At 38.4% G+C, this 288358-nt stretch overlaps 4 protein-coding genes across 17 annotated transcripts in view; 2 read left to right on the top strand and 2 right to left on the bottom strand.

The window, feature by feature from the left end:
• The first annotated feature begins 142256 nt into the window (after positions 1-142256).
• Positions 142257-199605, top strand: PKN2 (protein kinase N2). 2 transcript variants are annotated; one of them, XM_064515958.1, is made up of 22 exons: positions 142257-142639; positions 167183-167483; positions 175172-175323; positions 180002-180119; positions 181781-181926; positions 182018-182231; positions 184771-184956; positions 185234-185343; positions 187233-187376; positions 187520-187595; positions 187926-188100; positions 188364-188493; positions 188960-189114; positions 189201-189276; positions 189348-189439; positions 191114-191290; positions 191834-191896; positions 192036-192112; positions 193563-193705; positions 194921-195028; positions 197034-197114; positions 197191-199605. In XM_064515958.1, the coding sequence occupies exons 1-22, from the start codon at positions 142592-142594 to the stop codon at positions 197392-197394; spliced, it is 2976 nt and encodes a 991-aa protein (XP_064372028.1). In that variant the 5' UTR covers positions 142257-142591; the 3' UTR covers positions 197395-199605. The 2 variants fall into 2 exon arrangements, with proteins under 2 accessions (XP_064372028.1, XP_064372029.1); XM_064515959.1 differs by having other exon boundaries at positions 142258-142639; positions 188978-189114.
• Positions 199606-203764: 4159 nt separating this feature from the next.
• Positions 203765-228404, bottom strand: GTF2B (general transcription factor IIB). Its single transcript, XM_026116518.2, has 7 exons — positions 228268-228404; positions 225572-225678; positions 213071-213204; positions 207045-207191; positions 206779-206908; positions 205893-206174; positions 203765-204252 (listed from the first exon to the last, which is right to left on the bottom strand). The coding sequence occupies exons 1-7, from the start codon at positions 228282-228284 to the stop codon at positions 204119-204121; spliced, it is 951 nt and encodes a 316-aa protein (XP_025972303.1). The 5' UTR covers positions 228285-228404; the 3' UTR covers positions 203765-204118.
• A 1681-nt stretch (positions 228405-230085) lies between these two features.
• Positions 230086-259300, bottom strand: KYAT3 (kynurenine aminotransferase 3). 6 transcript variants are annotated; one of them, XR_010390208.1, is made up of 16 exons: positions 259155-259300; positions 255025-255125; positions 251900-251958; positions 250483-250627; positions 246977-247126; positions 245496-245582; positions 243784-243906; positions 243573-243693; positions 239419-239495; positions 238269-238358; positions 237438-237624; positions 236335-236408; positions 235800-235886; positions 233246-234326; positions 230984-231086; positions 230086-230898 (listed from the first exon to the last, which is right to left on the bottom strand). XR_010390208.1 is itself a non-coding variant. In XM_064515956.1 (15 exons), the coding sequence occupies exons 3-15, from the start codon at positions 255121-255123 to the stop codon at positions 234264-234266; spliced, it is 1362 nt and encodes a 453-aa protein (XP_064372026.1). In that variant the 5' UTR covers positions 255124-255125; positions 258432-258668; positions 259155-259245; the 3' UTR covers positions 230086-234263. The 6 variants fall into 6 exon arrangements, 3 of the variants coding, with proteins under 3 accessions (XP_064372026.1, XP_064372025.1, XP_025972284.1); XR_010390207.1 differs by having other exon boundaries at positions 230984-234326; XR_010390206.1 differs by having other exon boundaries at positions 230086-231086.
• An 11577-nt stretch (positions 259301-270877) lies between these two features.
• LRRC8B (leucine rich repeat containing 8 VRAC subunit B) overlaps positions 270878-288358 on the top strand; it is a 23824-nt gene continuing 6343 nt past the window's right edge. The window contains exons 1-4 of one of the 8 annotated variants that reach the window (XM_064515952.1): positions 270878-271059; positions 282159-282261; positions 284624-284751; positions 288185-288238. The gene's annotated coding sequence lies outside the window, so the exon portion shown is untranslated. Of the gene's footprint in view, positions 271060-271579; positions 271784-272188; positions 272273-274127; positions 274241-282158; positions 282262-284623; positions 284752-288184; positions 288239-288358 lie in introns of those variants that run through there. The other 7 variants (XM_064515953.1, XM_064515954.1, XM_064515951.1 and 4 more) reach the window with 7 other exon arrangements.

Raw genomic sequence — 288358 nt, 5'->3', positions numbered from 1 at the left:
GAAAGCTTCCGCTCACCTCCCATACACGCTCCTGTGCAACATTGCTGTAGTACTTCATTCGTAACGCAAACCAGAAGCACCAGATTTGAAATTAGGTTACCATAGTAGAGGGCAATATCGCTCTTGGAAAATCACATATGTTCTTAGCAAACTGCAGCGTGTGTACAATTACTGCACGGGAAAGTCACTGTGTTGGCTGTAAAACAGGTTCTCTATAATCAATAAGTCCAGTCATGTAAAAGGAAAGATCACACTTTAAGTGTTGCTATTATAGCACTGTCGTCTCCTACGGCAAACTCACTATTTATGCAGTACTGTTAAACAGTTTAGATATGTATTTACTGTAGAGGCTATAACCAACTCATACTAAAGGCATATGCAACCTTCCATTATTTAACTACAAGTTAAAACAACGAGACAAGACATGGCAGTGCCAAAAGTCCTTGCTGACTGCCGTCGCATGCAGCTGCTGTTCCCTTCCTGAAGGTTTTCTCTTCTTACTGCTCACATTTTCATCATTTCACTCATGGTAGCCTCATGATTTTCAGGAATCATGATTCCTGCTACTGAGCATATTATCATTTGCACACAGTAAATATCTGTTATTAGCATGACAGGTGCCTGGCACATTGACATAAAGCTTCTTTGGAAAATGCTCACTAATATTTGAGAGATTTTGAATAGTCAGAAGGTGCATCCTGGAATGAGAACCAGTGCAGTGTATGTGAACTAACCTGCACTCGGATGGCATTGTGAGAGAGAGGCACGCTGTGCCCAGGACGTCGTGACGGTAGAAGCAGGAAGAAGTTCAAGACTCTCAGGTTCAGATCCACGTTTCTAATGTCTCTTTTGCCTCCAAAACAGATTCTATTTGTTGTTGCTCTGATATGTTTTTTCTATTCCTGCACTCCCTCTCTTAACACCTATCCTCTTCTGTTCAAATCTCTGGTTTCCTCTACAATACCTTTTCTTTCTCTTCCTATTTCTCATGCTTCCACCTCTGAGTCCAGCAGATTTTTTCTACTTTTTTCCATGTTATGCTGGATTATCCAATGGTAAGTTTCTGTGCCTACTGTCACAGTTGTACCTGGTGGTGTAGGGACAGTTCTGTTTAGCATCGCTACAGGCGTGGGGTGCAGTATCTTCACTACAGAAGGAATCTTCAGGGAATGTAAATAGCAAAAAAAGGTCCTACTTAGCTTGTAGAAACAACAGTTTCTCTGATACACATAATAGGAACATATTTAGGATACATTTTCACACCAGGACACACCTGCCAAATTTCAGTCCCCATGGCAGAAAAAGAGCTTTTCAATGAATTGATTGCAAGAATATTCTTCAGGCAGAAAGAGAAATTGTCTCTTCATAATCTGTTACTTGGAAATGACTAAAATGTTCAAGCTTAATCACCAGACATGTTGCGCTTGGGACAGATGCCTGTAATGGAGAACGCCAGGTTAAATTTGTTAGAGTTATAAACTATTAATTTAGCAATAGCAAGAAAAAAAACACTATCAGTGGAATAATTTCTGAACTCTGATGGCTGTGACAAGAAACATGACAAAAGAGTCACACGTATACTTTGTGCTTTTAGTTGGCAACAAGGGACTTAGTGCTTATAACCAGAAAAGAATGAAGATCCTGTGTGGAAGGCCTTGCAATCTACCCTGAATACATAATACAGCGAGAAGAGTATGTCTTGTGCCCTGAATCTAAAAAAGCACAAACTGTGACAGTGTGAGCTAGGGCATCCTGCATGGCTGGAGCTATCATGACTAGCAAGTTTTGTGGAACGGGCAGAGAGGAACATGGAAAGCCCATGCCTGTCATCCATTAGAAACTGCTATTGCCATAGGAAACTGCCTTGTTAATATGATCCCTTGCAGTTTGAACTCCGAGCAGACTGCCTCTTATCTGATGACCGCCTTCTGGCTGATCAACATTTGAAAATGGGAAGATTTTTACTTTAGGGGTTGTTTTTTAATATCTATTTTTTACTGAAAAATAGTAATGAGAGAACTTCTTCAAAGGAGGGACTTGAACAAAGATGTTCTTTTGACATTCACAAAAAAAGGAAATAATATTTAAAACTAGACATTAAGACTGAAAGTGCTCTAAAATTTCCTGAAAAAAAAAAAGGATGAAAATGGAAAGTTAATACCCCTATCTAGAAATGTACACCCCCTCGTCTCTTAGGAGAATAAAAGCAGCACTTCCACTCTAGAGTAAAAGGGGTGTAAGCAGGCATAAAATCTATTCTTCTGAGTTTAGCTTTCTTGACAAGATATAGCATGCCATCAAGAGACTATCTTATTCTATTACAAGAATTTCTGAGGCCTATTAGCAGTCTGTGGAAATGATCCTTAATAAAAAGTCTTCATAAAACAAGGAATTGTCTTGATAAAATTGTTATTGCATGAGTGGACATACAGTATATGTTCATCTCATTGTACATGAGAAAATCATAGATAGGACAATATATGCCTTTTACAAATGGTGCCTTAAATTAGTAAAGAAGGAAAAGATGATCTTTTCTTCTGAAATTATTTTATTTTTCCACAAGGAAGCAGAAATATATCTATCTGAAGAAGGATTATAACAAAGCAGCTGGAACACTGGAACCTCCATAATATATTGCACATTTTAATCATGTTTGATACAACACTCTTTATATGGATATCAATTACGCTAATGACTCTTACATAATACCCTTCGGTGCCTAAGGGATGTGTATTGTCACCTCCTTTTTGTCATAAAAATAGTGAGCAGTTCTATATACACACTGAAGTAGTTTCTTTCATTTTTATATAATGAATGAGTAACACTGTAAAAAAAGACATTTTATCCCATATTAGTTTAGCAAACAGAAGAGATTTCACATATGACAGTGCTAAATATACTCTTAAGCTGCTAATAAAGACAAAGCCTGAGGGGGAAATTCTAATGATGAGCAATGCCAGAAGTTTTTATTTCTGGATCTAAAGTAAAAATGTTTCACTTAGGTATAGTTTTAGTGGCATCACAGAAGAAACCAGGATTTCCAATAATTTTTATCTCTAATAAAATCACTTGAATTAATTTAAATGTCATTATAGCACTGAAGAAATGCTTTTAAAGGAACTGTTATTTTCATAACTTGTCTATGTGCGTTTTATTGAGTAATGAAAACTGAAAGGTTTCATCTGTAAATGATCTACAGTTTCCCAAGTAATTGTCTAGAAAACACTACAGTCTCAGTGGTAGTCCATAGAGAGCTGGCAGGACACAAGACTGTTTTCACTTATCCCATGAAACGCATCAGAGAAGCAGACAAAAGGGGACAACAGCTTCATCCTGGACTTGTTGAATTTTAAAAAAGCATTTTGCTCTCTCTTAGCTGCTACTACTCTAAATGCCTGCAAAAATAAAGTATCCCTTTTCTAAAAGTTCTCCTTCTCCCTAACGCTCACATGCGGGAACGCCACCAGGCAATGACAAAGCTGCTGTGAAGGTGTGGCTGTTGTCTACTCTACTGAACACGATGGTCTCCTTGTTTGCTTGTACTTGTGTCAGCCTGCACCCCTCTGGGATGCCTTCGCTTATACATTGGATTGTAAATTCTTTTGGCCTGGGACTATCCTTTGCAGAATTTATAAAAAGATATCTACAACTAGGGCTTGTAAGCGCTAGTGTAACACAAGTAGGAACAATAAAGATCAAAAGCAGACAGTAAGATTAATATTCCCATTTCCTTTGCCCTCAGACACCTGTAATTCTCCAGGTCGAGCTATGCAGCAATGTAGACAAAGTGTGACCTCATTAACACAAAGTCTGCCCCAACTAACTTACCGTGATGTGTTTTTCCTTGTGAGAACTTTGGCTTCTTTGGTAACCTAAATAATAGCATGACAAATAAATTTATCCCAACTTTTTTTCCTTAAGTTTGGCCGTTTAGGAGATTTTCAATAGGAGAAACTATTTTTCTCTATTCCAAAGTTCAAAGCCTTCTAACAAATTTACTGGTGCTAATTAAATCCTTATGGTACTGTGAGTTGGCAGGAATTCCACTGCGTCTGTGCAAAGGAGAGCCGCCTGGTAGCAGGACAACGCACCAGAATCCTACATAGCGATGTGGTGCCCTGGAGTTTGCTATCCTCCTGCAGTCCTGCCATTTTGAAGATTTTTTTTTAAATCAACCATAAAAAGTAAAAGAACCCATAGCTGAAATACAGCAAAGCAATTTTTATTTGTGCATGTTTTCTTGGTCTTAGTTTTGACCTTCTAAGATAATGCATAAAAATGCGTGTTGGATAGCCTCAGATGATTTTTCATTTGCAATTATTTAACATTGATTTTGATTCAGCTATGAAAGCTGCTGTGCCTTTCCCATTTTCGCCAAAAAAAAGAGTAAAATTGCCAGAATATTTAAATATTAAAAAATGGCTATTGCATATGCATAGCAAGTAACTACCTCTCCAAGATACTTCAGAAAAATTGTATTTAGTAGAGTACTTGTGATAAATTATGTATTTATTGTAACAGGGTCAGAAGCTGTTACAATTTACTGTACTTGGTCAAAAATTCACTTTTATAAAAAGTACTTCGGTGTCTTAATGTACATCTAAATGAGAACTCAGGCGCACAAACCACAGATTTTCATGGGAGGTAAGTTAAAAATCTGAGGTCAAATTCTGCTGTGACTCACAGTGGTGTAAAAAACAAAGCATTGTAACTCTATCAATTTCATGTATTTAGCCTTTTCTTACAGAAAAAGATATTTAAAGATAATTTGGAAAATCTTCCAGAAACAGGCTATACACAGAGCATGTTGTACTGCTGTCATGCTAATGAGTAATGCAGGAGAATAGCTTCTTACACAGCAAATGGACGAAAGGCAGGTGGCAATAAGTGAAATATTGGGTTTGAATCTTAATAGAAGATACAAAGCTGAGTTTAAAAAAATCCCATTATTCATGTGCCTATGTATATATTATGTGAACATAAGATCAGTTCTCAAACTTTTAATTCTTTAACTATTACATAGTTGTTACTTTTTTAGTTTGTCCCATTATTACCAATAGTAGCTACCATAATTCTCTACATTAAGGTTTTCTGGTGGCGTCCATAATAAACTCTAATAATTCCACTGTTAGAGGAAGCTTCCGAGGTGGAAGAAAGAGGAAGTTCTTAAGCCACAGAAGTATCCTTTCTTTGTCCTACTATATTCTGCCTAGGTTTTGCACAGATACAAGCTGTTGGAAATAAAAAGGTTTTTCCTGTCTCTCTCAAGCAGTCGGCAAATTATTCCAGAATGTCAAAACAGTAACCGAACAGTGACATTCTAACCTAAGGCTGGGTCTATGCCCAGTCAGAGAAACTACAACAGCAGCCCGTAACGTGGAACTACCTGGAAACCCCACTGGCAGCCAGCCTTTGTGTGTGTGTGTGTGGGGGGGGGTGGTGGATGGATGGATGGAGGAGAGATAGAAAGATGCCTTGAACCATTTTCCTCTACCCATCTGATCCAGTTTGCAGTTTAAGCAAATCGTGCAGCAAAATAAGCTTTTCCCATCGCTGATGTATGTAGTTTGTCCTAAAGTCCATCATATGTTTCAAGAGCAAAAGTTCAGGTTTCAAATTCTCCTGAGGGTCCACGGTAATTGTGTTAGAGCTGCATGAAACTGTAGAATTGTGTTTCTCTTTTCCTCTTAAGAAAATACTAAAAAGCTGCTGCTATTTCTGAGTGCTACCTATGTTATGCATTGAATGAGACAGAGTCAGTAGAAAAACATAGCGGATGATCATGTAATTAAAGGTTCTGCAATAGTGCATATGCATAAGGAGGCAAAATTGAAGCATCACAAGCAACCCACATTCTGACATTTCCTAATCTACAAATACTTGCCTGCAGCCTCAGTACTGGGGCGTGACCACTCTACTTTCACATTACAGAGGTTACGTAGTCTGTAAGAACAGTGATTGCAGTGCTGTGTAGACACTCATGAGAGCTTAAATTAGCCAGCGCTAATCTTGGTAGCTGTCTTGCTATAGCACTTTGAAACTCAGTGCCTGCTGCAAAATCTTCATGACAGGTAGGGTTAATTGGCCCACATTAAACCTCTTGCTGCTCTGGCAAGACAGCATCAGTACCTGGTTTAAAGTTAGCTTACATCTATGATCTTATACTGTAGTCATTGCTCTGTTGACCACTCCCTGCTGTGCAACTGTAGTCCAGAAATACCCATTTTAATATAGTTCTTTTCCATACAAAATGAATTTACACAACATTTTAAAGTCATTCACATACATATCAAGTCTGCATTTCCTCTTTATCATCATCATATTCTCTCACAGATAACACAGAGCAGTTGTGCATCAAAACCCAGCTTCTATGCACCAATAAAGTAACATTTACAAGCAGAAAATCATTGTGGTTCCTTTCCTAAGAGAGTTTACCTCACACAATTTATCTAATTTCTACATCAGAAATCTTTGTCAGAGAAAGACTGTATCTACTTCCCAACAGTTGAACAGTAGAGAACAATAAATGGCCTCTGCTTAATTTGTATAACCGACTGTTCAATACACGAGCTCAAGGAAAAGCTGATTTTATTTTTCTCTGTTCGATATCATATTTTCCTCAGTTACATTACCCTGTATGTCAGCAGATGCTTTCTGCTGTTTCTTTGGCTAACAAAGAGGACCACCATCCTTGGTGGTAAGACATATGTGAAGTAAAACTGAATGTCTGTCACACAGAGCATATAAGCGATAGCACACGAGAATAGGCAGAAGATACTACAGTGCAGCCTTTTAAACACTATTAGATGTGCGTGTGTACACCTGTGTGCCTGACAAAGAATGACAGAGAGACTAGTTGGTACAAGTCAGCAATCCTAAAAAATACAGATGGAGATGGAAATGAAGAACATTCTTAGAGGGAAGAAAAATACAAAATTAAAAAGCACTGAATTTTTCACTAGTTACCTGGCTGCTAGAAATTTTCCTTTCCTTTTAATAATTTGGACGCCATGTCTTTGTCTAGAGATATAGCTCTACCTCTTCTTCCCTGAATCAGAACAAATGATGTTTAATTTCTGTTAGGACACGCAATCCAGGAAAGACCTAAAGCAAGAACCAAACTTTCATTAATTAGGATTTTTTTAATCAGAATTTATTGCGTACCTGATTTTGATACGTTCTGTCTCATCCCTAGTCTTCTGTTGGTATGGGAGAACAGAGGGAACTAGCTTATGTTTCTCTAAAGTGTATGTATTGAATGAATTCAAGCCTCATTTTCACATTTGTCCATGTTTCACATGTACTCACGTAGCACTGGTAATACCACAGAAACTACACTGACTTTATAGTACTACTCTCACTTCATACTGAAAATGTAGTAGAACTTGTGTGTTACATATGTACTTTGGATTCCTTAGTTGTTTGATCACATTGATGAAGGAATATGCAATCAATCTCCCACTAAGACAGTGAGTGGTATTGGCCATAACTCATTACTCCATCAAAGGATTTGGCATTTCAATCGATGGGAAATGATGTGTGATCATTCTAATTTATTATACATCATTTCCCATCAATCGGTATGCTGAAGCCTTGACATAATAAGTAGTTACAGACACTGTCAATCATTCTTGGTCAGATACCTCCGAATGCCGCCATTTGGTGCACCTTCAGCTATTCATCCAAACTGCAAATATTCACCCAAAACATTCAGCAAGCAGGATTTCACTAGAGGTGCATAAAGCGATGCACAAAAGTGCTTAAAAAGATCTCAAAAGCTTCAAGAACACATGGAACTGAAGAAAAGAGTGTTAGTGCACTTCTAAAAAATGCATAAAATAAGTAAAACCAAGTCTCTAGTAGAACAGTGAGTCCAGCTAGGGAAAGACTGAAAGCTTCAATGTTGCACTGGATTCTAGAGGGCTCATCTGCTAACTTGGTGAGCACATTATTGTAAAAAGGATATAATTTCTGCCTACCTGTGCCAGCACAATTCCTTTTTGACTTCAGTGGAGGTGCATGGTTAGCTAAAGCAAGCCCACAGTTTATCTCTGCCTTACTGCCAAGATTAAAAATCTTGAAATCAACCCTGAGCTTATGACTTTTTTTCATTCTTCATAATTCCTTTTAAGGTTTCCTCTTTACTCCCTAGTGAGCATTGCCGAAAGTACTCCCTCTATTAATCATGCTTTTGAAAATAAGTAGGTATTACTCAGTGCTCTTCTTAATACAATAGCATCTTCTATGATTTTGCAGTGGCTCTCTTAATATCAGTAATGTCCAAAAGGCTACAGACTCCTTCCAGCAGAGTGACAACCACCACAGTCACTATCAAGTTACCTAATAGGCAAAACAAAACATGCTTTTAGTGACAATTTTCTTCTGGACTTATTTCAGGAATTCACTTGACCACTACACCTACTTATTAAGGCCACTGCACCTACAACTTGACCTCTTTTCTGCAAGATCAGTGTGACATTTAATAATTCAGGGTCATTCTTTCACTGGGATGCATTAACCCACCTAGTAAGAGGCATTCTTCCTCCTTAGAAATCACTACTCATTTTTAAATCAATCTTAGAACCTTCTCTTTAGACCTTGATTGTAATTAACCCAGTCGCTGCGTATAGGATACACTGCCAATAAAGGATGGCAAAGTACTCGTGATAGCTAAGAACCAATAAAATGTTATCCAGAAACAGTATCAATAGAACCTTCAAAGTCACAAAATTAACCAGACTTGGATGCTTTAATTCCCATTGAAAGACAGTCAGCATCTTTGCTAAGATAGCAAGCATTCCTGTGATATACGTGTCAGATGTCGACTAGGTGACCCAGCAGGTCAGTTCTAGCTCCACTGCGTGTATTATCCACTTATCCTTAGTCATTCTTCCACACTTCTCTGCTTCTCTCCCCATAACAGAACTTGCACTGCTTCTCTTACACCCCTCGTCATTTTCTCCGTGTCCTTCTTAAAGACACCTTCTTGTCTTACTGTGTGACAAATGTAAAAGCTATTGTACTGAGTTCCATAAAGCAATATCTCATTATTGGTAAGCTGGTTAGAGATAGTCTGTATGAAAATGCTACATAAAAACAATACACTGAATCATCCTTCCTTCAGCTCACCCATCCTTCCAATACTCTTCATTAGATTTGTCAGCTTAAAACAATACACAATAGTGGACAGTTTAATGTGGCCCTGGAATTGACAGGTTTATTTATTCTGTCGCTAGTCTGCTTTCCCTTTCTAGTCCTATTCCCTCCGCCACTGTACGCTCTTCCAATCCGCTTACCAGCCTCCAGCCTGATCTTCCCTGACAATGGCAGCTCCCCGAGAAAGGCAGTCGGAACCCTCTGCTGAAAGTTAACATCCAGAAACATAAATAAAACATTAATAAAATAAGGTCAAGCTAAGTTAATACTTTTTTTTTTTAAATCTCCACATTTTTGCATATATAAATTTTTCGTGAATTTGTGGTGCTTTGTTGTAAGGAGAGAACTACTCCTGAGAGATAGGCAACAGACCTCCTAGACTGTGTGAAGTGAGTTTGCGCTCAAGGAGCAGCCACCAGCCAGACCACTCAGAGGATACGTTGTTGCTGGCAATTCTGAACTTGCAGACACCGGGATTTAGCTTGAAAGAGCATTTTAAGAGTTCTAGTATCTTCTCCTCCAAACAGGGAACATAAATATTACTACATCTAATCAACATATGCAGACTGATATCTGAAATTAGAAATTCAAATACATGCAACAATCTGCTTGCCAACAATCTCCAGACCAAAAATTATTCAGATAAAGTATTTGGTGAATAATTTTGAATAGCAAATTCATTTGAGAGAATCAAAAGCAGCTCGCAGACAATTCACAAATGAAAAAAGTTACACATGTTAAATCATTTATTATGAATTATTTTTTCATCTCTATTCTGCTATTTGTTTTCCATTCCAATCAAAGGGAGGTTCAGAAAGAGAAGGAAAAAGCGGGGGAAAAAAGTGCTTTTCCAATTCTGCATCTTCAGGTAATTCTTGAGTAATTACCTATTTATTGAGAAGGGAAGGAGTTAAACGTTGACCCTTTCAAGGAGAAAAAAGTTCATCCTAGTGAAAAGATTGCATACGAACTTCTAGCCCGGTAAGATTGGAAATGAGACCTACAGCCCTCCCAAACAGAGGTCTTATAATTAACAGACTTTTAACTATAGCTGCATTGCCAGGTGCAAATTTAATAAAAGATTATAAATGATAGATGAACTGTATTTCCAGCAGCTGTTTGTAATCCCAAGCAAAAATTAAGACAGCATTAACGCTGTAAATAGTTATCTATTAATTTAAAGCATTGTGAAACATTGAACATTATTCATTTAGAATACTGTGGTGGAAACCAGGCTAAGAAGCAGTGCTGTAAATAGTTTTAAAACATGCAGTTTTAAGTCAGGCCATGCAAAGTTACCATAGATAGTGCCAGCCTTTCTGCAGCCTGGAATGGGTTGTCCTGGGAGACGGCAGAGCTCCTCGCAGGCACAGCTGAGCGCTACCCAAAACCCAACTGCAGTTAGCAAGTAGTCTCATGAATGCTTAGCAATAATTACTTTTATGTGAAAAGGTTGCAGGATCAAGGGTAGAAATTTTTAGATAAAGCTACAGTAAATAAGGTATTTGTCTCCAAATAGGCCTTGCTCTTCAAACCTCTTTCCCTTCCTTCCCCTCGTTTCTTCCTTAACAAGGTACAGAACAGTTTTCAGGGACACTCAGTCACGACCGTTAGCATTTCTAAAGATGTAAGGTGCTCTAAACAACCGCCCTATGCCCTGTATTACTTTCCAACTAAAACAGAGCTCTCTACTTCTCCTGAAAGAAACCTCCCTTCTAACAAAGTTTCTTTCCCCGCCTTGCTGCTACTCAGTGGTTTAACCCTCCCTCCTTTCCTCCTTGAGCAACAGTTACTGAAATCCCATTTGACTGCTTGCGGTGAGGAATACATGGCTAAAAAGAGAAACAAAAAACAGTGTGTTGAGTAAAAGGTCAACGAGCCTCTATAATAATCATTTAAATAAGACAACTCCACTTTATCCTTGGATCTTAGTCTCTCTTTATACTGAATACACCACACAAGCAATAGATGCTGGTTAATCTTTATATACTGTATGAACACCTTAAAACGTAGCACTTCATATCTCCTTATCACATGTACAGAAAGAAAAATGTACTGTATGAAAAAATATTTTCCTGAGTGCTTTGTGGCCCAAATGAAATTATCATTTCATACTAACCAGAAAAATAATACGCTGCCATTTTGGGAGAAAATGCCACGAGAGACAATGTTATGTGCAAATTAATTTTCCCCTCTTGTACAATGACTACAAGGAACCAAATTTTGACTGGAATTACAGCAGTAAATATCCAGAACAACCCCAATGACTTCATCAGATTGCGGTCCCCTACATTTATATCTGTGTAAACAACAGACCAACTTAGCCCAATCAGGATAAAAAGATATTCAAAAAAAGAGACAGAGGAAGGGGAAAATCACTAATAAAATACAGGAAAGCATTGAGAGGCTGAGATTAATACTATACGATGCTGATAAAATCATTTTCATTAAAACAGAATGGTAAGCTGAGGAGACCTTTCAATGAGACATAGTTTATGAGCTACCTAACCAGTTTATTTACTACCTAAACCAGCTAGATGAGCAATCAGTATAGCTTCCGTGCATATTGCTAGCTACAATAAGAGCAGTCAATATAGAAACCATTTTCTCTAAAATATGGGCTAAGTTTCTGCAACCAGCCAAACAATAAAGATACGCTTGGTCAGTTTGAACCAAGATTCAACCATCATAGAAGAATTTGGCCCCAGCAGGGGAAGCGATTCAGCTCTGGCACTGGTCCTCTCTTGGATAATGTCTGCTCTGCAGCCAGCACTGAACGGAGTGCAAGAGCAGTTGTTTTCTAAACCTGAGAAGAGGCAGGAGCTCAGCTGCAGCAGGCTGGAGTTCAGCCTGGTGACTCAAACCTTGCTGGAGTTCCAGCCATCATTTCAAGCAAGTTTTGAGGAGCAGAGCTAGACTGCTACCAGTGCCTGAGCAAGCCAGTTCAACACAGATTTGAGATGTCCTGATGCTGTGCTCAGCAGTCATCCATGTGATCCCATCTGGCCTATTTATTCTTCTAGGAAGTTGTATGCACTGGAGTCTTTATTCAAACATATTGTCTGCTCCACATAGGACAGAGGCCAAATACCTACTTGGGTATGATGCACAACAGTACTTAGATGCACTGAAATCTTATGCCCTAGAATCTGACTCTCTACTCACTGAAATCAAAAGGAATTATATGTCTACCTATAGCTACTTTGGCAATGTATCAGCCTCAAAATAAGATTAATTACATTTAGATTATTTGAATGTTAAAAAGTGCCATAATATGACTGGAAATTAAAATATTTTGCATGCATTAACCCTTTTGGATATCATACCTTTCCCAGAAATATTCCAATCACAGTCAAACAAGCAGTAGGGCTATAGAGATAAGTACAGCACATACTAAAATGACAAAGGTGAAAAGTCAAAATCGAATCAAACCAGAAACACGGCTGCTATTTGGCAATTTTTACTTAACTTCAGATTTTATATGCTCGAAGTTAGGGATGCCTAGCTCTGGGCTTTTATTTGAAATGTTTTGTTTTAGATGGGTCCATCTTATAAGGCAAGCTATGAATCACACTACAATACTGACAAAGGAAGGGATCTTCTTTGTAGGGTCTCTCTCGTTCTACACTTAAATGCCTGTTATGCTCACTGGATTCCTCCTGTAAACTCAACATCATTTTAGGGAAAGGACAATGGCCTCACCAGCAGCACATGGTATATCTTTAGAGTAGATTATCATTTTCAATTTACCAAGCTTGACTAGGTGTTTGTGATAACACAAACATACAGAGAGATTTAAGGATAGAAAACTGTATCGAGGTTCAAAATTTCAAAAGATGAAGGCAAGGGACTTATCCAAAGTCACACCCATATGTGCCTAGCTTGATAGCTGGAAGTCCAGGCAGAGAGATCTGAAAATCTGTTCCTGAAGTTTATTCCCTACTGAATTCTGAAAAATAAATCATCCCTCTAGAAAAAAATATATAATTAAAATATTACTAATTTTTGACTGTTCCCCACCTTCAGGCACTTAAATTCTGCTTAATATACACAAGTCTGAAAAGTAAAAGACTAAGCATGAATCAGGACTGCATCAATGACATGTATGTATACGCAGCAATAAATGATGTACCAAATTGATGTGCTTTATCTAATAACTATGTCTCCATGTTCTGTAATTTTTGATTTAAATTAGGAGGACTTTAACCCTTACTATCAGTCTGTGGGGTTCTGGTACAATATCCAATAAATGAAAGTAGTGTGTTCCTCATGTTTCAAACATGGCTTGTCTTCTTGATATGAGAATTTTAAAAAAAGTATTAGTTATTCTTCTTTTTAAAATAACAAATCTGCAATCTGTAAGTTTATGAGCATTTTTACCACATGCAGAAGCTGGCATAAGTAAGCAGCAGTCATTTTGATATGACAAATTAGAACGGCACAGAAGGAGCAATTTTGGTGTTTCAAGTTAATAATAGGAAAGACTTGCCCTCTATGATACCTTATGTTAAAAATCCACTTCATAGTCACGTTCAAATAAAGTTCTTATTTAGATCAGAGAGAATAACAACTCAGAAAAAGTTATTCTAACTATGAGACACCCATTTGCACAATACAAGTATGTATTTGTAATACATTCATAAGATTGGTTAAGGCATTAGCGTGTATTACTTCACCTTTCATACAATTTTTTACTTGCAAATAAAATGCATGCATTTTAGGCCAAAGAGAATCAGTTAAGGAGACAACCAAGCCTAGAAAGAAAGCTCCTGGTGCAGAGTTCCACCGTATTAAAATATCCAGCCCATTCCACTTATAACTGGAGTCTTTCAAAAGCAAGGAAATTAATATGCTATCCTTAGCCCCATGTTCCAATGCTTCTCCCCTAGATATAGCAGATTAAAAAAGCATTTGTCTTTACACTGATTTTTCTTTTGTTTTTATACTGCCTTTCTCTTCACTTTTACACAGTCTTTATATTATTTCAATTTAGGGGAAGGGAAACTGGGTTTTGTAAATAACTTTGAAAAGTGCTGCCTGCTCTGGAGAAGACAGAATTTTTCATTATTCTTTTACCTATAAAAAGATTTATGAAATACAGCAGAAAGGAGGATTCAGCCACAAGACAGAGTTGGTTTCCAAACCCTAGAAAACTTTTGAGGTGTTCAAAGCAAGGGTTTTTGTTCAGTCTGTTACAGAATAACGGCCAGCCATGAAATTTAGATCTCCATTTAGATTTGGAAACACTCGCTTCCCACTAAAGTTCGGGGTGTTCTGATCTGTGTTTAGATCCACATCCACTACAAAGGCTACGTTAATTTAATGTGTTATAACAAGAAAAAATCATTCTTGCCACAGACATTAAAAAAAAAAATTCAAAGACCAACCATTCTTCAAAGGAAACAAGGGCCCCATCTGCTGATGTTTAAATGTACTACATTAATACACGCACTACAGTGTTACTGCTGAAAAGAAGGGTATAGAAATGAATCGCAAAAGCAAATCACTCCATTAGCTGTGCTGCATTCTTCTGGCATTTTTTTCATAGGCGGCAAAAGTTCTTGTAGCCCTTTGGATCTATTAATTTCCACTAATGATGGGAGCTTTGCCTGTGAAAAACTGGGAGACTAACCAAGATCCTAAATTTGTTCAGCAATAAAATAAGGGAACTATAGCCAGTCCTTTATATAGCAAAACAAAAGTCTGTCTACATGCGATGAACTATTATAGAAAATACTCAATTATTACTATTTAAATCTCACAAAAAATGCTAAGACTATGAACAACCAAAATGTGGAAAAACACAACTGAGACATTACAGTAGAACTTCAAGATCAATGATGACAGCAGGCATCTGGGAAATGTAAAAGTCAAACTTTTCTAAAGTTTAAAACATCTTGTTAAAGAGTCTAATGGCTGTTTATTGAGAGTGCTTAAAACTAAGCACTGTTTTGTTTACAGAAATCCCATACATAGCAGACTTTACATTGTCTTACAGCAAGAAGTGGCAGGGAGCTTAATGAAGACAAAACAAATATCTTTATGATGGAAAAGAATATTTCAAACACTATATTGATGAAGAGCAGGCAGCTGAATTTACAATCTCACATGACTCCTGCAGTAAAGAAAAAAGAACGTAATTTTGGAAGGACTAAAACATTTCTGTTTTACATGGCTACAACACGGAAGAGGTTCGGTCCGATAGACCTGGAGGAAGCAGGTCCCTCGGCCCCCTGCCCAAGCCTACCAGCACAGGGGACGAAGCTTTGACTAATGCTGAGGACAGCACTGAGAAACCTTACTTCTCTTCGTCTCTCCTGGAGTAACCAGAACTGCAGCCAAAGCCAGCTCAGTGTTTATTTACATGAGCTGTCCTACCCTCCAGAAATGTAACTCTGCTAGGGAGAATTCTGGAATTTGTTTTATCCTACCTAAATAAGCTTTTTTGCCATAAAACCTGTTTCCATGTCAGGTGTTTATCTGGTGCTGCGTCAGGCCAGACAGTCCGTGCTACAGGACAAAATCCCATGAATTATTGACTTCACGAGGAAATAAGAAAAGCATAATATATTTCCAATAAATATTCTAATGCAAAGATCAGAGCTATGCAAATATACTAGACATGCATACAATTTACAAAATTCTTAGGCTTCACTACCAAAAACTTATGAAACTTGAAATGATTTCCAGCTGGGCAGTGGTCAGATAGCAACATGCAAAACATCTTACTGCATGGATAAAAACAATAATTAGAAACTCAGTGTTAGTGAATTCTTCAGTAAGCATGGATGTAACTCACAGGATAAATAATACTGGCTTGACATTTGACTGAATAAATTAAAATTCAAAGTAGTTTGAATAAAGTTCCAACATGTGCTACCAAAGTTCAAAGCATAAAACAAAAATAAAAATAAAACTTTGTCTTCATAGCATAATTAGATTTGTTGTGGTTTGCTGGCATTTGCTTATCACTGTATCTTTAGAAGAGTCCTTTCCATCAGTCTTTGTATTATAAACCTATTTTGTGATGTCCAAGGTCTTGTTATTGAAACGTACTTTAGGCTGAAATATGTTAAATGAGTAATTTGTACAGTGAAATAGCTAGATAACCTGGCCTATCTCAGAACAACATGACGTAAGACAAAACTCCAGTGCCAAGGACATAGCATTTCCTCAAAAAGAGACTTACCATTTACCTTAAGCACTGGCATACCTTTTTTTTTACATATATATATATATAAACTGTGCCTTTTTGGCAGGTTGTTATTTGGCTGATCATTATTACTGATAAAAGAGGATAACAATTAAAAGCTGTCAGAAATCAGCTTGTTCAAAAAGTGCCTGGGATAAATATGAGTATTCTCATTCTTAATTGCAGATAACACAAAGTAACTTTACTCTCCCACATCATTAAAACAGACATCAATCTCCAGGGTGATAATATATGTCAGAAAAAGTAATTATATCTGCATCAGTTATCAGCATGCCAGAAACAAAGCCACTGCAGCTGAATGCTGTCAAAGGTGGACGAAGCTACATGGTCCATGGTGAGCTGGTTGAATTGGTTTCCGCTGCTGGAAGAGAAAGACCTCAACGCTGCTGCCTGCTCACAGCTGTGTGCTGCCTGCCCCGCACTCCTGCCTCCCGCCTCCGGCGCCCGCTTGGGCACTGCACTGAGCTGGGCCAGCTAGCCAAGATCCATGCACTCCTGTTTCTTGCCTCAGGGACTTACTGGACCTGAGCTGATTCAGCTGGCCAAAATAGTGGAAAACTAACCCAAGCAAACAGAGTGCAGAGGTCTCTGCCAGACTGGCCCATGGGATCAAGCTCAGCAAAGTGTTTGACAAGAGCCGGTGTCTGTGCAAGGAGCGGGCAGGACAGCATGGCAAGGAGGTAAAGGGAACAAGAAAGGAACCTCCCCATTTGGCAGTGTCGGCACAGTCGTGATTATAATTCGATCCTGACTTTCTCAGCTGTGCTTCTGCATTTCCCCAGCATTGAGGAACCCATCTGTTTTAAGTAGTGCCCTGATCCACTGATGCTCTGTTTGTCACTCCTTCTCAGGCAAATTCCCGTGTTTGGCTTTTGGGTCTGTACACCTGCCTGGGAATTTCGCAGTATCTCATTCCATGGTAAGACTAACTGGAAACTGGATAGCAATGACTTTAATAAGTACTTATTTCAACCACAATCTCACAATCTAAATAGCTTTTTTAAAAAACAAGAATTCAAGATCATGCCTCCATAAACGCTTCAGTCAAACACTACTACTAAGTCGGAAACCAGGTATATGCTCATGTTAACGTGCGTTGCAGCCTCATTGACTTCAGTGACATGAAATATAACAAAGACCCGTTTCAAATCAGCAGTGTTAAGACCTACTTACATCCCAAGTACCACAGAAGAACCAAGAACTCAAGTGGCCAGCTATTTCAAAGCTTTCCTTGAACAAACGGCAGTATATATTGCCTCCCATTACACACGCACAGCTGCCTTGTAAATCTGAGCTACTTGCGCCGGGATCATGCACTTCCAAAGGTGAATAGCTACTCACAATCTCGATCTAAAAAGATGTCTTTATATTGCATCAAAAGACATCTTTTTTAATTAGTGTGATGATTTCTTATAATTCCTCAGTGTTTTAAACTGACATCAGATTCACCAAGTATTTCCCTTTTTGCTCCTATACACACATATTGTTTTGTATGATGTCTCTCACAGCTGCCACCTTTCTATTTTATTTTGCCTTTAAAAACAGAAAAGTCAGCTAATGTTCTTTGGGGAAGATGTAAAATTGAATGGAAAGGAATACATACTTGGGACAAGCAGAAAATATGGAAGACATAACTCTGCAGAGCTTTTAAAAACAAATCATGATTTTGAAATCATGGTGAAATACTCTACAAACATTTGTAAACAATTTTGGATTCCTATTTATACCAGTTCAACTTTTTTTTAAATTTCTTTTCTATTCCTCTGCCTTTCTCAACCTGTCACGCCACATTTTAGCTTTATGAGGGAAAACACAACATTCCCGAAATCTGATTGGCAGACATAAAGGCTGGCAGGCACGCAGGGTGTCCTTTTGATTTAATAAAGATGACTTATATCTTTTTTTTGAAAGACCAATGAAATAGAATGGAACTCTCCTTTCAAACCTAGTATTTCTGCACCACTGCTTTTGTTTGGAAGAAGCAGCTCTATTTTGGCTGCTTTTGGTCTCTTTTGGAGGCATCTATTGATGCTTACTAACATGTTAATGAATAGCACTGCAGTGGTGAAAGTCCTGGATAGCAGGGTTTTGGGGAGCTTATTAATACTTCCCTTTTATCAGCCAGAGGAGATGCTGTAATGTGACACCTGAGAGTGTGCTGTCTCTGAAGTTCTCCCAGTCACTGCTGGACCACAGAGCAACACGAGGGGCTGAAATGAACATCATCACAAACAGGACTTACACAGACTTTGTAAACACACAAAAAGGAAAAAAGCTGAGACTGAAGTTACAGGATAAAAGGAGTGTTCCCATTACTTTTGTCTTTAGTTAGGATCTTATTCAGAGTCTTCCTGTTTCAAGGATAGTGCACTATTTGCCATAGGCCTAGACCTCATTAAAAAATAAAGATACCCTTTATTTATCAATAGCTCTACAACTACATGTCTTGGGACAAGGAAGGTGCACGGAACATACAGTGCATTTTGGAGCTGTTAAAGTCTAAACAAAAATAACAGCAATACCTAAATATTAAAAAAGAAAAGATATGGACATCAAACCCACAAATAAGGAATACTTACCTTCATTTGGATATGGGTATTGAGCTCCAGACGCTTAGGTGTGCATTCGTATGTGTGATTTCAAAGTCTCACTTATCTTATAAGAACTTCAGGTACAACAAGAAAAAGTATTTTGGTCCTGTATTAACAACTTGGTCCAAATCTTTCCTTTTCCAGAGAACTGTAACTATTGTTTAGATGATGGCTGGGTGGGGGCTCCCTACCACTCAAAAGATATCTCATACGTGCTGGGAAATGACCCTTAAAATTGTTACTGCATTAGATTATAATTATAGCGTATTTAGCTGTGGAATTGCAAGGATACTTTTGTGCCTGTGCTTTTCTTAGTATTCTGGCTTCTTGAAGAGTCAAACAGCATTTTGTTTTCAGTGTTCGGTGATGACTATCAGTGGAGACAGAGGCATGCATGCACAGGCACGCTCTCTCTCTGCTCTTTCACAGAGAATTTACATCTGTTCCTTCTCGCTTTTTGTTCTCTTTCAGACCAAGGCTCTCTGCTCTTCCCATACGGAGAAGCCTAGCAATACAAGTAAGTAGGTCCAGTAACCTAACTATAAGGGAAGTATGCTTGGAGGAAATTGATAGTCTTGCCAACTCTCATTATTTTCCTATGAATCTTGTGATATTTGCTATTTTTCTTAAAGCTCTGACTGCTGAAATCATGTGAACAGATGTGAATCTCAGCTTCCATTAAAAAAGTGTCTAGTTCTCTCAGATCTGAATTAAAACTTGAAAATATGAACCAAATATACACAAAAGGCCTAACAAAACAAAACGTAAAATAAAAAATGTGTGGGGAGGTTAAATTATGTCATAATTTTAATGTAATTTTTAATTTTTTACTCAGTCCTGAACACTTGGATCTGACAAGAACTGCAAGTCAGCTAAAAGCCTCAGATAAAAGCTGGGCACTTGGAAGTAATGAAGAAGGGGAAGAGGGAGGACTTCTCCCACTTAGGACAGGAATCAGCTCCCTTGCAGAGTACCAGGAGTAACAGCACTGAGCAGAGTCTCACTGCCAATTCCATTTTTGCTACCCAAGCCTCACTGTACCTCTCCCCTAAGGGTTGCTACACCCCAAGGTCTAGAGCCTTGAACTATCCAAAGCGCATTTATTCTTTTGTATGTCCAGATACTTGTTTTTGTCCATGGATCCTACAAGAACAGGATGTGGTTACTTCAGAAGGACCAAATATTTCTCTCTGTTCACATAAGTAAAGTTTGGTTGTTATTTTTAATGGCTATAACAAACCCATGCATCATTTGTGAGCTAGTTTGTAATGGAAGTGCCCACAGAAACGCAGAGAGCTGTTCACGTGGGCTATCAGGTACACACAGTCTGGCACTCACAGGGGATATCACTTTCTTGCCATGCAGAATTCTTTTTAAAAGTAATTAATAATATTCCTAACATAAATCAAATTAAAAAAATACAGTAATCCACAAAGCTTTTAGTTTAAGCCCCATAAAGGACATTGTTGAGAGCACACAAATGTTGGAATAATTGATATTTAAGAAAAGAAAGAAATATTTTCTCATAATTACTTTTTAAAATTGATTTTGGACACTGGAAGAACAGAACGATGCCCTTGGACTCTGTGTACAGTGACTCTCAGACCTACGGCCATGATCCTAGACTCTTTGCCAGTAACCTCGAGTCCTCCCCACTTCATTGGAGGTGCAGGAAGCCATCCTGGTCCTCAGCTCCACTTCTCAATGACATTCAGATGACAGAATTCACCCTATCTCACATACAACCTCAGATTTAGTCAGAGACAGGTCATGCTTTCTCCACTCTATTTCAGGGAATCTTCTTAGTCATACAATACATAATTTTTCATGTAAATTCAATAACTACATAGAGGGAGAAAAACTAACAGAAAATATCTTACCAGATGGAGAAAACTGAAACATTACCCTTGTTTCTTTGCCAGCACAGATCCATTCTGACAGGCTGGAAATGATTTATGGTTGGAGTGGGGGGCATGGAGGAAGAGAGTAGGGGGAGAAGGAAACATACTTACGTTAGCAGAGAGATTATTAATTGCTACACAATGTTCAAATCTTTGCATTGTTTTGTATGCAATAAGTTACAGGGCTTACATACACAGTGATGTTTGCGTGCTGATCACTGCATGAGACAAATAAACCTAGAGTACATGATGCGCGTTAGAAATTGCATTCAAACCACTGTAGAAGACATAGTGGTAAAGAAATGATACAACGTGGCAGCTCAAAAGCTGCATTCAAGGAAGACATTACCTTTGAATATATGAATAGGTAAACACTACAGCATGTCCAAGATTAATACTAATCATTACTATTTTAATATATAAAATGTTATGGATATTGCTACCCAGCAGCGATCAGGCAGATATCTAGTCTTCCTAAATTAAAAACAGATATTTTTCTGTACCTAATTGATTTTTACATTACATTAGGCAGCCAAGGCTGCAACCTCCCATGACATAGTATCTAAATAAACATTTATTAAAATATTTTAATTAGAATAAGATGGAAAATATTGTTTCCAATTATGTTTTCAGAAGGAAAAAAATCAGACTTGTTAAGAATTAATGTAAACATAAGTGTAATGTAACATTTAAATGCAATAATTACGCCACATGATTTATACACATTGTGAGCTATTTCTAATGGCAAAACTTTTAAAGAAGACTACTTATACTAATGCATTTATTGCCTCTTGCATCTTACAGCTTTTACCTTTAAAAATAATAAGATAAGCACTCTAAAATGTGAATACTAATTTTACACACTAAGGCATTGAGTAGAAACTCACAGAATTTTTCTTATAGATGCACAAGACTTCACGGTCACTCATAACATTCCCCTGCCAGAGCAGCAGGCTTCCTTGCTCTGAAATGCTGAGATGTTTCATCTGGTCTAGCTTGAAATGTCCCAAGTCCTTGGGCTTCTGATATTCCCTTTGGACTACTAACCAGGCAAAGCTGTCTTATTGCCAGGAATTGTCAGAGTCTCCAAACGACTTCACAAATTTTTTCTGTATACATACATGTACCTACATGCACAGATATTTTGGTTCCTTCTATTCTTTTTTATGGAACAGTGAGTTTCAGATCCTGACACGACTTCGCCCAGAAAGCTTGAGTTAGGCACAGTACACTGGTACAATCTATAGCTTATAGCACTGATAATATAGCTTAGAATACTTGTAAGTTGCCAACCCTTACTGAAATCATACTTCTCTTGATAACATAGTTCCATACACCAGATACATACATGTGAAGGGGAATAACTTTACACCCCGCAAACCTGACAAAACTTTAGTGCGGAGGTGAGCACCGAATCTCCTTCACTCCAGCTAGGAGCTGGCAGCCACACGGCTGCCACTGCAGGCAAGCGAACAGGAGTCTTCTCTGCCATTAGTTTAAGCCAAAACTGAGACAGTGAGCTCTGACCCTTGCAATACCGACCAAGCGAGAGGGACGCCAGATGAACCACGCTAGTCCCCAGGACTTGGTGGAGTTTTTCCTCTATTGTCGTCTAATTTGACTGTAGCTGTAGAATATGCTGTTCCCTCTTTGCATTTTGACGAAGACTTCCCTAATTTCACCAAAAAACCACTTAAACAAATGATTTGAAATCACAGCTAAAGCATGACGCATTCAGTTTTGGTATATTGTCTTACTTGCTGAATAACAAGCTGAAAGTCAAAAATACTGCTGAAAAAAAGTTCTGCACCATACAATATAGATGCTGTAATTTCTTAGCATTTTTCTGACATGAGCTGAGGTAATTCAAACACAGAATGTGTTTAAACTACTTCAGCTGTGATATCGGTGCCACCCCACTGCAAAAATGGTGCCGCCCAGAGGTGGCTAAGGTGAAGAATGACACCCGTTCACTTCGCAGGAGAAGGAACTCGCAGGGAATGACACGTTCTCCTAAAACCGGTGGGCTCATGACGGGGGTGACTGCTGGAGGGAGGCAGACTTTCCGCTCCCGTCCCAGTGCCCGTGCCCAATGAAGCCGTAACAAACATTTTGAGCAAGCTGGTAAATGTTATGGCAGACAGCAGCTGGTCACAGCTGACGAAGAGATTTCCAGGGAAGGGTCCAGAGCAAGGAGCCTGCCAAGGGGGGACGGACTGCAGGTGGCTGCTTGGCAGGACAGGTCTGAGCCTGCCCCATATAAGCAGAGGCTCAAGCAGAGATCGGCAGTGAAAGACCTGCTTTATACCACTTCCAGCAGAGCCGGGCAAACAGGAGGAAGCCTCACCTGCGATGCTGGCCGCGCTGCACCAGCGCTTGCACTGCTCCGCTGTGCTCTGCAGCTCCACAGAGCAGGGGCGCTTGGCTATTTAGGCAGATCCAGATGATCAGATTGAGCCTGAATATTATACTGGGATTGATAAGTGAGAGTGGGAGTGCGACATTTCAGACATCCCTAGGAGTCAAACACATAAACGCAGTACAAGACCTAACTCAGCATGTGAAATTCATTGACTCCAGGGCACACCCTTTAAAAACACAGGTAACTTCTTCCAAGTGACTGTATATAGGCACCTATATTAGACCCAGTGTATGCAGTTTTACTCAAGTGCTTATTACCTTACTCCAAGAGGCTAGCTGCTGCCATTTCCCATAATGTTAGAGTCATCACTGACTTTCAGTCCCTTCCTCTTCCTTCAAATATTTCTGCAAGTCTGCAACTCACCAAATATATAATATCAAATGTATAATATTTCCCATTCACATCTTCTCGCAGACCACTACACTGCCGTCCCGCTGGCACCCTTGCACTCCAGCTCTGCTTTCAACCGCTGCAGCATTATCACACAAAGCAGGGGGCACAACCGCACCGCCTCCATCCTCTCTGCTAGTTGTCTTCAGGACTTGCTCAACAATGGCCAGGCCTTTCTTCTAGGCTCACTTCTAATCTATACCTTACCACAGTCTACCAATACTGAAAGAAGGGCTGGTATCCCCTTTATTCTCTCTTTTCGAAAAAAGAACACCTTAATCCACTATGTTTTCCCCACAGCCAATATTTCAAAACACAAGATGTCTGGAGTTAGTAAATTCATATTTAGTTTCCTAAACAAGTAAGCACATAGATTTTAAGTTCTCAGTAGTCAGCTGTTAGAAAGAACGCTTAACAGCTTAATTTTTTCAACCTTAGTCAAAATGTTTCTCAACCTCATTTTTTCAAATTCATTTTTTTCAAACTTAGTTTTGGCTCTTTCACATATTTCACTTATAGAAATATCACACTTTATTCAGCACAGATTGTTGCTAATATCTTCAGATCATTCTCTGTAACAGATCCCCTATATTCCCTTTGCATCCAATATTACATACATAATCCTGTAAATGTCTTTATAGGAGGAGCGAGTGGGATTCCGGTATTACCATCCAGCATAAAAAAGAAAAAAACCCACACCCTTGACACTTCTGAAGGGCTTTTTAATTATAATTTATTTTAATTAACATTTGCTATTTTATGAATGTTTTACTGTAAGCACATATTCTAGATGTTCTATGCTTAATCTATGACTAAATTCTGTTTGACTCTGTTAATATTCTACATCAGAGGCATCAGAGTCAGAGTCCTTGCAGATTTTAAAGATTAAAACTTTGCTGGGGCTCTCAGATACTAACACTCATTTCCCTCAGTTAGTACTGATGGGCTCGAACATACCCTCTTGTGATGGAACTTGCAGTATGTGGCATTTTTTACATGTCTACTTTTAAGGCAGCTACAAAACAGGAGATACAATGTGGCAGTCACATTATCTTCCTTTTTTAACATAGCAGTAACAAATACTTGGCAATTTACAGCAAAAAAAAAAAATCCTCTATGTTTTCAGGATTGTTATTTTCATATTTACCACACTACTTCTAAGTATTGCTCTGCTAGATAAAGATTTGTGAGCCACTGTGTTTAGTAGTTCCTTTTCAAGTGCATTACACATCTCCTACCAACAACCATGCAGAAGCAAAAGAAGCTCAGAAATAATGAATACACTGTGCAGTGGCACTCTTGCCAGCCATGGGCTTCCCACAACTATACAATTTCCCCAGTGATTGCACTGTCATTATAATAGGTAATCATTAGATTTATCTTTTATATAATTTGTAACATCTTATAGTATTATATGTGCATTTATGTAGCCTCATTACTGCCAGGAGTCCTCTTTAACTGAGATGATAAGTAAATAAAGTAGAAATTATACACCAACAAGAACCTGGAATATGTTGTTTTACTGTATGTCTGAGAGCTCCCTTTAGCAAAGCTAATCTGCGCAGCAGTTACCATTATTTCTACCTCAGTGAGCACTTCCTAATTGCTGTGTTATTGCTTGTGAAGAAAATATATTATTAAAGTCCACAACTTATGACTTGTTGCACATCTATACATGGAAGGAAAAAACCTTTTAGCAGACCCTAATAGGTTTTGAATAGGATGATCAGCTGAGGTTGTTTCTCTCTTGAAGCTCTGTTCATTACCGTTTCATAATGTCAGTGTCTTCTTCTAACAGTCAAGATGCATTTATAATTTATTCAGAAACCCAAAGATATTACTAAACCAAATCTACTTAATTTTCTATGAATCAGCTCAAGCCTATTTTGGTAGCTATTTGTAATGAACAACAATTATAAGCCCAAAGGAATCAGTATTCCTTTTTAGTTGTTAATGTTTTATACCCAATTATTGGTCCATCGCCAGATAATGACCCATGGAGCATTAGAAATGTGTATTAGTATTATCTTTACAAATGCAATAATACTCAGTGGAGGATAAAGTTTTGATGGACTCCTTTCTGTATGCTAGTTAAAGCTCTACATTGTCAGGAAAAAAAAAATCAGTATTAGCACTTAGTTCTGACTGAAGTGCTAAGAACAGGGTTGACCTTCAAAATTCAGCAATATAATCAAAATAACAAAAAGCAACCACTGAAATTAACACAGAAAATAACTTCAGGCTGCTGCTACTTTCAGACTTACGTAGATGCAGAAGGTGTGCAGATATCAGGACTCACTAAAAGCTTTTAGGAAACAGCAGAACACTCTGCATTCTTCCAGTTAAAGTAATAATGATGGGATTTATCTCTTCCTGAGTAATCCAACACTCAAGAAGTCCTGCAAAGATGATCAGCTTCCATCTACTCACAGTCAGACTGCAATATTTTTATTTGTTTTGAACATTGACTACTATTGACTTTTATAGGATATCTGGGGTAAAACATACTAACTATACTACACATCCTGCCAGGGAATAATATAGTGCACTTATCTTAAGATGAAATATTTGTCATTTTTAATTGTCTGAATATAAAATCAAGAGGCTGCTGCATGCATAAAGAAAAAATGAGAAACAGGAGCCATCCATGATCTGGTAACCTAGAGTGGCTTCTACTCAAAATGGAGAGTTTTTGAAGAAAATAAAAACAGAGATGGAAAAAAATTCAAAAAGAACATTGACATGTTGACTGTGTTAATAATGAGCGAGTATCAGGGAACTGATGTTGCTTGCTAAAGATCTCACTTCCTGGATTTGATTCCTGACTAATACACGATTCCCAAGAGACCTGCACCACAACATTCATGAACCTGAGTGGATGCTTTTGTTTTTACTACTGAGACTTCTGAGCACTGTGAAAACTAAAAGCCATTCAAGAATTGACCTTTCATTTCGAGTCTTTTTTTTTTTCCCAAAAAATATATGGTTTGTTTCAATTATTACCCAGATTGAATTAACCACAGAGACAACAGGCCAATATGTTTGTCAGCATTGGACACTGGCAACAGGATGTCCACAGTCAAAAGCAGTTGGAACAAGGCTGTAGACTTTCCAAGTCACCAAAGACCTAGGGGTCCTTTAACAGGCTCTCGCTAAAGCACCTAGGCATCTGAATGCCGTTGCCTACAAAGACAGCTATGATCATGGGTATTTTTAAAAATTCCACTAGATGCATCTACATCTTCAGGAGCTTAAATACCTTTAAAAACTTGCCATAAGGCCCTCAGCAGGTAGCTTCAGCAGCCTCATGTGTTCTCTGGAACAGACACAGACACATACATAATGCTGCCTTTTGATCAGAGCAGTAGCCAATACTCAGAGCCTCATGTATTGTTTTCTCTTTTACAAGGAGAGGTTGATGACAGAGTCAGGTATTTCTTTGATGCAAAGCTGTTTATTTTCAAAGATATGTATGTCCTCTTCCCCTGAACACAGTGGGAAAACAGCACTTGCTCAGTGCAATATGCTTCTTTTTCTAGCCTGTGTTGATGTGCTCCCTTTTAGCTTTCTTTCAGGGCCACGTTACAAGTGTCTTCATTCTCCTGCCACTTCATCCCTCTGCCTCTGCCATACAGGCCATGTCTGGTCTTCCCTCCCTCCACAGCACTGAGATGTCCTCTCCCCCACAAGGATAAATTTCCTACTCTCTGCCTTTGTATCTGGCCCACAGTGAAACTCCTTCCTCCATGAAGCTCAGCTCCTGCCTGGTCTTGGCTTAGCTTAGACTTTCGAGGGTGGCTCATCTATCTTACCACATAGCACTTTAAAGGCATCGTATGTTTATCCTAAACAAATGGCACTTCTTATATGTAGCAGCTTTCATCAACTCCCAACATAACAATACACTGAACAATAGGTAACCTAGGCTTCACATAAAACTTTAGATTGTGTTTCTTTTTAAAGATACTATCATCATCTAAACAGCTTCAAACCTCAACACACTGAAGATTTCACTCTCTGATTCACATTTCAAGGTACATTTTAACTAAAAAGCATTTCAGTAAAAACTCATGCATTAGCATTTCAGAGAATTTAGGACCTGCTGGAACAAATTTTACTCTGAATTGCAAGTCTGTACATTTGAAAAAATTCTCTCTCATTTCTGTAGAAATATTTTTGCAGCCATATAGAAAACAATCAAGAGCAAGCAGAGACATTATCAACCTGGGAGTAGAGCTAAGTCTGCAGTGTCGGTTCTCTTCTCCATTCATCTTCCCTAGGCTGTAGCGAGAAGCTTTGAAGTGTTGGGATTCTCCCTCAGAAATTAATTCACTCATGTTACATAGAAGATACTTACAAAGGAACCATATCTACCCTCCTTCCTCCTAATCAACCCTCTTCTGTGGAAGCAACAGCCAAGTTCCTTGCTACTCAAGCTCCTACTGATGACTTTGTATCCTGCTTAAGGATATTCTGCAGCAGAAAAAGAGACTGCTAGAAAAAGGTTTGTGAACACTGAGACTCATCTTCCCTGCCTCTGGTTTCCCCAAGTGACAGCATGGTGGGAAGGTGCAGTTCATTGCTCAGCTCTGCCTATAAACAGCAGGAATATGTAAATGAAAAATACAAACCCAGCCTGAAGTGCAATTTCATCTATCTAAACATTGATAACATATATATGGGCATAGTTGAGTTTGTATTAAAGTATTGCATGCAATAGTACATGCAATGTAGTTAATAACAGAGACCATAGTGATTTCTCTCAGAAGTGAGTTCACACCTAGTCCAATCACAGCTTGCCACAGTAGGAACCACTGGAAACTCCTCCCTGCATTTTGAATACTGCAATCGGTAAAAGCATCAGGACTAAAGAAATACATAAAACTCTTTTTTTTACCTGAGGTAAAAGCCAAAGCTTGCTACTATAATACCAGATGGAAATAATTAGTCCTTGGGTTTTCAAGTGGTAAAAGCAAATAGGTTCTCGTAAGCACAATTAAAACTATACCACATACTGAATATTGATAGTTACTAGGATTTTAAGCTGTAAGCACAGGTTCCTAACAAAATATTGGTGATTATCACTTCACTCTAATATAGTATATATAACATCAGAAGAGATCATGAGATTCCTTCATCCTTACAAACAGAGATCACCTCTCCCAAGTAGAGACTGCACTTGTCATGCCCTTACGAGACAATATTATGAAGCACCTTAAAAACACCCAGCATCTTTTTTTTTTTACAACCTAAGCTTACTGCATTAAAAAAAGATTCACTTTCATTTCCAAGGCATGTGAATATGATTGTTTTAAAGAACAGAAACAACAATAACACCACCTATCATAACTCTTCCCACTTTAGAGTGTCCTTATCAAAAGTAATTCAGAAAACCCTCTGGCATTAATTGTTGTTATGGTTTTTTTTAAAGGACTGATCTGAACATCAAAGAGAAGCCTTTAAGTATGAAGAAGCATTTTGCTTGATGATGTTTGGGCTCAGCATGACATCTACTGTTTTGCTATGTCCTGCTTTTATTTTGAATGTGAGATAATAACCAAACTGTAGTTAGAATTGGATCGTAAGTGAAAAATGCAGGAAGTTTAAACATCTTACTTCTCATTAATGACATTCTGCCTGGCCAAATATAAGGATTCATAAGCTGTCGTTAAATATTACTTCAGTTTAACCCTCCACTAGTTATCAGGTAATTTCATTAGGATATTTTCAAGAGAGGAAGTAAATTTGACAGCTTTTTATGATGAAGACACATGCAGCAGTAGGAGACAACAAAGTTTATCCTTGCAGGTAGTTATTATTTTTCCCCTCCCCCTTTAGAACCTGTTAATAATTAAAATGTTCATCAGCAATCTGGTGACAGACACTTGAGCCTAATTTAATTATGGATTGCTTTGGTTTTGAACCAAGAACAACAGTGATTATATGAAGGTTCACATTGCTTTTTCTGTTATACTTCTTTTCCCATGCATGTGAGTGGGAGAAACAGAAAAAAAAAAAGCTGTGAGAAAAAGAACTGGCTAGCACAGGAAATAAATAGTAAGTAATAGAAATAAACAGTAGTAATGCCTGAAAAAATTAAAGAGAAAAAAATGACTTAAAAATAATAATTTCATGGGCAGAACTGAGGTATGCAAAGGTCCTGGAGACTAAACATTGAGGAAAACAGGCTATTAAAACAAAGGGTGATGGAGTGGTACATCAAATTGAGTCAGGTCTGCAGCACCTTAGAAACTGAGAGAGGAGACTGAACTCTCTCATGCTGGAAGTAACCAGGGAAGCAGGGCCAACCATGGTCAAAACCTTTTCTCCAGTGACCAGCTAAAACGAATTCAACAAGGTCCTGGGGAACTCCATCAATGAAAATCCTGTGTTTGCTCTGTTCACACACCATGCTGGGGACCAGAAGACTACCACCACAAAGGAAAAAAAACAAAGGTATTTTTGCAAACAGTCCAACGCAAATGTTTGCTCCGAATCAGCAAAATTTTAAAACAAAACAAAAGCAGACAAAAATACAATCCAGTATTAAGGCTGTATTAATTCCTACTTCTAATTTAGTAATCAGAGCTCAAAAAGTGTGGAGCAGAAGCAAAAACAAAGACTCGCAAAAAGACAATGAGGTTATCAGAGGCCTGGAAAGACTTCCACATAAAAAGGGATTAAAAAGATTAAAGTTTTCAGAAATGCCGAAGGACCAGGTCTGGGGCGAGATCAAATTCACATTTCCAAACTAACTTGGGCCCTGTGTACACTTCAGGTGCCAAGACACCTGATCTGTCTATATAGCGACTCAAATGAGTGTGGCATGGAGACTTCCATGTGAGGTAGCCCCAGAGCCAGAAGCAGTCACAGCATGGCAGCACTGCTCCTGAGTTACTGCGTCCTCCCAGGTCACTATACAAACCCAAGCTAGCACATCTGCACAGCAACTCAAAGCTTTGCATGAACATTGCAGCCCAGGAGTTTCAGCGTAATGTCACTGCAGAGTCTAGATGGTCTCACAGGCACATAAGAACTTACGTTACATTGCTTTGTGATTAAATTTTGGCTCCTATGTGTCCAATGACAAAGTTTTGAAAAGCATATATTAAGACACGGACAGACTCCTAGAGAGATCCTCCTAAAATGCTCAAACAAATTGGTCACTTAACTTTTTCTGATTTCTACTTACAAAAACCTCATATGCAAAACTACAGACAATGAAAAACAAGACCCTATACACAAACTGTTGGGCAATGTCAGCTCAGCTGACGATGCACTAACAGTATCTAGAAATGCAGTATTGAGAATAAAGGAAGGTGAAATGTGGGGAGAGAAACTGAAAAGGTTGATACAAATGCATACAAATATAGGAGTTATTGAGAAAACGCAAGGGAAGAATGGTTGTGTTTGCAACAGAACAGTAAGAACAGTCATGTGGGTCAAGGGACTAAACTTGGTATCTAACAGCATGCGCATGCAAATCAATTCCAAAGAGATTAGTTTAAATGAGAAGCACAATCTGGAGGAGAGGAACCCTCTCATTCTGCCATAAATGTCTCCCTATTTCACTGAAGCGTAAACACAGAATAAAGAAGGGGGTTTCAGTGAAAAGATCAGATTAGTCAGCCCTATGGATAGTTTAGTATGTATAACCCCTAAGATTCACACAAGCACCTGCCTCCAGATTGGATGCATAAAGGACAATTTATCATAACAGAACGTGTAGGAGTGGGGGAGAACTCAGTGGTCATTGCCTGCACAGGAATTTATGATGGAAAAGAAAGTTAATTAAGTTCTGTGGTCAGTGCTTAAGGGAAAAAACAGAAGAGCTCCCAAATGCAATTCCTTGCTGGAACAGATATTTTGGCAGTACTTGCTAATTACTATATTAAACTGTTAATTTGGCAAGAGAGAACTAATTTTCTTACAGTAGGTTTTCAGGGAAAAATGCAGGAGAACAAAAGTTTTGTCACCTGGCCTTTCATTTTCAAAAAGAAAAATATACCTGGCATATTCTGTATCATCATAGCACAGCATATAACTGAGCGGCAGAGGGTGTGTCAATAGCAGGCAGAGGAAAGTAAGAGGCTTCTGAAATCAGGGGGAAAATAACCAGTTGAAGGAAAACAGCCAACTAATGGTCATGTTTTGAAAACATCATTTTTTCCCATACTATTATGAAATTGCTGATGAACTATCTATAAACATGAAACAGTTCGTGTCAGCTCCTCAGATGCCAAGCCACCCAGTCTGGCTAAATCAAAGCCCTTCCTGGTTCTGGAAGTGCAGTGGAGCACAGCATAGAGACCACCAAGCTCCACACAAACTAGTACCAGAACCAGGGGTAGCTGTGGGATGACCATGCTGATGACAGACTTCTTCCATGAAAGATAATCTCTTACATGAAATCACTACTATAATATAAACAAAAATGTTACTAACAATTTTCTGGGGGAAAAGCTCTAGAAGCCTGGATACAGAACCAGGATCCTATTATACCACATGCTCTACAAAGTAAATAATTCTTTTCCCAAAGCTCTTACATGATACAACACACAATTGGTTCATATGTTTAGCCTTTTTTGCTAGTGAAAGATACAGTTCTTTGCACTGTAAAATCCAATATCAGAAAAACATAATGAGTTATTTCATGTTCTAGCAGCAGTTGTTACTGTGGGCAACACTCAACCTCTAGTAATGTGTAAGAGAATGTGTAAACTTAGCCATTACATGGGTGATCTCATGAAAACTGTTCAGCAATTTTGCCATTTTATAAACCTATTATATTTTCTAAATTCTCATAGGGCCGCTAATTTTACGAGTCTGCTCAAAACCACACATTTCAAAGAGCAGCATTTGAAAACAAATACTATATGGCATTCCTATAAACAGAAATAAAAGGGATAGCATTCTGTGAAAAATGCAAGGAAACTATATGAATAACCACATTTGCCTATATGAATAACCACGTTTGCCACATTTGCTTTTAGGCTCCATTCTTATTAATACATAGGAAGAAAAAAGGATACAACCCTCATTATGGGCAGAAATCCACATGGCAAGACAGATATCCAGTACAATAACACGGTCACTATCTGCTCCAGCCACATGACCTGGACTATCTATTAGATTCCTATCTCAACAGCCTTACCGGCCTCCAGTACTGAAGCCAACACTAAGGCACTTCATTAGACATGGGCCTAAAACAAAATGTAAAGATCTGACTTACACTGTCCAGGAAGCGCTGCAGACCAGAGCTTTTGCTTAGCCTACCACTTGTGATGGAATACAGGCCAACAGCAAGAAAGAGGAGCGTTTGTGGCTATTTATCACCCCATTTTTCACCTGCACTTCATTTGTGGAACTGTATTTTCTTTGAAAAATAAGCTGATCATAATCCCAAAACTCCTACCGCAATATCAAGGATAAGAATTGGTATTTAGTAGTGATTCAGTGCAAGATGGGAAACAAAACTGAGATGAAAATCGTCATAAGAAAAATTCATAAACCAGTTCTGACTACCTATTACATTCAAATAGAATAAACTAGTCATCAAAAAGGTGTGAGAACAGAAAAGTCCTAGACACGCTATCCTGTGAAATACGTGAAATTAAGAGGGAGTTTTGAAAGTCTATAGTAGATAGGCGAAAATGGGATCCAAAACAGACCAAAATGTTCCTTTGCTTCACAAATATGCTCTCAAAGGAAAAAGTCCACTCCCTGGACAGCCAGAGTATCTTAAAGGCTATAACATGACAGCTTAAGATAGCTCACTTAAGTAACACAAACTGTAATGCAGCTTCCTAAGATAGGAGTCAGAAAAAAGAGCCACTGTTTTATAAAAGGGGAGCAAATGTAGACTTTGCTTACATTTACTTAGTGTGTTCAGGCCTATACTTTTCATTGGACACACCTGTTCTTTCAAATTCATAAAAATCCCCAATTCCACCAAATCATTTTTGGCAAAGATTACAATAGACAAATATGAAGCATGTAAAAATACATCCCCTGAACCTGCAGCTGAAAGGAGGGGGCTGAGAAAGAGACTTTTTTTTAATTTCAACACCAAAATAAATTTTAAATTTGAAGGAACCCCCCCCCCCCACAAAGCACAAGATCGCAATTTGAATTAATACTAAAGCAAACAATCAGTTCTGGTGGCTTTGGTGAGGGAGGGATGGTTTGTTTTTTGTTTGCTTGTTTTTTGTTTGCTTGTTTTAAGCCTTTAATCCTTTTTAAATTAAGGGTTTTTCCATGAACAGAAAAATTCCATGGGCAAGAACGCTTGGTGTCCTCAAGTATGCATTTTTCCAGTGAAATGTTTCATTAAAAAAACCTGACTTCTACCTACTAGGATTTTAGGATGCATAATAGTGTTATTAGTATAAAACTTCATTAAATTACATTATTTAATGTGAACAGTGAAGTAGTAAATTACATGGAAAAGCTAAATGCACATTTAGTGATAGTATTTGGCCCTCCTGTTCATTTTTCTTATCTGAAGTAGAAAAACAGAATTTGTTTCTTAATTTTAATGCATGCCCATGCCTTAAACTATGTTTTCTACTTGACTTTCAACAACTACAGTATATGAAACCAAAATATATTCCTCTTTATACATATTTTATAGTTTGTTTCATGTCGCATCTTAAAAGGTATTTAACTTTTTCTCCTGGATCCCGATTTTAGTTAATGGCAGTAGAAAAGTCACTGTCCTTGATCTAGAACTGTTTAGTAAGAAAGAGTCAGGGCTAGAGGCACATGAAAACATGTCAATCAGATGTAATTGCTCTCCAAAAGAAACCCTATCAGGCTGAAGAACAAGAACTCACACTAAACACATGGATTCACCGCAGCACCTAATCTACTAATGAGCTCAGCTTGTTATTTTCAGACTCACTATTCACAAGGTTCAACAAAAGAAACATGACAGTCAAGGACAATATTGCTAAAATAGTTTTAAATAATATATATTATAGGTGGAGCCTGTAACATCACCTGTAGTTAAGATCGCCCAACTCTTCCCTTTATAAAATCCTTGCTACTTGGTCCAGCTTCAGCTGCTTGGGTTGAAATTATCTGTACAAAGTGCCTTCCTCAGACCTAACATTTTATTTGTTAATTTTGCCAGCTTAATGATTTTTCTTATTTTATCATTACAGGAGAATGAATGGCGTTAAGGGAAGAAGAAATTAGAGACACGTGTTTTACCATAATGTCATAGCAGGTGGAGAAGACAACTTTTACCCTGAACGTGACTGGTCATGTTCTTGGCTCTAGGCCTGCTCCCCCTCTCAGTACAGAGTCACCCTGTACCCTGTGCCTCTGCGCCTGCCTGGGGAGTAACCTGGCCAGTCCACTGTTTTGCCTGGGAGCCCATGCAGGCAAGCACAGTGTAGTCCTAGATGTACTCCTTTCCTTTCCAAGCCAGCCCCTTTTCTTTTCCATGCCACACCTCAGGATACCAACTTTTTTCCCCCCAAATTCACAAATCTCACATTTGTCTGCTGTCTACAAATATCCTTCTTCATTAAGAAAGCACATGCCTAATTCTATGTTAGCAGCCTACTGCTCTTCACAGTTACTGTCTCTGAGTGGCAAAAGTTTGTGCAGTTTATTTAAAGAAATCTTCCTGCTGCTAAAAAATACGAGTATCAATTAGTTTGCCAAAATTATCATGTAGTAAAATCAATAGGAAGGGATCTATAGAGTAAACCAGTGGGTGATAAGGTTCTGATGTCCACATCTGCTTCAGACTGCAGACTGAATGCCCATTACTACTGAGAGCATTAAGTGGCTCCTGAAGTACATCTTCTGGTTTATTTTCATTCAAAGAAATCTAGTTCATATGGTCCATGAGACAAATCAAAGCCTGGTAGGTAGGTGCAGCTCACAGAGTTGCTTCCAAAGCATACTTCAGACACAGACTGAAATGGTAATGCAGAAAAACCCCATAGGAATTCTACATAATGAAATTTCTGGTCCTTCCATCCACCTTTTTACAAAAGAGAATTACAGACATTGCCCCCATTAAGCATGCAAGGCAAACCTGGTCTGTGGACAAATTAGTGCTGTGTAGTAAAAGAGGTGGATCTCAATAGGACCCCAACTCATTGTTAAAGTGTGAGATGAGCAGTGATAAAATTCAGAGCCCAGAACGGATGGTCTCTTACTCAAGAGACAGATGAAGGACTGAGAAGAACTTAATTCTGACTCTGACTCCACCAAAGCAACTCAGAAGTAGCTTTGTGGGTCTTGGACTTGGATTCAATAAGTAAATACATGGATTTGGGGAGCAAATATTAGAAAGGGAGATGGATTATTTAAAGAGTAATATTGGTAAGACATCAAATACACATTTAGAATAGAAATTGGAAGAAGCCTGGGATTTGCAGGAGTAGGGCCTTGCTCACATCATAATGTTAAACCAATCATCAGATCTAACATTCAGAAATACATTTTTACTCAGGTCATCTTGGGAAGAACATCAGTTAAAAAGGAGTATTTCTCTTCCTCTGTGCCATGAGGCATGGCCTATTTTTTTTTAATAAATTGGCCATTTTAACCCATTTCAATGGCGAAGGGTAGTGAAGATGCCTTTCATATTTTCTGGTTTTTTGCCAGGTACACAATGTAGTTTTTTGTTTAAAAGGTCTTAAGTTCAATAGAAGATGATGGGGAATTTTTGTGACTTGCAGTAAGTAGGCATGAGAATGATCCAGTAACTTATTCCGGTTTTACTATTTATTACAATCTGTGACTGAATTAATGACCCAAGTGGCTAAAAATAGTGTGCCTTTTGTGTTCTAGATATCCAATTTGTAATTTGCAGAAGTGCAAACAACTTCCACAGCTGACCAAAATCAGGAGGAACTCTACCAGAGAACACACACATTATTATATTATCTGCTAAACACCCTGAAAAATCAGGTCCTGGGTATCTCAGATAAAATAATGGGATAAGTCTGACAATTTTTCTGTGCCTCAGTTGTCCCTTTGTAAAATGGACATACAGCTTCCCCCCCCACACACAAAGGTATCATGAAAATTAACGTATTAGTATTTGAGACGCATTTTGTAATGATAGTGATGACCCTCTAAGAAAGTAAAAATTTCTGCAATTAGAGCAGGATATGAATATTTCCCAGTCAATATGACATAGGGCCACATACGAAACAACGAAGATAAAATTCTGAACTCAGAGAACATATTCCATCTGTGCAGTGAATGAGGCAGGGGTCCTGTAGGAAAAAAACAGCATGTGATCCAGTAATTAAAGACTGTTCATGAAGCATAGTCACAAAGGAGGCAAATGCTTTTAGAAGAGCAACCTTAACACTGGCATTTCCTGACTTGAAAGTTTCATTTTGCAACCTTAACATTTTTAAGATTTTTTTTTTTACAACAGATAATATAGGCCCACTTAGAATGACTGCATGCACATATTATATAAATTCTTTGTAAAATTATTTAGCTTTTATTGGTAAAGACTGAGGTTTTAGCAATTACAAAAGGTACCTGTGCTGTACAGCTATAAGGACTGCTTTAAACAATTATGTTGCTCCAGGTTCTTGGTTTAAATTTTATGTTGCAAAGAACAGGCTGTTTTGTTTGCAAAAAAATAAGGAAAGCTGGAGTATTACCAGCAAAAATGAGAAGACTCTTGCCTTTTCTGGACAATATACTTTTGTTATGATCTGAAGACACTTCAATATTCCTCTCTAATTCCCTGTCATCCTCCTGCAAATGCTAACAAGTTCTGCAATTTGCATCAGCTTGTGTGCTAGACTTTTTTATGTGAATGCTATCTCACTGGGAACTGGAGAGTCTCAGTCTGTAATCCCAGGCAAATGCATAAAGGACAGTTCCACTGAATACTTTAAGGGCATAGGGCATAAACAAGGGTGTCTCCTTGACAAATCTAACTAGACTATGCAGTGGTTAAACAACTGAGTGTAAGTGTTCTTGGGTGGTGAATCTGCACAGATGCAGACTCTTTCTTCAGTTCCTTGTAGATTGGCTATCCCGTGGCACAAAGACACACACACTCTGCAGGAGAGTGTGTTTTTTCTCAAGTCCCGTTCACATGGGGCTCATTTTCCAGACGTGAAAGGCACATTTGTAAAAGCAGTCAATTTAAGGTTAAATATATGCAAAAAACAGTTTGCCTCTCCTCATTTCTCTCACCAGCCAGGTCTCTGAACTTTTCCATGTCTTCTGAGGTCTTGAGGCCTCTTAATGCTTTTTCTCTTCTCAGCCTGTTCAGAGAAAAATTCTACTGTTTCTCTATACCTGCTACACATCTGTCAGCAGTACGTTTTGAGAATCATCAGTCAGGTGCAAATCCCCATTAGCTGATGTAAAGCATGTCTGAGACCTAAACTAGCACTCACGAGAGTTGGCTGTCATGGGATTTGATTTCCATACGAACCTTTCCACAGCCCACAGACTACTAAGAAAACATCAATCAAAGTACCTGAGCATTTCATCTTTGTTTGCATTATTTTGCAGGGCATGCAACAAGCAGAGAGCCAGAAGTCATTTAGATTTCTGACTAGTTTAGTTTCATTCCTAACGCAAATCATCATTAGTAAGGGCACCTGATAATTGACAAAAGTTAGAAAGAAACTTCCTACAGGCAGGTTACATCACACACTGGACAACTGTGTGGTCCTCTTAGGAGTATGCCTCTGGCCAGAATCATAGACAGAATACTGGAAATGATACAGTGTAATATTTTCAACAGCCCCTAAATGCCTTTGGAAATGGGAATCTAAGGAATTGGTTCAGTAAATTAAACCTAGGCATCCATTTCAGTGATTCATCTAAGCAATTGTGCAGAACAGGGCCAACCTGAAGTCTTTAGAAAAAGTTAATAAAATACATCTTTTGAGTGCAGCATAGAATAAACTAATAATCAAGCAAGGAAGTACATGGTTTAACATCCAGGCAGAGTTTACATATTTCTTTGCTGTATTAGTGCTTTTCCATATCATTTGAGCCCAGGACCAATTTAAGACAGCCCAAAGATCAATACAAGAATTACAGTGGTAAATAAAATAAAGGAAGCAGCCATAATATCTGAAAAGTCTCTTATTCAGATGATCTTCAACTGTTGACTATCCTGTTTTGCTTGCAAGAACTAAAAATATAAGCAGAGTTAAAAGAATGTTCACTAAATTCACAGGATATGGAAGTTAACTGCATGAGCAGAGTGAGGCAGAGTTTTTTGGTTTAGTGCAGACAACACACTGAAAGAGAAACATAGCATGGTAACTTAAAAGCTGATGCAAGGTAGGTTTTATTCTTCGGGTACACAGAAAGTTGAGGGAATGAATAGGAGAAAGAGTAATAACTGGGAAATCAGCATTTATTTTACGTGTAACTTACCCCTAAAATTCAGACCTGTCAAGTCTCCTGAAATATAATATGGCAGCCTATCTCCCACTCCATGAGCCCACACACCATTTTACAGACTTCAGCAGCAGCCTAATATCTACCAGATTTCAATGAAAACATGACAGAGTCAATTTTAAAGGTAGAACTGAAACATTAAAACATTGACCATAACAAAACCTTTTTTACTGCGAGTTTTTAAGCACTGAACAACGATTGATATACAGTGAAGTCAAAGGAACATGAATTATATGTAAGACTATGAACTCAAAATACTGCCAGCTGATAGCATTTGGAAGAAGTATTACAAGAAACATGGTGTTCTCATGCTCTTACCAAGGTATCCACTTTTGGTTACTGACAGAGACAGGATACCAGACTAAATGAATCTTTGGTCTGATCCAGTATAGGTATGCTTACATTTTTCTGCTATGCTTTCTATAAAGCCCAAGTACAGTCATGGCAATTTGTTGGTTAATTATTAGTAACGATATAAAGAATAATATAAAGAAGTGTTTTGCAAATCATCTTACAAGTCTAACAAGAACTGCTCATGCAAAGCCTTTTCACAGGAAAGAGACTATATTTCCAGGGTGTTTTCCAATAGCTCTCCAACTGTTGAGAGTATCCACCAGCAGAACGGGCTGAAACACACATGGTAGAATATGCTCATTTTCAGACAGCAGCAGATCTTTAAGACTTCCGTGCAGAATTCAAAAACTCCATTTTTAACAATTTGCTGCTAAAGGAGTAAATCTATAGAGTTGCACTTTCTATAGGGTCACAAAAACATAGAATTTTATTTTACAGGTCTGATACATTTTAGGCAACAGCTTTACACAAGCAACAAATGCGATTTAATGTAAGTCAACTGCCTGCTTTTTTGCATGGAAATTGAGGGTTTGAAAATATCTTCATAGAAAAAGGAGGGAAAAAAAGCAACAAATCTTCTGTTGTCCTTTGTTGTAAAATATGATATCATTGAACTACATTTAACTAGGCATCTTCTGTTTGGGGAATTCACAATGATTGAGTTCCAGTTCATTACTTCGAGGGCTATGGTGCTATTGTCAAAGCCTCAAAATCAGTAAGATGGCCTAACCCCCAGGTTAGAAAGGCTACAACAGCAGAAAGGCAATTATACTGTAGGAAAAATGTTGTCCACTAATCAGCTAGCAATCAATTACTAAGAAGAGAAGATAACCCTATCCCCACTCAAGCTCTTCAGTATTAATAGTGCCATCATGTAATTACTTTCGGCATGGGCAGGTGCATGAAAGGACAGATTCTATAGTACACTGCATCTAAGATTAATGAGTTCTGTCAATTTGCCCAGCAGACATCTGATTCTTCTGCTTTATGCAGCCACTAGTTTTACACATGCCTCAGGGCTTTTTTGCTGAAAAAATTAACTAGTAATTTAAATACATCCAAAAAGCTTATATCTTTAAAAAACCAACCAAACAAACTTATTTTACAGATAAGACTGCACCAGGAAGATTTCTAATATGAGCATTAATACAGCCCTTCTTCCTAACAGCCATTCTTTCAGTTACTCTTTTAGTCAGAGTAATTAGTGATACACAAGGTCCTGTGACCATGTAATATCTCCTAGAAGAACTGACAACACACAATGCTACAGGCACAACATCCTGAATATGACTCAACACAGTCAGTTCCAATGGGGAAAAAATAAGAGAAGGAAAACATTTCAGTAAATAAGTCATTGCTCAGAAATCAAGGCAAAGCAAATAAGGAAGCACTGTTGCTAAGTTAGCAAATATGCTGAATGAGCACAGCTGTCAAAAGCAGAATCATTCTCTGTGACAAGCTACAGTCACAGCTACTCTGTGACAGTCCACAGAGTTAAGTCAGGGATACCTAGTCCTGTGGGTCAAGAAAGACATGGCTTAAAATCGAATTTCTATCTGGAAAGTGGTTGCTTTTTTCTTAGAGTTATATCTACTGCAGTCAGCAGTAAAAGTCTGTTTTTAAAAAGAAAGGGTTCCCAAAAGAAATATGACCAGTTCTTTGAAACATCTTCCCCGTTTGGGAGATGTATGAACAATTCTCATCACCAGAAAAATATGTCCTGTTCAGTACCTGAAGAGACCTTCACACTTACTAAGATCATGTTCCAAGAAAGCACTTAAACACTTGCTTAAATCTTTCAAAAATAATCCGAGATATTTAAAGTCATTTAGCTGCTTAAACATACAGACAATCTCTGAAAGATCCTATTAGACTTTTCTCCGAGTGTTTGGGCTCTTAAATACCTTTGAAAATCTGGCTCAGAGTGCTTGGCTATATATACACACAGCCCTCATGAAACAGAATACTGATCTCCACTTGTATGAGGCGCAATTCTTTGATAATTACATTTAATTATTGAATTAAATTTTGAAATTTACAGTTATTATTTAGAATTATTAATTTAGAATTATTTAAAATTTAATATTAATTTAATTATCAAAGAGGTGCAACTCTTCAATAATTAAAAAAACTAAGGGTTTGGATTTGCAGCCAAAAATTTAAGTACTACAGCTCTTGGACTCCAAGGGTACTGCTGCTGCTACTACTACTACAGTACTGTACTACTCAGTACTACAAGTTTGCCCCATATCAGCTGAACTTCTTTAACTGATCATAAGCAAGGACCACTTTCCTCAATTGCAAAAGCTTGAACTACTATAAGCCACAGGAAGCACGACAAAGGTAGTTAAGGTTAACTTCTTTTGCTTCCAGCAACTAGAGCAGAATTTGATCCTAAAACACCAATGCAACGTCTGCAGTATCAAAGCCTTTTGAACTGACAGGTCAGGAAACAATAAAGTTTACATTTCAAAATATTTCCTCCTAAGATTTTATGCCCCTAAATATGGGCCCAAGCCAAAAGTTTAAGTGAAAATTTTTGTGATTGGTACAAGAACTGACCTATTAATTTCTCTGCAAAAGTCAACATCATACTGTTTGCTCTTCTTCTGTCACTTCTGTCTGATTATAGAACACAGTTACGGGTATCTGTTCTTCTACCTTCTGTTTAACGTTACAGCTGACCACCCATGAAATCTTTCTCAAGATTACATTTATTGGATATTAGATTCTGCTAATTAATTCTCTGGATTAATTTCTTCTGAAGTAATGTTATCAATTGTTTCCAGTAAAGAAAAAACAGGCCAGCAGTAACTTGATTTATACATAAATGGATTAAACCTACACAAATGCAGTGGCTGCAGATACCATTGATCCATGTTCACTGGCTGTTGTTGTTGCCACTGTTATTTGATATGGTAAGGGGCAATAAAAGTGGGAAATGTTTTTGATCTGGAGCGACTGTTTCTAAGAAGATACCAGCAACTCTATTACAACTTACTTACAAAATATATTCTATGCATCGAAAAGCATTAATCCCTAAAATTATAACTATATCTGAAACTCCTAATTTAAGGCTTAATCCTGAAAGATGCTCAGGTTCATAGAATACACTTGAATTGAGGCCACTCAGTGCGCAATAAAAATGTGTGAGAATTACCAGAGGGAGGAACTATTCTGTAAATTGAAAAGAGGCAAAAAACGCAAAGTGTCCTTGAAACCATGAACTACATATCATCAATTAGTGATTTAACATACAAAGGCAAAGACCAGTGTATTAGTCAGCATTAAATATAATATCTTAAGGAGAGAGTTTGAAAGACTTAATGAAGAGTTAGGCATACCTCTCTTTCAGAAACTTAACAGGAAATTGTCACCAACCTTCTTCCTCTACCTCTGAAAATGTCATCTTTTAATTTTCTCATAATGCTGTCCTTAGAAACTCTGCTTTGTTATGTTGTATTCGTTATGCATTGAGTGCTGTATGGTGGCATAACACCCAGGAGTTCACTCTTGTGCGTTATTCTTTCTTGACTCTGTTCTGCTCTGATCCCAAAACAATGTACAGCAGTTTAAGGGTTGCTCTAATTCATGCCAGCTGACAAGAAATTCAAAGGATATCAGAAAGACAATTTCCTTTCAGCCCTTCCAACATGGGAAATGGACTGGATAGGGAGAAGAAATAACCTTTGAATTTAGATTCTGTTCTCTGGGGTCCCTCTGTACCAGGGTGACAGGGTAGGTAGGCACCATATGTTTTCACCACAGAAGCTTCTTCTGAAGCTGCATAGAATTGCAACTTTAAGTATTTTTTTAAAAAAACTTGTTATAAAAATGCAGGTAAAGCCCTACTGTTCTTACTAATAATAATGTACTGAATACTTAAAATAGTTTTACACCCATAATATTTACAGCCAGAGGGTTCTTCACATACTATATCTTGGTATTCTCAGTACTTCATTAAGAAAATATGATGCAAAGGGGAATCTGTCAGGACACTGTGGGCATTCACATTTCTTGTTTACCACAAGAATTTGAACTGTTAGTGTTCATGGAAGGGTCATCATTGTAAGAAACTAGGCATATATGTTAAAAGATGTCACTGTAATAAAAAAAAAAGTCTGAAGTAGTTTCTAACTGTTTCAGTTCCTGTTCAGCAAAATATCACCAACTGGTTAATATACTCAGCTCATTTGATTAATTAGCTTCATAAATTAGTGCAAATTATCCTTTTATCTCTGTGGTATTAGCAGCTTTCTGTTTTGAATATGTACTCTGCCTATAAAAATAGTGACTGCTTATCCAGTAAGTCTGTTCCTGATATAAAAATTCATATCTTCAGAATCATATCTATTAATTTTGGTGACCAAAAATAAATAAATAAATAAGCATTAAAGCGCTGTTTTTACTCCAGTTAGCGCTGCAGGGACAGGGTAGCTAAAGGAAAGCAAGATAGCTTCAGTTTATGCATTGTTAAGAATTACAGTCCTTTAATGCAAATGCAAAACCAAATTCTACCAATCCAATAACTCAACAGGAAAAATCCCTGCATTCTATGTATTAAAGATAACGGGATTGCATAGTTACAACTGAAAGCAGAGTTAGACCTACTGAAACTTTTATTAGCGATAATTATGCTCGAGCCAGAAAGAATCTGATTCTGACATTCTGAGACCAGTTGAGTTTGCTGAAGATGCAGTTCAGAAATTCATCTTTGATACATCAACTCTGCAAATGTAATAGGGAGTCACTCAGAGAAACAAACGTGGAATCTGATGCTATTTTAGCACTACATTTTTCACGGTACTATTGAAGTGTACAGCACAGGCAGAAACATTATGAGAAAAGCAACAATCTCGCCTTGCCATACCTATTTACTCAGTTATCAAGTCATCAGCCATCTTGCTCCCTGCAAGCAGAAGTGAGCTGAATCGTTGAACAAGCATGCTGATGATTTAGCTCATGCTTCTGCTCCTGTTTATATAGATTTGCACCATGACCAAAATATTCACAGAGCTACTATTTTATTATGCTTCCTATTTCTTTTTAAAATACACTTATACTCCCATCTACACAGAGCATGACCCTTAATGGCTACCAGGACAGCAATGGAAAATCATCTCTGTCCAGCTTGCTTCTACCTGTTCATGGCCACCAGAAAGCCTCAACCAACCTGTATTACTTCTCAGGTGACAGAATAACACGCACCGTTGTCACTTTCTTTTCAAGCTCCATTCTTACTCAATACAAGCATATGAAAACTATAAATGAAAACTGAAGTGTCACAGTTTGTGGTGGCGAAGGGGGGGTGGGGGACGAGGGGCGCAGGTCTATCCCTTTTATTTAACTAGTATCTTCACTTACACAACAGGACCAAAGTAGACAGAGCTCCTGAATCCTTTCACATCAGAAATAAAAGGATTTGAAAGATATCTCTTTAGACCATATGTTACAACTTGTGTTTAACATGACCTTTTTTGATGAAGTTAGCTATAGGGAACAGCAGACTTGTTTTCTGTCAACACAGAGCACTCAGTGTAGTGGACTTTGATCTACCTAATTTGGACCAAGGTTATCTATGAAACTGTCTTCTCCAGGCCTGCTTTGACAGTTAGGATCAACTGTTAACATTTTACTAATACCTTCTGGGTATCAAATGCAAGAGATTGGAACCAGGGTATTTTCAGTAACATCTTTTCTCCCTGTTGTACAGGTTTGTTGAATTCCAAATTCAGCGTGCAATTCTCTTGTCTTGCTGAACTTGAGGAAAGCAGAAATGAATGTGAAAAGTTTAATTCTACAGTGCTTGGGTTAATCATATGCTTATAAGCTTTAACGTTGTACTTGCCTTTATCAGACAGGCCTATTTTATAAACAAAGATGCATGCAAAATTTGAACTCTACCATAAATTTACTATTTCATTATCATTATTCTTTTTTTTTTCTATACCCTAGAAATTGAATGACCTCTATCTGGTAACCACACTGGTCCAGTGTTCCTGACTGTACTTTTTATTTCAACTAAAATTACTAATCACTCCTTCCAGAAGTGATCTTAAGAGGAACTATACACCACTGGAGGATCACACTGACAAAAGTCTAAACAATATTCTAAGAGATATGGGTAGGATGTGGACTCTGCAGAATTATTGGATTCATACAAAAGCGTTACAAATAAAGTGAAAAAATGCAATAAGGCTAGAGAAGGCAATACCTATAATTCAGCCTGCATGGAAGTCCTAGACAGAATATTGAAGCACCAGCACTTTAGTGTTTACTTCAAGTTCACTGGAGATAGAAAAGAGTTAAAAGGAGGATGTTAAACAGAAACCCAAAACTTTTACAAGTCAAGAGGTCTCTAGTCCAACCTCCTGCTCAAAGCAGGGCCGGCTCTAAACTCAGATCAGGTTATGCAGAGTTTGATCCAGTTTAGTGCTGAAAACCTCCAAGGATGGACACCACACAACCTCTCTGGTTATCCTGTTCCAATGCCTGACTGTCCTCATGGTGAAAGAGTTGTACTCTATATCCAGTCAGAATCTCTCTCTTTTCAATTTATTTTTGTCATCTCTCGGTCCATCTTCTTAATCACCTCCTCATAGGCTGCAGCCTGCCAGGCTGCTGTTAGGTGGCCCTGAAGCCATCGCTTCTTCAAGCAGAACAAGCCCCATTCCCTCAGCCTCTCCTCACACGGCATGCGCACCAGCCCCTTACCATTTCACTGGCCCTCTGCTGAACTTGCTCCTGTATATTAACATCCTTCTCGTATTGGGGGGCTCGAAACTGGACACAGTATTCTTGACATGGTCCTCACGCTGTGGTGCTAACGACAGATCAATACCGGTGATTCTCTGGAGAGCTCTGTGCTGAAAGGAGCTCATGTGGGTGACTCCTAACTTCCACATCCACTGCTACTTCCCATTTTACCTCCTAGTCTTTATTTAAAAGAGTTGAAAAGCCAATAGCTACAGCTCTCATTCATAACTCTGCAGTAGAGGAGGGGTTACAGGCAGGTGCTCTGCCTGTAAAAATAAGCCTTCCAAAAGATGGCAGAGGGCTTTCTCACCATAAATGCATTTTAAGGAGACTTTTTTTCTGTCTGAATTCCTTGTTAGGAAGAGGGAGCAGGTTCCACGAACACCAGCTGCTGCTGTGGAGGTAGAAGGGCTTGCTCCTCCACACTGCCCTTTCTGCCTCCCAGCCGGTAACGTGGGGCAGCCTTAGTGTGTAAGGTGTGAGGTAGCTGCTTTCAAAAGAAAAGGGCCTGTTCCAGATACCAGATTGTCTTTGTCTATAGCTAAGCTCAGCTTTATAGAATTTCTGCAACCGTTTAGTATATATTATATTATCACAAAACTGATTTTCCTTTGTTTTTTTTCCTCTTTCCTATCTTCCATCCCCCCCCTCCAGCTCCCTTCAGTTTCTATATATCAGAATTTTATATTCAAAGAAAAGCCTTAATTTTAATCACTCAGGGAGAGGATTTGCAAAGGTATCCAGAAGGTTTGGATTCCCAAATCCCATTGAATTTCACAGGGAATTTGGTACCAAACTCCTTCAGGTTCTTTGGAAAAAAAAGTCATTCTTAAATTAATATTGTGCATCTGGAAGTATTTGCTTTGAGTATTAAATATATATATCTATATATATATATATATCTATATCTATATATATATATATATCTATATCTATATATATATATATATCTATATCTATATATATATATATATCTATATCTATATATATATATATATCTATATATATATATATATATATATCTTTCCTCTTCTGCTAGTTTAATTTTCTAAATGTTTCTTCTCACAGATTGACTCAATAGCTGCATCAGAGTAAATCTAAGTGGAGTAAGAATAAGCTTCTCATTCAGTCACACAGTACACTCCTGCTTGATTGGAATGGATATTGTACATAATATGTCCCTGCAGATGTTTTCTCCAGTGGGGCACACTGAATTTCATTTAAATGCCAAGGCTCAAAATCTAAAACAATGTGACTTTAACAAAAAATCTGATGAGGAATTTGATGAGAAAATGGCAAGAATTCCTGTGGCATTTGGGTAACAATTTCAAGCCTTCATTTTAATAGAATAAACAGGATCATATTTCATTCAAATCTGGCAATGAGATGAGCTTTGGGTATTACATTGATATAAACCAATAAAGAATTTGCAAATTTGAAGCACTAATTAACAGACACAATATTAAATGAAAAAAGTTTGCTCGAGGGGCAAATATATTTTGAAGACTTTAAACTTTTATTAAAAGACATTTTTGAATGGCTTCTTCTGCATTTGACTATTTTGTTAGTTTTCAAAGAGAGGGATTCTTGTGTTTTTAAACTAGCATGTTTAACATTGTTAGGATATAGACGGATAAAATAACAATTTCACTTCCTCCACCTTGAAACAATAACTCAACGCCATGTCACTTCAAGAGAAAAGAAATATGCATCATAAGATGAACCTACACAGAAGAGAGCTGCATTACAGAATGTTAGCATTAACTGTATTCTATTGACTACATTGAACTCTGATACTATTTCTATTAAATGAATTTTTTAAAGTCTTACAGGAGTTTATTATTTCTGAAATGAAAAGCACGCATATTTAGAACCCAAATGTGCCCTTCAGTGGGTCCTGGTGAAAAACAATTTTGAAGTTTTGGTCTACTGGTCATATATGTACCATAGTAAGAGGATTTTCTCAACCTAATTGCAATGCTGCACATAGTAGCCTTCTTGATACTACAATATCTAAGACTTATGTATCTAAAGACTCATACTTCAGAAAATGGGAATGTCAGCTAGAATATTAAGGAATTAAATCTATGAGACCGACCTTCACATAAGATATTAGAGACTGTTTTTTGAAACAAGTGGTTATTTCATCCTAAGCATATTATCATCAAAAGTCTGCTGATGATAAAGTCACCTGCACTGACAATTCAGCAGCTGTGCTGCACTTAAAAGTTGTCACATATTTAATTCATTAGCAAGCTAGCTATCTGCTTGTTTCAAGAAATTAAGTTTTTTTTATTATTATTTTTAATGGTAGGTAGCATTTCCTCTGCTACATTCTATGCAATTATTGTGCACCCACAGCTAATCCTACAGTGTCAGGTCCAGGTTGCCTGGTACCTTAATTTTGGGTTATGTTTCCATTGTTTTCTAACCGCTTTCATTTTTCTTGTCTTCATATAGTTGATTGTAGTACCTTTTTTTCCTTTTTAATTTAAATGAAAATTATGAGGTAAGTGTTTAGAAAGGTAATTGATCTGTAGTTTTGAGATAAAAGACCTGATCTTTCCTTCTGATACTGAGTGTGCATCAAAGTCAAGTTAAAGCACTTCATGTGCACTGCTTAATTCTGCCAAATGAAAACTTGTAGAAAATGGAATATTAAAAAAGCCATTAGCCACAAAAATAAATGACAGAGAGTGGGGGAACCCATTCATTGAAGATTTATGTATCACTTCAATTCAAAATTCACAGAATTTATACACACGCATGCACACAGACACACATGCACACACATAAAATTACAGGAGTTTTATGAACACCCAACTCCCCAGATCCCAGATGTACAGTGTGTAATCTGTATGCCTGTAACTCTGCACCTAAAGGATGCCTAAAATAATAGAGGATTAGGATTCAAAGTGAGGAAGCTTATATTTTTAAAGGGCAAATATAGAAAACCCATACAAAAATAAATGTAGAGTTCGGCAGCAGAATGAAATCTATTCCTTCCTGTCTACACGAGCACCTATCTCAGGGTTACAGCACATAACCCCATGCTAGACTAGTGGTGAATGTGTGGGAATTTACAAGCATGGCATGCAGGCTTCCTCATGTTTCTATCCCAACTTTGTAGCCTGTTGAAAAACCAAGGGAGAACCATCTGTGGTATGTAAGAGGCACAGAGGCACTAACTGTGGATGGGCACATGCATCCTTCATGGCAGAAGTCATAGCAGAAGCCCAGTTCAACACAGCTATGATCTGGATGGGGGGAAGTAAAAGAAGGTCTCTATACCATGTGTCATGTTGGGCATGATCGCACATGTCCCACCACGTGTAGAGAGCAGAAGGATGCTCCCCTTAACCCTAGTCCTAAAACTATGTCCACATAAGCCCACCACAACAGTCAGTTTTATTTTGTTAAACACATATTATTTATCTTCCTAGAAAATGAATGTGATGCAAACAAGTGTTTCAGAAACAGATTCAAATATGAAGACTGCGGAGTTGTCTCCTGTGCAGCTTTTCCCTAATAACAATGAGCTATCGGAGAAATTGAGTAATCACAAACCGAGGGATAAAGGTTTTAGGTATAGAGAGCAATTACAGTATGGGCAAATAAAGAAATTGGATGCAGTAAGCTAGACTGTGATATTGCAGCACTACAGCTACTCTGTGCTAATTCCGCATGTACACGTTCTTTACTAAGCAGTAAGTTATCTTACATTTACTACGAGTTAAGAGGAATCAAGCCTGCGGTTTCCACTGCAGTGCTGCCAGTTCATGTTTTCTCTTACAGATGCAGTTACCTGTCTGCCTACCCATCTACATTATAGAATTAAATAAGAGATCATTTCTGTATCAAAAGAAAATTCTGTTTTAAAAAATATCTGCTTGATACCCTTCTACAATCCTCTCCACACTGCTCTCAACTGAATGCAAACAAGGGAGTATTCCAAGGAAATCTGTCATAGCCCAGATACTTAAGATTGTTACTGATCTAGAAGAGAAACTATATATGAATAAACTAATTTGCATCTGTAACTGTCTCTTTTGAAGAAAGTTCTCAGGAATTGGTGGAAGGATCTAAGGGTGATCCAATACAATACAAGGCTAAATCACCTAAATTACTGCAGGAGTGAGTGAAGTAGCATAAACAGGAGGGAACATCTTGGATCTGCACACTGAGGGGCTCTAAATGACACAAGAATAGAGACAGGCATACAGCTAACACCACTATGGGCTGCTCAGCAAAAATGCTCATCAGTGATCGCAAAAGCAAAAGAAGATATTCAGCTACGCTAAGACATGGAACAGGAACAATACTGAAAATACTAGCTCATTATCCAGATCATCCCTTTATTATCCAAGCAAACAGTGCAATAAGATAGCTCAGTTAAAGCAAAATCACAGATAATATGAAATATAAAATGAAGTTGTAATGTAGCGAAGAGAAGTTAGTGACACTGAAGTACAGAGATCCTAGACCAAGGCCAATCAAGCCAGCAAAACCACACCACACAGCACTGTGCAAACCCAGCTACAGTGTATCTAGGCCCAGGACAATTCAGGCAGAGCATGATACGCACTTGGATCTTTAATAATCAGTGCAGCTTTTTTCATCCCATTTCATTTGGGGGGGGGGGAAAAAAAAAAGGAGATTCTAGAACAGCAGAGGAAAAGCATATATTTGTAGGGCAATTTCCAACAAATATATCCATAAATATTAGGACTTTGCAGATTACAGCTAAAAAAAAAAAAAAGAAAAGAAAAAAGAAAAAGGAATGATACCTCTTCTACATTTTCCACTTTTTATAAGATGTACTCCCTTTTTCTGTAGCAAGAACCTCTACGTACCCTTCCACCTGGCACACAGCCTGAACTACACCAAGGAAAAATTGTGTCTGTGAGATTCAGGTCTTGGGCAAGATAAGACTTGCAAATACTATCAACTCATGCACTTTCTGGATTAAGGGAGAGTTGTTTCCTAAACCAGTTCTAGGAGTTCACACTTTTCACTTTGATTGTAACACTGTTACCTTGCTTCCGACAACAGCCAAACTAGAAGAACCATCAATGTGGCATGTAAGCCCCTGAAAAGTCCATCTCAGCAATTCACCAGAGATGGGCCTTCGCCGAACCACGCGCTGGCCTTCGCCGAACCAAAGGCAGCAGCGTTTCCCAGCCTGGCACAAACCTACCCAGGCTGAAATTCACCAACTAGTCAAAGGAGCAAGTGCATTTGTTAGCTGGAGCCACGGTTTTCTGTTTCCTATTCAAGTTAATAAAGTATCTAAATGCTTATATTAGAAGACTTCAAAGTCTCCAAACATGGTATCCATATCTAGGAAAAGCCGCATAAAAACCCCAGAGGAAAAGGACAAACGTCATCATGTGTTTTTACAAAATGAGGCTTTGGGCTGTTGTAGCATTTGTGATTCTTGAGCAGCTCTCTGAATCTGGCAAAACAAGTGCGCTTTGCATAATTCTCCATTAAATACACAACTTCAGCAGAAATGCAATTCTAATTTACTTTCCCAAAGTAGCTCACTTTGAATAGGAAGCATTTGCTATAAAAAAAAAAAATTTATTACATATTAACTCTTACTTTCTTAAAATTTTTCATTTCTGAGACGTTGGCAGAAGTGCAAAGATACGCACCTAAGAAAGCAATTCAGCAGCACGGCAACTGACCATCTCCACTAGTAGTGAGGCTCTTTCAGTAGTTACTCCAAGAGGAAAAGAACACTACTGGAATCATCATATCCTGAAGAGCACAAGCATAAACAGCTTCTCACCAGCAGTCAGCAGGATTTGCACAAGGAGACAAAAGCAAAGGCAAATTCAATTCAACAGATTTTGGAAATTAAGAAAGTTTTATTTAATTTTAAATTTTCAGGAGCAGCAGATGGGATATGATTTTCCAACAGGTCAGGCTATTCAATCGCAGTTGAGAAAATAAACTGCTTAACTTTCAAAAGTTTTCATTATTAATTTAACTCTGTTCTCATTGAAGTCAGTGGAAACCGCTAACAAGTTTCAGTAGGAGGAGAGTCAGACCAGCCTTGAGCAATTTTAGATATTAGATCTTCAACTTCTGCCACTCTGGTTGTTGTTCAATACAGATTATATTCATATATACATGTACACAGATGTTTCTTGCCTTCCCTTTCATTCCAACACACACATATGAATGCACTCACAAACACAACATTTCAAATTAAAAAGTACTCATGTGACTTCTACAAGGATTAATTTCTCCCATTCAGGAAAAAAAACAAACCAAAACCAAGAACTGTACACCACTCTACTTCAAGCGCTTTGTGGATAGTCCAGAAAATGCTGTAACTATGGATTTCAGAAAGCATATCTTCTATGCTATACACATATTTGTCCCATAACATTGTTCATACCTCCACAATTCGGAAAATAGTCTTTCAATATTCCAGAAGAATATATCTGTTCTTAAAACAGGTGCAATGCCAATTAAGCTGTCAGGAAAGGTAAGCAGCTACGTGTATAAGTTCCAACACAACTGCTGGGGCAAGGCAGACACTTTGGAGCAGCACCCATCCTGCCTGCCCACTGACTTGTTTTATGGAATAAAACGTCTGCTCTCAGCCATGCTGGGATCCATGTTCAGATCTCTGCATTTGAAGCAACGTAAATAAAACTCTATGTGAGTTTATTACAAGGGCTTCTGAGAAAAGGAAATGGCTGTGTGTAACAAGCAACTACTTCTGTGAAAAATCCAAAATAGCCATCTCTACGGGTTGCTCTCGCTAGAGAATGCAGCCTTTGCCCTATTGCAATCTCTCACAGGAAGAGTGAGGTTAAAAAAAAATTCTAAATCTCAGACAATCAGTGTCTACTGACTACTCAACAGAGTTTTTCAACCTCTTGGCTCTTTCAAAACCCGTAATAATTACATAGACATGTAGAGGTCCCCTTGGCAAACACTCCCTCGGCAATTTTGCTCAGGTCGACATACCAGAATACAAGTTTCTCAGAACAGGTCCCTTCTCTGTCCCTTTTTCTGCCCTGTGCTTCTCGGGCAGCCTCTGTATCTCTCTCCTGTTATTATCCTCTGAGAATAGTGTCACTCAGAATTGCTGCTCTGGTCATCAAGGTAAGTGCTAAACTGCCAGATTCCCTTATGGCATAAGCATGACTTTCCATACATTCACGTGTTCTCTAGCTTTGTGGTCACTCCTTCATGTGTAATGGCAAAAGCCAGCAAACAAGTGGGTTCTGACAAGATTTTCACATACAGTTATTTTTTAGACAGCACAAGACCCTCCACACACATACACACACGCATGAATGTGCATGCACACACACCCGAACACAAAGACATTGGAAATCTATACGCGTTTCCCTTTCCTGAACCTTGTTCTGTGCTCTCGTCTCATAGGTCAGGTCTCCGTCAGATATGTACTTTCTCACTGTCCAACACTTTTTCTCTACCAGTTCAGTTATTTTTTAGAATGTGTTTTTCCCTTTTTTCCTCCAAATCGGTTGCTTGTCCTTGAGGGGCTGCGCAATCAATTTCCTTCCTCATATCTCTCACTCCTTCTTTCGAGCTTTCTTTAAAATGGTTTCTATAATTTATAATCCCCAGCCATCTTTGCCAGCTGGTGTCCTTATTGGAATGAAGGACTCAAGACAGTGTCCAGCACAGAAACACAAAACCAACCAGGATTCATGCATTTTATATACACAGATCACCCAAGTCTTCGTTTTCCAATAAGTCTATGCAGCTCACAGTTTCTTACAATTACCTTTGCTTTGCAAAGAAAACGGTTCAATGGAAATTAGCCCTATGAGTAAGTGCTCACATTTGGGTGCTGCCTGACTCCACTGCTCGGGCTGTAACATTCTAAACCAAAACTGAAGTAAACCTAAGCGGTTTCCGAGTTTCTCCAAGACGGCCATTTGTGTCACAAAGCCTTTTCCATTGACTTCCAGCCATTTGTAGTGAGCAATTAAAGTTGATTTTGCTTACATCAGCTATATCCTGTTAAAGCCAGCAAAAGGAAGAGAATCAAAAGCCCATTTCTTAACAGACTAATCTTTGATTAATATTGGGCAGTTCTTCAGAGGTTAGAATTGCAGCCAAATACGTGACTTTGGAATAGGAACTGTGTAACACGATTAAAAAGGGGGTGGGCTATAATAATAAAAGAACAGAGAAGACGTTAGAAAAGATAGATGTTTTTTAAAGGTATAAAACACCAGTTTTAGTGTTAGCATTTCAGAGGTCACTATCTCATAGCACATTTTAAATACTCATAGCAGTTAATTGCTAAACATCAACTGGAGCTTAAAATGCTACACAGGTATTTTTGGACTCTGGACACCTATTTGGTAGGTAGATAAGTTACTCATTGTACTAGATGAACAAAACGAGGCACAGAAGTTGATGTTCTTGGCTAGAGTGAAACAGTATTAAGCGAAATCTACTTTAAAAAAAAACACATGAAGTACATCACTGAGAAATTATTGTTGATGAAAATCAAGTACCTAATTATAATCAAGTAGTAACAAGTTAAGCTGTCACGTAAGAGTAGAGGTGAGATATACACCGAAACTTGCAGGCTTGTTTTCTGGATCCAATATATAAGTGCTTGCAGTACTTTCCAAACTATGAGTGAGTAAAGCACTGAAAGTAAAGCACTATCTCAAGTCAGGAAATACATCTTATGGTAGATTATTTACCCGGTGCAGTCATCCAATGAAATCAGAATACACCCTTAAAACTGCCATGTGGCCATGTGTTACCATCAGCTGAAGACTTATTGAAATCCAGAGGATCTTTAAAACTATTATACAACATCTACATCAAACGTCAACTTTCATTACGGACCCAATCCTGTAAGGTGCTGAGTGCCCTCAGTTGCCATTTGACATTCACTGATTACAGTGTCACACTTGATTGATAAAAGCCTCAGGACAAGTCAAAAATTTATTTAGGATGAGTAACAGCAAAAGGAAAAGGGCAAAACATAATTGAAAATTGGTGTAGTTTCTGACACATTGGGCACTAGCACTTTCTTTCATTTCACTGCACTGATGGAAAGTGGTCTGACAAAGAGGAAGAGGCTATGACTCTTTCAGTTCCATACTGTGCAGTCATAGATTTCCTTCTCAGAGCACTACACTGAGAAGAAAAATCTCTTTAAGTTTATAAATATTAAGGAAAAGGAAGAATGCCTTTTTTTAACTTTGACATTTGTATAATTTCTAGACATAAAGGGAATAATGGACACTGATATTATTTCATGACAAACTGTACCAACAGTGAAGAAGTCACTATATCTTTAATGCAAAGTAAAAAGAAAGCTAGATTATATAGGAGGGGCACGAAGAGGAAATTGTCTTAACTGTAAGAGGTTGTTTGCACATATTATGAACACAATTCATCTCACTACATTACATCATAATATATAAGAAAATTTAGCAGGAGTATATCAGTAAAGACAACATCAGCCTTTTATACCTGCTTTTGCTTATTTTGGTCCTGAAAGTATCATCTTCTCTATCGTCCAGAATAATCAACTATTACTAACAAATTGTGTTTACATTCTAATACAATCAAATGGAAAAGAAGTCTCAGAAAGCTCATCCCCGTAAAAATAGAGCACAGTTTAACAGATTTTCAAGGCTAGAAGGCATCATTAGATCATTTAATCTGACCTCCTACATAACACAAGCCTTAAAATGTCATACAGCTCTCCTTGTGCTAAGTCAAACAACTTAGACAAAATACCACTAGCTGACTGCACATCTGTTCCACCCTCTCAGAACTGTACTTTCATAGATGTACAGAAAAACATGTGCGCTACCAAAGGTGGAAATAAAAGATCATTCTGTTTGTATAATAAATAATGTAATACATCATTAGTTGGGCTGCTTGAAGCTTAAATGAATGTGCTGAGGAAGAGGGGACCTACAGGTAAACTTCAACAGCTAACAGGAGCATGCAAATACATTTCCTTGGAAATCAAACAAAACAATCATGAGGCCATAAACACGTGAATATTTTTGGCTGGACAACTTTTATTGGTTACCAAAAAGAGTGTTTTTTTTCCTCTTTCTCCATCCCTAGTTTTGACACTAGTTTCAAGACTGGTAAATTTTTAAGTAGATTGGCATGCCTCCTACCAAACTGGCTTCAACAACAATTGCCTGCAAATACCCATGGTACTTAGTGGCTGGGAAATGGGAGGAATCAAATCTTAAAAGAGAAGTCATTACGTATGGTCTTCAGTAAGAAAATCTCTAGTCATATTCATCAGCAAATTTGAAGAGAAAGGTGTAAGACTTTTTTTTTTAGGAATAAACAGATTGTCAATGATGGAGTTAGCACATTGTATTTCTTCAGGCCCCTCTTTTGTACTCAATATTTGATGCTGATAATGGACCATTAAGTGCATCTTTATCATATGAATGGTAAATACGATTGATGAAACCAATTCAAAAATCTATAGTTAGGATCTGGGGGACTTACTTATTAAATTACTTTGTTTTAAACTGTTAAAGAACTTTATCAGTGTTTTGTCTATTAGTAAAGCAGCTCTTCAGGAATAAGAAAGTTATGAAGGCTGACACTAAACCAATTTCAAAACAATACTACTGGTAGGGGGTTTACAGGTTTATACTTTAACTGCATTAAAGAATTCTGAAGAAACAAACAAAAAAAAGGACTAAAAGTTTATTTGAAATAGCTTCAGAATGCAGCATAATCCAACTTTTCTAATACTTCCACCACAAGCAGTGTTGAAAGCCAACCTTCCCTTTTAGTATGACAGGTAGAATTGTCACTTAGACCATCAAGCCATTAAAACAGTTTTTAAAAAGTATTTTGTAGATTCCGTAACACTAGCATTCTAGATAATTTTCCAGTGCCTGTTCAGTCAAGAACACCTGGCTAAAATTGCACTATCTGACCTTTCGATTAATGGCCCTGCCTCTTGCCTGTCATACTAATACAGAGTTTGGGGAATAGTTAGGATTCATCTGGAAGCGATATAATTTCTGCCTTTGTCTCTCTTTTCTGGACGCTAATGGCTTTTTGTCAGTCCTCTTCACTCAATGTATGACACACAGCCATTCTAGCTAAGTTGTCCATTAACTTCAAGCATTATGACAAGAACAAAGCAACTTCTTTAAGAAGTTGAGTTTAGCTATATGGATTAAATTTCTACAAATCCTTTGCTTATAAGGTGCTGCTTTCAATTGTGACTAATGTTTATCTGAGTGCAACAGTATCCATTACTAATTAAAACAGACTGCCTGAACAAATATAAAAGGTCACAAGGCCTGTAGATTCAAGGTACTAGTGTTCCTGTTTCATTTCTCTCTGTTTTACTATCCTATGATTGTAGAAAACAAATCAACAAGCAGAAAGCCACAATAGGTGGTCTGAAGTCCAAGGCCTCAGTGTGGTACTAAATGCTACCTCCTTAAGATCCTGCAGTATACAGTGCTCTATAGCACACATAAGCAGAAATTAATACATTCATTTCTATGGAGACTTTCAGGTTCAAAGTTATAAACTACTAGGGGAAATAGATTCTGTTAGCAAAACTGACATATGTAGTCTTGCAAGCTTTTCAAAAATATTTCTTCTGTTTAAATATTTATCATGGAGGTACAAATAAAACATCTGTAACATCTTATAAAAATAATGTGCATCCGATGGCTTTGAGAAATACATTTGACTGTACAATATTTTACTCAGTTCTACCAATCAGACATCTATCTGGTCATGTCTGCAGTAAGGCTGTAATCCAAAGCATTTCAGTTCCAGTTTTATTCCTTGTACTGTTCTAAATAGAAAAGGAATTTCTTATCCCTTATCACTATGGCACCAATTGGACAGGAAGCTTCTAGGAGTTGCAGAGAGGTTTGAGAAGCAGAGCTATCTTGCTGGAGCTTCTTTTAGCTGGATAACACAATAGGGTTTCATTTGAATTTAGGTTATGTTTCAGCCTATGTGGCAAAGGTATTTCACCCAGTTCTAACTCAACTGTATACTAGGTCTGATTCAGTTCTGGTTGAAGTTAACAGCAATTTGCCCCTTCCCTATCAAATTTTTCCTAGGGCCAGCCATGCCTATGAAATTATACTTGTAGCCATGTTTTCTGTGTCCCCCAATGATGTGAGGTCTATCTTAAGCCATGGGCACAGGCACATAGCCTAAAAACAAAGCCTGACAGGGGCATGTTAATCTTCTGTCTGAAACTGTATTTTGCATAGGGTTTTCTGGATGCAAAGGTCTGTATTACCTGCTATTTCCAGATCTGAGATCCTCCTTCTTCCATTTCTCACCTTGGGCTAGACCAAGAATAATTAAGCAGCTATGCGCTAGTCTCCACATCACCTTCTCTTCCATTCCCAAGCGTCTACAAACATTCAAGACCTCACTTCAGCTGAGCCAATCTGCAAGACAGTGAATAAAACAAACTTTGGCTATAAATGATACAAAACCTTGACAAAAAATAATTATTTTTATGACCAGAACTATCCAGCCATACCAGAGTACACTGCAGAGTCCAAAACAGAGAAGGCAACTTTCATAAGTCTCTAAAACTTAATGAAACTCTAAGTCCTAAACCACAAGCCTGTTGTGCTTGAACTTGAATGACTCTCCACTACTTCTCACTCTATCAGATACCAAACAACATCCAGGAGATGCCTTATTTCCAAATAAGACTAAAACTATATGCAGCAACACCTGTGTGTGTGCACTGTGCTGTATATTCTTCCTTTTCTTTCTTGCCAGCCCTTCATCTGCACCCCTCCCCTCAGAGGCTGACAGGCAGTGCATTAGTGTAATGTTAGCTTTGCTCTTCAGTGAACAATCATCTCCCTCCAATGTGTGTGTCTTAGGACACCTTCAATGAAAAGTACTTACGTACTCCCCAGAGCACTGCCCTTTCTTTCTGCATCCTCTCAGATTTAAAATAAATAAATAAATAAATAAATAAAGACTGAGTCACATTAAGGATTGAGAAGGAACTGGTCAGGTGAGTGAGAACCAACAGAAAGAACCTGTTTTCTCTGATCCCAGGCCCTCTCTGTTAATCTGAATCCAACAGATGAAAATAACTTGCTGGGTACATTGCAGGCAAGGCCCCACACTCAACAAGGTTCAGCTGCAGAGTGCAAGGTTGGGGGTGGAAGGGGAGAGAGAAAGGTTGCGTTGCTTGTGGCAAAATACAGCTGAGAAAAAAAAAAAAAAGCTGTCACACAGCTGATGCACCACCAGCACTCAAAGTGCTCAACTTCATATAGGCTGATATTTAGCTGCCATTAAGTCAGGGGAACAGCAGGTAGAAAATTCTCCAAAAACTTCTATTTGGCATTATGGATATCATCTTCTAGGTGAATCTAGACTCACAGGCTCAGATATCAAAATAAACACTGAAATAGCCTTGTACAACCCTCTAAAAAGCTATGTGGTTTCACCCTTTTACTGACTTCCTTCCAATGGTCGCTGCAGTCTATTCAGAACTCCTTTTTGATTATGTTTGCCTGCCAGACCACAGAGCAACGCCGCACCTGCGAGCCAAGCTAAGAAGAGGCGGGAGGCTGAAGCTCCCACACAAAGGTACGGCAGGCCAAAAGGAATCGGCGCGAAGCTCTGGGAGGCCGCAGAGCCCCCGTGGTTCTTACCGCTCAGCTCTTCTTCCCTCCTACTTTAGATCAATCCAGAAAGAGCTACGTGAATCACTCGCTGACACCCTATTTTCCGGGTGTGTTTCCTGCCTCTCCCTCTGTCCCACATGCATTCAGTCCACCCGCTCAGGTAGCTCACCGCCTGCTGAGCAAGGTTTAGCTTGCACATGCCTGCATGTCCGTTTAGCTTGTCCATGCCTTGGACACATTTACTTTAGACTGCTGAAGAAAGACTAAACATGATTGTCTCCCTAAGCACACCTAGACCAACCAGCTGCAAAAGGCCGTGACTTGGCACTATTTGTCCAGCAATTCTTTTGCTGAAAATCCCATGACATAGCTTTCCAGTTTGAACCCCATGACAAATAGCTACAGTATGTGAGGATTTGAAAAGGCACAAGCTTTTGAAGTCCCCATTTCTTAATTGTGGGATAGAATCAACCCCCTGTTGTCACCTCTCTTTCATCTTCATAGTAGTGTGGCTATGCAGTGCATGATAACACTTCATTATATACACAGACAATGCAGCTGTGTAATAATGTTAGCTTTGTCCTTCAGTGCAAAATCATTTCTCTCTAATGTGTGTGTCTTAGGACCCATAACACTGAGATATCTGAAAATGCTGATTCTTTGTCATTTTGCCAAGTTCTGCAGACTTGCAGCATTCATTTAAAAAAATTCTTTCAAGCGCCTGCACTGAACACAGAATGCACAACAAGAACAACAAAAAAAGACATTTGTTTGATGGTCTAACTTCACTGCTTTGTGTGACCAGTCACTGCAGCTCACAGTCACTGCCAAGGGATTACACTAAAGGCTTCGCCTTCGTCTTCTATATGTAACTAGACAGATTATGCTAAAAGGCTACTCTTTGGTTTTCTGTATGTAACTAGACAATTTCCATTTAAGACAAAGACCTAAATTTCAAGGGAAAAGACATCTAATTCTTAAGGTTAGTTACATGCTTAAATGCCTTAAAGAAGTCCAGATGTTAAAGTTAGGAAAGGGAATTGTTAAAAAAAAACAAAAAAACAAGTGTGTGTGCCTGTGGCGGGGGAAGGAGAAGGTTTTAAAAATACAGTGAGCTACAGAGCATTTTTCCAAAGCAAAATGCTTTCATGTCACCTTTGAGGAGCATATATTTGTGTATGTGTATGTCCATACAGACATACACACCGAAATTAAGGCTACTTGCTCTCATCTGCTCTGATGCAGCTCCTTCTGATACCATAATTGAGGGAATGTAATAGAAGGAAATCACACTTGCTGAGATAGATGACTCATGTTCAAATGATTTTGGTAAGTGAGTCAGGGAGAAATAGAAAGGTGAATTACAATGTAATGACAGAAATCAGTTTTTATGTGAAAAATCAGATGATGGATTTATATGACACAAGAGCATTATCCACAATCACTCTGCAACGTGGGAAGGTGGCTACATTATAGGCTGAAGGAGAAGTTTGCAGTGATAGACATTGATACTGAATGCAGAGAGGAGTAAAAAGACAAAGAAATAGAAAAATGGGCCTTAGACAATATATACAACAAGCTGATGACAGAATTACCTTGGTTACATTAACTGGCAGGTTCTAGCAACAAAATCTTGGAGAAAATAAGGTAAAGCAAAATTTCTTAAGACGTTTTCCAGGTCTAGTAGAAACTAACAAAACATCACATACAGATGCCACTCCAAGGAACCAGCATTAGCTGGACGGACAATGAAACCTCGTGTTCTACCAACATACAACATCTTATCTGAAATGTTCCTAACAATGTAGTTTATCATCAAATGTGGGGCTCATAAAAAGCTGAATGGAACTACTGTAACGTCGCCTATAACCAACTGTGACTAAACAGAGAGCTGATAACACTTCCTTCTGATTATACAGTGTCTGCATAAATTAAAGAATTATAATTATGTCAGGAGCTACACATTAGTGAAACTGATTTTAATATCTTGTGAAGTATATTGGTACTATTTACTATTAATCAATGTACATAAAAACTTTGCTTACTCTTGTTTTGCTTCCAGCATGCTGTGTATATTAACCTGTCCAACTTTACATACTAACCAATTGTGACTATTACATCCATATAATTTATCAGATTAAAAAAAACCCAAAAACCTCAAGCAACACCTTTCCATATGGCCAATTAGTGAAGTCATAAAATGCAGCAAATATATGATGCTGTATTGAACATCTGTGCTGGTTATCCTATGGGAATTTTTAATAAAGGACCAAACAGCATATTGATGTTAATTCTATGTTACCGGGACTTTAAATAAAAAACTAAAATAAATAGCATCCATTAAACTGATCATACTGTTGTAACTCAAATTGTGTTTATTATGCTAATGGAACATGAAATTAAGAAAAAGACCTTTATGCCAGTGGAATTAATTAATGAGCTTTATGAAGGCATTGGGATGTAATTTATTTCTAGATAAGTAAGTCTAATTTGCAGTTCCATGGGTCTCTGCAATGCTGATTGTAATAGTTATTCCTGCAGATGTGCTGCTCACAGCATGTCTTTCCATTAGAACTGAACACCTCATTATATAAACTGTACCTAATTAAACATAATACAGTGGTGACTTGTTAAACTGGCCTTTTTAAGTCAGCAGCTGCCTAAGCTAATAATACCGTACACAAGATTTATATCATCCACCATATAATACTGATATTAAAATATACTGCCCAAGGGATTGATAACTAATTTACCAGTATGTAACAGGTACACTTCAGATTCTACAGTGGAGGTTAAAGACTACTAGTCTATAAAAACCAAATGAATTAAGGTCTATTTGGAGTTCTTAATAATTCTGAACTTTTTTAAATAATTGTGTTCTTTTTAACAGGTTATTTTAAAAACCAAAATCAGAGAATAACTCCTGTCCTATGTCCTTTCTCCATATCTGATGAGCCATTTTTCTTGCGTGGTCAGTATTATTGCAGTATCTGACCACAGTCAGATATGTGCAGGCTCATTTTACTTGAGGCAAGCCTAAACAAGAAACCCCTAAAAACAGATCCAACTATTTCTTGAACTTTGAAAGTTTGATTCGGGGACTACTCCAGGACATGTCCTTTTTTCCACCAAAATGCAGATATATCGCATATTCAAAAGTATGGTAGTCTGTCCCCATGAGGTCTGCCTGTTTCAGTCAGAAAATCAGACGGTCAGAAAATACACTGAGAACACGTTGATTCTGTCATGGGATAAGACAGGAATATTTGAAAACTACACAAGAAGAGATTTTGAGTGAACGCTTGACCCTGAAAACTCTCACATTACGTATACACTTTCTGGTTTAAGATTTGTTTTCTGTTGCTCCGTTCTTCAAACGCTGAGTGCCTGCCATTGTGTGCTGCAGCGCAGAGCGGCATGCACGTGAGCTCCCGCTGCCGCTCTTGCCGCTGTGCCGACCTGCGTGCGAGGCAGACCTGCCGCGCTGGCAGCCCGCGAGGGCAATGCTGCCGCCGTTGCAGTCGTCCCGAGAGCGGTGACTCCTGCCTCACCCGCCGCCACCAACTCCCACGCTCTCCCGCAGCAGAACCACGGGAAGCCCCACGCTCGGCCCTGGCCTGTTGTGGCTGCTTCTCCTCTGAACCAGGAGGACAATGAGACTCAAATCCTAGACACCTTTTCTTTAAGCACAAAGGCTTAAGTCCCTCAACACCAAGTAGCAAGATGAATTCAAAGTTAAGAAATGGTGAAACATTTACCCAGTCAGGACTTGAGCTTCCCCATGATATTCACTCTCTTGTACAACCTTTTCTTGCGCACGGAAGCTGGAAAACATGCAGAAAAGGAGAAGTGATGATATTACTTGAACACCATCACTTGGATTCTGTTCAAGTTTGGGAGGAAAAATATCGTATTTGCTCTGAGCCGCTTTCTCTCTCTCACTGAGCACATAACAAAAACATAGGCAATCAACCATTACTTCATCTGTTTTCAGTAAGTTGTGACAATCTAACCACAACCCTTTCCTAAAGACAGCTACCCTGATAGCAACCCCTGTCACTCCCATAACCCTTAGTATCTGCAGCGTCATACTTTACTTTCAAGGATTCTTAGTAAAGTCTGGCAGTTCGACAGCGTCCCCTCTCTTGCCAGAATCCCAAAATCATTCTGAAGCCTGTCTGCAAATTAAAGCAAAATTACAGTTTATGCTAGAGTTGCACATACACAGAAAAGGGATCTGTCCTGTCTTAAATGAAGCAAAACAAGTGACAAAAACAGGCGCAACTTTATTTCATTGGCAGAAAAATATAGCAGGCCTCCAACTGGAACTGGCTGGTCCTGCTGGCAGGAAGGGGGTCAGAGCAGTCAGGGTAGGGCCGACAGCATCCTTGGGAGGAACACGGCATCCCAGGGCAAAGAATACAACCGGTTTTTGCATGAGATCCTGTGATTAGAAGCAAAGCCTGTAGGAGAAACAGCTACAAATGTAGAAATTGTACCATACTTGTTCTGGTCGAACACTGCCTTCACCAAGGCTGCATTTTAATCTCCTGGTTGTCATCATTTACTTCATGCTTTTAAGAGAGTCTTCCAACTACTACCCAAAGTATTTAATTCTTGCTATACCAAGCAAGATCCTTATTGTAAAATCCTTTATTATAAAATTTCTGTGCTAAAATCACTCTCTTTAAAAAATGGTATTATTTAAATTCAAAAGCAGACCTGTTTTTGATATGTCCCTTTTAACTTTGTAATCTCTCAGTAATCAAATATAAAATATAACAGAACAGCAACATAATTTGATGTGAGAATAGAATTTAGCAGAATCAATCCTGTTCATGAGCACCATGGGTCCACGATAATTATTATTTTTAATTAAAGTATTTCAGACACAAACTAATTTTCTTTGCTCACTTCTTTCATTGTATCTGTTGACTTGCAATGGGAACAATGAACACTTTGGAAATGGGTTGACAGACTGTCTTGTTTCACAACAGATTCAGTAGTTACTTCTGCATCCTCTGCCAAAATGCGTTTTAGTAACTTATCATAGCTGAACTCCTCCATGACTTATCACAGATAGCCTCTGCTTCTTAAAGCAACTCAAAACTAGGAAAATATTTTCCCTGTACTTTCAGTAATAAAAATGCATAACAATCTCACCAAAGACTTTATCAGATCTAGAGAACTGGCTACATGTTGTATCTTAAACTTGACAAGCATTTTTGAAAATGAACTTATTTTAAAACTAGCAATCCTTATCAGTTTCTCAAAACAGAAGACAAAAATCCTGTCATTATGCTCCCCAACTACATACCAAAATAAAAAATATTACAGATAAACAGAAGTCAGATGAAATAAAATATAAACTTATTTTACATGACCAATGGAAAGTTTATGAAAGTAATTCAAATTTCAACTATTTTATCCTACCATTTTTCATTACGGAACTGTTTTACGCTTTCTTACTCTCTGAGTCTGGAGAAAAAAAATCAAAAAAAACAAGGGTGGTTTCACAAGCTTACTACTGTGGCCGAGTTTCTCAGGTTCATTTACAGACTCAGGAAATCAATGAAATTGAGAGAAATATCAACATATTTCAATGCTTACATGAGCTGAACTTCCCAAAGTGACCTACAACTGGTATGATCTGATAGGTGCCTGAGAATACTGGCCTGAGAGTTACACTGTCTATTTAACTCCTCTGACAAGTAAGGACTATGCTCACAAGCAATTATCCTGGAAGCAATAAAAAGACCTTAGACCACCACTTGTAGCTGATCTTCAACCTTCTTGGAAGAAAAAGGAGGACAAACACCTGGGACCAAACGAAGACTCTCAGCAACATTTCTGGCTCAGGGAAATAAAACCTTGCAATAATATGATCAGCAAAAAAAAAAGTTCTTTATTAAAGACCTAACCAAAAAATAGTTTTTGTTTAAGCAAATTGCTGCTAGTATGAAGTCAAAAGAAGCAGCTACCATAAAGCCAAAAGAAGCTGTTGGGTGAAAGAAAATTTTCTGAAGTTACTCATGTTGTTCCTTTCAAACTAAATGCAGAAGGTTATTGTCAGCTGCTTTGCCAAAGACTTTATCGCAGATTCTCTAAAACACTAATCCTCTTCCTGGAATTATTCGCTATATACAAAGAGTAATTCAAATAATTATTATGATAGCATCACATGAAGTAGCAGCATCAAAAGGTGATTTGGGACAATTACAGGAGATACAAATAGCAGCTTCTTCCAAATACCTCTAGACTTACTCAAAATCTGTGTCTAGCTGAAGGGAAGACTCCTAAATTCACCCCCAGACAACAGGAAAATTGGAGAAAAGTTCCATCCACTAATCTCTCACACTATCACTTCTCCTCAAATAGGACAATCATTTTTTAAAACCCTGAATTTTTTTTTTCTAATAACTGGGAAGGAAAAGAGAAAGCAAGGAATATGCACACATTATTTCTAGTTCATTCTCTTGCCAAAATGTGGGTTTTGTAGCATGGCGAGGTCCCAACCATTCCTTGACAGAAAAGAACAGATCTCACAAGTTTGTTAATTGCTGACTAAGTTACAGCACTAAAGTCTTTCCAATTATAACAATATTTTCATGGTTTGCAAGGTCAGTTTCCATTCCCCATCTGCATAACTGTAAAGAACACTAATGCAACATAGTGAGCAGGATTCAGACAGTTCATTCTGCTCCCATCAGTGACAGAAATCTCCCCTGACTTCAATGTAAACAGAATCAGGCCCTTCATGTACGTATTAAATAAAGCAGACATTCCTATCTTAATATTTTCTGAACTCAGGCTTTTGATGGGACAAAGGAGATAAGACAATCTGATAAAAGTAACAGATGAAAGCATATTATTATCTATACTATCTCTATTATAAGACATAAAAAAACTCTATAGTGTGTATATATATTACTATGAGCTGCAATGAAAGTTGACCTGGTTTCTAGAGGACAGTTTTTTAAGTATGATGCTGCAGCAATTTTCAATGACATACATTTCTACAACATTTCTCATGCCACTGAAGATTAGATATGTCTGCAAACTACAATATAAATGCAGCAGAATTTTATCTTATCCCTTCTTGGCTGCTAGCTATAAAGTGTTTCGATATTATTTTCTATATAAGCATGAATCACTAAGGCTCTTTAGAATTTTTTTAGAAGACAGACATTATTATTTTTGTCACTGTCATTAACAACAAGAAGTACCACTACTTTTTAATTCCAAGTTGTCTTTCTTCCCTCTCTGGAGGTTCCCACACAGAATCACCCTAGAATGCATTTTAAAAGCACAGGCATTTTGAGTTAGATTTCCCCAGCTTCTGCACCAAATTCTCATGGCACCAAGGTGCAAAGCAGTAAAAAATGCACAGAAGGAGGCATTAGCCCCACAATGAAGGAGAACTCCTGTTCAGTAAGTGACAAATCAGCAGGGGAAGACAGTACAGTGGTTTCTGCACGTCCAGCAGGGCTTCGTGGAGAAGAGACTTATGCTGTTCTTGCTGAGATGTCCCCAGGAGACACAGGGTAGTCCTAGTACAATCAGGTGACATTGTTTTCAAGGCCCAGAACACACTATACTGAATTAAAATGTAATGCATTAGGAACTGTATTAGAATAGTACTTAGTGACATCAGCTACGCATATTCAATGTGCTCTGGAGAATTTAAACTCCACAGGGAATGGCTTACACAGGTTGAGAAAAAAGGAATGTTATTGACTGCACGAACAGGGAGTTGAGTCAGAAAGTTTTCACAGAAAGCTGTACTGTGCTACTGGATGACTATGCTGTGTGAGGGAACCCCCGGCCAACTAGATCCCAAGATAACACTTCTTCTTGCCAAACACTTCCTAGTCTCCAGCCTGCATCAATTACTGGAACACACCTCATAAGACCCAATGTAACTAGTGTTAGCAAAGTTATTTTTCTTGAAACAGAGACAATCACGAATTCAACATATAACTTAAGGGAAAGGCAGTTAGTGAGAGAAGGTGAAAAAAAAATGCAAGAATGCCTTTGATTCATCCTTTCTTTGCATCCTGAGCCAGATTCACAGCTAATGCATAGCCTCATTTTTCCATTCATACCTATCTAGCGATGATATTCTCTACAACTGGCCTGTATTCTTAGCAGGGCTAAGAATAAAATTGTAGACCCAGCCTCAGTACTTTCCAGACCCCTACACAAGTATGTAATATGGCGAAGGGTCATAGAGCTGCCCACGTTTCTACCCTTTGCCCAACCACATCACTTCTCCATCCACCCATGAGCTGAAGATTTGCTCCAGTCACCGAGGTAGCTGTCAGGCTTCATGCTTCAAGCCTAGTGCAAAAGCTCAGTTAAAACCAGAAATGCATGCACAAATTCTGACCTCCAGTGAGAAAAAGAATGCATGTTTGTGCTCCTTTTAGCTTTATTGGTTTCCCCCCAAATCTGTTAATTTCACTATACTTTTTTCTGACTTACTCCAAACTCACAACTTCGGAATAATCACATTTGCAGCTCTGCTAATTTTGCTGCTTTGGGAACATAGCAAAGTCTGGCTGCCACAACTGTGGTTCTTCTGTGTTCAAAACTGCATCACTTATGTATTTAAAAATACATATGATATTTATAAAGCCTACTCAAAACATTACCAAATTGTCCCATTCTCATGTTTTCATGACAATTTATATGTTTTCCATATGGGCAAATGCTGACAATATGATACAAGCTTAATGGAACAAACTGTGGTTTCTCTTTATTGTCTTGGCATCAAAAATCTACACTTGCATGAAAATAACTCTCTCCAATATTTTCCAGGGATGAATTTTCATTAAAGCAATATTAAGTGCTGCCCTCTCTCTCATTTTATTCCAAAATAAGCCAGGAATTTTCACTGCTTACCTCACCATCATATCTGAGAGCACTATAAAACTACTGAAAAAAGCAGCTGATATCCAGACAGTGCAGACTTACTGAGCCGAGTGCTCTGTAACCTATTGTGAGCTCCACAGAAAGACTCGGGGGGCGGGGGGGGGGGTGCCTCATTCTCTATCCACAGGCAGAGAGAAGTCATTCCTCCTACACCGCCCTTCTATTTCTGTTTTCTCCCTCCAACTCTCCAGAAGCAGGAAGAGTTAATGCCTGCAAGCATTAGGAGAAGGCTGTGCTAAAAGACTAAGGCTGAGAAAGCTGACAGTAAATGATTTCCTTAAAAGTTCCCAAAGACTCCAGTGTGGCACTGAAAAGAGCTATTATTCCTATACTCCAGCAGCATATGTACTTCAGCCATCCCCATCCAGTCTCTGCCTCCCTCTTCCTTCCTCACTGCAGAGCTGTCCTTTCCTTCTACCTTTCTCCTCCTTCAATTACTGCAGTCCTAATGTAGAGAAAGCTTTCCCTGACCTGAAGCTCCTGGGTAGGCAGTCAGATAAGCTAGCTTTCTCTTCATTTAATCTAGCTCCTACACACCCTTCACAACATGACAGGCATGTCAAATGAGCCATCCGCCAGGCCAGTGACAGCAGTTTCTGGGGCATAAGAGAGGCAGTTGATGGAGAGGAGATTGTTGGAGGGAGTCAGGAAGACAGGAAGCCATAGGTAATATCACGAGTGCCCTGCTGAAAGCTGACAGCTTAATGGGTATGATACCGCTGGTTTTTTTACGTACCTCAAGTTTTGGTCTTGAATAATGCACTTACTACTGAGAAGTTAAAGTAGGAAATAGATTTTGCCAGAGTTAATAACACAGGCTAATAGAAGTTGTGGGTAATAGGCACCACCTCAGTCACAGTCCAAAATTTGTTTTAACTTCCTAAGAGGTGAGTGTTGATGAAAGTTGCTGTGCTGATGGTACAAAAGCAAGTTAGTTCATCCACAGCATAAGCAGCTTGTATCATACACAAACCTCGTCCTGGACAGCCTATCTCTAGGATAGAGATGGTTATTGAGCAATCTGTTTAAGAACCAGATTAAAAGATAGCTGACTCAGATATTCTCTGAATGAGCTTCCTATTAACTAACTAGAGATATTCAACCATGAGTTAGAGCTTCTTCCCATTAGGAGAAGAAAGCAGCACTTCCACCAACTGTTCTCTTCTGAGGTGACTCACCCCAGTGACACCACTGTCCCTAGACGTGCATATGGTTCCATTCGTACCTCCCACGTCTGGCGGGGAAATCTGCAGGGAGCACTAGAAAAGTGCATGGATTGTCACTCCAGTTCTTAGCAAGACTTCTTTCTTGCCAAGTGCCTTTCTATGCATGGGAAAGGCGCTTCAGCACAGTCTTACTGCCTTCTGCACAACACACCACACCATCCGGTCCTCACAGCAAACACTAACGCTTCTGTGAACGTAAATAGGAGTGCAGATCAGCTTCAGCAGAAGTTTTCATTGTTGGTATTCTGCAACTTACTGTATTCTGTTTATTCTGACTCTTGTTTTCATCAGCCATGATCTTCATTTTCTTCATTTCATTACATTTCCTTTAAAGGAGCTTGTGGCTGAGGTCTAAGAAAGTTCAAATAATAATTACTTTCATCTTCTTCCTTAGCAGGTTTTTTAAAGGTTTTTTAGATGTCTCAGTGACATTTACAAGATGAGCATTAACAGAAACAAAATGAACTTTAGAGGAACAGAATCTAATAATGACTTCTCTCTACTTTTACTTCTGGATCGTTTTCATATTAGGTACAGTACACATATATAGCTTAATTAGGACAAATTCTCTGCTAGCATATGATCTCATCCTTTGCAAAACTATCAAAGCTAGTAATGTTGAATAGGCTGTAAATCAATCTGATATTTGCACATAGTGTTGAATCTCTCTCACCAATTAAGCATGGTTGTGGATAAGCTCCGGATCCAAAAGTTCACGTGGTGAAACTTTTGGCACAGAGCTGAATGTTCTCCATTAAGAAGTACTGCACGGAGTCATAAGCTATATTCTGCACTGGTTCATTTATCATCTAAGCAGAGTCTTGATTAAACACCTGTCTGTTCCCCTTATTTGTCAATAGCTTGTATATCAAGGAACTGATTGCAGAGTAACAGGGGAAAAGTTTGCAGACAGGAATCTGCTGAGTCTATTCTGTAAAATATAATGGAATTACTGAAATTAGGTAAACTTATTGGATGGACTCTACTGCAATCATCACCTAATGTCTAAAAACTGAACAAAATTGCTCATTTATTCATGGAGCAAGTTGTCATCAGGCTAGTGATGATTCACATAGCACGGAAATCCAATAATCGACATAGTTTGATTTTGAGCTTTCATTTTAGTTCTTCACGATCAAAGTGATGTAATAGTGATCAAAATCATTAATATTAAATAATTGTGTTGCAATAAGATGAAATAGTACAGAATATAGACCATTGGGCACTCTCCTAAGGGATTTTTTTTAAAGAAAATTAACAAGAATTCCGTTAGCGGGGAGAATGAAAATGGAGGGGAACAGGAAGACTGCTGCCTTTTCTCCAGGCCATTTAGAAGTGCTAACTCTCCTAGGGCAGCCTGACCCACGAATTACAGAGAACTGAATTCCTTGCTTTTCACAAATCATTTGTAAATCATTTTTTTCAGATTATTCATCATACTATTTAATCAATTTTAGTTATGTTCAAATGTTCTTTTTCTTCTGGCAGTTTTCTGCTTTTCACCCTTACAACTTGCATTACAGTTAAAATACAACCACCCCCAAAAGTCCTGATACATATGGTCACTAACTTTGTGTGCCATTTGCTAAGCATTTTATGAAACAGAACCGCAGCACATGTATCAACAAAAACAGACAACAGAAGTTGTTTCAGGAATGATAATAGGCAGTGGTCATATCACTTGCATTCTTACCAGGAAATTCAACAGTTTTATCCGCCGGACAAAAGGGCTTGATCAGCCCTGGTAATGAAAAGTGAGCCAGAAAAGAAAGATTATTTTAAATACTTCCTACAGAAAGATTCCAAGTGTCAAAGGACACAACATGATTTGGAATCTAAAGCATTCCCTTCTGATTCTTTTTTCTTCCATACAAATGTATTTGAGATGTACAAACACTCAAAGCCTAATCCCTTTTTTTTTTACATAAATTTGATTTTTCTACCTTAATTATTGTTTATATTGTGCATCATTTAGGTGTGATTATGTTATATTTAAGTATTCCTAAATTAATTCACATTAATCTAGTTACCTAAATTACATTTGAAAATTTATTTTAATGTGACATCCTGTTAATTTGTTCCTTTGGTACTTCAATCCTGCATCCCTGGGGCAATGCAACCGTATCCCATCTCTAATGCAAGAGTTTCAAAGCTCCAGTACGGCATAGAAACTCAGGATAGTAGGAATTGCCATACATGCTCAGAATCACAGACCATATTGTCTAACATCCTGTCTCCTGCCGGGAAGATGCTCCAGGGGAAGGTGGAAGAAACACAGCAGTAGGCAATAACGAAATATAACTTGCAGTTTAGTCACTTGACGCAAACAAGGAAAACACCATACCAGTGATTTTATGGATAGGTACCATAAAGGCAGAGATGAAAAAAACAACAAGTAACAGTTTTAAGGAACACTACTATGCTTCTTTTCTCTAAGTTTTCATTCTAACAACTTTTGATAAACCCTTGATAAACCTTGATACTGCAGCATAAGCTACAATTAAAATTACTTTTCAGAACACAGCTTTTCGAAATGTGCACTTACTCTATATAGTGCTTTTTAACAAATGCTGTCCAAGTGGCCCACAAATTTTTGATCAGAAAAAATCTCTGCTTTTGCTTACACCTGCTTAAATCAAGAGTAAATTTAATTGTACTGCCTTTGGTTTAGAATGGCATAATGAAAAGCATAATTCAGCCATTATGCAACACTAGGACATACCTATGCAGTATGTATAAAACATGCAGAGGTTCATCATCTTTGCCAACAACTGAATTACAGCAATCCAAGGCCTTATATATAGGGAACATGCCCTGATAAAAATCACAGTTACAAAAAACCCCACTTCCCTTACCCTCGCATAAGCAGAGCATTGCACTAGGGCTGAAAGGGCTTAATCTTCTTCCTCTCTGTAGATTGGACTTCAGCCTGCACAAAAACTCAGAAGGAAGACCTTCGTTCCCCTTCACTGAAAACTTTCATAGTAACCCTCTCCCAGCCTTTTCATGAGAAGGCCCTGCATAAAGGAAGATACTGAATGAAGGTTTAAAATGAACTTCCCAAAAAAGCATAGGTCTTCCGCAATAAAACCTGTCTCAAAATTTGCAAATATCAGAAAATAAAGAAAAAAAAATTTGGGAAGAAGGGAAGATCTCCTTGAAGCACATGAAACCAAGCCTTCTAGCAGTGACAAGACAATAGCTCCACATAATGATTTTTTTTTAATATTTTTTCGTTACCTAAAAGAAATCCAACTTCAAGATTTTTTCAGAAAACTATGTTAGGAATGTCACATGATGGCCCGGAAACTCAAAATCTTTTTAGTTCTACACCTTTTGCGTATACATTAGAGTACAGTCTAATAATCACTTATTTGTCAATATCATATTTTTCTCCCACAAACTCAGACAGATGTAATATCTTACAATATTTTTCATTGCCATAATGGCCCAGTATGTCTTTACTGACATTTATATGATTAAATTCTCATCTCTCTACAGTAGATATTTTATTATTTTAGTCAGCAGTCATATACTGTAGACATTCTTTTCAACCAGCAGCACTGCTGCCTTTAGTTCAATTTCAAGATGAGATTTTACTTTGATGCTACCTTAGCTGCAAACACAGGTATCCTGCCAATGCCAGTCACACCTCACAATTTTCCTGAGCTTGCAAAGATATCTGACAAGTAGCCACACTGCACAACAGTGACCACCAACCCATGGTTAACAAATAACTGCAGTTTTTAGATGAAAAAAATTCTGGAATGTTTTCTCAGTTCTTGGGAAACAAAAAATGCATCAAGAAAAGAGGTTTATTCTGCCTTATAAACTCCATTAAAAATAATTCCCCAGATCACCAGCCTGACTTGAAACTTTAATGCTCATAGCTGCAGTGCACACTTCATTTCTACTGTCTGAGCTAAAACCAACTGTGCCATTGAATTATAAAACTAGTCACTAGACGCTCGCTATCCAAATGTTGACAGATCAGGAAATCCGTGCTTTGCGTCGGACCATGGGAATAGAGTATAGGCTAGTGGTTGAAGACAGCATAGTTAAGAACGCAGATTTGGCTCACACATGTGGAAAAGCTGAGACAGATAATTTATTTGTCACATATACAACTAACAGACTCTCTGGCAAATACAAAGTGTTCGACAGCACAAGATGCAACATTATCTGAAGTGATATGATAATTGTACTTCAGAAATAGTAGCTGAGGATGCAGTCAAGAGACGCCTCTTAAGGGGACTGTATAAGTGTGACATTTCTTACCTTTCGGATACTTAACCTTGCACTTGCAACATGCTTTTACCATCAGCACTGTTGAAGGAGTGTACAGAAGAAAATGGAGCAGAAAGGAACAGCACTGAAAACAATACTGTCTAGTAAGGAATTAATTAAGGAAAGATGGACAAAACTGGCCGTAGGAAATGTATTATTTTGTAATGTCCAGAAAATAAACTGGAATATACAGTAATATTACTTCTCACAAATAAACGGAGTATTATTTATAGTGTAAATGGGTAAAAACTACCCAGCCAGAGCTTTCCCAGCCTGGTATCCCCCCCACTATCTTTCTTGAATGACCAAATAACAACGGATTTCCCTTTCCATTGTCATTTCTCATCCTTTGAGAAGTAGGCAGTTAGAGCTTCCAGCCAGGCCAGAGAATTTACTAGTTACTATATTCATTAGCATGGCCAAAACTGATTTAAAATTTGTTTTGTAAAAACATCTAATTTTCTGCTCTAACATGCATATTAATATATGCACGGTATTTCTGTGGCTCACACTGAACATACTAGCTGAAGTTGTTCTTAAGGTTCCTTTTCTGTGTAGGGAAGTTACTGCTTTGGCTCAATTTTTGTTTATGGAGACACCCCATTTCTGACTGATAGAGATAAAAAAACCCCCACCAAACCTCCTGCGAAAATGTACTCTTAAATTAGAAGCAAAAGCAAAGGACGTGTTCACTGAGATCAGATTCAATCCTGAAATGAGGAAAGTCAGTTTAAGATGAAAAAAAAAAGAAAATTCTGCTGTTGACATATGGCCTTCCTTTGAACACAAGACAAGTAACTTTGAAACTGTTTCACTGTACCACATATAGGGCCCTGCAGGGCTTTTTCAGCTGAAAATGAAAGCTCCCAGTCTGATCTGGACAGCACTGGGATTTCAGAAAGTAGGCACCTAAGTGCAGAAGCATAATTACAAATGATGAAAAATAGATGGAAAGAGCTTGGTTTAGTGGTCAAAGTTAAAAAGGAGCTTGTAAGATCTATATACAGTAAAAAGCCTTAATGCTTGTGTACTGAAGAGGTTGACAAGAAAATCAGTGATACACAACAGAATATGGAATATCACAGTATTAAAGTATTGGTATTTCTAACAGTAATACTACCTGTAATACTACCTTAATGACTTTCTACTAGATGTTATATAATGTAATTAATCTGTTGGAACATCTGTGTGTGACACTTAGAGTGTCATCCCTAAAACCAGATTTAATCAGACATGTAGGCTTTAAAGACTGATGGAGGTTTGACATCTCTCATTAATTAGAGAATTTTGTGAAGACCTTTAGATGGCTTTCTGCAAACATGAGCACCTCAATACTTTTATAAATCAGGTCTATGTCTACTTGAACCCATGATGTGGATCCTACATTAAAAAATACTGCTACATATGAACCACCACTGCAGCTAATTGTAAAAAATATTTATTCCATCTATGTAACTGCAGTACTGAAACATATAACACATAGCCACTTCAGATTTACAAACCTTTTTTTCATCACTTCTAGAAATACCCTGATCCCTTTTCCATAAAAAAAAGACACTCACAGAAAAAATACATTCAGAAAATGGAGGCCAAGTCTTTGGAGCCCCATATGCTTCAGAACATAGGTAGCCTTAAAGCAGTACTATTAACCTCCCAGAAATGTAAGAAAATTTTGTCTTTAATAACTATTTCGTACTGTGTGACATGCAAAGAGTCTGCTGGCATGTTCTCGGTCCTTTATACGAAGAAAACATAAGAGGAAACTTTAGGGAAACAGGAACAGATCAATGCCGGACACGCAGTGGGAGTTCACTGCAGATTGTAAAATGTGCCTAAAGGAAATTGTTCAATTTATTACTTCTTATTTAAAAAGCAGTATACACCTTTGCTCAGTGCCTGGAAAACAAAGAGCATATGTGTAGGGAAGGCAGAAGATTGAATGTTCCTCAGCTTGCAGAACTTACCCTCTCTCTTCACAGAAATATAAAAACACAGAATTGTATACCCCTTGAATTTGTAATTAATCTTACTATAAATTATTTCAATTACCTGCAACATTGCTGGAAAAAATATTTGCCTGAAAACTCTAAAATGCTAGTATGATAAATGGATTTTTTATTAATTTTAAAGATAAATATAAATAAAATGTAGGGACTGCTTGAAGTATGCCTCACCTAACAATGTTCTTATGGATTCAACCATAAGCAGCAGTATGTTTGTCTTCTCCACTGAGTAGAGGGGTAAATGATCAAAATTTCAATAATTATCAATGACATTGGATGATCAGCTCAAGACATCATAAAGAAGCTTGATTTCTGAAAGTCTTAAGCATCTTCGAAAATCAATCTCTAAAACAGGCACCCAAATCACTCATCACTTTTGAAAAATAATTTGTTCTCTGAAATGGCAAAATAAAGAATCTGATCCTGATGGCCACATCCATAAGCATAATGGAAAACAATGAGGATATTAATGTGACTAAGGGCAGCAGAACAGGCATATAGAATGGAAACGGCCCAGTCCCATCACCATTCATAAGCACCGACTTGTTCAGACTATGTGTTTTAATGGGGACAGACACAAGGTATCTTGAGTGGTTTTAACGAAAAAAGGTTGCGCTACCCACCATTGACCCAGGGTGGAAGAAGGGCTGTCTTTGAGCATTTGAAGGTGCACAATAAAACCTTGCTACTGGTCCTCCATACATAGCTTCTTGCAATGAAGTTAAAATACGGCTTTTTATACAAGCCATGTTACAAGATAATTTCTCCTAAAAAATAAACTCGTAAAAAATGCTTTTAAAAAAATTCCTGATCTATGTTTTCAGCCCACATAGATATTAAACCTAGTTTCCTAGACCCTGAAAAGCTAATTATGCATTCAATTAGAGTTTCTTAATAAAGATTAAAACTCTGAAGTCTATTACAAGCCCATATTTAATTCAACTGCCATTTTATCCATGCCATGAAAGTGTGAGTGGTAACAATGAATATAAATTATAATACATGCCATAGAGTGAATGCTATTTGTCCAAGTACGTTACTATAAAGAATTAAATTTTGCTATCGGTTCCATAATCTAGTTAAAATTGGTATTCTTTATTTGGTCTTTCAATGTAGTCCAATTTCCTACTTTGAAAAACAAATTCTAGGGAATAAAGAAAAGAGATTAATTTATCATTAAGACTCTGCTTAATTGAAGTCAATTCCGAACAAACTTGAATTCAATTTCTGCTCATTAAATTGAATGTGCTCTGCGTTTCTCTCTGCATTGCTTTGAGCAAGCAGCTGAGAACAAGGGACTAACATCAAAATTATTAAATTGAGGAGATTTTATTTGGTCTTCACATGCCAGAGCTGCTTTGATGAGGAGCTGTTTTGGCACTGAAAGGAAACGAGAGCAGCTGGAGGAAAAATCAAATGAAACTAAGCCTCGGAAAATTGAAGAAAACGCAAGCTTAATAATATTTAATAATTAAATTTCCACAAACAATAGCGGCAAATGAAGTAATCTGCAAAGTCTGTGAACTCATTTGCATAATTGATGCCGGTCCCCTGTAAATGAATAATGAAGATAATAAAAGATGTTGCTAAAAATGGGCACAATAACAGCAAATTTCATCAAGCCGCGCTCTCTGATTAATCTGCTCTTGCAAATCAGCAGTGAGAGGGGGACGTGTGATCACCCGCGCCGCGGCTGGCAGCAGGCAGCAGCCTGCCCTTTCCCGCCGCCCGGCCCCGGGCGCCCGCGCCCGCCCGCCGCGGTCTCCGCGCAGCCCGCCCGCCCCAGGGCCGCCGCCCCCCGCCGCCCCCCGCCGCCCCGTGCCCTGAGGACGCGCCGCCTCCCGCCCCGGCTTGCAGCTGGCGGCCCCGGGGCGGCACGGACCCGCAGGGCTGCCACGCACCCGCCTCCGCCGTGGCCGCAGATGGGCCGAGGCCCCGAGGCTGAGCGCAGGGCTGCCACTGCCCGGCACCGGCCTGCGGGGAGGCAGCCGCCCGTCGCCCGCGGAGGGCAGGGACGAAGCTCCGCTGTCCAGGCTGTCCTGGGCTGAGCACCCTGCCGCGGTCAGTGGCCTTCCTGGGACATGCGTTGCCTCACTGCGGAAGTACCTGGTGACGTCCCAATCTGTTACTGCCTGGCCGGGCCTGCAGCGCTAGAGGAGGTCTCGCTGGGTCAGCGCTGCACCTGGAGCGCCTGCCTAGCCTGGCAATGGTGCCATCGCTCATTTATTCATAAGAATAAGGCTGGCCATATGTGTAACCATCTACACTTTATTTAGACGGATGCAGCGCCTCGTGGCTCTGCTCAGACTCATGGCGCAAGGCATGGCCCATCACTTAAGAACAAATGCCACAAGCATATATTGCTGGCCATTTTGTAATCTAGATCAAATGTTGGTAGCCATAAAACAGTATTTTTAAACTACTAATACTCAGTTTACCCTGACTTAGCTAGTCCCACAAGAGGCCAACTCTGCAGTTTTTCCCGCATTAATTAGTGCTTTTCACAGCACTCTGATTTTTCACAGATCACAAAAAAACGTAGAAGAAACGAGCTATGCCACTTCCTGAAGCTGATGCATAGGCTGGCAGTGGACGCTACACACTGAAAATGGGAAAGCATTCTGAAAAGTAACATCTTTTCATGATACCACCACCAAAATGTTTAGAAGCATTTAGAAATAAACATTTAGGAAGAAATTATTTCATTGGGATTACTCTCATGGGTATTTATAGAATCAGGCTCCAAACTGTTAATGTGTAGATAAAATTTAACATTTATTGTTTTGCCTTCAACCAGTGATCTCTCAGACCAATGAAACATTACAGTGATTGAGAACTTCTCACTGTATGTAATACTTTTTGTACCCAAAACACAAGATACCCTATTGTGTTATTTTGCTCAGAGTCTGGATCCACCTTTAGAAACAGCAGTTGTTTGAAGTAAAAGGCATGTATTTTATTGCAGAATGGAAACTTCAATACTAGACACACCAAAGAAAAGCTTTTTATATCAATCTAGTGAAAAAGAAAAAAACAGATTATTTCCTCATGTTTATGCTCATTTGCAAGCTACAATTCGGTCTACTTAACTTGGCCAGCTTTAACAAGTCTCATAAACCATCTCATTCCTTTAAACATAAAGAAGAAAAGTCTGCTCTTAGTGGTAAATATATCCCCTTCATCTTTCCTTTTGCACTGATACTAAACAAGTGTTTGGATCTAGTTATTAAATCTATACACAGTATTATACAGATATGCTATACAGTTCATTTGATATATCTTAATTCAGACAGAAGTACCAGGGGCAAATTGCATTCAGCATATATAAAAGTAGTTAAGCCATACAACATCATATCAGCAGTTTTTTCAGGAGTTTGACAAGGAGCACAATAACCAAGCTTAAGATACTGGCAAAGCCTGGATGGCAAGAAAGAACAGGGTTTAATTGTTTTATTAGGCATCTAGGGTGTTGTTTCATTAGTGAAAAAGGAACAGATCCCACTATATAGATCACAAATCCAAATTGTACAGCTAGGAGGAAGCCTTTTAATCATATTTGTGTTTTCATAATACTTGCAGAATAATTCATTTCCTAGCATAAGTCAAGACAGCTTTTGAACTGCTATAAACTCAGCAACTTTTGTCATTGAACACAAGGGTTATCCTCTTGGCTGTGGATTGCTGAAGCACAACATCCTCTGGCGGTAAGCCCAAAACAGCCAAGATCCCAAGGGGAGCACAGAGGTGCACACAGCAGGGTTATCTCAGCCACGATGCCACGTGCTACACAGCATGCAGACTCTGGAACAGGACTAAGGAGCCTTGGACTACAAGCTACACGGAAGCTTGAGAAATTGATTCCAGGTGAAGTTTCAAGCTGGAAGAGCACTAGTGTGAGCTTCTAAAGGAAAGGCAGATGGCCATGCCAATTTGTAGGAAAAAAAAGTCAATTGGACTAGTAAATCAAATGCAGGATTCTCTCCTTCATTCCCTCCTTCCTCACTGCCAGCCAGAGCTCTCAACCAGCCAAGACCCAAAGCTGGGATGCAATATGTGACAAGTTCAGAATTAGTTCTATAGCTTCGATATCATGATTAATCATTTTCTGTCTAAAACACGTTCAACAATAAAAGTGAATAGACGCCAAACATGCGTGAAACAAGAATATACTAGGGGCTAAATGCAGTGGCATTCCTTGAAATTAGGAAGTCTTTAAAAGTATGTTGACAGGCCTGAACAGTACCCGTTACAATCAAAGCAAATGAAAAGGTTGGGGGGGGGGGGGGAGGGGAATCGTAGTCATGTATTTGAAAAAGCAAGAAGCAGATGTTTGATCGTTTTAAGAAATGATAGTTGCGGTCTTCAGATAATAATATATGTTGATATAAAATTTATTCTATTTTGAAGAACAAGAATAATCTTTTATTTCCTTCCCTTTTGAGCACTATCATTGTTGCTCTTTGTTAGAAGTCATTATCAAGAAATCTCTGTCTGAGAGTAGGACTCAGAATAATTAGATTTAGTCCAGTCCAGTCCAATGACTCTGGTACATTGACTCAAGACCTGACCTTTGTTGGCTAATTAATTAAAAGGACTCTGTATCAGATGCAAGTGTTGTGATTGTTTTTAATGCCCTACAGCAATCTTAGGTTAGAGAAAAAAGATTCTAGATGTTAGTCTCGGCATGCATTTTATACACCTACTATTAATACAGGTATTCCTCATCTTTAAACATGAAGATGAACAACTGTGTTTTTAATTACTTATCTTTCCATCCAAAATATTGTTTGGAAATGAATTAGGTAAGCTCTCACCTCAGTGAAACAGTAATTTAGAGATGCTGAGACTGATGCAGTATCTCGCTCAACCTGTGATCTAAGAAAGACTTTAATTTGTGTCCTTTTTTAATTCCTTCCTTTCCCCTTCCTCTCTCTCCATTCTGATTCTGAGACTGCCTATGTAATCTCTGTTTTGTCCTCCAGTGTTCCCCCCAAAGATTGGCAGAATTTAGCAAGTCTTGCAGGAAATTGTTCTATTGTCAGCTTCACTTGATCTCAGCTGATCAGTTTTCAGGGAGAAGCAAACTGTTCTTAATACCGATGAGCTCACAGATTGCACCAACTCCCATTGCAATGGGAGGAAGAGACTAAGGCTCTTTCTTCCTTCTCTCCGGACTTTTACAGCCCCTAAATGGAGGTTGTGGGTTCTACCTGCAAAGTCACTCAGCAAATCTAACCAATGTCTTTATAGGCTAAGTCAACCTAGGAAGCTGTGTTAGACCTTTTCATACTTGCTTTTATCATTCAGCTGCCATGTTTCCCTCTATAACTATAGCCAAGTTGTCAATTTAATTGCTAGGAAACAGGTTTTCTTTGACCACTCCAACTGTTTATTTTCACTGCATCTTGAAATTGCATATGATAGTCCTCTATGCTGACTGGCCCTGAAGATGGTAAACTTCAGCTGAGAGTCCTATAGTGTTTCTAAAAAAGAAAAATTAAAATTTTACTGGCTGACAGCAGTTCTATCATATTTTTAGAACAGATTTCTTCCTGTAAGAGATTTTTCTTTAAGCCTCAAACCATTACATTGCTTATGCTGAGTCTTGTTGAAACGTTAATATTTTAAATGTTCCTTTTTCATTTTTATTTGCTTCTCTATAGCTTTTACTATGCTAGTAACAGGACTAAGCAGGTAAAAAGCTGTAATGTACACTTCTGACCATGGCTTAAAGATTGTTAAAAAAATTGCTAGAGATTGCATTTCTTATCCCAATTCTCATAACTAGAGTTTTGGCTCATTCCGTTCTGTATTAAGTCATAGATAGTGAAATTTGGTTAAGTTAAAAAAAAAAAACTATCTAAAAATAATGCTGTCACTACAAAACACTAGATTCTGGAACAATTTCCCTTAGTTTGTTCGTCATCAATGGATCACTAATTCTAGGCGGTACTTTCAATGACGCTCCCTCAGAGGGACAATATTACACAATGACTTGTATGATCTTCACCTTGTATGAAGAGAATGAATAAAAAAAATGAAGTTCTTCACTGTGAACTACACCAGGCTACCTATTTTCATTTATAAAACTTTATTTTACTTTGACAGTCTGAAGGTTAAATTAAGTCCGAGTTGTCTGCTCTTCTCTTGTAAAACCAGTGGGAAGACCTAGTCAGCTCTTACATGCTGCCTCTTAAGATTGTAAAGGAAGTTATAACATACGGCCCAAAAATGTTAAAACTCTAACACTAGTAAGTGTCTAAATCATAGACTCATCTGAAAGTTTCTGACCAATGATACTGTGCCCTGACAAGAGCATACAACAGTGCATTACTGATACAGAGCAGCTGGAAATAAAAACGAATTAAGTTGCTGTTTCAAAATGGACAGACATTCTCAGTGCTGCATTTTGAATGCCATGCAATGCTTCCTACGCGTTCCACAACACATGGCTACATACCTCCAGTAGAAATACTGTTCCTGAGCCAGCAATTAACAGGAGTTAAGTTCCTGTACCCATTTAAGGATTTGATCCAAGTACTGGATTCATTGCCATTTCTTAACAGAAGAGAAGGTTTTGACCACTCTGACATTAAAAACGCATATAAGTGTGTTGGACATGCATATCTTTTGGCCTTCTTAGCAGTAAACTGAGTAGAATTTGGGACACACTCTGCATCACAGATTTCATAAATGCCCCCTCCACATCATCACTGAATCTTAACTGAATTCACTTGGGAGAACAAAATTTTTCTAAAGAGTGAGGATTTTTAGAAAAGCTGAAGTTACAAGGCTTTTAGCTGAGGTTACCAGAATCTTTATGGGGAGAGGCACATGTTATTGCAGTCATATCACAAAGTGCATACAGCGCACTGGGCAGCTACACTGGGAGAGCACAGCCCGCTTTTTCCAGAATAAACCTATAAAGCAAACTGGAGATATTTGCTACTAGCTCATACAGAAATGAGCCCAGAGTCTTTTGAATTATTTGTTCAGTGCTTTGGCTGATAAAACATAACCTATTTATTATACTATTTATAGCTCATTGTTCAAATTTTACCTGCTTATCATGGAAGGCTGCTATATTGTAACTAAATGTAAATCTTAAATACACAGAGTCTTATCAACTATATGTAGAATATTTTTTAAAACTGTATGTTCAGTTAGAGACTGACTACTTGCCTTAATTTATGCAAATGTAGCCTATAGCTAAAAGCTTTGTATATTTGTTTCCCGATGGTATTAGTATTCAAAAAACAGGACATTCTTTCAAGGGCACTTTATAAACGCAGAACTATAATTTATATAGCAAATTAAAGCTCATATAAAATGTGTGCACTGAGGTATAGATTAACATATTTAATTTCAATATTACCTGCAAACCTATTTTTTTTCATGCGCTGCTCTAATTAGCCATATAAAATCAAGTCAGTGTATTGTAAGCAATTATTTTAGTGGGAGTAGAAAGAGAATCTGAATTAAATATATGGTAAGAGATAATATCTTATGGAAATTAATATACTCATTTGTATCAAGAAAAATGTGTTCTAGTTAAATTTTATACGACAGTTTGGAGTTCAAAAATGTGACTCATTTAGAAGTTGTAGTTTTATAGTTACTAAGATGTTAGACTATGGAATTGCTTTTAAGATCCTTATTAATGTGCCAGTGCTCATTCTTTGATATCTACAGATTGTCAGTAACTACTAATGTCACTTCATATTGTGAAATTTCTCCTATTATGAATATTCACTCCCCCTACAGTCAAATGTGCAAACTGTTAGCAACTTTGAATGTTGTAAGAAGTTTTTCCTCCATCACTTAAAGGTACACATCATGCTTGGCTTTTTATATTTTTACTTTTGCAACTAGAGAGAGAATTAAATGAAGGCAAAAACAGAAATGTAATTTTTGCTTTAAAAGTAATCCTATAAAAAGTAAATTTATCCTTCCCATTTTACCCTCAAAAAGTCTGAAAACTAAATATGAAAATAATGTTTAAGGAATGAGAAAACAAAAAATGATCCATGTGATAAGGAACTTTAGTTGGCTCCTAATGCAGTTTCCTATTGTGTTGAGATGCAGACAGCAGAAACCATTTTCTAGCAGTAAGAGCATTTAGCTGATCAAGCTGCTGTAATTCAGGATTTTGCACTCAATTTCAATTGTAGAGTCAGCAATATGTGCCACAGTTAAGCTCCTTTTATAAGCTGGATAGCGGACCCAGACATTTCCTCCTGCTCCTCCCTCACAATCTCAGGATCTCCAGTGAAGGCCAATACTAACCACATGGAAGCCCAATGCCTGCAAAACTATCCTCAGGCCCTAAAGCAACTCTCCCCCATGCCTTGGCATGGAAGCCGCCATCTGACATCGCTGTGTCTACCTCAGTCTGCCCTGGGAGAAAGATAACAAGGAATTTTATTGCTTGGAAGGGCCAACAAAAACAAGTAAGCATGTAAATACAAGTGCAGATAATAAAGCCTTCTAGAAGGGAGGTACAAAAAACTGAATTATGTTTTTGGCTTCCTGCCTCCAGCATCACATAAGAGTGATGCACAAGAAGCTTCCTGGATCTAGAACTGCAAAGAAAAGAGTTTTATCATCGCATGAAATTTCAAAACTTCGAAATGCTTTACTGTTTCATATCTGAATAATCCAGAGACCCCTATAAAAACACAGTGCACACAAGCATGTTCTAGTTCTTCCTTTAGCATTCCCTCACAGCCAGCTGAACATCCTGCCACTGGGAATCCTGAGGTAAGTTGTTCTCAAAACTTTCCACTGATGCCTTTTCATCTCATATAAACAATTTTCATAATTTGAACCGGTACCTGGACAGAGCACCAACTAGTGGCCAATTCTTAAGCAGCTGTATTTTTATATATTTATATATACGCACACACACACACACACATATGTGTATATATATATATATATACACACACACAAATAGGAAAATACATATATATACACACATATTCCTATGAAACAGCCAAATTTGGAAAAATAATCATCTCTAGTGAAACTCATTCTATTTAAAAAATCTCAAATAGTGTCCCCTAACTATAGGAGGAATAATCTTCAATCCTCTGTATTAAAGTGCACAAGTAAAAGAAGTGTGAATACAATATTTTTATTTAAAACTTCCCTTAACATTGCAGAACAAATTGGCAACATGGCCTTAACCCAACCTCTAGAAATATGTGGAAGGACTTCAGATGTGACAGCTAAAGCTTGCACTCAACATAAAGTGCAGTAGGAATGACAGAAAAAGTGGCAGACAAATTAAAGAGCTACCTCTGTTTTAGCAATTTTTTGTGACAGCATTTTAAAAGTTTGCTGGGCAATTGCTCTAAAATGACAGTGTGCTGCTGAGCAGGAAGTGTACTGAGTACATAAAAGAACTTGTCAATAGATATTTAAATAAGGACTTTCAAACTCACAGAAACTTTAGTGTGCCTCGTTAAGATATTAAATTATTTCAACTTCCACAGATGTGAAATTTTTTCTCTGCCAATTTTGCTAATTATCTATGACATTTATGTTTATGACAAGGAGAATTATATCCTTCAGAAAGGCTTCATTTCTGCATACTACTTACCAGTTCTACATACCAGTGGGTTAAGTCAACCCACTTGTAGTATCAAAATGAAAGACTAAGTGCTCAGATACAGAGAACTTCAGGCTCAGCAATGCAGTTTTGCATTTACTTTTTGTTCCTCGGTTTGTGAATCTAAGTCCAACTTTTGGGGGTATTCTCAAAAATTTATTTCCATGAAGCATTTTAAATACATCCCAGAGTTCATCCTATTGTAGCAGAAGTGATGTCAAACATAAGTATGAGTTGTGATTTTATTTCAAAAGAAAATGGCTTGCATAGAAAGCAAATGCAAATATTGTCATGTAACAGAAAACAGATTCAAGTAATATTACTACATATTGCTGAAATATTTTGTATCTGTGCTATATTACTTACCTTCTGTATGCTTTTTCTCACATATTTGCTCAAATTTAATAACTTACCATTTTGGCATTTTGGAACAGAGCCTTGCATGAGCAGTTTAAACATCTTCTGAAGATTTCAGTAAAAATGAAATAGGTTTTATTTTACTCCCACACACCGGAGAATTTCCAATCACTTTAAAAAGCACTGCCTTAATCTTCCCAGCCAAAGTGACTAGTGACATTTTTCATCACAAGGCTTTGGCTGATGAGAATGTGTTAGAATAAGAATGATCCAAACTTAGCTTGCATCAGAATTAATTGATTTTAATGCCTTTGGTAACAAATTTTAATCCTGGATAAACTCTGCTGAGGGAGACTCAAGGCACAAATAAATACAGTTTTTCACTTCCATGTCACTAGTCTGAGCCTATTCCACTTTAGTAGTGTCCAAATATTTTTTACTGCTGTAAGCTGCCCTGTGTGAAGTTAGCAGTAGGAAACCAGTAGTAAAACAGAAGAGAATCTGAGAGATACAAGAACAAAGTATTTTGTGATGTACTGAAAAGAACGTTTACGAGCTAAGACTCAATTCTATCCCACCTAACACATTTAATTTTAGCATGGAAATACAGGGGGAAAAAAAGTGCTATTCAAGAGGACTTCCTACCACCAGTACAGCAATTTCACATTGTGCCCTTTCCTCAGTCCTTTAGATGGGTTGGTACTTCATTCTTGGGGTAATGTCATGACTCATGTTTGCATGTTTGATCTTGCATTCTGTTGCTACAGAAGGGAGGCAATATGACAGCCTAGTTCCATGAATTTTCAAAATTCTTAAATATTTCTAGTCTTTTAAAGCAACACAGTTCGGTAGCACTGGTGGACCTAAAGCTAGTTCATCATTTTCTGAAATTAAATGTTTTTTAAAGCAACATAATACATATCACCCCCTGTAATTAGAGACAGGATAGGGCTGTGGTGAACATGTGCCCTATACTGGAACATATGCAAACCCAGATGCAGGTCACTTTCTGCATTCAGACAGGCAATACTTGGGGAGGATGTTACCAGCGAGATCGTACCTGGTCCTGTAATCAAAGACCACACTGGAACTCCACCGCATCTGCTCCAATGTATCACAAAGTCCTGCATCTGTCTGCCCCAATCCTTGCCCTCCACCTGCCTACAAAGACATTGCACTGCTAAACAGTAGTTCACAGGCACTCACGCACACCTTTCACAAAATATATCAAACATTCTACCTAAAGTACAAGACCAATTCCACTGTCTCCAATGCCACAAAGTTCTCTCTCACATCAAAAAACAGTTTTATTCAAATAGAGACTGCAGTATCTAAATTCATGTCAATAAGCACACCATTACGATAAACTAACAGAACCCTCTGAAGCCCAGGTTTCCATCAGATCCTGCAAACTTAGACCAATATGCAATAGGTCTGGTATTGGTTGAAAGGGTAATCCTAATCTGAAACTGGCTTTACTCAAACAACTGACTTCAGAATTTTGGGGGTCTGAGCCACATAATGTCATTAGCTTTTGACCCGTACTTCCAGTCCATGATTAGAACACAACTCTAAACATCTGGATGGTCAACAGCTTTACTGTCTTTTAGTATTCAAAGTCATCCTGGTTGATTTTGTAAGAAATAGACCAAACCTCACAAGATAGCTAAAAAATACAGTGCTTTTTAAAGTGATACAATGGTTATAAAACAATTCACACAGTGATGCATATCACTGCACATAAAATACGTATTTGGAATATTTGTACTATCTCCTCAGTCACACTCAAAGTGAGTGAAATAATCCAAAAGCAACAATACAGAATTAATAATAATGACATGAGAAGGTATACATCAACTACTATGTGCAACATAAAATAAACTTAAACCTAGAACACTAAGGAAATTCAGTAGTAAGACAACAGTTTTCCTCTGATGAGGATAAAAAAATTGCAATAGACATCTCTGTGACTGAGTTAACTTCTCCCTAGTTATAATAGTCCAAATGAAGTGTCAAAGATGGATTTTGTAACACATGTGCTCAATCTGCACACAGACAAAACTGCCATCAAAATAAATGGGAATCTCGCCTAAGGCTCTGATTCTGAGCATGTGCCTAACTTCAGGCTTAAGTAGCCCTATTGAAGTCCACAGGACCACATGTTTAAAATTAATCACATATAAATTTATGGGCTCAGGGCCTGAAGAGGGAGTTGGCTTAGAGTTTCCAAGAGAAGTTGCTCATAAAACTTATGTTAAGACTGCAATATCTAACTCTTCTAGTCTCCACTGAAAATATCTACCTATGCCCCATCTATTCCCTGAATAGCTCAAGCTTCCTATGGGCTAGGCGAAAAAGAGAACAGATACCCTCACTGCCTTAACCAGCTCCAGGGTTCATGCAGTACATGAATCGTTTTGTCCCAGGTCGAGTTCCACACCTTACCGTTGTTCTCAGATGGCACAAATATCTAACATGATAATGCTGGACCTACACTCATTAGTGCTTTGGTCTACGCAGTCTATGTTTGTAACAGTAACACACTGTCACTTAGGAGGGAAAAAAATCATTTTCTGACAGGCAAATTGTTGCTGTATCTCATTAGGAATGCTGTGTTTCTGTGCTGAGTTAAGACATACCAGTTGCAAAGTGTACTCATGATAATATTATCAAGATATTGCCGTATTTGAATATCATGTGAACTCACCACCAGAATAGCCCATTGTTATCTACCTGCTTGGAATTCAGGGAAGATACTGCTCTATAGTGACTCATGCACAAAGAAAAAAAAATACCTACTATGACTACATATTAGGAGATGTATTTAGTAATTTGTTTCTAGAAGCTTGTGATTTTACGGCTTAAGGGTGGAATACTTTGAAAGTTTCTGAGCCCACAGGGAAGGGTGTGTGATTTATCTGATAATGCAATCTGTCTACAGCATCTAATTCTTATAACAGAATGATCGATGTCTGACAAAATTTTATGAATCCCCAAGCCCAAATCAGTTATACTAGACCATTTTGTATGAATATGATAGTAGAAAAGGCCATTATACCCATTTTTTGACTCTTTTATACTGCTAGGCCAGTTCAGACAGTCTTTGTTTAATGAAGAATCACATCCTCCTAACCACCAAGTCTTCAGATGCAACAGAATTGTCTTTGACAAACTGAAGTGGCACAAGGGATTCAAAATCTCCTATGTTTGATGAAATTCTAACCTTAGGAGGTGTAAATATCTAATAGCTACAAATTTGGAAATATTTCTTCTCAATTATCTTAATGTAAAGTCAGTTCTTCAGTTATGGGTGGCTAGAAGATGGTTCCAGATAGCTTCTGAGGCACTGCCACGTGACAGAAAGTATCTCCGTTGTTAAATCACACTCTTAGGACTGCATGTTCATCTCTGCCACTGAAGAACTGGGCTTTCCACTACCTGCCTTGCCTCCTACCTTGGAACTCCTGCAGACATGGTGACACAGACCTGCAATACTCAGTGATCCCCATGACCTCACAGCTCACAACAGGAGGAACAAGCATGTTCTCTCCTCACCAAGCATACTGACTTGAGCTGCTAAGAAAAAAAGATGGCCAGTTTCTCATTACCCTTTTTCCTACCCAGTAAAAAAAATCAGTAAAAGAACACACATAGTGCATAAGAAGCATGTTTTCCTTCACTCAGAACAGCACAGGCACTTCAGTTGCATTGGATCTGGAGACAGAGAGATAAATAATTTCTTTCCTTTACTACAGCCTTCTTCATTTCTGCCTAAACCAGGTGCAGTCTAGCTCCAAAAAGATTGTATCAAAGTTTAATAATTGGATTGGTCTAAGCAATCTTTGTTTTAGTTTAATAATTTGCATGGCTTGCCTCTGCAAGTACTTTTTCTTGTGAATTCTGTTCTAATGTACCTGTCCTATATGCAGCAATATCTAATGATCAAACAGAAATTTTGAGATTTTTAAGAGAAAATTTTAAAAAATTGCAAAGAAAAATGTCCATTTACTAACATGCATATGAATCATTCCATTTCAGAGCTGAATGATGGTATTCCAGACTTTCTGGCTCTTTATTATTCCTCCTCCCCCCAGGCAATCTCGTGTGATTACACATCCTTGCTTTTGCTGTATTAGGCTTTCTCCTCCCTCAGCTACCCCTGTGAAAAATTAATCACAAAATAAAATGAAGAAACACGTTGTTAGTAGCCTGGTCCTAGGGGTTTCTCTGCCACTACCAAAATTGTCTGCCATGATGAGCCAGAAGAGCCTACCACCATTTAAAAAAAAGGAACCAGCACTTCCTTTTCCTCAAATATTTCCTCAGAAGTAGAAATAAAATAGGAAGGAAAGGAGGAAGGGAGGGAGGGAGGGAGGAAACTGGGCTCTATTCCTCTAAAGGGGAAAATATTTTTACAGTGTGTATAAAACTTTCCTTAAGAGAATCTAGAGGTGATGAAATATATCTATCTCCTTCAACTGTGAGGATCAGGGAACTGAAAAACAGCACTACAGAGAAAGGGAGTGGGACTGAGCAGGATCACAAGGCCACCTATCCACTCACTTACTACTACTACTACTACTGTAATTCCTTTTTGGTGAAAATGCCCTGAATTCTGGATAAATTTTTCACAGCTTCCTACAACTACTTACTGTGTTGCCCTTCAAGAAGGATATGTTCCTACTAGGCCTGCACAGAAATTTCAGTGCTATGATCAATACTTTCCAATGAATCTCTGCCATCCTTTCCACTCTAAAAGGAACACTGCACACTGATGTTGAAGAAGCAGAGCTTTCTTTAGATTTGTACTTCTTCAAGATCCTTACAGATACCAACTGTTTCTCTAGTACAGAATCAGCTCTGTTAGTAGTAGCTGGGAAGCAAGAAAGTCTTAGAATGTCTCTGCCTGATGCTAGGGAGTGCTGATCGTTCTCTCTGACCGAAAGAAGTCTTGAACATCATCTGACAGTGCAGTTGGTCTCACAAGCAATTCTTTGTCCCCATACTCTACTGCTCGTATATATACACTCTTTTGTGGGATTTTGTAGGGTCTGTACTGACACGAAGACAGAAACTTCGACTTTAGACTTTGGATTCCCACATACTGACATCCTTCCCTCCTGATGACATGGGAGATACAAAACATGAGTAATATCAATGCTCCTAGTATCCGGCATTTTCAATACAATAAAAACTTCCTGTAATAAAGAAGCCTAATACTTTCATCCTGATTTACCACCACTGACAAGGCAACCCCTCCTGATATACCTTACTGTAGATGAATGAAGAATCAGTGTCATTTATGTCAAGCTGTTACCTTGTAATTTTTTTACAAATAGGAGATTACAAGATCACTACAAATATTTTTAATGAAATTTAAAAACAGGTAAGTGAATTTAAGCCTCTAATTCTTCAAGAACTAAACCTTTAAAACTGAAGGACATATGTCACTTCTGAGGCATTCAAAGGGAATCTAAATCTTTCACCAGAATTTAAGCATTGTAGGAAAATGTGACAGTAGTAATAATACATGATATTATATACTGCTAGACAAGTTCGACAAATTACATCTGCTACTGAATAGATGTGGCAAGAGTCTGTATTAGAAAACTTCCTGCTGGGTCACAAACATACATCAGTAATGGTTTGTTTTCAGCACAAGAAAAATTGCCATTGTCATATTCCAAAGCGAGTGTAAATTGTTTTATTATGAACTCCCTGTTGGTCCCTGTTTAACTGAGAAATCATTCAATCTAAATTTATCTTCTCTCTGCGTGGCATTGCCATGTGTTGGTATCACCAAACTCTGCCTCAGTAACAAAAGATTATTCCCTTAAAAGAGAGACTGTATTCTTGACCTTAAGCAATCTTGCCATATGTTAACTCTTGCTTTACTTCTGCTTATTTTGAGTTTTAATATAAGGCTCTCTATTTTACAAAGTCAAAGCTTTACTGTTACTGATTCATAAGGTATCTTCTCCAAGCCATTCCACCATGCTAGACAATGAGACATTTATATTTTACATGTGTGTATATTAATATATGAATTCGAAAAATATAAAACATAATTTCCTATTTGTATGATTTCCTTAGTTTTCACAGAGAGACAGTCCCACTCCAGATCAGCAATCATAGGTATACCTATTCCTGCCATCCTTTATTCAAAACACTTTTCAGTTTGATTTCCAAGTAAGATGACCAGCTTAAGTAATGCCATTTAAAGGTACACAAAACAAGTACCTAGCCTTTGTGGTTCTCCTTTGCATTTTCTTCCTCTTTTGTCACATTTTTAGCATCTGATGGAAATGATAAGTGACAACAAAGACTCCAGAGACCTGTGAAGCAACCAGCCAGCCACCACTGAGACTCTATTCAGTGTGAGAAGGTCTTACTCTTGTCTGCTGGGGCTCCACAAAGGAACGCTTTGTTAAGGATATAACTTTTCATGCTTAGTAAATGCAAGAAGTGGCAACCAGAAGCAAAATCAAAGCCAGCACATTTAGTCTCACAAGCAGCTCTATTATATCAACAGGAGCACAGCTGAGGAAAATCTGGGCCTCCAGTAAATATTTATCTGCTAAAGATTACAAGCGTCACACTTGCATTTTTTTTGTATTAGAAACGTAATAGGTTTGATTTTCATATATAAACATCTGTCTCTGTTCATAAGGGGGCAGAGCTGTTAAAAACAAAACAAAATCCAGAGGGATTTCTTTCCTTTTCCTTGCTCGGAAACTACAAACAAGTAAGCACCTACAAGCACTTCCTACTCACTGATTTAACCTATTCTGTATCTTACCACTCTTCACTGGAAACCTGGGGCAATTTTTATCTTTTTCCTAAAGAAAGGAGGTTTGAAGACAGGATGTTACTAGAAAATGAGGTGATCCGATCTTTTTGACACCCAACTTCTCCAGGTTCTCACTGTGACTTGCTAACAAACCTGTAACTTGCCAGGCAAGCTAAACCAGGGGATGGGTGCTGTCTTAGGAGAAAGTAGTCTGTGATGGAAGAAGGGAGAATTGCTTGTCTAATTACACTGACCAAGGGCATCCTTAAAGCATATCATTAATTCTCCTTTTATGGGATTCCACAAGAACAGAAAAACCAAGGAAGGGCATAGCAGGAGAAGAGTGCTTCTTTCTGTCTCCCACTACTTTTTTTTTTAAAGAACACCTGATTTACCGGGTGAAAGGAACATCATTCCTTGCAAATCTCTTTTCCTAATGATTTTTGCCAGTTCCTGTTCTATACCAGTCATTTTTTTCACATCTGGAAAAGACAGAAGCCATGAGTGGCGAAAAATTACAGTTTACTTCCAGGTGACTGTGGGGTTTCCTTCCAGCCCCTTCCAAATGAAGAAGACAGTTTACCTATTATCTTTCTGTAGTATGCAGAAATTTAGGGAGGTACCTGGAAAGTGGATATTGCAAGATGGCTTTGACTCAGCCCAAACTGGAGAAGAGGAAAGAGAACCTGAGTTTGCCACTGCCCTCTTCCTTAGCCTGAGTGCTGTTTTTCAGTTCAACAGTGCGCACTGGAGAAGCCATGGGTGTTCCTGAGGCCATCTGCTGCTCTCCACTGGCAGCCAGTAGGTCCCAACCAGTCCAGCTGTGGCTAATTTAAGAATTCACAGGTGCAGCAGTAATCTAGCAGCAGGAACTGAGTCACTGTGGATATTCTTTTGAATAGAGACCTGCAGCTACAGGCTGAGATGTGTCTGTGATATGAACTTCTATTAGGTTCTGGAAGATGATTAAACTAAATCTTCAGCAGGGACCTCAGAAGTTAGAGAGAAAGAGTCTAGCTGTACTCTGAAGTTTGAATGTGTGTGGTATACCCCATTATTTTGGAGTTCCCCTAGCTTAAAATGAGATAAAAAATAAGAGCATTTGTCATAAAAAACATTGACAAGTATTCCTGCTACTGGCTTGTCTTTCCTATTGGGAAAAGTAGTATGTGAAATATTATTAGATAGTTTGTTGTAGCTGCATGATATCTGTTTATTACAATCCATTGATATAACTCGGAAGCATAAACACTACATTTGCCAATAAAACTATTACTACAGAAAGGCACACATTGTACTTATTGTCTTCACAAATGTATGTTCTTGCATTGTCCCAATCAATAATTTGTGGATTTTCTGCTAGAAAAATCAATCAGTGTCTCATGATATTCAAGCATAACTTTAATCTTCCTTTGGACAAGCATCTAAGAAAAAAAGAAGATATGATGTATTCCAATATAAAAGCCTTAAAGAAAAAGAGATTTCCTACTAATACAAGTCAAGAGCACTAACTATGCATACAAGAAATACATCCAAAACATTGTATATTTAGTAGTAGGATCTCACTTATCTGAAAGCTACCCAAATCAGAAATCTCTTAATTAAGTACAACTGTCTGTTCAGATGCAAAAATAAATAAAATGGTCACCTTGTAAGAAAAGCAGCACAAAGACCCCAAAATAGGAGAGATGAGAGGTAGAGGATGGAAGTTAGGAAACCAATACAGATAAGATGGTAATCAAAAAGAACCAGTGCACATCTGATTTTCGAAAACTTTTGAGAAAGCACTAGTTGAGAAAACAAAAGAGTAGAAATCAAAACAAAGCTTGTTTTCTGACATTCCCTTGCCAAGACTGAAAAAATGCAGACAGAAAAGAGAGAAGCAATAGCTGGGGATGAGGTGAACGCACTAACTGGCAGAGTGGAGAGTCAGTAACTAAAGAGACTCAGCATTCTACGGAAATAGGAAAAAGAGTTAAAAAAATAAATTTTTTGTTTGGCAATGCATTTCTGTTTGTGATCTTTATTCAACTAACACATAGTTCTAACTCAAGAAAGTTCCTTTATACCTTAATCTCTTGTTCTACTGCAAAATTCAGCTAGTTTAGCTATTTATTTTTTCTGTGCAGTTTAAGAAACACTTAAGATTCAAATGACATCCTGAAAGATCTGTTTAATACCTTGCTTTCTAAGGCCTCTTCCCTCCCCTCTCCAATTTTGTTAATTCTAGCTGTTTGTTATTGTGTAGCTGTAGTGCACTATAAACACTGCAGAAAGGCTGAAGGGGTTTAGAAAGGACATCTGGTTCAAGGTTATGCTGAGATAAAGCTGTAACTTGCTTTAGACTTATCTATGTCTCATCTCAACTGTGTGATACAACCCCTTCTTGCAAGCTGCATTATCTGATTTTGATAATGTGTATCAGCTGACAGACTTCTTGTTGAGTTTTATTCTTGCCACTGTGGTTTCAAAAGGTGGCTGCAATGAAGTGTAGACAAATACCTAGCAAACCTAAGGAGGTTTGGAAATAATTTTACTGGAAACTTTTACACTAAACTACTTGACAATAATTAGCAGTTTTCAAACACAAGAGACCGTTAAACCTGCTTTTTGAAAGAAGTATGAGTATTCTCAGTAAAATTAAAGTTTCATTAATTTCTAGTTCATTCTTAGCAGTGTCTTGCTATTTTTATGCTATTACAGAGTATTTCGAACAGACTCTGCTGTTTGAAGTGCCATATAAAACATTTTCAAAAGCAAATCAATTGCAAAAGCACCAAGAGCACAAGTTCAGGTGGGAAATAGCAGCAACAGAAGAAACGGCTTTAGGGTCAAATGCTGTCTTAAGTAAAGAGCAGGAGGTGGCTAGAAGGCCTGGACACAATTTTCAGATTTCAGCTGAATTCTGGAACTACTATGTAGTAGTATTATCCAAGCCATCAAACTTCAAGAGGTTTTGGCTCACTTTAGTGCAAAAGCAGTTATATTGATTCTAGAGTATTTTTGGTTTTCTTCATTACAGAAACAGCTAACAGTGCTCTACTGTTAAAGACTGTTCAGAGCTTTAGCTGGAAGAGGGCCGAAATGCGTACATTTGTGTTCATACTAAGCGACCAAGATAGTAGTTTGGATTTTGATCTTGTCCTGCTCTGTGCCATAAAACTCTTCTGAGGAATCCTTGCCTTCCATCTCCCACTAGCCATTCTAAAAAGCCTTCTTCTAAGCACTTGTGAGTATTTATGAGAACAGCCTCAAGGAGTTTAAATTCAGTGTTCAGACCAAAGGACACTGCATTTACCAGCAGATTACACTTAGGGTGCTTCCGCAGCACCTATACCTGATATGCTTTGTCAAAGCTTCTGAATTAAAGTTATATTAAATGCCACAGGACAATCCTATGCCAATAAATACCCTAGCTGTAAAATACTTGCTTCTGTCTGATTTGGTTAGGGCTGATTTGGTTATGCTTGGGTTTAGGGCTTCATTACAAATTTTATATGTAAAATCTGTAGGTTTTGTTATTCCACTACCTTTTTGATGGCAAAATTACATTGTCCTAAAACAAGACTAAAACATTATAGACTATCCCCTGATCTGTTTTTCATTCAGCATCTAATTACTGAAGGTCATCCAAAGCTTAACTCTACACATTATGAAAACTACCATTTAAAATGAACCTATGTTTAAAATTACCTAGAAAGCCTTTCTTCTAAACCTCAGTAGAGGTAACAGTTCCTTAAATATATTCAACACATTTAGCGGAATCCTATTACCTCTCCTATTCTTATTTAATTAAGAATTACTTTTGCTAGTCACAGGAGAACCAGAAGAGCTTTCTTTTGAGTTATTCACAGAGCAGTAAAATAACACATGCAGATACAGCAGCTGACAACATAAGCAGGGTCAGTATTAGGACAAACTGGCCAAAAAGAGCAGCTTTTGGTGTAATTTTAATCAGTCCTTGGGTACATGAAATGTCATGGAGTTTCATATGAAATGAAATGATCCCTTTCTCTTAGCTTATTTCTGTTCCAACTAATCCTCTAACTCTTTATTAAACATTATCTTTACCATCTGCTCTGGGTGAATGTTCAACACCTTGCAGAACAACTCTGGGCTGATTGGTTTTTATGGGCAACATGATCTGAGTTTTATGCACATACTTAGGATTATGTCAAGGACAAAGAGGATGAATAATCCATTAACTATAATAAGCAAGTACATATATCAGTGTAGTTAGAACATGTGTTATGTTTCAAAAGCAAAAGATGAATTATATATATGTGGATCATAAAACACCCATAATGCAGGACCCCTCTCTATACTAGGACATCATTTCCATACATACACACTCCACTAAACAATATTTCTGGAAATGACGTTTCTGTCTTGATGAATCAGACTTTTTTGTGCTGAAATGGTATTTTCAAACGTACAACATCGATGAAATAGCCCTGCTGAATCTGACATTTCCTCCAACATGGAACAGATGGTGGCAAAGTACCTGCCCTATGTATAGGTCTTTAAACCACATCTATTCTGTCATTAAAAGAATGTTACTCTATTTCCATAGTTTTTGTAAGCCTCTAAAATAAATCATCAAGGAACTGCTATAATTTAAAGTCACAGTCTAAAAATTTACATTTAAAAAAGTAATTGACAAAGGTTAGTCAAACGTTGCTATCAATTAGATCCAATTATTGCTTCCATTCTTTGATAAACACAAACATTAAAATAACATTATCACTATTAAGCATAATATTGAGTGTAATGTGTATCATCTGACCAGGACCTCATTTGCCACAAAACACATAATTGTAAGAGTTTGGTTCCTCGTTCACAACATTTCATGTAATTACTCACCTCTCTCACCTTTATGCAACTGTTGCAATAATTTTGCCTTACTTACTTTGGCTAACCTTTCAGACCAAACTATTTACTCTCTCTCCTACTATAAAGGTTTATGATCCTATAATGAACAACAGTTATGATGGCATCTGATCACAGTGTATATATTAATGACAGAAAATATCTGGCTGAGATGTCTTTACTGATTGCCTTGCAGAAGGCTTGTGCTAGATATCCTTGCAGTATGCTCTAAGAAGTAATTACAGACTAGTCTTTTAAACATTTTTAACAATTTGCAGAGAATTATTTGACCCACAGAGAGCAATATTCTGTCCCCACTGTCATATGGTTCTATACATGAAGGGAACAGTTACACTTTCCCTTGGTGGAAGTCATTCGGACTCTGTTGATTTCAGTAGAGATAAGTTAATTTAAGCCAAAAGTGAGACTTACACACTTTTTAGAGTCAATGAGACATTAAGGACTCTGAGAGAGACAGAGATTTACTACCTATTGGGTGAACTACCACAGACTATCAGAGCTGTTCCACTGAGAGCTTCAACTGGCAACAGAAGGCTACATTAAATCCTGCTATTCAAACCTCAGTCCTCTACACACTCAGGCTGACCCAGAAACCTTGACTAGCTGTAAACTTCTTTACCTGATCGTCTAGTCCCCACTGGAGGTAAAACATGTAGAAAAGAATCACCTAATGTCCAAATCTTTCCACCACATATCATACTTCAGACCAGTGTCCCAGCAGCTCATTGGATTAGACCCTAACTCACTTATTGTATGGGAACCTGCTTAAGTTGCACACCCTAAACAAAATATCAACTGTGCTAGTCAGGAGGTGAAAATCTACACAGTTTTTGGTTAATTCAGGTTACTGGTTAATATAACTTCCTAAATTTCAAGACTAGTGACCAGCCTGGTACTTGGCAATACAATCTATTAATTAAAAAAAAAGAGAGAACAGAGCTGAAAGAGGCCAAAATGGCATTCTACTAAATGGCAAGGAATAGGCTAATAACTTTTTCTCCAAGTCCTCCTGCCACAGCCAGCATTCAGTGGCAATAACAGGTAGGCAAGACAAGATCCAGACCCCAGATGCAACTCCGTACCTTTCTTTCCTTTCTCCCTTCTCCTCTGCAGAAAAAAATAACAATAATAAAACAAAAAATAATGTTCCTACCCTACCTCAAAGACAAGCACTGAAGCCATCGGGGCTGAAGAAGGAAGCCAAAGGGGATGGTATAAAGAGTACTCTTATGGACATTTCTAGCTGATATCCCAACTTCCTACCATCTTCATGGCTCTGTCAGAGCCACACTCCACTACTTTGATTTGTTTAAACATGCAGTCTCCCATTCTCAGATTTAAACAGCCAGTGCATTCTTTAGTTAAATCTATCATATCAATGAATCCTTCTATTTCATTAGAATAGGTACCAGTGGCATAAGTATGACATAATATGGCACATGATTTTTGAGAAGTGATGCAGAGTTCTGTCTACATTTATGCAGTTACAGCCACGTTTTTTTCACAGAGACAGCCCAAATCAGATGTTCTCATGTAAATTAGTGGTTGCTTAACATACACAGTTCTTTTTAGACTAACCACTCTTTGTGGATCCCCCAATTCAGAATACAAACACCATTAGTAAATGATCTAGTCTGTATTAGTAAAACATCTTCACAATAAGGGGATACATAGTATTCAGAGTAAATCCGATGTAGGATAGGATATTTCTGGTTGTGAGCAGACAGAAAAATGGGTTCCAGACACTCAGGTCTGGTCAGAGGTCGAGGCCACTCACCAGAAGGCAGGAGCTATTTTTTTCTTGATAATACTTCTATTAACCCTCTTTATATGGAGTTTAAAGTTACTGTTCAAGTGTGCCTGTTGAAAAGTAAGTGCCAAGTCTCAACCCAGAGGGACCTTAGCACAAAAGATAAACTTAACATTTGTTCTTATATAGAAAGTGACTCCTCTCTCCCCAAATCCTGTATACGTACACATATACATGAATGATTTACCTGAGGCAGGACAGTGGGAGATGTGGAAGAACCCTCTCCAAGATAAGAAACTAGGAAGTATAAAAAGAGGAAAGCAAAAGGGTTATGGAAAGTGGTGGGGGGAAATAAAGATCTAACACACACCTTAACAGTTAGCAGGAATAATACACAAAACGGATTTCGTTTGGGTTACCAGCTTTTATCCAGATTATCCAGACAATCAGCATCTGGTTTAAGTCCACTATGTACCCATCTGTAGTAATGTCACATGAAGGATTAGCCTTATCTGACATTTGCAATGAATATATGGATGGAAGAAGAGGAAGGAGTGTGAAATGGAGTACAATTGTTACAGCTTAAAAAAGTCAAGTGAAACTACAGCTTTATTTGCTGATTCTGATAATACCTGTGGGGTTTTTTTTTGACTTTTTAAGCATTAGAGTATGCATAAAAAAGCCCCAACACATCCTCAATGATTTTTAAAAGAAAAGTAGGCAAATTAAGAAAAAAAAATTTAATGGAATTTCATATTTGACCTTTCACACATAACTAGAATATTACATAAAAATAAAGCCTAATTCTCCATGTTCAGTTATGACAGATGGGTGTGATCACAGAAACATCAAAGGCAGGCTTATCCTAATCCTGTAAAGTGGTAAGCACCTCCTGAAGGGTCTTGAGTGCCTTCTAATCCTACTGAGGATAGGCTGCAAGTGCATGAAGAGGTAATGGGAGTAAGTAACAAGGGTAATAGTTGGTTTCCTGTTGACAGGAAGAATAACATCTATGAAAAAGAACTGATGTGTAGGAAATATCCAGATTTATCTAAACACAGAGATCAGTAATTGAGAAGGTGTATATTTATGTTCCCCCTCTGTGAGATTATATTATACGTATGATATGGCCTTGGGCACACAGCATGAGTTATAATTCAGAAAATCTGGCTACTCTTCCAGGTTCTGTCATTTGCTTAGCACCACAGAGTGCCCCAGGCTGGTATCTTTACCTCTTGGCATCAATATCTTCTTTCCACAAAATGGTGACATTGAACTGACCTCTTCTTAGTAGATCGCAAAGTTGTACAAAAGTCACAAGACATAAGAATCTAGTATCATTATTAGTATTAATGCATTAGAATGTATGAAGAAAAAGCTAATTTTAGAAGCAGAAAGGGAAACTAACTAAATCCTAATTAATGTTTTGATTTGGGGTGTCTCCCCTTGGCTGCAATCAAATATTCAGGGCAGAGAAGCTGAAAATAAAGAATCCTACAAACTTGAGGCAGGTAGCACTTCCCTTGGAAAGACAAACTTAGAGTAACCGCAGATCAGGTCAAGTTCACCAAGACAAGCCTTCATCATATGATGGCTAGGAGAAAGGTCTAATGAAGATTGGACCATGTGGTTTGAGCCCAGGTACTATAAGAATATAGCAGATAATACAGCAGCAGGGTGTAGCAGCTAAGCAAACAAGATAGATATAAGTGACAAAGACAACCACTCTTCTCCCCACTTTAAAACAGGCCTACTAAGTCATCACAGCAATGAAGTACCTTGTGCAAAGTCATAGAGGATGTCTGGGGAAGCTTAAGAACTGAGTGTCAGCCTGTTTTATGTTAACTAAACTCTGAGAAGGTTCCTATTGCTAACATCAGACATGGCTATCTCTTTTCCTTTGGTGAGATGGCCATAACTAATAGCTGATACTAGCAAATGCTTCTTCTTATGTGTATTATTAGATATGTCACAAGTTCATGAAGTAGCTCATCACCTTTTTTCAGATGTCCAGATACTGCTGTTACCAGGCAGAATGTCACTAATGACTACATTTTATAAATCTGTGTGAGACATTATTATAGCACACGCTGTATTGGCACCATTGCCCAATACTGGATGCAATTACTTTGTTGTTGCTGTTGTTGCTGAGGGCCAAGCTCTAACAAATTAAATTTAGAGAATGGAAACAGGCTTATATGCAAATGGAATTAAATGCTGACACAAGGATAAAACAGCACTGGATTTAGGCATGGCTCTCTCCCCACAGTTTTTAACCAGTCATTAGATTTAAATTGAACAGACAGATTCGTCTTTGATGTAGCTCCACTGTAATCAGTAGAACTGCAGCAAGGATGAACCTGGACCAATATGTTTTTAATGGTTTTGATGCAATGGCTGTGCAGAGTAAAGTAGATGAAACAGATTTTTTTGCTCATAATTTATGAAATTATTTCCCCACCCCCAAATCCCTACATCAAGGAAATGAGTTAGTGCATAAAAATGGATAGAGTAAGCAGCTGCATACCAAATACCAACTGCTGACCACGTGCTCTGTACCCATAAACCCAAAGCCAAAATATTTATCCCTCACCAAATAACTAATTCTACTGTGGCATTTCCCAAACTTATCTGACTTACCTGTGATCCAGAAAGGACTCCTTATTGATGTGTGGACAGCTGGATCAGCACATGGTTTCTCCTCATTATCACTTACACTGTATAAATACAGTGAAGCTCATTTAGCTTTCCTATAACATTAGTGTCACATATAAATAATTGCTGAAGTAGACAAATAATGTTCTTTGGTCATCAGTAGAAGATGCAAAAAGACTAATGATTGTTGGTCTGATCATTATATTAGAGGAGATCCATATTTCAGTAAACTTCAAAATCCCTGGTAGCATTTTGTGCCTTTATTACATGACTGTTCCCATACATGGCAAGTTGTTTAACTAAATGCTTTGTAAATTAATGTAGGACCAAAGTACTCTGGCAATATGCAGTGTATATGCAACTAATGAGGAACTAGGGACCTCTGCTAGTACCAGTCTGACAGATCCTGATATTTTTGGCACCTTGTTTTTTGGCACCTAATCCTCTTCATTTTTCTCTCTCTTCCTAGTTTTTCATTGCTTCTTTTCAGCTGGCAGTTCATTGCTTATTCATTTATTCATGGGTCTTATTTTTTTGGTTTTGAGGATTCTTTATTCAATCGTAAGTTCAGAGGAATTACAATTTACACAGCCACATCTCTGTATTAAAGCCACCAAATGGCATAGAGAACCTTTTGTACAGGCATGAGGTTTTATCCTTATTGTGTCACAGCTTTCACTCTCATATTACTTTCCCACACAAACAAGGTTCTAGCTTCTTTTTCACTGCAGACATATCGTACTGCTTTAAGTAATTGGTAATGGTTAACCCCCTACATTTCAGGGAAGCATGAGAGACCTCCTCCAGGCTCCTATAGCATGGTAACCAACAGTCAGATTTTGCAGATGATTTCATTGAAATATTAGAGTACAAGAGTGCTTTTTACTTTCAGGCCCATGGAGCCCCTGGGTTCACAATAGATAATTAAGAGAAATCTATTGTCATGTGGCTTAAATTTATAATAAAGAAATCCACAAATTAAAAATGGTTGTTAACTCATACTGCTCTGTTAACAGCACAGTAGCCTTGGAACCATAGGCTGCTCTAGGGAGACAGAGTAAAGCAGACAAATTTTTAAAAGCAAAACTAAGTTCAAAGTAAGACTCGCTTCAGCATTAGCAGTACATCTATTTCCTCTAGCTGGAAGTGACTTAAAGTTTCCTAGTTCTTGTGTAAGCTTTGGACACCTTGGCTTACATAAACAAACACAGTCAAGAATCAAACAAGACAAATACCTAGCATTGTACTTAAATTGGTGGGATTACCTATCTTTGTTTACATTTGCTGTTTAGTAGCAAATCACTAGGGACATCAGCAAAGCAGTGCTTATCAGTAGTATTATGAACAAAGGTGATAGAATCGGGTCTCAAACACATCTAAACTTCTTTTGCTTTCTTCAAACGTATGTATTTGCTTCTTCCTCACCCCTCCAAAAATTATAAGGATATTTGCTGCCAGCACATCTTGCTTATTGGAGATTTTAGAAAGCATGATCAGAATTATTTTGACAACATGAAGTCCTATCAAAATATGAACAACCAAGAGAATTATGGTGGTATCATGTATTTTAATAATAACTGAGTTATGAAGATGTAAGCCAATAATAAGTGAGGAAACCAACTGCTTTCATTGTACACATCAAACTTCAAAGAGAAACAAAAGAAAATACCACCTTTACAAGTACGTAAATGTATGACTTACAGGAAAATTAAGACTTTATAGTAGAGCAACTAGTACTTCAAGAACATGAAGCATGAAAGCTTGAGTATTTCCCCTTTTTCCAATGGTACAAGTTTCAAGTTTTCACCTTGTTCATAACTTATTTGACATTAAAATTTGTTACCACCTCCCCAAAATGTATATTCCATTGATTTCAAAAAAGAGAAAATGGTCCCTCAAAAGAAAACATTTTACAATCCTTCTAAATTTTCAGCTTGGAAACCACAGTCATTTTCAAGTAATATAACTTTATGCTTATTTTCTAGAGTGCTAGTCCTAAATATTTTGTTCTATTTAGTGTTTCGGTATGATCTGGTAGAAGCACACTCCACAGCACACCGTTTTTTCATTCTTCTCATGTGAAGAAAGCAGAGTTAGAAATGACAACTAAAGATTCGTATCTATTCAAGGGTCTAAGCAAAACTTAGATACGGGACCTCTATTACTTAGGAAGTCAAATCTGCATTAAACTGCCTTTTGAAGATTATTAATAAGGAAGTTTTCAACTCAGTCATTATAAGCATACTTTTTTTCTATTCTTTCAACAGATGAAAAACAAACAGCATTTTAAGGAGGGAAAGCCAAATCAAGTCTTTCTGCTTCATCTCCAGTAAAAGAACTTGCCAGATTACTATCAGCCTCACGGGGTAACATTAACAGTTTGTCTTGAAACCTCAAGGTAAGTGGTCCATTAATTTTTAGACCTTTCTTCTACTCTAGCTCTGGAATTTCTCCCTTTTGTCTACCAAACTATCCAAATTTATTTGTAGTTGCAGGAATGTAATTTTCAGTGTGTTCCTTACATCTGCAAGGAAGCATTTTCAAAATCAGTTAAGGCATTCAAATTGAAAAGAGGCTGTCCATACAATGAGTTAATCAATTCAGAGGCATATTATAGGATTTAAGGTTGCACTAATAACTACAAGGAATCTACTCAGTTATTTTTTAAAGTGTCCTTCAGCACTCAGAGGTGAGTGGCCGCTGTTCAGTGAAATCTCTCTGCTGCGCTAGGGCCCCCTGCCGTAATGTGAACACATAACTTGAAGATGCCAAGGCAACAGGGGCAGCTGCCTTTGCCTGGCCTCTTCATCTGGAAGAGCTAGCTAATTGCATCAGCAGCTGTGAGCAGTGCACAGCTCTCAGGTGGACATAACATTGTGTACTCTGAATACTCCCTCTTCACTTTCCCCGAATGCCAGAACCTTCTCTCAGCCTCTCACCCAAACTATATTGTTCCTAAAGGAGGTTTTATTACTTTGGGGAGAAAGAAGTAAAATGGTGAGTCATAAAACAGTCTTTTATGCAAAACAGGAAAATGAACTCATGAATGGGAAGGGTTCAACATACTCAAGTAATTAATCCTCAAAGTAATTGAGTGAATATCTAAAATTCTGAAATGGGTTCATTGCGAGAAACCACCACATCAGTTGGTGACCAACCACAACATAATTAGAAAAACAAATACAGGTAAAAGGAATCGTCTGAACACAGAATCTGAGAACTATTCAGAGAAAGCATTTTACCACCTCTAATTTGATGAACCATCCAGCTTGCAAATACGTAGTCCAAAGAATGAAAAAAAATGTTAGCTCCATTTCCTACTCAAATTAATATGAACTGCTAGATGGCCTGGCACTGAACTGTAAAACAGGAAAATCTGGACTCTGTTTGCAGTGCTGTGCCTGACTTGTTATGAAATTTGAATGGATCACTACATGTCTCCATCCCTAATTTTTCCTTCTTATTATTCTTGACTTTGGTCAGCTACAGAAAGTGTGGACCATTTCTCACAGTGGACACATCTATATTAAGATCAGATGAGTGACTGAAGGGAGTGAAAACATTCCCAGAGAGGCTTCACTCTGACTGGCTTGCTTAACCATCCTAGTGAGACTCCAGTTGTCCCAACAAGCGCTGAGGATCTCTGGCACAATTTTCACCTTATGCTGTAGCCCATGTTTCCTGCCAGAGTGCCTAAGTAAAGGTTCTCTCAGCTCTGCCTACCAGTCCTACGTTCCCACCTCCTGACTGCGGCATGCAACACTCAGTCTGTAAAGGTGGCACCTGCAGCTCAGCTGCATCTCCCATGTACCACTTTACAATGCATACAACTAAGTGCTGCTCAAATACAAATAACTTCGTTTGACTGATGGTTGAACTAGCCCTGCTTTTCTTCAAATTTGGTGTTTAGAAGCATTTCCTGCAATTCTGAGCAATTCATGCCCCACCTGCAGGCCTAGACTGCAGATCCCTGAAGTTCGTGTGCCGAGCAGTCAAAGAGCCAGCCCGTGCCCTCCACACCAGCCTCTGTGGCACAGGCACAGAACCAGAACGTGCCCGGCAGCAGGTGTACTGTCCTGCCTCCTTTCGCAAGCACTGCAACAGCCACTGCACAGGTGGTTGGTTAATGCAAACAATATGATGCATATTTCCTGTGCTGAGGGGAACTGCATCTTTCAGGAATTGTATCAGACTCTGGCAAAAAATAATATAGCAAGGGAAAACATATTTCAATATGAGTGAGCTAATTATAATTCTGGCTCTTAATGTTTCCTAACAGCCAAAATATAAAGTCCAGCTGGCATGTCCTTCCGCCTGCCTGAAGGAAATAATCCCCATTTATAGTATAATCAAAAATCATGTTTCCATATTTTGTTGGGTTTTATAAGTTACTGCCAATACAACAGCCTACGGAAAAGCCTCAGATTGCTTTCCAAGTAATGGAGCTCCAGGAAGAAAATGGTTCAATGTATATGCATTTCACTGCCTCTGCATTGGTTTAAATGCATACAGGGTTGCCTAGCTGGAAGTGAGGGAAAAAGAAATATCAGTTAAGTAAGGACTCTGTGAATCACATAGCCCTGTGCAATTAAGGGGCCATTGCTAATTTTCAGATTGTCATAAATCCATCAGAGAATTTGAGACAATTCAAAAAACAATTATGGTAGAATGGAGAGGGGATTGGGCAATCAGCTGAAATGAAATCCAGCCCACAGAAACAAAATGTTGCAAGAAACCAGCCCTGAAATATGCTGGGAGAATAAAAGGCATATGGAACTGAGCACACACAGTCTTTTAAAGACCAAGGTTATTTGGCAAGAAGGCAGAGGGTTTTACATAGCTCTGAATGCTGTTTCAATAAGTACAGCAGGTCTTCTTTGTTTCAGTCAATTATAAGCGAAAAATGTTGAAACCACCACAGATGCAGGGAAACATCTGTATGGTTTTCACTCACTATACCTATAGCAACAAACAAACCAACCTCTCAGTAAATATTACAGCACCATTTGCCCTAAGTAGCATTCTAAGTATGCACCTGCAAGGGCAGATAAATTTCTGTAGTTCTCATAACCAAAACAATGCACTTCAAGTAGCAGTTTGCAATGATCAAAACAGCATTCACGTGTCTATTTTTAAGTGATGTTTCTTCAGAGACATAATTATGATTTTGATTACAGATGCATGGATATAAAATAAATTAAACAAATGCCAGGGTTTATTGAAAAAAATGTAAGGGACCAATCTTAAAAACTTTATTAACATGGGCAAGTCTTAATTAACAACACTGGACTTCAGCAGAGCTATTCACATATGTAAGAAGTTTATGTAGTAGCTCTAAGTGACTTAAAGCCCAGATGTGCTATCTTGATTAGCAATCTTGCAAACCAAGCACAGATCATCACATTCACTCTTTAGCTGATAGTCAATTTGGGGAGTCCATTGTACTAGAAGTGCTGTAGCTTCACTTTGGTTCAGATTCTGAGATTGGATGTCTAATATGATATGCCTCCTGCCTTCTATGCTGCATTGTGATTTAAATGCAATTTTCTGCACTGCCCTCAAATACTTTACATTTGTATGCTCAGATATTCAAATTCCTTCAGTTTAAGTGAATGCTTTTCCAAGTATCCTGTCTAATACCACAATCTAGATGGAGAGGGTTTTACTAGCTGTAAGTGCTTGAAGAGACTGCTAGATTCTAGTAATTCCTGCAGCTGCAGAAATTCTGTTACATTCTTTCAGTAGTTAAACAATGAGCAAACCTAAACCATGCTTAGGATGGCAGAAAGACAGAACACCAATGTGCCTCTACACACTGCTTACTACTTCAACCTTTGGCATTTACGACACCAAACCCTTCAACTGTTCTCTACACTTCCCTTTAATTTGCAGTACATAACAGCATCATAAAGAGTGCACATTGAATTTTGAAGTACCAGTATTTTTTGACCTCCTAGTTCAAACTATTGCTACATTATCATGACAGATCTATCTGTTACAACACTGAAACACCTAACAGTCTCACGCTACTAATATCTGGTTATTTACTAGCAACCATAGCCAGATCCTAGGGATTTTCAGATTTCTCTCTTATCAGTTAAATACAAAATTCCATACAGTCAAGGTATAAAGATACCTTGACTGCCTGCGCACCTTAACTACATGTCCTTTTGAAATAACATTTCCTTGGTAGGGATCAAGTTAGTGGCCAACAAAAGCTCAGGAACAGCTAGCATTCAGGGACAGTAACCATATAGCAAATTTACTGATAAGATTATACAAGTGAGGGCTACCAGCATTACATGGCAGTAAAAATAGCCTCTTGCATCCAGAGAGAGAAAATACTGAACCGCCGAGTCACATGCTTGGGGCTAGTGGTGATGGTGGTGAGAATATTCCAAAAGCCAGCACTGTCACATGGTAGGAGGGTACAGAGGGGTTTCCATATGGACAGCATTGCCAACTGGAGCAACCATCCCTGGCACAATCAGAGGCCTTGACAAGAGCCCCAGAGCAAAGATGCAGCTCTCCAGGTCTGAGGTTGCAGGGAGGGCCTGGGGCCTCTCCTTAGGGCTGGGACACGCGGAGGCAGTGTCCTTGCCTGCAGGAGATGTTCTCTGGTTGAGGAGCTGTGTTGCCAAATCAATGAGCTGCAGGAAGAGGCGAACACACTGTGCAGCATCAGGGAAGATGAAAATGAGACTGACAGGATCTTCAGATACCTGCTGAGACAAGAGCCTGAACCCCTAACTACACTGAAGGAGGAGCAGCCAGAGACTGTGCTCATGCAAGTGGCAAATGGAAATTCCCAAGGGGGTGAAGCCTGGAAGCTTGTGACTTCAGGTAAGGGGAGGAAGGCTCATTCTCCACCCACAGATCTGCAGAATAGGTTCAGTTCCCTGGTAGTAGCAAGGGGTGAAAGTGCTGTCTAGGGAAGCATCAGAGCTGGCCAAGCCTGAGCCATGAATCAGCACCCAGAAGTGGCAAGTGATCGCTGTGGGAGACTCCCCCTTCTGCAGGGGACAGAAGCCCCCATCTGCTCAGCTGTCTTGCTACTTAGGGAGGTTTGTTGCTTGCTGGGGGCTCAGATCCAGGATGTTGCAGAGAGACTGCCAAGGCTTCTCCAGCCCTTGGACTATCAGCCCTTGGACTATCACCCCTTGCTGCTCATCCACGTGGGCACCAACAGCAATTAATCTTCCTGACATCTGTTATAAGAGCAACATGGGAGAATGCAAGCACACAGATTCCATTAGCAGAAAAAGGTTAAAGAAGGAAAATGAGGGCCTGTGGCTGAAGGTGGTAAGTGATTTAGTGACAGCAGTCACAGAAAAGGTAGAGGTACTCAATACCTTATTTGCTTTAGTCTTCACTAGCAAGGTCTGCCAGGAGAAGAGGTGGCTTTGGGGGAATCTAATAGCAGCCTTCCAACATATTCACAATGGTGCATGACAGAAAGACAAGAGACAAGAGGCATAAATTGAAACAAGAGATGTTCCAACAGGTTTAAGGAAAAATTTTTTCACTGTGAGGGCAGTCAAGCAATGTAACAGGGGTCCAGAGAGGTTGTGCAGTCTCCACGTTCAGCAGTTTTCAAAATCTGAGTAGATAAAGTCCTGAGCAACCTGGTCTGACTTCAGAGCTGGCCCTGCTCTGAGCAGCAGTTTTGACTAAAGACCTCCTGAGGTCCTTTCCAACCTGAATTATCCTATGGTCCTATGAACCAGGCTAGCACTCTTCATCTCAGCAAAGAGACAGCTAAAAGGGAAATATGAGAGAAGTCTAAACTCACGATTGGCATAGAGAGGAAAAAAGAGATTCAATTATTCACCTTTTCCTCTGATAAAAAAAAAAAGGTGGCATTAAATGAAACCAGCATGTCCAAAACAAACAGGAGGACCTAGTTCTTTATACCATGTATACTGAAGCTGCGGAACTTGTAATGGGATATGGTGGATGCTTGAAGATACATAGGCGCAAAGGCTATTGGACAAGTTCATATATGTCAGAATTCCATGGAGGGTTACTAACTGCATAGAAACCACCACAGATATTTCTTGAATCACAAGTGAATCTAGGCTAGAAAAGCATTCAGGTGGTATATTGGTATATTTGACCTATATTTTCATATTTTTCTCTAGGTGTTTGCCTTTTGGCTACTGTTAGGCATAGGATGGACTGGGCTAGATGGGATCTCTGGCATGATTCAGTAGAAAAGTTTTTATAAAGATTATTTTCACTTGTCTCAGTAATGTGCTAAAGTTAGCATCTCAAAGAGCCAAACAGTGTAAATGAAAAGACTCCCATTAATTTAGAGGGATTTTGGATTAGTTCCTGCTTTCCATGAGGAAAGTATAAGGTTCAGGAGACTGGAAAACGAGATGGGCCATAAACGAATCAGACATGGTTCATGAAAGTCTGAGAAGTACCAAATTGCTAAGTACTCAAAATTGTGTGCAAAATAGGAATAAAATATTGATTTCATTAAAAATGTTAAGGACTACTTAATTCAACAACATTTTATATGTTTGCATATTTATTTCCAAATTTGCATATCTGTTTGCATATATCTTGTAAAGCTGAACATTAATTATACTTTAAAATCATGTATAAATTGTAACCAAGAATGTTGTATGAATTTTTGAAATAAGAGACACACTCAAGTACCATTAATTATAAACTGCCATTTAAAGCACACTGAATCAGACCTCATATTGAAAAAATATTGAGTCCTTGACAAATAAAAAAGGCAGCAAGAGTTATTAACTGGTCTAGCTGATTAAAAGGCATCTCCTACAAGCATAGCACTGATTTTTTTTCTCTCTCTCCAGAACATGGCTTACTTCTACCCAGAAAAGACACATGACAATGTGCTGGCCAACATAAATACTGATATATACTGCAATTATGATTCATTTGCTTATAACTTCTACCTAGGGTGATTCTCTTTTTGAAGTTTTCTTCATATAAAAATGACAGTAATCTGGAATAATAAACAAATAAAACTTCATGGGCTATTTTAATGGACTAGCATCAAATGAGATGAGCTGAAGTGATTTTATCACATGATAATTAGATTTGTAAAATGATTCTGAGTAATTTAAAAAGCATTTACACAAGATCAAATCTCAAGCAGCTTCCAAAAACCTAGACTTGCTAAATATACAAGATATGTTGATCTGACTATCACTTAAAGTGGCCATTAAAGACGGTCAAATTTCAAAAAGTTTTAGGTATAAGTCCAAAGTCAGGTGTCCCTATAATTATTAAGAGCCAGGAGTTTCCTTAAAAAAAAAAGAAAGGTTTCTTAACAAGCATATTACTTGTAAATTGGACTTAAGTCTAAGTTTTGTGAGACATCTATTCTTCCCCCACATCCTTTCTTCTTTAACCCGTGCTCAAGGCAAAGCAAGTGGTTACATAAGAGGATAGACTTACTCCAACACAAAGGACTCTGGTTAACATTTAACCTTGCTTGTACCACCATGCAATCACTGTTCACATCTGCAGAGGTTAACTTAGATTTGCACTAGATTTTAATAGCTGTTGATTCCTGGCATACTATGTCAGTATTAAAAAAATCAGGGCCACTTTTCTTCCTCTCTCCAGGAAAGTAATGTGAAACCCAATGAGTTTTGACTTTCAATTTTTCAAGTTTTTCAATTTTTCAGTTTTGCTAGTTTTCAGATTTCTCTCTCCCATCCTCCCATTTCACAAAATATTCTGCAGCAAGGAACAAATGCCCTAACTCCTGACCTTTCATAAAGTTACATGCCAGCACTCCTAAAAGTAACTGATTCTTGGCCTTAGCTCTTTCTCCTGTAGCAGCTATGTACTTAAAAAATAACAATCAAACAATGTGTCTTTATCAACACGGCCCAGAGCTATTAGTGGATGCTAATTAACCTGTTTAGATTCTGAAGTCAGCTGTATTTTTATATATATGTGCATACAAAGTAAAGCAAGATAGTAAACAGTAGAGCTCAGAGAACTGCGAGTACTATTTTTAAAATTAGCAACCAGCATAGCATTAAGAATGGCTGTATAGCGAGAAAAACTTCCACCATGGTTAAAAAAGAGATGATTCTGAGTCACTAGACATGTGATGCTTCTCTTCTAATACCACTGTGTCCTTCACCTACAGCTGTGGAACATTTATTTTGAAAATAGGAAAAATAGAAAAGGTTGTTTCCATTTCTTCAAACCAAGAAATTCTGAATTTTGCAGGATAGGAGGGAAGACAGGAACCTGACAGGATGCTGTTCCATGGCTGTAATTTTCCACTCTCATGAGAACCTAAAAAGAATGAATTAGTACGGTGTTGGACAGGCAACGGAAAGTTCTCCCTCCTGACATACTATATTCTAATGGCAACAAAATTCCATGGTTAAGGCACTAACTAGTATTGGATAATCCATCCGTTTGTAATAGAAGCATTCTGTAGTTCCTGTAACAGAAGGACATCATATTGATATTTTGTTACAGAAGGGCCTGGAACTACATTTTTGGGAGAATCAGGATCCAAGTGCAGCTCGCTGCTGTAAAAGTGCCAATTACAGACATAAGCCAAAATCGTGACACAATGCTAAGTCCTCAAATTCTGGTATGGTACCTAAGTATAGAATCCATTTCTTTCTCTGAGTTTTCATAATGATACTTTCTATTTGGGTAAACATGGAATTAGTATGGCAGAATGATTAAAAAAAGATTCCAAATATGCTAAACTAATATAGTTCAAACTTTAATTTCCTCTGTTCCTTTATTATGCTTTGCTGCTTTGACACACAACAGCAATTACACCAAAGTCGGGACACAGTAACTAATGAGTAGATGGTAGTGGTATTAGTTAATAAAGGTTCAGCGATGTTAATACAGCAATTCACGGTTTGTGTTTGTCATCATTGTTTAATTTTAGTGTAAGTAGCTAATTCTTTAAGGTCTGGTAATAATCAATGTCAGCATAGTTTGGCATATTCAAGACCTGCAAGACTAACAGAGGTAAGCTAATGTCTAACTAAAATTTTTTTCTTGATTTTTTCAAGACTAATTATCCTCTCAAGTCTTTTAGTAGCAAATAAGTTTCTCAGCTGTAATATATCTGCAGCCAACACTTCTCCATTTAGGAAAAAAAAACCTACAAATACCCGTGTACTTGTTAGTGATTTTCATATGCAACGTATCTTAAATGGCTGCTTTACAATATGAAGCAAAAAATGAAAGACTTGATAAAAGTGCTAACTCCTTAATAATTAGCAGCCTATTTTGAATATTTTCAAATGGAATACTTGAATTTCAATATTTTGAAATGGAATATACAAATAAAAATACAGAAAAATATACAACTCAGGACTAGCTTAAAACAAAGGAATAGGAAACAGAAGAAAGGAGGCAGTTACCATTCACATCATCTTCCTTATCACAAAAAAAATAAATTTTATGCCCACTCCCAGTAAAAGCATCTTGAAAATACCACATGAAGACAGTAGAGAAGTGTTTGATTCCTGTCTTATTGACCTGCTATATGGCCTTGGGCATGTCATTTAATTTCTCTCAACCTATCTTTTTTTCTCTCATCACTCAGTTTACTTTGATTGCTGAGACTTCAAGACAGGTATCCTTCTCCTATAATGCAGGTACAGGTGCCTGATGGCTCATCAGTGCTTACAGAACAACCACAAAAATTAGCCATGTCTGGATGAGTACTCAAAACTTCAGGGGAGAATCCCTGTCCTTAAGTTTTAGCCTCTTACGTACTAAACTTTCAGACTTTCTGCATCCTTCAGTCCAAAAAACCAAAAGCCCGTAGCCACCTGAAATTTCAGTTATAGGCTTCCATGTAAAATTTCTAGTGTTCTCTGTTCTGCCTGTAAGACAGAAACACCACAGTAGCAGTTCTACTTCTTAGCCTGAAATCAAACAGTTACTGAAAAAGGCACAATAAACAGAAAGACATATCTATTTCCCTTCTCCCACAAAAGTTCAGTCTGAGTTTCACTGGAATCCAGGTATAGGTTTCTGGTCCATGTTTATTTTATTAAACCCCTAATCCTTCCCAGCTATTATTTTCATCTGTGTGATGCCAATGAAAGCCAGTTAGTTCTATTCACAAAGTCTAAACCCCAAAGTCAACTCCCTGTCATATTTATTTTATTTGATAGTTATCAAACATATCATATAGATACTTTCTTCCAAAAGGTATTCAATTTTTTTCACTTTATGACATTCACAAATGTATTTTAAACAAAGGGAATTCAGAACAAATTTAGTTTCTCCAATAACATTTTCTCTTAGGTTATCAAAATTTCTAATATACCCATTTCTGTATTGGCCAAACACCAGTATTAATGGTTATTCTGCTATAACAATTATTCGGGTGCGTGAGTCCAATTTTTTAATGGCCTGGAATTCACCTCTGTGTGTACAGCCAGCTGAAAGCTTACTCAACTATTCTTTGTGCTGAGCCATTTTGACTGGAAAAAAAACCCTAATTACAGAAGGATTTGCCTGTCTTTTCTGTTGTAGGAAAGGCACTGGCATACTGGTAGCTCACAAACCCACTGCAGAATCGGTGCAGTTAGTGTGGAGGTAGATTCCAATTCATGTACCTCCCAGCAAGGTCTGCTAAACTGGAATAAAGTGCTTGCATTCAGAAAGTGAGTAATTCTGTTGAGCAGAGGTTTTAAGAAAACGCAAAATAGTTTTTCCAAAAAGACTTTTGATCTTTCATGATTGCAAGTGGTACAATTTACACTATATGCACCGTTTAAGAACACTCCCTTTTTGATGCTTAACAGAAGCTTGCACTGGGACACTAATTCAATGTTAAGATCAAAGCATAAGTCAATTAATGATCATGTTATGTAATAATATTATTCTTTTCCTTGAGGCTCTGCAGTCCAAATGATGAATCTGACTTACTAACTTGAGAAATACAGTTATCAGAAAATGCTTACAAATTTTTCTGCCAGTATCTGCACACAAAGCAAGAAATTCACCAAGTATACAGACAGCCTGTGCAACATAATATAGAATGTTTTCTATAGGCTTGATCAAAGCTAAATGGCCTCTCCAGCACCAAAGATGAGATCCCATTCTACACATTCTTTACAGTGACTTCCCCAGTTTTGAGCAGACATGTTTAGCAAGATGATTCATCTGTATATACTAATCCACAAACTGGAACATTATTGCTATGTAAAAAATAAAAGACTGGACCATCCATTCCTGAAGGTCTCATTTATCATAAAAACATGCGAATGCAGTAACTAAAGTAAAAGTACATAAAGATCAATGTTATCTTATATTATCAGTTACTTTACTTGTTTAAGACACACATTCAGTTTCTTCATCCAGTTTTCCCTCTGCTTTTGTAGCAGATGGTGTCTTTAGGATGGTGTGTGCAGAACAGTTGCCTCCTTTTGGGATTAACTACTGAGCAGGACTTGTGATTCCCATTTAGTGGAAGAAATGGTGATGGAGGAGGGGAGAATATAATTTTCTCCTTTTCCAAATTAGAATAAACGTTAATTAACACTGAAAAAAATCCTGAGAGAAAGTGGAGTGACTTTTTAGGGTGATTGAAGTACCTTGCCATCGTAGTCTTATCAACAGAGTCCATTCTGATAACATTTCATGAAGAGCTGTACAAAAATAAGTTTTAAAGACACTTTTGTCTTGTTGACATTTTTAAGCACAAGTCTATACAAGTCCATTGTAAGCACTACTTTAAATCATTAGAATTTTAGATGGCTGTGGTTGGCAATAAACTACTATCCTGTGCTTTCAGGTAACTGCAATGTGTCAGCTAGCTTTGGTTCCTCTAACAGTGCAAAAAGTCAGTGGGCCCTAAAAGACAGTGCACAGACTTTTGCACTAGCCTGCTGGCTGGAGTTGTATCTGAGATAAAAACAGAGGTCTCGGTCAGAGTTTTCTGCATCATTTCCAATTTACAAAGAGTTCTTTGAATGCAACAGTGACCCAGAAAGAAAAATATAGGAGTTGTTCCCTTTTTGGCGGTCTTACACATACAAAATGAGAATATCATCTTGTCTTACAAGACATTTGAAAGTTTATTCTTTGTTTTTTGAATTGCAAGGGAGACCAGGTTTTGCTAGCAATCTCAGCCCTAAATGGAGAGGACAGAAGTGCCAAACCGCTGTTAATGTTTTTCTCACAACTGTTCTTTAGTATTCAAGTCAGCCTTCGGTCAATATAGAACAAACCAAGGCATATTGAATAAACCCTAGTAACGTTTGTTATGAATTTGAAGACAATATTTTATGTATAATATCATTAGTTACTTCTCCCCAGCTCTGTCAATTCTGCCTGGAGAAAGAAGAGGATATAATACACAGACAGTCTGTGCTGGCAATCCGTCTTTTCATGCAAAAAACCTAAAGGAGCAAAAACTCATTTGATAATATCATTAAAAAATATCTCTAATCTTCATTAGCTGGATTTTTGCATCTCCCAGGCTAATGTGAGTGTGGTAATACTACTTCATCCTCAAACACACTGTCCTATGATGTGTAAGCAGCGATATCATCATTGCAAAAGAAAGGTGTATGGCCATTTTAATGATCATATCACCTACTTTCTAGCTAAGTTTCACTTTTCAGTGGTCTTGGCAGCTCTCACAGCAGCAAGTCTCACAGCAGAGCCTGTCCAAAACTCAGTAGCAAACAAGTGATATTTTTAAGTTGGTATTTTTTTTATTTAACTGACCATGTGTTTCATTCTCGCATGAAATTTAAATGAGGTATATGGAGAGTGAGAACATGGGTGACAAGAACTATGCATGAGTGAATGACAGGAACTATGCATTACTGAATGTATATGGGGTTGGCAGAATAGGAGAAACTCCTCTTGATAGATCTACTCTGATTAAGGAAAGGGCACAATCATTGTAGTCATGTACACAAAATAGAACAGTGTCTTAGCTACAGAGAAAGAGGTTTTCCTGCTTTTCTTTCCCAATATTGAAATGGCCAGTTTGATGAAAAGAAGACCTATGCTACTGGCTTGTTCGAAGATCATGCAGTTGTACTAACAGAAAAAGTTCTCTTGCTGTGAGAAGTACTTGTGGAATATCTGACACCAGAGAAAGCACAGAGCTCACTGACACTCGATCTTGTAGATCGTTTAATTTGGCTCTGAAATGTGAACTTATCTATGACTTTATAATCTAGTTTCCAGACGAGAGTTTTGCAAGGTCTCATCATTTGCAAGTTCACAGTCTAGCATTTCCAAATGTTGTACCAACCCAATTAAAAGGAACAGAATATTAAGACTTTTTCCTTAACATAGAATACTTTTCTAAACACGAAATGTATTCACAGATACACAGACACCCAAATGTATCCTTTCTTAAAGTAATTGCTTGGCTGAGTTGAAACCTACAAATAAGGAACTTAGAATGTGGGATTCACCCCAGATATATGTTGGAATCCCCTGAAAACCTTTATCTTATTCATGTTCTGAAAATTTTTTCAGCTAGGGGGCGTTCAACTAACATTTTTTTACACAGCTGCACTTTCGATATTAAGCTACAAGCGCAGATCTGAAAGAAGCCTCCTGATCAGAGCTATACTCTAAGAGAAAAACCCTTAGATAATATTCGATGCTTATTCTAAATTTCTCCATTACTTTGTATTCAATAGCCTCAAACTTCACTGTGAAGCTGCAGCAATACAAGTAAATAAGTATTAGTACTGCATATAGAAATGTACCTGCCATTTATTTGTGCTCTGTCCATGCTATGAGCAGTCTAATTTAGAGCTAACCCCAAAGTCCTCCTACTGTGAACGCAGCAACAATAGCATTATACCATTACAGTAAAGCCATAATCCACAGAGCAGGATACAGCAACAACAGTTTTGCCAGTATAACTTCATGGACACAGAACTTTAGATAAACATCTTTAACTAGAGATCATATCTCATGTTATCCCAGCCTTCCTAGTTGTTCCAAGAGACAGCAGTAGCATAACTATAACCTTAAATATTTAGCAATACAACTATTTTAACCTGAGATATTATATTTGGGGTATTTGTGGGGACAGAAAACTTCACATCAGTTAAATAAAGCCCCTTTCTACTCTTTTTGGATTGCAAAGAACAGTTTGAAAACATGACTCAAACACTCTCTAAAGGCCCAGAAATAAAAGGCAGATGTGTGATCCTAAAATGGTTTTTAAGCCACTCAGGATATAACAGGGACTGACTCATTTTGGGAACTTTTGATTTGAAAACAGAGAAAAGTCCAGCCAACCAGCCAGCTCTACTGGTTCTGAGAGATACACAAAGTCAGAGGTAGGCAGCCACTAGTCCTTCCCTTGACAGCATGGTCTCAAAAGATCAGGCTTTTCTGCTATATATTCTACAGCAGACTTGCTGGCAGAGGCAGCTGAGAAAAGGCTGGGAATTAGTGCATGGCTTCTCATGACCATGTGTCATGTGCTGTTCCCAGAGAGCAGCACCCCCATCTCGCTACTTAAACCTTTCTTGGTGGAAGAAAGTCAGAGGCAGTCCTGAGATGCAATGAACTTTTATCCCTACTAGAGTGTTTTCCATCACATGTCCACCCACCAGGCTCTGCAAGAACAGAAAATTTATTCCTATGCCTTTAATGTGGGTAAGCTGAGCGCATCAGCACCTTTTAATTGGGTGAAAGAAAGGACCCAGGGGTCAAAGTGTTGGACCCTTTCTAAGCATGTGTTACCAGGACAATCAGCAAAAAAGACAAATACAGATCTATTAGCATGGGTTAGATAAGGATGGCCAGGCACTGAGGTAAGGCTGGTTAAACACTGAAATTTTCCTACAGAAATTGTAAACTCCTCAACACTGACGTTTATCTGTCTGAAACATCATAGGCTTAGCTGACCCTGGATTGGGGCAGAGGCCTGGTTAAGAGAATGCTATGCTATCCCCTCTAGTCCCTATGACAAGAGATTTTTTTTGTTTTGCTGCCACCACCCCTTCTGGAGGTGGAGGAGAAAGAACACAAAATACACAGTGAAGTAAGGGACTCACTAATATTAGTAGATGTTATGTGTTAAATATTATATACAAGAATTTCCATAATTTAGTGTGTGCCACTTTAAGAAACAAAATAAGCTGAACTTTCATTGTGCTGTGGGAAGCAAAGCTGAAGAGCACATCAGCAGTTATGGTATTACATATGGACTTTTGCTTCCTCCTGGGAGTTGTTTTCCTTAGAAGCAAAGCTGATTCCTATTTTCCACTTTGCTGATAGCTCTGTTCCTGCACAGTTAGTACTGTGCTAAGAGCTATTGTGCACCCTTCCTTCTCTCTCCCACCCCCATACACTTCCTCTTTTCCAAAACAAAAGCCTTTTCCAATGAATGAGGGAATTTCACAAAATTATTTTCCATATCCTTATATAGCAATAAAAATTGAGAAACAATTAGTTCTAAAACCTACTTTCAATAGGGAAAGTATCATTGTAACCCAGGAGACACATCCCTAAAAACTTTGTATTTAATCCTAAAACTTTCATGAGGGGAAAGACTTTGGGAAAGATGGGCTCCTCTACCTAGTTCTGGTGGCATTGCCTGCCAAAGAGTGAAAACAACTTGATTTCCAAGGATTACTTATGTAAGGATTCTGGAATCAGAACTTATTATACATTGTGGTTACCTTCAGGTATTCCCAGCTACTGTCTTATGTAACTACCAGCTCAGATTTAGTTCACAGTTTGCAAGCAATAATAATACGAAATCAAGACAGGGCAGGCTACTACTGCTTAGCTTTCAGACCTCTTGAAAATACACTCTATAACCTTCAGAAAAACAAGCTTCCAATAAACACAAGAAGCAGGTTCCAGTTTATGATCAAGGATTCTCTCATCTTTTAACCTTGGTTCACAGGTTAATGAGAGTACTTTGAGAAAACTGTCTTTAAGTGTCTCCCCTTTATCCTTTCCAGAATTCTACAGGCTGCATTGCTCATTACATGTTTCTCATAATACTGACTAGCCCCAGCCATAATCTGCCTCCCTGCAAGCTGAGTGCAGGAACTTCACATCCAATTAATGGGCCAGAAGCACAAGATATTTTGAGAAGGACAGGGAGGTGGCAAAGCTTGCTGACTCTACCAGGAGCACTTGTTATACTTCCTCAAAGGTAATATTCCATCTGCTGGGGAAGTCTGGGAGATGTACTTCCTGGGAAAAGGTGGTTTTGTGCTGACAGAGGTGTTAACAAAAGGTATATTTGAGACTACTGTTATAGCTTTAAAATAAGAGATGGATGGTGAATCTTTTAGTCTTTCCCCTCTCTCAAAGCCAGCATGTAGGTTTTTATTGTTCTCAAAGCTCTGTGTGACACAGTGCCCACCAAAGGCAAACACTGCAAAATGCAAGCAGGGTCCCAGCATATCACTCTGCAACACGAAAATGGTACAGGAAGGAAGTGCTATAATGCCATGCACAACATTTCCAGACCTAACTAAACAAACAAAAAAGACAATTTTAGACTGAGTGAATTCTCCTTATCCTAGAAAAAGGAATGCATTCTGATCAAGGCACTGGTTTTCTTCCACAATACTATGAAAAATACTGTGAAACATAATACTATGAAAAAGATGCCTTAGTTAAGCTCAATAGGGATCCATAAATGAAGACTGCATGAAGAATTGCAAACATCTGAACACTGAAAATCTTTAATTACGGTTATAATCCATAGGAAAGTAGCAGCTGTAACTGGAGGCAGATTTTTTTCAGAACATCTCATGAGCTATTGAGTTGGTATAAAACATGTAGCAACACATATTACAGGAGCTGAGTACTCAAGATGACGGAGTGGTGGGGGCCCAGGACTACAAAACACACACACAGCCACATACTGGTCTGTGATAACACAAGGTAGTGGCCCTTGATAATCACAAGGCCCTTGATAATCAAATCTCAGAACAGGGTCACACTAAGAACCAAGCTCTTTTGCCAGTAGCAATCTTGTTAGGCAGAGTTCCACTATTCCCCACATTTCCAAGTCAGAAAACATGTATTTTTGTTGATTAGGCCTTTCTTTTTGAAGAATGAATTTTCAAACAGCACTGTGGAGCTTAATCACTGCACACTGTATGCCCAGTTAAACTTCCACTGAATCCAACAAAAGGATTTTCCATACACGCTAATAGAGCCTCACTCAGCCAAGCTTACAGAGAGTATATGCTTGTAAATGTAGTCAAGCTGAAATCAGTGGCACTGCTCAGAGGAATAATGATTATTTGTTCAAGTAATGCTCACAGGAATGAAGGTGTACAGGATACAGCCCCATTGATATGAATACTGTCTTTTTTGGTACAAAGAAAGCTTTTAAGGGGTTATGTGTCATTCAATCAACTAGGCAATAAAGAATCAGGCCATACATACTGAAGTTTAAAATAGAGGAAAACATACTGTGGTATATAACAGATAAAATTAAAGAGTGTATTTGGATACTTCCTTACCACAGAAACCTCAAAATATCAAAGAGAAATTCACCCAGCAGTTATAATCATCTATCCAGGATGAAAACGAGTATTATTCATTTCGTAACAATTTGTGATGGTTCTGAAACAATACAGAAAATGTGTAAATTACACCAATACAATAAAGACTTGATTATGCAACTGTTTGCCTATTTCACTGAAGCAATAGGCAAGCAACTGGAGACCAAATAGAAAACAATTTCTCAATCTTATACTGTAAAAGAATATGCACTTATGTTACTGGTTGAACTTCTTAAAGTAAATAATTTTGGTAAAACATTGTCATTGCGGGCCTTAGTTAACAAATTTCCACAACCTACAATATTCCTAAGACTAGTTTCATTGTGTTTATGCTTCACTTTCAGATTTTCAGTACTGAATGTTTTGATCTCAAAAGACAGATTTTTTTTTTTTTTTTACAAACTGTGTTTCAATGAATTTTTAAAAGGATCAGCATTCCATTTTTCAGAATTAATATTTTGACATAATCTTTCCTAAATACTTTCTAAGTGAGAATACTTAAGCATATTAGAATTCACAAGTATATTTTATCCTCACCACAGCCAATGGAAGTTAAGTACAGGCTTAAACATTTTTCTTCTGAATCAGGATATTCCATTGTATTTGAAATGAAAAACAAAACAGAAGAACACTGATAATTATATTTTGGATAGTTTTCAGAGTGCACGTACTAGATATTTTACACAAAACATGGCAAAAAAACATGCCAACAAATCCAGTCTTTTTTTTTTTCTCCTGTGGCAAGAAAAGACACCAATAATCCAGCCTAGCAGGGTGGTGGGAGCAAAAAGGGTTGCTTCTATTCACCTATATATTATCTAAATATAAGAGGTGGTTTCTCTTCCCTGGTTCCTTCTCTTCAGAGCAATGAACCCTCCCACAACACTGTGGGTGAGAATCTACATATAAAATTTGATTCATTAATGCTGCTTGAAACACCATTAACTCATCCTTCATGCTTTATGAGCTGCATCAGAAGGGGTCACAGAGTACTGATGCTGGCCAGCAGCCAGTGACAGCATGACTAGCAGCCAGCCGTTCTGCTATGGGCTGGAGGAGGTTTCTCAGAGAATTTCACAGTTCTTCCGTATTTCCACCTCTACTACAGCCCAAGATCTCCTGCAGAGTTTGCATGCACAGCCCCTAAGGATACAAAAGGCTGTGCTCCTCTTGCTGTTCTTTTATGTTGGTGACTAAGTTACTTGTTCCCTCAATGCCTCCATAAACTAACCAAATCAGCAGCTAGATTTTTATACAATTCCATACAGCTTAAGTGAAGCTCAAAAATCATTTCTCCAGGAACTTCAAGTTCTTTTAGCCTATCTACACGTGAATTTGCAGAATCGTTACTTTAAAATAATCCCTGCTTTCCTTGCAAGCTGAGAAAGAACAAATATGGGAATTCATGATATAATGCTGTCAAAGTTCCCTTTTTAGGATGAAAAAAATCTTTGGCACAGTTTCCTGTACTTCAACATTCTTACCAGCAAATTACCTGCTTAGGTCCTGAAGCACTCTGTAACAAGGTTTGGAAAATTCGTGCATACGTTATGAAATGTAAACAAGTTTCACGTGGTTTCCCAGGAAAAAAGTTAATCAGAGTTTGTATAGAATAAGAGATATAGGCAGTATGATTTGTGGAAAAAATGCACTTCACAGTACAATAGAAGTAGGCAATATCACCAATACATCATTCTCTCATGCACATCTATAAAGATCCATGTGTGAAAGCTCCCACCCACAAATGCACAACATGCAAAAATGCACAGTTCTTTGGGCTTGGACTTGGTATATTCTGATAGAAAAACTTTACTGTGGCATACTTGAAAATAGATTGAAAATTACTGCCCCACTTTGAACATATGCTGAAATACACTGTAATATCAGTACAAAGTTGACAGCATCCATCAGGAATCTTCAGAGATGCTTCATTTGATTGTTCAGAGATGAAAAAGCAACAAGGTGACTGGACCAAGCAATTCCAGATACTTACAGTACAATCATCAATTTGAAATGAACTCCTCTTGTCTGCAACTGTAATGGTTTAGAAGACACTTCCTAAAGAAATAGATAATATTTTCTTTTTTATTATGACTGATCAAACACTGAGACCTATATAAGAATTTTAAAAAATGAAAACAATAGCAGTATTTTTTATTAAAGGGCATGCTCACAAATGTGAAGTCATGGTTACAAAAGTTCAAATAAAGCTTATTTTTTAAATTCTCTCTGACCTTGGATTTGACAAAACTGTTATGGGTCAAGATTATGAAAGGGCTTCCATTAGGTGAAGTTATCTAAGTATTGTTCAGACTGGTTTTCAGGATGAAATACTAGCTGAAGTTTGTATTTACTTCATGTGCAATCACTTTAACCTTGCTATTTGCACAGCAGATGTCTTCTTCACAAGACTACAGAAGCTATTGACTATAAATCTTGATAAGATAAGCTGTTCATTCCTTGTTTGTCAGAGTGCTCTAAAAAGTCGCATAAAAGAAAACAATTACTAAACTGAGGCAAACACTAAAAGCTGATCCTAGAGCTCTTACAGGAGACTCAGTAAGACTTCTGCCCAAGTAAAACCAGCAGAATTAGAACCACTGTAAGAAAGTTATTATACAGAATGCAATTCATTTGTGAAATTTAATTCTGAATGCCAAAACTGGGATTACCATTTATTCTAATTAGCACTATTTCTGAAGTCTTAATAGTTAAAATGAAGATGAAATGAGCACAGTAATTCAGCTACCTTCTTATCCTTGCATCTACCCATTCAGTCATCAATGACACAATGTGCAGCTAAAGCAGGAGTGAGAAAGTTTTCATGCCGTGTCCTGTGGAGGAACAGAGGGGCCAAGACTGCCAGCTCAATACATTAAATTAAGAAAAGTCTCCACTGAGTGCTTTCCACCATCTCTGGAGTTGATTTTGGAAAGCAGATTTCATCTATCTTCCTGCTTTAGTAAGTTGATTAAGAAAGCTTGTTCCAATTACTAAAACACCACCAAATCCATAAACTGAGTAAACATAGCTCAGACCTCCTGTTAAGGGCAAAAAGGTATGCAAAATACACCTGTGGCAAACAGCATTTGTTTTGTGTGTGAGTAAGCACGTGTGTGTGTGTGTGTGTGTGTGTGTGTGTGTGTTTTCACAATAATGGTTTAGAAGACTAGATGAGGTGGATCAGCCTGCAGGGATGGGAAGATTGTTCTCTCATTTGGAGAGTTACCAACCTGCTCAAGGCAAAGAAGGTTCCAGCTGCTATAGGGGTGACAAGCAAAGGGCACACAGCAGGGAGCTAGGAGCCTACAGCTCATGCATAGACTAGGAGCCTGCTATGATCAGCCACCAAGGCCTCAGAGGTGAGGAAAAGAACTTCCCAGGAACAAGAACAGACTAGGCAGAGTTTGCCATTATTCAAAATTCACTGTACTGGTTTAAAGCAAAAACTTGCCTGCAAGGACTCAGAGAGCAGAGCCATGTATAAGCTTTTTACTTCTGTTGTCTTGCCTTACTGAAGCTCTCTATTTGAAAAGTATACATTTCTAGTTGATCCCCAAACAGTCTGGCATTTTTGAATTTAAAAGCCATTGGTTGCTTTGGCATAACTCACTGTGACGTGACAATCTAGGTTCATTCACTTCAAAGATAGATGACAGAAAATAGATTCTCTCTGATTCAAATGGCTATGAGAGCTTGCTAGGAATTTTCTCATGGCTGTTTAAAAAACTCAAAAGAAAACTGAAAAGAAGAACGTACTACTATTTCAAAATAAAAGAATTCAGTAGTAAGTCTTTGCTTTACTGTGTATCTTATCACACTAATTTTCAAACTTGTATATACATAGGAAGACACCAGTCTTCGAGACTACAGTCTAAAAAAACTTTGAAGAAAGGAGTACCATTCCTGTTAGAGAAGAAAATGAGATAGAAACAGCCTTACACAAAGACAGAAGAGTTGAAATTTTATCTCCTTAATCCCTGTCCACATGGTTAAACAGAAAACCACCACTCCCATTCTTTCAGTTGTTCTCCAAAAGGCCACTTTCTAGAAATAGAAACTTGCTTCTCCTGACTGTTCCCATATGAGTGTTCAGGCTATTTTAATAGGACAAAGAGGACTTTCTATGGGATAGTAATTCACTAGTGCTAAGCATCAAAAGATGTATTGCCATAACTGAATTTCTATTTTATAGGGTGCCATGCAACAGCATACAATACTCTATAGCTTTTAGCCATCTGGGAATTACAAGAACAAACAGAAAAGTTACCTATAATTCTACCTTAACAGGAGACTTAAGAGATAAAATAACTGATCCTGTATGACTGGCCGATCACACAAGAATGCCATAGGTAGCATCACCTTTAAAGTGCACATACATAGGAATAGGCCTCAAAACCCAGTATTAGAATTACTGTACATATGCTGTCCAGTTGATCTGTGCATACTCAGTCCAACAAACTGAATTTACTAAATTATACAGGGGATTCTACACTGGCGAGATCCCAGTCACCATTTGTGTACTGCAATTCAGTCATCTTTGCCTGCATTCTACGGCCAAAACCTTCTGAAAAGCTGAAATTCCCTATGACACTTTCTCAAAAGAAAAGAAAAGCAAACTACAAAAGTAAGCAATATCTACCATATTCCTTTTAATAGTCAGTTAGCTCCCTGATCAAAGAGTGAAGTCAAGCAAGATGATATGATTGATTGAACTGACCCACTTGGATGTTATTTATCACATTGTTTTTTTCCAAGTGATCACAGAGACTTAAAACAAGTAACGAAGAGAGCTATTCTTCTGTTTCTTAGAACTGAAGTTAAACTGATCTGTTGGCGATTTCCCTAGCTTCCCTTCAGCCTTCCCAAATTTCTTTTGAACAGCTAATTCCCATTCACTTTTGCCAAGTCTTGAAGTTTTTCTTAACTGAAAAATGCAAGATACATCTGTTTTCAAAGACCTCAGAATCCACAGTTTTCCATATTTTCAGATGAGAGGTAGAACCTACTAGCTGAGCAACATGACCCAAGTGTCCTTTCATAAATGCCACACACATTAATGCTATTGGCTTGAGCTAATTTCAAAGTCACCACTTGTATGGAAGAGAAGAGGATAGTCATAAGATCAGACATGTAATCTTCTGAGGACGGCAAGTTCCGAAGTGGTGATGATGTGGGGAAGCCATAGAATTAAGGTCATAACTGGAAAGCATACCTAATATATCTGAAAACAGCATACTGAATAAATGGTGTGCTGCACATGAAATTCATGAAGCAGACCTATGTGCAGGAGAGTTTGCAAGGAGGTAAGTTATTAGTGTCCTATGGCAAATTTAATACACCTTTAAAAGGAGACAAATTTCAAAGCAAGTTAAAACATGATCTCTCCATCCTTTCTTCATGGCTATAGCTTTATATCAGCTTTAGCAAACTCCCCCACAGCTAGAGTCACAGGTTGTTGTTTCTATTGCTCAGTAAGTTAGGTGCATTTTCTTGGGCCTTGTTGGACTGCTATGCTAGCACATTTCTGTAAGGTATCACAAATCTGTTACTTGTTAACAGATACAACACCATATGATCCAACTGCTTTAGCCTTCCAGAATCCCAAATAATTTAAAAAATTCTTTCCCAAACTTTAACTTTGGTTTGCGCAAGACATACTAATCGAAACATGTACAGCTGTATCTGTACATTTTTCTCTGCCTCAGTTCTCACCACAAAGGTTTTTGGGGCCCTTAATCAGAAGTTAAATCCCATTTCTTGCATATTGTGGTCACCATATAGACCTTTTTCCAGGAAAAATGCTATTAAATAGGACATATCTGCTTCAGAAACATATCCTTTCTCTCTGTTGGAGCTTCCACTAACAAGGTTGATGACACACCTTTCTTTTTTTATCCCCATCTTCTCTCAATCTCTAGCATGCACTTGTTAAAAGAAAATAATTCACTGTTTATCTTGTAAGTTGGTCCGTAGCTTTTCCCAGAGATTTGGAAACCTCCTCTAGCATATTCACTGACTTGGTTCAGATGCTATTGCTTCTTGGTAATACCCTTCCAAACCAGATACACTTCTGTGATCTTCACGCTTAGCCACAATCACTCATTTCCTCCTACCATGAGTTTTCATGGAAAAGAAATTAATTCTGACTTCAGTTAACAAGCAGAAGTTTGAAAGAAAAAAAGAAATCAAACAACATCATTGCTACAATTCTTATGAAACCTCTCTTTCCCTATATACACTGGTACTCAAACACACTTCTACAGTCCACAAGGTGCCATCCACAATGGCCAACCCAGTGCTACATGCTAACAAACAAACCTAATGCTAAAACCAGAAAGTAGCCTGAAATACACTTCTTCTAGTGGATATCTGCTTCCACTGCAAACCCTCATTCTTCTCTATTCCAAATCAGCATGCATACTGTAACCCACCTCCTACTCACAGGAAAGGAGGAAAAATTTATGCCCACATTTCAAATTTGGGGGACTAACAGGACAAAAATAAGTTTAGAGAAATCAAAAAAGAGAAGCAATTGAAACAGGTAAGGCTTTTTAAACACCTAAATTTTTTCCCACTATGCCTGGTTCACAGCTCCAGCTGCCATTCTGTCAAGTCTGGCAATAACTGCTGTGATGGAAATCCGTTAAAGAAAATAGTATGCTGTGAACAGCGTGTTTAGTGAAACAGTGGGAAGCTCACATTAGCAACAAATGCTGAGGAAATGTAAGAAGCCTTGGCAAAAAGTGAGTTTTGTAGATGATAGTTAAGTGCCACTTTTCTGCTCTGTATCTGAGCAGTCCTTTGTATTGGTTATCATTACAATGGTGCTGAGAAATTCAGGACTTCTACGTGGGGATATATAGCTATGTCAATGTAATGCCGTATGATTCCACCTGTTACAGAATGCCTTATTCTGATTCAGATGTTCTACTTCCAAAGTTTCGATTCATCCTTCCATGGAAACATAAGCCAGCTGCAAAATGCATACACAGAGAGCTTGATGCCTTTGAATATGCACTCCTGCTTTGGTAACAGTAAACCTGGAAAGCAGCACCAAGACAGTCCACGGTCTGTTCTGCAGTTACAGGAAGGACATAGCTAGAAATCATCTCAGACTAGCTAGGACATTGGGCCTGAAGTGATTCCTAAAGACTACATGGTATTGGGGTGAAAAAACATCGTGAGTGGAACAATGAATTAGAACGCTTCGCTATCAACACAGAAATGTGTAGCAGACAAAAAGTCATATACTGCTTTTCTTTGTTCACAGTACACACCAGGGAAAATGACATAGTTTATTTCTAGTTATAGGTAGATCTGATATAGTTGCTCAATTACTTTCAGTTAGCTTAGAGAAAGCTAACTATGGAAACACCACAGCAACGGGAATGTTGTACTTGATGAGACACATATGAAAGCAGGTTTGGGTGGTTTTTAACCTGACTGAACAAAATGAACACATCTACAGTACGAATGCACTGGAAAAAAAATTCCCAAAAATGTCTGCATTTTTTCTTTTGGGGGAGAGCACGTGTGTGATGAATAAGTCTGAACGATCAGTAAGATCTGATTTGATTAGAATCAAAAATGAAATCCTTAGAGGTTTGTCATGCTGGGAGATCTAGAATCACCTCTTGATGAGGTAGTTATTTGCCCAATTAAGTGGCATAATCCAGCATTAAGCCTATGAAAGAAGCAACCTGCCATGGTAAACATAATTAAAAATCAAAAATACCACAGGATGGATTGACGGCACCACATCTTCATGGCCTTGGTCTCATTAAGAAGGTGCAAGTGACCAAAACCTTTAGCACTTTGAAAGAAAAACAAGCTCTTCAAGTACAGAATAAAGCTAAATAAAACAATCACTCTGCAAGTGTCCTACGGCAGATGTTCAGAGAAAAGGACATCTATGAATCAGCACATAGGTATACTCACTAAATTGCATAACAATATAAAACTAGTTACTTCTGGAGAGACCCATAACATTTTATATAAAATTATTATATGTATATTATTTTATATATTATATATATTTTGTATTTCATATAATATTTTTTAAAATACATTTTGTGCTAGATGCAAAGGAAGTCAAACAGAAGCAAGGAGGAAGAATAAAGGAAAAGTGGCCAATACTGAACATAAATAATAGTGCTGTTGTTTGGCTTATGCTTGGCACCAAAGATATTTCATCAGAAAATTAGACTTTCTGGATCGGATGAGGGCTGCTATGGTTTAGACTTATTCAAGATCAAAATCAGTAGAAAAACACAGTAAAGAAACTCCATAGAAAAGCAATATTGCACCAATGCAAATCACAGTAAAGCTTAAGACTCTGACAATATGCCTGCCTCAGAAGACAAGAAAGAATATAAAGATTCATATACACATTTTCCCCCTCATTCAAAGTTAGTTTCTGCTGTTTTGAGATAAAGCAATTTTGAAGCCCTGGAGTGTTCAGTTCTATAGGATATAATTAAAAAGTTTGAAATCTAAACGATTAAAAACATGTCCCTCACAGCTGAAGACCTTAACATTAAAAAAAAGCTATGTTGGCCTATGTTGTCTACCTCCAAGAATATACCTTACCATGCAATAAATGTGACCAAAAACAAAAGATCAGCATTTTTTCCTATCAAGAAATGTGCGCCAGATTCAGAAAACCTCAGCACTGGTACATTTATGAAATGCTGATGTTAGCCAAACGATAAGCCATTTATTACCATTGTCTAATATGGTCTAGCAATTTCCTCCTGAGAATACAGATCTAAGTTTGTAACATACAGAGACAAAAACTTGCAAATTGAATCTTGATGACAGATTCAAGATGGGTACTACAGACCCTTTTTAAAATGTGATGTTGACACAATGGAGCAATCTATGGCTAGATAATATTACAAAAAACCTTGTTTCAAAATAAATGCAGACTGATTGCCAAAGCAATCAGGGCAAGAACCAACCTTCCCTCTCAAGAGTACAATAGGCATTAATTTGTTTCCAATTACTTTGAAGAGAAGATGAGTCCTTCTAAATTAGTCTCACTTCCCTAAGAAAACTTTGCTAGAAGATGCTAAAAACATGCAATTGTATATAACAAATCCTTTTCAGTAGTCAGAATACATACCTACATAATCAGTATTTATCAAATTGCTATAGTTTACTGTAAAGGGTTCAAACAGTACCAAGTGACAAACTGGATGAAAGCCACTATTCCAGACTAAGCCATCTTTGATCTGGATCCAAAGTATTTCAAACAATTTAGGTATTCAGAAAAAAGGTTTTCTTTCCTCACTTTGTAGATCTTTTAGTAGCCCGCCCCATTGAACCTTGAAAGCCACCTGTTCAAAAAAAGTCCCTGTTACCTCTCAGTTTCCTCAGTCCAATGGAAGGAGGTAAAAAGGCCGAAGCTTTTTGTTCAGGTTTCTGTCAGTACTGCTGTAGATGACCAGCACCAGGGAAAGAACTGGACTATAGCCAACTCTAATATAGATTATCTTCAGGAACTCTTCGGAGTTGCCCTGAATCCATCAGCCATTAGAAAAAGAGAGATATGGAGTACACCAGAAACTGGATCTCCAGTTTTAAGTGACCAAGCTAACTGGGGAGAGGAAGTCTGGAAAAGTGTACTGCAAAGTTTATGTTCCATTATTCAGCTGAAGAGTGGAACCATCTTGGAATAAAGTGCAACTCTTTCTAGCATTATAGAGCAATTTCTTAATATGAAAAGGAGTATTCAAACTTGGATTGAAAAGTGAGAATTAATCTACCTGGAAATTAAAAGTGTATAAACGATTTATGTGGCAGATTAAACAAAACCAAAGAATGTGTGAGAAAAATAAGTGAAGGATGGGGACCCAGCAAGTCTACTGCATCTGTGACATTCTCCAAGAAAGTCATCTTTCTTTTTAAATCTAAGACTTAAAATTTGGTTTTCAACTATTTTAGTACTTTTTCTCGCTTTTGTTTTTTCAATATTTTTGCTTCTCTGCAGGACTTCAACTGTTGGCTGCACAGTTTTGGGCTCCTTTTTGAAACAAACAAAAAACCCCACTAGCACATAACTACCATGAAATTGATTCGTTGTTCTGTGAGCTTGCATTCTGAGGCACATGAGTTCCCCTGAAAAGCCAGCAGCATAAGACCACAGCAGTAGGCAGAGGAAAATGCTCAAGTCTCCTAAAGAGTTCCCTTATGTTTTGTCAGAATGTGTCCTTTCAAGGTTTGCAAAGAAAGAAGGCATCAGAGATGTATGGATTAAATCTTTCCTTGGACACTTTCTTTTTGAACTTCCTCCTCATTCTCTGTAGCTGGGAAACACAGGCTTTTTTCTTTGATTGGCATAAACATTTCAGTTGCTTACAAAGTATCTCGACATTAAGAGATCATTCAGTTAGTTTGCTATTATTACAAACAATACACTATCAATGCCAGTTCAGGTCTGGATGAAACAGTCTGCAACAGAAACTGATGTGGTGTTATAAGGTAAGATATATCTCTGTACACCACACTGAGTACATGATTTACACTGAATTTTTTCTCTGCCAAAGAATCAGAGACTTCATCTTTATTGCACTGGTGCTAATTATTTATGAAATACAGCATTCTCCCTGTCCCAGCCCCAAGGAGAACGCAAACCAAAGGCACTAAGACCAACTTCTTGAAAGAAGTTTAGAAACTTGGAAATTACATAAGGCTTGCTTCCATTGAAGTAAACAGTAAAATTCCAAGGAACTAATTTGAAGAAAAATCAAGGTCTGTAGCTTGTCACATGTGGAATTCCCTTGGCACACCATTTCCGAGGGAAAAGATAGATTTTAGTCTTAAAATTCTTAAAAGGAATAATCACTAAAGAAAAATTATCAGGTATAGCAGTTTGCCACTAGATGGAGTAGTTTAATATCAAAATTTCTATTTATAAAGAAAATCCTCTTGAACTTTCAGATCTTTCATTAATACAACTTTGCCATTACCAAATTCACTTTTCTTCTTTTTGTAATGCTTGACACTTAGACATACTGTCTCCTTCTATATTTTACCTTTATTACAGAAAACACTGTGAGGTAAATCACAGTTCTAAAGCATTTTAGTTAAACTATCAGTTTAATTTAACTGCCAATCTATATCACATAATTTTAAGAAACATTAAGCATTTAGAATTATTAAGCATCTGCACTTTTCTCAAAGTACTGTCCTCTATAATTGCCAAAGATGCCAGAAGAACTTTTTGCCAGCAAAGATGATTCAAAATTTATTTAACTAGAAATTGAGCCCTAACCCTAACTATTAAATATTTAGGGTCCTTCTACATTCTAATATCAAAATTAAGAATCAAGATTTTGTACCAGCACATGTGAAACAAAGACTCTTGACCTCATTAGCCAGAGTCTCAATTTACATCAGTCATATAATTGTATACTTTAGATCCCTGCAGAACTATTCGTGCCTTCTGTCAGCACAAAGACCAAAAGTTGAGCCTATATTTATGGTAATTTCAAATGAGAAAAACAATCTGCAGTTCCTGTTATCCAAAACACTTCCTGGTAACATTTATCTCTACCTCGTAAAGGTGAGTTGTATACATGTTTAAAAACAAATGGAACAGCAGCATTGTTGCTGAATGCAGCTCTGAGGCATGAAAGGAAGTAAATCCTCAATGATTACATAGGTCTTACAATCCTTCTTAAAGGCAGGATTTGCTGGGAAAAGGGGAAGCAATAAACAGAATTGAGGGCAGCCCAGGAACAGCAGCCCCCAGCTGACCTCAGCTTCACCTTTTTCTCTTAAATGACTTACTTCTATTGTATTATACTTACAAAATATTCATATTTTTTGAAGTATATTTTAATAATTTGAATGTTATGAAAACAAACTATAATAAACTGTCTGCTGTATCTAGAGTCTGCATGCCTCATTATACAGCATGTAACTTTATAACTCTGCATATTATTGCACTTCTTTTAACGTTAAATCAACTTCTACCTGCACAGCAGGTGTAAATTACCACTGGATTTCCTGTTGTGTTTGTTGTATGTGCCCATAGTGAAAATACAGGCTTTTAATGTCTAGACGTGTTGCTTTCCTGTAACAATTGTTACCATTATCTTTCATGATTAATAAAAGAACAAACATTAGGCTGCTTATGCAACTCTTAAGGTAATTACATACTTTTGTCATACAGTATTTGGTTATGGTTCTAAAGATACTGAGGACATATAATTGATATGTCCCCATCATCTCCATCATTATTATGACCACATTAAGGTCCAATTAAGCTAAGCTCTCCTACCTCAATCAAATAGTCTTTAAGGACACTGCAGTTCAAGATTGGCCTACGAGATGGATCACAGGATGGAGAGAAAGAATATAGGACAGAAGGAGGAGAAGCTTTATTATTTTATTTTTAGATTATTACACTTCATTTTCATGCTTTGCTTCATCACTGCACTACTTCCAGTAAGGTGAGGGGAGGGAACAGACAGAAAAAAGTGAGGAACAAGTCAAGAAAGAAAGAATGAGGGCATACTGAGTAAAGTATTCCACTACAGACATTTCTAGCACTTGTGTAAAAGCTGCCTTCATTAAAGCTAACACGTCAACATTGCAACAAGCTAAGAGCTAAATGAACGTAAAGAAAATCCAGGTCATCACATTTCAAGTACAAACCCAGTATACTTCAGCCTTCTCCTCTATTAACACCACCACAGTGCTTGCCTCTGGCTGTCTGCTCCTGGACAGTGTGGACACAGAGAACAGATCAAGGCTCCAAAACATTTTTCCACATGTTCTTCAGTAGCTTCTACCCCCATTTTTCTTCCAAAGAAGAAACAAGTTCCCTGATTACAAGCTACCTCCTAGGCAGCAAAGTAACTTGAAAATGTTTTGTATTTCTATTGGTATGTTTCATTAAGTGATTACAATAAAAAGTTCAAATCCAAGGCCATCTTGACTGCTTGAGATTTCAAAGTATGTACCTCAAGATACTTTGAAGCTACTTAATCCAACATAATTTAGTTTAGTCCTTTAGACATCTAATGTTTGCTCTACAACGTAAAAACAGGTTAAACTGTGACATTAAGTATTTACAAGAAAATTAATTACAGCTAAAAAAAAATCACTGGCATCTATGTATCTAAGCAAATTAAGAGAAGCACAAGAATTTAATTGTTGTTGCTCTATCAGATAGCTAATCATTTCACTTTTCCGTTAGAGGAGCCACTCCATAATTAACTCGCAACCAGTCTCCACTACAGAAACTCATCTAAGTCTTTCTATATTGTGTGTATTTTCAGGCAAACATGAGAATGCCAGCAGATTTATTCACACAAGAGAAAATGTCTTTGAACATAGTGATGATGTGTCAAAGTTTCACTTATAGTTAGTTAAAAAGGTATCCCAAACAGAATGTGTCTGAGTGATATCCCTACCCACCCCTATTAAGGCCATCCACTCAAAAAGGAAAAAAAAAAAAAAAAAAAGGATACTACTCAACTTCCTTACCTTTAGACAACAGCATATGAGGAGTGCATGTCGATACACTGTAACAAGCTCTCTCTGAACCACAGGGTTCAAAAGCAACAAAACATGAACCAAAGCATCTCTGAAGCTGCACTAAATTAAGTAAGAACAAGTTTGTTTGCCATAGCATGAGAATCTGGGAGGAAGATGAGCAAAACAAAGGGGAACAGAAACATATGTGGTATCAGTACTACGGTTTTTTCAAATGTGTTTTCGTCTTGATATTATTTGGTGCAACTGTCAGTTTTTCTGAAAATTCTTATTAGCTCTCTTCCCTCTTGGGGATGAAGCCCTCAACTACTAGTGTCAGTCCCAGCAGAGCAAGGACTGCAGGCACACAAGAATGTAAGGCACCTTTTGTTTGCTGAGAAGGGAGAATGCAATTAAGGCTAGCTACAAACCTGCCTGGTAACTCTCTTAAGTGTTCATTAGCGGAAGATAGATCTGCCCTTTTAATTCAGACACACTGCATACTAAGTACAGGTTAATAACTACTTAGGACTTCAATACTCGACAGAGTTACATATGCAGGCTACTGTCTCTGAAAGGAGGTAAAGACACGTAAAGAAAAAAAACAGCCATCAAGCTGATCATGACCAAAAATCATTGCTATCTAAGATGGAGTGTCTGACGAAGTCTGTTCCAGGATCATTTGGCAAAGTTGTTTATAATGTCCACAAACATATTAAAAGTAAAGAAAGCTTTGATATGTGGACACTGGCACCAGACCAGTCACCAGGTCACCAGAGCTGGCACCGCAGCTGTGCCTGTTTTTAGGACTTAGTTCTCGTTTCTGTCAGTCTTTCCCACAGATTTCAGAAGAGCAAATTAAACTTGAATGAGGTCAATGAAAAGTTCACAAGTCACACAGTCATCAACTTCCCCAATACATGGTGAGACCAAACTGTCAGTACCATGATGCAGCAGGGAAGGGAAGCAACTTCCTGCCTTTTGTCTGCCCTGCTGGGCATCTGCTACAGTACTGCTGGCAGCAATAGGCTTTCCAAAGGTGGTCAAATCCCACCTCAGAAGCATGCAGCAGAGACATCCCTTCATTAGCCTTTAGAGCAGAACTCAGCAGAGATTTCTCTGGGGATCCCCATGTCTGACTCACCCTTCACAACACACTTCCCTTTCCTCCAAATGCAGACTGAGATTTCAGCTATATTGTGACTCTCAAACTCTTTGTTTTTGTATTTGCAAAGCCTTCTGCAGGAATTTGATTTTCCTAGAATCGTGAAAAGTTCCACACCCTACAGCAGTATGTGAAAATGCTTCAATTATCTCCAGAGCCTCAATTTTCTAATGTCTATTCATAGCAACCCTAGGTCACAGCCACATAAATTTCTTCAGAAAGTCAGTCTTCTTCATAACAGGATAACATATTTTGAATCACTCTTGAATGCACCTTGCCATATTTTTGTAATGAGCTAGGGTATTTTAGATCAGCCAGCATTTGTATTAATGTGCTTGCAATTGACAGAAACTATATAAAGTTATATCTTGGTTGTACTGATATCTTACCAGGATTCTTAGCAAACAAGGCCTTGATGTTATTACAAGTGCTGCATTGGGCCATATTCACTTCAGTGGATTCAATAAAGGCACAAGAGCCCATCTGTGCAGAGCTCATTGCAAAAACACTGAATATGTTAAGCTTGATCCTATAATCAACTTTAATTAGCATCACTGGGACTTAGTATAGGTGTAAAGATCCATCATGTTGATCCAATTGTAGGATCATAGCCTTAATGTAAAGACATATAGCATTTTGTTACTACTTCAAATAATCCAAGTTGATCTCCTTTAAAGAAATGAAGTCTGATCTCACAGTTGGTTCTGCTATAGGTAAGACTGACTCTCCACAGAGTTCCAGTGAAATTAGCTGGAGCAACTTAAAGTTTCCCTCATAAGAAAATGAGGGAAAAGAGAACCAGGAGGTAAGAACAGGAATAAGCCTCCTTCCCCTCCAGCACTCTTTTCTTGCTGACTGCCAGTCTTCCCAGGGTCTGGAATTAAGAATACGGACAGTAAGATCAGTTTGGTTGCACTCTGCTCCTCACGGCATCTGCCTACTTTGTTGGGTGATAATATGCCTACGCCTTGCCCTAGGTTATAGTGTGTAAGTACAGAAGACAATTTTTAACTAGAAAGCGTGTAGCAATTGGTAGCAGGACTATGATTACATCACAGTAATTCACAGAAAAGTTGTAAGATTAGTCATGTAATTAAGAGAGTAATAAAGGAATAGTTTAAAACTAGGCAAAATTTGCAGGCACTCCACAAATTAAACAAACTTATGTAGTTATTTTAGTTTTCTGTTTCACGACGTCATCATCTTGTTCTCTGCATTGTCAGTGGCACATCAGCAACAGCCTCAGAGCTCTCATGCGCTCTCAGGAACACTTTTTACATAGAATACCCTTTAAGAAACTACCCTTCTTTCATTCACATTAGCTTTTATGAGATATTTTGAAAGAAGCAAGTTTTCAATAAAAGAAACAACATTCTCAAGCTAAACACATCCAAAAAATCATCCAAGCATTTCATTTTTTCCTGTTTGGCATTTTCTTTAATAAACACCAACTAGCTGCTGGTCTAAAAAAGATTATTATATGAGTGTCTTCTTTTACCTCAAATCATAACCTGACCTAGACATCTTCCTTCTAAATTTACTGCAAGAATTAGAATTGCAAGCTCTTTAGAGCAGAGCATTCTCCTATCCCCACAATGATTTGAGAGGGAAAACAGGAAGGCAAAAAGTGTTATTCTTCATTAATATACTATTTTTCAACATCTGAAGACTGAAATATAGAAATAAAAAGGCAAAGATGCATATATTCTGCCATCTGTTTTTCCTGTGCCTGATTGCTCCATGATTTCATAGGCTCTTCAGAGGATCCAACCTAGAAGGACAACTACGGGAATAGAACACTACTGTAACCAGAAATCAGGAAGAACAAATGCTGACATCATTGAAAATTGAATTTTTTTTTTAACTGATGTTGGGACAGCATTTCCTTTACATACTTGTCTTTATTCCTAAGCAAAAGGACTTAAAGAAAATGCTATCCTAAAGTAGGCTTTAACAGTGAATTTTAGCATTCCTCCTTTACAAGTCTTTAAAAAAAAAAAAAACACACGAGAAAAAAGTATTTCCTTCAACAGGTATCATCACTTGAAAAATTAACTTATCTTTTCCCCCACCTCACCAGAATACTCACTAATTAGTAGAGCTTGTTCTGTACCTAAAAAAGGAGTGGGCTGGCCTAGTAGTGCTCTGTCTCCACTCACCCACTAGCATAGTGCAAGTAAAATTGCATCTGTTTTTCTCCCTTTCTAAGAGTTTCATTCAGCTCCCACCTAAGCATGGCTATATACTCTTGTCCCTCTAGAAAACATCACAAATTCAAGCAAGCAAGATTAACCAGCAGCTTAAATAAAATCCTACTTTTTGTGCGGTAGAGTCTTGCTAGTAGTAAAGAAAATAATGTAACAGCTGTCCAATGTTCTTCACATGTCTTTAATCCTTATTTCTATATGCATCACCTAATCGAGTCATGTTCTTCTTCAGACAATACATACAACCAGTTAGACCTATTCTAAAAAATATCCTAGATTTTGCTATGATACTTCCTGGATATCTTTCGAAAAAGTTTAGTAATGTGCCTAAGGATTCCTGAGGGGTGTTTTGCACTACCTAGAACAATGGAAATCACATCTGTTTATTTTTCTAGCTCTTTGACACAAAGACTTTGATAACACGATCTGAAGAAAAGAAATAATCAAAGGCATCTTAGTAATACTGACATCCCTTTAACTCATTTTACTTTTCTAGAACATTAATTGAGTGTAGGGAATGAGTTAACAGAATAAGGACTGAAGAAAATAGCATTCAGATATTTTAAGACAAGGGCTGAACTCAAGATTCCATATAATGCTAAATTCATGGACTTACTTACTTAACTGCCTTCTATTTTGAGACTCACTTGGAATGTTCTCTCTTGCCCAGTAATTCACTGTCACAATACTTAAATGTAGAGCTATAGTTTTCCAGCACTGCCTTCTGTTTTCCAGAATCTGGAGGAGGAATGATTTAAATATCAGAGATTTAGCTAAGATAATGTTGTTTTTTAAAAATCAGCTTCTCTTTTGATTCCTGTAACAATACACTCCTATCAGAGAACCTAGGACTTTGTCCTTCCGAGGTGTGTAAAGAACATTAGGAACACGGAGAAGCAGAAAAGCTTATAGGTTTTGTCTTGACAGGGATAACAGTGTGTTTAGGTTACACTTAATGGACAGACTAGGTAAGCATGAGCTGAAGTCAGCTGCTTGTTTTAGAAAGAATCCCAGAGCTTCACTAACTGTTGACATCCACTCACACATCTACAGTTTTTCTTTGGCATGCTATCTTTTTTCCTTCGGAGCACATCTCATGAGGCATGCACACCAGCACATTGACTCCTCCTCCTTCACAATGGGAGCAGACTAGTAGATGAGCTGCAATAATGGTGCACACCATTACCATATACATGCCAACAAGCAGGGACTCTTTAAGTCACAGTAATTCAGTCATTTCTGATTTCTTGTCCATACCCTTAAATATCTGTTCTCAAAACTAGCTCAAATGAATTTTAAATACAGTTTGGCATCACTCTATCCATGCTCAAAATGAAAAATTATTGCTTATATATCTTTCCTTACCCCTCTGCCTTCTTCTACAATCTGCCCAAAAATGTGTTGTGCTCCAAAAGTAAAGCCAGCTAGTGCCTCCTGACTTGTGGCTGCCAAACTAAGACTACTTCAGATAACTGACAGCAAAGCTGTGCTGGCACAGATTTCACTGGATAATCTGAAACTCCGGCTATGTGAAAAATTGAGCAAGAAGAATTTGGTGAAGCCAGAATAAGGACGACTTCCACACACAGCCTTTTCCACAATTGAGTGGGGTCTTCTGGGAGTCACTGTCATCTGAACTAGCCCCGACATTCTCCCTCTCTATAGCTTTTAAGGTAAGAGTCATGTACTTTGGAGCTCTTGATCACATAAAGACATTTATCTGACTTTCACAGACTCAGAAAAGTGACCTACATAACCTTCTAAGTTAGCACTCTTCAAGTATGGTAGGTGAAATTCTTCAAGTTGTATGGTAGGTGAAAACCGCTTAAAAACTCAAACAGCATTTGGGGAATTTACATTCACCACAGGAGGATACCTCAACTGTTTTACCCAAATGCTAAGCCAGTTCCTGATTCAATTTAGCATTGCCTAGGACAGTATATCTTTATTTGTAATGTCTAATACATTTTCTCAATGGCTGTGTCAAATATCTGTCATTTACTAGTTCAGTAGTGAACAGTAGTTAAATTCTTGCATTTAAGCTATGTTATCCAAAACTAACAAACTTTGGATACTCTTTGTAAAATAGTGACTGCTGGACAACTGGTAAGCAGTCTTCCTCCTTTCTACTTCCTGCCCTCCTACCCCGCCCCCAACCTGCACTTATCCAGCCATCTGGAACAGAAATGAAAGCCATTGGCTTCAAGTGGACAAAGCCTATATGTAAATTTGTGTATGTGCAAGCTTCTGAATTATATCAATGTAGTTATTTAGGCCTAAGACTATGAAAAAGTTTCATTCCTGTAAAGAGGCACATTGCTACTGTAGAACAATCTTAACATTTATTTTATACAAAATTAACTGTGTGAATATGTCCATAAGCTTGTTTTGCGCTACATGATAGACAGTACTTCAGACTTTGGTGCTCAACAATGGAAGTATGAGCACACTTAAAGTGTTCTGAATTTGCTAGCAGAGGCTGTGCAATCTAGCAATAGCAGTGGTAACAGAGTGTTTACTTCTTTCATTACCTTTCCCCTCAAAAAAAACCCTCCAAAATTTAACTTGCAGCTCTAGAGCAAGTAGACTACATTTGCCCTACAGCAACACAAAGATGCAGTAGCATGAATGGAACAAATGCTGCACAATGACAAATCTATCAAAAATCTCTGCTTGTGCAAGTCTGACACAACCTGCACAGATAAAAACCAGTTTTAATTGTTTCCACACAGCGTTTTGCATGAGTTCAATTACTTAGCCCAAAGTAACATATGAAGTGAAGGTGGAATGAGAGTGCACGTGTGCATATAGACTAGGCCGCAGAAAGTACATGCTTGCGGACAGCTGAAAAACACACCGACATTAGCTCTGCATGCCACTAAGAGGGAAGAGATACCCTTCCTTCCCAAACACGTGGACTTTGAAGCCCTCGAAGCCCTGCTCTGCAGAGCAGTACCAACCCCCAAACTCATCGAGCACCCCGCACACTTGTATTTAACCCTTTAATTTAAACTCATACAAACGGCAGCCAGAGCCCCCACTCACCACAACCTCCTGGGCCACTGCTCCCGGTCCCCAGGGCGGCAGGTGGCTGCCCTCTCGCCGGGTGCATGGGGCAAGCAGGGCCTCTCCTCCCTGAGCAAGCCGCCTCGGCCCAAAGCGGCCAGAACCAGAATGCGTTACGCCTTCTAGGGCCGGCGCAGCTGAGCCCCAGCGAGGCTGGACGCCCCGGGCTTCCCCCCGCCACCGCCACCGCAGGGGCAAACGACGGGGCTCCCGGGGCTTCCCGGGAGGGGCAGGGAAACAGGAGGGGCTGCCGGCAGAACTGGGGGCGAGGCGAGGGGACGGCGGCGAGGCGCCCGTGGGCGGCGGGCTGGGGCGACCCTCTCCCTCCCCCCCACACCAACGGTCGGCCGCGCGCCCGCGCCGTCCCGCTCTGCCCCGCGAGCGGGGTGCGGTGGGGGCGGGGCAGGGCCGGCGCGCGCGGGCGGGCAGCCGGCCGTCTCCGAGGAACCTGCTCCTCCGCCCGCCCCGTCACGTGCTCTGGGCGCCGCAAAGCAGCGGCGCTTTTGCGACAGGGTGACAACCAAATGGTGCGACATCGGCGGTGGCCGCAGCAGCAGCAGCCGCGGCGGCCGAGCGCGGCCAGGGCCGAGCGCCGAGGCGGGGCGGGGACGCGGGGCGCGGGCGGCCCATGAGAGGCGAGGGGGCGGCGGCCCCTCCCGCGCCCCCCGGCCTGCCCGAGCACGGAGCGCTCCCCCCGCCCCCGATGCGCCCTTAGTTGCGGGCCCGCCTCCCGCGCTCCCCTCCCCGGCGGCGGCGGCGGCGGCAGCCTCCAGGTGCGGACTTCAAACCCCAGCGCAATGGCGTCCAACGCGGCCGAGCGGGAGATCCTCTTCACCGAGCTCCAGGTAAGTGGCGGCCGCGCGCCGCTCCCGCCGCCGCCTCCCCCGCGGGGAGGATGGAGCCGCCGCCGCCTTCCTCCCGCCGTGCCGCGCCCCGCCGCCCCTGCTCGCCGCGCCGCGGCCCCCCCCCACGCTGGGCCGGGCCGGGCCGGGCCGGGGGCGCGGCGGGGCGGGGACGCCGCTTCGCCCCCCCCGCCCCCGGCTCTTCCCGCCGCTCTCCCCCGGGAGCCGAGGCGCCGCCGCCCGCCCGGTCGCAGCCCCACCCCGCCGCCGGCCGCGACCCGCTTTTGTCTGCTCTCGGCTCGCCGCCTCCCGCCCTCCTTCCCCCCGCGGAGATGCCGCCGCGGCCGACTCCCTCCGGCGGGCCCACCCGCCCCGGGCCGTGCTGCCGCCGCGGCCGGCTCCGCTCGCCCTCCGCGGCGCCGGGGCAGCGGGGCTGGGGGCGCGGCCTCCCCCCGCCCCTGCGGTGCCCGGCGGCTCGCGGGGCTCCCCGGCAGCGGCGCCGGCGGCCCGGGCGGGCGCGCCCCCCCTTCCCCCCCCGCAAGGGAGCCGGAGCGGTGCTGGCTGCCTTCGCGCAGGCCTCGGAGGCGAAGCCTGCGGACAGAAAAAAAGGGTCTAGCAAACGCTGTGTGTCACACGGCGAGGGGCCTGCGGCTGCAAATAACCTGTAAAACGTCCTGAAAGCTCCGGCGGTGTCTGATTCAAGCTCCGTCGCTAGTTTCTGTGGCCTGTGCAACTGTTAGTTTTCCGCTTGTCAGCTGCAGGGTTAGGTACAATTTGGGAGATTCACTTTTGCACTCTTCTCTTTAAACGTTAGCTTAATCTGTTAGCTCCTCTGCTTCTTTGTCTAAAAGAAAGCTTGTTTTCTTGTTTTTGTTTGTTGTTGTCTTTTTAAATATACAGTACTGAGTCCGTGCAAGTTGTTATGGTTAACCAGGCAGAGAACACGTCTCTGAACTTATTAGTTGGACACTTAGCTAAAGTAAGAAGTCCATAAATGGAAAGTATTGAATTTAATGTTTGAATGGAAATCAGAAAGACATGTTTAAAAAAGGAGAAATTGTACTTCATAAATACTGTGACATTCTTTAATTTTAAATATGTTAGTGATGTGCTCACTTGATTAATAAAGGGAAAGGAGGCACAATACAGAAGAAGCACTTACTGTTGTAGTGCATGAGATGGCTGAAGGCTAGGAATCCATCTAAAACGCTCAACTTTAATCAGTGGCTGGTAAGTGTCTAGGAAGAATCACTATGTTAATACAAACTTGATACAATGATATATAAGCTGGCAAACCTGTTTGAAGTGGTGAGCTGTGTGAATGAGTAACTATGGTAGTGCTAAATGGAGGCAGAATTTATGTAGAAGTACATGAATGAATGAAAGGAGTTTTAGGATTAATTTGACAGAAGTCATGTTTTCTTTATGGATTAGCTCCTTTGTGTTCAGTGTCTTTTGCATTATCTATAGTAACTTCTGTATCAATAGGTGCAGCTCTTCAAGGCAATACAAAAAGGTCACTAAATTAACAAGGAAGTCACAGTAGGGTTTAAACTTTGCAAACTGCTACCTTTTCAGTATATTTAGAGGAGCTTTTGTATCAGGAAGAACCACTTTGGAGGTGTCATTTTGTTTGCAATGGCTTATAGTAGCTGTGGGATGAAGAGGCCTCAGTATCATTTTCCTTGAGAATTCTTCAAAACTAATTACACTTTGTATACCTATATATAAATGCTAGTTTAGTGTTAGCGTTCCCAAAATAAAGGTGACCACATCTGAGATATGCTGTTTCACTCATGTTGCTTCAGGAGAAACCTTCCTCAGACTAAAGGAGACTAAAACTGTTTATATTTCAAATGGGCTTTTTACTTGCATATTGCAACCTTACACAGAGAAGAAAGGAAGCTGTAAGAGGCATGGATCCATCTAACACTACAGTGAAAACCGAAAGCCTCACACAGTTGGGTTGGTCTAGATCATGAACTACGTGTGATTTAGCTGTTTTGATAAGCCAAGACAACCTACTGAAAACAAGCTAAACTCAGTTTTAATCCTAAGCTTGATCCTGACATTGATTCTAATATGGGTATCATTCAGTTATTAATATAACATATTGCTTATTGTTACCATGTGTTCTGCAGGCGTTTGGTTATGATAACCCTACATGTGCTGGTGTGTTGCAAGTAGTTGACTGTTAGGCTTCTTGCACAGTTAGGATGTGGCTTAGGTCTTAGATCAAATTAAGTGGCTCAGTGCTCAAGAATCAATTGGACTCTCCTGGTCTAAGGGTTGGTGAACTTCCACAACTACCAACTAACAGGATAAGAAGTCAGTTTTGTGAAAATATGAAAAACAAAAGGGTAAAATAACTAACTGCTAAGAAGAAAGTGGTAAAACAGATGTGACAGATTTACTTGTTTCAAACTGAACTTTCTTTTTATCAAACAGGCCTTAAATAAATGATTCTCACTTCTCCTCACAATTTTATTTCTTTTAAAAATGACTTTATATCTGATAAAGCAGTTTCTTTTTTAAAAAATCATCTCAACTGGAAAATAATTTGTTAGAAGCTTTTCTTTCCTGCTTTCCTACAGAACACTTTCTTCATTTTTCTACTTAAACAGTTTGCAGACAGTTAGTAGAATGTGGGAAGTATCTCTTGCTTCTAAACAAGTTTTGGTGCAAGTTTGTTCAAGGCTGGAAATGCAACACTTACTCCTCAGTAGCTATCAAATGGATAGTATGAAATAAACTTGGTGGTAAACAAACTGTGTTTTTAGTTGTTTTTTTTCCTAGTAGCTTCACCAGCAAAATACCTGATTACCAATAATTGAAATTTTATAGGAAGTCAGCTTACCTTTTTACCTTCAGGAACTCTTTCCCTCTGTTGTACAGTACTGCTTCATTTGTAGGAGCTTGGGTATGAACCTGCATTGCTGATGTTACCTTTCCTTCCAAAATTTTGCTATCCTTCTCTTAGCTTGGTTGCATCCTCTAGAGCTCTGTCCAGCAGGTAAACTAGTCTCTCAGGTGCTTGCTTTCAGCTTAATTGGATAACCTTTAACTCTTTGCTTCCTGGTCTAAGTGGCAACTCTGTTTCTTCATAGAATTAAATTTTAATTTATGATGCTGTAGATTGTTTTGTTTCATGGATGCCTTATTTAACGTTCATCAGTTTTGTATGAAATAAGGTGTCACTTTTTTAAGCCTTTTTAAAAAAAACTTGTGCTTTCTTGAGTGATGAATCTTCATAGGCATCAGCATAATAAATTGATAAGGCCTGGATTACAGAAATCATTACTTAGGCTATTTAAATGAAACCAGTGTGTATGTGAAAATGATGGTTCTTCTCAATGTCCTGTATTACTTTTTTCTAGACAGCAGTGTAAACATTTTAATCTTTAGACCTTTTCCCATTAATATGACAGGATTTATTTTTAAAAAGTATTAATTCAAAACTGAACTCCCTAAACAATTTTTGTCTAACTTAAAAAAAAAAAAAAAAGAAAAATTACACTATTTGTCCTGTTAAAATGAAAGTCCTTCTTCAAGATGAAGGATTTACCTATAGTTACTTCACAGCTTAACCTAATAAGTAATGGAGCCTCATTTGCTTCAAATTGAAATATGAAAGACTCCAGCTTAAATATGTTTTTCAAATTGGATCACAACTATGTCTTTCTAACGTTGCAAAATATTTGCAAAAATGTCTTTTACTTCTGGTTTGGTCAGAATAAAGGGTGTTTTTTAATTTTTATTTTAATAGAAGCTACAGTCATCTAATTTGCTAAGATACTGTAGTTGGGGATCTTTGAGACAAACTTCATAGTAGAATCATGTTTAAAGGCCATTACTAACTTATTTTACTGTTTCAAGTAGTAATGAACAGTACCACAACTGAAATATATGTAAAGTTCAGTTTATGCTTACTTGCTGGCACATTCTGTAGAGCTGACTGTTGGCTTTACCATCTTTGTCTTATTCTTCCATTTCATATCTGGCACAAGAATAGTCATAAAATGGGTATGACTGAAAAATGCTCAAATTCTTACTAGTCTGCATGATATACATCACACCTTTGAGCTTCAGAAGACTCTGCTCTTTATATATGTATACAAAATTTGGCACTTGCAGCTTGCTATGTTGGGTTAGACTGCTAGATGGGACTTCGAAGACCTGTATTTCATTCCTGGCTGTTCTACTCTTGGCTAGGTGACATTACAGAGATGACTTTTCTTACTCATGTCTGTTTCCCCATCTGTAGAATAGAGATAATGGTGCTTGCTTTTTTAGAGATTAAAAAGTACTGGGTATTTATTATTAGCTGTGGTCAAGTGTCTAAGGACACCTTAAAAAGGTACAAGTAACCTAATTAATCTGTTTTGAACAGACATTGTAATTAGGCTGAATATTCAGCAGTAAGGCTACCTTCAAATACTGTTCAGCTAGGACAGATTACTCTCAATTTTGAATTACTCCTGTTCCTTCAGAACGAGGAAGTATCACATTCAAGTGAATGTCCTAAACCATTCTTTTGTAGTTTAGAAAGGAAAGTGTGTGTACAGCTGCTTGAGATGCTTCGCATCTCTACAAATACTTTCAGAACCAGTGGACTTAGGGAAGTGCCTCTTTTTATTTCCATCTTTGGATTATACATTACTCTTTAAACAGTCCTCTAGTAAAAATTTGAATACATCCTGTTCTCAGTGGAACATAAACAACCCTTAAAATACCTTTAGGTAGGTGGGTTTTGAGGGGGGGAGGGCTTCTTTTGAATGCTGTTAGTCTGCCTGTTAACATTGTATGGACTTGCATGTAATTCATTTGACTGAATTTTCTTTCTTGGAGTAGGGGTCTTCTTCAGTGACCCAGATCTGTTATTTTGGCTCAAGATAAGTTATTAGTGATGGGGAATAGAAAAGTATATTTAGTTACAGTATGTTTAATAGGTCTTCTGAAACAGTATTATGCTGTGAATCGTCATTCATTATAATGTAATTTAAAAACTGCAGTAGAACTACTGGATAAACATGTCCTTTACATTGGGGAAGGGTGGTTTAAGGGATTAATGATGGGATTAGGAATCTTTTCCTTCAGTGTCTCAGAGCTTTGCTGAATTAGAGACTAAGATATTACTTGGCCTCTACTTAGGTTCAGAGTCATAAAGCCTTATGGTGGATTGTGTGCAGCACCATGGTCTCACTCTCCCCTTTCTTGATGCTTTTTTTTCCAGAAATTACTGGTACAATTGGTACAAATTGATTGTTTGATCACTTTCCCTACCTTGATACATTAAGTGAATGGGCATGGGCACAGACTGAACTGAAGCTCCTCTGATGAGATAGTTGCTCTTCAGCATGGCCAAGGCATGTGTGTTGTACTTTAAAGCTTTAATTATTAATGTTTGTTTTTCTCTTTCTGAAAACTAGGCCCACAATTCCTAGCACAAGCAAAGTAGCTTTTTTCCTCTTCAGTGCTGCAATAACTTCTTTCAAACATAAATTTTTATTGTAGGGTCCATAACTTCTGTTGCTTCAAGATATGATTCAGAAATACTGCATTGAAACAGAAACTAGTAGTGCTGATGGTTAACAAAACACTCGGGGCATGTCCATACAGTAACGTTATAGCCGATTAGTTTATTTGAAATGCAGCAATATAATTATGTCACAGTGACACAAGCTTGCACTGCTTTTGTTACTGCCATTTTATAGTTGATAACTTGTCATTTATTGTATCTGACAGTTTGGTGGTTGTTTGAATTATTTACATGGCAGTGTGGATGTACATCCTATGGAGAAAAACTCTGCTCTGTGGATTCTTGTTGTGGTGCTTTGTGGGATGCCTTCCAGAAACTTGAAAAAACTTGTGATTGTGTCAAACACATGTTCTCACGGCATCCTTTGACCTTGTTAGCGCTACTTTTGCACTTCTGCAGTTGGTGTGGAGGACGTGGCTGAGTTCTGTGGTGAACAGACATTAATACGAACAGCGCAATGTACAGTTGCAAACTTAAGCTTAGCTAAATGGATCAGCTCTGCTGGGAATTCTTTTGCTGCGGTAACATGGGTAACAAGGCTGAAAATCAAGCTAATGCATTTAGCTTCACAAATGGAGTGAATTGAGAGTTCATATGATTGGTTACTGTGGCTCTGTTGCTGGACAAATAGGTAGTGGTAATTTGATTGTTTTTATTTAGCTTGATATAAAATATAGATGCAAGTTCCTATACTGTATGGTACAATTATGCTGATTTGGTTGTAGTTCCTGTTTGCTGCTACAGTGGTGTACAGAGCACTTCTGGAGTGGATGCGTGCAACATGATGGCAAAACTCTGCTTTTGCCAGTGAAGTTTTTCTGTGATTTCTGCTGGGCTACCCAGGGGAAAAATAAGGGATATTAGCATAGGTGTAGTTTTGCTAGGACAACTGTATCTGTACTAAAGGCCTCTATTACTATAAAAAATTGCTTCTGTTAATGTAGTACCTGGGAATCCCCATCCTGGGTCAGGATCCTGTTGCACCGGGCTTTGTTTTACAAAGAGTCTCTGTCCTCAAAGAGCTTACAGGAGAAACCATGTAACAAAATAAGTGACACGGATGTGGGAGGAGGCTGCGGGGCCACTGGGGGAGGAAGTAGGACTAGAAGAAGGTCAGCAGCTCAGCTGCTTGCTTGGGGCGCGGAGGGGGCATTTTAGCAAGGGATAGCTCAAAGGAGAGTTCAGGAAGTGGTTTTGTAGGTGTTTTTAAACCCCTGCCAAGGGTTGAGGGATACTCTGGGAAGAAGCAGAGGTGTTCATTTTATTATGTATTGTGGGCTGGTGTTACAGACTGATCAGAAATGGAGATTAAGTCACTGGTACTGAATAAAAAAAAAGATTTTTGGGAAGGGATGGGCTAGGAGAGGAAAGATATGCAGACTTTTCTCTTTTGGGGGGTTGGAGGGGTGTGGGGGGAAAAGGCCATAAAGAAGTGCAAATATATGGCAGGACCCTGAGAAAACTGGCTCTGGCCAGTTAAGTAAATATGAAAACTGGGCTATGCTGGTATGCTTAATGTGGGCATGAACAAATGGGCTTTTTTTGCCTCCAAGTCCTGAGGACTTCTTAAAGCATTATTTCCTTCCACTGGAAATGTGTTGGGTTTTAAAGGATAGAGAATTTCTGACTTGTTCTCTAAATAAGTATAGACCAAAGAGCTTGAATCAGAAACATAACTGTTCTATGGCTGCAGTGTTAAACATTGGTAAGGTGCTAGAGCGAACTGATGTTTCTGATGAGGATTTTCAAAAGCTTGCTCTCCCACAACATCATAGCAGGGGTTATGGATTTTAAATTACTATTAAAATTAAATATGTTAACCTGAAAATTAACAGAACCAGTGGCTTTCCTATTTATGTTGGAAAGAACAAGGAGGAGAGCCTTCCACCTGCTTTCTGCAATTATTAGTGTCCCAAAAAAGATAAAAGGTGGTAGATCTATAGCCATGAGAAAGAATAACCAAGTCTGCAATACCAAGGGTGCTAATATATTGTGTTGAAGCACTAAGATAAAGCACAACAATGATGTGAGGCTCTGTCTGTTAGTATTACAGAAATGCTTGCAAGCAGATCAGGTCAGAAAGGAGAACTCTTTATGCAGATTATAAATGAACTCAGCAGCAGCAGTAGTAGCCTTCTGAATTAGTGTTGGGCATTAAACCCAGTGACTGTTGTTCAGTGCTCAAAATGTAAGGGTTGATATGCTTTTTCTGATATCTCATAAAGGTTAATAATTAAAGGATTAAATAAAGGCATTGTACGTTACAGTGTTTTTTGAAATTTCAAAAATCATACATGTACACAACCATCATCCATGTGCAATATCCCTTCTGCATACTCAAATTTATTAGACTGTTAAAATAGGTTATTGAAAGGAATGAGAGCTAAAAGTAAGTGCAACTTATTTAATGGATTTGGAAATAGTGTTTGATCAAATATTTTCAGTAATGCTCTGAGCATGTAAATGTGCATAGGAAAGAAAAGTAAACACACTGTAGTCAGCTATCCAGTTTATAGTCAGGTTTTCATTTTAAGGTAGTTGTTTTCCGTTTTCTCCCAGAGGAGGAAGCAAAATACGTGAACAGATACGGTTGTGCAAACTGTATTTGGGAATCATTTGAAAAGATGCACTTTATGTGCAAAGTGCTACAATAGAGAAAATGTATGTGATTCAGATTCTCCAGAAACTTCATGCAGAAGCATTTATTGTTATAAAGTGTAATTAGACTTATTTTGGTATGCTACAAGTAAAATTCAAAGTGAATCTTTTTTGAAATAACTTGATATAGACTTGTAAATAAATGTGGTGCATAGCTATTGTGTACTGATATATATATATATCTTCATGTAAGCTTTGAGCATAAATTGAGAGTTAATGACTAAAAGCAGAAAAATATACAATATGAAGCTCTTCAGGGCTGGTTTTTAAGCCCCAAATGCAAACTTTCTAGTGAAATGGGAAAGAACATTAACAGTATGGTTTGATATATCCTCAGCATTCCAGTTTGCTTTTGAAACTGGGGACTTTAAGGAATGCATTTTGAAAACTGTCCAAAGGTACGTTCAGATTGTTTTATTGTTGTAGATCACCAGGGTGCAAGGTGGATCTGTGATGTGAATTTAGGATGAAAAGTACTTGTTAGTTTGTCTATGCTGTACACATTAACTGGAAGTACTGACTTGAGGCGGCTGTTCAAAGAACGTGTTAGACTGTTAGCTGCTTCTGCTGTGGAGAAAGTTTCTGTTCCTACGCTTCATTCCCCCTTGTGTTGCTTTACAGTTGTGCAGCTATACAGTGAACAGATCGCTGGCCTTGTTTCGTTGTGTGTGTGCATAGTTTCCCCCCCCCCCCCCCCCCCCAATTAGTTTTCAGCCAGATCAGTTTCCCAGTCCAGTTCTTGCTGTGGCCATATAAAGGTTCGTACTGGCATCCATCAGGGAATAGTCTGGGGGCAGGAACAAGCTCCTTCCCCCCCCACCCTGTAGTGCTGGTTTACAGGCAGAGATTTGCTCTCAGTGTATGTTATCTTGAGCTAGGGACCATGCAAGTCAATATTTGCTACAGATGAATGAATATATAGATCATGAATACTCTGTGCACTCTCTATGGCAATTCTTTTCTAGCTTTGCATCCTTCCAGCAGAAGGTCTCCCAATATGTTGCATGTGACATAATAACAACCTGTGTGTCTGAAAAAGCATTGAAAATACAGGATTGTTATGGACATCCTGCACAGAAAATGTTGTTTCATTTAGTTTGATCTCAAAGGTTGAGAACAGTGTTAAGTAAGGCTTTATAGCAGTACACTATGTGTATGTGGGGATATTACCATAATTTTGTTTGCTAGCTTTCAGAGGTTTGTTAAGCCTTTTTACATGCTTGGGACAAGAGTTAGTTTTGAAAAAATCTTGAGTCTTTGTTATTTCTGTAACTAAGTGGAAGAAAGTGAGTATACAACAGACGTAGATGGGACCAAATTTGAGACTGAAAGAAAACTTACTCTGCTCAAGTTTGGAGACCAGACTTAGAACTGAATCACCCTATAAACAGACAAATTAAGACTTATTTTCCCCCTGAGCTAACTGTTCAAATAACGTTGCTGTTCATAAAGAAAATGAAGATGAAGAGCATGAGCTGTATGAGGTGTTACGGTTCAGTATGAATATATTAGTTTCTGAATAGTACAATAACTGTGAATCATTTGAATATTTGAATTTAATATCTGCAGTAACAGTATCTCTTAATGGCCACACGAGTTCTATTAAAATATCTCTGAGGACTTCGAATACTAGGTACAAGATTGATACTGTGCCTCAGAGGACTAGGCTCACTTTGGGGGGAAAAAAATGGCAGTAAGTGGGGTGCAGAAATAACAAATCTTGAGGTAACAAAGTGATTATATGTTTTGCAAGTTCTCATGGTGTTGAACTCATTTTCACAATTATTGGTTCTTTCTCTTCCTTCCTGTACCCAATGACAAATTATGGCTTTGCCTAACGGAGTCATTAGAATTTGGAAGATTTTATTTCTTGTGCTGTTGGGGTGCAACATTCCCCTTAGAATAACCAAGGCGATTTTTTGGTGATTCTAAGTGTTTAAAGCTCCCTATTCTACAATAGAGTGTGAAGATGAAACTTTACCCCAGTCCACAGATAAATGGAAAAAAATTGCCTAGTTCTGTTCTTCTGCTACCTTTCTTATTTCTTTTCCACAGTAAGAGGAATGTAACCTCTGTTATGATAGATTCATGATCTAAACTGTTCATGTCACTTGGATTATTAGATGTGAGGTTTAAATTGCTGTTGCACTATTGTGATGTATATTATCACCTGTTTTTTTAAGTGACATAAATCGAAACCTTTCCAGAGCTTGCCTTGAGAACGTAGGAGAAATGCAAATTGACTGTATGACCTACCACCTTTTACAAGGAAGATGTATAAAACCCCCTATTACTTTACTTGATGTGTTTATTTTTATATGGGAAGACTTTGCAAAACAACGAAGGTGAGAGTGTGTTAAGAGGAGGATTCCTCTATAGATAGATCTGTGTGTGACATGACAAGATTATTATCTCCCTATTTTTCAAATCATGTAGGCTAAAATTGCAGGGGAAAAGATGAGAAATAAGTGTCATCTCTTCTTAAAAACAAAAGACAAAAGTATGTTTTTATCCTCTCAATTCATAAAGATATATGCTGCTGACAACTTCTCTGGAGTTTGTGAGGAACTAATTGTGCACAATGGGCTGGAGGAGGAAAAATACAGCCAAGCAAATTGTGGCAAAAGGTTATTGAAGTCAGTCAGGTTGAAGGCAGGGTTTCAAAGACTGATGTTGAAAGCACCAAAGTAAGCACACTACCAATCTACAGAATATTTTAAAATCGGCAATGACTTTTTGTAAGACATGTTCTAAAGTTAGTGGCAGCAGTAGAAAAGTAGAAGTACTGTAAATCGTACATGCCTGACTACTAGTGTAGCATTCTTGAACTGCTGCCCATTTAGGACTCTGCAATCTCCTTTAATGGAAGCATGTTTTCTTCAATATTTGAGTTTGTTTATTGCTTATAAATAAGCTTATATGAAGCTGGTGTTTTAGGCTGAGGATAATTGGATGTTAAAAGTTATCATTCTCAGATGATGATAATTATATACTCAGAGTTGAGAGATCCTCAGGAAGACAGTTTATTTAAATTTTGTTATTAAAACTTAACCTATTATTTAATGATATTCTTCAAGCTTCTGGGGTTTGTTTCCCTCATGAAGAGGTGAAAACGTGAAACTGCAATTTTAAACAGATACAGTCCTTTGTAACATAAGACCGAAATAGCTTATTGCAGGGTTTGTTATTGTCTTTCTCTAGTTCTTTTCTCACACCAGTTAGTCTGAGTCAAATGAAGTATTTTTCAGTTTTCAGGGTAGAAAAAAGTAATCACTTCTGGCTATACATCTTTTTCAAGTTATATGATAAGGGATCATATCTGAACTGAGCCGCTTTACAAAGTAATACCTAAATTTTCCTTTTTTTCCTTCTCACTTTGTATGTGTACTTTTCATATAAAATGAATATCCATTACCAAGTACATGGTGCATGTCAGTCGTTTTGTCTTTGGGGGTAAACTCCTTTCTTGAAATCTGTCTCCTGGTGGAACATGCTAAGATACAGAAACAATTGATAATCGTTAGTTCTTTAAAGTTGGCATTTTCTCTAGAAGTTGGTATTCATGTGTACTAGGATTTTGTACAAGAGAGGGAGTGAATGTATTTTCATGCTTTAAATTAATTCTAATAGATGTTAGAAATTATAAGAACAATTTTTAAATGTAGGAAAAAGAATGGCGGTCTGAGTAGCATTCACTATTGTTTTTCTATTTTTCAGGTTAGCAGCCAGCACTAATATTAAACTGTGCTTTTTGATGTGTTTCTATGTGATGGGAAGTACCTCAATGGCAGTCAGGGCAGCAGCTGCTGTGCATGTAGCAATTGGTTTCTTTAACTCCAATTTGATTCTTGAGCCATATGACCTTGGGTGTGAAAGAAAGGTGAGGGAGGTATAAGCCCTACAGATGGTCTTCCATTTTTGTAACTCTTTCTGTAAAAAATACTACTATTTATGGACTTGTAACATTTTAATTTCTTTAGCATTTGTCTGCCTTCATTCAAGCTGCTGTTGCATTTGCTTGAATTAATTTACTGTCAGTTTAAGGTATATAAAATTGTCCAGGTAAACACACTTTAAAAACTGAACTAGTTGCATCTGTATCCTGCATGTATTCACAAGCATATTCCAAACTATACAGTTCAATTGTTTTCCTCTTAATTTCTACGTAGTATGTAGTATTTTCTGCATGTTTCCTTCACTTATTTTTGTCTTGCACTTTGTTAACCATATGTATTGAAATGGCAGATGTTTCTAATTATTTTTTATGAATTTTCCTACTGTTATATAAATTTAAGTTCTCTACTGTCTCAAAGTATTTAAGTGTTTCTTTATTGCAATGAATATACTTGAAGCTTAGTACATAGTCAAATATATCTACTAGGAATTTCTGCAAATCTGAGTTGCAGCAGTAATAAGTATTATGGTGGCATATGCGGGGAATGAGCGGAGATGGCTTCTGCTCCCTGTTGGCTAGCAAAAGGGGCAGGGGGGTGGCTGTGGTTCTGACACCCCCGGAAAATGGGGAGAACCTTTGTCCAGAGGGAAGCATAGATGTACCCCAAATGCTTATAACAGTGCCTGCTCATTGCAGCCTCTCTAGGTACAAGGCTGCAAAAGGTGTGAAAAAGAAGCCAGTAATGCTCAGACAAGTCAGGGAAGTGTACAGTGCAGGGAGTGTTAGCCTGAGCTAAAGGCAGTATCTTATTTTGGAAGACAATGTAGACAGTGCCCTGCACTTTTTTCAAATACACCTAGGAAATATATACAGACAACTTCCTAAAAGCACATTTTTTAAGTTCGTGTGTCAGAGTATGCTGCTCTGTTTAACAGAATAGAAGTTGATCCTGTCTTCATGCTGGTATTTTTTTCAGTCAAAAGTTAGTTTATATATTTTTATCTCCTAAAGATGACATGCTTTAGATTAGGTAGTTCATTACAGAGGAATACACTGGAGATATTCTTAGGAATGCAACAAGTTAAACTTCAACCATAAATAGCTTCTGACTGTAGTAATTTCTTCCATTAACTTAAAGGACTTCTTCATGAAGGTTTTACTGAATGTCGTATCTAGAGTATTTTTATGCAGCTCTTGGTTATTAATAAGCAGAATATTCTACTTCGTTTAACGTTTTTCACGCTGCAGTTTGGATGACTAGTGAGTTTTTTTCAAACCTTTTACTAAAATACTTCTGAACTGTAATGAAATAGAAAACTTTTAGCCTTGAAGAATGGCTTTGAAAATTATAAGCATATCAAAATCGGTTAAACTGGAATTTGGCAAAACTTCTATAACATTTTTAAAAGGCATGTGAAAACAGATGTGTATATATGCCCTATTTTATAGGGCAAGGCTTTTGAAATAACAAATGGATCAATTTAAGGGCAGAAAGGGGTTAAGTCTGTTGTTCAATATTCCATTCACGTGATTGATGCTGGAAAATGAATCAAATATGTATAATATTATCTGCTCTGAAAAAGGAAGTACGCTGAGATCACTAACAAGCATGCTTCATAATGGCTTTTTGAATATTCAGTAGTATAAGGAGCAACATAAAATTCTTACCGTCTAATGCAGTTATAAAGTCAAAGCTTTTTGCCCTTGCCGTTTAAACTTAATTTTATTGCATATTCAGTAATATTTAATTTAATAGGCACATGTATACATGATGGAAGTAAAAGCTGTTGCTTTGTTTTGTGCCGCTGTAGGGCTGTTATGTTACAGGTCTCATTAGGGCATTGCTTATTTGGAAACTGATGCTTCCTATTTTTAATTTAGCTGATATTGAGGCAGTGATGGTAACAGGAGCTAGATGGAAGAGAATCCTACAAAAGCCTGAAAGCAAAATGGGAAACAGCTTAGCTGAGAGATGCCATTGGGACTGAACGCACAGAATAAAATCTCTTAAATGATCATTAAGATGTCCTTAGGTTAAGAATCTTGAACTTCTTTCCGACGTTGTTCTCTGTCAGCATTTGTATAGATGTTAGGCCTGCATTCTGGAGAATAAGAGGGTAGATTTGGAAGTGAAATCTTCCAACTCCATTTCATCGCTGTTGCATATAAAGCTGTTGAGTCGGAATGGGAGGGGGGGGGTGTTAATGTTGCAGGTTGAGACAGGTGCCTGTTTCTTCGTGACTCTTCTAATACTTGGTGGCTTCTTGAATAGAAAAAGGAAATTAGGAGTTAGTGAGAGAGAAATTTCCTACCATATCTTAAAGGTCAAAGAAAGGAGGATTACAAAAATACTATCCAAATGTATCATTGCATATATTAGTGATGCTCTGTAAAAGTCTCAGACAAATGGGGACATGAAGTAATGGTTCTATAAATAACTCTGTGTTCATCCATAAACCTTTACTGGAAAGGCATGGAAAGAGATGTCTGCATCTTTGCAAACAGGATCTGGGGTGTGGCAATACTTATCCGCAATACCAAAAAGTGCTGCTGACCACCTGTAATGATGACAAAAGGATTTAAAGGTTTTCCATCCTCCTTTTGCTACTGGAGATAACAGCTGGAGCTTTTCCAGCTGGTTGGAGTGTAGGGTGGGAGCTTTCTCCTAAGTAACATCAGATATAATCAAAACCACAGATGCTGAATTTAAGTAGTTTTCAGTAGTTCTGAAAACTACAGAAAGTTCTCAAACTTCATGTGTGTTGGCACAGTGCCTTGACATAAATGTAAGCATATATGCTTTTTCTGTAACTAGTGTGTGTAAGAACACTGTTTCAGCTACCAGACTGAGGAACCCACAAGCTGTGGTGAAAAGACTGTTACACAGTCCTAGAAAGCAAAAAAAATCTGGTTCCTTCACCAAGATCTAATGTTTAGCCATTTGGCCTGTTGCCTTACAAAACAGATGTTAGTATTATCTCTGATATGTATTGCTGCATTTATAATGCACAAAATAGTTGGCTGCTAAACGTGATGGCTTAATTAGACTGGAATGTAGGCTCTCAGCTCTTCCTTTAGTTTTGCGGTGGCTAAAAATAACTCCTCTAAAGTTTAGTATAGTAAAGTTAAATGTGCTAATGGCTCTGTGCTGAAAGTTGAAATTGCCTGAAACGGATTTCTCTCCTACCACCACCTCCCTTCTGCCCCTGCCCCCCCCCCCCCCCCAATAAATAATTATACATCCTAGAAACAAGTTCACATGCAGGGATCTTTCTTTTGCTTTCTAGATTAAGGAACTTGGTATATTGTTCTTTACCAGTGTCTTGACACGTATATATGTTGTTGAGAAATTCCTGTTTTCCAGCTGAGGGTTTCTTATGTCATTTCAGTGACTAAAACTTTTTGACCTGCATTGAAATTGCAGAGAAAAGTATTAGTGTGTCGTGACATTTTTGTAATAAGGCATTCTTGCCCACCTGTAGCTTAGTGAGAATGTGTAACATCTTATGACTGCATCTTATGGAGGTGGTAATTGCTGATACAGTAATGTGTGGATGGGCAGAATGCTCAGTCTGTTGATACTGAATTAGATAATACCTATTAATAAGATTATAGTACCTATTATTCAATTCATTTTTACAGAATACAAGATAAGCCTTTTACAAAGGGCAGTGGACCAGTTTATCAGTCAGTATTAATTGAGGTTTGAGTTCTTTGGGTTTTATGGTGTGCTAATTTGATGTTTCTGCTCAACGATTAAGACTTCTTTACAAGCAGAAATTAAGTATGCATACTTACATTAATGTTAACATTGCAGCTATTGAAAATTCATAGTTGTGATGTTAACTTTGCATTAAGATAAGTATATTTTGTATGCATACCCAACAAACTGTAACCTTTGTACCGTGTGCATTATATTTGCGAAGTCGTAAGGCATAATTGTGTGATGCATGTCTATTGACTGACCTTTTTACCTTTGAAAATCTCATCTACCAAATAAAATATCATGTCCTATATCTTGGATAATACAGTATCATTAACTTTTCCCAACATTTTGAGCTATATCCCTATTATTGTTCTGCTCTGGATGTTAGACAAAATTAGGTAAATGTTTCATATAAAAAAGGCATTTATTTTGGGGGTGAAATAAAAACAAAGTTATATTAATTTTAACAGCAGGAATGCTTATCTTAAATGTTTACTTCAACAGAGACATTACTAGTTTTCCTCATTTGGGGAAGGAGGAAGAGTGGTTGTCTTTGGACAGGTTACTAGCTTCTGTATTAGCAATGTTTCAAGGCAAATTCTTCATAAAACTAAGTTCATGAAAATATTGCATCTTAAAGTCCTGTTTCTTCAGTAAATTGTACTTGAACTTTAAGCATTTCAGAACAGTAAAACAACTGCTTACACCAGACTTAAGCTTAGTGTAACTACAGGGAAGTCAGTGAAGGAAGACTGAGATGAATTTGCTGGTAAGTTTCTCAAATAACTTGACTTCATCCTGAAATAATTCAAACTGAATGAATTCATTTCTAAAAGAAATGGATAGCATGTTTCAGTATATAGTATTTTCTCAGGAAGAATATTAAAATATATTCTTTATTTAAAATGTAGGTACTGTGACCTCAAACTGTCAAACACAGATATTAATATTTTTGCCATTTACCATTCTTTATTGTAAGACCTTTGAAACAGGATCTTCAGTTTTTTTCACAAAGTATGTCTCAGAAGAAGACTAAATTTTCCATATTAAACTTTGAACATTCAAAATTCTGTTTGTGCATGGAATGCGTTTGTTGGCTGTAGGAGATGTGATGCATGTGCATGCCCAGTTTTGCTGTCCAGTCAATATAACAAGTGTTCAGCTCCATTTTTGGAATCTGTGACTAAGGAACTTCTCTTCTTCCCAAAATACATTGTGTTTCTTTGAACTTTCTTCTCTTTCATTTGTCAAACTGTCATTTAATCCACCTATTTTTCTGCAGCCTTTAAGTGGGAGTATGTGTTGTTATCAAATGATGAATATGTGCTATTATGATGTTACACAGATGAGAAATTATTTCACTTTAGTTTTTCTGCTGTATGCATCTAGGTGGGGCTGCATTTTAGGGGGAATTACTTTGGTCTTCTGGGCACAACTTCTATGATGCATCATTATTGGGGATACTTCCAGCAAACAGTATGGTATTAACAGTTCATAAAATCTTGTTCCATGTATGTTGAAAGAACTAGTTTAGTCTGGCATTTAATAGAACTTCTACTACTGTGTGTGTGGTCTGCTTGAAAATTATGTAAAATGCAGTTTTCCTCTGAAAATCTATTCTACTTCTTTATCTTGCTATACGATCTCAGTTACTGTAGCACCATCGATATTGGTATTTCACATGCACTTAAAAATGAGAAGCTAAATTAAAAGTAAGACTGCAAGGTCTGATAACAGAATGGAGGAGTGACGTTACTATAGGCTTAATTTTATATGCAGATCTTGTTTCTGGGCTTGTGTAATAAAAGTTGTGACACAAGCCACATTCCTTGTAACAGAGGTTTGTGCCGTTTCTTTGGAACATCTGAAACCAGACAGGGTAAGATTTGCTTCTACTTTGCTGGCCTCAGCTGGAATCTTTTGATTGAGGGGTAGGAACTTCTTAAGTTACAGATAAAGTTCAGAAACTGCAGAAGCATCTGTAATGTACCAGTTGTCGGAGTATCTAGTGAAGCTTCTTGAATACTGTAGCCTTCTGCTGATTTCAGACTCAGGTGCTTGTCTGGGCTGTGCCATAGCCCCTTTGGAGTCCTCATCATCATGAAAAAGGTGGTGAAGGAAACTTTTTTGTAAAGTCGTCTTTCTTTGCAAGTCTCTCAGGCAGAGCCTTCTCCTAGTCTGAAGCCATCAGGAGCCGCTATAATTATATAATCTTATGGATGCAGCCAGGCACTCACTGTAAACATACAAGAATCACATTTTAATCAGAGTCCTAGCTGAATTTATCCACATATAATGCAATGCATTATGGTTACTTGTACCTTAAACAGCTTGCTGTTACAAAGAAGAGAGCTGTGACTTGGATTAAATTTAAATCCTGATTTGCAACATGTTACTACAGCAAACTAATGCCAAAATCTATTAAGCCTTCAAGGCTTTTTGTTTTTGACATTGGGTGAGTGCTGAGATCTTGACCACAGTCACATTTGCTTCTGGGCGAGAGGAAATAGTCCATGTAGTTCCAGTAATCCAGACAAGCCGTCACATCTGGTTTTATGAATGACTTGAGGGGGAAGGGAAGTTTGCAATTGATTAACATTGTTCTTAAAATCAAAGACTACTGTAGTTTCAGGAATTACTATAGAGAACATCAGGGACCTTGGCAGTTACCTCAGAAAAACAACTTTTTCCTAACAAAGTATTATTCAGAGAATTATACTGAGATACCTAAGTGCTCCAAATCTGTTTTCCCAGCTTTTCAAAATGAAATACAAAAATGAATAAACTTTGTCTTTCTGGATAATGGTGCTTGATTTTCATTTCATATACAATTTAAACATCTTTTTCTATTTAAAATTAATAGGCTTGTATTAAATAGCTAGGCATTTTTTGACTATTAAAGATAAGAAAACCTGTTTAACAAGTATTTATTGTTTCAATAGACAATAAAATGGCTTCTGAAATTCAAGAGAATATGAAAATGAATGGTAATACTTTTAAGAAAAATATATACAGTTTTACTTTGAGATTTTGATATGGCCCTCTTTCTAAAGGCATGTTGAATGCATGCTAGCTGCACTTCAATATGAAGCCTAAATAGCACTGTAAAAACAGAAGTTCTCATCAACTGTGAGGCATATTGTAGTTTAAGGCTCCACTTGTACTTCTGTAAGAGCTTCTACCAAAATTGAGCAATCTGAATTCTTATCCTAGCCCATATTCTCTAGGGTTAGTGCATTGGATAACACAGTGCACTATGCTGTGCTGTTAGAAGTGAGTCTTTGGCATTTACTAATGCCCAGGATTTTAGGGTTATCTTTTTCTTTTAGGAGGTGGCAATTTGAGAATCTCATTTTAAATTGAAAGTGGTTCAGTACGCACAATTGAAGCAGATTCCCTGATATATTCAGCTTCACAGCAATCACTTCTATTCAGCAGCATCAAGTTTCTATCTTTCAGTAATTTAGATGTTTTATTCCTAAATGGGAGTTTTGCTGGCAAATTCAGTCTGGCAAGGCACCAGACTCATCCACTCTTTGGTTCAGAATTGATTTGAGAAAAAGCACAAGGCCTTGATGGGTTTTCGTAAACATCACTGGTCTCTTCCACCACATCAGCCAGAATAGACTCTATTATTAAAAGACATATTCAGACCACTACCCATTACTTTCCGCAACTATACTTAAAACATTTCGTTGGAGTGCAGAAATTGAAGGCTGGCATCTTGATTTCATCTGTATAAATAGATAGTCTTTGAGCCAGCAATCAAAGTGAGGTTGAGTCATTAGGCTGTTGCAGTAGGATAGCTATATATGTGGTTTCCTATATATAATTTTTTTTAAAGCCATAGTATCTAATTTGTGGTCCTTGAGAGTTTATAATATTAAATACAACTTCTGTTTCCTTACATGCTAAAACGTTTCAGAAATCCGCAGTCTGGCTCATAAACATGTATTTTTCTGTTGCAGAGAAGTATGTATCGCTACCTCCAATTGCTTTCCTCCAAGCCCAGGAGCAGGTTGTTAGGAGCAGCACTGAGGGCTGCTGCCCTTCGCTGGTGCTAAGGATGAGGTTGCCCACGGTCTGGTGCACTGCAAGGGAGAGAAGGGCACCAAGGCACTGTGCTGGGTGCTCCACTCCTGGGATGCAGAGCAAAGGATAGCTCCTCTCTTCTAACCAGCAACCAAGACACTCTACCAGAAATAAAAAAGGAAAATCAATAATTGACTGTCCCACCTTTTGTCTTAATTAGATTTTAAAACAGTGTGACCTGTTCTCTCTTCTGTCAGCAGGAGTGGTTTAGTCATGACTTAATTTGGAGGATTTCCCCTCTTAACATGTTCTATGTTAAATGATTCTGGGAGGGAGAGTGAAGGAAGTGGCTGTGTAAAATCTATTGATGACTTCTTGGCATGGAAAACGTGGATGATTTCTGCTGCCTTTGCACTGTCTACTTGAACAGTGCAAAGGAAAGGAAGTGGTTCAAGGAACCAGCCCCCTGCCTCCACCTGTCCTCCTTGGAAGAGTTTAGTCTTCAGGCTGAGGGAATGAATGCCTTTGTCCTAACAGATGCGAGGCTCAACCTGGTAGGGAGTTTGTCTGAAAGGGGAAGAGAATTTTTTGGAACAAGTTCTGCTCTGAGAAGAGACTTGTAATAGGTTAAGACAAGTACCATCAAATAAAGCTGGAATATCCTGTGTTTTAAGTCATTACTCAGCTTAGAAATAAACAGTGTTTGAGTTTGGGGTTTTGGAGATGCTTTTCTTAAAAACAGAGCAATCCCTACCTTCTGTCTCGTGATCAGCTATTAGGAATTCTGGCCAGTTGTGTCGATCTTTATCTCTGTTTTCAAATGGAAGGTTGCCGGGGCTGTTGGCACCGGTATCCCTTCAGCACGAGGTTCTCTTGGCCTTGTTGGATGCTGGCAGCAAGGTGCATCTTGGCAGTGGTGGCAGCAGCGGCAGAGCCCCGTGCTTGCAGAATGCTCTGCCGTTGTAGGCAGCTTTGCGTCCCCGGCCGCGTGGCTGCCGCCTTTGGAGGCTGGCTGCGTCTGTGACCTTCCTGCCAGTGAGGTGACTAGGTGACAGGATGCTTGCAGCTCAAACACGTTATTACCTCTGGATGACAAGAAACGGGAATCATCTGTGGTTCTCTTTAGGGTCGTCTTGTGGTATTGCCCTTAAGTTTATAGTCAGTTCTAGTATAGCAGGCTTCTTGGTGTGCATGTGTGTAAATACTTAGTTTCTTAGAAAATAGCTATTTTAACATCAGAATAAATTGCCTTGACCCAAGAATGTTAAATGTTATAAGGTCAGCACTTGTTGTTTTACTTTAATTTTTGTGGACAGAAATCTCAGTAAGATCTGCATTTCTTCAATTAAAAAAAAAAAAAAGATACCTCCATATTTTTTAGCAACACAAAACATGGATTTCTAATGAATAAGGCTGATTAGTTAGTGTTTAGTTGCAGAGTTGTTACTGATTCACATCAGTTCAGTGATTCGCTTTGGCTAGTTCTGGGTACCTGTGCACGTACAGTTTAGAGCAGAGATGGGAACAAGTGGTCAAGGGAAGGCTTGGGGCGTTGGAACTGCTTAAACTAGACTTCTTGTGGAAGTTACTTGTGTACTGCAGCCGCCTTACCTTGTTTGTGACCTTGTCCTATGTGACAGCATATGTGCTGCTGACAAGAGGAGTGCTTGAACGCGTCGGCAGTGTGAGCAGGCAGCAGTGTTAGCGGGCAGGCACGCTCTTGAGCTCTCGGCTGCCTCGGGAGGAGGTTGCAAAAGGAGACACTGTGCCCTGAAACTCTTCAGTCTAGAGAGAAGTCCTGCCGAGATGGCTCAAACTGAGGCGAGCTTAAACTTAATTACTGGAAACTTGGAATGCAAATTGCTAATGATTATGAAGATGAATGTAGTTTAATTGGAGACTTGTTGGAGACACTGTAGGTCTGGAGCAGGGGCTCCAAAGACCTGTCTATGGAAGGACGTAACATCCCTGTAACAGGTGGGATGTTGGGCTAGGAAAGAGATAAAAAGCGCACCTGTAACAAAATACGTTATTGATAGATAAACAATTAACTAGAGTCTCTTTGGGAAACCCTAGTCTAAAATATTTCTAAATTATTTATATTTTAATTGCATTGTTCTAGTTTAGGAAGCATGCCTTTTTTTAGCACGCTGTAGGTGCTATTACAGAATAAAGGGTGTTGTGGAGTCTTGTTTTAACGTTTGTCTTTCGCCTGTGAATTTTGAAAGATAGAATATCTTGCTTTGAAAGGAGTGGAGGACAAATTCTACAATGCTTACAGAGCGAGTACAAATTTATGGTTTAAAAATGTGCTTTTTTTATTTACAAACACTGTTTTGATCTCTTAAAGATAAATATTTGTATGCCAATCTTGAAGCCTTTTTCTTTTAACTCCCTTAAACTTCTATGCATTAGAGCAAATAGGGAAGTCAAAGATCAGAATCTAATTTAGATGTACTCATTACCTAAACACCAGCAAATAGTTTGTTATGCAATTACTATATAAACTTATTTTCAGTTGTTTCTCAACATGGATCACTTGACAGGCAGTGGTTGGATTCCTTCATTATTGATGTGAGCCTTTTACTAGTCACTTGTCACTGTTGATTAGCCTAAAAAAATTAAAAATAAAATGTTGATTTCTTATCTGCCTATGAAAACAATATGATGTATTTCCTAGGAGAGCTATTAATAGCCTTTGTACATGTGCATAATTTTTATTTTAGTCTTCACTAATAGAAATGTACTTATGGGAATCACAAGTGCACTTTAAATATAAATTTGCATGATTTTTCCCTTTGCATTCCTTACTCAATTTCTCACTTCTAAATTGCTTGCTTATTGTCTGTCTTTCACTAGTAGATAAATTCTGTGGCAAGGTGGTGATTTTGACTACTTTTAAGATTTTTTTTTTTAATCACTGAAATTATTTTACTGATATTTCTAAATATTTTACTTATTTAGCTATGGGTAGAAATATTTTAGTAACAGGCTTTAAAAATGACTTAGTGAACTTGTAAAATCATACTTGAGAACTAGTAGATTTTATCTTTCTTATAGAAGGCAGTATCAGTGGCATGTACACAGAGGAAAATATTTTGACCAGCATTAACCGTAGGGCATGTATGATACAGGCACAACCTTCATGATCCTCAATTCCCCTCGTTCTTAAAAAAACAAACTGAAGAGCACATAGCTCAGAACAGTGGGGAATTCCTTATTACAGTTAATCGTAGAATTAGAATTGCAAAGCTCTCATACTTTTTTGAAATTGAATGTATCATAACTTGAAGTAACTGAATACATTTGTATGTTGATCCAAATTCAGATTGGTGACCTTTATTTTGTAACTCTTCCCCCCCGCCCCCTTCCTGCAGAAAGAGAGGTTTCTCTGGTCTGAGTCAATAAAACCCAACTTACTGTAGACTATGTCTACAGGTCCCCTTTTCTGAGACCTTAGTACAGTTTTTTTAGCCTGATGCTTTGCACCTTGAACTCCTTCCTAAGTGCTTTTCTGTTGTCTTTGTGTTTCTGGAAGCAAATGGTCATGACAACTAATCTTGCACCCAGAACTTTCATATTTTTAATCATCCCTTCAAATACCTCACCATCTTCCCAAATAACTACAAAGTCTAGGCAATCTCTTAATCGTGTTTAAGAAAACTTACTGTATCTTTGCTCTTTTGGGTAGCTACTTACAGCTCAGACCATATGTTCGCTAAGTATGTCCTGCATTAAGATGAGATCAGATCCTGAATTCAGGAGAACCATTCTTTGATCTTTATTCACTTAGCTCTAGCTAGGTATCTTTAGCTGGGAGCTGCTGTCTATTTATTGTATAGGGTCCCTATGTAAGAAGACATGCACAAAGAATTATTGCATATTCAATTGTATTTGCCTTTTATCAATGTACGTTCTATAACATTCACTTCGTACTCTTACTTCTGTGATATGTAAGGCCACGCAAGGGTGACCTCATCAGCACTGGTGGTTAGACTCTCACCCCTTGCTCCCCTACTACAGCAACTTCTACTCATCACAAAAAAGGTGTTTTTTCACGTCAGTCAAGCTTGTCTGCACAAAGCAAGTAAGACAGATTCACTTTTTAAATCCTTCAAGTAAAGCCTTCTTTAAAAAAAGAAAAAAAATCCAGTAACATCTTGAAGAATATATTCATCTATAAAGATGCCAGGATTGCTTTAAACATTTGAAAGCATCACTAAGTTCTGTGGGTTTTCTTAAGCTTTTTTTACACTCTTCATAAGGAATAGAGTTACCGAACTTCTAGTGAATGTATTTAAAAAAAATTAATTATAAGAATTAAGTCTTATTTCCTATACCCATTTGTTCTATTAAAACATGCAACAGAATCTAGAAAGCTACAAATGTGGGTCACTAGATCTGAGACGTATAACTGCCTGGCAGGCAGGCATGACAAATTCAGAAGTATTTAAATCTCTTGCTGCTAAAAATATGCATAATAAAAATGTCACTAAATTTAAAATAAATCTGTTGTAAAACCTAACTGCAGTTAGCATGTAATGTCCTGTGAGCTTGTAGCTTTAGAACAGCATGAGTGTAGACCTGTGGTTAGTAAATGGTCTTACCAAGTGAGCTTTTAATATATACGGTTTAAAACTCAGTGGTTTTAGTCGTGTAGCATGCATCCTCAGGAAATCACATTTCTGGTAGTCATATTATTGTTTTTCTTTCTAGGGGGATGCCAGAAGTCTTCTAGTCTCTGAGAATGTGAGCACTGGCCAAAAGTTGGACTTCTCAGATACAATGGTACAGCAGAAGCTGGATGAAATAAAGGACCAAATCAAACGAGAAATAAGGAAGGAACTTAAAATCAAGGAAGGAGCTGAGAACCTCAGGAAGGTCACGACGGATAAAAAAAACTTGGCCTATGTGGACAACATTTTGAAAAAATCAAATAAGAAGTTGGAAGATTTGCATCATAAGTTACAGGAGTTAAATGCACACATTGTTGTAACAGATCCTGAAGATGTTACAGGTACTGTATGCTACTCTAAAATCATTTTTTCCTCTTAACTCAGATAAGTTATAGCCCATTTCACTTCGGAAGAAAAAATTGCTCTCGGAATGAGCAAATCAGTAGCGGGCGAGTTTATTACCTATGTATGCTTATTTGCTCTGACTCGCACATAAATGTACATTCCCTTGGAGTTTTAAATTCCCTTCTGGAGAGCACTGTATTTCAAAGAGTACTTGATACTGTAAAGACTAACTAAACGTCAGTTCTTTACTTTTAGTTATTACTATATTAAAAATGTTCTTTTTCTTAGACATTTTAATATTCCTAAAAATTTCTCACTTAAAAGCAAATTTCAGCAGTTGCTGCAGTGATTTTTTTTCCCCCTGACTGAATCCATAGCATCAATATTAACATACTTTTTTATTCTATAACTAATATTTTCATGAAACTCTTATTAGTTTGGGGGGTTTTCTAACTTAAAGGCAGTTTTTAAACTATTTTCCAGTTCTACCATATATTTGGTAGCTTATCGTACAATTTTTACTGTGGCAACTATTTCTTAACTCTTCGGCCTTTCCACACTGAGGCTGCCATTTTTAAGATATTTCAAAAATATTTTAACTGGTATTTTCTGTGGCAAGGCAGTAAGTTGATACTAATTTTTGAATGTATTTCTTTAAAATACCAAGGGTGATATTTTTAGATGGAATGTTGTGAAAATAAACAGTCTAACAAATGACTTTTTCACTTTTATGAAATGACTAATGAGAGATTGCCAGCCTGGTGATTTCACATTACACAGGCTCATCTTGGCAAAAAGTTCATAAAGGTACACATGCCATTGAGGGTGTCTGTGAAGTGAATGTCAAGCCTTAAGCAGCTTGGGCATTAGAATAAAATGAACATCCCTATATTTGAAGAAAGGTTACAGTAAGGACTTAAGAGTATATTGGTAGGTGATGTGAATAATTCACAATATCTGGCACTCTGACATGAAGTGTTGAGGTATCCATGGTAGACTTGGTCAGTGTTCTGTGCGTTTTTTGCTTTTGGTGGTCCTGAGAGACAAAATGGCTAGAACCAGTGTGGCAAAGTAGTTCCTGCATCATGAAATGGATATGAATATAATGATATATTCTTTGCAGATAGTCAGTGGGTTTTTCTTAGGTGTGAATCATTCTGTTTCATATGGGCTAAGGCTTATGAAAGTCCACCTAAGTGTTGACACTAGTGTGTCTGTTAAAGGCTGAAGAGAACAGAAAGAAAATCACATGCAAAACCTGTAGGGACCCCGAATATAAAAATCAGCACTGATTTGTGAAGTTCATCCAGTAGCAGAATTTCAAGTGTCTGAGCACTGAATGCTGTCACTGCAGTGCCCTCCTCCAGGGCAGCATTGTGAAGCTCTGTCACAATGACTTAATGACTAATGTCTTCCTTCTCCATGACTCAGGAAATACAACAGACCCTAAGAAAGCATTTACTGATTGCAAAAGAGATGGTCTGTGTATAAAGAACTAAATAACATCGTTCAGATCCTTAGTACATTTCTGAACCATAGTACACTTCTGAAAAGGCCAGCAGCACTCATTGCTTTTGTGAATAACTTGGCAGCCAGACTTTTCTTGCCTTGCATTTGAATGCCAGAGACTTCATGAAAGGCATAGGGAGTAAAACCTCAAGGCTGATAAATTTCTGTGCTTCTACTTGCTAAACTCTTCTTGAATAGAGAGGAAATTAAAGACACAGCAATAACTTGCAGGCAGATAGCTTTTGCAGCCTTACTGTGATTATTGAGATATGCTGAGGAGACTAGATTATTGCTTTACTATTTTGATTATTGCATGTTAGACATTTCTTATGTCTTAAGTGGTGTTCTTATGTTTAAGAAGGAACTCACGAATTCTAAGGTCTTGATATTCTCTACTTAGCATCACATCTGGTATTCCTATATAAGACCAATTCAGAATAGAATATATTTTACAACATTCTTAAAGAACCTTCATAAGGTCTTTAATTTTATGATAGAGATATAGGCATAGATATTTTAGATCAAAGATTTACAAGCACCCACTCGGCCAAAACAGAAACGGTTGAATTTTCATATACTGTTTGCCTTTTAACTTAATTGCCTGTCTCCTTCCTTATTCATGGTCACTGACTCTGAGGGGGACACTGTCCTGTCAGTAAACATTCTATCTTGAGACTAGCAGATGCAGGTCGTCTAAGTGATATTTTGATTATAATACTGAAGTCCTGGGTTTCACTTTATATTTAAGGTATTTGTGAGCTTGGTCATTCAAGAAACAGGTCAGTAACATAAAACTTAGGACACTTAAGAATATATATTCAACAAATATATAAAGATGTGTAACCTTAAAGGTCACTGTCATCTGACAGAGTACACTTCTGTAGAGACATTGCAGCTTTCTCAGTCTGAGAATTCTTGCTTTTGCCTGAGATCACTGTAGTGAATTTAGTAACTATTTACTGATGCTTGTAGAAACATCCCAAGTAAGTGCAATGTTGCTGATGGTGAGCTATATTATAAGTTGCAACTTTACATTTAAAGTCATGTTTGACCTTTTTTGGTCAGTTAGTGACAAGTACTTTAGAGAGAAATATCTGGGGTGATGTTTAGACTACACAGCATGTATGCTGAAAATAGGATAAAGAGGGCTCAAGAACTGGAGGAGGATAAAATGAGCAGCAGTGAAAATAGCATCAATTAAAGTCTATATACGCTCTGTATACTTACACTAGCTTTTTTTTTTTTTTTTTTTTTTTTTTGTAAAGCACCAAATGTTCCCTGTCTTCTAGAGTGCACTGTGTGGGTTATTGAGGGCTATAAGTAGCAAGAGCATTGCAGGTCAAGATGGGGATCCATTGAGAAATAACACTGATAACACTAGAAAATCTTTCCCTATAAGATGATGATCCTTTTGATCTGGTATGGCCTGAACTCTGAAGACTTTGAACAGTTTCTGTTGATTGGCTGGTAATTCACTGTGGTGACTTGGAAGAGTCATTTAACCCCTCTTTGTTCCTGCGTCTGAAAAGTGGGTGTGAGCATGTATTTGTGAACTACTCCAGACTTGCAGCTGAGGAGTGCTGTGAAAGCTATTATGACTCATATTATTGCTTACAGTATCAAGCAGTAATTGCTGCTTTTTTTTTGATGGACCAGTAATTTGTAGTGTAACTACCTCATCAGTGCAGTATAATCAATGCATGTTGAAGCCATTGTACTGTGGTCTTAATAACATTACTGTAGAAAAATGTACACTAATAACATTACCTTTCAAGTTACTGAAGACATTTTGGTGATGGCTTGCCTACAGCTGAGAGCTTTCCATGTCCTAATATTATAGGAAATTATTTTCACAGCTACTTGAAGAATTGGTATTAACTTTAACCAAAAGTAGTTTCTGGAAAAGCTGTATTGCTAAATGGGAGATGTGGCAACTTTTGTATCACTCAGAAACAACTTGTGGCATAGCATGTGTTTACTTTTCATTATGGACCTGCTGGTAAATCTAGATTAGTTCTAGAAAGGAGACTTTGTACCCAGCTCTGCCCTTACCACACAGAGTGTTAGTCAGACTGGGAGGCAGTTTTAAAATTAGTAGGTCAGCACTTAAAGTGAAGCAATGTAGCAATATAAAATGAGTAGGAAAAGCCTAGTGACCAAAATCTGAGTTTTATTTTAATGTGTCATATGGGAATGATTTCCATATTAGAAATGAAGACATTTCATGTCTTGAAAATATGCTTCTACACAGTAGTATAGATGAAATTGATGTTCTTTTCATGTAGCTAAAATTGAACATTTGAAAAAGTAGTAGAAATTGTGCTTTTTAATATGACTCAGCAAGGTATAGTGTTGAACTAGATTATTTGTGGCAAGTCACTGATTTAATTAGGTGCCTATATATGTGTATAGGAAACATGTTCAGTTGGTTGCTTGGAAGTGATATTTTTGATGTTGTTCTTTAAGTGACATGTCCAAGAACTTCTTTCCTTTCTGCTTTTCTTTAGAAAACGAGTAGCTGACAGAGAGACTTTATTACCTTCCCTACAAATGAAGGGGCTAATCCCCTTAGATACTGAAGAGTCCATATAAAATCGCCCATGAGACCAATTATAGGGAAAAACAGGAACTTCTTAAATGACTGACTCCACCTACAAGGCTCATACATAGGAATGTCATAGTATCTTTAGGGAACCTTATCATTATGCTGCGGTGCCATCTGGGAGCCCCAATTCACAAAGTTGCAGGGGATCCTAGATTTCACACCGAGCTTGTTGGAGAGATGATGCACCCTAGATTTCACACTGAGCTTGTTGGAGAGATGATGCACCCAGCCTCTGGGGAAGAATTCCCACAGGCGTGAGCCGCAGTCTCGGAAAGCGTAGGGTTGTGTCACTACTCTAAGGGTACAGTTGAGATGGGAGTGTTGGTAAAAGGCAATTTATAAGCAAGTAACTTTGCTTGTGAGCACTGTGCAAAGATTTGGCCAAACTGAAGAGGCTTTCAGAAGAACAAAGATCAGTGTTAGGATAAACACTTTAAATTGAAAACTGTTATTATCCAGATGCAGTCCAGACACTTAAAAAAATAAAAAAGTAAAAAAATAAATCAAGTATCACCTTACTTATTGACTTGCTTTATTAAATCTTATATCTTCATGAAAACAAGATACTGTTAAATTATGTAACATAAGCAACTCCGAATATACTGATAGGGTTAAGGAAGGAAGGCTGGCTAGCCTGGGAGGCTACAGCTTTCAGTTTAACCTGAATGCAGTGCCAAGTGCTGGGGACTTGCATCAACCTGGATATGCATTAACAACATGCTGTGCAAAAATTAGCATTGAACAACAAGATTCATTGTGTATAACTGTAGAGCAAAAATATCATGCTAGTTGCATCACATGATGTCAAATTTACTTGAAATACATCTGTTTGTTCACTCAGTTTCACCATACTGAGGAGAAAATGACTAGGGGCACTAATCCACTGCCCAGCAAAGCTCTTACTATCTGTTGCAAAGCTAGACTTGAATTCACCCAAAATGATAAGTCTTATACTCTCTTTATTGGTCAATAATTGTGACAAACTAGAGATCCTCTTGTTTTCACCAGTCCCTGTCTCCTTACTCTGAAAATTACCTACTTCACCAAACTATAAATTTACTAAAGTACTTCAATTCTTAAGCATACACCTAAATCTCATTGATTGAAATTATTGGGATGAATTTATTACTTATTTGTATTATGATGATGACTAAATGTCTCCAGATGAGATCTGAGCCCCACTGTATAGTGCTTTACGCTAATAGACAAGAGAGAGCTAGCCATACCAAAGTGATTACCACCTAAGTAGACATTACAAAGAGAGGGAAACAGATAATGCAGACATAGCTTGCAGTGCTGTTGTAAAGATTGTCAGTGCTTTCCATAATAGGACTGTTTTGTCTAAGTGACTTAAAACTTTAATCTGAATTCTTCTATAGGAAGCTGCTTCAGGCTGCTTACTGTATTATAACAGGGTGGGGGAAGGAAGAGTCACTTTGGAGCAGTTTCTAGAAATGTTTGGGGGAGCAATTTTTTCCTTAAGAGAAATTTCTCTTCAAGAAAACATATTGTTCCATGCCTGGGAGTTCAGTGAGTAGCTGTTATGAATGAAAGCAGAAGACTTCTTTCTCATGAGTGATTCGTATGGAAGAACATGGTTTCCTATTGCTGCTGGTTACTAAGCGTATTGGTAGAAGCGTTTGAACTAAATGGTAGAGGAGAGTGCAGATGCACAAGTGCAGACTGTCTCTGTAGAAGGCTCGGGTAGATGATGTGATTAGACTATCTCAATGCAGACATGCAAAGGGAGAGAGTAAGAGCAGCATGGGCAGCCTGAATTGTGGCATCTCTGATGAGGGCTTGACTTGCAATTTGAGTGTTGTTTTAAACAAGCAAAGGAAGAATGCTTATGCGCATCTTAAAGTTGTGAAAACACTTCAGGAGAACCACGGTCATCCCATGGATCATCAGAGGACTAGGATCTTTATGTGGTTGAAGCCTGCATCATAAATCTAAAGTTGGTAAATATTCATTTATACAACTAATCTACTTTATAAGGAAACCTGACACTGTGGCTTGCACACTTGCTTTTTCCTGATTGTTTTCATTTTGAATAGATCGTTAGGTGAAGATCAGTTGAATGTGAAGATGAGTAAGAGGAAAGCATGTTGTTAATCTTTGTTTTATTAAGAACATATTTAAGCTAAAGCTCTGCAAGTGCAATGTTTCATAGAGGAATCAGGCCAAAACGTAGAGAAGAAGATGAACTAAAAAACAGATGAGAAATAGCACACTTTTTTTCCTTCTGAAGCCTCAAGTATTTTCTCTTAACGCACAGCCTCGAAGAAGTGAAGCTGCAGAGAGTCTTAAAGAGGCTCAAAGTGAAGAGTGTGAAATAGACAGCAACAAAGGAAATTAAGTTCTACTAACAAGAAATCTGTATGTAGCCTTGACAAAGACTGCAATTTAAAAGAAGGAAATTACACTGCAAACTTGAAAGTAAAATGTATTAAATCTCCAAAACTGGTTATCAGAAGCCTCTACAGAAGAAATATGAAATGGCAGATAAAAACCCCCTCCTGCCAGCACCTCATAATTAATAATTTGGGAGTTACTAGCATAATGCCTATGTGTTTTAATAAACAAGGGAAGATTTCAGGAACTTGATCTATCAGCATAGTTTTAATTCTAGGAAAATTAATTAAAATTGAGATAAGACTATACTGTTATGATATCAGTTAAGTATAATCTTCCAGGAGACCAACCAGTGGCATATGCCTGTAGGGAAAGTAGTCTGAGTTGTTAGTGTAAAAGGAATCAACAACAAAAAAGGATTATGGTAGTGGGCATAATTTAACCTATTTTTTTCAGAAAGTTTGAAAAAGAAGTCACTGGGACTGTTAGGGAAGATAATTAGCCACAGATGAAAGGACAGGTTTTTTTAAACTATTCTATTGCAGAATAGTTAAGCACTAGGAAATAGTTCAATTCACTTATTTTCAGGGTAGAGATTAACAATTCATGTTGCATAACCTGGGATTTGAAGTCATGATTAATATCCTTTTCTGGAGGACAGCGAGTTAGGGAGTTTAACTCCATAGTCTTACGCCTGCATTCTTTAAGGAAAAGACTATCATGTTGTCTAGTCTTAATTTTGACAAACTGTCTGCAGTGTTCATACCAGAAAGGGTACATTGAAATCGATGAGGAATACAGCTACTTAAAAATCTGTCTTTGGACTGTGCTTGCTGGTAATGAATATTGTTATCTAAGTTTGCTTTTTAAAGCACTTAAATTTTAACTCGGAGGTGTAAGAAGGCTTAATGGCAAACTGCATTTTTAATTGACTGAAGATATTCCAGAAGAAACAAATCTCCTTTGAGATAAAAATAGAGCTAACTGCAAACCTGCCTATTTACCACCCCCGGAAGTGATTCATGTGAATTAGGACGTGTGTAGGAGTCTCTGGGCTTTCGTGAGGCTTTTCATGTTAAGGCGCGTTTGCAGTACTATTGCAAAGTAGCTCTGGACAGGACAGTTGGTCTTAATGCTTAAATATAGTTTTCCAGCTATACCTTAATAGAATAGAAAAACTTGTTGCATACATTACATCTTGTATTTAACTCACAGATTGTCCCAGGACTCCTGATACTCCAAACAGCGATCCTCGTTTTTCTACTAACAACAGATTGATGGCCTTAAAAAAGCAACTGGATATAGAACTGAAGGTAAAACAAGGAGCAGAGAATATGATACAGATGTATTCAAACGGCTCTTCAAAGGTAAGGCTCTGGAATGCTTAAAGAACATGGAAGTGATCATGGATTTTCATGTTGCTGTGGTGTGTGTGAATTTAAAATGTATAAAATATGCTATTCTGTATCTTTTGTTTTTTTAATTAAGTAGTAATGTAGAATCTGCTACAAATTACTATACCTTTTTTGTTGTGGTTTAATAGCCACTAAAGATGCTCATTAAAAGTGGTTATTTTGTCAGTTTGTCCACAGGCAGCCCAACCTACATAACAAATCCAGTTTACTATATTTAGTACGTCTGGTAATCTTTGATCATGTGTGATTTGCTAAGTGGCAAAGCTTGATATGACACTGAGTGGTGTCTGCCTTTCTCTAGCTGCACTAAAAAAAAAAATCCATTGAAGTCGTAACGTTCATGACGATTACACAGAAGGTGGCATTGCCAAATATACTTCAGAAATGGTCATCTGGTTTTAGTTGGCAGTAAAAAAAAGTACAAAAAGTCTTTGAGAGCATAATATTCTGACAGTGTTATAATCTGTGCTAACAAACTGTTCTAGTTCTCCATTAGCCTAAATTACTCTAACATGGAGGAAAAGATGAAAGAAAACATCACTAAAAATAGTTCTTTACAAAAGTGTGGTGTTCTAGAGATAGCATCTGATAGCATCAAACTGAAACTAAAAGTAAAGCTGTGCTGATTTCTAGATCTGAATTTTAAGCACACACTCTCTCTCAATAGCACCAGCAGTTGCCTGGGGAGGCAGGGGAGAGTAATCCTAAGTGAGTTTGCTTTAGCTAGGCTATGTAATGAAATTCATCATACATAGCATTCTAGATGCACCCTTAACTCAACTGAAACTAGCCAAACCTTTTAAATTAAAAAAAAAAAAAAAAAAAAAAGTCTTATGAGTATTAGGAAGTCATAGTTCTCAAGTGAGTAAAAGTGTGTGTGTGGGGGGAAGGGACCTTCTGCTTACTAGCGCGCCCCCCCCCCCCCATTAGTTGCTCATTTGCTCTCCTTTCCATTTACTCTTACCAAATCATTAAGGAGATGAGCTGAATCTGCAACCATAGGTCTAACAAATGGCACGTAGCAGCGTGGTTAGATGTTTCTGTGTCCAGAAGATAGTAAATAAAATTGAAATGTGGTGAAGTCTTAACTGACTGACCTAACACACAGCTGAGCCAGTGAACTTTTTTAAATAAGTGTTTGACTTGAAGAAAGATTAGACATCTGTGGATTGCTTTGCTACTGGTTATAATTGGTATTGACTGAGAAGTATTGGAATATGTGTTTCTAAACAAATTTCTCTTTGGGACTCATGGAAAGATAGATACTTCGTATCTGCCTCCTGTACGACTTTCTTATACCTTGCAAAGTCAGAGTGGTGGTGCTTCTCCAGGAAAGGATTTTAGACTAGAGGGACCACAGGTGCCATCGAAGCTCACTTCATCCCAGTGGCACCCCTCTGGGAAGCAGCCAGTGCCCTGGCAGCCTTCTCTAAACTGGCGGGTAGCCTGCTCGCCCCAGAGGGACGGGCACAATGCCCGCGCTGCACCTTGTGGCTGGAGGCCTTGGAACGCTGGGCCGGCCTCGGCTCGTGGGAGCCCCGGAGCCTCCCACTCTGGGGCTGTGTGCTTAACTTCAGGTACACCTAAAATAATAATGGATCAGCAGACATACATGTTACTCGCTGAGGGTTTATTAGGAACATAATACCTTATAACAGCCTGAGAAAAGTTAACAATGTTCAGGCTCTGGTGTTAGATGTTCTTAGCAAGCTTTGATCTGACGAGGTAGAAAGGATAAATTCTGGCTTGCTTTGACTGAGGCATGTAATTAAAACTGAGGATTGAATGTTTTACCTGCAATTAGTAAATGTTTTGATCAGCCCACCAAATTGGGCTTATATGGTAACTGGGCTGGGGAGAGCAAATTGGAAAACACAAAAGCATCACAAGCTGCTTCAACAAACAGAATGGAGATGATGTGAATTCATTCTCTTATTCATAATTCTCAGTAGTGAAGTAATCTGGCAGGTTTAAACTGTAGGCTTACGTATGGTGATTAGGTTTTAAAAGCAGCACTTAAAACAACTCAAGTGTCCGGATGAGGTGGGCAAGAGGGACAGAAAACACCCTGTTTGAATCTAACCCTGGTGATGCAGTGGTTCTTTAAAAAGTAGTTTCTGGACCCTCTTTCAAATATACTCAGTTATTTTGTGACCTTAACTCAAACACACAGTAAGCTTGCAGTTAGATAACAGTATTACTTTCAGACCTTCATTTACTGGAGGGAGATCATCCTGTTTTTAAACATGAAAAAAGCGGTCTTTTATAGTAATAAACGCATCACCTCATGGGAAGGCATCTTATTGCATTTATTCTACTTGCTTCAGTAGCAGTCAGCCCAGCCTATTCCAAGTTAAGTGTTTCTGAGATATTGATCATCTTTGCCTGGACTTCTGTGAATTCTCTGAGAACCCATGACAGCCTTACAGACCGGTTTTACAGGCGCTGTCAGTTCTTCTGTATCTGGGAGATGCTTTGAAGTCTTTTGTATTCAGACTCCAATATTAAAAGAGCTGCTAAGTATAACACATCCATTCTGATTCTGAAGATGGGATTTTCTTTCTGCTGAAAAAAAACAGGGATATCTCTATAATCCTGAATTATGTCCATCTTGTTACTCGTTGAAGGGCTGATGTTGCCCATAAGCAAACAAATCCATTGCAATAGAAGGACGTGGGAGACAACTGACAGCAGCAAGCTCAAAAACAGGATAGAAATGAAGGCATAGACAAAGAAACACTTGAAGCATATTTATGCATCGAAATGAGGCAGGATAAACTTTAAACAGAGTTGCACATAATCTGCTAGTTAGGTCCTGTATTCAGCTGTAGATTGTGCCTATTTCAAAAATTGATGTTTGTATATAAGAAGGCATTCGTTTAAGAAATGCGGCATACTGTTTAATTAGGTGGCTAATGTAGAATACACCATGAGGACTATAAAGGTCTAAAGTATGAAAATTAGCGATATTATAAAGCATCGATTAATATTAAAACTTACAAACAAGGGTACTAATACTATGGTATGTAGTGGTGCACAAATTTTTCCCATGCAACCAAAACCTTTTCCCCTATATCTCTCTGGGTGTGTCTACCTTGCAGAATATAGAGTAGCATAAAAATACCCGAGTGAGCAAGTACATTAGGCACAGGGTCATAGTGGCACTCTGAAAGTAAATTTCTCACTTTTCAGTATATTGTTGTTGGCGGAGGGGGGGATTTGTGCGGGTGATTTGTTTTTTGCCCTTCACATTATCCTTCATGGTGTCAACACTTCTAACTTCACTATCTGTACAGTGCTGCAGTCCTTTGTCTTGGTCATGGTATAAGGGGAAGAATTGAATTTCTTCCAGTTGTTAAATAATTGATAACTTCATTATAAAGTTAAAAATATAAGTATAAACCATGTCCATGGCAAAGTAACTTATTAATGAAGCTATATAGTGGTTGCAAAATGAGTTAACCAGAATGCCCTTTGGGCTATAACTGAAGTGTGATAGTTATCTATACTGACTACTATTAATTATTTTGATTGGTACTGCGCAGACAGAACAAATACAACTGCCTTAAATTTTGACCCCATCAGTGGCAATCTTTCTCATCTCTTAACTTTAAGTCTAACTTGCAGCAACAATGAAAAAGGGGTACCAGTCTCAGAGGTTATCTGGCATGTCATTTCTAAAATGTTTAGAGAGCTCTGCAGCAACTGTACAAACACATGCAGAGTTCCATGTGCAACAGCCAATTGATTATCTGTTGGAAGCCATAGCTCCTTTAGCTGGAGAACAAAAAATAGCATACCTGAGAAATACTTACCTTTATGGATGGCTGTCCATACTCCTGATGGTGAAATGGCCTTATCGGTTAGTTTGAAATTACACCTTCAGAAACTTTCACTTCCAAACTGCTTTTTATGTTACTGCTTTTGAAAACAGAAAAGTGTTTAGCTCAGTTTGTTTAGATTAGAAGCACAACAACTTAAGTTGCTAATGAAATAGCTAATAAAGTAACCCTCACATATTGATGCAAAACAATCTTCAGCTTTGACTTTCTCAGAAAAACATCACAGAATTACTTATAGCTGTGTGTCTATACATATATATATATGCATGATGTACGCTAACTTCGTTTTATTTTTAAGATTGAAATTCAGCTCAAATGAATCGGTACAATAATTTTTTTGTGTTTAGTCTACTAAATTTGTCTATTAAAAATGTAGCAGAGTTCTTATCACATGCACTGTGAACATGAGTCATTCTGCATAAGATGCAGCTCTTTTGCACTTAATATCTTGTCTTTTCTTCAGTATCAGCTTACAAAATATTTATCTACACATGTAGTGTTTCTAGATCATGTCTTCTTTATCCAGCTTTAAAGAGATACTGTTTCCATGGGAGTGGCTTATAGTCTTTAATCAACCAGAATATGCCTCTGTCCTAACTTAATTTCCACTAATATCTTAATGCAGTTAGTTGCATTGGTCTGCATAGTTAGTGGTCTGCTATACTGAAGGATGTATACTGAAAGCTTTAAAAACTGCATGCTTTAGGAACAGAGCTGACTAAGGTTTTTTTTTTTTTTTTTTTTTTTTTTAATGAAGAATTTACATTTTTAACTTTTTGTTTTAATAGGATCGAAAACTTCTTGCCACAGCTCAACAGATGCTCCAGGACAGCAAGACAAAAATAGAAGTTATAAGGATGCAGATTCTTCAGGCAGTCCAGACCAATGAATTGGCTTTTGATAATGGTGATGGAGTAGAAAAGAAATACAAATCTCCATTAATGTCAGAATCCCATGTAGAGATGTACCCATATGCACACAGAGCTATAATAAATTTCTAGTAGGAAGAGAGGTTAGACAAAAACTGTATGAACTGAAAATGGTCAAAGACTAGACATATCACTTCATGTATTCAGATGCCAAATATATCTGACTTTATTAAGCCAAAAAATTAGGTTTAATGAAGAGAAATACAATAACCCTTCATCCAGTTTATCCCTTACGCAGTCTGTTTTGGCTTCATGCTTGGCTTTCTCCTTCCACGCATGCTTTCTTTTGTCTTGACAATAAATATCATTTTTCTTCAGAGAATAAAATCTTTTTGCTGCTGGGAAAAATATTCAGATGTAGGTTCAAAGTCTACTTGTCAGGCTTACCCATTGACCTTATTACTAGTGGGAACAGGTGCACACAGAGGCAACTTCTGGTGGCCTTATGGGTATTTAGACTAGACTGAGTAATCAACTATTTTACAAAGCAAAAATCAGTTTTTAGAAAGATCTGTTTTGAAACACGCATATATATACTACATTTTGTAAGTAGTTTTAAACTCATTCTTTGGGAATTCTTAAATAAAGATTTTGAGATATAATAGCATGGGTGTGCTATGAAATTCTGAGCATATTGGTACATCTCTAACTCTTGAACTTCATTCATATGCATCTCTTTGAGTATTGAAGCTGTATGATGATGCTCATAATCAGGGCCTGAAGATCTCCTAGCTAATGAAAAACTTGGTGGTTCGGGGTTTTGTTTTTTAACACTTAAAATATTTTTTAACACTCCATCTTAGCACAGGGATTATGCATATTTCCTCAAAGGAGGGAGGCGTCTTCCAGTCTCCAACTTTTAACAGAGTTGGCAGCAGATGCAGGTTTAAATGTGCATATCTATGAAGGTATATTTTGTTGCATCTGTACATAGTTATTAAAGTTAGAAGGGGCTTCCAAATGCTTGGTGTCTTTTGGGGGGTTTTTTGTGCTTATCCTACTTTTAGAACTTTAAACAGCAGGTAATATATCCAGCAACCTTTCTAGTCTAGATTAAGAAATCTAAACGTTGTCAGAAGTGGGCATTGGAATTGTCAACCAAACAATTTGGGGAAGGCATTGTATGAGACCTCCATTCTCCATCCTTACAGAAGCCAGATACCCTTGGATTTAGTGTGAAGCAGAAGAATGATCAGACATTGATCAGGGATCTGCGTAGGTACAGATCAGTTTGAAAGATAAATCCTCAGGGCGTGGTCTGAAAAGGTAGAATTCTTGAAACCCCCTTCCTGGCACCCAAATGATGTTGGGGATGCTTGGCTTTCTGCAAAGGGGTTTGTCCCTCAACTCCCCTGGAGACACTACTCCCATCCTCTAGCAATTACAGTCCTTTAAGGAGTAGGACCTGTTTATTGAATTGAGACCCTGATCACTTTTTTTTTTCCCCCAAATGTAGAAGCGTAAATTTCACTGTTGCTTTTATGACATACTACAAGACAAGACTTTCTGTTATAGCCTACCAAATGTGTTTTTTTTCCTCTCTTCAACCCCTCTGTATGTGTGTATGTATGTGGGAGGAGGGGTTAGAAATTAAAGAAGGGCATAGTCTTCAGTGAAGATTGTTTCTTTTCTCTTTAGCAAAACCTGTGATAAGCCCTCTTGAACTCCGAATGGAAGAACTACGGCATCACTTTAGGATAGAGTATGCAGTAGCAGAAGGTGCAAAAAATGTGATGAAATTACTTGGATCTGGGAAAGTCACTGACAGAAAAGCACTTTCAGAAGTAATATTTTTATGTAACTATAATTTGAGATTTTACTTTAAATGTTTGTTCAGAGGGGAAATCAAATACTTTAATTTTTCTATTTAAAAAGGCTCAAGCAAGATTTAATGAATCAAGCCAGAAGTTGGACCTTTTAAAGTATTCACTGGAACAAAGATTGAATGAACTTCCTAAAAACCATCCCAAAAGCAGTATTATTATAGAGGAGCTTTCACTGGTCTCTTCACCCACATTAAGTCCACGTCAAAGTGTAATATCTACTCAAAACCAATATAGTACACTGTCCAAACCAGCAGCTTTAACAGGTATGCTTTATGCAATTCTTTTATTGTTTAAAACATAAGTCTTTAATGCCAATATTGTTTCTTATTTGAGAATCTAGGCATATTTTATTGTTGTATCTTAGACAAAGACATTTTGAATTCTCAAGTGCCTATGAACAAAAAATGCTGATAAGTCTGTTAAATTTGAGTTCTTTCTCATCCTGTTGAAGGAAAAAAGTGCAGTTCTGGCCTAAAGTTAGTTTGTTATGGAATAACGTTTCTGGTATTTATCTAGTGCTTTTTATCTTTACATTGTCAAGCACTTAAAGTGGGCAAGTATTATCCCCATTTTAGAGACAGGGAAACTGAGGTACAGAAAGGTTAAGTGACTTGGCATAGTCATGCAACAAGTGCATGGCACAGCTGGAAATAGGCACCCAGGTTTTCTCTCCAGTTTTATCCACTGGTTCACACTGCCTTCCCAGAAGGTGAGATTTACGCTACAAAAACATATGTTATATTTCTAGATGAGAGAGAAAGAGAGCCTAAGAGAAGTGCACAGAACTATTTAAAAATCACTATTTCTGTAAATTTTGTTCCTTGCAAATAAACATGAAGATTACTTTTTTTTTTCCTAAACAAATGCTCTCACAGTAGGTTATAAGGCTTGGGCAATTTCTTATAGTTGGAGTTTGCTTGGAATTGTTGTCCTTCATTAAAGGAAAAATGCTTCAAGAGACAATGTATACTTAACTTTTAAACGTTTGCCTCAAGATCTTCTTGAGGAAAAGCAAATACCTATAACTATTTGGGGGTATGCTGGATTACTAACTTTACTTAGTAAGATGTCAGATAAGAATTAACTAGCACAGATGGTTTTTCTTTCCTAAAGAGCTTTATATGCAGTTATTAAACCAACTGTAACAGAGAAAGCTTGTTACAAAAACAACCTGTGATTCAAACATTATTCCCTTTACATGTGTCTAACTGAAGTCAGTTACCGTAGTATTTTAAACCAAATAGAGGAATCTGTCTTTTCTGCCAAGCTGCAATAATAACAAAATGGAGCAAGTCTGTCTGTCTTGCATTTTAGTCCAGTTAGATAAGTGGCAAAGGGCAAAAAAAAGCCTTCAAAACCTCACACCCTTGTAAAGTTGGAGAGTAATGAAATTCCATATGATAAATGTGCAGAAGCTCCCCTCAAATGATTAGTGTCCGTGGATACAAAATATCATGCCTTTGTTTTAAAACACTTTTTTAGTCTCTTGCTGTAACACAATTGTGTGTCAGATGCATCAGTGACAAATGTTTCCTCTTGAAATAAGACTTACTGATACATATGAGCACTTTTTAAATAGAAATCAAAGCAAAGGCTGCGTGCTTGTCAAGTTCTTAACAGTTTCACTTTCATATTAGCTACACAAAGAGCTTTTGTACTGCAGTAGTTTTAAATGAACAGTGTCTTTGTATTTTGCCTCTAACACTTTGTCAGAAAAGAGATGAATACTATTAGCATGGTTTTTAAAATGCTTTTTTCTATGCATTCAAGTCCTTATAGAAGCTTGTGGCCTTTTTGCCTTTTTTCTGAGCAGAGTTTTAGAAATGAAGTATTCCCTTACCTTTTAAACAGTTTTGGGATCCAGTACCATCTCTTAATCTCTATAGCATAATATTTGTCACTTATGATTATTAGTCCCTATGAGATGGGATTCCTTCTCAGTCTGTTCTTTTGGTGTCTTCTGATTATACTGTTGCCAGACTGATTTTTAGATGCTTAGAATTTGAATAGTACTGCAGTCATGCTTTAGGTTTGGGGGCTTTTTCAACCTATTCTTGTAGTTAGCATGATGTGAGTCGTGTTCTGAGGTTGATTTACAGTATCGAGGCACTTTCTTTCTTTAGGGTTGACAGAAGTTTTCATTGACCTTTGATCTTGTTAAGGGGAAAAGGTGTCAAATCAGATGATTGTTCTTTACTGAAATGCTAGCTGCATGAACGCTTTCCACAATGTATTTTCATGCTTACCTGTCAAATTTCCTTAAGAGGTGTTTAAGAGCACTGTGCTTGTATGTATGTGGACCTTTGCTCAATATGCATTAACCTTTTAATCTCTTCACATTTTGTTGAAGAGTGCTTGATAGAACGTATGAACATAGTAGTTCATATGCATCTCTGTCCTTATGTATTGAGTGCTAACACTGATCATGAGTTATTCCTCCTTTTTGCTTTACATTTGACAAATACTGTTGCACGTTACTGATTTGTCCTATGTTAGTTTAATTCTTAACAAAGAAAACAAAGATATTTCTGAGACTAACGTTATCAAACAAAATCTTATTCTGTGGTATTTTAGTAAAATGTTGCTCCTTCTAGAACGCTGACTTTCATGTATTTGAATCCATGCTTATTTTCAGTATGCTTGTCTTAGCATTTTATTAATGTAGACTTCATCTGATAATTCTGTTATATCCTGCAGGGGTCAGAATGGGAGCTATTGCCATAAAAGGAATTTGTAGTCATTCACTTTGCACACTTAAGAACAGAGATTTTTTTTGATAAATAACTGCTTATCTTGTTCTAGGTACCCTGGAAGTTAGACTAATGGGTTGCCAAGATATTCTGGAAAATGTTCCTGGTCGATCAAAAGCCACATCGATTATGCTACCTGGTTGGAGTCCAAATGAAGCCAGATCATCTTTCATGAGCAGAACCAGTAAAAGTAAAAGTGGGAGTAGTCGAAACCTTCTGAAGACTGATGACTTGTCCAGTTCAGTATACTTTTATGCAAACCTCTTCTTTACATTTTAATGTGCATGCTGTATTTCTGCAGTTAAAAACTCTAAACTGATTTGAAGCTTTAATTTTTTTCATCGTCTGTTGATGGATTAAAAAAAAACCCTGCACCATTGTGCCCATAAGAACCAATTAAATATGGGATTACTTTTGGCAGGGGGAGGGTGCAGGGGGAGAGACTTACTGAAGATTTTTTGTTTGTGGAAAATCCTCTTAAATCTTTAAGCTGAGTTTGTGTACTTTACTTGCAGATGAAGTCTGTGCTGTGCTGAAGCTGGATAACACTGTGGTTGGTCAAACTAGCTGGAAACCTATTTCTAATCAGTCATGGGATCAGAAATTTACACTGGAACTAGACAGGGTAAAGATGTGGTCTTCATTGACAGTTATTGTGCATTCTGTAGATTAATTTCACATTTCTTTATATCATTTTTATTTTTATTTTTATTTTTTTGTTCCTCTTGTCACGATTATGTTCAATTACCCATGTGTAAGTATTCCCATCCTTAACAGAGTGAGTTCCCCATGGCTAAGCTGTTTTGCTGAGCTGGCATTCTAAAACTGCTCATGTAGTATGCAATCAGATCTAGTATTTTTATCCAAGACCTAATACTTGGCATCCTGTTGAAGCCTGTAATAGGAGTTGCTTTAATGTCTTCAGTTTTTATTAGGACTGTCAGCTTGTCTTCTGTTTATCAGGAAATGCTAATACCAGATACAGCGTAGATATTTTGACAGAGCCATGCCACAGAATTTGTATAGTTTCTATCCATAGTATACTTGATTGTATATAAAGCTGATCACTTCTCTTCTTCAGGAATAATAAATGAATTCTCTCAAACACTTTTTTTTCCCTAGAACTTTAAGTGTTACCTCGAAGACACAAGTGGAAGACGATTGATATTTCTTTCCTTACTCCTCTTAGAGAATTTGTTATATAATTTTAATCAAGCTTTTTGTTAGATACCTGATGCTTATGGTATTAAGTATATAAGGATTTTCATCACTGCATGCACAGAGATAAGGTCCTAAAACTTAGTTTAACTTTCAGTCTATTTTGAGCAATCGGAGGTATATATTTAGAACAAACCAAAAAACCCATCTTATAGTTCGTGCCAACTAGTATTCCTCCCCCTCACCCCTGCCCCTTTCTGATTCCAAAACCAAATTCCTTCCATCCAGAGAAATTCAGACTTCCAGCTGCTAGTTTTGTTCTGCACTGTTCCTAAAAGGAATCTGAAGTCTTGGTTGTTTTCAAATTAAGACTAGAACTAGTCAAAGTCTAAGCTCCTCTTATTAGTCTAGTATGTCCTCTATTTAACAACTCCCTATTAAATGGCTTTTTGGAGCTGGAAAAGGACCTTGTTCCTGCTGGGCGTGATCACACATCTTTCAGTATTTCTGGGTCCCACAGTCCCTACCCCATCATGTCTGTCTTTCTCTCAACCTTGATGCTTTTAATACCTGCAACCATCATATAAAGACAATAAATTGATGCACTGTGATGAAATTAAATTATGCTAACTCAAATTAGTCCCATACAGTGCTGCTGTTTATATCATATTGCAGAATTCTTCATGTTTTAATAGCAGCATTTGTAACAAGCATGTAACACACCCAAAAATATATAATCATAGCAGCAGTTCTAGTTTGCTGAAAAAAGGCAAGTTTATGCCCCTTCTTCATGACTATGTTATAAACCCAGTATCGATTTCTAGACATACTGTATGAAAGTCTTGCATCATGACATGCATCCAGATACTTAAAATATTATACAGTATATAGCGTGAAATGCAATTAATATATATAAATAACATGGAAAACTATCAAAGTCTGGGTTTCTAAGCAAACTTAAAAATATATTCCCAGAGTTTAAGCTAAAATACATCTATCTATCACATTTGTTAGATTGAAGCAAAAAGTCAGGTGAGTATTTGTGACTGTCTCCTTCTATTCTTGGGTTTGTTTTTTGTTTTGTTTTTGTTTTTTTGATAAGTTTATTTGAATGTATGTTATGTATATATGAATATATGTTTATATGAATATACGTTATTCACTTGAAATGAGGCGAAATGCTGCTGTCATCCTAGTGAAAGCGTGTTTGTTATGGCCAGTTAGCACTGGCACCTTTTTAAAATAACAGCTCTGCATCTTCTAGCTTGAGGTGTTAGATCTTAAGACTGTATAGAGATAACTCTTGAAGAACAGTTATTAATAAGTAATTTCCTGTGTATATGTTTACTGTCTTAGTCACGTGAATTAGAAATTTCAGTTTATTGGCGTGACTGGAGATCTCTGTGTGCAGTAAAGTTTCTGAGGTTGGAAGACTTCTTGGATAACCAACGGCATGGCATGTGCCTCTATCTTGAACCCCAGGGCACTCTGTTTGCAGAGGTAAGAATATTTCCTTAGAGAAACGGTTAAGCGTGTTGACATGTATTATATTGCAGAATAGTTTAAGAAGTTTTTCTTGAACTTCTAAGAATGCATTTTGTTCTGAAACTTCAATTATAACACACTCATTATTTGAACTGCAGGTTACATTTTTTAATCCAGTTATTGAAAGAAGACCAAAACTCCAGAGACAGAAGAAAATTTTTTCAAAGCAGCAAGGTGATTGTTTAATATAAATATGTAAAATATAGTTAAAAAAAAAAAAAAAAGACTTGCAGCATTTTTATACGGAGTCCTAATGTTTGTCTGTGTATAAAGTTGTTGATAATTAAATTTTTGGCACTGCATTTAGAAGTGTTTTGTTTTAGAATTCTTTATTATGCATTAGCATTTAATGGTGAATAATTAAGAAATGCTAAGAAATATGACAAATTCAGTTTGTTCTTCATAAACTATGAACCTATGAATATATATATTTTTTTTTAATTATAGCTTTTGGTAATAAGGAAATTACTTGTACTGTATTTTCTTTTTTCACAATATCCACAGGCAAAACATTTCTCAGAGCTCCTCAAATGAATATTAATATTGCCACTTGGGGAAGGCTGGTGAGAAGAGCTATTCCTACAGTAAATCACTCTGGCACCTTCAGCCCTCAAGCACCAGTACCTGCTACAGTGCCAGCGGTTGATGCACGTGTTCCTGAACTAGCACTGCCAGCCAGGTTGGTGACATCTATAATTTTTAAGTACTTTTAAGAGCAAAAGTAATGGTAAAATATTTACATGCTAACATACACATAAAATCTCTTTATTCTACAGAATTTAAGACCCTAATGTTTTAATTTTGGATATCCATTTTATATATATGTGTACATGTGCATGCACACACAGTCAAAACTGCGTGTTAAATAGATTTTCTTTTCCTAAAGCAGATTATCAAAACCATTTCTGCCGTGCACTGAAGAATTATTTATTTTCTTGCCAGTGACTCTCCTGTAGCCAAATTGGACTTTGAACTTGAGCCTGAGCCTCCACCTGCTCCACCCCGTGCGTCTTCCCTTGGGGAAATATGTGAACCTTCCTCTGAGATAAAGGTTTCTGATACATCAGCTCAGGCAAGATACTTTAAGAATTTCGGGTTACATATTTTAATAAGGATGTAATATTTGTATGTTTATGATGGATTTCTTCCTTTATGTTTTAGAGTATGCTTTCATAACTTACACATACAGAATTGTCTCAAAAGAATGCCATGATTATGTTCAGTAGCAAACCTTTTCTGTGGTTGATGTATTTAACTTTTCCTGTCACTGCTTGTTTCTATCCTAGAAAATATAAAAGCCTAAAATCACACAGTAGTCTATTAAGGAAAAACTTTTTTTTTTTTTTTTTTTTTTTTTTTTAAGAGCTGAATGACTGGGGGAATAGATGTCATCAGAGCCTGTTAAAAGCTTGCTTATCCGCCTAAACTTAACGTATACCATTTCTAGTTTAGTCAGTGCTTGTGCTAAGAACTTCACATGCTTACAGTAAAAATTTTTGCACTCAATTGCTTTAGCAATCTTTGTTTTAAATCTTCAGACTTCTGTTTCTTCACAGGATGAAGTAACAACTCTTGATTTTGAGAATGACAGAAATAGTATTGTCCCAAAACTCCAGCCTGAAATAATCTGTGAGTCTGATATTCCACATTCAGACATAAAATACACCAATATCCGAGAGCCTGAAGATAGAAGGTAAAAATGCAGTGGTTTTGTTGCTATTAATGATGTTTCTCAAAGTTAACGAACTTGAGTTTAAAATTATTTCTTTATTTACACAGAACACAACAAAGATTTCAATTTAGTCTGAAGGATTTCAGATGTTGTGCTGTACTAGGCAGAGGACACTTTGGAAAGGTAATTTTCTAACTACGAATTTGTTCAAAAACTGCACATAACTCAAATCACTTACTTATTCTCTGTTTTAGGTGCTGCTGGCAGAGTACAAAAACACAAATGAGATGTTTGCTATTAAAGCCTTAAAGAAAGGAGATATTGTTGCTCGTGATGAAGTAGACAGGTCAGTTTTTTAATATGTTAAGTATGTACTATTACTGCATAGGAAGTAGTGAATAGGAAATGGAAAACAAGTGTTCATAGATTATTTTTAAGTAGGTAACTAATATACAAATTATGGAAACTTTTCACTTATTCTTAAAGAAAGAACACTTTGTGCAGTATATTTTTAGTGCAAGCTTAAATAACTTAGAAATTTGTACTGTATACAGTATGAAACATTACTACTGCTCTACACTATATTTCCATTATACCTGTATGCTGGAATTGAGTATTTTTGTATCAGTGTAAGCCTTTTTATTGATGGGTTCAGGAAATTCAGCACTTACATGAATTGGTTGTTCTGAACACTGGGAAATAATTTAATGTCATTTTTCCTTTAGAAGAACAATGAGGGATTGTTTTGCTTTGGATTGCTTTGCTAAACCTGTTGTTGGTCAGGCTTCAGAGTGATAGCGTTACAGAAATTATAACCTCGATTCCATGACACTGTTCCTATATAAGAGCTCCTCCCTTTGGAGCTTGGGAATCTGACTTAACTAAAATGCAGTACAGGGAGAAGTACAGCTAATGTCCCGATTCCTCCATCACATTTAGTAAAGGTGATCTAATTAAGAAATGACAGCTTACAAGCAGCTCAAACAAGCCATAATTTGCTTGGCTCTGCAAACTTTAGACTTATTTGAAAAAATGTGAAGTTTTTTTGTTCTCCTCTGAATTAAAAACATGAACTGAAGACTTCTGACTAATTTTAGTAAGTGGTGTTGAATTCCTAACCTACAATGACCTAGTTTAGTTAAGTGCTACAGTGCCCCTCTTGCCATGCCTGTGCTCTAGCTCTGATTTAAGCTGACCCTGTTCATCACTGAGATTGTTAAAATCATTTCTTCTATTTACTTATGTTTTATAAACTTCCAACACATTCTTGCAGGACAGTGACTGTTTTATTTACTGGCAGAAATGGGTGGTATTTCCCAACCTGTTATATACTGTCATACTTTGTCCATTATATTTTCCCTTTTCGTTTTGTGTATGTTCCAACGTTTTGTTCAACCTTTTTGCCAAAGAACAAAGACTGTTCGGGAAGTAAAATTGCAGTTACCAAATTGTCTAATTTTAGTGCAAGAAGTTGTTTTTACAACTGCTTAATAGTGCCTAATTCATTTGACATGCAGGAAGAAAGGTAACTGAATTAAAAATAAGCTACACATCAACCAAGTGGCAAGGAGAAATAATCAGGAATGATTATAAACAAATGTCTACAGTATTACTACTCTTTTCCCACTTTTTGTATATTGTACATGATTAAAACTTTTAAAAAATGGCTTGACACTGATGTCACATAATATTGATGTATACTTGGTGTAAGTGAGTATTTGAATGGAGTAGGGACAGGATTCAATGTTCGTGGACTGCTAGGTTTCCTTTTTCAGTTGGGAAAGCCAGATGCAACTTCTTGGAGATGCTAGCATCAACTTAATGTGTGTAGATTTTTAAAAGCACTGTCTTAAAGACCAAGTTTTGTTCTCTCCTTTTCTTTTTTTTTTTTTTTTTTTTTTTAATTTATCCTCATGAACAGAGGGAAAAGCATAACATCTTAACTACCAAACATTTTTTTTACAAATTGAAAATTTGGCTCAGGATTCGTCATTAAATTTTACTAATTCTCTGTTTGCAGCTTGATGTGTGAAAAGCGAATTTTTGAAACTGTGAATAGTGTAAGGCATCCCTTCTTGGTGAACCTTTTTGCTTGTTTCCAAACTAAAGATCATGTTTGCTTTGTAATGGAATATGCTGCTGGTGGGGACCTGATGATGCACATTCATACTGATGTCTTCTCTGAACCAAGAGCAGTGTAAGTATCCACTCCTTTTGTGGTGTTAAGTGAAAGGTTCTTTTGTGTTTCAGTGGATGAGAACTAAAATCTTTAGTACTACATGCCTCTATATTAAATCATTTCAGAAAGTACTACCTCAGTTTTAAAAAGGACCAGAGATTAAAACTGATTTTTGTTAGAAAAATCTATGTGCAAGCTTAATGTGCCTCAATCTAAGTTCCATGCAAATATGGGATATACAAATATTTAATGTTTTGTAGTACTTTTTTTTTTTTGGGGGGGGGGGGAGGAAGATTACATGTAAAAGCCAAACTAAAAATTAAAATAACCAAGTCAGAAATTCTTCAGTACTATGGCAGTGGGCACTACAGAAAATGTCTCCTTCAGGCCAAGAGAACATACTACCTTGAACTACAGGTTTTGTTTGAACATTTTGCCAAATAGTTTTAAAATTCTTGAGTTGTATAAAATTATTCTGTATCTAAAAAGGCAAATAATGATGAACCTCATGTTTTGAAAAGCAGGACTGAAATCACTGGAACTTTAACTTTTCTTGAACAGGTTCTATGCTGCATGTGTGGTTCTTGGACTTCAGTATTTACATGAACACAAAATAGTGTATAGGTAAGTAAAGGTATATTAATTAAGTATAAAAAGTACATAAGTAGTAAGTAAAGATGCTTCCAACAGCTGCATTTCAAATGTTCTGAATAGCAGTCAAGGAATATCAGTAATGCAATTTTATTCTCAAATGTTCATTTAGAGATTTGAAGTTGGATAACTTGTTGCTGGACACAGAAGGCTTTGTGAAAATTGCTGACTTTGGTCTTTGCAAAGAAGGTAACAGCTTTTTTTAATGACTTTTTTTCCAGTGGAATTCAATTGTCTTACATGCTTTTGACTGTTTTCTCTTTATATATTTGGCAGTTCAAGAATCTTTAGTGTATATTTACCCCATATCATTTGAAGGAAATAGTACATCTCTGGCTTTGTATACATATAGAGATTGTCAAAAGTTCCTTGGTAGGGAAATGCCAAGAGCATCTGGGCATAGCCCACTTTTTTAGCTGTGAGGAACACCTACTCTGACTGTTACTTCATGTCATCTCTGCTTATTTATGAGGCACCCTGCTGCTTTTACAAACTAAAGCAAATGCATTAAGAGTGTTTCTTCTTGTTCTAAACATGTTGACACTGTATAGTGAAATCGAACACCATTCCATACCTCTTACATTTTTGCAAATTCATTATCTATTTTCTAATTCCTAAATAGCTGCAACTCTAAGCATATGGAAAGAACACACTAAATACTAATAATCAATACTTAATAATATTTTATAGCTAAAGTAGAGAAACTTCTCCCTAAAGCTTCTCCCCAAATACTTTCTAGCATCTAGCTGCTGGCAACTATCTTTCAAATAAGACATAAAATAGATGTAACAGCAGTAATTGCAGATCTTTTGTCTAAGTTGGGGAAGTGCTTTTTGGAAACCCCACAAGAAGGGAAGATCTTACAAGGTCTATTTCCTTCTTCGCCAGTTTGCATAATCTGTCCTCCAAATCTATTACTTCTAGCCTAATGGAAAAGACTTTAGTAAACTTGTGTAGGAGGTCAAGCATGACTTGCCCTAGGATATAAAAAAGATAGCAGTAATGTGACTTTACCTACAGAAAGTTCCATACGTGATGAAAGGAAACAAGGACAAGGAAAGTTTGTTCTTTGATTTATTGACTACTACAATAGTTTTGTTTTCCACAGCACTGCAGCTCTGTGGGGTCAGTGTTGCGTCTGTCTTTGTGGTGCTATGTTTGTTATTGTGCCCCTCTTCCAAGCCTGTACAGGGCTTATTTTGTTCGTGAAAAGTTGTTCTGCTACACCATTGCTATATGTAGTTTTGCTAATACAGAAGCATCCATAATAGGCATGTTTGACCAGACTAATGTACCAGGTTTTCCTCTACTAGCTTGAAGAAACATAATGTAAGATTCAGTTTGTATCTTTCCAAAGACAACAAAGATGACATGGCGACAAAGCTGTAACTGGAGGCTTAATTTGGCTCATTGCATATAGCTAAGGCTAGAAAAGCTTACACTGAAGCACATGGAATGGGTGGGGGGAGTGAAGAGCAGAAGAATGTTTTACCTGCTTATTAGACTGAGTCTTCAAGACTGACCTTGGAACTGCAGCATCACGCTGAAGTTGCTTTAGAGAGAAGTTTCACTTGCTGAGGGAATAAGCTGTGGAGTGGCAGAGGATACTGCATGCTTCTCATTAACTGTAACTTTTCAGGAATGGGATATGGAGACAGAACAAGCACATTTTGTGGCACACCAGAATTTCTTGCTCCGGAGGTGCTGACGGAAACTTCCTATACAAGAGCGGTAGACTGGTGGGGTCTTGGTGTACTTATCTATGAGATGCTAGTGGGTGAGGTAAGTTCTAGTAAGACTCAATGCAAACACAAGACAGATGTGTGTAAAAAGGTTGCAATACTTAAAATATCAATCTGTCGACATTTAATGTTTTCTACATGTCATGGTTATAGCAGCAATAGTAGTGTATGTGCAGGCATACCTAGTCTTACAGTGAACATCTTCAAGTTCATTGAGGAAAAAAAAGGCTTAAAAACACTGTGAGCAGCTACTCATGATACTAGCTACTGAAATGCTATAGATATTGATGAATCAAGTCATGGGCTTGAGTCGTCAACTGCTGTGGAAGTGAATGAGTTATAGCTAGTGCAAACCTTAAGCTCTGGACTTTTGTTTTAAGTACATAATTATGTTTTAAGGGGCATTATGGTAATGGAACGTTGATATCGGAGTCTTTAAGCAACAAAACAGCACACAGGGCACAGCAATCCTAACAACTCATTTCAATTACCTAATCAGTTATGTTCATAGTTGAATGCCTCTCTAAGTCTCTTTGGACTGAACACAACTATAGAAATCTTCTGCTTTCAAATGTTTTGGGGGAGAAAATCAAATCTTTATCTAGTTTGAATATACCTTAATATACAGAACTGGACAGTTGTGTAAGGTTATGCCAAATGCAATGTTATTTACTGTTTGAGTTATGCATGCACTAAAACAGAACGTCCTAATTCCATGTAAAGAGCTAATGTAAATAATTTATTATTGAATAGTTATTTACTGTTGCACATATTGTCTTCTGGTCCATTTTGTTACAAGGTCTCCCAGGTAGCGTGGCAAAGGCTTGCGTACTTAAAATCCTGGAAAAATAGTAGTTTGCTCAGCCCTCCCTTCTTTTGGGGAGGAAGGAGGGGGAAATCATTCAACAGCCTGCTTTTTTTAACGTGAAAAGGAATGAAATAAAGGGCAGGGGGGAAGCTTGTAATATGTGGACTACAGCTCAGCTGAAAGCTTGAGTTGTAACATACACCAAACATTACAAAAACAAGTCGGGCTTGACCAGGCACCCAAAATCATATAGTAAAAAACTAAGGGATGATATCAACTTGTCTTTCTTACATGTCTCTCCCTTGTTATGGGAAAACTAATGTTCCTTTCTGGGAAAGATAAATTTTTAGTGTCTTAATACCAAACTGGCAGCTGAATATAAGTTGCTTTCAGTTAAGTGATTTTTAAGCCTGTTTAATGATATTTTTCTGATTACCATCATTACAGTCCCCCTTCCCTGGAGATGATGAAGAGGAGGTATTTGACAGTATTGTAAATGATGAAGTAAGATATCCACGATTTTTGTCTACAGAAGCCATCTCTATAATGAGAAGGGTAAGAATATAATAAAACTACTAGAATATTCCTCTTATCCTGCTTTTCTTCTCCTGCATTAAAGAGATTAATTACTTTTGTGAGGAATAAGATAGTTAAGAACCTATATTTGACATCTTTTTTTACATTAAATTTCAGACTTGCTTCATTTGTGGCCTTAAATGAAAAATTCTGTCAGTGCCTTTTTATTTAGTTATCCAGGAGCAAGTTTTTCTTTCTGAAACATATAACACTAAAACTCTTGTTTTCTCCCTGAACTTATTTTTCCTATGTTCTTTCCTAGCTCACTCTAACTAGAGAAGTTCAGGTTTCTTTTTTGGCAGAACACTGGTGCATTGACCTATCTGGTAGATTAATATTGTCACATGAACATTTGAATTCAAAGACTTCTAAATCTTTTTGGTTTTATTCCAACTGGGGCAAGGAACACCATAGACATGGCATCTACAGTCCCACTCTTGGCAAAGAACAGCTGACATTATGATCAAGTGTTATTAATGCTGTTCCTCAGTAATGCCTCTAACTTCAGACACCTTTAGATGACCTCAGTTGATATAAAGGCATCTACTGGAGGTTATTCAAAGCCTGGGGAAGCAGCCTCTGCACTCAAGTGTCTGACACTGTAAGTCTAGTACCTAATTCAGCAAAGTGCAGCTGCATGCATGTCACAGAAGTTACTGACATAAAGCAAGTATTTAGGTAATATATTCTACAGCTTGAGTTGTTTGCCCCAGAAGGAGAGTCTGTCCAGAGGAGGAAGGAAAGAAGTTTTAATGCAGTATCTGGGAAAGATGATACTGTGAAAACTACAATGACAGGTTCCACAGGGGACAAAATTGCTACATGGCACCCAGAATGTGTACACTGTCCTTGCACAGTTTATGAAGCTGTAGCTTGTGTGCACTGTTCCCATCTAAACTGGAGTGTCTTATGCAGTCTGAAACATTGTGCATTTATACCAGATGCTTACTCTGGAACTTCAGAGTCTATTTGGGGGGGGGGGGGGGGAGAAACCACACACAGAGTATGGCCTCAACTCTGATGTGACCAGGCATCTCAAACATTACCCTAAGTTCATTCTAGGAAAAACAAGACATGATTGAGTCTGGATTTGATCTTGGCCTCTTGAAGGACAAGATATTTTTACTATCACCTATATGAGCAAAAAGGAAGGAAACTATCAGATGTGTTACTCCTATTGGGTGTTGCAGTGTTCTTGATACTTTATATATTTGATTTTACATGACAGAACATATACTATAATGAGCCACAAGGGAAACTATTTAAATCTACACAAAGTTACTGCATTTATCTACTTGATTGATCCTATTTAGATATGGATTCTGTTTTAATTTTAATACCAAGTTATCTAATATAGTAGACACTTATTTTAGATGGCTGTATTATCAATGTATCAACTCAGCCTGATGCTAGGCACTCTGCCTGGAATGGTGCTCCGATCAGAACAGCATGATCCAGAGGTGGAAGCATCTGACCTCTTATGGTAGCCAGAAAACCATCTGTTTGACCAAGTGTAAAGCACAATCCAGCCTTCTCTGACAACTCAACTGCTGTGAAAGAGCTGGGCACAGGAGAAATACTAGTTTATGCAAATTCTGTATCCCCTCCACCAAAAAAAAAATTCTGTGGTGAACACTAGTGTCACAACTTGCCTTAAGTGCTGAGAGGCCTGGCAGAGCGCATCTGCACAGTGAGGTACATTAGCCTGCACTGTGCTCATAGCTGAGCTGCTTGTTGCATCTTGCCAAGTGATTCAGGCATCTCTGAAGAGCACCATTCTCTCTATGCCTACGTACATTTAGAGTTTACCTTTCCCTTTCTTTCTCTGCAGACCAAGAATTTTCCATGGGTCAGGCAGTACAAATGCTACTTCCACTGTCCATCTAATCTTGATGTTGGCTCTTTTATACAGTAGCACTTATCCCCTCCTAACTCCTCCACACACCCTTGAATTTTTGTGCTAAAATCTCCCATGTTTTGTCAGCTCCTACGAAGAAATCCAGAGCGGCGTCTTGGAGCTGGAGAGAAAGATGCTGAGGATGTGAAAAAGCACCACTTCTTCCGGGTGCGTACAAGCTAATATTGTTTCTAAGGTCATTAAAGAACAGACAGGAAACTAAACCAGTTGATTTATTTTACAGCTAATAGATTGGAATGCTTTACTGGCCAAGAAAGTGAAACCTCCTTTTGTACCCACCATTAGAGGAAGAGAAGATGTCAGTAATTTTGATGATGAATTTACCTCTGAAGCACCTATCCTCACTCCACCCCGGGAACCAAGGATACTTTCAGAAGAAGAGCAGGAAATGTTCAGAGATTTTGATTACATTGCTGATTGGTGTTAACTTCTAGACACTGTGAAATCCTAGCTGACTGGCTCACAAGAATGCCTCTCAGAAGAATACCAACCCTTCAATTGCTCTCTGTGCCACCTGTAGCTTCTGTTTTTAAATTACATGAAGATCATTTTAAGTACTGTTTTAACACTCTTGTGAAGAGTGGCCTCTTTGTATATTTTTTTTTATCTGAGCACTGGAAAGTAGTTCTATGGAGTTCCTAAGCTGAGTTGATGAATCCAGGCCATATAAAGCTCCCACACATGGGCACACTTGGATCTGTACTGTTTCTCTTAATCTTCTACAGCAGATACCTTTTTTAATACCTGCCTTAAGTGGGAAAAGCAGACTTTGAGCTAGGTAATCATTTAACTCTACTCAGCCACATTAAAATGGAAGTTTGGGATACTGGTGATAGTCACACAGAACATGGTTCTATCTGGAGAAGGCAAATGATGTCCAATAAATATTGTGCAGTCTATAAAACTACACATTTTTATGTATACCTTCATCTTGTGTTCTTAAAAGAATGGTAAACAAGAACAGATGCCTTGTTTTGTAAATTTTCTTTGGTATTTATTAGGAAATGTTAAATGCCTTGCTTTTGAGATAACATTGTAAGTGCTTCCATTAAAAAACAAAAGAAAAACCCAGAAAGATCCAGGAAGTCTACCAAAGCCAGTTGCCAAACAGTTTTGCCTTTAAGTGTTTTAAGCATGGCTTAGGAAACCCTGGTTGAGATGAAGAATGTGACAAAGATGTCTGCTCAGTCTTAACCACAAGGAGCAAAGAATATGCATTCCCCAAGTCCATCCACCTCTAGACTCCTGAACGTCATGCCTTTTCCACCCACCGCGGACAGATAAGTTAACCATTCTGTATTTAACCACCTTGATCATCCTGTATCTGCTGTACAATATCATATCATTTTTAGAAAACATAAGGATTTTCAATGTATACATGCTGTGAACATGTATATTTGGAAGCTGTAATGTATTCTTATGTCCAGGCAAGTAATTTAATTATACCACTTCATTAACTTTGCACAGTGGTCACGTGAACAACACAGAACTCTAATGGGAGAAACAATATCTGTGCACATGTTAGGCCACTGACTTCCACAACAGATTGGCAGTTACTGAGGGTATAAAAGCAATATGTTGTAACAGAATGTATAAATATTTTTGATAAAACAGTGTATATTTTATAAACCTCTTAACGCTAAGAGCTGTACCTCAAAAGTTGAAAAATAATTTAGACCAGACACTGTGTGTACTTGTAAACCAAGACCTATTTTTAGCACCTGGTGTTCTGTGGGCAAGCACTAATTCTTGGAAAATAAATTTCCAATGTTTTCCGTAGCTCTAGCAACATTCAGAGCTGATTGTGTATTTGATCTCACAGGTTCTTCCTAACCAAGAGTTTCTGTTCATGGGCTAAGACAGTGAGAGTCAGCACTCAAAAATGAATTCAAAACTTATCATTCAAAGAAGAAACAAATCATTGTTTAAGCTGAGCATGCACCATTAAGGTGTTCATTTAAAATCACAAAGTTGGACAGACCTGCAGGGTCAAGTAGGGAGGAGGCTGAGGGCAAAAAATGGGTTAATAGTTTTAAATAAGGCTTCTCCTGTCCCTGACCAGGCAAGGCATCTTTACCAAAACTCTATCAATCATGTTTGGCTGAGTGAGTAAATGCTTCAGCACTACTTGTTTCAACATACTAATTAGTAAGAAATTAGGTTCCTGTTTCTAGCTGAAACTAAACACTAAATACTTTTGAGGTACAGTCAGCTTACCCTTTTTTGGTTCCCAAATATATATATGAGCATCTAACAGGGTGCTTCTTAGCATTTATGAAAACACCCTGAGAAATACCTTTTTGTAACTACATCCTGTACAGAATTTTTTTTTAAATCTAAGTAAATCACTAAAAAAATTAGAGGGCAGGGTATGTTCACCCAGTTAAGCTGAAATAAAGCACTAATTTTATCTCTGTAGTTTATTTTTAGGCAGATTAAGATTTTAAACTCTAGATTGTAAATATATTTTGCTATACTTTATCTGTATGTGGCTGCTCAAGCACTTTGTAAGGAAATTAGGATATTTTAGAATGGTACACTATGCATTAAAATGAAACGTGCCTTTAACAATGTCATTCTAAGTGTTTTGCAGTCATTAATATCACAAATTAAAGTTTTAAATAGAGTAATTTGTAAATTGTGTCCCAAACATGGTTTTGCTGTCTCTTGAAGTGATTTGTCATGTTTTCTCCACAGGTAACTTCAGAAAAGAACTTGCAATCACAAGGGGACGTACAGAAAACCAGTCTTTTAGCGGTAGTTTAGTGTATTCCCATTCATTATCTTTTTTAGTCTGCATAAATAATTAACTCTGAACATACCTTCTTTGGAGAGTTGAAAGGAAAGTAGTCTCCTCTTGTTTGGGGGAGCAGTCCTCCTGCGATGAGCAGAACAAGCCTGCGACTATTAACATGTGGCCAGCGTGAATCAGGATTCTCCTTCCCAGGCTGCCTGTCAGGGCAGGGGGTGACAGCAGCCACCCCCTCCCTGGGGTATTGCTCCAGTATCGTCCCTTTCACCCCTTACACAGGAACGATCTGTAAACCAAAACCCACACAGAAACCACAACTATCTTGTTCTTTAAGCAGAAAATGAAGCTTTCTTTTCTGAGTGCCTTTAAGAAAATAAACCTTTACCCACAAGTCTTAAAACAAACGACTATTTCACAGGACGCCATTGCCTAGAGATCTCTAGCTTTAACACTAACAAAAAAATCATTCAGGAAATGGCTAGATCCAAATGAAGATCCAGGCATGTTTTAAATACCTAGTCTAAACTGCAATTAAACTAACACAGAAAGCAACTTAACACGCCTTCATTGCCTGTGTTGAATGCAAGCCTTCAGCGCTTCCACCGTCTGGCCCAGTTTCCCCTGGACATTAACAGCTGCCCCCAGGTAGTGACTTCTGTGCACACAGTAACAGGGCAGGCAGAGCCCCCAGAGCTATGAACGCTGTAGCTGCAGCCACCCTTCTTGCTCAGGCTCTGGACACTGCTAGCTCTGCAGTCTTTGCTACAACTTAGTTCCCATAACACAGTAAGAAGCCACAAAGCTACCAGGCTGTGGGCTGACAGTTGGAGCGAGGGCTCCTCTTCAGTGAAAGACGCTCCCAACACCAGGCTGTCGAGGGGTCATGCCTCCTCCCACTAGCAGCACACCACCAAGCTCAGAAGCGCAGATGACATCTTTTGGAAACTGCCAGAAATGCCCTCATTGCTCCACCTATATCATGGTACAGTGGCTCTTCTGTCCATCCTACCCCACTCCTCCCAACTATCCCTTTTACTTGATACTTTTATTTCAAAAACCAAAAAAAGCACCTTCAGCAGTCAAGTCACTTGCATTTGCAGATTATGGTTCTAGCACATACAAAGCTGTTCTGCACTGAACAACATTCAAATGACACTGTTTAAACCAATTTGAGGGTGGTGGTTGGGTGGTGTACTCAGCACACACATGAGACATCTCTGGATCCCCAAGAACTGGCTACATTTGCTGTGCTGAAAAGGCAATGTTACTTTGACTTTAACTACTCTACTACGCCTAACTACTTAACTACTTCTAATTTAGTGGAAGATGATCTGGCCTGGCCCTGCCCCAAATAGCAAAAGGGAAGAAGCAACACAGCACAGATGCCCGTTCTCCATCTATCAAGTCACCACTTAGAGCCGACTGGCTCCTTGCTACACCTCATCTGGAGACAACCGCTACCAGGACAGGTTGTCCTCCAAATTGCACTGCAACCAGGCTCAAGCTTTTGCAAGCAGAGACATTTGCACAGAGCAACACCTGCAAGTACCAGAGAGTTAAACCTTTGTGTCTACCACCATTCCAGCTTGCAGCACCACAGTCAAATCCCTCTCAAAGGCAAGAAACACTTCTGATCTAAAAAAGAGAAGAAAAAAAAGGCAGGCACCTAGGACATACAATAGCTTACTGCAGGTATGTGCATAAAGTTCAAGCTCAACAAAAACAGATACACTTCTCCCTAATGGCTTTTAAGGGGATTTAGGATCCCAAACATCATTTTCAGAGGAAACAATCTGCTTTTACAAGGAGCTATGACTAATTCCCAGACCAAAATTACCTTTAATTGGTTGGAGCTGTCAGATTTGTAACTTAATAATGGTCACTACTGGACCAAAATTGTTCTTCTCTTCTGTTGGTATAGCATACAGCCTTCATCATTTCTCTTTGCTTTCTGCAGCCTCCAACTGCTGCCAAGTAAAAGCATCCCCTCCCTTTCACCAACAGCTGCAACATTAGCACATTCGCCCCTTCACAGAGCATGGGGGCACTTCCCAATTGCAACAGCTACAGCAGTGCACCTGTGAGACACCACAGGCTCCTCTGCAGTGCAAGGGCCTTCTTCCCCGCTCCCTGCAGCCCTCGCTGAGGACAGCTGCCGTACCAAGCACAGCTACAGGCACGCGTGCACACCGCCACGTGCTGAGTGCTATTCCAGCCAGGTAGGAGTAGAGCCCATTCCTGAATGAGAACCTTCTACAAGAGAAGACATTTCTTGGCTTCAATAAAGCAAATTCACTAAAAACAATCATAACAGACCACAAAAGCATTCAAAGTTGTATCGCTTTTTTTTTTTCCCTATAATGCTTTATGTTACCTGGCCCGCTCAGGCCAGGAGTGGACAGCCCCTCTGAGTGTATTCCTAGCTCTGCCTCTCTGGGCTGTGCAGTTAATGCTTCTCCGCACCGAGGGAGGGACAGGAACTGCTTGCAGAATTGCAGGAAGAGGCAAGGTCATGCAAAGCTCCGCGCAGCAGGACGGCGCATCCCTGCCCCTCTCTGCTGCTCTCCAGAACTTTGTAAAACTCTTTTCAAGCTTCAAGGCAGACAGTGCTGCATGTCACAATTTCAAACTGCAAACACTCCCCGCTCAGATATCAAGTGCTGATCCATAAGGCCTGAAAACATTTAAAACAAGAACATTATCATAAATGTAAGTTTTCAGCCATTTTTAACCTGCACATAGTTTTAATGAGCTGATCTATGCTGAAAAGTAGTACACGTACTGTATGAGGACTTTCACCTTTGCATTTCCCGCCTGTAACAGCACATTAGAGGTAGGGCACTCCCTTTCTATTCAAAACATCATGCCTGCTCCCACAAGGGAACTGCTTAAAGCAAGGCAGGCAAAGCCCAGTTAGCAGAAACTGGTGTAGGATATTAAAATATAGGGAAATGCATGACATTAGAATATAATCCCTCTAAACTACCAGGAATGTAACCTTTAACTTCTATGCCAGAATTATTTTTCAGGACTGCAACCAACAGCTTCAGTGGTATAACAGAACTGCACAGCCTTTTGTCTTTTGTTTAAAGGAAAAAAGAAAAAACAAAAACAACATTGCACTGCCACATTTCAATAGTCTTCACAGGCAGAAGAGGATTAAAACTGAAGCAGCCAGAACCTGGTCAGGCTACTGACAACTAGTACTGTTAGCACTGGATACAAAGCCTTCTCTCTGGCTGGCTTAGGACCAGACGCACAGCAAGCTGACCCCTCAGCTGCTCATTTTGGTAACTAAACTGCATCTTGCACCTGTGACGCAAAATTAGCTCAGGAACCAGAGGACTCCTGGTTAAATACATTTGCTGCTCTGCACACAAAGGGACACTGTCAGAAGGCATCTAGTTTTCAAAGCTATTAGTTTGGGGAGGGCTGAACAACTTCTGGCTTTCACTCCTCAGCACCTGGTGCACCATTTCAAAACACACATGCGCTCATTTACAACACAACAGTGTCGAGAGCTCAGCCGCTGGCCAACCAGGCTGCAGGGTGCAATGACAAGTCAGAACATTTCACAGCAATATTTGGAATATTTTTATCTTCCTTTGTACAGTACCAAATATCACAAAGCTGTCAGGAATTCAATTAAAGTAACAGTCCTTGTGTTTATGTTTAGCTGCTTTGTCATTGCATCAAATTCACAGAAGCAAAAGCACAGAGACATCAGTGAAGATCAAGGAGACTGTGCCAAAGATGTGACTAATCTTTTCGTAACAAGTTCAGAGATCTTCAGGAGCAGTTGTGCTTTTCATCGACTGTTTGCATTCTGGGTTAAGTCTTCCATACTGTAAATTGCAGCTAACTACAAATATTAAAGGCACACTAGAGATTAAAAGTTGCCAAGAAAGTGCACATTTAAGTATCCTTGTGACTAAGTCCGTAAGTATGAAGCTAACTCTACCATTCCATCAGACCGCATTCCAGTTCTCGGCATGTGGAACAGTATGTGCATGTCAGGCTGTAGTGATATTCACAAGACGGTTAGTGTTTTTGGAAAACAGTTTATTCAGGAATTACATAATAATTTCAATTTTCCAAAATACATTTTACTAGATCCCTACAAAAGAAATCTAATAAGTACAACAATATGAAATTAAGCTCGTTGCAACAGTCATTAAATATTTACTTCCACTAATATATACATACAAAATGCCACACAATGAGTTTGTTTACCCCTGGAATGTGTGCTGCGTTCCAGCAGTTATGCTTGGTCTCCGTATCCTCCAGTTCCACAACATGAAGACTCAATATTAACACTTTGTACATCCTTTATTATAGGCAAAAATCAAAAGTTTTTTTTTTTTTTTTTAACAGAAATTATAAGCAACCCTCCAAAATTTCACAGCTGTGGTAGTTTGTCTACTGGGGTATCAAATTTGAAGTCTGCTGGGAAGAGATCTGGAGCTCGAGGATAGATCAGCCTGTAAGACTGTCTGATTGTAACATCAGCCACACCAGCAATATCGCCAATTTCTAAGACAAAAAGCAGACAAATAGGATTACTGTTTTTTCTATTGCCATTTGTGTTGAAGAAAACAGCAAGCATAATTTAATCAAGAAGTGCTATACATATAGCTACTTTCATAACTCACCCAAAAGCCTGGAAAAAATTGTACAACAATAGTGACTAATATTTTGCACAGAATTCACAAAGTTGGTCTTTTCACATGCCATAATTCAACATGTGCTATCCATCTTGGATTAAAATCAGTTTCAAATTGACAGAGGGCCAAGAGTGCGAAAGTCATTAAAAAACCATCTACTGCAAAGTCTTCATATATCCAACAATATTCTAATAAATCACTGTCAGCATCAAGCTCTTGATTTTTGTACTTTAATTAAAGGCAAGCAAAAACAGCAGAAAGCCTAGGCAAAAAATAACACCTTCAACCAAACATGAAATGCAGCTAACTTAAAACACAAAGACAAATACTCCAGCAGAGAAGTATAGAGCGAGCTAGCGTTTAATAAGCAAAGGAAATGCTTGTTTGAGATACGCGGGAACTTAGTTTATCCAAGATTTAACTGAAGTTGGAATTGCAAGTCTTGAAATGCACAGGAGCCTTCAGCATCGTCTGTGGACACTGAAGGAGTAACAAGGGCCTATATATATCAGTGACAGGCAGTTGTCTTTTTTTGTTTTAACAAAGACTCTTAGGAGATGCAATCAAATAGCTCAAGGTGAGCAAGGATGAAGGCACAGCACTACCTGGGCTCTTAGATCACTCACAATCCCAGGAAACTGCCAACATGATGAAAGCACCAAAGACAGCATAAGCAATGCTTAGTGCAGAGCAAAGCATCGTAACCCAACGGAGAGAAAAGACTATTCTTTACCCAAAAGTAGCTCTCCACTAAGAAGCTGCTAGATTTTATAGTTTTGTTTGTTTTAAAAAACATATGTCTGATCTGAACTGGCCCAGAGATATATCAACCAAGCTTTGATAATCAGCTGCCAGCATTTTGATCCATTCGTCACACCAAGTTCTCATCAAAAACGCTCAGCCTTACTTCCCCTTCTCTTGACCCCCTAAAAGCTGTTCCAGGCTATTCTGATGCTCTAACACAGCCTCGACTCTCTCACTGGCCTTCTAATGACTACCCTAACGGGGGGAAAAAATGTCAAAGGTGATTACAGCCAAGGCTACTGTCCCACCAACCTTCCCTCTTCATCACAGGCTTGAGAGAAGACAAGGGATATATACTAATGCAGATAATCATTCTGGCAGCCAGGAATTAAGTTAGAGTGTAAACTAAAGCCAATAATACTAGCTACAACTGCCACCATGTTTGTACTTTGAGTATTTTAGAGCAGGAGAAAGTATGCACGCAAATGCTAGCATAGGTCAAGTTAAAATTAGAGCTATGCATGCAGACAAGCACATTTCATTTAAACACCAAAGTACTTGTGCCAGAAGAAAATGAACTAGCTTTACAAGGATATAGCTAATTATTCAATTTGTAATGGGGGGGTTATCTGTCCTGATGCGATCCATGCTACATCCCACTAAAATGGTAATGTATCACTACCTCTGCAGACTTCATCCAAGTTTTACAGTAAATTTGAATTCTCTTTCAAGAAAGAAGATATTTAAAAAAAAGTCAAGTTTTACCTTTTTGTGTCCTTTTCTCTGCAGAGGCTTGTGATGCCATGTAAATAGCTGCAGCTGCTACAGAGATAGGGCTCCTCCCAGGAACTAAATCTAATTCCACAGCTTTACGGGCAATGTGTGTTGCTGCCATCTGTACTTGTTTAGGAAGACCCAGATTTGAACAGAATCTTGACATGAAGTCTCCAGTTGTAATCAGATCAACACTGGTTTCAAGAGCTTTCAAAATAAGTTTAAAACACCGGCCTATTTCCTTCTTTGAAATCCTGGACACTGCACATATTTCTAAACAAAGAGGAAAAATTAAACTGTAGGCTTGACAGCATTTGTTCTCCCGCCATAAGCAAATCCAATTCACCATGTATTTTAACACCACAAAGCAGGTCAATGTCATGAAAGCCACCACCACCAAATAACAAGCTTTGCACAGTTGTGAAATTTCAAAATCACTTAAGTCAGTGCAAGATGTTCCATAAGCAGCTAATACATACAGCTTGCTTAATGGGGAAGATATGCTACTCAATGCCAAAGTTGCATCCCCATCAGGAAAGATGTAAATACTTACCAGAGCTGTTGGTTCAAATTTAATTAGAACAGTCCTCATCATCTTCAGGTCTGGCAATACCTTTTAAATTCCACCAATACTTAGAATGAATCTTGAATGGTAATCATCATAATGTATTATCACCAAAAAAATCCACGAGCCAAGAGCCTACCCCACTTGATGAATTAAACAAGTTTTTTTACCTTTCAAAGGTGGGCTATAGCTGAGAACAACCAATTCAGCAAAAAGTCCAGGAATAAGAGACAACCAACATCCTACAGTAATAGTATCTAGATATTTATTTTACTTTATAGTAAAACTGACTCTGTATCACTGAAAGCTTACCTTTAAATGTTCTTGGAACACCCTCTTGCCTACAGGCTATGTAGAGACAAGCAGAAGCAATAGCATCATTACTCCTTCCCTTCAGGCTCTTTTGCTCATACACTTGCTTGAATAAATTATTTGTTCGATCCTTCAAAGCAAGAAGACTAAATTTAATTAACTCTAGGCCATTTAATTAGCAGCAATATCAAAAATTCATGTGCTCATTATATTATGCTAACTAAGTCAATGCCAGAACAATTTAAGGAAAGGAGACATGAACTTACAACTATATTTCTAGGGAGGTTGATTCTGTCTGCCATGTTCGTAATTTCTTTAAAAGCATTCATCATTGCACGATCAGAGCTACTCATAGTTCTGCGATTCTGGTACTTTGAATTTCCAAATTCATCAAAACTTGCTGCACCTGTGCCCTGAAAGGAAAGATTTTATTGTCAGTAAAACACAAGCAACTTCCTCATTACAAACACCTTCTAGCTTTAAAAACCCTAATTCAAAGCTTTAGGCTAGAACAGTTACGCAAATATACATGACTGAAGTAAATCACACGATCAAGCATTGTTCCAAATGTCATGTTCTATACGTCACAAAAGTCTGTCCAAAAAAAAAACACTGTCTAAAATTGAGAACTGATTTCCAAGGAGCACAGAGATTATCCAAGGATTTTTCTTCCCTAAAGTAACAGTAATTTAGAGAATAAAATATGAATAACATGTAGGCAAGGTGTCTTGATACTCCTGTTACCACTGCTGAGGCCCAAGATTAAGTTTTATGCAGCCTGTATGTCATTTGGGCTGCATCTGCACTCCCTCTGGCAGACCACCGATTCAAAAAAATAAAGTTTTATGGCCAACTAGAGACCAGTTGTTGTAATGATAACTTAAATATGGAAATGAAGGCATGGACAAAGAAAGTACCCAATTCAATGACCTGTCCAAATCTAATTTGATGCTCTGCCTTCCATAAGTGGCAAGTCCTAGTTGTTACAACACGCAAAAAGCTGTACATTCTGTGTATAAAAGGAAACCAAGTACCTCTCAAAAGAAAAGCCTGAGGCCTTAGGAAAAATAAGATCCAACACTTCAGCCCGGCAACTTCGACACAAACTTCCAACGTACATTTTTTGCAGCTCACAATTGATAGTGCAACTGCATGGTTTTGTTAAATATGCCAATCTCGACTAAACTAAGGGGAGTTAAAATGTTTAGCCTTCAATTAGCTATCACGCTGAAACATGCCTTTGACAAATAATGTTGGATCAGATTAGTGATAGCTCATAATCAGGAGACCATCACCTGTAAGTTCAACATAAGTTGTGGGCATTGCTCTTCTGAAGTCATTATGCATTTGCCCTCACGATGTATGGGGTTGTGAGAGTTCTCTCAAGTGAAGAGGAGCTTCTTCACAGCAACTCCAAATTGAGTAGAGACACAGATCATCCTGAATCGGCATGCATTTATTCCTTGCTGACACCTTCAAGCAATTCAGTTAGGCAGGGACATCCAACTTGCATTACTGATTGACAGATTTGGTCATTTAAACAAACTGACATGGTCACTGTAGAAACATACTACAAAACTGTTCTGTTTTGCTAAGACCAGTAAGCACAAAGCAGATCTTGATCTGTGACCAACCGCTAACATGGCTATTCACATAGCATTCTCAAGTTATACTCAGCAACGTATCAGGATGCCCATGCGTGGTACAAAGAGGGGCCAGAATACAGTGAACGTAAAGGACAGATCATACCCTGGCACCACCTCATTCCTCTCAGCCACCCAGATGGAGTCGGAGCTCTGCGTTGTTCTTTCCCAAACCATGTTCCTTGTGAATTGCCCTTCTATTTTAAAACACCCTCTAATTCTATAATCTTTCCTTAGCACACATGTACATCTAACATACATTCTTTGCCTGTCCAACACTAATACGCTCACTCCTTACTTAGACTTACTCCTTGCTCACAGGGGAGCCACCCTTCTTCATTATAGCCAAGGAAAGACTCCACTTCCCCCCAATTCAGATGGGCTCAATCAATACCTCTACTGTTGAGGGCCGCATCTGCAGCACACCCACTTTGTTTCGGCTGTGCAGTTGGGACTCGGGCACAGAACAATCTCCCACACATTTCCCTCTAGGTAAGCCCCTTGAAGTGGCCTTCTACAACAGATGTTCGATCTCAAGACTGTTCTGGGCTTTTTCTACTCTTTCAACTGCACGGAAGTTTGAAGGAACCACCCAGAAATAAACCTGGCATCAACACAGCAGAGCGCTGCACTAGAGGTAACCCTGCTTCCTCAACCGAATGAGCACCTCCAGCTATTCGAAGCTTTCCAGTAAGGTTTAGAAGTAAGCAACAAACAAGAATCAAGCACAACAGACTTCAGGCCACAAAACGCATTACAAACAAATGCCTGCAACACAAGACTTAACTTTCAGATATTATGCCAGAACGACATTCCTTGGCCCAAGAAATACACAAGTTATGCACAGGTCTCAGGCCAGAAGGCTCCCTCCTGGACACCACTATGCCCCTGTTCCCTGCAATGCATTTTCTCATGTGCACCACAGCCTCCCAGATTAATGCCATAGACAAACACCTACAGGAACTGCATTTGCTCAAAACATTGCAGATGTCAAGGGAGTGACCACAAACAAAGGCCTACCATTTCTGACAGCAAGTCCACTGTCCCACTGTTTATGCAGGCCTCATGACCTTTCTGGTCCTCTACCAGAAATCACTGCTTTCCTTCCAGGGCTATCAGGCATTCCTCTTCATCTCAGAGGCTTTCTCCGGTCCACTATGCAGCACCTGAAGGATATTTTGTAATGGTTCTCCTTAAAACCTTCTTCTTTTTCTTCTTCAAAAAAAACTTTCCTGCCAGTACTTATGGTTACCTTTTCCTCTGAATGTTTGCTTATGTATATTCAAGCTAGAGGTATAGCTATAAGCAAGTAGCATTAGCCAGATGATTTTACCTTAGCATTATCTATTCAAGCACTCTGCAAGAGCCATCCCGATACACAGCTCACAACTATAAAAGGGTTGGAAAATACTCCTCCATCTCAACTGCTTAAATAAACCACAGCAATCCTCCCTGCACTTGCTATTTAAATGTCATCTACTCTTTCCTTCTACTGAGGCCTTCAACTAATTGAGGGACAATACTTGCTAGCTTCAGCCCTTGACAACTATGGTAGGAGTCCCTTTCCCTATATGGAGAAACAGAACCCATAGAGTTTTAACTGAAATCCAATAGACTTTAGTAATGGTATGTCTTCTGGCTGTGGTCTTTATGAGAATCTCCATTTAACTCATATTTTGACTGCCTCAGCAAGAGAGGTGTCAAAAGCATGAGTTCCACCTGTTTGCCTTTCAAACAGCAAAAAAACTCTCATGAATTCTTTTACTGTATCATCCTGGAAGTAGCTTCAAAGATAACCAGAGTCAGAAAACACTGTCCAATAAACAGTGGTGACATCGGGAAGTGCTTGATGGAAGTTAAGTTTACAGTGCTGGCAGCAATACTTTTGTACCCCAATATATCCCCTTCAATAGCAAAAGGAAGAAGTATCATCAGCATCAGTCCGTATCACTGACTTTACACAGAATATCAAAGGAATTCCCCACAGATCAGGCAGTCTGCTTGCTTGCACAAGAAGCTCATTATACAATCTGGAGGTGACCGTGAATCCTTCTTTCTCCCTTTTCATTCATCCTTTGATATTTTTTCACTGCTTAGCAATACAGCACCTTCAGACCCAGGCCACAATCTGACAACACCCAGCTTCCTTTCAGAAGCACCTAATCAAAGGACAGGAATTCTATACCAAAGAACTACATCGCTTTCTTGTTCACCCAACCTAAATTCTCTTATAGCTGCAGTCACTATAATAAAAGAATAAACTCACACCTATGAAGAGTGACAAAATACAACTTTTCAAGCTATAGCAAAATCAAAAATTCTTTTAGATTAACCAGGAAATAGTTCTATGGATGAAGGCAGATCTATAGCCTGCTTGCTCAGTTATTTTTCTTGAATTTTACATGAGGATTTTAGAAAGAACAATGAGATTTTGGTAAACAAATCACCAATAATACCAGGCTTCCCAAGATGCCTCCAACATCATCCTCAGATCAACTGCAGCATGCAGTAGCTACTTTGAGAGAGAGACAGTTCTGTGTCAATACACTGAAGATATGCCTGAATAACACAGGCCACTTCTGCTACAGCAGGCCATGCTATTCATCCTCCTCTTTGCAGACAAATTAATCTTTCTTCCAATAGAGGCTTCTGTTACCTCAGACAGATGGGTCCCATAAGTACTAAAACCAATTAGGAATTAATCCCTTTGCATGGGCAAAACAGCCTTTCCTTCCCCCAGCAGGAAGGAGTCCTAAAGCAGTATCTCCTGGTTTCAGAGAGAAAAGCAATGACAAACCATTCTGGAAAACAGAACAGAAAATTTTCACTTCTCACTGGAAAACAAACTCCAAATGTTCCTTTATCCTCTCACTGCACCTGCTAGCCCTCTTATTTGAAATTGGGATCTGAACCTCGAGGGAAAAGGGTTAACAGCTAAAGTCACTGGCCATATAAATCCTCTCTCTAGCTGAGGTCTCTTTTGTCTTTTCTCACATGAGGTTTCTGAAAGATCTCAGAAAGTCTTCCTACTGAATCAAACTCGGTTTCCAGGTACAAATCTTGTAGTTGAACAGTACTAAAATGAGACAACTGTGGAAACCTGGAGAAGCTGTTCATTTCTCCATCTATCTATAAAGGTGCATTTCTGATATCTACTGACCAGAACAGTGACAGAAAAACCAAGTTCCGAGAACTACAACCTTTCTGGACCTATTCAGGTGTCAGTGAAATTCCAGCAACTCTTCTAAAGCACTGCTACACAGAGGTACTCAGCAATGAGGTGCTTAGCGGAGCAGTGCACAAAATTGTCTGCCTGAAGGGATTCCAAAACCCACTATAAGGCATTCCACAAGCTGCTGGGCAATGCTGCTTGGCAATGTCCAAAACACAAGCATCCATATGCTCAACCCTTTGAAGAAGGGAAGGTTACTTTTTCACCAGCTGGGCCTCAAGATTAATTGTTCATCTGGGTATTCACCAGTCATCTTCCTCTTTGAAAAACTCTTGGTTGATGAGTATGGTGTGCACTCCTCTATACACATCCATACAACTTTTTCACGTATGCCTGTTTCTTCATCCTAGCAAAGTCACTGGAACAAAACTTCTAAGAACTCCTAGTGTTCACACACCCCAAAACACAAAGGAACAGTAAGTCTTTAAGAAGTTATTTATCAATAACTGAACCTTTCATCTAAAATGAGGCAATAAACAAGTTTCTTCCTGTCCACAAGAACAGAACTGAAAATTAAGAAATCTGCAGTTGAACTTTGAAGTTTCTAAAATATTTAGATGCAGGACCATCTTCCATTAAGGTTCATGGAAAAGAGGAGGATCAGAATCATTCAAAGATGCTAACAATTCTCTAAGCATCTACCTGACTGCTGCTGGAATGGCCAATCTGTAAATTAATTGCAGAATTACCTAATTCTTTCTAGGAATTTGGGAGATTTGGGTATTTACTAAGGGATTATCCAAGCTTATCTGCATTTTTCAAAACATAAATAATGTTTCTCTTTAATAATGATAAAATACTATAGGTGTCCAATCAACGGCTGAAGACCATTTCCCTGTTTTAACATGTATGAATATCTAGAAGAGGACAAGGACATTCACTTGCAGTTGTGTATTTCCACTTTACTTTTCAGAAAACAGGCTACAATTGAATATATTGATTTGACATTGCATGTAGCTCTCTTCAGATCCCCAATTTTAACCCTACACAGAACTACCAACAAAAAAACATTAGTTCAAGCTGGACAATGAGACCTCAGAACTAGGTATCCACTATTTCACAGAATTCTTAAATACATCAAATATTAGAATGCTAAGTCAACAAGGTGGCGGGGTTTGGGTTTTTTTTTTTTTTTTTTTTTTGAAAAAGTCTGCAGCATCAACTTTTCTATTTATAGCAGTACATCAAGGGTGGCAAGTAGTCCCACAGTACTATGAACTTTCCTTTTATGAAAGATTCAGCCCTTTCCTGCCACCCCCAGAGGCAGTCACCTTTAGTTAAGTTTTATTGGAATTTAAGAGTTCAGTTTAAACAAAACTTCTATGTAAATACATTCTTTGCATAGCTTACCTACAGACACACAAATATGTACTTAAAAATGGTCAAACTTAGTAGGATTTAGTATTTTAAATGTTACCTTGCCGATCATTGTACTCAAGTCGCCATCGCTCAACAAAGGATTCTGGGTATCCCCAACTCGAGATGGGTCTTTTGTTGCTTTGTCATTGCTGAAAGTTCTCCACTCTGACCCTACGTCTATGACCCGGTCACCTGAGTTCACAGAAAGCAACAGTCTGCATTAATGTAACATTTTGAAGTATTTCACAAACATCAAACTACATATCAGAGCTCTGCATTAAAAGTAGGCAATGTGTTGGCATCTGCAAACACAACAGGTACTTGCACGGTAATGCACTGATGTTTTTACCAGATAAAATACAATGCAGTGGAAAAACATATGCAACTGGAGCTGCTGGGAGAATATAAATAATTGAAGAAATGTATCCAGAACACAAAGAGTTACTGTTCTTATTCTTAAACAGTATCATGGAATCTTCAACACACAAAAGGAATCAAAACCTTGATTTCAAGCTGGAGGTCACTGCTGCCTACGGACATTCTCAGAGCTTAGACAAATGAGCAAGTTATTGTAACTTAACAAGTTACCTCACATTTGCCATGGGTTAGAAGTGCACATGTGAATTATCTATCATGCACAAGCTCATTAAGCTGTAGTAAATCACTCATGTGCACGAGCTCCAGGTCCTTAGTACTCTAAAATGAATATGTCACCTTATAACCTACCTTACTGCACTTTGCTGCTCAATTTCTGCTCCTGAAGGGAGTTCTGACCCTGCCCAGCTCCACTTCATTTATGATGCTTGACAGTATTAACACATATGTATATACAACTCTTGCTTCTTAAACTCAGTCTGCTCCACTATACCCAGAAGAGCTTAAATATAAATTCAGAGAGTAAGCAAGGAGAGAAAAAAGAAAAAAAGAAAAATAAAAGAAAGGGAACCCACATTCTCTGAATGAACTAACTTCCCTGGCAGAATCCCCCTCTCATACTCACCTAAGCATTTGTTGCAAGAACTTTCAGATTGAGAAATACCCCTGTTATAGAGGCAGGCAAAAACCCTACAGTAATCACAACGATACCAGCGTGAAGGGGGAAACACAAAAAACACACTGTGGCCAGTATAGCTCATTCTATTCACAGATCTGGTAAAGCTGCTTCCCAGAGGTGTGCTGCCTCCAGAGAAGCACTACAAAATCAAAGAAAATACATGTAGAGAAAAAGCACAAAAAGAAAACAAATTGTTTTAATTTTTAGCAGTCCAGCAATTTACATCTGTGTAGGATATCAGAAGAAACTTCAATATAATTGCCACCTTTACTTTGCTAAACGTGAGAAAAGATTCACTACCTTCATTAACGTTTAACTGAGTTGTGAAGGGAATGTCTGCAAAAAACAAGTAGTACTGAGTGCATGAAAAATTGCTGGTATGGAAGTCTGCTTCATATAAAACCACAGAGGCCAATTTAACCTGATGAAAACACGAGCAACAGAGTAAAAACAACGATATTAGTATCACAAGATACAAAGCTGGAGAAAATACAGGAGCAGAGTGGTGCAACTGCACAGTTACTCTCAAAATAAAACCTAATCTGAATGAGAAACTTTGCTCTTAACATAAGATTATGCAGAAAATATGCTTGAATTTGAAAGTGTACAGGAGCATAATAAATCACCACAACCTAAACAGTATAAACCTAGGTTGGAGGTGTTCTCGCCAATACTTGTCAGTCATACATGTTTACAGCTATGCTTCACCTTAGGATTTTACTGATTTGACAAAAACAAGAGGGAAAAAAACTCAATCAAAAACTAGAAGCTTAAGAATACAGCAGAGTTTAAAGAAAAAAAAAGACCAAACACCCCCCAAAAACAGAGATCCACTGTTTCCGCTACACAGGTCTCCCCCTTGCAAGCCTAAATTAGCAGACAAGGACGCTTCTCTGGCTCTGGACTCTCTGTAAATACTTGATTAAGTAATACTCCTTCTATGGCCCAGCAGTAACTTTACTTTAAGACAACCCCCCAATACTGTTTACTGCATCTAAAAAAAGCAAAATGTACTTAAAATTCTGGCATGGTATAAATAGAACACTGAGTACAGGGCAATGATGTAATATTTTTTCCACACAAGTGGGAATGACCTAAATGACTCACTCGGGGATCTGCCTCTTGTGAGTTATGAACCGTTCCTGCTCTAACAAAAAAGTGTTATATCACTGCCTTCTTTGGCAAACACATTACAAACAAGGATTGAGACTACTATTTCAACAGAGTGAGAAAAGATTAAGTAGAACAAATCACTGATTATAAAACATTTGTGTAATTAAGATGCAATATGCAAATACTTTCACTTTGCCAAGAAATCTGCTATTGCAGAAATAGAGTTTTCCTGCATACTCCCAGTGTTTTAATTAAATATACCAGTCCTAAGTAGTACACTCCATGTTTCAAAAGGCTGCTATAAGAGAAGCGTGACGCAAGCTAGAAGTTTTAATGAAAATGGAACAAATAGGTCAATAAGGGTTTCTATTGATGGAAAACAAGTATGTAACTACAAGAAGGTAATTATCCCACTCCATACACAAATAAATATGGCCTTTATTATTTTAAACTTTTCAAAATACAAAAGAACTTCAGAACTGTGATGTTAGTTTAGAGACAAGCAATTAACATCTACCCTTGAATAAGTGATAAAAACAAAAACCTTAGAATACTAAAGTCAGTCTTATAAGTAGTAGCGGAAAATATTACCACATACCAGCTTTGAAGACTGGTGGATGAGCCATCATTTCAAGCCCTGAACATGACTTCCTGGGTCATACCATACTGACTGAACTTCCTAAAGTACCTGGAAAATGGGGTCTGACTGTTAAACATCAGTTACAGAAGTTCCCAATCAGTGCTTCTCTGAAAGCTACTGTTTTCTCACATTACTATTAGACAGGTTTCAGCAACCCTATCCAGCTGTTTTGAGTGACTGCATATTCCCCTTACTATTTCCAAATTTCTTTCTGATAATCTTTTCAAGCAGAAATAAATTTCACTAGATGCTGTGCCTTTACACTCCATTTAATTTTCATCAAGCAGATAAGTTCATCCTCCCTTCCTCCTCTGAAGTACAGGGAAAAAAAAACCCTAAGTTTACAAAGCCCTAATCTTTGAAAAACCCCATCACCAGACTGATATCATGAAGCATGGTCCTGAACATATGAGCTTTTTCTCCACTGTCACATTTCATTTCATTTTGTAAACAGTTCTTCCAGTGTACAGTTATTCTTAAAACAGTCTAATTGACTTTAACACTGTGAGCCTAAAGGAGATACAGTGAACTTCACTGGACTCCCATTACCCATGAACTAAAAAGTTCCTTTAGTAAAATGTTTCTGTTATTCAGAGCAGAAAACCTCAGACCAAGATTTGCTTTTCTTCACAACCAAGCCAAATGGAGAAGAGCAAGAACTACAGAAATGCAACATTAAACTTAGGTACATATCAAACATTAAAGTATCATTTTGAACAACTTTTAAAAATCAGCTTAAGATGTCCACACACATCACAAATCACATATTTCTGTTTTCCTCAGAAAAATGGAAAGTTATTTCTCACAGGAAAATATTTTCACTGGAAGATAATTCTGAAATTGCAATTACGTTTTTAGAGAAATAACATCGGCTATTTTAGTGTTGCACTCCACTCGCAATGACTCACACATATTTTGTTCTCCATTTGCTTTTTATATTGTCTGTAATATGAAGGTAGCACAGCTGTAAACTGAAGATGTTTAATGAAAAGTAAGATCAAATTCAAGCCTCAATGTCATTTACTTGCCACGTTCAATCTTGAAACAGTTCCATGAGAAAGTATCGTGAAATGTCTTAAGCCATTTTCAGAGAAGCTATAATGTTAGCTATACTTTGTATCCAGCTCCACATCTTACTGACTACTATTTTAATCCTGAAATACATACAGCATTAAAGTTTATTTGCACTTCAGAGTACCAAATACCTATTGTTTCTACAGAAAGTTTTTGTTTCATTCTTATAGTTAAGGGATCTGCTGCCATCTAGTGAGCACAGACCTGTTTTAATTAAAATTTTACAATAACAAATTAAAAAAATACAGAATTAAAATTCATTTCAGTCAATTCGTTATTATCCAGAGTAATGAGGTGCTGAGACAAAACACAATAATCAAATGTCTAAACAGCAGAATACAAGCTGAAGAGAATAGGGAAGAAATGTAACAGCAAAGCGCCAGGCTGAACTGCCCAGCTGTTCGTTTCACACGTCCCAATGCACAGAAAAGACTCATTCCCTTGGGCGCAGCTCCAAATACTCCAAAAGCCACCACCACGCTAGCAAGTTTTCTTTGAATTATAGGAAACAATGCAGTAGCAGCAGCTATCACCTTCTTCCAGATCCATGGGTATTGTTCTCCCTCTTGGTGCCTAAAGTTGCTCCTCTGCTCACATCTGGAAGAGTCCAGGGTTGAACCCAAAAAAGCACGGACAGAGCCAGGCACAGGCATGTCACTGGATGGAGCTCGCCTACGCCAGCCTCCCCAGGGCTCCTTGCTTCAAAAACACATGGCCTGGAGATTCAAACTGCCTTCTGGGACCAGCTGAGTCTAACAAATATTATTGCCTCATGCTCTGCACAAGTCAGGCTGTTAAATGGAAGAAGAAAAACTAAACACTACCCACTGCAGGCTGATCTAACTTTATGGTTATAGTCATATCTGAACATCCAAAAATGTCAGAAATGATGTTTCTATGTTAGAAAACCATTTCAAACACATTCGCATTCTGTTAGGTACTGCTCCATATAGTTGTACTCAACATTTTATTTTATCCAAGTTTTCAACAAGCAAAAAAACCTCCTCCTACTGCAGCTTTTGAATTTCTAGCTAAGATAAAGTGTTTTAAAATGTGTGTGTTGGTTTTCCAATGGTTTATTCTCTGCTAACAATTTTATGGTCACGACTTTTTCTACAAAACTTCCAGTCTTTTGCAAATATCACTATTTGCAAAAAGTGGTCTTGCTTTCAATAAATTGAAAACATCATAAATACAGCATCATCACCAGCAGCAATACCAGTCTATTCATAAGTCCCACCTAAAACAGTACCACCTTTGGTTCCCAACCTAGAAGCCACCAACGGCAAAACATCCCCCACCAGAGGGACAGGAAATACCATGCCAAGAATAATGCTTATTACAAGGCCCAGTAAAAGAGGGTAGCTGCTGGAGATTCTGCTTCTAATGTACTATCAAAGACTGACTGAATGATGACAGATAGCGAAATATATGCTTCATCACTTGCAGCACCACTCAAGTTAGTGGGTAAGATGTGCTCACCAATCTTAGTTCACTTCAAAAGTCAGGAGTCCTCAGCAATCCAGATCCATGAGATGTAAAATTCACGCATTTGTGGAAACTTATTCTGTCTCTGGAAGAAGCCTTTAATACAGTCTTTGATACAGGACCAACAGACAATTCATCACTCCAAAAGAACAACAATCTGCTCTAGCAGTTCAAAGAAGTCATAAAATTCAGAAGAGAAACTTAAAAAACATCTTACTGAAGGATATTTTGACAGATGCCTTGGCTAAGCATACAGGCAGGGCTGTACTGTCTTTCCATAAACTTTTAAGAAAGTGTGCATTATTTGTAAAACAAAATTTAAGTATCATCTTTTAATTGTCTTTTCCTAGGTGCCACAGAGGAAGTAATGGTTCTGTGATGAAGAGAAAAAAGGACTCACATAAAAATAAATAACTACACCTACTGTCAATAAGAACGACTATTTGAAACAGGAATAATCCATCAAAGAAAAGTAACTTGGTCACTGCATTATCACTGAAACTGGCAACCCTTCAGCAGATAACTGAGAACTGCACTACTCCAGCTTTGCTTCATCAGATCAGAACCCCAGCTGGAATAGCAAATACTACTCTACACATCAGAAGGCTCAAAATTAAATACAACTAGAAACATCTGTTTCTTGACCTCTTTGTGGATGGCCTAAGTTTTATAAAGGCAGAATTGTCAAACTTTTAATCTTATTTTTTTATTCAAGCTAGAAGAGTAAGTTTTAACATTAAGTATAATCAAGTCACTAACCCACATAAGAACAGGTAAGAGGCACTCAAGAAACAGAGAAGCTCGCTGATATCAAACAAGCTTCCTGACTCATAGAAGCTTGCCAAAGATATCAAATGCTTCATTTCCAAAGTAAAAGGTGTTTGAAATAGGCATACTTTACACTATGTTTTCACATTAAGTTTTCATAACATTAAGAACTGTATATCCCTATCTTTGACACTTTAAAACTTACAGACATCTAAAGTGTAAGCTTCCACTGTTACATGTCATTTCTGAAATGGCTAAAACTGACTTTTTTTTTTTTTTTTTAGGAAGCTGAAATAAGCTAGACTTGAAACAGATTATTTGAAATGCTGACTGAAAAGGGTTAGCAAATAGCTCTCTTCATATTTCAAGTTCTGTTTGTAAATTAAGTATCCATGAATGTTCACGCAAAAATCAACTCTATTCAATATTTCTGTAAGTATCAGCATGCTTTGTAATTAATTCTCCTATGGATGCAAAAGTTTTAGTTTCAAGGACAAACTTTATCAGACACTTTAGTGGTCTTGGACACTAAGTGGGAAAGTACTAACTTTATTTAAGGTTCTAATATACATTCATATCTAAAGCTCATTTGCCTTTTCATTTTCATTTGCCTTTTCATTTTGAGTGTTAAGAACACTCAAAGAAACAGGTAACTATGAAAATACATGCAGGTATGAAAAGATTTTTCACCATTTGGAGGAAGAAAAGTATTACAAGTACAATAGCTACAACTGCCCTCTACTGGACAGAATCTAAAAGTGCATATACAGCTCTTCACTTACATGATACTATCAACTAAAGAAAGTTTATTTTGTTTATTTCAGAAAACAAACATCTATATATAGACACAATCAATCTTATCTCCAATGACACTGAGAGCTAGAGTGATGAACTGGCCAGGAGAGCAGCAACTATGAGATCCTTTCCTAGTCCAGTTTTCTATTTTACAGAAAAAGTATTTGTGGGAAAGTTAATAAATCTTATCTATACCATATAGACCATACCTGAACTAAAGACAAGCCCTTTAGATCTCAGCTTTTAGAAACATTAGCCAATGTGACCACAAGGCGGGCAAGAGAAGGTCAGATACTGGTGAAGAGGGACACTCAAGGTTCCTAAGAGGTTAAACAGAGTGGGTTTAGTAAGGACTTACACTACAGACAGCAAGGGGAGCCCCAGGAAAGGCGCAGACGGGTCGCTGATAGGAGGCTGCTGGAGGCATGGGTCGGATGCACAGGCAGGACGCAACTCATTGTTCGTCAGAGTTCTACTAGAACTATTTCCTTATCTCAGCTGTGCTAACCTCGAGTAGCTACTGCCCAGGAAGCAGCTAGACATTGCTGACAAAACAGAATATGCATGCCTGGGCCTGATGGGAATTTGGTCAGTGCGTAGTTTCACACGCTGGGCTTGCTACTGCATACTCTGCCAGCCACTGACTCCTCGCCGGGTCTTCCACAGGTGTTCTCACTACAGCCAACACTGCTCTGAGGGAATTTTATGACAGCCTTACCTCTGACCACAAGACAAGCTAGCTACTGAACATTTTTTCCAAAATTCTTCAACTGAACACTCAGGTATACACAGGACATGGAGCAAACATCGAATATAGGTCATAATCTAACTCAAAGCTTTGACAGGTTGATTTGTACATAAGGATTCACAATACCTGAAGTAGGACTTTGCTTTTTATTTAAAGCTATCCAAGAAGATTCTATACAAGAGCCTGGTTCTCCTCTAAGCCAGACCTGTGTACCTAAGCAGACAGAGCTAACCAGTTAGCACTTAACACTTAATGAATGATGAGAATAAAATGCTCACTGCTGTGACTCCTGCACATCAACACTAGGACAACATCTAGTGAAACTACACAGAAGTTTAAAGAAAGTCTTAAATCAGAAAGGTATTCCTTCCTACCTAGTTAAGATGCTTTGGATAAAAAGTTTACATCAAGTACTTTTCCCTCCCGTATCCCAAAAAATCTGCAATATGTGGTATCAGGCATATGGTTTGTTGACTTAAGCTTTTATGAGTCTCAGCATTATAACTTGTTTACTATGTAAAAGGTATCCATCAATTCAGACTCAGGGCTTAGCTTCAGCACTTCCAGTATTTACGTTACATCACCTAATTTCATTCCAGAGGTAGCAAGAGAATTTGCAGCTTCTCATTTTGACTAATAAGAGAAGGAACATTTAAATGAGGAAGGAAGTGGTCCAAGACTAAACGAATGCTCTTGCATGGGGGGGGGGGAGGGGGGCAGGGGGATCTTTAAATGGATATTAAACTCTGAATATCATTAAGCAGGTGTCAACTTTATCTGAAAGACTAATTGTTTTTTGGTAAGAGTTCCTGAACAGTTCTGTTCCTGAAATACTGCTCCTGAACAGTATTTCCAACAAAAGGTAGACAAAACAGACCCATTCTCTTCAAATCGCCACATGCCTTGCCACATCTCTTCAAATCGCCTCATCAGAAGATGAGAACATTAATGAGCAGAGCAGATTCACAACCACATTTCTCCTGGTCCAGTTCCCCTCCTGGGCACAGCTGCATATGCCACTAGGCTTGTTCTTACACCCTCTGACTGTAATTCAGCTCACTCCTTTTTTGTTATATTAAGAGAAGTCAGTGCTTTGTATTCCACTTTTATTCTGCCTTCCTAAGTCCCTTCTGTAAATCAGCAGAATTTCATCCTTTTTTGCCGTCTTTTCTGAAAGGTAGTAAGCAAAACACCTGCCAAGAGAGAACATTTACTAGCCTTGTGTTTTTGAACAAACAACTTCTCCCCGTGCCAAGTCTCTCTGAAATATGGTCAACGTTTTAAGTGAACACAGAACTACCTCTCCAAACTAAGAACTTTCTGCACAAACTCTTAAGCCAGCACATTAACAGGTATACTTTACCATATAACCTAGAACAATTTTTCCTGAGAACAGTATGTATAGTAAAACACAAGACTGTCGCAAATTTTGCAACAGATTTATGACAGCAGATATACTTGGAACATATTCTTGTAGCATTTCAGATGCATGTCAGTCTAGATTAATACATAAATTCCACAGATAATTGCAGTTTTGGTCTTCAAATTCTTTTCATACGACGAGAAATTAAGTAGCAGGATGGAAAGTTAGCAAGTAAGAAACAGTAGCCAGCAAAAGACAGAACAGAAGCTAACCTAGGAAAAAAAAGAAGGGTAATAATGAGAAGGCAGGTGAGTTTTTAAGTTGACTGAAGCACAAATTAGCTTCAGTCATACTGATATTAGAAGATTTAATGCTGTTTTAACACTATACAGCAGAACAGCAGAGTTAATGTAGAACAAGTGAAAATTACTGTGCAAAGAAAAAACATCATAGTAGATGTAACTTAAAATTTTAATCTTATCAAGACATTAAGAACAATACCTAGTAGCGCAAACCAACTTAGATGTTAAAAATCTCTTTTAAAACCTCATTTAAAAACATCATTTCCAACATACAGGTCCACTTAAGTCACTGGATTCAACTGTTAGAAAAGAAAAGATCAGCTCCTCCCGCCATCCCTGAGTTCTTTTCCTATTGCTTCACCCCTTCCTTTCAGCTATATACCTGACAGATGCAATCACAGTCCTAATACTAATGTACTGATTTCACCTCACACCCCAAAAAGGAAGAAAAGTTAATTTTCACATTTTGGAAGCAATGCACCAGCTATTTTATCCTATGATAATATCTATTTTACATTTAAAAAACAAAAATCCACTTTTTCCACAAATACTTAAAAACTTCAGTACTTAACCACATAGGAACGTCAACTGGAAATTCATTTAGCTTAGTCAAGGGCTGTTAACTCTAATTTCAGCCAAACTGTAATAAAAAAGTTAAGTGATATCACTATGTACTTTATGACAGTAAGTTCCACATGCATTCAGTATTAACCATTCTGCCCAGTTACACCAGCAGCACCCTGGAGACACTGAAATGCCATTTTAAAGCAAATCTAACATTTGTTTGGCTACAGATTTAAAAAAAGAAAAAAGAAAAAAAGCTTGATGTAAACACTTTTCTGATTGATCCTCTTCAGTGATAAAAATCTCACTAACTTTCAACCCAAAACACGTTATATAACAAGATCTTATTCATGTCAGCTACACATCATGATCTATGAAAGCTCAAAGAAATGAAATACAAATGCATGATGTTCCTCTGTAGGAACAGGAAATGAAATCACCAGCTCTCTTAAGGTGAACATGTGTCACATGGAGCCTGCAAGAACACACAAAAGTTTTCTCATTTGGGAGTAAGATGTTGTCTTCATTCCTTTAGAACATCCATACTCTAAAAAACGGGCACCAAGAATTGCATCGTTTTTCTCCTCCACTAAGTCTCCTAACAGACAGAGAGGAAATTATGTTAAATATTCACACTTCTGTTTGGTCGCGCACTCTAATTATTTAGCTTCATCTGATTTAACTAGCTTTCCACGCAAGCTCCTAACTACCCAATGTAATGAACTGGACATATGCAGGAAAAGTAAAATGCTGTGGGATGGTAAGACAAAATAAGAACGATCAGCACAATGAAAGTAAATGTTAAAAAAGCCTAGTGTTAAAACCATACAGAGGCCTATTTAAAAAACATTCCAAACTCAAGAAAAAACACTTTTTCCCTACTAGTAATGTTGCCTGCAAAGAGACCTAAGTCCATTTTAAACAGAAGTCCTTGAAAAATTCAACTCAGCTACAGTTTGTATTAATATTCTAATGATTTTGCTCATCAAAAATTCTGATTACTTGAACTAAAGAAATCTCCAAAGCTACTGATTCAAAACACAGCAAAAAGTAAATCTCTAAAACAAGAATATCTTGTGACTGGAAAACAGAATGCACATGAAGTGAGCTTTGTGAGAGACTCCAAAGTTTCTAAAACAAAACGCATCATCAACAGGCAAGCCAAACCTTTCCCTCCTCTTCTACAGACATCATCATCTGGAGATTTATGAACTGATCAAGGCGGACTTTTCTAAAATTTGGGTTGACTTTTAGAACAGTCACGCAAAGAATTGAACACTGACCAAAATATTTCTAAGCAACAGCCTAGAAGCTTATTTCTCTATTTCAACAGGAAATATCACTGTGGACATCTGCATTTTCAACAAGCCAATTTGCCATGATTCATGCATCTTTAGCCATCAGAATTTATGCAACTTAAACTGGCCCTTCTTTAACAAAGCAATTAACGCTCACCAGTCTGGACAATCATTTTACTTACAGCCTTTCAAAGGGATTCAGCATTTTAAACAAAATAATTAGTACTAGCATTTTAATATTTTGATATTTATTTTAATAAACTATACAGAAGCTTGTTTGTTTTTTGCATAAAGAACAAATGCATATTTTAGTCACTTGGCCTAAAGAACTGGTACTAGATTTTCTGCAACTCAGGAAAGTCTTTAGCTTTATGTTAACAGCTGAATGAAAACTTTAATTCAGTGCAAGACAAGAGCCAAAAGCAAATCATTACACTCTAGGACAGAGAGGTATAAAACTATTTGAATATTTAATACCATTGAATAAATCATCTGAACACCCACTGTCAAGATACAGAATTCTATTTTGGTCATCATGTGTCCAAAAATTATTTAATAGAAATAAATGAAGTTTAAATAATGGTTCTACCAGAAGCATGAAAAGTTTCCCACATATGAGGACAAAAAAAAAAGTTCATCTTAAAAAAAAAAAAATGCATGAAAACAAACATACGGTATGTTACACAACAAAGTGGTTTTTCCTCTCACTCAAACAGAAAGACAACACCTAAAAGGCTTTTTGGTTTCAAATGTTCCATTTTATTTATAAATACAATTCAGTCTGTAGAAGTTTATGCCACATGATGAACTGAATAAAAGAGATCAGCAAAATTCCAAAGGAAAAACTGGATATTTATTTTGGATAGCATTAAAAGCCTTAAGAGATGCAATTAACAAAAATAAGTGTTGGCAAGGATATAAAGAATCATCCTTCAGGGCAAAAGATAACCTCTAACCAATGGGAAAATAAGTTTTTTTGTAAGCAAGTTATTTACTACGAGTTTTTATTACATTTCTTATACCTTCTTGATTGAAACATTCATGATTAAAGACAGAACACCGACTAGGACAAGCCAATATTCTAATCCAAAATGACAATGTACCTACAGTTGTTTTTTTAAGGTGAGACTGATCGCTTTGTTTAATAACGCTAAGTCATTACCACAAGACAGACTACTCAAAATGGCAAGTTTATAGCCAAGGGAATACATACGTAATAAAAGGAAATATTTAGGCATCAAGATAAACCTTTTAACACTCAAATTATCATAGACAAGTTTTGTGAAAAAACAAATATACACACACGATTTAAGTTCTATGGTAACTCACAAAACCCACGAATAGCTACTTACCTACTACTAGCCCACACTCAGAACAGATCATATCACCAGCTCTGTAATCCTCTACTAAAATGGAATCTGGATGGTTTGGGCAAGTCACTCTTGGAAGTACATCCAAACTAAGAAAAAAAATCAGAAGTGTCAATCTTTGTTATCTTTAATCAAACAGGCTATACAACCAAAACTGATTTCAAGTTCAGAAGAGCAAAACTGCAGTAACAGGCATATAAAGATATGTTCCTTTAATGATATTCATTATTCACAGTACAAATGAACCACTTGGTTTAAAAATAAAATCTTTAGAGGACAATAAACAGTACTAAGAGACTAATGCTAAGAAAAAATTAAGAATATAGGATTTACAGTGATTTGAATTATAGAATATAGCATTAACCTAAAAACTGAATTTCGCCTTTTATTTAAATGCTGTAGCACTACATTTGACAAATGTGACTTAAGGTCATCTTAAATTCTGAATTTTTTTCTAAATTATCTCGTATCAGAAACACAAAACTTTTCAAAACGAAAGCATTACAGTTTTAAGTGACAGATGTGATTGTGGTTTAACTCATAGTCTACTTCTAGATAAGACTCCCCAAAAAGTTAGTGGTGATTGCTAAATCAGTGTTCTCACTCATTCTTATCAGACCAATATAATTTATCAGGTCCTCAATTCAATAAGTAGTGCACTAAAGATAATTTTCAGGAAATAGCTGAGAAACACAGCTCATTAAATGTAAGATCTTAATGAAAAACAGTATTAGTAAAGTGAGATAAATCAATGAATCAGTTCATGAAAGGGATTATAAGACAACAGCTTTTTCTTAACAGGCAACTCTTTCTTCCACACCTATGCATCTTCAAGAGCCAGAGAAAAGGTAAAAAATAAATAAATAAATAAATAAATAAAACTATATCTAGCATTAACACTGTTGAACACATACATAAACACGCAAAGAAAAAAATTAAAAATTAAATACCTCGTTCAAACTAGGAATGAGTGTACAGTAACTCTTTAAAACGATTATCATTTCAAAATCAAAATAACCTGTGTTTAGAATTGGAGTTTTTAGATACTGAAAAAAGCCATTTTCCTTGAGTTAAGAAGCAGAGGATATGGACGTTGATCAAAGCAATTTCTGCTGAGCACTCACCAATCTAAAACTGATGGTACTTAAAAATAATTACTAATCCTTATAATTGTAGAAAACATTCTATTAAAAAGTTAAATGCATCCGACTTCTGCCTTTCCCACTAGTCCATTACTTCAACCAAGTCAATATAGCAGATCTCAATTTTTTCTTTTTTTGGATATTTCTGATGTATCAAAAGCAAAACAATTAAACATTTTAATCCAATAGCTGTTTGGAAAAATGCCTTTCAAAGAGTCAAAACTGAAATGGAAAACCAACTTTGTTATTAATATTAAAACCTTTAGAAAGAGCATGTTCATACAAGATCTTTAGATGCAAGTTCTGTTCAAAATATTACATAAAGGCTCTCAGGACTACTTTCTCCTTCTCACTATTCCCAGCCAGTAGTTTCATATGACAAGACAAAACTGTTGACAAAGCATGATGTGCAACCATCTGACATTTGGCATTATGCAAAAGGCTAGTGAAATACTAAATGAAAGGAAAAAAATCAGAGGCCTCACAGAAATGTAACAGTATTTTTGTTTCCGACTTTACATTAACTGCAAGAATTAATGTTTTAATTCCAGAACTTGTGTACGTAGGCACGTATGCTGTTCTCCTTGTAGCATACATGTCTGACATACTAAGAGGCTCTTACTGAAGCAAAGTGCACGGCACGTATAAAGGTCAATCTCAGCAAACAGCTCTAGAGTTGCAACAGGAGTCCTAGAAAAAGCTCACTGGATCGCAGGACAGGTTTAGCAGAACATACACAGTCGCTTCATGTCCGCTCTATGGGCCTTCATTCCTGACTTGAAAGGAAACCTCGACACGCTCCAGGGAAAAGGCGTAATCAGACTCTGGGACCGCCTGGCCGCCGGCCTAGCGCCGATACGGGTTTAGCACGGGAACTTCAAAACGAAACGCAGTTTCAGGACGCGACAACCCGGCCCCCGCCAGGCAGAGCCACCCTGAGCCGGGCGTCCAGCAGCCGCCGCGGGAGCCCCGGACGCCCCGCTGCGGCACCCACCGCCCACAACAGCCCCGCTGCTGCGGCGGGGGCCCTCGGCAGCGGACGGCCCGGCGCCGGGGCACGGTCCTGGCCTTACAGCACAACGCCGCTTCACCTAAAGCACCGGTGACAGTTTTAAAAATAACAACACGAAGTTCGTAACAACACGGAGCCCCGGCACCGAGTCAGGCACCGCCCGAAGTGCCCCCAGCGCTCGCTTCCTCCCGGCACGCCACCGAGCAGCCGGCGCCCGCAGCCGCGAGCCGGGCAGCGGCGGCCCCCGCGGCCCCGGCACTCGGCCCGGCCCACCCGGGGAATCCGGACCCCACGGCCCCCCCGGACCGCTGCCAGGCCGGGGGCCGCGCAGGGCCCGGGCCCCGAGAGCCGACAGCGGCGCCGGCACCGGCGATGGCCGCCGGCGCCCCCTGGGGCGGCGACAGGGGGAACGCGGCCATTTTCTCTGCCGCGCCGCGGCCGCAGAGAGATGGCGGAGCCTCCTGCGCGCCGGCCCCGGCGGAGCGGCCGCGCCGGGCTGGGCCGGGCCGCCCTCCCCGCCTTACCGGCTGGTGGACGCCATCTCGCCTCCCCGCTGCAGCGTCTGTGAGGAGCCGCGCGAACCCGCAACGCTCCCCCTTATGTACCCTCTGCGGTGGGCGGGGCCGCACCCGGCGCTCGCTACGGGCCGCGCGAAGGGACAGGCGGGCGCGAAACAGCGGGCGCGCGGGTGGGGCGCGACCTCGGCTCCGGGCTGCCTTCGCGGAGCGCGGGCTGTTTTTAAAGCCCTGGTGTTTTTCGGGCGGCCGGGGGCACTTACAGCCCGAGCCCTCCCCGGGCTGGCTGCGGGGGGGTGGCGGGGTTGAGCTTCCGCGGGAGCGCTGAGCCTGAGCGGCGCCGGGGCGGCCCGGTGCGGGCCCAGGCCCCCCGCGCCGGGGCTGCTCTTGCCTCGCCTCTGCGGGTCACAGCCGCTCGGGTGCCCCAGGCCACCTCTAATACCTCGAACTGCGGCCGTCACCCGCGGAGCATGCAGCGCATCCACTTACTTGCTCCCGTGACTCGGGGCTGTGGTAGGTGGCAGCGAGGCCTGGTTGCGCGCCCCGAAACCCACACACATCTTAAAAGCGTTTATTTCTGCAGTTCTGCAACCCAACCCCGGTCCTTGGGGTGATGAAGCTTCCCGCTTCTCCAAGCGGCGACCTAACGCCGAGGGCAGGAGCAGGACGAGCACAAGCCCCAGCTGCGGACAGATCTTCCCAGTGAAACAACTGCTCGCAGGCTGTGCGTTACCACGCTGCTTTTGGCGCTTGCTGCTCCAAAACAGAGCTGCCCCGGGACATGTCCGTGGCTCAGCCATTTCTGGGCAAACTCCAGCAGCTTGCTTAAATACCAGAGAAAATAAGTTTAAACAAAACTGCTGGAGTTTGCACAGAAGCACCAGTGGCATGTACCTTTTCCTCACTCCATGGCAGAGATCAAGCACAGACTGATTCCCCAAAAGGGGAAGACAAGAAAGGTTTAGATCCCCTTACTGGAACCATCTCCTTTAGCCCTTCTGGTCTGCCGCTTGGAAGATTTGCTCAGGAAGAAACATGGCCCTTTTCTGCAGGACTTACAGGTGTCAGGCAGCTGCAGTGACTCACAGGAGCCCTGGGCAAGTGGGCCATGCTCAGGCTGATGCATGTGCACACACCTGCTGCTCCACGGGGCTTCCCATGTTGGACCCTGCATGCCTACACTATGTGATCAGGTTTCCTTCTCTCTCTCTCCCCCTCACATCCACCTTGGTAGCAAGCATCAGGCCAAGGAGAAGAATCCAAAAATCGTGTTGCAAAACCAAAACTGCATGGCACAGAGTAGACTCTAGACGAACTCTTAACTCCCCAAGAGATTATCTGTACGCAAAATCAGTCTGCATATGGTGCAGCATCAACACCAGCTTTTCAAGCCCAAACTGTAAAACAATGGAAACCTCCCCTACTCCTTTGGTGTGAGCCTTTCCCTACTGAAAAATAAAGAGAGGGATAAGACAGGAGGGTCTACAGATTCAGGCAAGTGCCACTACCTCAATGCTTTAAAGTGATCAGTATTGAAAGTGTCTAAACAATTGTAAATCGGCTACAGGCTTGAAAATCTATTAATGAGATATAAAGGACTGTTCACAGTACTTTGGGCCTTTTTTCCACTATGAAACATTAATCTTTTTCAATCTGTTAGCAGAAGAAATTTAGCAAGGTTGAAAAGTTCTCTTAATACTAACAGTCAAATTCGTGATCACACAACTTCTGAGCACTTTTCTGTGTAGGGCTCTTTATCTATTCCTTTGTCATAAAATTCTGAGACAAAAGATCACAATAAGATCCTTTTCTTTAGTACCAAAAAGGTTTTTTAATTAACAAAATATATTTTATTGATAATAAGCAAAGCCTTATAAGTTATAAATTTGTAAAAACAGAAAAGTTGCAGTCACCAGATTTTTAGTATACTCTTGATGACTTACAGAAAATGAGCAGCAAATACCTCCTGAAGCCTGTTTTCAAAATTAACTTAAATGACCTACCAAATTAAAGACTTCATACACCACTGAATATTAGGATTTTGAAAATCAGCTTTTTCAATACAGAGAAAAATAGATTTTAAACTGCAACTGCAACCAAACAAGCCCTTTCATTTCTCATTTTAAATGGACTGCAAGTTTTTCTTTCAAAAATGTTCCTGTTCAGGCATACACTGGACTGAAATGCTGTGTGCTGAATTTAAACATTGTGCATGCACAAGTTGAAAACAGACTACTTTAAACTTGCAAACAGATTCCTTTTATTTCAAAAAACCTTGCTTTTAGAATAAAAGGAAGCTGAACTATTAAAACATACAGACACTAAAACACAAATTTAAAGTTTCGCTTTTTCCATTTGCAATGACTTTTTTCACAATGCTCAATAAACCCAAAAGATAAAACAGTAATGAAAAAAATAATTGTAACTGTCAATGTGAATACAGCTTGCTATATTAAGACGTTTCCCCATAACCTCTGAAATGTGTGCATAGCAGTATCTGCAGCAGATGTGCCACATCAGCAGAGTCCCATGAAGCTTTCCACGTTTGTCCTGGCTTCTCATATAATCTGTTCTACAAAAAAGATCTTCTGCTGACAATCACTGTTGGCTGTGGGTCCCTCTTGACCCTGTTCTCATTTACTAGAATTGAAAGAGTTTAATGTCCAGCACAGAAAGACAATCATTTTCAGCACTGTTGCAAAAAGTATGATAGATCGTATCTCACCATTTCTTTATTCTCTGTCTGCAGCCATTTTTCAAGTTCTTTGTCCACAAGCAGCCAAAAAAGTGGTTGATGTAGCAGATGGGAATACCACTATTAACAGTCTCTGTCAACAACAGATCATTTTAATAACTTACAGAAAGTTCACCTTGCTGTCCTTAGCTGCACTTCTTCTTTCCCATCACTATAGTTACAACAATAATCCCACTTTAAAACTTATATTTTAATTGCTTATTCCGGAGTTTTTTTATGGTTTCATCCAAAGTATCTCATGCTGGCTACCGTAAGTGATAAAAATAGATAGTTCAACTGCAATTCTCACATTACAAATATTACCAGCATCATTCCAACAATATAATGCAATGGGATACACAGATGCTTTCATGAACACAATGCACAGTACATTAATGAAAACAAGTGATCAGTCTTACTCGTTTGTCTAAAGATCCTTTGTAAAGATTTGTTGATTTAGCCAAAATTCATTTTGTTAAAATAGCAGATGTCAGTCAAATGCCTCAAAGGAGCAAACGAGGGAAACAATAAACAGCCCAGGCAGCTGAATTATGCTTGGTATGTTAATTCATCTCCCTGCTGCATCTTATGTGTTCAGATATTTGATGAAACAAAAAGATTAGCACACTACAGCAGTTGGACAAAACAGGCAAAAATAAATTAAACCTAAGTGAAGTGGGTCCTGTAACATCAGTAGGGCTCTGGACCTATACACTATGCAGAGCTGTCTTTAAACATGGGCCACCTGTATGTCCCATCAGATTCAGTGCTTTAGCATGTGAGTTAGCAGCATGCTAGAATGAGGTATTTAAAATGCAGCAGAATGTTAACAGTGGAAAAATAGGTATTTTGCTATAGTTTTTATAATTTCACTTTCAACCCTGCATATAGCTTTTCTTTCATGCATATTCATGCATAGACTGATTTTATACAGGTGTCCCATTTGCCAGTGACAGTAACATAAGCAATAGTATTAACAATAGTCATAGTGTTAAAACTAAGCAATGAGACTTCTTTATGAGACAATGAAGACACTAGAGAGGTGAATGGAAGAAGCTTTTATCACTTTACTGCTGTTGTGAGGACACATCACCCAATTATATGTATGCTCACATGCTAACAAACTGCTGTCTCAGGGAAATCTTAAATTGTAGAAATAATAGGATTTTAAAAAATATTGAGTGGATTGTGCTCTGTAGCTGTTATCTTCAAGGCAAGCATGGTGCAATGATATTTAAAACTCCCTTTTGATTCATAGTGATGAAAATTATATTTACTTTCATAAGGTTTAATTGCATTGAGAGGCACTTGTTTCAAGGACAGGAAGCTAAATACCAAATATTTTATTATTTGGTATCATTTAAGAGGCTAAGACATTAGGAAATTTTGATTCAGATTATCGTATCTAAAAACATTTTACAGAAGTCTATGTCTTAAACATGTATTTATGTTAACAAAGATTTTTTTTAATTTTATGAGAATTCACTTTGCAATGAAAGTGGCAGGTGCCTTAGTGTACTTTTGCTACTCCAACTGGCTCTTGGAATGGAACATTTGTGGAATCATTTCAAAATAAACCAACTGTTATACATGTTACGAACAGTAGCATTTCCCTTGCACAAATTCCCTCTGCTCAACGGATTGTCACAATGCCCTTTAGTTCCTGCAACAGCACAACTCCCAGGTCCAATTTACACAAAGACAGTTTAAAGATCATGCAAAATACTGTTTAGATTTCACATAATTTTACTGTTTTATAACAGTATTTCCTCCTGGAATTTCTGGGGATTTATTTAGGAATTTCCCCATGAAATCCCTGCTGGAATTTCAGTTAAGTCATTTTAATTACCAAATTGATTTTTCTACACAAAGACTACACCCACCCTGAAAAATACCAAGCGACCTTTTTCTGGTGAGCTTTAGGGGATGGCAGTGCAAGACAGCAAGACAGCTAAACAGACAACAGAAGTCCCAGCTACTGGATTTCCAAAAGACCAAGACTAAAAAGAGGTAGTCTCTAGTCAGTAGAAGCTTAACAGCTGCTTAACAGTCCAGTTTCCATACTTTTTAAGGTCCTGGCCATGATCACAGACTGACAGAACTCAATTAAGACTCCAGCTATATGACTACAGAATGAGCAAGATATTTGCAAAATCAGGTACTGAATTTCTTCTAACTTTTCCACAGAAGGCCTGTGGGAAGAAGGAAAAAAACATGGAGAATACAACATACACCCCCTAAAAGGCAACCTACCTTGATTGCTTCTGCTGGTGGGAAACCCATCCAGAGATGAACAGATCAGAGACAGCTCAAAGAGGAGGCAACTAAAAAGGATTTCTCCACATTGATCTCTTCTGAAACAGTCCCTTATCCATTGAGCTTGAAATAGTCAGAATTAGCTGAGCTCCATAGCACAGTATTAGGCCCATCTGCATGCTTCTCCAAGCATGAAAATAAGCACTGAAGTAAATTTGGTGTGAAGTTACTAATGGCTGTGGCTGTTGTGAACATGCTAACAGTGGAAAAGAATTACAGAATTACTTATGTCACTGTACATTTGATTGCGAAGGAGCCTCTAGGGCGAGGTCTTTTATTTTGCTTTGTAGATTCATCCATTTAATAAATATATAGGTATTCTAGATGCCACACTTTAAATTTTATTAACGACTAAACTTGACTACTGTGGGAAAATGAAATATTAATTATGCAGCTCAGTACATTTAGAACTTGCCTATATATAAACACTGCATTGATTTAACTCAATCACTTTATTTAACTGACACAATTTGTGCGTGGACAGAGTAGGTAGGTAGGAAGGTAGAAAGTCACTGCAATTATCTAATCTGAAGCATGTCTTAATTTTCCTCCACTGCTGGCTATTAGGTCTTATAAATCACAATGCTTAAGTCTTACCCCTACTTTCTATACTACCTCACACCAAAAGCACCTCCCTTTTTTTCTTGTAAGCCTTAAAATCCCTATATGATGTATTTATTTTATCCAGAGTCCTAGAAATCTTTGGTTTTCAGTGAGAGATGTGGAGCCTGTACATTATTTAGGAAAAAGGTCAATGATTTTGAAAAGACTGAAAATAACCTCTGAATCGCATTACACACATGGAGTAAATCGTTGTTTTAACTCCTCAGCAAGTGGCAGCACAAAGTTATTTACAATGTCAAATTAATTCTGTACTAAGTAATTTGTTCTTAAATTTACAATAAAAAGCCCTAGTGTAAGATAATTACACCAGAATGAAGAGTTGTTAAAAAAGTCAAGCTATCTGTTTATTCCAGTTCTTCAGGATCACTTCAGCTGCATCTAGTGTGCTGTCTTTCTGCAAAACAAGGAATACCACTATTACTGTAAGTAGAAAGTTCTTGAAGACAGAGTAGCAGTCATGATTATAACATCTGAAATCAGTATTTGGCTGTTTCATTTGCATCATGTAAATATCCCAAACAGTCAGTTTTCCATTAACAGTTATAGCTACAAATCTAGACAACACAAAGAATTCAATGTTAATACCTTGCAAATATTTTTCAGGTATATTGGTTAAAAAGATAGTGTATTTTCCCTCAGCATTCACATTATCAAATTTAATGAAAGTGAACACTTTTTACATAAAAGTCTGGCATTTATGCAGTAATATTCTTGGCTGCTCTATATTGGAAACATGCTATGCATAGTTTGCTAATCTTTACAGTTAGGATTTTTAAATCTCCACACAACCAAGCTATGCTGTGAACTACTTAAACATAATCCCTCTAAATATGGGTAATCTGTCCACTGGCCAGTTCTGTGGCTTGGCTACAGCTGGTTAGTCATACAAGTAGCCTTTAACTTGGCATGATTAGAGCTCTTCATACTGGGCAAGCCACGTTTACAACTAGCAAGTTTCATCCTGGTTGTTACTGGCTCAGTTTATATTACAGCCTTTATACCTCATCATAAGAGCTTAATGACACAAGCAGAAACTCCCCTTCATTAGTGGTCCAAGCTAAGGCTCTGATCTGTACATACAACAGTTATAGGCTGGCACATGTGCCATTACGCTGATTCTGTGACAGAGCAGTAAGAATAAGATCTCAGGGAAGTAGGTTTACCAAAGTCTATGTACCTACCCCCAAAGTTTTTCAGTATTTTCAAAAACAGACTCAGCGAGTCAGTGAAACAGGAGGAAGACGAATATGGGAAAAGGAGGTGCTCACAAAATGACAAGAGTCAGCCAGTTCACAATTTGTCAATTCTGTCTCCTTTAAAAAACACCTAAGATACCTTTTTATGTCTTTAGTTTCTTTTGTGATTTAGAGCTTATTTAAAGCCCTATGTATTTTCAGGTAAGTGAGCTAAACTTGAAGCTCACCTATTTAGTGATTTGTTTTGCTGTTTGAAACTGACTGGACATGTGATATACCTCTCTGCTATACAAAGGAATTATCCCTTACCGTGGATTATAGAAGTCATCTTCATGGAGAGCATGAGATATCTGTGTCATCCACTCTCATTGTCACCACCAGCCAACAATGTTTTTTAAATCAACAAAACAAGCTAAAAAAGGCTTACCCACCCAGTTGTTTCCTTCCTGTTGCCCTTCTTAACCATGTCACCCACATTTAGGACTTAAAGTCCCTCAGCAAAAAGATATTTGAAGCTCCTTTATGTTGAATTTTACACCAAGCTAACTTTCTGCTGCTAAAATCATAAAACTCAGGAGATCCTGGGGAAAAAAAATGTAACAAGCAGCCTACCGCAGATTTTTATATTCATTGATTTCTATTTTTTGAATCTTCCTGGGACGCAAGTTTACCTTAATGAAGCAAAAACGTATATATTTTTCAAACTGCACTTTTGTCTCAGGACCACAGAATGTTGAAAGAGGAATGGCTGAAAGTTTCTGAAGTACAAAACAGAAATATTTGTTTATTATACACAGATAAAAAATCAGTTTCAAACATGATGATTTTACTATTCCATTTTCTAGAATTCTCCCTCCCTACATTCAAGTGAAAGACTAGGTTGGATTTCGCATGCAAAGCTATGCTTAACTAAATTCAAATCACTTTTCTTAGGCAAAATGGTTCAAAGGCACCTGTCTGCAACTAGCATTTAAGTGTGCAGAAGGAACAAAAGCTGGAACTTAACACAAACCTAGAGTACATTTTTAGCATACTCAGCAATATTTTAGCCACATCATTTCCAGCAGCTGGCATAAACACTAAACAGTATTTTGAATGTAGTATCTCTACTACATTATTTAATAAGTACAGTTACACTTCTCTTGCTTCCAGTAGACAAGCATTTCTAAAACTTCAGAGTATCACTGAGTAAATAAGACACCTTACCTTAGATGTTATCATCCATTTGACAAATTTATAATCATAAGGTTGATTCTCTTCCACATTAGAGAGATCCACATCTAAAAAAATTAAATAGAAAACAAACACGATGTTGTAAGACATCCTAGCCTCCAGTGGGAAAGCATTCACTAACAGTACTTTATTATAGTTAATACTTAAGAACAAAGATGTATGCTTTTATTAAAAAAATAATTTAAAAAATATGTTTTAAAGATTAAATCAGTCCAACAGATGAGCATCTTTCCACTCTGACCTGGGCACTTGCTTTCCGTGCAAAGCAAAATCAGAGATGTAGCTTGGAAGAGAACAATGCAATACGCCAAGAAGTCATCAAGTCTGGATGACTAAGGGACCTAGAGTTTGGAGTAAAGAGTGTCCTTTTTGCACAACATGGACAGCAGTAATCACTGCTACTGGTGAGTTCTCTCATCAGTAAAACTGGGCTATCTATAATTTTCTGACATCATGGTAGCATTGTGAGGCTCAGCTTTGTTTAAACATTTCTATGTGAATGGCAAGTGTCATTAAAACCAGTTAGTGAAAGATATCCAACAAGAAACCATTCCCCTGATGGAATTCTTCCTCCAGGGTTACCATAGTCTGAATTTCCGAAGACATTTGTAAATTTTGGTGGGCTTTAACAATGTTTAAAAATCATAATACCTCAAAGAGAGTTCAGTATATGACTTCAGATTAAGGAGGAAAAAAAAAAAAAAAAAGAAATAAGAAAAGTGAAAGTACAAACAGGTACAAACCTAGGATATTAAACCAGATACTTGGCTCCCAAGTGTTTTCATAATCAAAGAATTTTCAAAAACAGAAATATTTTTACCTTCTCCTTTACCCTACCCACATCTCTGAAACCTTGCAAAAGCTTTGCAAAACAAGGACAGTAGTTAGAATCACAAAGGTTTTGCTGAAGTTTGTAAAATCTACTTTCCAGGCTAAGGCCAAACAGAAAATTTCAGTCCTGATTAATACTTCCAACAATGTTATGAGAAAATGAAATGAGAACATAGTTTAAAATGAAAGCTGCATTTTCATCTTAACATTTGCTTTCCACCCCATTTAACAAACTTTTTACTAACTTAATGTAGAAACATCAACAATCATAAAGTATCCTCCATCTGGAATGACAGGCTTCAGTCCAACTTCTCGAAGTAGCTGAGCCATCCGATCACGCTTGCCTTCCAGCTCTCGAGACAGTGAGTAAAAATAGCAGTCTGGGTCATCCATGCGTTTATAGTCTATCCAAAAAGCTTGTGCCAAGGCCTCCTGCAAATGCAATGTTCAAAGTACTCTGTACACTCAGCACACCCATAGACACTCAGGCACTTCCTACTGAAATCATGTGGATTTTGCCTTGATCTGGCTCTCATTAAGAAATTCAGCATATTCAAATTAGACAAGCTACATCCAATGTCTAATTGTTTGTTTACTTTGTGCTGTGGTAACACCCAAATCGCCCTGTCATTTGCTAGGCCCTAATCATACACAGAAGTCACAGTCCTTGCCACAAGAGTTTACAATCTAAATTGAGCTTAGTTTAGTTTTAATTACTGATAATAATATATCACAGAGTACTAGTAAATAAACTATGATCTAGTTGATAGAGATAATTCTCAGCAACCCAAAAACTTATTGCAATAACCTTTATTTTTATTTGCTAGGAAACCACTAATATTGTCATGTTTCATGCAAGAAGCAGCAGTTCATAGATGAATGAAGACACAAGACTGTGGTCTTTTTTCTAAATGTTTGGTCAGATGATCAAATTTGTCTCCTCTTCCAGTACCCCAGAACATTTATTTTGACAACTCAAAATCCACTGTTATGGTCAATATTTTATCATGGTAATGCCTACAGGTTTATGCCAGGTGCTATATGAAAATTACCTCCTCTGCTCTATCTGTACCTACCTGTAATGGAGTTGGGCAAGTATACAGTGTATTTTGCTGTACAACTTGCAAATGCTTTATCAGATGCTGGGGGCCAATAGACCAACCGAGCTAAGGGAGAAAACATGCATATGTTATACTTACAGCAATGGTGTTACTAGGAATTAACAAAGAATTAAAGTTAGCAAATGTCTCAATGTTTTCTATTTTAAGAATTGGTAGTCAATTTGTTTCAATAAAGAATTCAGTAAAGAGCTGGTTTACACAAAGATTGCCGAGTGACACCATTAAGAAATTCTAGATGCAAGACAACAGTTAAAATTTCACTCATTCCCCTCTCTCAAAGAGTACCGAGGAAACTTGTAACTCTTTTTATAACAAGGGCTAGAAATCAAACCAAGCACTTACCAGGAATATGGTCCCTAATTATTTTAGAATCTTTCCATCTCATAGGCTCATGGGTCAAATGTCTAGTCTGAGCACACACCAACAACTTATCACTGAATCAAACAGAATTTAAACCAAATGCAACTTAGATACAGCATGTCATGGTTCAGTCTGTACACAGATGATGAAGAATTTAGCAGCCAAATGGTTAAACAGTTATGTTTGCTTTCTAATATGTATTTTAAAGTCAAGCAAATTATTATTAAAGATTCTGCAAAGATGTAGACCATTCCAAAATGTAGCATTATAATTATGTTGTTTTTGTGGGATAAAATACCTGAGTGTACAATAATGGTCTGCTACGCAGGTAACTAACTGATTTATGGAAATAATCAGATAGTTATTTTAATAACATAATTAAAATAATTAAAGTAACCACTATCACAATCTGGAAATATCACCACAAAACTGCAAAGTTAAAATACGATAATATCCATGTCTTCTCCAAGAATCTTGACTATTTTTGAACAAGTCATATGGTGTTGATACTTTTTCATATTTTTTCTCACAAGAGCTTATTTATCAAGCAGTAAGAACAGGGTTAGAATATGGATGTTCAAGATAGACTGTTGTTCCAACTGAGTATTATCTTCAGTTTTTGGAGAGACACAGATTTGACAGAAGCTTTCAAAAGACAGGCCACAAAAATAGTGGGTTTTTTTTTAAATGTGATAAATGCATTCTGTTATTTATACAACAGAACTCTTACATTCATTCTTCTTACCTTCCAGCCAGTAACACTGTATGTTTTTCCAGCACTTCCTATAGTTATTGTTCTTTCCCACATACCTGGCAAAGTAGCTGTACATAAAGTAAAATTAATTGGTTACAAGTGTACTCATTATTCCATGTAAATAGAAAAACTGTACTGCCCCTAAGAGCTGCAATACCTGATATATCATTGCAGCATATTAAGCAAGCAATGAGAATATTCTAAAATTCTAACTGTAACAAATGAGAAGGAATATATGGGCCAATGTAATTTGGCATGAAAATAAGATGAGAATTAATGAAAGGAGAAAGAAGAGGTAGAAAATAAGAAAAGGCACAGTCAGTGAAAACTACACGGTAGTTATCCTCAGCTAAGACACATAATTTTTCATAAGAAAGATATGATCTGAGAAGTGGCTACCCTTCATCTCAGTACAGTGTTATTTCTGGTGCCTGATAATAAGCACCACATACAACGTTAACTCTGTCACTGCCAGCCATTTTAATAGAATTGTCCAGCAAACAATTCAGTGTCACTGGATGTTTCAGAAATCAGAAAGAGAAAAGATTTACTAAGATCTCTAACCCAGAACCTAATGCCATGACAAACAGAAAACCAGCAGGGAGAACGAAGACGTTAAGTTTTGTCATATAATTTGAACAGGCATGGCATTTTCAAGCAATAAAAGCAAATGTCTGCAAGGACTGAAGGATGCATGGAGGCCTGTCTCTGTATTTGTATCTGCTAGTAAACCAAAAGCCTTTGTTCCCTTTCAAGGATGATGACAGAGTAAAGGTCTCTTCATGCAGTTGCAGGTTTTTTTCTGTACGCTGCCTCAGGGAAGCTCTGGCTGGACTCTTTAACATAATTAATTTTTGACAGAAACAGATTAATCTGGATACACTGAAGTCAGACAAGAAGTTAGATAAGGTCATAAAGTTACAGCAATAGCAGTGGTCAACAGCACTCGGCTCTACCACCTTCGTACACTAGAACCATTACCAATGAACCTCTCGATTGTTAAATCCTCTCTCTAGGGAGACCACAGGACAAAGGTATTCCAGATGAAAACACTGAATTTCATGAGGAAGTTTTTGTAGCAGTTATCTGCATTAGACATAAATCATTGCACTTATTTGAAAACATGTATTGAATTTTGTTGAGCACACTTGCCAAGAAGAAAAGCAAAACATTTAGCAGAAAAGACTCATACTCCTCTTAGCCCACCCATATTGACTCAACTGCCTGGTGACCTTGAAAACAAAAAGGCACTTTGAACAGATGCATCTTCTAGTTAGCTAAGTCAAGAGTATTTATACACAACTTCCTAAAGCCAACCAAACTAGCTCTCACAGACCGTAAAAAGAATTGAATTTCAAAGCGAATGCCCTCTAGTGAGACTGTTTTGCCACACAGTCATAGGAATTCAACCTTGGAGACAGAATGCAAGAGCATTTCAAACAATAGCAGCAGCAGAATGGTGCAGGGGAAGAAGCAGCTCCATCCCTTTTACAAGCATCAAGTTCTAAATAGAGAGGGACATATGGCAGCATCATTATATGACAACATAATCAAGTTTGACCAGAATTTAAAAACTAACAAACTAACAAAACCTGTTGACATATAAGCCTGTTAGCTGGGCTGACACTCAGCTTGTTGGGATGTTTGTTCAGAATCCTCAGATATAATATGAAATCTCTAAATATGCAAGTGCAACTCTAATCATTACTTAGAGGAGGTTTACAGTTTTACAGAAGTCTAATAATGATAGAGAGACATGATGAAGCATTTTACACTAGAGAAAAGTATCTCAGTGACAGCACAAAGACTATGCTGATTTTATGATCTGCAACCCCTACTAAATCATATTAAAGAACTACCATCGCACCCTGCAAATTGATGCAATATCCATTTTGCATCTCTCACAAAAGAGGTGTCACTACATTTGATGGAATATATAAATGTTAATATGGAAACACTGGAGCTTCTAAACCATGAAATATCTCCATTTTTTTTGTGTTATCTTCATGTAAACTTATAAAATCTAAGAAACTGAAGTTAACAAGGGTAGATCTTGTTTCTTGTACTGATACAACATTATTGTTTACAGTTTTACCCTGAAAGTTTTATGGTCATTTTAACAATGAGTCTAAAGACGATTTCATGGGATCTATTAGAGAGTACGTTCCTAAACCCAGCTGCCTAACTGTCCAAGCTTTAACTTGCATTATCATCAAAAGTGTTTTTTGCATTTTATGCTAAACTACAGAATGCCTTTTGCTCAACTGGAAATGATTTGGTTTGAAGCATTAAAATGATAATACTGATATTAATGAATAACAGAGTTACTATATCTTAAGAACACACCACCTGTCCACTGAGACAAAGTGTAACTGACAATACGAGTGTTCAGATCTGTTCCCATTGCAAAGGAAAACCGATTACCTTAAACCACCCACAGAGATTTTGGTTCTGAGGATAGCTATTTGCATAAACCACCTGCTAAGCCCATGAAGAAAGCATTAAGCTAACTCATTTTACTTTGGAACTGGAACAGGATAAGGCACGCATAATCAGTTACTGTGGTAACTTCTTAGGATAGACTGACTCAGATCACTTACTCTCATGTGAATGTACCCAAAATGTCCCCTTTCCTCCATGTCTGAAGGTCTTCTGGAAGGTATTACTATCAAGCCACCACAACATCTGTGAAATTAGGGCACTTCTAAATACACTCATAGCCTACACATGGCCAATACAATCAATGTACTGCAGTTGTATGATCAGCAACTATGTAGATGAGTAAGTATTGCAAGGTCATTTGGATACAATTTGCCTGTTATTATATATATAATAAGAAATCATATTATTATTATTGCTTATTTATATATACATATTATATATATATATAATATAAGAAAGAGTTTTTACAGCAACACTTCTACTGTAGCCCTCACTAACAAAGAGTTTCTTTTATTGTCATTTTAGAGATAGGGAGTTGAAGCAGAGAAAGTTATTCAGCATTAGACCAGTGGCCCAACCAGAAAAAAAAGCTAAGCTTTCATGTCTAAGTTATATTTATGCCTTTTGATTTCATTGTTTAATCTCAGCTAGATGGCTCTGTTGTACACTGCTGAAATCTGCCTTCATTACGAGCATAAGTACTTCTTAAAAGATAGTTCATGCAAGATGATACCTTCAGAAATGAAATGTCTGCACGTATAAGAAAGAAGTCTTGTACTTTAGTCAGCTCAAATACATCAACAGATCCCAACTAAGACCCCAACCCTAGAAACTTTTACACATATGCTTAACTGTAGCATATGTAGCTACAGTGCTACATATGTAGGATATGTATTACATATACTGTGCTAACACTGCTCATGTTTGCAGGACGGGGGAAGGAAGTTAGGTAACCTGCACTGGATGCACCGTTCTGGGTCGATGGGAGTAATTCCATTAACTGCGGTGGAGCCTGGATAAGGCATTAAGAGGCAAAACAACACCAGGGTCACTGACATGACAGCATGATTGGTTTTCTGGCTTGTCCTTGCAATGGTGCTTTAGCCCTATAGCAATACTGCAGGAAGGCTTTAGAATACTTTCACACCGCCCACACAGAGACTTCATCAAATGCAATGTCCATTATTTTAACACTGTCTCTACTCTTTGGACAGTGTTAGTACACTATCTCTCCACAATCTTTCACTTTATACCTCTTTTGATTTTTTTAAGTAGTGGAAGAAAAATGATGGAGTACCTCATTATACATTTCCCTCATCAATTATCTCTAGGTTTAATTCCTGCTCCTTTTATTAGCTCTGTAGCAAAGCACAGCCCAGTATATATATGTGAACAGCAGTTACACTTGTCACGGCAACAAAGTAACTGAATAAGGATGCAATATTCAAATGATCATAACTGATTTACGAGTATCAGTCCCACCGGTTTCTACGGATGTCTGCTCCTAAGTGACTTCAGAGCTTTTGGAAATTCTATCCTTATTCTTTAAAATATTGTTAAGAAAAGAGAGGGGCTCTTCTTGTCAGAGTCAAATCATTTTAAAATAGACAAAGTTTGAAGTCTGAACTTCCTGCACCAACCATTATCTCCGAGAGGCATGTTTATTCCACATCCACCTCTAAGATGCCACAAAAAATCAGTACCTATTTTAATGTGTTTATTTCCTTTGTAGACCAGCCATTCATACACCTCGTCACTGATGCACAGGGCATCATGTTTAATACAAAGATCAGCTATCACCTGGAGCTCTTCTCTGGTAAATACCTGGGATGCAAGAAAGTAAGGGCCAATGTATTAATCACAGTACCCAAGGCATACTCTGAAATTATAGCAATGTTAAAGTAGGACTCTTACCTTGCCAATAGGATTGTGCGGGGTATTCAGAATAATAGCTTTTGTTTTGGAATTAAATTTATTTGCAAGTTCAGTGGGATCTAAGACCCAATCAGCACTAGATGCAGAGTTTCCATCATTTTTCTAAAATAAGAATAAGCATATGCATTACTTGAATACCACACATGTTATAGTCTAAACAGAGATGCTCAACTGCCCCTCAGATCTTGTCCCCTAACCATATGTGCTAACTTCTCCAACCTGCCCTGCTATCCCAGGAGGAGCTTCCAGCTAAGAACAAGATAAATTATGATGACAGTCCTCTCTTGGCTACTGTCTGTCTTAGGGCCTCCCTAGGAATACGTAAGGTTATCCTCACACTACTTAGCACATACACAGTGAGTAGACTGGTTTCCAGGATCTGCTTACATACACACTAACCAGATAGCATGTAATGTGGGAAGTCCAGTCACATAACAATAAAGTATATGGCCTTCCCAGGCACTAGAAAAGCATGTGCTTGCTTGGCTGGAAGGACTGATCATCACTGGACCAGAACTTTAGGTCTTCCCCTCCTCCTTATCCACAAGGAAATAGCCAAAGAGTTAAAAATCTGAGCCATTCAGGCTCTGGGGTTTCTGCAGTATCACATGAGGATGACAGAAGTTTGGATCAATTTCTGCAGAGAGCAAAGACCATGGCCATACTAACTTTCTGACACTGGCATGTTACTGGGAGGGAGCAAAACCAAAAAAAGGATGTGAAACAAAAAAATACTTGAAGGAATCCCATCACATTCAAAGCAGCCCTAGCAGGAGGGCACCCAGAATAGCCTCTCCTACTCCCACTGCATTCCTGGAGGCTTTCTGAATGCAGGTTTTTCTGATCTCACAGTGTTCATGCAACAATCCAACCCAAAGAGGCCCTCAGCCAGGAAGCAGGGCTGCCAGTCACTCAAGCCAACAGTAACAGTATCAACACTTTGTGTCCAGAACAGTCCCTGCAAGCTTCCAGCATGATGTCAGTGGTACCAAGCAACCAGATGGTGTCAGCTCTGCCTCCTCTCTTTGCCAGCGTGCCAACACAGCAGCTTCCCCAGCATGGCAGGGCAACACATGCTTGCTCTGATCCCACCAACCTGGACTGTTCCAAAGAACTGAAGCTTTCTGCACCTTTCACAACAGCCAGCTAACAGATTTATCAGTGAAATCACTCTCTAAAAATTAACCCATACCAAAATTATTCCTTTTTACCAATAAATGAACAGTAATTCTAGTACGTATGGCAAATATGTCTACTGCATGATCGCTTCTAATTTAGGAAGCAGATTTTGGAAAAGAAATGATATTCTGTCATTACAGGAGTTGCTGAACGGATCAGAAACCAAATCTTTTAAAGAACAGCAAATACACAAACTGCACTGATATGCAATCACCCTTCCCTTATTTGCAATGAAGACGTTTTTCTGACGGCATCCAAAAAAGGAATCTTGATCAGCTTTCAGAATGCACAAATTGAAGTAGATGAGAAACAATGCCCTACCTTTTCCTATGCTAATAAAATATTCTCTCTGTAATGTTTTGATTTACACTATAGCAATTTATCTCATTTTAATATAATTGGGTATTACAAAAAACTATAGAAAAGAGCATCTCCTACAAGGTGTTCATAAAATTTTATTAGGTATAGAAGAGAAGTTTTAAAGGATAAATATTTTTTAAAAAGCTACTCACATTTCTCAAAGGGATATAAACAGGCTTTGCACCCGCCATCTTTACCATTGGTTCATAACAGTCAAAAAATGGCTCTATTATTATTACCTGAAACAACAATCATCAGTATCAGAAACAAAGAAATTGCAGTGTGTGATACCATCATATTTTCAGATTTATTTTGGTGACATAACTTGATAGCGTTTCTCGCACTCCATCCTCATCTAACATTGCAAATGTTCTTTCTGTTAGAACATCATATAGCAATATCCTCAGTCTAAGTGTGATTAGTACTATTCATTTTAGACAACAGATACAGTTCTTCTAGAGTTATACAGTACAGCTTTTAGCATATGATGCTAGGAGTGGCTGGTCATACAGGCAGATGTGAAGCAACAAGGCAAAGATGAACAACAACAATGGCAAATGGCTGAACCATATCAGGCTGCCCTAATTCCATGCACAAAATCCCAGGTGAAAATAAGTATGCATATGCTATGAGGGATGCGAGGTTTTGTTCTGAACACATTGGTTCTGCTATGCAGCCTCCAGTATTACTCTCACGCAGTAAAGACACATATTTAGGGCGTACTGGCCTATCATGTCCAATGATAGCTGGACACACTTGATCTGAGAATGTGCAGTACCACTAGTTCGGTATTTCCAAGAAGAAGAAGATCCCAGAAGAATGGCTAAAGACCTGAGTTTATCAGAAGAAAATTTTCAGGGAGGAAAAGAGGACAAATCCAAGGAAAATTTTATAGAGGCTAGCCCTATGTAATACGGGAAAAAAAAAAAAAAAGGCCAGTAGCAGACAACCATAAAAAAAGAGAAGTATCAGAACAACAGAGAAGAAAGAGAAGATACAGATAAGAACACATTACAAAAGTGAAAACAGCAAAATACTGAAAGCAAAATGCATGACAAAAGAAAAAACTCTTGTCCTCTGAATACATAAGGAAACATCCCCCCAAAATGACTTTTCATATCACTAGCAAAGAGGCCGAGATCAGCTGTGAAGGGATAAATCATCACAGTTAATACAGTAAGTAAATGATTCTTTCTTTAAAAATGTGTACTTCCCCTCCTATGCTGTTACCCATGCAATAGTCCAAAAGAGAACTTGATATACAATGGTTATTCAAACACCGCAAATACTTTGTGCCAGACTTAGTTTTCTGTTGCAAACAACAGCCCACAAGTTTTTTCAAACAAGAACTCGGTGAGTGTTGTGTTACCAAACAGTAAGAGTGATACAGAAACTGCTACAGGTATCTAAGTATGAAAGGGGTGTGTAAGCTGGTGAATGGTAGGGAAGACACCCAACATCTCCTGACCACAGCTTCTGAAACTGTCAGACAGACATACAGAGGTCTGAATTACTTCCTGCAACAAATCAAATTAACGGAGTTCAAAAAGCAGCCCCAACATAACTGCAAGTGAAAAAATAGACAAATTCTAATTTCAGTGAGTATAAGTAAATATTTCTAATAAAAACTTACTTCATCTCCCTCTTCAATTAATGCCTGTACTGTACTAAAGAGAGATCCATATCCTCCCACTGTCACCAAGATATCTGTGAGAGGGTCAATCTTCCTTCCACAAACTCTCTCGTATATCTGAGACAAGGCTTTCACCAGCAATGGATGTCCCTGTTAAAAGCAAAGAAATACAGTTGACTGGTGTGTTCCTTTTTAGGCAAGAAGCCAGGTGTTACTGACAATGTGTAAGGCCCATGTTTGATTTTTTTCACATGTATCAAAATAATACATTTTAAAATAGAAGAATACAAGATGGGCCTTCGGTGTTAGTGGGTTTGAACAGGCAGTGTGCCTTAAAGAAGTTTTTGCACGCTGGAGAAGAAAAGTGGGTTCAATTTCATCATTTCTACTAGGTAATTCTTCGTAAATCTGATGCTTTTGAATTTCTCTCTTATCATCACATTTAAGGATAGCTCCAAGCAGCCTAAAGTAGAGCTGGAACAAGAGACAGAAGGAGCGGAGAAAATGCTTTCACATCACTTCATCCTCCCTCTCTTTAGAGCCTCCTTCCTATCTGCCCACGTCTCTCTCTGAAGCTGTTTCTGTTTATTTCCCCCTCTCTCAACTACAAATTATTTGGCACAAGGGAAATCTTTTAATTCTGTTTACATACTGCTGATACACAGCACTTATGAACAGAATGATAATTCAAATAACGATATCCCACATCTCAGAGCACCATTTGCGTCCCCTGCAGGATCACAAAGGTTAGTATATTCTTTCGAAAGTATACAAAGAACAAGAAAACAAACAGGAAATAAAGCTCATACACAATATGGAAACAAGAAGGCACAGCTCTGTTTACTCAGGAAGACTACAGATTTCCTGTTGTGAAATTTTTTTCTATTTTTAGATACTTAGTAGAAAGGGAGAAAGCAGCTCAGTGAAAAAAAATGCAGCTATAACAAAAATCCTTCTCGAAAATATTGAACACTGAAGGCATAAAATTATGAATGCTTTTGTAAACAAAAACATTACCATAAATTAAAGCTTGCCAATCACTGTAGATTCAAATGACAGCCACTTCTTGCCATGAGTGTGTCAACTACACAGGAATGCTGCACCACCCAAGTCATGTGAGGTCATTCTCTAGGCCATAGCCATACAGTCAATGAGAGGTCTAAGGGCTGCAGAAACTGAGACAATGTCTCAATTATCAGAGGGATGTGCATCACTCATATTCATCCCTACCATATTTGCTATCCACAAATATTGCAGATAGCTCAAAAACCTTACTAGTGCAGAAAGTTTAGAGGAAGTTTGAAAGCTGAAGATGTAAATATTGCTAAAAATTCCTCTTTAATTTCTATCAACAGTATAGTATTTCCGCAAATGCTCATAATTATCATGAGAATTACCAAGCTATTTGGGACTAAGGAAAAAAATGACAGAAAAATTGAATAATTGCATGCATTGGCAAAATTATACTTATGCCTGATTTGGAAAATTTTGGGGGAAAATCAGTCAGCAGATATTTGTTGGAAGAGATTGTAGCCGATGCTCTCTGTAACCTCTCCCCCTGCACCAAAGTTCCTCCATTACATTGCCCAGACTTCTGAGGAAATTACTAAACTGTGAGAAAGAGTTTTGAAAATCTCTCCAATAAGATAAGAATAAGACAAGAAAGGTAAAATTACAGACAGACATATGACTGTGGAGATGAGGACTGTTAGTAAGTCAAGGATCCAAGCAGAAAAACTCAACATGGAGAGGTATAAAACCCTAAAGGAAAAAAACACTCAGTGTCAGTGCTGACAGTTTCTGGGGATGATGGCAAATCAGCAACACAGGATCCCTTCCAGGGCTGGGAGCTGTGGAGACTCACTCTTCTCCTCAGTGGTACCTGCCTGGCCAGCAAAGACTTTTCAGATGTCTTATTGGGGATGGTGAACATGCTAACGTTTAGTCTAGAAGTTCATTAAACCCCAGCTATCTTTTGTGTGTGTGTCAGCCATTAAACAATTATTTTATACTTCCAAGTTATACATATATCCCTCCTGTAGAGAAGCTTCAGCTAAAGGTGCCCAAACAAAGTGATCCAAAGTGGGATGGTAGTAAGACTGCATTCAGTGGGTATTTTTTTCACCATTCTTGTCAGGGCCCTGAGTGCACTAACAGGCCCTACTGGCCCTCACCAGCCTCACCCGGGGCCTCCACCCATCCCTGCCCGCAGGCTCAAGAGCTCTATTTCAGCTCAGCCCAGGGCTGTTAGCCCTTGCCTGAGCTATGCTGTAGGAGTGCGGGTCTCCAGCTTGCCTGTGCTGAGCCAGTCCTTGACCTGTGGACTGACTCCCTGGCTAGACCTTGAACCTGCCTTGTCACCATGGATCTGCCTAGTGATCACTGGGGTGTATCTGACCTCAGCTGCCGTCACCACGCCTCATCTTGACCTGCAGATCGACTTCCTGGCTTGACCTCAGACCCACCTCATCACCATAAACCTGCCTGGGCTGATCTCAGCTGCTATCTCTGGCCCAGCCCTGCTTGCCTTGCTCAGGTGCTGCAGGACTAGGCCTTGGCTGGGGAGGCCCCTGCCCTGTCAGCTGTGTTAGTGTGCTCAGCTCCCTGTCCCTTCAGGTGCTGCTGGCCCTCACGGCTCCCTGCCGGTTCTCATGCATGCAAATTCTCAGAAAATAGGCAAGAAGCTATGGTGAAATACATAAACAACGACTCCACAACTACTTACCCAGTCACTGGCTTACCAGCTCTACACAGCAATGCTTTCCTACATGTTGCTGCATGTCCTCTAGAAACATATTAGATTGTATATAAACAGACTCCCTAGGATCTTGTAGCAATCCTGACACATTATTCTCAGTTGGACAACATGGTTTATCCTTACCACAAAATTTGAGAAAGACAAACTGAACAGGACAAGGAAGTGGTCATACTAAACCAGAGCAATAGTCCACTTTAATAACCTGCCTTGGAAGAATGACAAATGCCACATGCTCATACATGCTCAAGAGGTAAACTCTACATGTCAACTTGTACAGCAGATAGCAACTATCCTCCAGGGCATAAAATTACTTGTAATTACCTCCTAATGCCCACTGAAACCTACTGAATGTTATGGGTGAATCTTTTCCCAATTCTAGAGGTGCTGTCTCAGCTGTATCAAGTATGTCTTTCTCATTCTACTGTGATCCTATGCATTCATGTTTATACTGAGCAAAATCAGAGGTAAATGTATAATTTATATGCTTTGTGCTGTGAATAGATTTGGTATGAATCTTCAGTGACAATCTACCCACACGCACACTACCACATTGATCTTGCCAAAGGATTCTGCCTTAAAGAACCCCACATGGATGACATTGCTTAGTAGCTGATAAAACTACTAGAGAAACTAAATTTCAGATGTAGGAGTATGAATTATGGATATAACCAATATAAGCAAAGTCTTAGATTTTTCTACATGGTAAGACTTCCACTAATCTTGGGTCCCCAAGTTCCAAGGTACTTACAAAACCCCGTGTGTACTGGTTCAGTCTGTCAACTGCTGCTGCCTTTGCCAGCTCTTCTTTAACATAGCTGGGAGGCGATATATCAGGAAGGCCTTGACCAAGATTGACAATTGAGGGATCTGCTGCCACCTTTGTAAATTCAACCCTAAAGGGAAAAAAAGAGTTCTAAGTTTGACATACAAGATAAAATTGTCTTTTCCATCATCAGCATTAAAAGGCAAAAAGAAGTGTTTCAGATTGCCAAATTCAGAGCAGGGGAAACAGCTTCAAGTAAAGAGTGCTCATACTGAGAAGCAGGGGCTGGGACAAAGTTAAGCAACCACAGGAGTCAGAGGGAACCTAAAAAAGGTTTATTTTCTGCATCTACACAGTAACTTTCTTTCCAGCAAAGTTGTGTTCAGATGGCCACACACACAAACATATAGTAACCCTGGATGTGAGCAGAAATGAAACACTATCCTCTTTGCAAGATGAGGTAGACCTAATTAGAACAGGCACATTAAATGATTTAAAGGCTAGATTCTGTCGAATGAAGGTGTTATTTAAACTATCCAATCATCTCAGAGCATTGTAAATTTTTTTTCTGAGTGATTTTAGGCAACAGACCGTTTCAGGCTGTTCATTAACTGTTTCTAGTACCCTGCCAAAAACTAACTTTAGAATTCTTGATTAATTTTTTTCCTTCTTTCACGGGTAAGCTTTGCATTTTACCCTTTCTTCACTACCCAAATGTCAACAAGATTTACAAAAAAAAAAAAAAAAAAAGCAGCTTCACAATTCTGTAAAATAAATAGAAATTTCTAAAAATGAGTCCGAGGCAGGATGACCAAAGCACCTTGTGTGTGTTACACACAGACACACACACACATACAGCTAGTGTGTGTATATATACACACGTGTACAACGAGTGCAAGCCCAATATGGTGCTGTTATCAATTACCAAAATCCCATTTTTGTCAGTGATGGATTTAATACTGATTTGAGAGTAATTTAATACCAAGAAAAGGTATATTAAAAATAATGGGCCATATTCTAAGGACAAGTATAGTGGTTAAAAAAAGTACTATTCATGTTTTCAAAAAAGCAAGAATAACTTAAATACATTGTTTAACAAAATTAATATTTAAATTTGAAAGTCTGCTATGCCACCATGCCCAAAAGTTGCACTTGTCTTATGTGGTTTACTAGATAGCCAGAAGCCTAACCCTAATGGCTAAAGCTCAATAAATAATTCATAGCTTCAACAGAACTTCTTTCATTGCTTCTGTCCTTTAAGGAGGTGCCAAATATATTTCAGCAGAGACAGCGAGTGCTATATATCTTTGTGGTGCTTATTAGCAATAATTATCAATTCAGAAAGAAAATATATCAGTCAAAGACATTTTCTGAAATTTGCAGATATTTTTCTTTTACTTACCACACATTGCTGTCAAGGCCTTCAATTCGTCTTGTGTTTTTGTGTTTGAACGGCATTGTCTGCAAGATGAAAATATACAAACAGAAGGGTTTTGTTAAGAAAGACAAAGTGCTATACTATTGGATTCTGCATGACAAACTCTCCTTCACACTTTTTCAAATATACTATTGCCAGCTGAATTCAGCAGTTACACAAAATTACAGACATGGTCTTTCATCAAAGCTTTTATAATAGCTTGATTTCAGACTAACATGAAAACACATAAATATGGCCTAAATTCTTATTCATCATTATCTAAACCCACTGAACTTAAGACAAGGTTGGAGCAGTGACATAATTTAGCTCAAAAGCTTTAAAAGATGACCTAGAAAGAATGTACAAACCATATTTTTTTCTTTTTTTTATGATACACTAAAGACTTAAGGACTGAGTTATTTCTGGCCCAATTCCTGCCCAAACCAGTTTGGAAAGCATGTTTTCTATGTAATTATATTTGTAAAATTGATGAGTAACTGGAAAATAGGAAAGACATTTCACATTTTCATTCAGATTATTAAAACTTTCCAATATTTATTTGCAACACAGAAAAACCACATTAGAACCTAAGTTTTGCTATGTATTCAGTTCTTCAATTAAAATCTTATAAAACTACTTCAGAACAGACCTTCATTGAATCCTCCCTATAAAGACAGATAAAAATGGATTGACATTTTTGGTATTTTTAAGCTAAAAAAAAAAAGTAAAGAAAGTTAGGAAAAACTTTCTCTGATGTATTTGTATGTTCAAACAAATAACAAAGCAGCACAAGCTCATTTCTATCTGTGTAAACTAGCCTGACACCAGAAAGAAATTCATGAGGCAAATCAGTCCGATACTCAATACTCCAGATGCTCGTGTCTTTGAGTCAGACTACTGATTTTAGCGACTTTTACCACTGTTAGCCGCTATTGCTGTCTGAAAGATTCAAAAAGCATACTCTAGCTTCTATTTGAGAAAGAAAAACACTGAGTTACCATTACAGTCAAAGTCTCAACTTTGAATCAATGGGAATGACTCACAATAGAAGTGTTCTGCAGGTACATGTTTGCCTGTTTATGACAATGAAGTTACCATATACATAATGCTTTCAGGAATGGGAAGCTATAAGATTAACATACTTCTCTGTTCACATGTCTTCTCTGAGGATCTGATTCTGACCTCATGTGTGAGACACAAACACCAGAGGAATCAAGCACAGAACACCTTCATTTATCCTTAGGAAGAAAACAATCCATTTAGGACAGACAGCTGGATTTGTAATTCTTGACACAGGACATACACCATGGTTAAGAGGGAGCTCTTACAAGGTAATCTGAACTGCATCTACTCAGAAATGCACATGTGGTTTAGAAGATGACTCCACTGTTGGTATTTATTAAATATGATTAATGTCTGGCTGTACTATACGAAATCAGTAATGCGGCATTACTCAGCGAGCCCTCCCCTTTTTCCCATGCTAGACTACTCACACTACAAGGAATGAGAAGTCTTACCCTGAATCTTTCCAGTTAGTAACGAGAATTCTGTACGCTCCTATGTGCAACTCTTCTTCAAATTGTTTTAATTTGATGAAAGCTAAAGGCTTATCAACCGCAGGACTTTTATCACTAAATGTAAGGTAAATCTTTACTGTACTAAGTAACTTTCCCTAGCTAAAATGTATTGACAAATAAAAGAAGCCTTTGCCTAATAAAGCTCTCATACCATTTTAAATTATTTTTAATGATTCAAGCCTTCTTGTTTACTTTTTCTTGCGCCTTGAAACTAGTTATGGAACAGAATAGCTGGAGCTGTGTTAGTTTTCAGGCTTTCACAGCTTCAGCTTAATGTGAGGTTCAGGTCCAGCTCATTCCTTTACTTTGAGAAAGTCAACCAATTAGCTGACATTTTAAAAATGACTTGTTCAGTAGAATTCTTTCTCGTAGAAGGTCATGAGAATTCTTAGGATTCTTTTTTTTGTTTTGGTCCAGTTACGTCATCACTTGATAATCTTCAAGCCATTTTTAGGTACCAGTTACCATCTCGATTAGTTCAAGCATGCAAGGCGCTTCCCCATCAAGCTCTAGCTCTGTGACCTTCTGTTTTCCCTAGTGCTGATCACTTTAGACAGAAGGTCAGGTGCTGCTCCTATTTATCTTTCTCCATAATACAAAGAAACTTGTGGTCAAAGTGAATGGCAGTTTAATACTGACAGAAGGAAATACTTTCACATTTTGCATAATTAAACTGTGAAATTCAATGTCAAAAGCTACAACTGAAGCCAAAAGCTTACAAGAATTAAAAAAAAGAAAAGAGAAGAAAAAAACAATTAGATATTAGCATGGTCAGTAAGAACACCAACTACATTAAATAGATCACAAATACTTACGGCATATGAAAAAACAACTCCAGCAAAACCCAACCTCGAAAGTGGCTTACATGTTAAAAGAAAACTTTTCATACAGGCAACCTATGCTCTAACTGTCCCGAGGAAAGGTTGGAACATCTGATTTTTTGGAGGATGTGACGTGTGCCTTGGTTGACACAAGTTGTTGACTAGGTGAACTCTTGTTCTGACCTGGGAATGCAATTGGTAATCCAATGTTCCACATGCAGTGAAGTGTGTGACCTCCAACCATTCGCCATGTTGCAAAGCTTTGTTTTCTTTCAACAAAACTGGAAGACTTAAAATGAAGTTAAACAATCTCATAAACAATTAAGCTGGGAAATTAAGATGAGTCTGTATAAAATAGAGTTTAAGCTCCACCTTTAAAGTTTGAAAGCTATACACACAGTAGTAATCACTGAATTCCATTGTGCTTGTATGGTTAAATATTTGACTGATTTGAATAACTTAATTTTGCTGGAGCTATTAAACGTTGGAACAATAAAACAAGAAGTAAAGAAAATATAGCTATAGAAAACAATGTTTTGTAGACTTCCTCACATAGGATCAGCGAATCTTAAACTGCCTGGCCAAAAATAATTCAAAACCAAAGCAGGACCCAATCTAATGTATATTTACTGGCAACGTGACAAAATTAGTGCATCTGTAAAATAAATACTACATGAAATAGTTTAATCTATGAAGTTGATGGAATACTTACTGCAAAGGCTGAAAACCTGATGGATTTGGAAGGCAAATCTGTCCGTAGTAAGTGTGTTCTAACGCCAAGGCAACAGAAGCTTCGTGAAGCAAAAAGCATGCCTGCATAACAATTAAATAAGTAAACTGAAAAATACTTACAGATTTCAGGATTGACTTTCTTGCACATCACTAAGCAATTTTAAAAGCTCAGATCTTCCTCTCTCTTCCCTTCAATGGTTTTCTTTCATTGAAATCAGTTCTAGAAAATTACTACCTTATCATATATCTAAACACCGAGGATGAAAGTTTTTAACTGACAGGGCTGCAGAACGTTTCTGAGGAAGGTTTCCTCTATTTGCTGGCACTGATATTTTCCTTGAATGAAAATAAAGACTAAATGCAATTAAAGACTGAAGTCTCTGTTAGAATTAGTATGAAACTCTGTTCATCTAATAAAAATTGCTATCAAAGTGGCCAGCTTAGAAACAATATAAAAAGAACACAATAAAAAAAATATTTAAAACCAGTTTCCATTTTCAAGTGTTTCAAATCTGGCACTCCAAAACTGAGAACTAAAATCACCAGTCACACTGGAGATGTAGGCCTGCATGGTTTATGTAACTACACTAAGTTTTGCTGCAATGATTTGGCAAACAGCAAGTATGTATCAAGGCAGAAAATCCACAGCTAGAAAGGACATTGTGTGGAGTTACAGACCATTCCCTGACCACAGAAAATGAGCCATGTTAATCCATTACCATGAAGAAGTGCAGAAGAAAGTGCTGGTACTTTAGGCAGCTACTTTTAGAATGTACTTTTAAACGCATGTATTGGATGACATTGTCAAAATGACTGGAATTCCTAAGAGAAAAATAATATAACCCAGAGGCCTACATCAGAAACACAGTATGTCACAGCAGTATCATTAACTGTGGTTTGCATAGCTTACTCTTTAGAGAATAAATAACCCCACTTCTGGTCACCCCAGACTATACACCTGAAAACGTGAAGAAAACAACAGCAACGACCAAAAACACAACAAAAATGCAGTATTTGTATTAGAAACAGGAATGTAGTAGCCTATAAAAACAATGCAATGCAAGCTTTGCAGACAGAAGTAGAGAGGACAATTCAGTATCAAAGAAAAAAAATGAGTTTTTCATTAAGAAGAATGGTTTTACTCCAACAAAAAAGCGCTCTTTACATTTTAAACACGAGTTAATAAAAAAGGCTCCTTATCTAGAAACTTTTAATGATGCCTTATCAAATGAGTTAAGTTTTAAAACTAATTTGATTTTGCCTTTCTCCTATTCCAGTGCTACAAACTCAGTCTCAACTGTGAGACCAGCATCCTTCTCACACAGTACTATCCACCAACAAGGGTCCTGGCTAACTCGCTCAGACCCTCAGCAGTACCCACGCAATCCCGTCGTATCGCAAGCTGCAAGTAATTCATTGACACTTCCTTCACAAGGAGAAATACGCTAGTAATTTCCTTAACTCCGCTGGCCCAGATGGCTAACAAAATAAACAGCAATTAAATCTTTGACACTAGTCAGCAGATATTGTCAAAGACAGAAAATACAACTGTTTAGTAAGATCTGTATATACATTTTAAGTTATTTTTCATAATAGCCTTTAGCATATCTAACAGAATCTTTGATAATAAGCACTTGAAATCAACTGGATTGTAAGGGCCTCTATTTTTCTCCCTATGTTGACAAAAATTTTAAGCTAGTATTAGTACACTACCCACATAATGTGACTATAACAGTAGTGCTGTTCTTCCATGGTTTGACCAAAGACACGCTTACTCTTGCTGCATGCTGCAAACATTTACAAGTAATTTCAGTGTGACAAACATGCACAAATTGTACTGAGGAGTAGAAAATGAATCAGTAACTTGCAAACCTTACATGCAGAACAAGCCCTTAACTTTTGCAAGAAAAAGCATTAACATTTGTAAATATTTCTAACATTAGTGCCATGCCACACTGGAAAACAGCATGGCAATCGTAAGGCAATCATACAAAACCACAACCCAGCATGAGGAGCAGCAGACCTGTATCACTGTAGAGTGGTCAATCTCTACAGTACCTGAAACACCTGCAATAAAAATTGATACTCATCTTTAACATCATGGAAGTGCAGAAATTGTGAAAATTTTATGAGGAATATCATGCAAAAAAATATTTTGTTGAATACTTTCAATAAGGAAAGCAAAGGCCTCTTGATGTAACGTTAGTCCTGCCGTACTTAAACCTCTTAGTGCCACTGATCCACTTGCTAATTCATACTCAAGAGCACTCACTGCCAAGACTAGTGTCCCCTAGGCTGAACAGCCTCCTATAAATTACTTCTGTGACTTTTTTTTCTGTCTAGGAGTACTTCTCTCTCATGTAACACCAAATGCTTCCATTTAAACTACTCTAGCAAGTAAAGGCATCCAGAAGTGATATATCCAGAATACATCACAGGCTCAAGAGGATGATTTACTGTTGCATTTAGGATGATCTCATGTTTATTTGTTGCCTCTGGACATGTTTTGTCAATGATTTTGCTTTACATGAGACAGCTTATAACGTCTGTCCTACCCTAAGTTTTTCTCATCACGATGGAGAATTTCTTACAGCACTGGAACCTACAGAGGTGTTTCAAACCCTGCTTAAATTCTTTTAAAAACTTTTAAGGTTCTTCACACACAGAAAATGCACTGGTCTTTTTGTGGAGAAATGAAAGAGCATTACATTTTTCTTTCTTAGCCTTATGAATGTCTTTTTTTCGGTAGACTTGGAACCAGGCACCGGCTTTTTGGCCAAGAGTAGCATCTGTTAAGCTCAGAAATTTACAGTTCGGAATATTTTTCATCTCATTCTAATTTTCCAACATCTGAAATCATTCACTTTTACTCATAGCCAGTCCTTCTGGAATTCATGCTTGAACTTCCATAGAGCAAAAAAAGAAAGTCAACACACTAGAGAAAGGAAAAGGAAAAATGACTACTCCTGCAGCCTCCTTTCCTGTAGGAGAGTGAGAAGGAAGGCAGACTGTCAGAAAGGTCAACTTGGTCAAAGGTTTTAGTGGGGCTGGGTGAAAGATGCATGTGTTTTTAATTCTGGCAAGTAATCCAGTTTAAGAGTGTGTGCTCAGGAGATTTGGTAAACTAGACTAGAAGATATAGGAAGACTTTGTGACGGGAACTCTCCGGATACATCTGCGCACTAACAATCATTTAGCTCATACAGTGCTTTATAACTGCTGCAGCACAGATAAAATCTCTTGACTAAATGCGAGTCTCTCAGGCTCCACAATAACGCACACTGAATCACTGTTATACCCATGTTATATTCAATATTTGTTGAATACGTAAACTTAAAAGCGTGTCATGTCTCAGCTGAACTTCATGAAGTCTTTGAAAGCCTGTACCTTCACGTGTGCGTGCTTGGAGGATGCAAGCTTTGCAGAAAGAAAGGGTGCCACGCTGCTGAGTCCTCTCCAGATCCTTTCTCCACCACACGAAGGTGGTAACGCACTGACCACGCCGAGAGCACTGTTGCTAATACCTGACTCACACTCAAAGCATCCCTCAGGTGTCCCGCTTAAAAGCTTGTGCACGTGAAGGACTTGCCATCCTAGACAACGTTTTATTTCCTCTCCCACAGTCTGCACGGAAAGGAAAACGCTGAGCACGAAGATATAAGTGTTTTACAACATGGGCTGAGGAGAGGGACCAGGTCGTGGGGGGGGTTGCCTTCACCCCCACCCCCCCCCCAGCACCTTCTGGCATTTACATTTAATACCGCACTTCTTACGCTTCCGCCGAGAGCCGCCCGCTAGCGCGTATCTCCCCGCGGAGGCACGCCGAGCCCGCGGCGCAGCCCGAGCGCCCCGCAGCCCTCACCGCCGGCCCGGCCCGGCCCGGCCCCCGCAGGCCGCGGCCCCGGCGCTGCCCCGGCACACACGCACGGCGGCCGCGCGCACCTCCACAGCGAGGCCGAGGCCGCGGCCCCGGCCCGCCCGCGCCGCGGGGCCGCTCCTGTGGGCTCCCCGCCGCGGCAGCGGATGCCGGGGGCAGCAGCCCCCGCTGCAGGCCCGGCCCGGCCCTGCGTCCCCCGCCCCGCCAGGCCCCGCTCCTGCCCTGCAACTCACCGCCGGGCGCCGCCTGCGCGCTGCCGGCCCGCGGGGAGTGCGGCCGCCGGGGAGGAGCCGGGCGCTGGTCAGCCCGCCCCCGGCGTCCCTAGCGGCAGCGCAGGCGAGGGGCGGCGAGGGTCCGCCCAGGGCGAGGCGAGGGGCGGCGGCAGATGTCGGGGCGGGCGGGGAGGCGCAGCGCGGCCGCTGGTGCGGAGCTGTTACTGAGAGGCCGCGCAGGCGAAGGGCAGGTGTCCCGCTGAGGGCCTGCTCCCAAAATCAGGCACGGGAGCTTGGCTGAACAGTTCAGACTCTGATTTCTCACGCGTACACATGCTCACAGAGATACCTATAATCTGAACAACATCAGAACGGGTCCTGGCGTAGCGCTGAGTAGCGACCCTCGTCCTTCTGCCCTTCCGGAAAGGGAGAAACGTCAAAGCTGTGAACAACCACCTCGCACCTAAGTTAACCCCTCGTCCAAAAAAGAATGGCGTTTTCTGAATTTCTGAAGGTATTTTACAAATTCAGGCCTGCCATGGTTATGCTGGATTTACATTGCTGGGATTCCTTTCTCAGCCAGGAAAAACAAGGAGTCACTCTGCTCCCAAGCACAGGCTGCCATGCCGGGAGAAGGGAAGGAGCTCGACGAGGGCTGGGAGCAGCGCGGCTGCGCCCTGCTTGCGCCAGGCCCTGCTGCTGCAAGGCTGCGCCGTTCGGCGTGAAGTCACAAAAAGCGTCCTTTAACCAACACCTCATGACTACCAAATCTTGTCATTCAATTATAGAAAAAATGAGGACATTTTAAAATGTCTTTTTGCAACCTTTTTTTTGCTGCTTTTATAAATCTTTGCAAAAAACACTTTGCCTTAATATCAGTCTACAGCATTTGGAGAGTTATTTAAAGTACTCTGAGCTTTCCTTAAAATAGATTTTGTATGCTCAGTAACATATTGTTATTTTAGCATCCAATATCTTAGAATGCTACAGAGCTGAAAGAAACAAAAACATTTTTACGGGGGCCTATTTTAGTGGCATGACATTACATGTCAAATTCAACTCTTGTTCTAAAACATCCAGTAATATAGATAAATATTTAAATAAAGAACTGCACATGACATAAGAAAATACTTTTTATAGCAAGTCTTCTTTAATTTTTAAATATTTTCTTTGATGCTAGAGATCTAGTAAACAATAATCATGAAGAGAAAAATTAGCAGACAGAATGCAGATATTAGATGCACTAGATACTTCTGCTACTTACTCCTGTATTCTATTGCTACTTATTCCTTATAATTCTGCTACTATTCCTATTTATATTGTGTTATATCTATAATCTATACCCATGTGAAGAGAATGTTTCACAGAACAAACTAGAACTTGGATGCAGAAATACTCTGATGAGAACAAAAAGAAGCAAAATTAAGCAAAGGGATACAGCTATGATTTTTGATCCTAAATATGACATGCAGAGAACTTAACACTTTATTACTTTTTCAGTAATGAATTTTGAAAATTCTAATGTTCTCAAAACAGGGTACTTCTACTGTGTCTTTTGGCAGTAAGGCACTTTTAAAGATAACCTCTCAAAGCCCCCACCGGAGGGCAGCAGATTACAGACCTTGCCTTGCCACGAGGAGATTCAGAAAAGGAGAGTTCAGCCTTCTGTTGGCCATTCGTAACACCGATGTGCAGATTTTTCACAGAATTTATTGTACAAAGCAGACCTAACTGGAAAATCCAGGCAACATTCTCCACGCTGACTTCTGCACAACACCACTCCTCTAGCTTCGTGATACATAAATTTGAAGGGACGTTATTAAGATACTGCTGATTCATCCTCAGCTGATGAAACAAAGAGTATTTGATTCCAGCCCCCTTTAAGTGCTCTCAGTGCTCATCAGATCAGCTGATATGAGGGAGAATAAAGAGGGCTTTAAAGCGAAGTCTGCTCCAACTCCGTTCTGGCTCTGACACATCGTCTCTTGGAAGATTAAGTGAGTTTACCAAAAGTTTTCATAAAACAGGATCTTATGAGCACATGGAAAAATGGAATCCACTGCAGTTTAATTAATGTGGCAAAGGCAATATTGTCTGCCCTTTCAGTTACGATTTTATAGCATCTAGTGCCATGGTTTTGGTTTAAATTTCAGCTGAGATAATACGAAAAACATATAACAGGTCCAACTTAGGCAGCAATCTAAGTCCAATGTAATGACTGACCACTATGAAAATTCTAGTTGCTACCTATACTGAGTAGCATATCTTTCAAGTTCTCCCCAAAACTGACAATATAGTTTGTTTTATTTAATATTAATGGTATTTTATTCTTTAAGCAGGAAAGGCTCAGTTCATATCTCAGTCAGAAGGCTTGCAGAAAGCTTGTCTCAAAGCTATTAGAAAAAGTAATAAAATGGTTCAGCCTTGCTACACTGGCAGTGTGAGGGCCAAAGCTTCCGTTTCAAAGACTGCTAACTTTAAAAGCTGTTCAAAGTTCTGGCACAGCAGGGAAGACAGGAACATTGACATCTGAGCCTAATGGTTAAATACATTAAATAAACTCTTCTGAACACAGCATTCAACAGTATTCACAAAATGAAAATGGTCCTGCATCACAGGACTCAGTTAAAGTAGTAAGTTTACGTATGGTGAGGTACTGGCATTTTCAAATATGTCTTTCATACTTAGAAGTAATATTCATTGCAATACTTAGACCTAATGTTCCCAGCAACCACAATGAAGTGATGTGGCTTTTTCTTAAACACCCCAAGTATCTCATACTGACTTTAAGTTTAGGAGCATTTCACTTATTTTGTCAGTGCATGGTAATGCATCCTGTATTTTTGATAAAAGTCTTGCATGGCTGATCTAACTGCTTAACACACACCCATTCATTAGAAGAATTAATGCATTTTTAGGTGAATTTCTTTTAGTATAACCCAGCTACATCCTATTTGTAAAGGAAGAAATGTCATCAGGAATCTCTATACTTCAAAACAGATCAGTGGGTGCTAGTTCAATTGCAGAGGAGAAAATTACTTTGCAGGACTTGGATGCAGTTCAGATCACACTATTAACAGTACATAGAAAGTCAGCTGACTTGGACTAAGTTTTGCCTGTTAGAGTTTTCTGCCCCAGCTGCAGTAGACAAGACCCTAATGAACCTGCATCTTGGTCAAATCAAGGTAGGGATGAAAACCATAAAATTTAGGTGATCTTTCCCTTGGGGTATAGTCAGTGCTTTCCAAAGTGTTATTATGCAAATCATAAAAATAAAACCTTATACATGAGAGAGTTTGAAAAGGCACATAAGCATTGTTATTTCCTTTTTACATGAATTTAGGGCTGAAGGAATCTTTTTGTCAAGAGGAAAAAAATACTAAATTACTGATGAAACAAATCTTTGACAGTCTTGTTTGCTAACAAGAAATGGATGAAAATCTGTTTTTCTGATCACAAAAGCAAGTGGACAACAGATGAGATAATTTCTTTGCTCACAATTCCTCTTCTTGCTATCTTCTTCTACTCATTTTCTTCCTCAGAACTACACGACTGTGCTGTGCTAACAAGTCCAGCTTTTCAAGCAAAAGTACAGGACAACACACTGATGTCTGGAACAGTTTGGTGCCTCACCTTAAACGCACAGCTCTGTGCAACACACTCACGCATTTCTAAGCCAGGGATAATTTGGAGTCTCTCAAGAGGGAGGTAGCCACCCTACTCCCAGCCCACTGCTGTGCTCACACTTTATAATCTGCCTTCTTGTGACTGTAAGCCCTGTTCAGGAAAAACAGTATGACTCTTGTCTTTCTAAAAGTTTTTTAAAGAAATGTTCTAAGAAATTAGTGTGCTACTTTAAATAAAATGTGCCATAATGCAGATAAAGGAACACAGCCCAGATATCTCACATGCTCAGCTTTATTCCTTAAAGGCTGAATCCAGCCAGTCTGGATTGGGAAAGAGGATGTAGCTGCCTGGTTGCTCCTACAGTGTGATTAACACTGGATTGCATCAGGGGGGTCTAGTGAACTGGAAAGTCTACAGGGAGAATTTCCTATATTACCCACACTGTGCAGTATTAAACAAATGCATAAGAGTTTTCAGTCATTTGGGATGAGATGAATGACTCGTGTCTAACTACATTTTTTAAAGATAAAACATTCCAGATACGTGCCAAGGAACTCCTTGTATCAGACTGTGCAGTATGCATTTATTATTTACATTGATTCTCATTCAATATTATGATTTTTTTGCCTGGTAAGCTGTACTGTAACAATTTACTTATCAGATAGTAGCTACTGTATATGCCTGGCACTATTTTGAAAACGGCATCATAGCCAATTAGTTTGATCTCTGAGTTTAGATTATACTGGCCTTATTGCCTCTAAAGATCTAGTCCTACCAGGTGCTGAGAACTCTCCAGCTCTAAATGACCTCATACAGTTTGTAAATCTCTAAGAAATTTGAACACAACTGCAGAGTAAAGCAGTCGTGGATAGCTCTGGCATTTCTTAGCATTATCAGTAAAAGAATGAATATTCATTTATTAGGGCATTGTTCATACTGTCAAGTTGATTTAAAATATGTCTATGGATCTTTGACTTTATAAAACTATTTAGAGATTTTTACGTAATGAAGGTTAGCGGACCTGGCTGGCGTTTTTTCCCTATGGAATCAAGCCATTAATAATGAAAATGGCTATGACAAAGGAAGTATTTTCTGACAGATTCCAGAGGTGCTTTCTCTGTACATAAATTTGGGAAGAAATACTGCAGTATAACAGACCTTTTCATCTTATCATTTCCATATCCTCCAAAGAACGAAAGGCAAGTTTCTGCTTGAGATGTAGGATCTCGTCATCAAAAGAGCTATCTATCAAAAGGGGGATGTGCTGTTAGGGATTCCTCAAGCTACCGGAAAGTGATTCTGTGACATTTTTACTGGCAAGGATGACAAATAGCACAGGAACTGGTGTTTTCACCTTCTGGAGGGGTACTGGGAATAAATCTGTGAGATAAATCACCAAACAACCTCAAACTACATGTTAGGAAAGAAGACTAAAGTGAGTAAGAAATAAAGGTCCAGAATGAAAGTGCACTGAAAGACAAAGAAATGTGCTTTGGTCTTTTGATTTAACTTCCCTGAGGATCTGAGTCTTGCAAGGTGCCAAGCAAATCCTGCTTTATTGGAAGGGTGACTTAAATGGGAAAGATTTTACATTGTTTGCTCCTAAGCTGACTCCTTCAGAATGATGCAGATTAAAGAAACCCTGGAACTCTAAGTGTTTAAACTGATCTGATTAATTTTGGTAGGATCAGATTGGGGGGTGACAACACATATCAACCAGACTGCAGTTCTGAGGGAACAGTAATTTCCTGGTGGAAAAAAGTTGAGGACTATAATGAGCAGCTGGAAGTCAGCTGGAGGGGGTAAGCTCTTGACTGGGCTCAGCTGAAGTCAGAACAGCATGTCTACCACCTAAATGAATAAAGCTTCAGTGATTACATAAAACAGCACAGTAAGTAGTTTCTTATTGAAGGACTTCTGATTTCCAGTGTGTGTTAACCTAGCCTTCACAGTAAGCATAAAGATGTCTTCAGACAAGTTCTGGATTGACTAGAAATACAAGACTTTGCAGCAGTGCTGAGCAACTGGAAACTGCCATTAATGAAATAGTTAGTATGTGTAAAACTTTTTCACCTCTGTACAGAGTGAGTGGAATGTAAAAATAAGGTAGCATAAATGAAAGAAAGAGCAAGACAAATTTGAGAAGCCTAGGTCTGCATACAACTACACTAAAGCATATTTTCTTTTATGCAGAAAATTATGTGATGTTAGGTTCCAAGTGCTAGATCCTTAATTACATTTTTATTGACTTGTAGTTGCAATATTAGAGCTGTACAGTGGAGTCTAAGCATTTGTAAACAAATGGCACTGAATTCAGAGGGCACTAAAAGTATTTTAAATCTGCTAGTGGCCTTCTAGAGGCATGCATCAATCATTAGTAATACTGTATTTAGTGTCACGTGTGAGCTCTTCATGCCTACAGAGCTATTAAAGCAAACAAACATTTATTTTGTGTTGAAAATTATTAAGGGGACAAATACCTTCAGTTGCTCTGTTTACTTGGAGGCCACGGTAGAAATCCTCTTGATAAGACTCAGAGAAAGACTTCACATTAGTCAATAAGATGCTAGGGTCACCAGGAGACAAGAATGCAATACCATCTACGAGAATGAGCGTTATCTTCATTCTTTAGTATTTAAAAAGCAGGTAAAAAGCAGAACACATCCTGTTTAGAAAGGCATTGCTTATGCTACCATACACAGTATATCTTTTTATTTCCTATCCCTCTTGCAGGTACTCAGGATGTGTCCTTGATCCTGACATTCCAGTTTCTCCTTTATTCGAACCTTTTCTTTGTCTACAAACTGTTTAAAAATATTTTTTTGTAAGAGGCATTTCTCATATAATCTTTTCTAAGCAGATCTTCAGCGTTCTTAGTACAGCCTTTGTTCTGAACACAAATCACCTACTGTGTAATCACCTGTTTCCTAATGAAGGTTTATTCTGTTTAACCTCAATATAGTTTTCAACACTGTTACCTGTTCTACTTTTGAGTACTATTTTGTTCCAATCTTTTGACAGTTTTTTGTGGAACTTCTCTATCTCCCTTTTCAAAGAAAACTTCTCTCACTGGGAGTATTATTTTAGGGGTACGTCTGTATATTCTGCTCCTCCCTGCCCCCATCTTTATCTTAATAGTCATTTTCCTGTGTAAAGGTAAGTGTATTGAAGTCCACCAAAAGCCTTAATTCGGGAGAGTATGTGAACACTACCTTTGTTCAGCAAAATGCTTCAGCTTGTTTTTCCATCCAGTTTGCACAAGTGAGTTAGAAATATGTGTAGCACTGCCCTGGGACCAATTCCTGTATCTGGTGGAAAACATGAATTAAGTACAGTCTTACTCATTTCTCTCTCCAATTCTAGTCTCTCCCCTCCCTCTAACTCTCCCTCCTCCCTCAGTTGTGGACACAGTTCCAACAACAGTATGATTTGAATTCAGACAGCTGTATATGAATATGGTAGTTTCAATCAAAAAGTCATAAAAAATTTCATACTTTGGTTAATAGTAGCAATCTGGAACAGATGGCCAGACAGGAAGCGTAAGACAATTAAAATTCACTGTACTACTGTTTTTGGCTTGTATTTGACTCACAAACGGTGTGGACAGTATTTTTCTCTTTTAAAGGATTTCACCTTTTTCTGTGATGCCCTATATACACATCCTACCAAGAGATGCCTGTCTCTATCAAAGGTATTTTTAAATATTGAATTAATTTTATCTGCCATGAGGCCCAGTTGTCACTTAAGAGTGGCAGCTCTTAAGTTGTGAATTAAAATCAGCCATTGTCTATGAAGAGGGGTTCACACTAAGAACCATATCTTCTATACATTTCTGTTTTAGCAGGTCTGCACTGTGGTGGGCCAGAAAATGATCTTAACATGCTGCTGTAGCTTTGCCTGTGCTCACCTTATCACAAGTAGACACAGAGAATATGTAGCAGCACAGAACAGAAATAAAATAGAACATGTTGCCTTCTCACGTGTCCTGTATTTGCAGGCTATCCTATGTATGGTGTCTTTCTTGGCCTACTCTACAAACCTGATTCTTCTTCACTGAAATCCAGCCAGCCAAAGATGCATCTCCTTCTCCGGTCCTCTTATGCTGGAATTCTTTCACATTATCAGAGTTTCTCTGGTCTCTTTATTTTCTAAATTACTTAATTGGAGCTCAAGAGCTATGTCCGGGTTTTGAAGTGAATATGAAACATTTCCAGCTGACAGATCCTAGGTCTGCTGGTTTTAGTAGATATCTATAGCTTTGAGATACTTCTCTCTTCAGCAGAAACTAAACTGGTATTCCTGGCCAGTTTATGCTGGATTAAACTTTATGATTACTATATTCATTTGATGAATTAAAAAGACCTTTGCTAGCTTCTTGCTGTCCAAAGCCATCTTGAAAAAGTGAGGGGCTTGCCCTAGCTCATGCTCCAGATCTGGGCTGGTCCCTCCTGTGCAGCCAAGGCTGTGACTGCCCACAGATCCAGCAGAGGGAACTGTTGTTCTAAAATATACCCACCCCAACTGCAAGTCATTATTACACCAGGAAATCAATGATCTGGAGCGTATGTAATCAGTGATTTATACATTCCCCAAAGGAAAGAAGAAGCTTTAGCAAATGCCAGAAACAGCAAGTATGATCATGGCAGTGATGTGCCAGGAGCTGAAATTAAATTATCCATAAATATATAAAGGTTAATTTTTTTTTTCCTCCCTAGGAGAATAAACAGCAGTATGGCATTTTAGAGGTTAAAGAGTTATAATCTGTAGGTTCATGCTTCAGCCCAACTATGAAGCTCTAGCCTTTCATATCAAGAGATGGTATCTTGAGAAACAGATGGTCAAAAATGCACTCGGTCACAAGGCAAGTTGTCACCAAGTACTTTATTAAAAAGGACAGTCTCAGTTTCAAATAACTGTTGCTAAAGCAATAGCCAGTCAAGATACTATTGCTCCTGCAACTCCTAGCACTACTGGAGTGATAAGAGTCAAGTATTGACCTCTGTGATATTAGAATGTTCAACTGGAAATATTTTAGAGTGAAACTTTGACTATTAATGTTACTCTCATATATACACAGGACTCTGCTATGTAACTCTCCCATTCTTCTTGCATCCTTATTCCCAGAATTATGCAAGTGAAGGGACTGAAGTAGATGCTCAGGACACCCATTAGTCACACGGAGCACAGCATTTGAAATAGTTACTTCTTATGAGATTCACAACTGGTTTCATAACATTAAATATAAAATTAAAAAAGAAGATCAGGGGATGGCATGATGCATGAAATGAAACTCAGTTGTTTTTCAGTATATGATAAATGGCTGGGGCAAGTGATTATCTCGGAAAGGGTACTAAAGCCTGAGGAATATTTTCCAGATACTACTAGTTGAGAAAGACTGGAAGAAATTCATCCTAGAATAGCTGCTCTAAGATAACCCCAGGGATGAACTCGATCTGTTGGGTATACGGTCAGGAGCTGCACAGCTAAAGACATCAGTGTTGTTTTTGAGTAGATGGTTAACAAAATATTCCCTTTGCTCAGACATCATCCTCAGAGATCTGTGGGGTGTGATGAGCTGAGTGATCCCCCTGTGGATCTCCAGGAGCTATTCAGTATCAGAGTAAGTAAGAACCAAAGCTACAAGGTTAGGTTACAATCTGTTACTCATGCAGTTTGAACCTTATTAACCATTAGTGACCAGTGTTGTGAATTAATCCAATACTTTCCCTTTATTTTTAGCACAACAGCACAACCAGTTCCTGGTTCTGTAATTTAATAAAATATTAATTTGTCTTCCTAGCCTGTAGCTGACAAAGAGAAAATATGGCAGGTTCTGGAGACAGAGTTTTCACTTTTGAATTAGTAGAAATAAAGATGTTAGAATAAGATGTCCTTTATTTATTTTGCTCACAGAAAGGGGAAATAGTTCCATTATGGTAAAATAGATGGAATCATTCAGCAGGGAAACACTGATAAAGCAGAAGATTTACCTTGATGATGAAAATCAACACACAGTCAGCTAAGGAAGTAGCAGGTTGTGAGACAAAAGGGAATGGGTCTCCTAAAAAGATTGCTGGCCTGCCATCCAATGTTTACCAAAATTTAAGAACAATTCTTAAATCAGTAATTGCAGACAATTCCAAACATTTGTCATCTTTGTGATGACAATAGCTGCTTATCTGAAGTTTAATTACTACTAATCAAAGTATATCACAATAAGGAGAAACTATTAGCCTAACAGGACAAAACATTCTGCACTATATTAGCAATATAGCTGCAAACTATTAAAATGAACATGCAGCTTTTTATGACATACATATCTGCATTTGTTTTTCACTTTGGATAATAAATTTTAGTTTCACTTTTGGCTTGACTGCAATCTTTGGCTTTCAAAACTATATTGCACAAGAGTATGTTATATTTTAATAGCTCTGTTAAGTTGGAACTAATAATAACTAAATCTCTACTGAATATAGGATTTGCAAATTATTATTTTCGCAAGAACTAGTGTCTGTGCTGTTTAAATTGAGGTTTTTTTTGTACAGCTGTAAACAGAAAAGGATTTTGGTGTTTTATGGAAGAAAAGCAATATTTGGAAAATAGATCTTTATCCCAGGAAGCTGGTGACTAGACAAACAACAAACATTACTATAGCAGAATGAGTGTAAGGAGTATAATTATATTGTAAATAGAATTTTGAATAGATTCTTGCTATGAAGTTGATAAGAATGAAAATATGGCAGGAAAATTACTTGAGTAGATTGAGCTGTTTGTAAGTGTGACTAAGAGGAGGCAGAAACAACCTATTTGTCCCACTTATTTGCAGAAATCTAGGTGGGAATCAATTTTTTTTCAGGCTTTCATGCATATACCCAAGCAGAATCAGTCTTTGGAGGAGGGGAGAATTACAGTGTCAGCTGGAGAAAAAGGAAGTGAAGAAGGAAAGCCAAATGAATTTATGATTTGTTTAACAGACTGTGTGTATTAGTGACTTTTTGATATTATTCTTGGGTTTTCACTGGAATTGAAGTGTCACAAAGGGTCTTGCCATAAATTAATTTTTTTTTGTCTGTCTCTTTCAAAGGATGTTTTCAAAGAAAGGACGTACCTGGCCACAAGAATGGGACTACCATTGCTGCAGAATATATAGAGTTCCTGGACCTGGTGGGATCTAGTAAGAGTTTAAACTTACTTTGAATAGAACTATGCTGTAATAGTCCAGGTGTTCCCAGTCTTTCTTTTCTAGACTAGACAAGCCCTTTTCCTCCAAACCAGCCCTCACAGGATTTGTTTTCATAACCTTCTTACCATTACTCAGCTCTCCTCTGCAGTCACTCCAGGACACGCGATTTCTCCCCGTTCGGCACCCAAAACTGGAGGCAGCGTCCCAGCAGAGGCCTCCTGGTAGTCAGAAAATATGTCCCGAGTTACAAACACACCCATAATTAAATTTGCTTTTTGCAAGTGTCATGTTCTTTATTTTTTTTTTAATTGCTGGTGATAATTGTTTTCTCACTTATTTCACCTCTTGCTTTTGGGCAGCCTGATTTGTTCAGCTGCCAAAGCCCGAGGAGGCTGCTGCCTCCATTTCCATGACCACACGTGGGCAGAAGAAGGGGCATTTCACGGCTGTGGCTAGGCCACAAATCGCGGGTGAAATTTGAGCGTCGTGGGAGCCTTATGGCCCTTTTGGCCATTCTCCCTCCTCCTGCAGCATCCTGGCCTGCCAGGTCTGCCGTGTCCCTGCACTCCTGCCCGCTGCCCAGCTCCGGAGGCTCCCACCGGCTCCAAAAACAGTGACCAGACAGCGCTGCGACGCGGGGTGATGGCGGCCCTCCTTCCCCCCCCCCCCCCCGAGGGGGGCAGCGGCCGCGCACAGAGGGGCGGCAGGGGCTGCCAGGTGCTTCCCTCGCAGCACCTCAGCCGAGCACAGGTGAGCGCGGAGCTCCCTGCCCGCGGGAGGGACCCGCCAGCGGGACCTGGGCCCGGCCGGGCGGTGCCCAGGGCGCGGCGGGCGCTTTTGTCTCCTGAAGCCCCCTCCCCTCCCCCGCCCGCGCCCTGTCAGCGGTTCCTCCAGCCGCGCCCCCATTGGCTGGCGCCGCCGGTAACGTGACGGCGGTGGAGGGGGCGGGGCCTGATCCGAGAAGTGCCGGTTGGAGCCGGTGCCTCGCGCCGCGCTGCGGTTTGCCTCGCGGACGGGGCGCGCGCGCGGGCGGCGCTGCTGCTGCTGCTGCACGGCGCGGCGCGCGGGTCACGGCACGGCCCAGCCCAGCGAGCGGGCGGGAGGCGGCGCGGCCAGGTAAGCGGGGGCGGCCGCCCCTGGCAGGTGCCCGCTCTCCCCGCGGGGAAGGCGGGGCCGCCGCGAGGCTCTCCCGAGGCGGCGCGGGGCGGGCCCGCACCTGGGGCCGGGCCGCCGCCGCCGCCTCCCCGCAGCCGCGGCGCGGCCCCGCTGGGCGCCCTGCCCTGCCCGGCGCGGGCTGCGGAGGGGCTCGGCGCGGGGAGCCGGAGCGCGGCGGTGCCGGCGGCGGAGCCCGGAGCCGCCCCGCTGCCGCGCGGGTGGAGCCAGAGAGAAAAACCCGCCGCTGATTTGCGTAACTGATGTTTGCGCGTGTCCTCGGGCGACCCGGCGCGCTACAGGTCGCCTCGGGCTTCCTTCCTCTCGCCGGCCGCGGGCGGGGCCGGGGCCGAGACCGAGCCCCGGGCCGCGGCGGCACCTGCCCGCGGGGAGCGGGGGGCCGCGCCGAGCCCCGTGAAGGTGGGGGCTCCCCCCCGCCCCGTCCCGCCGCGGGGCGCTCCCCCTGCCCCGTCCCGCGGCCCCGCGCGGGGAGCGAGGGGCTTCCCGCCGCGGTGGCTCCTAGCCGCGGCCCCACGCGGGCGGGGGCGGCGGGACCGTTCCCCGGCTCCGGCCAAGGGTTCGCCTGCGGTGAAGGCTTCAGTTACCCCGTTCTATGGAAGCAATTAAAGCATCGGAACTGACTTCCCTGAAACTTAATATAAAAACCGACGCTAATTATGCTGATCAGGTAGGCTGTGTTTGAAGTGGCAGCTAATGTGGCCAGTTTAAAAAAGAAAAAAACTTCAGGGTAGCGAGAGGATAAACTAGGACCAATGTGGTCATTTGTGGTTTCAGGTGTTCAAGCACATACACTGTGCTGAGTCTCAGCTTCCTTGCCTGCTTACTGAAATGACCAGGTAAAGGACGTGTTTCAGCGTCCCGGTGCCGTCTCAGACTCCTGCCTTGCAGAGGCTCTCAGCAGAGGGGCAGCTGGTCTGGGGCTTGTTGGTCCAACTTGTTCAGCTCTTACACTTTCAAGAGGGGGGGAAAAAGAGCCCCAGGTTAAAGTACTGAAATCTTATAGGATATCATTAATAAAATTTATTATGTATTTTATATTTTACACATTTTTTTTTTGCTCTGTGTAACTCAGCTGACTGTGCAGGAAAAGATGACTTCCCCAAACTAAGCAGTGCTTTTCTTCAGTCTGGTGCTGACCGCTGCAAGAAACATTGAAGTGAGTTCAAAAAGGAGGCTGTCTCCAGGATAGGAGCAATGGCTAGGATGGGCTACAAGTTTTCCTCAGGGTTTTCCTGAGTGTTTAAATCACTGTTATAGCTAGATAACAAAATATTCGTCAGTCTTACATTAGCAAATATTTTACATTTTACTGAATTTTACATTAGTGTAATGTAACTGAGTTTTACCGTCATGAATATGGCTTCCTTTGAAAAGGAAGATCTGAGTTTTAAATGTGTTTAGGAAAGTCCCGTTGAAACGACAAGACACCTAAAACCGTTTGAAAAGTTGGCTGAAAGCTAGTAAGATATCTCTGAGGAGATGCTTTCTTATAGGTACAAAAGCTGTATGGGTTGACAACACCTAAACCTTATCCTGAAAATGTTTTCATTAATGAAGTAAGTACCATCTAGAAGGTTGCTTTGAACGGTAGCTCTTAATAGCAAGTAAAACTGCACGCTTAACCAAGGGGCACTCCAAAGTGATTAATCAAGTATCTTTGAATTACTTAAAAACAAACAACCCCACATAGTAAAATTATAAGACTGCAAAACTCTACTTATGACTCTTTAATCTCCTTTTTATCTTAGCAGAGCTATTCACTTTTCTAACTTTATTTCCTTCTCAAAGTTTTATGGAGAGGAGGAGGGAGGATTCAAAACTTGTAGAAATTATAGGAGTACATTAATGTGTTTGTTCCCTTGCACTCTTGGGAGAAAAGTTGCTGGTCTGGCTGTGCTTTTTTCCTTTCTCAGGAAAATGGGAGTCTCATGGGGAAAAAGAAAATTGCCTTTCTTTTCTTGCAAGTTACCAATACAACTGCTCTTTGAAGTTGATGAAAACATGTTGAGTAGATTTTAGGCAGGGTTCAGCAATGCTAATGAAACATCCATCAGTAATTCAGCATTGTAAAATGAGCTGTGTAGAACAATATTATAGTGGGTTTCTGAATGCAAAAGAGAAAAAATACCTTGTGTTCCTTTAGCGTTACTGCTGTGCCTGCAATGCTGGAGGTAGAGAAAGATAAGATGGCTCTTGCCATAATCACACGTTGCGAAAATATTCATTGGATTAGGAGTTGAAACCCTTGGTTCTAAGCCAACTTATTCTGCGTGGCTCTAGGAATACTACTTCAGTTTATGGTGTCTACTGGTAGGACTGAGGGGATAAGGTGTGGGTTGTGCTGGTCTCTACAATGCCTGTTTGAATGTTTCACACTGCTGTCTGTATTGCCTGCTCTAACCTGTAGGCTGTATTTAGCCTTTCTGTAGGCATCTTTATAACTGCTGTTCAAATGGTGTCTTGCGAATGGTGTTATTTTTACAAATTACTCTTGTAGTTACTTTGCTGTGGTTGTAAAGGTAATTGGTTCAGATACTGTGGGTAGCCATGTGAGGGGGCAGGGCAGGGGAGCACAAAAAAGTGGAATTAATATCCTAATTTTTAAATATGCTGTAATTGAAATGCTTAAGTAGTATTGATTATGTATTTTTAGCAATAGATGTATTCTTAATTTGCTAATAACTTCTGAATAACTTGCTTGGTTCTTCTCAACTGGAGATAAGCTGTGTATGCCCTGTCTAATAAATGTTTAGATCCTGTACAGAGTGAATAATCACACATCACAAACTTACAGCAGCACTTTGTGGTAGTGGGTAAATACAGCTGAGAGGCTGTGGCCTGCGTTTTATTTACCCTAGTATTACAATGTAGTTGAACAGATACATTAATGTCAGAACACTTGTTATGAATCATGCAGTCCTAAGTTATTAATAACTAACCTGCATGTTTGTATAAACTATCTTGTGTATACATTCAAATCAGTTGTCCCAGACTTGGAATGTAGACTTCTTTTTATTTGTGGTTATGGTTGGGTTGTGTTCAGAACAAGTTAGTTTTGAATTCAAATCCTGACTAGTCAAAATCAAATTGTAATTCAATACCGAGCTGAAGTTCCATAATATGGGTGAGCTGCTTTTCCGATTATTTGATTTAAAATTACTGATATAGGATGACTGTAATTTCTAGGAGTGTAGTATATTGTAAAGAATGTAGACCATACAGTTCTCATGGGAAAATGATTGAGAATACAGTTTGGGGGTGTAATGCTGGCATGCTGCCTTCTTGTATACAGCAGGGAATTCCATAGTCTTTCATTAATCAGAATGGAATTGTGGAGAAAAGGACTTTTAATGGAGTATTTTCAATTTAATTCTTGTTGATGTCACTGCATTTCAAAATACTGTGTTCACACACCCAGAATTAGTCTTATGAGAGTAAGACTTCCATGGAAAGTGCTCAAATTCTGTGTAAATTCTGATGTTCTAAATTAGAATTAAGTTTCTCATGCTTATGTTGAGAATGTCGTTGACTGTAAGAAACTGAAGAGATTAAAAATGTCAATAAGGAATCCAGTCATACAGATAAAGAATTTGGTAATAAAACACTTTTTATTTATTTGTTTTTGCTGCTGATTGTTAATAGACTTAAGACAGTGTTTGACTTGTGTTATAAACATGATTTACTTGTTTGGGAGATATTAACTTAAGCTGTGGTTTTAGTTTCCTTTATTATGGAAACAAACTTTCACTTTTATAGTAAGGAATACTGTAGTTCACTCCAACATAATTAAAGTGATGCTGATTTTGTTTGTTTGTTTTAAAAGCTCTCGTTTAAACCCAGCAAACCCATCCACCTGATCCTCAGACCTTAGAGACTTAGTTTTGCGAGAAAGCTATTAGTATTCTAGGAGTAGTTCAGGTTGCCAGATGTTTATTTTGATATTTTCTGGTAGCCAAAGAACCTCTGCACGCAAATACATATGTCTACTGAGCTGGAATTCAACAACTGCAAATTCAGACTTTAACAATAACAGAAACATTTACTCTTTAAAATAATTTTCCTCTGAATGAAACCAAAATGTTGGTATTTTTGCTGTGTAATCTGAAATGTTTGAAGAGAGGTGCATTTGAAAATTCTTATTTGAAATTGTCTATTTCTAGACTGTGATTAAATCATTAACAAGTGTGATAAATTCATACTTCCAGCCCATGAAAAATGGAAGTGTGAAAATGATTTTTATTGCTTTGCCAGTGCATTTGCACTGCAGGACAACTGTTTTCTGAGTAAGCATCTTATTTAAATATTAACATTGTTTAAATATTAACTTTGCAATGACACTGACTGAAAGTCAGAAAAGCACCAAAACATTGTTTAATTGAAATGAGATGGGATATTTCAAATTGACTTTACTGAACTGGAGTTGTTAAAAGAGTAGTTGGCTTTGCTTCAAACTAGTGTTCAGTTTCTTGCAAACACTGGGCTCAAGTGATCTTTTTTTTTTTTTCCCCCAGAGTTCTTAATTGTCTTTGGTAATGGTAAAATCTTGACTCTCACTTTTGAAGTTACTGAAAATGTTTTTGTTCATGTAATACTGCAGCTATCTAAAGAAACTTGCTAGCTGTTAGATCTCCTTGGTCAGCCTGCTGTTAAAGTTTGGGGCAGTGGAAGATTATATATGTTGCATAATATAACTTGGACTTGATGAAGTATAAAGAGTGAATACAGGTACTAAGCTAATTTTGCGTTTGTTCAGTTAATAAAGCAGGATTAATGTAGCATTCAACTCTGATCACTTGCACTTGGTTCAGAAATTTACCATAGTTCTAGGAGATGCTTTTGATAGGTATGCATAATGCTGCTTTTAGCTCTCTGATAGCATGGGATCATGAAACTGTAGAAAGTTGTGTTTAGGCGTTAGTGTGTAATTTGTATAATAATGTGAAATTTGTCCTTCAATCTTTTCATCTTATTCAAAGAAAAAGACCAATATAGCTAGGCCCTTTGTCCATTTGATAAATGCATAGTATAGATGGAACAGAAAGATACTTTAGAGGTTGAAATGACTGTGCAGACAGCACACTCCCCACTGGAGGTCTAGTAAAACCTATCAAATTTCTATTTCAGATGAGCTTATATCTGACTGCAGAGCTTCAGAAATTTTTCCTTTTTTGACTTTGGTGGGAGAAATCATTAAAATTATAGCAAGATGGGTTTCAGGAGAGTTTACGTATATATAGATGCACACTGCAGATTTTACTTATTCTCATCACTTTCTTAGCTATTTAGCCTGAACATCGAAAATCAAGTGTTTCATCTTGTCAAGCTGGCTTTCAAGCATGGCTGTCTTTCCTATTAAACAAGATGAAATGCTTTTTCTTCTAAGAAGAGATACTAGCCACTGCTGAAAACTTGAATCAGCTTTCCAATGTCTGAACTAATAGAGTGAAATCAAATGTTTCTATATGGCTGCCCTGATAATTATATTTTCCTAGATGCAGTTAAATTCTTTTCTGTGGTTTGTGGAAGTCTTCTGGAAAGACTTCGTAAAACTTACGCAGCATCAGGAAAACTTAAAACCCAAACACTTTTTCTTTGACTGTCCTTAAATCCTGTAGCTATGCTAGAGTGTGGTAGTAATTATCTTGGCATATACAGAGAATATATTTGGTATATATTTGACTTCTGATCTCACTTCATGTTTTCTATTTGTTCTTAACATCTGTTATCCTGATAGGACACTGCTTGGTCTTGGCAGTCTATTAATACTGAAAAAACATCAGCTTCCTTTTTTGTACAGACATTGGAATTTTTAAACTTATAATACTAGATAACTGTTCATATTTTAGAACATCAAGATTATTTTAACTAGAAAAAAAGAGTATAAATTTGAGTTTGTTGGAGTTTAAGCAAAGATGATAACTGTCTGAGATGGACCTCTGTTAGGATTAATAGCATGTGTACTTCCAACAGAATTAATTTTAAGAGCTTCTTTTATTACCTATTAAGTTAAGTGCTATTACTATATAGAATTCATCATGTAAATACTTTATGAAGGTGAGAAACATTACTATAATTTTACAGCTGGGGAAATTGAGGTAGAAAGAAATGAAATTTCTTGCCGAAAGCTATTCAGCAAATCGGGGGTAAACAGCCCTATTAACTGGGTTGCTCATGGTTATTGTATTAGAAAGCAGTTCTTTGACCTAAGAAACTTAAGTAAAATGGAGGTTCTGAATATGCAAAACATCAGATTTTGGTACTGTGCTCTGAAACGTTTTCCCCTTAGCCCTTGGAGCATTTAGGAGCAAAGCTAGCGGAACTTCTGATGTATGGAAAATGTTGGCTGCTTCCGTCTTTATCTGTTTGTAATCCTCACAGGCTCTTTATCTAGAAATGTCAAGTCAGAACATGTACATGCTGTAGTTAATACATCATTACCTGTGGTATTACGTTACCATATAATGTATACTATGTTGATAGTCTAGTTAGAGCAGCATGGTATCTTCATAGATTGCAAAACTGACCCAGATGCTTACTGACATCTTGAGTGGGCTTTGCAGTCCACGAAGAATTCTGCTGTGACAGCAGTATGGCTGCTGGTACTTCAGAAACTAATTCAGAGCTAGGACAAGTGTGTGGACATACTTCAAGGCTTCTGCCTTCAAGAATATATCATTATTTCAGACTTGAATCCTGTAACCTCACGAAGCATGTCTTGGATATTTTTAGGGTCCCTGGGCCACTTATAATTTTTCCAGGAATCAGTCTATTGAAAAGAGACAAAGCATTTTTGAGCAACTCCCTGCATTTTCCCAAGGAAAGATTTTTTTATTATTATTAAGTATTAACTGTTTTATGCTGCTGGTCTCTGTACTTTTACTGCCCTTGAAGAATGAAGATAATAAACTATGTTATGATGAAAGAATCTGCTGGTAGAGAAGCCCTGTAACATTAAATAGTCAATATTCTCTCGTGTTATTTTCCTCTGCTTTGCTTTCTGATGTCTTGAGCATGACAGTACAATGAATGAAGATAGTGAGCATCTGACTTCTGGAAACTAAGGGAGTAAAAAAAAATTAAATTCCTATTGTAGTACTTATCTTGGTATGCAGAACTAAATGGATACTGCTGAGGCTTCCTTTCGAATGCTGGAGGGATGCTGCTGATACCTGCGTTTTCTTGTTCTGTGTTTGTGTTCCTCAGCATGAGGAAGACCCAAGAATGTGGTTAAAAGAATGACAAAGCAGAAAAAATGAGCTTGAAAATCTTAACCTAACTTCATGCAGTTGAAAGGTTTCTCTGTACTGCTGAAAGGTGGCTATGTTAGTCCTGGGATGAAGGACTTGCAGCATACTGCTGTGTAGGATGTAGAGAGGCATAAAAAGTACAGCATGCCACAGATTATCAGTCCCAGTCTGGATCTGCTGAGGCTGCTTTTGGTACATCTTTCTCTTAGGGAAAAATGGGTGAAGAGCTAAGGTGAGTTTTCGGACTTGCTGCTCAAATTTTCTCAAAGATTTGTTTGGAACTTGGAGGTAAGGACTGTTTGTAGTATTGGTGTGCAACTCTGTCTTCAGCACTGCAGTAGGGATTTTAAAACCTAATTGGGGGTGAGGGAAGCAACAAAGGAAGCCTGTTTTTTACCTCTTTAGGTATCATTTGAGAGTATAATCTGCACCGCTACCCTGGTATCTTGCACAGCACATTTGGGCTGGAGTGTCTGCCTGCATGGCATGCCCGCAGTCATCTCTGCAGAGAGTTGTCTCCTCCCACGCTGGTTTGAATAAGCACTAGCTGAGCACAGATAGACTATGCATTTCTGTCCTGAGGAGGCAGATGTGTTTCCCATGCTGTTTCTCTTCCCTCCCCCACCCCCCAGTGTATTCTCACTCATCCTTTTCCTATGCTAGAAAGACTGCTTCCTTTTAGTCCAATTTCTTAGGAGTCACCATTCCTTTCAGCATTTGGTCTTGCAGTTCAGATTTTTTTTGTTGTTGTTGGCTTTTTCTGAGCTGGGATGATAGTGCTCTTTGGCCATCCAAATGGACTTTGTACAGGGGTGTTATCCTTTAATGTAGAAGTATTTTCTGTGATATTAATGTAGGACAGCCTTTGTTCTTAGGGCTGCGTCATTGTTGGTGGTTCATATTCTTACAAAAGAATAGTACAGGTAGATTGCTGCCCCCCCCCCTTCTTCTGATTGCTTCCAAGAAATGAGTCATGATTTACAGCAAAAAAAAATTAGTCATTTGCATGTTTTTGCATCTTATGCTTTTCCTATTGCTCCGTCCTTATAGGTGCAAAATCTTTTTTCCCTAATCTAATCGTTCCTTCTTCAGCCTGTGACCTGTCTCCCCTTCTGCAAATTCTGTAAAATTACCAGCTTTGTCTCAGTTAATTTAGTATGGAATCACTCTGAGTTTGGGGGTTTTATTTTGTTTCCTCTGAGATCTAGATCAAATCTCTTGCACTTACCTTGTCTAGAAAACCAGTTACTTTATCAAAGAAACACATCTCGTTGGTGTGGCAAGCTCTGCTTACCTTTTTCTTCTGTATGTTTGGTTTAGTGCTGGATTTTAGAGCCATTTTTGAAGGAAAAAATAATGGATTTGTAACTGGACTTTTTTCTCCTTTTTTGATATAGATGGTGCTTCCTTTTCTGTATGGTTTCTGGGCTTGTGATAGCATGAGCCATTTTAGGATGGTGTTGATAATTTGACTATATTATTCCAGGGTCTTTTGTCTATGTTAAATGTTTCTTCCATTTCTTTTTTGCCTTTGCCTTTGTGCAGAGATGGAGGCAAAGTGTCCACACTAAAGCTGAGAGTTTTCCCCCTTTAGCCAAGTTCTAGTCTGCTGACTTTTGAAAAAGTCCTATTTTAACTACTTTCAGTTTGTTTGCTGTGACATAGATTTGTTTGCTTGCACGTTCTCTTGTTCTCTGCTCAGAGCAGATACTGTTAGTCTGGTTGGCTGTTAGTCTTTTTAGCTCAAAGGGGGATCCCTTTCTACACAAACTTCTCTCCTTAGATGAGTTAGAAATGTAAAATAGGCTTTTACTCAGGAAACCAAAACCAAGCAATTTTCTGTTCATCTCTGCTAACTGGTTGTTAATTAGTTCTTATAGCTTGCCCTTGTGAAACAGATGGGCAGGTATTAGCTTGTTCGTGTGCAAAATCGTGAGGCAAGTTTTCGCTACTTACCAGAATGTAATAGTTTACTACTTGAAATAATCTGATTGTTGTTTTGTCCAAGTGACAGACTATACAATGAGGATGGAAACAGTTCACACTCATACTGACTCTAAATGCACAACTAAATATTTTGTTTGTAGATGCAGACAATGTCACACCTTTTTTGCAGAAGAGGGGATGAAGTATGTGGGAGGGGTGATCTATCTCACTTCTCTTGGAGCCGGTTGCATAAAAGGGAATCAAAAAGTTATGACAAATAACATAGCTTCTTCTCTGTAGATTGAACACTGCCTAAATACCTTTGATGGTTGGGAATGTGCTGGGACAGTATCTCTCTGGGTGGCACATATGGTAGGCATAAAATTGTATACTTCAGTCTCTTAAAACTTCTTTCTGCATATCTGTCCATCCTGATTAGCCACTTCAGCTGGTGGTAATGGTTGTGCAGGTGGTGGGCCAGTTTAGCGTTTACACTAACTTGTGTCCTGAAAGGGTAATTTGATATTCATACTCTAGTACAGCTCCTTACCGCAGCTGAGGGAGCACATCTGCTCTCCCCATTGAGGATGTGGACAGACACTACGTGAAGCTGTTCTACAGGCTGATCCGGAGGAGAACTATTTGCTTTTTGCATGGGATGAGATTAGTTTGCAGAACAAATTCACCTTGGTGTTTGCATGATTGTTGGCTTTGATACAAGGAAGGGATGGTGAATATGTATCTAGAGGTAATGCTGGCACAAGTCTGTCCCATCAGACAGTGATGCACAAATACAGCAGACTTGCTGAGACTCCTGTAGTTCTGCTGCGACTCTTCACAGTTGAAAAATTAGCTGGAAGTGCAAGGCTCTTATTTCTTTCTGCATTGTCATGTTCTTTACATCTTTTCTTTTGAACTTGGTATGATAATCTCTGTAACTTGGTCCAAGGTGTGATCAAAAGGCAATATGTGTAGAGCTGAAGCTGTTTTGGACAGCTGTCAGAAAATAATTTGACTTATGGATTTGGCCAACAAAATTTGACTTATGAGGGTCTTTGAAATACAGTGATGTGGCAGGTAGGAGATGTGGCTCCTTAATCGGGGGGGAGGGGGGGGGAACAAACCTGCATATCCAGCCTGCTGTTTGAACCTGATATCTCAATGGTCTCTCATTCCTGTTTCACATAAATCCACTAACATTTCAAAAAGAAGGTAGGCTTGTCTACAAGGAGCTCCTTGATGCATTCTTTGAACGTGCTTGGCTTTAAATTTATTTTTAAATTTGTCCTTTTTTATAGCTTGGGAGCTGATCCTGCTTTTGTAGGTATGTCCACTTTTTAAAGCCAAAATGAACTGACTTTCTGTTGCATTAATTTGTTTACTTCATTATGGGAAGTCTGGGTTCTAATGACAAAACTTAAAAATACAATTCTCTGTGCTCTTAGAAGTCTAGAGTTGCTTTAGCAGACTTCCCGATAGTAGAAATGCATGCTCTTCTTTTATTTTTATTTCTTTTTTAATTCAGTGCTGGAATTTTGGTTTACCTGAAAATGCTGTTGGGCCAAAAGGGGAAAAAGCCACCTAAAAGAAAGTTGTGCTTCATTTTAAATACTAGCCTCTGTGTTGAAAATAAATGAGATGTGACTAGATTGGATGGTGCCATGTGAAAGGGATCTAGGTGATGTGTGGTGCATTTGGGGCTTTCTGTTGTTCGTTGGCTGTGGGGTTTTTTTGTTTTGTTTTACACTCCTATTTTCATGTTATAGGAAATTTCAAAGTGACTTTAAGGAAGAGAATCAATTTCTGTGTTTGTTATACTCTGTATAGTGGGTGTATTCTTTCTGTTTCTGTTTTTCTCTCTCATTATAGAACATCTTCCAGTGCTTTTTCATATAATAATGGATTTGGGGTGCTTCTTTAGGAATTGCTGGGAAGATTCCTGACAGCAGAGCTTCCGGGTGTCTGGGTTTTGGTAGGTAATAACAATGTGGTGTTTTGACTTTTTCCTATTTAAAATTCTCTCTTAAAGGGGAATATGTGAAATGTAAATGAAAGAAGCAAATTTTTTAAAAAAATCTTTTTTTCCAAAAGAGCACAAGTTTTCTGTGAAAATACAAAATAAATTAGTCAATTATTAGTTAAACACTAGGGTGAAATAAAACATGTTTCTAAGTGAGTTTTCTATTTGGATTCTTTGTATAAGCAGTACAAAGCACTCTTATGAACAGGTGCTTATTCCCATATTTATTATAATCAGTATTTTAGATGGTAATTACTTTTATTTTTTTAAGTTTAAGTTACAAATTATGTTTTTAGTTGAACAGCATTAAGGGGATAAGAACAAAAGTTGAAAATAAATCCATGGAGTCCAGCAAAGCCACTGCAGCTTGGCTGAAGATTTGTGTTAGTGCCTTCTCAAGGCAAGAGGAGGCCGCAACACTCATGTTCGTGTAATGAAAAGCCGCCTTCTCTTGTGGCCCAAGGGGAGGTAATTTTACCTACCTGCGCAACCGGCATGTCTGGAGATGTTCTGTCTCCCTGGTGAGCATTTGCCCGGTGGCACATCTTACTACCAAAAACTAATTCTATACTGGTTTTCTTGAATAGGGAGAAGATTTAATACTTGCATATTGATGCTATTTAATCACAAGTTAACTGGCTTATGATTCAAGGAAGATGGTCTTTTGTAGAGTGCTGCAGACATAGTCTGGAAATACATAATGTGGTATACATAATCCTGCCCAGTCAAGTTTCAGGAGAGGTTTGTGCTTGTAAAACAAATGAAATTGCAATAAAGCTTATTTTCAGTTTAGATTAGACTGCAAGGTGAAGTATTTCTCTTGCATTAAGTGTACCAGAGAAAGGAAGAAATACAAGTCAAGACTGATGTTCTGTGTTTAGGTGAAACTGCCTTTAAGAATTTTTTTCACCTACTCAAAGAAGGGCCTTTTGTGTTGAATCTAGGAATGTTCAAGCTTTTAAATAGTTTTCCAGCTATCCAAAATATCTTTGCCTTGTTGCACTGTAATCTGTGTTTCCAGCTTGCTGCAGGTATGGTAGTGGTGGTGTTGGATAGTAGTTGCTTAGTCCTGCGAAACTTTATCAGCCTTTTATGTGCTGTGCAGTTCACTCTGAGGCAATTGTTGGAAAGAACAGTAACCCATGTAAAGTGAAAATGTAAGTGTAGCCTAATTTACTAAATTTTATACTAAAATCATGATTACCATTTTTTTCCTTAAAAAAAAAAAAAAAAAAGTCCTGTTTAAGCAGCTTTCTCTAGACAGCAAGGACCGCTTCTTAAACAGCAGCGGACTGGTGTTGCACATACTGTGTTCAGCGATACTGTCTTGATGGCCAGAGTATTTGGGAAAGGCAAGGCTTCCGGTTAATCCATGCACAGATGGTTGAGGTTGTCTACAGATGTAATTAGTCCTGGATTAATTGAAAGGTTGATATGGTAAACTTATAATAATGTTGTTGCTGTAGTCTTGAAACCCTGTGCTTGAGGAATATACTGATTATTGCAGAGTTTGGGAATGTCTTCAGGTTTCCTTTGAACACAAAAAGATAATCAATTATACGTGTGTGATTATCATTTGTGACCTTCTTCAGAACAAACTGGAAAGAAGCTTTCTCTAATCTTGTCTGAGTGCGGATCTGCATTCGGTGGAGTACTGGTGCAAAAATAAATCCCTATCCAAGAGATCCAAAAGATGGTAAAACTGAGTCTGCATGTGAGCATAAGTGGTCCAAGTATAGATTCTGAAAGACCGTATATCAGATGTAGTGCTTGAATTAAGTATTCTATCACTTGTTGATAAACAGCTGAAAAAATTAAGGAGACAGTTGTGGTGAACGCTTCGCTAAGAGTATGTATAGCAGTCTCCTGCCCCAGAACTTTTGCAGTATCTGTTTTTTTTTCCTGTTTACGGACATTTGAAAAATGAGATGGTGGCAAAGAATTTTAGTCAAGAAAGGTGTGTTTCAGATGATGAGTGGGGGGATAAGGTTTCTTATATATTTATTTTTCTTCTTTGGGAATATTTGTAAGGCTCTATTTGCAAATGGAGACTTGTGCGGTGCATATGAGACTAAGTGGGTACCAGGAATCCCATAGGACAGTCTCAAAACAGCTCATTAAGCAAAATTGATTGCAAAATTAGTTTATTACTGAATTTATTATTTAATTTTTGTCTCAAGGCTTTGGAAGAAAAATTATATAGTTAAATTAGCTGGAAGTTAAGTTGGTGTCGTAGTTCAGGAACCACTTGTGATAGTTCATTAGTAAAACAGTAGGACAAATTTACTTAAGTATATTATTGTTCCCTAATTAGAGTTGAGAAGGACATCTCATATTGTCAGAATAACAGAATGAGGCTTAAGCGACTGGCTGAAAACTTCATGGATGTGTTTCGCTGGGGGAAAAATGCAAGATAGGAGAGTCACTGGGATGCTTGTCAAGGTACGCTTCAGCTGTGTAAATTTATTTTAATTAACATAGTGTGTCAGAAACACCAGTTGCCTGCTTTAATGAACAAAAGCAGTGTCATCTTAAATAAAAGAAAGCCTCCTGTCAGGTATTGGTTTTTGTAGTTCATTGCCCTTTGGGGAGGAGAAGTCTTGCTTCAGAGTCATACCCAACTAAATGTGCCTAAAATTATGTAATCAGTAATCAAACTTGAGACCAGTTGACAAAGTAGTGCAACAATAAACAACATCTTTTGGTTTCTGGTGCTTATAGATGATATTTTTTAAAATTATATCATTTTATTCACATTTGAGATTTGTTTCTGTTGACCAGAGTTCTAAGACTTGAAGTAATTTAAAAATTGCCTAGAAAATGGTAATATTTATTACTTTATTTTTCTGGGCTGAGGGCCAGTTCTAGTCAGGGTAACTCTCCTGAAGTCATCGCTTAGCCAGGAGATAAAGTTCTGTGTCTCATCTCTGAAGAGAAATTGCCAATTGAATTAGGCCGTTTTGAAAAGCTTTTCTGTCTTTGATATGAGTTGAAAGCTGCTTGAGATAAAACTTAGCAAGCCCCTTGTACTTCAGCATTATTCCATTTGGTTAGTCACTCTTGGCATACAGATAGGATTTGAATTGAGGAACTTAAATTTTAAGAAAACCGGCTTGAGCAAAATAATCTTTAACAGTTCATGTTTATATTGCACTTATTTTGTATGCTGTTTACTTCTTTAATAGTAAGCTTTATTTCACATGCATAGAACTGTAATGAATATTCTTGGTTTAGCAGGGTTTTCAAAAGTAGTCATCAGCAAGGCAGGATTTTAAATACTTAAACATTTAATACTGTGACACATAATACTTTTTACTGTAAAGTATTCTAAAACCACAGAAAGAACATGGCCTGTTCTCTGGGATATGTAATAGAGACTAACAGCTATCTGGTTCAAAGCAGGGAGGTGACAAAGAAAGCATTTTATATAAACAGACCTTAGAAAAGTACATGGGTCAGTCTCATTTTGTGAGAATTAATCTATATAAAAACAAATCACTTTTTCAGCATTATGGTGTTGCTCAATAAAGCTGTGCTGGGTTATGCATGTGCTCAAAAACATATAATGTGTTTTTATTGAAACTGATTTGAGCTCAATTTTCTTATCTTTATAGTATTTCACTGACTGAGATAGTTTTAGTGTGTTTTAATTTCTGTGTATATATTATTTTGTAGGACTAAATGCAATACTGATGCTCCTGTACTTCTACCTCCCTATATTTCTGTACTGGTTTCTACAGCTGGTTTCTGCTGCTCTATTGAAAGAAATTTTAGAATAAGGGAGAAGCATGGCAATTCATGTTTTGTAGGAACTGACAGCTGTGTTAAACTTCTCACTGAAACTTGCTTCTTTATATCACAGTCCACTCTTGATCCCTTCTCTAATGATACCACTGAAATATGATAGGAAATAGTTTGTTCTTCATTCTTAAATTATGATTGTGTAATTTTTTTTTTTCAAAGCTTGCACTAAAGAAAGGAAAGACAAAATAGGAAAGTGCAGTTCAGCTCATAGGCGGGATGTTTATGTAAGAATGCACAGGAAACTGTATTGCCAGTTGGTACACCTTTGGCTCCTTGCATACTCAAAATAGCACATTGCTTGGCTGGAAATGCTTTTTGCAGAATTGTGGATTTTTTACCAAAAGCTTTTTATCTGGAAGTCTGACATGATATATGTAAGTAATATCTCGTGTTATTTTTTCTTTTACTCTTTTAATCTCACGGGATAGATTTGGATTTTTGTGAGCCTGTTATGAATAGTTAAAAACCTTCTGCTGCTATACTGAGGAAGCAAATATAAAAATGATATTCATATAACATTCTTTGTGTCCAGTTTTGGCCTTTTTTACATGATAAATCTCTTGAAGTGTCTGCCTTCTATTTGAATTCAGAGATGTCTGTGTTTGAGGACTCTTTTTAAGGCCAGACACTCTGTATAGTCAATAGTCCTCTGAATCAGGCTTTGGCAACAGAAAGCAAGCAGAAGGAGAACTCAATACAAACAGGGTTAGGTACAGGCACTGCTAGAATTATTTAGTATAATTTTAACTTTGTAAAGTCCATTCCTGGAAGAATATACATGTGCGCATGCATGTGTGCACCCTTTCTGGGCAGGAATATTTTTATCAATCAGAGCTGTAGCTCTATAGACTGTCTTCTTGTGTAGGTGTCAGATAAGAAGTAAAGCAGCTGTGGCATATAAAATTAATCTTAAGTGTTAAAGCAGCCTTTATATTTAAGAATCCCGTAGATTCTCTTTCTGGAAAAAAGAAAAATTACATGTGTATCTTCAGATGAGATAGGAGTCAGTGAACTATACTTCTACTGTGGCCTTTTAAGATAAAATATTACAACGTATCAAAGTACATATATGCATTATTAAACTTGTATTATTTTAAACTTTCTTTAATAAACAGTTATAAAAACAATGTCTTAAAATATTGGGATCTGCCCAAGTCCCTAGTGAGGCCCACGTTTGTCAGGAAGAAAAATTACTTCTATCATCATGCTAATTAGACCTTTCGTACTGTTTTAAGCTCTCAGCCAATTCAGTGATCATCTTGACTTTTAAATGTTTTCTTTGTTAAATCTGTGCTGTTTATACCTTTTTGCTCCTATTTTTCTCTTTCCATTATTCTGCATGTTCGTCCCTTAAGGTGTGTTTTTAGCTGCTTGGTTAACAGGGATCCCAAATCTTTCCTTCAGTTCAGTGGTTTTAATTCTAGGTTAGAACTGACAAGTTTACTTTTTATTCTTCCATTTCCATTCAAATCAAGCACTTCTGACGTGAGTTGAGACAATATCCAGGTGATGTTCACTGCTGAATGGGTGTCTGATGTTTTCAGTATCTTTCCTTGTTCTTACACCTGTGAATTTATACTCAAACCCTAGAGAATTATACAAAAATAACTGATTTTAAATGTATTTGCAGATGTGCTTTTGCAGATTGAGTTGGAGTGGTTAAAGTTGCTATTTCTCAAGGAAGGTTAGAGCATTTCAGCTGCAGGACTAGTAACTATTTATGTAAACACAAAACCACTTGAGCTTGTGTAGCTTTTAGCACTCGGATAGGGACAACGACAAGGGCCGTTACTTCATCTCTACTTTAGGAAAAGTAACTTTCAGATGATGACCAATTAAATATTTGGGAGGGGTGGCATCTTAAATTAGTCTAGTCTAGATGTGCCAAAGCCTTTCTGTAGAGTCTCAGGCTTGAAATAGACCTTTGGAGCTAGCCATCTCTTTTCCCTTACTGCTGCCTCTTTTCCCTTCCCTCTTCCATGGAAGGAATAATGAGCTGTTACTCTAATAGCTATTGGAATAGCTACTGCAGTCCACATGCCTCATGATCTTATACTTTATTTCCCTGCAGGAGTGTACAGTAACCACCTGGCCTCCTTCAGTGGCTGTAGGCTGAGCGGGCCTGGTAAGTCTCCACGTGCTATTCAAAACAGTGCTGTCAAAGCAAGGAAAATGCACTTATTTGGGGCCATTCTTGCCATTCAGATGTGAATGTAGGATAAGAATACAGTGCTGCCTCACTCCT

Source organism: Dromaius novaehollandiae, chromosome 8, assembly GCF_036370855.1.
Source record: "Dromaius novaehollandiae isolate bDroNov1 chromosome 8, bDroNov1.hap1, whole genome shotgun sequence".
In the NCBI taxonomy this organism is placed as follows: Eukaryota; Metazoa; Chordata; class Aves; order Casuariiformes; family Dromaiidae; genus Dromaius; species Dromaius novaehollandiae.
This window is presented reverse-complemented; position numbering and strand designations above follow the sequence as displayed.

Bases quoted from the DNA above. Each gene is read 5' to 3' on its own strand.
- PKN2 (XM_064515958.1), top strand. From the start codon at position 142,592: ATGGCGTCCAACGCGGCCGAGCGGGAGATCCTCTTCACCGAGCTCCAG. The intron at 181,927-182,017 runs GTAATATTTTTA...CTATTTAAAAAG, and splicing joins ACAGAAAAGCACTTTCAGAA to GCTCAAGCAAGATTTAATGA. The intron at 184,957-185,233 runs GTTCAGTATACT...CTTTACTTGCAG, and splicing joins GAAGACTGATGACTTGTCCA to ATGAAGTCTGTGCTGTGCTG.
- GTF2B (XM_026116518.2), bottom strand. The intron at 207,192-213,070 runs GTAACATTTAAA...CTTTCCTTTCAG, and splicing joins TGAGTACAATGATCGGCAAG to GGCACAGGTGCAGCAAGTTT. The intron at 206,909-207,044 runs GTAAGTTCATGT...CTTGCTTTGAAG, and splicing joins ACCTCCCTAGAAATATAGTT to GATCGAACAAATAATTTATT.
- KYAT3 (XM_064515955.1), bottom strand. From the start codon at position 255,123: ATGCTTTTTGCTTCACGAAGCTTCTGTTGCCTTGGCGTTAGAACACAC. The intron at 238,359-239,418 runs GTAAGAAGAATG...TTTCTCCCTTAG, and splicing joins ACAGTGTTACTGGCTGGAAG to CTCGGTTGGTCTATTGGCCC. The intron at 236,409-237,437 runs GTTAGTAAAAAG...TAATTTTTTTAG, and splicing joins TGTTGATGTTTCTACATTAA to ATGTGGATCTCTCTAATGTG.